The sequence below is a fragment of the Oncorhynchus tshawytscha genome, linkage group LG05 (genome assembly GCF_018296145.1).
Source record: "Oncorhynchus tshawytscha isolate Ot180627B linkage group LG05, Otsh_v2.0, whole genome shotgun sequence".
NCBI lineage: Eukaryota > Metazoa > Chordata > Actinopteri > Salmoniformes > Salmonidae > Oncorhynchus > Oncorhynchus tshawytscha.
In genome coordinates, this window is record NC_056433.1 from 67875705 (window position 1) to 68103131 (window position 227427).

General features: G+C 42.3%; 1 protein-coding gene across 1 annotated transcript; it reads right to left on the minus strand.

Annotated features, from left to right (window-relative positions):
• Nucleotides 1-60295: 60295 nt before the first annotated feature.
• Nucleotides 60296-207315, minus strand: LOC112251175 (transforming growth factor beta receptor type 3-like). Its single transcript, XM_024421980.2, has 17 exons — nucleotides 207072-207315; nucleotides 179032-179255; nucleotides 152544-152731; nucleotides 124604-124741; nucleotides 105605-105788; nucleotides 97526-97688; nucleotides 96614-96761; nucleotides 91480-91669; nucleotides 88440-88753; nucleotides 87726-87881; nucleotides 84551-84712; nucleotides 83164-83367; nucleotides 81178-81471; nucleotides 72143-72272; nucleotides 68148-68198; nucleotides 67806-67913; nucleotides 60296-61406 (listed from the first exon to the last, which is right to left on the minus strand). Exons 2-17 carry the CDS (start codon nucleotides 179093-179095, stop codon nucleotides 61285-61287), a joined length of 2616 nt encoding a protein of 871 aa, XP_024277748.1. The 5' UTR covers nucleotides 179096-179255; nucleotides 207072-207315; the 3' UTR covers nucleotides 60296-61284.
• Between the last annotated feature and the right edge of the window lie 20112 nt (nucleotides 207316-227427).

A 227427-nucleotide genomic window follows, 5' to 3' on the forward strand; every position in this document is an offset into this window, starting at 1 on the left:
AAATCAGGAAAATACATTAAGCTCTTTATAGAGTCATTGGTAGCAAGGCTAGTGTAGATATATTTTCAAACCAATGTATTTGTGAATTGCCACAACCTTATTGCAGTGGCATACAAGATTCAGCAGGGTCTGCAATTTATCAGGCTAATCCTCGACAAAGCACAGGTAGGCCTATTCTAGCCTATCTTGACTTATCTATTAAGTTCAAGGGGATCTAAAAGACAGTAAAGTTAGCTGCCAGCCAGCACAGCATTATAGTGTATAAAATCAACTTGTATGGGACTACAAGGCTGATGACTTTGATATGTATGTCGTTATATCCCCTGATTATGACTATGCTGTCGAAGCCGGCTGTTGCAGGGCTTCCCAAACCTTTTCACTCAGGGTCCTCCTTCCAGCATTGGGGAACATCCTGCGCCCCCACTGCATGCGCTCGCATGTGCCATGTCTATTTCTATGGGCACAAGCACTGTTCATGATACAAACCGTTCACACCCTTCTTGTTGGTGGAGAGAATTTTTCAGGTTTAAAGCGTATTTCTTGCAATTCTATACATTTTGCCATGTCTAATGTGTATTCATATGATATTTGAGTGACAAAAAATGTACAGTAATATCTATGGGGTAAAAAACATAAATAAAAAACATTAGCTGACACTGGCTAGTTGATCTGGACATTTCTGACAAGTTGTAAATAGCTCTTTAAGGTATGCAATGACTTAGATGACAAGAGGAACTGATAATGCACGGCCCAATTTCAAAATTGCACCTTGTGCATTCTACTATTACTATTATAGTAATTTTATAGCCGGACTGAGTTCCTTAAATATATATATATATATATATATATATATATAAATAAACGTGGGTGGGCTGTTGGATAGAATGGGGAATACAGCACATTTGCCTAATGAGATAATCATTTTAGAAGTGAATTCTAGAATATTCCATATTAAATATTTTACTGGTGAAAATGTGCTACTATTATATTTGTAATGCTTCGCTGCTCTCACACAAGTAAACCAGTCAGCTTTAACCCTCATTTATATTGTATAATGATGATAACAGACTGAGTGTACATTATTGATGTGATTACATTATTTATTTGACCGAGCACATGACCCCAACCATCCATCCCGTTACCGTTGCTGTTATGTTATGTATAAGTAAACAGCATATCAAATGCTTCCACAATAAAGCTTTTCAATATGTTTCAATCCTCTTGTGTCAGATAGGCAGTGTGTTTTCAACAGGCTAGTTAGATTTACACTGAACCAATGGTGGACGCTCTTTGATATCAATATTATTACTGTTGATCATCTGCAACGTTATGGTGTATCTCTGCTCAAATTATATTAGGGACAAAGTTGCAGAGTAAATGTGTAGACTGCTACTATATGGTTCAAGTTGGGCATTTCAAGCTACACATGAGAGTCATAATATACCATTTTACTACATACTGTACAGCATGGATACCACATCTTCCAATTGGCACCTCTGTACAGTCCTCCATATGGTTATTTTTCTTATCCTGCAATTTGGATCGTTTTAATATCCTGTTAAATTGTTTATCTTTAGGGTCTTGTTTACTCCAGCATGAGACTTCATTTATATTTCATCACAAGATAAATTCCACTATCAGGGACAAGCTGGCGATAAATGGTTTCATTTTAAAGACCTTTGTTGAATTTTTTTCCCAAATGATATTGCTGACAGAGCCTCAATTACAGTTAAACAGTACCTTCTGGATAATAGCCTCTGCCATGAGCAATTATAGCAGTAATACCTGGGAAATTGCTTGTTCTTCTTTTCCACCTTCTCTCAGGTCAGACTTGATTTAGCCAATCCCTGTCCTTCTTTCTAATCTAGTCTAATCTAATAATACTAGTCATTTAAATGTATATCAAGGAATGGCTAACTGTGCAATGGTAACAATAGTGAACATTTTGTATCGATGAATCAGGGGCTTGTTCTTCAGTAGTAATTATGTTTTTATCCCTAAAGGTTTTATGTCTGTCCTGTCGCACTACCAATGTGAATCTAATACTGGATCTTGCATGCCCCATTTAAAAACGAATTTCACCATCTGATGAAAGCAAGGTAAATCTTAGAATACACTACTGTATATCACATGACCTAGGTTACCTTTGACACAAAAATATGTAATTGTCATCTATCATATTGTCAACCTTGATAGATGATACCTTGATTTAAAAAAGTAATACCAAAATATGGAAATATCTCAAGCCTTGTACACCCTTTACCCCTAGGTGGGTACAACAAGCTCCCCAAAACTCTCGCATTTGTTACATTATGAAATATTAATTCAATGAAGCAAATGTTCAGAGCAAAGTCTTTGTACTGTATGTAAAGTATGGAGATAATTATATTGGGAGCAACAGCCATTATCTACAAGAAACAGTGTGTGGACACAGTTTCTGAAATGTCTGAAGTATTTGGCATATTGAATATTAATAGGAAGTGCAAAATATTTTGATTAAATTATTAAATGTGTGGATCATTAATCATTAATGCTGAAAATTAGGAATATTTGCAATGCAATACCAATTTATTTTTTAGGCATAGTTCTTTATTTAAGGGATGGATGGAGTTCAGAGATTCATCATACCGTATGTATTTAAAGATACATTCACATAAGATGTGAGTTTTTTTACTCAGTCTCTCTATAACCCATATACAATAATAATTAGGTGGGTCATGTCAAATTTTACACATGTACAAGTGTGTATTAGGAATGTGTGTTTTGCATATCCCAACTCCCACTGTGATACCCTCAGAGAGTGGGGTCATGGCCAGGGTCTGAAATGATCAATGCTGACCCTGGAGCAATTAGGGTTAAGTACCTTGCTCAACAGGTTTTTCACCTTGAGGATTTAAACTAGGGACCTTTCGGTTACGGGCCAAACGCTCTAACTGCTAGGCTACCTGCCACCCATAATGTATCATTGTATGTACTCAGATGGAAGCGATAGCACAATGGTACTGTAGTAATCCCTCCCAAAGAGTGTTGTCTCTTTGTGAGAGATATCAGAATTGACACAAGGCCTCTGTTTTCAGAACATGAAATCATTCTTTTAATGGCCTGCCAAGTGTATGCACATTCCCAAAGTTTGATTTTGGTCTGCAAAATGAGTAGCTCAAAAACCTCAGCCAATTTATTATGCTGTTTGTGCCTCACGCTACTAGTTATCCTCTGCAATTTATTCCCTACCTTGGGGTACTGTGAGCCATTTTCTCAATTTTTCAGTGGCTCACTTTTTTTGTGATCCTGGGTGCTGCAGACTCCTGCCTCCAGCCATGGTGTCAGAACATCACAGAAAACTACACCATTATACTGAAGCCAGTTAACAAAGAGAGAGGCAGAGAACCAGTCTAAAACATGGGGCAAGCGATAGAATACATAAGATTACAGAGTTCACCATTTCACTGGAGGATGGGAGGGAAGCAGGGAGGGAGGCAGGATGAGAGGGAGCGAGGGAGGACGAGAGGGAGGGAGGCAGGACAAGAGGGAGGAAGGCAGGACGAGAGGCAGGACGGGAGGGTGGACGAGAGGGAGGGATGCAGGACTGGAGGGAGGTAGGACGAAAGGGAGGGAGGCAGGACAAGAGAGTGAGGAAGGACGAGAGGGAGGGAGGGAGGACGAGAGGGAGGACGAGTGGGAGAACGAGAGGGAGAAGATTTGCCTCTAACGTGGAGCATGGAGAGGAGGCTCTTGCCTGTGTTTCATCCCCTGTACTGAAGGGTTGCATCCCAAATGGCACCATATTCCCTATATACTGCACTACTTTTGACTAGGGCCTATAGTAGTGTACTAAATAGGGAAATGGGTGGCATATGGGTCACACCCTATCTTTCCTGCTGCACAGGGATTCTGAGTCACTAATGAAAGCTGTTTCAGGCCTCAACACACGCATCAACCATAAACTCAAGGTCACCTGTGTGTTCAGCCACCTGTCTTAAAGACTGTTGCTCAAAATGTAGAATCTATTTGACGAATCCCTCTGGTATCACCATGTTTTCCTGTGTTTTTGTCCATGTTTTATTCAGAAAGGTTGGCTATAGCAGCTTCAGTCAGGCTGGAGTCCTCTAGCCGTTTTAGCATGTTAATTGGACAGTGACCTTGGTGTGTTATAGAGGTGTTAGCCTGAATCTCTCTGGCCTAATGAAATCACCTTTACTGTCCCATTTTAGCATTTCTATACTTCCCTCTGACACTGCCAAAGGGGGAAACAGTAGACTTTTATTGTCAGGATAGACATTTTAACAATAAAAAGAAGGTTGTGGATGCGAAGGTAACCACCCCGTTCTGCCCCCGTCACCCCCCCCTGGAAGTCTCTTCTCCGGAGCTGTAGATCCAGGTCACATTCTGCACAGGCGTTTCTTTACCTCTACTTTACACAAAAAAATATTGTGGTCACCCTCCCTTCACATTTCTTACTGTCAATCGTGAATGATAATTCCTCAAGGTTTACCGGTGAAACTTTTTGACAACAATTTTATCTCAATCAGTTTCATGAGAATATCTTGAGTTATGAAGTGTTGTTTTAATTGACATACCGTGAGAGAATTTTCGAGCAGATGGTGTTAACAAACTGTACACTCTTAGAAAAAAAGGTTCTTTGGTGTTCTATATTTAAGCAATAAGGTATGAGGGGGTGTGGTATATGGCCAAATATATCAGGACCAAGGGCTGTTCTTCCACACGATACAACAAGGAGTGCCTGGATACAGCCGTTAACTGTGGTATATTGGCCGTACACCACAAACCCCTGAGGTGCCTTATTGCTATTATGAACTGGTTACCAAAGTAATTAGAACAGTAAAAATATTTTTGGGATCATAACCGTGGTATACGGTCTGATATACCACAGCTTTCAGCCAATCAGCATTGAGGGCTCAAACCACCCAGTTTATAAAGAACCTTTTGGTTCTTTGGACGAGATTAAAGAGCCCTACTAAAAAAGGTTCTATATAAACAGTGAGGTTAAAAAAGTATTTGATCCCCTGATTTTGTACGTTTGCCCACTGACAAAGAAATGATCTGTCTATAATTGTAATGGTAGGTCTATTTGAACAGTGAGAGACAGAATAACAACAACAAAATCCAGAAAAACGCATGTCAAAAATGTTATAAATTGATTTGCATTCTAATGTGGGAAATAAGTATTTGACCCCTCTGCAAAACATGACTTAGTACTTGGTGGCAAAACCCTTGTTGGCAATCACAGAGGTCAGACGTTTCTTGTTGTTGGCCACCAGGTTTGCACATATCTCAGGAGGGATTTTGTCCCACTCCTCTTTGCAGATCTTCTCCAAGTCATTAAGGTTTCGAGGCTAACGTTTGGCAACTCAAACCTTCAGCTCCCTCCACAGATTTTCTATGGGATTAAGGTCTGGAGACTGGCTAGGGCACTCCAGGACCAACCTCTTGGGGCTAGGGGGCAGAATTTTCACTTCACTTTCAACTTCCTGCTACTCATGCCAAGAGTATAAGATATGCATATTATTCATATATTTGGATAGAAAACACTCTGAAGTTTCTAAAACTGTTTGAATCATGTCTGTGAGTATAACAGAACTTATGTAGCAGGCAAAACCCAGAGGACTAACTGTTCCGAATTATTTATTTTTTGCCTCTCTCTGTTCCCTGAGTTGTCATTGCCAAGGGATATTTCTTAGGAACCTGTTTTCAGTTCCTACCGCTTCCACCGGATGTCACCAGTCTTTGGAATTTGGTTTAGGTTATTCCTTTGTGCAATGAAGAAGTAGGCCAACTAGGAACTGGGTAACACTTTTGTGAATTGCGCAAGACGTGAAAAGTAGCGCTGGTTTGTTTTCATTCCTGTATTGAACAAAGATTGCCCCGTCTACAATTTGATCAATTATTAACGTTTAAAAATACCTAAAGTTCGATCTAGCAACCTTTCACTCTAACCACAAAATTGAAATGTTATTCGAATTTGAGCACATTTGTAAGCTAGCTAGGCTACTAGGAAACATCTAGGCTACTTTAATTCACCACTTCAGAAACTAGCCAGCTAACTCTTTCAAATAAACATAATTTATTATGGTATGTGCCAAAAATAGAGCTACAGACCCAGCCTGATATTGGCAATTAGCTAATTGTTACTTATATTTCAGTGGTGTCAATTGAGGGGACTATGTTTCATGAAGCCATTAGAAGACTGTTGCTGACTGTTACAGATACAAGTATCCTGTGTGTATCCTGTATGTGTTTCTTTTCTCTCCTTCTCCCCTCACAGGTGAAAATCATCACTCCCCAATCAGACAACAATCAATCATCAATCAGAAGACACACCTCCTCCTGTTTCCTACCCTATCACAGTTCCTTTCCCTTGGTTTAAAAACCCCATCAGTTGTTTGCTCTAGAGCTCAATCTCTCTGTAAATGCCATGTCTGTAGGTCTCTGTTTCACTCTCGCTTTGTGTCTTAATCTCTCTTTTGTTTGAGCACCTCCATAGCACTTTGTCATCACCTGTGAGTATTGTTTTTGGTTATGGTGTTTGTTTGTTGCTGGTGGGAAAAGGGGGAAACCAAGACAAGTCGCCCATGGGCATACACTACCCGTAGGTGAACTTTGTTAAATACACTAGTTAGAACTGAGCGGACCACCCACTGTATTTTTGGTTAGTTAGCTGTTGTTAAAGTAGGCTAGTCTAGCTTAGGGGTGTTTTTGTATATTTATTGTTTCATTCCTTGGGTCCAGCTCAGCCCCTTTTCCTGCTCCCCCCATTACCGTGTGTTTTCCAATAAACCCTGAGTTTGACGGTATAATTTCAGTTGTCCTGGTTATTTCGTTCACACTTTTACTTTGTCACAATTTTAATTTGCATGAGTTATGTTACGGGTCTCATTACCATCCCCCCTAGACTGTCGGGCCAAAAGGGATTCGTAACATAAGTGGGGGCTCGTCCGGGATCTGTCATAACTGACACCCATGCCGCTCATGTAGATTGTTGAAGTGGTATAGTTCAGTGTTGAGCGTCATAGCTGAAGTAGCATTAGTGTTTGCTATTTTCTTTGGCACTTGTGAAGTAGTGTAAAATGACTACTTTTGATTTGAAATCCTTTTTGGATAACCCTTCGTGGGAGGTTTTTGACAAATGTCGTAGAGTTGATTTAATGACCTTGGCTGACCATTATTCAGTATCGATTCCGCAGAGTTTAGTTAAGGCGGAGGTTAAACAGCTTGTATTAAATGTGTTGTTGGAAGAGCAGGTGCTTGTGTTACCGCTGCCTGAGTCTACTACCCCTGTAGGGGATGTTGCTGCTCCTGTAAGCCCATTGGTGTCTGATAATGAGGAAGAGGCTAAAACACCAGCCACATTGTCCCGTTTTGATCCACTCTCCCCACTGTCAAATGGTGATGCCAGGAGGGATGTCCGTTTAGCACAGTTCCAACTGGAGGTGGAAGAGAGCCCAAATTAGGCGAGAGACTCTCCAGTTGGAGATGTGTAAAATTGAGGCAGAAAAAGAACGAGAACAAAGGCAGTTGGAGTTTAAAATGCGCCAGATGGAACTGGAGGCAGCGACAGCAAGGCTAGCCTTCGTTCCTACTGTGCCTGTTTGTGAGCCGTCCTCACCTGCTGTGTCCTCAAACACGTTTGACATTAGTAGGCAGATTGCCTTAGTACCTTTGTTCAGAGAGTCAGAGGTTGACTCCTATTTTTGTGTATTTGAGCGTATAGCCGTAGCATTGAAATGGCCTGAAGAGGTATGGTGTCTATTACTTCAATGTAAATTAACTGGTAAAGCCCAAGAGGTTTTGTCAGCGCTACCTCTAGAGGACAGTTTGAATTATGAAGTGGTCAAAGCTACTGTTCTTCGTGCCTATGAGCTTGTGCCTGAGGCATACCGACAGATTTAGGTCTCATAGAAAGTCTTCTAGTAAGACTTATGTGGAATTTGCTAGAGACAAGGGAAATCTGTTTGATAAATGGCATGCTGCTAGTAAGGTAACTGATTTCAACTCTCTCCGGGAGTTAATCTTGTTGGAAGAGTTTAAAAATTGCTTACCCGAACGCATTGTAGTTTACCTAAATTGCGGAAAAATTGCGGAAAAATCTCCACAACTGTGTCTCTGACCTCTTTGGAAAGCTCCTTGGTCTTCATGGTGCTGCTTGCTTGGTGGTGCCCCTTGCCTAGTGGTGTTGCAGACTCTGTGGCCTTTCAGAACAGGTGTATATATACTGAGATCATGTGACAGATCATGTGGCATTTAGATTGCACACAGGTGGACTTTATTTATATGCCTATGAGCTTGTGCCTGAGGCATACCGACAGATTTAGGTCTCATAGAAAGTCTTCTTGTAAGACTTATGTGGAATTTGCTAGAGACAAGGGAAATCTGTTTGATAAATGGCATGCTGCTAGTAAGGTAACTGATTTCAACTCTCTCCGGGAGTTAATCTTGTTGGAAGAGTTTAAAAATTGCTTACCCGAACGCATTGTAGTTTACCTAAATGAACAGAAAGTATCCTCCCTGGCAGAAGCGTCTGTGTTGGCAGACGAGTTTGTGTTGACGCACAAGAGTGTGTTTTCGGCTCAAACTGAAAGTAGAGCCACTGAGTTTCCTACCTTTAGCCCTAGTCGGCCAGCAGTAGTATATCAAGCACGCCAGAAGAATGAGCGTCCCTGTTTCTATTGTCATAAAGTAGGACATATGATTAATTATTGCTTCCTGCTTAAACGCAAACAAGGGATGCCTCTTCGTGCCAAGCCACCAACAGGTTTTGCTCTAATTCGTACGGTTGTGAGGTCTGCAACAAAACAGGTGCCTCAGGGTAACTGTAGTTTGAAAGTCTCAGTCCCCGACCGCAGTTATGAACCATTCATTTTCGAGGGGTTTGTGTCCCTAACGAATGACGAAGTGTCTCAGCGTCCGGTTAAAATCCTTAGAGATACTGGTGCGGCGCAGTCGTTTATATTGTCTGATGTGTTGCCCTTATCTGACGATACATACTGTGGTTCCAGTGTGTTAGTGCAGGGTATTGAAATGGGTTTTGTGCCATTGCACTTTGAAAGGACACTCTGAGTTAATCAGTGGAATATTCAGAGTGGGGGTACGTCCTATGTTGCCAGTGAAAGGTGTGACCTTTATAATGGGTAACGATATTGCCGGAGGAAAGGTAGTACCCGTATTGGATAAAGGTGACCACTCTCTCTCGAATGAGCTGGCACAGAGTTATCCACATGTGTTCCCCGCTTGTGCTGTCACTCGTGCTCAGTCACGACAAGAGGGTGACGTGATAGATTTGTCGAACACTGTTCTGTTCAAAGAGGTTGATCAAGAAGATGGATTGTGTGATACCTCTGAGAAGCTGATCACCTCTGACAAACAGCCCAGGAAAAAAATCAAAGAACGTTGAACTTATTGCTGAGGCACTACAGTTACCAGTCACTCGTGAGCAGCTGATTGCTAACCAAAAGGTTGACAAAAAGCTTGCTAAATGTTTTTCTAGTGTTGTCTCATTGGAAGATGTGAAGAAGAAGAACGTGGCTTACTTCATTGATGGTAATCTCCTCATGCGTAAATGGAAATCCCATGTTGACGCGGATGGAGATTGGAATGCTGTTTACCAAATAGTGATTCCTACAGCCTTTCGACAAAATGTGTTATCCCTTGCTCATGCTCACCAGTGGTCTGGTCATTTAGGAATCACAAAAACTTATGATCGGATCCTTCGACATTTCTTTTGGCCGGGTTTAAAACAAGATGTGGCTCAGTTCTGTCGGACATGCCACATGTCAGATAACAGGAAAACCAAATCAGGTTATTCCTCCCGCTCCTCTTTGTCCCATACCTGTCATAGGTGAACCATTCGAGCATGTGGTGGTTGATTGTGTCGGACGTTACCGAAGACAAAATCGGGTAACCAGTTTTTGTTAACGATAATGTGTATGGCTACAAGATACCCCGAGGCCATTCCTCTGAGAAGGATTACAGCCCCGGTAGTGAGTAAAGCCTTAATAAAATTATTCACGACATTCGGGTTACCTAAGGTGGTACAAAGCGATCAAGGTACCAATTTCCTATCCAAGCTCTTCAAGCAGGTGTTAAAATCCTTGTCAATTACGCAACGTGTGTCAAGCGCCTATCACCCAGAGTCTCAGGGTGCGCTTGAAAGATGGTATCAGACACTGAAGTCTATGCTACGTAAATATTGTTTGGAATCTGAGAAAGATTGGGATGAGGGAGTTCCTCTAGTTTTGTTTGCTGCTCGTGAAACTGTGCAGGAGTCCCTAGGTTTCAGCCCGGCTGAACTAGTGTTTGGTCATACAGTGAGAGGACCAATGAAAGTCCTTAAAGAACAGTTCTTGTCCCAAGAGTTGTGTACCAGAGATGAGAATGTGTTGGACTACGTTAGTCGCTTTCGTGAGCGCCTACACCAAGCTTGTGCTCTCGCAAAGGAAGCTCTGTCTTCCTCACAGAGGAGCATGAAAAGACACTATGATAAAGAGGCTGTTTCTCGTCCACTACAGCCAGGTGACCAAGTACTGGTGTTATTACCTGTTCCAGGATCTTCACTGTCAGCTTGTTTCTCTGGTCCTTATTTAATTGAAAAGAAAATAAGTGAAACTGACTGTGCTTCAAACTCCTGATAGACAACGCCAATCTCGTGTGTGTCACATTAACATGTTGAAAGCTTACCACACCCGACCCATCACAGTTAGAGAGTTCAAAAACAGAGGAAGGTACTGCTGTCTCCTCTGCTACTACTGCTATGATAGTGGACTGTCATAATGATGATGTTGATGGCTTGGAGTTGCACAATACTCAACAGCAGTGTGTTAGATTGCCCAACTCAGAAATGCTACTGTCTATCCAATCCGGTCTGGTTCATTTAACGGATGGACAGGCTAATGATATTGTGAGGCTACTACACAGTTTTCCATGTCTCTTTAATGACGTTCCTACTCGCACAAATGTGTTGGAACATGACATTAATGTTGGAAATGCTACACCTATCAAGCAACACCCATATCGTATCAACGCTTCCAAGAGGAAGATAATGAGGGATGAGGTGAAATATTTGTTGGAGAATGACCTGGCTACGCCAAGTTCCAGCCCTTGGAGTTCTCCTTGCATTTTGGTTCCTAAACCTGATGGCACGTCCAGGTTATGTACGGATTATCGAAAGGTAAATTCTGTCACAATGCCAGATTCGTTCCCGTTACCCAGACTGGACGACTGTATCGACACTATTGGTGCTGCTAAGTATGTCACTAAGTTGGACCTCTTAAAAGGTTACTGGTAGGTTCCGTTAACTTCACGTGCTTCTGAGATTTCTGCCTTTGTGACCCCAGACAACTTCCTACAGTACTCAGTCATGGCTTTTGGGATGCGAAATGCACCAGCCACCTTCCAACGACTGGTTAACTCCGTATTAGCTGGCGTTTCTAATTGTAGTGCATACCTTGATCACCTAGTGATTTATTCGTCTGAGTGGTCAGATCATGTTGACTCGCTAAGGGTAGTATGTGAACGGTTGGCAGCTGCTTCTCTAACCCTGAACTTGGCAAAGTGCGAGTTTGGGAAGGCTACTGTTACCTATCTCGGTAAAGAGGTTGGCCATGGACAGGTGCACCCTGTTGATGCCAAGGTCTTGGCTATAACTGCATTCCCTGCACCTACCACCAGACGAGAGCTACGCCGCTTTTTAGGGATGGTTGGCTACTACCGTAGCTTCTGTAAAAATTTCTCTGCGGTAGTTGCTCCATTGACCGATTTGCTTAGTCCGGCTAGATCATTTGTGTGGTCCCCTGATTGTAAGAGAGCTTTTGAATCAGCGAAAGCACTCTTATGTAGTACACCTGTACTTGCTGCTCCAGATTTTGAACAACCGTTCAAACTTGAGGTAGATGCTAGTGCCAGAGGTGCTGGTGCTGTTCTACTGCAGCAGGACAAGAGTGGAGTAGATCATCCCGTTTGTTGTTTTTCACGTAAATTTAATAAATGTCAAACAAACTATGCGACAATAGAACAAGAAGCTCTTGCTTTGTTGTTGGCTCTGCAATATTTTGAAGTATATATTGGTTCCAGTGCCCTACCCGTGATTGTATATACTGACCATAACCCCTTAGTTTTTCTCCACCGAATGTACAACCAGAACCAGCGCCTTATGCGTTGGGCGCTGATTGTACAAAATTATAATTTGGAGATCCGCCACAAAAAGGGTTCAGATAATGTGTTGGCAGATGCTTTGTCTCGTGTGTAATAATTGTTGTATGTTTTGCAAGGTTGTTGCTTTGTTGTTGTTGTGAGTATTCATTAATACTGTGGTCGCAATCCCCCCCTAGGGCTGCTCTTTTAAGGGTGGGAGTGTTACGGATACAAGTATCCTGTGTGTATCCTGTATGTGTTTCTTTTCTCTCCTTCTCCCCTCACAGGTGAAAATCATCACTCCCCAATCAGACAACAATCAATCATCAATCAGAAGACACACCTCCTCCTGTTTCCTACCCTATCACAGTTCCTTTCCCTTGGTTTAAAAACCCCATCAGTTGTTTGCTCTAGAGCTCAATCTCTCTGTAAATGCCATGTCTGTAGGTCTCTGTTTCACTCTCGCTTTGTGTCTTAATCTCTCTTTTGTTTGAGCACCTCCATAGCACTTTGTCATCACCTGTGAGTATTGTTTTTGGTTATGGTGTTTGTTTGTTGCTGGTGGGAAAAGGGGGAAACCAAGACAAGTCGCCCATGGGCATACACTACCCGTAGGTGAACTTTGTTAAATACACTAGTTAGAACAGGGCGGACCACCCACTGTATTTTTGGTTAGTTAGTTAGCTGTTGTTAAAGTAGGCTAGTCTAGCTTAGGGGTGTTTTTGTATATTTATTGTTTCATTCCTTGGGTCCAGCTCAGCCCCTTTTCCTGCTCCCCCCATTACCGTGTGTTTTCCAATAAACCCTGAGTTTGACGGTATAATGTCAGTTGTCCTGGTTATTTCATTCACACTTTTACTTTGTCACAATTATAATTTGCATGAGTTATGTTACGGGTCTCATTACCATCCCCCCCTAGACTGTTGGGCCAAAAGGGATTCGTAACACTGACTGAGAGGAGGTAGTTGTTCTTCTACGTCATAATAATTATGTCTGCATAACATTTTGTCTTCATTTTGGAAGATTAGCTCATGCTTATTTCTGAAGATCAACTCATGTTTTTGCTCTTTTTTTCTTCTCTGGAACCAGTCAGGCAACAACCCATACTGTACTGGCGCTAGGTAGCCCAGCGGCTAGGGAGTTGGACTTGTGGTAACCCATACTGTACTGGCGCTAGGTAGCCCAGCGGCTAGGGAGTTGGACCTGTGGCCAAAAGGTTGACGGTTTGAATCCTGGGCCTGGCGCTGGAAAAAAACAGGCGGAATTGTTCTGACAACTAGCGGGCCGCTGGGTTCACATCCTCAAAACATTCCCCTACTGTTGGGCCCTTGAGTAAGGCCCTTAACCTCACAGCATGTTCTTCATCCAGGGGCGCTGCACTGCAGCTTGAGCCTGTGCTAATCTCAACTGTATGTTTGTGGGTGTTGAAGACATATTTTTGTTTTTCGGACAAAGTTGTATTGTAAAGAAGTCAGCCGATTTATTTAATTGTTCATTAAATTATATTCTTAGCTAAGAAATATTACTATTTAATAGTAGTAGCCATAATAAATGGCACCATGCAGGGTTCTATATGGAACCATTTAGGTTCAGTGAGGAACCTTCTAGGCTTCTGATCAAAGAACCCTAGAAAAGTGTTCTACAGTATAAAGAATGTTTAGGGATACCATATATGAAGCAAGCGATAGAACCCTTTTTGTTTTTATAAGGAACCTTTTTTATAAGAGTAGCATACCTGTTTCAATCAAAGCACATATTTTGCCAAGTGGCGCGTGCTGTTGAGTTTTGGCATGAGAGAAAAATGTGACCATTTGTGCAATCATCCTTAAATCTCATAAGAAATTAGGTGCTGTTTTCGCTCTTGCAGTAAAGTAATACTATGATATTATATTCAATTTTGTTATGTAGAATTCTATCATCATGTGATCTTGCGTTCATTCAGCTTTGATCTGATTTTATTAAACGAGCACTGCACCATTCTCCATTCATCACTGAAATTCGCCAGAGTAGCCTGTTCTTTGGACAGCCGAACAAGTAGAACAGACACTGTGCAGAGACTGCGTGTACAGTAGAGAATCCGGCACGTGCGCAGAAGCTTCAGACTTCTAGCTGTTAGGAGGAGGGTTCCAGAGAATTCGGATCCACAGCCACTCACTAGAAACTATTAGGAGAGAGTTCATTCTCAAATCAGCTGAGCTGACCCTCCTTTGTTCATTATATACTTGCATATCTAGCTCTATTCTCTTCTCCTTTTGATTCATTGCCAATTGTTTGTATCGTGAGGGCATCATGTGTGAAATTACAATACATTGTGCAGTGGAGGAATATCGGCACAAGGTGGTATATGATCTTTTCCTGTAGCACTTTGAATTGTGCAGTCTCAATTTAGACCTATTAAACACTATTACATCAGCAATATGAAAATCATATTTTAATATGTAAAACGATTTTTTAAATACATATTATATGCTGTTTTAATTCCTAATATCAGTAAATATGGTATATTAGAGTCTTTAATACTCTTCAGAGATTAACCACCAGCCACTCGTTGCCTGTGTGCTTATGCAGGGATTCAGCTTTATCAAATATTAATTCTTCTAAACTTGCTCTTTTAAGAAGATTTCTTTGATGTTGCTTAATTTCGCTGGTATCCATTGGAAAGTAGACCAAGGGGCATGATTCATTGATGAGTAGTGTAGAACCATAGACTCACATCTGTATTTTATATGCTTTAAAACTGTCATTAATACAATTCAGTTATAGAAATCAGAAAACAATTTGTTATTTTGCTCACTATCTCTGCTCCTATTTCTTCCTGTCTCAGAGTTCTAAGGTATGGATGTCTGGGATCGTTCCAGGGACAACTGTCTTCCAAACGTTTGTGTGCAGATAAACTCGTAAACAATATCTGTTGTATCACAGCTGTGTCAAATGGGTTGTATATCAGTTGTACAACCTGAGCGTGTTCTAGGCCTTTGTTGAGGTGAGCAGATACTGTACAGACTGAGCCGTACTGAAAGTTGATATACATCGCATTTGGCAAGTCATTCTCACATTTAATGACACCCACTAACAAATAGGCTGCAGTATCACAGTATAATGCCAATTAACCAGTTCAATTGTGGGTACATTTTGGTTTCACAATGAAAAGGTCATATCAGTTACAGTATTTCTCAAATGTTACAGTTTTTCTCAATTGAGAAAGCAACACACAAAGTGCTGTTGTCTTGTTTTCGTCTCCATGGTATGTGTCTTGAATTTAACAGTCAATTTGAAATTTAGAAAGTTCTGCAAACATTGAGAGATATAGAATTGGCAATTAACTATATTTTGCTACTTCTTTTGGCCCTGCCCAAGCAAGAGCACACAGATTCAGTTTGGCTCTTCCCTGCATTGTTTGGGGAGATATATTAAAGAGGCAAAACATAAAGTTTAAGGTTATCACCCAATTAAATTATTCATCATGGACAAGATAGTGATGTTGGCCCATGGAGTTTGGGAATTTATCTTTCTGTAAACAAGTTTAAGCAAGCAGGATTGAAGTAAATTGCAAAGACGAAGGAGCTCTCTTTAGAGCTGCTGTGCTCTCTCCCTTTCATGTTGCCTGACTTGGGGGGCTGAACAATGTTAATCACATTGGGAAGACCTTGGGCAGGCAACAGCCTGATTAGTTTCACTCACTTCAGACAAGGTCCGCTTTGGAAGTCTGCAATAATATTGTTTTCTTCTTCAGTGGATATCTGAGGAAGAGAAATAAACAGAATACTTTAAATATCACCGATGTGTTTGTTCTCTTCAAAAGCGAGAAACATCTTGTGATTCTGTTTTGTGTTTTTTAGAGTGGGTGTCAGATGTTGGATGTATGCACTCATTATTTCAATAAGCCCATTTGGGCCTCTCAGTCTCATGCATTGCTTTCTATAAAGAGAATTGTGGATGACCCACCATATTCTCCAGTTAATGCAGCATTACAAAAGAATACTAGATGGCTGTGGATAGATAGGACTGAGGCTACGGTGGGACCAGGGACCCACAGTCCCCAGTCAGTCTGAATTGCAAACAAGACTATTGCCCCAATTCCTGATGAAATGGTGTGGCTAAGTCCAAATAAATTGAGTCCTCTGGTAGATGGTGGAGCTGAGGGGGTTGAAGTAATTATACCGTTGGTATTTTTGTTTTGATATACAAGTATGTTTTTGGGGCATCTTAAAAAATATCCTTGAAAATATTTGTCAAAGGATGATTGATTGATAATCATAGAACAGGTTTGGTCAGCTTTATTGCAGTCAGATTGTGCTATTGTGCCTGTTAAGAGCATTTGTTTTAATTGAAAAGGATTGGGGAATCAGTAGAACATCACCATGGGTGAAGCCTGATGCAATGGCAATGAGAAGTTAGACAACTGTCTCCAACGGTCTGCCTCATCACAATACTGATGTGAATATGGTACATACAAAAGTATCTGGACATCCCTTCAAATTAGTGGATTTGGGAATTTCAGTCCCAACCATTGCTGACAGGTGTATAACATCAAGCACACAGCCATGCAATCTCCATAGACAAACATTGGCAGTAGAATGGCCTTACTGACATTCAATGTGGCACCATCATAGAATTCCACATTTCCAACAAGTCAGTTCGTAAATGTCTGCCTTGCTAGAGCTTCCCCGGTCAACTGTAAGTGCTGGTATTGTGAAGTGGGAATGTCTAGGAGCAACAACGTCTCACCCGCAATGTGGTAGGCCACACAATCTCACAAAACAGGGCAGCCGAGTGCTGAAGCGAGTAGTGCGTCAAAATCGTCTGTCCTCGGTTACAACACTCCCTATCGAGTTCCAAACTGCCTCTGGAAGCAACGTCAGCTCTGAAACTGTTTGTCGGGAGCTTTATGAAATTAGTTTCCATGGCCGAGCAGCCGCACACAAGCCTAAGATCACCATGTTCGATGCCAAGCGTCGGCTGGAGTGGTGTAAAGCTCGCCGCAATTGGACTCCGGAGCAGTGGAAACACGTTCTCTGGAGTGATGACTCACGCTTCACCATCTGGCAATCCAACGGACGAATCTGGGTTTGGCAGAGGCCAGGAGAACACTATCTGCCACAATGCATAGTGCCAACTGTAAAGTTTGGTTGAGGAGGAATAATGGTCTGGGGCTGTTTTTCATGGTTGGGGTTTGGCCCCTTAGTTCCTGTGAAGGGAAATGTTAATGTTACAGCATACAATGACATTCTAAACAATTCTGCTTCCAACTTTGTGGCAACAGTTTGAGGAAGGCCCTTTACTGTTTCAGCATGACAATGCCCCTATGCACAAAACGAGGTCCATACAGAAATTATTTGTTGAAATCAGTGTGGAAGAACTTGACTGGCCTGCACAGTGCCATGACCTCAACCTCATCGAACACCTTTGGGATGGATTGGAACATCGACTGCGAGCCAGACCTAATTGCCCAACATCAGTACCCAACCTCACTAATGCTCTTGCGGCTGAATGGAAGCAAGTCCCTGCAGCAATGTTCCAAAATCTAGTGGAAAGCCTTCCCAGAAGAGTGGCTGTTATATCAGCAAAGGGGGGACCAACTCCATATTAATGCCCATGATTTTGGAATGCGATGTTCGACAAGCAGGTGTCCACTTTTGGTCATGCAGTGAAGTATTTGTGTGCTTGTTTGATTGTTTGGTGTGGCTGTTTCTGCCCATAACTAGTGATGATGAGTATCCTTTCCTTGTGGAATGCAGGATAAGCAGGTTTGAACCTCGGTCGTAGCTTACATATGCAGGGCTGAGTGGAAGAGAGGCCTAGAGTCGCAGAGCCATCTTGAGGACACCTTACAACATTGATGGATGAAGTGACATCACCAGGTAAAACTGAATTATAAATCACTGTGTGGAATAAGGTGGCCCACACACAGACCTGTACTTAGGAAAAAAAAAAATCCCAGAGGTTACGGTCCACTAAGTGCAACGGTACTTCTATCCTAACAGTCTCCTCTCCGATTGCAAATAAATAGGACACACAAAACCATATGAGCCATTTGAACTGAATTGAACCCCACAGACGCAGACTACACAACTGTTGAGTGAGGGGCGCGTGTGGGGGAGTCCAGACGACTGCAGACTGCATCCATGGGCCAAAGTCTGCATTCCTATGCATATTTCATAGCAGCACACTACAGACCTGAGTAGGAGAGCACACTTACTGCTGCAGCTGGTTGTTCAGGAAGTTGCTTGGCCAAGTGTCTGTGTGGACCATGCCAGAGTAGCGGATGGGACTGGGAGGGCTCTCAGCCAGTGGAAGATAGAGTATGCTGACACACTCTTACAAAACTCTTATGCAAGAGACATTTACACCACCACACCAGACTTCTCAAGAGCTGTTTGGTTTATGAAGAGAATAGATCCAACAGTAGTAAATTCTAGCTGACCACCATATAGAATCGATTTTTCCAAAAAAGGAAACAAATATTTAAAAAGACAAACTGTTAAACAGATGCTTAATTTGCCTCGGTTACATGCTAAGATAAATGTAAACAGATACGTGTATAGCTTCTGGTACATACAGGACCCTTTTACTTAGTACAGTGCTTGAGTGCACTCTGAATTCTGAAGACAACAACAGAAATGTGTTCCTGTTTTTGTCTGGTGATGCAAGTCAAAAATAACAGAGCCACCAAGATTCTGATGAGAGAGAGAAAGATCAATCTTGATAAACTCCCATATGAACTAGGTGAAGTATCACAGTGCGCCACCATAGCAACAAGCTTGGTACCTAATGCCACAAGAAAAGGTCAACCAGTAGAGCACAAACACCATTGTAAATAAAAAGCTATATTTAGCTGTTTATTTATTTTCCCTTTCATACTTCAACCATTTGCACATTGTTACAATACTGTAGATAGCTAATAATATAGCAATTGAAATGGTTGGTATTGTAAACATATGTTTCCCATGCCAATAAAGCCAATTGAATTGAGAGACAAAGGGAAAGAGGGATACCTAGTCAGTTGTACAACTGAATGATTTCAACTGAAATGTGTCATCCACATTTAGAGAGAGAGAGAGAGGAAAAAAAGAGAGAGACAAGAAGGGGCTTTACGCCATCAAAAGGAACATAAAATTCAACATACCAATTAGGATCTGGCGAAAAATACATGAATCAGCCTTTTATGGTTGTGTGGTCTGGGGTCAGCTCACCAACCAAGAATTCACAAAATGGGGCAAACCCCAAATTGAGACTCTGCATGCAGAATTCTGCAAAAATATCCTCTGTGTACAACATAAAACACAAAATAATGCATGCAGAGCAGAATTAGGCCGATACCAGCTAATTATCAAATTCCAGAAAAGAGACATTAACTTCTATAACCACCTAAAAGGAAGCGATTCCCAAACCTCCGATAACAAAGCCATCACCTACAGAGAAGATGAACCTGGAGAAGAGTCCCCTAAGCAAGCTGGTCCTGGGGCTCTGTTCACAAACACAAACAGACCCCACAGAGCCCCAGGACAGCAACACAATTAGACCCAATCAAATCATGAGAAAACAGTGAAGAACAAACACCATTGTAAATACAACCCATATTTATGTTTATTTATTTTCCATTTTGTACTTTAACTATTTGCACATTGTTACAACACTGTATATAGACATAATATATGAAATACCTCTATTCTTTTTGAACTTTTGTGAGTGTAATATTTACTGTTAATTTCTGATTGTTTATCTCACTTTTGTTTATTATCTATTTCACTTGCTTTGGCAATGTAAACATATGTTTCCCATGCCAATAAAGCCCCTTTGAATGAGAGAGAGAGAGATCTTGGTCGCTCTTGGAAGACTAAACACAGCGAGGTTCTGCATCATGCTGACCATGGAATTCTTAAGGATAACAGAAAACAATTTCATTCCATATGATACAGCATGGGAGGTGATTCATCTATGGCAGGAGAGATCACTCTCTCAACCAAAATACTATCAAGCACCTAATGACAGAATGATAATTAATCTTAGGAACAACCTATTTCCTTTCTTTCTTACTTTCTCTTATAGATATTGTAGTGAAGTGTACATGAAATCATATATGGTTTTTTTTTTCTTGTAATTGTGGCATTTTGTCACCTATATCACCACATGAGGGCGCTGTAGATGGACAAATCTTCTGGAATGGATTCTCTCTGTCCATTTTTCTACCAAGTCTGCAGTAGAGGGGGTCCAAGAGTTGCACGGTTAGTTACCTGGGCATATGATGAGTGATGGACACATGCCATATCAACAGTTCCTTATTTATATCCTATATGACATGTTATGTGTTCATGTCAGCTCATTGGTGATCCTGAGTAGCTCAGCGGTCTAAAGTGCCTCCTCTCAGTGCAAGAGGTATCATTGCAGTCCATGGTTCAAATCTAGGCTACATCTATTATATTTTCTCTTTAGGCCCACAGTAGAGTAGTGACTGATTCTCAGTACAGTGCTGTTTTGAGGGAAGGACGTCTCAAGCGATTTTTTGAAAAAAACGAAGTTACCAAAATACATGTGTGTGTGTTTTGGGGCTTCTTCTGTGTGTGTGTGTGTGTGTGTGTGTGTTATATCAGTCTCAACAGCTCAATTCCAGAGAGAGATGTAAGAAGAGAGGGTGGCTTGTATTATCTCCCATCTCAATGGGTCCTGACAAGGCTGAAAATGAGCTCAGAGCTGAAACCTTACACACACATGCACACGCACGTGCACACACGCACAGACCCCAAACCATTTCCCTAGATGCCAGACTGATAAAAGGAGAAATTCGACAATAGAAACCCATCCATTAAACACATTACATTCACTGTCCATCATAACAAAAACCAAGGAAAGATCCTATAAATAAACAAGTTTTTAGGAAGGGAAGACTTACTGGAAATGGTTTGCTGGGCAGTTGAAGAGGTCTCTGAAGTCCCTGTTTGTGTTCCAAATGGTACCCTATTCCCCATGGGTCCTGGTCAAAAGTAGTGCACTACAGAGGGAGTGGGGTTCAATTTGGGCCTCTATTTGGGCATTAAGGGAGTCTGTCTAGGTTTGGAGGCTTATCATGACCAACCGTGATCTCAGTTCAACTCAGTTAAACTTCAAATTAGTGGAGTTTAGACTAGCTTTCCCTCAGAGACCTCTCTTTCCATCTGAGACCTCTCTTTCCCTCTGAGACCTCTCTTTCAATCTGAGACCTCTCTTTCCCTCTGAGACCTCTCTTTCTCTCTGAGACCCCTGAGACCCCTTTTTCCCTCTGAGACCTCTCTTTCTCTCTGAGACCCCTCTGAGACCCCTCTTTCTCTCTGAGACCTCTCTTTCCCTGTGAGACCTCTTTCCTACTGAGACCCCTCTTTCCTTCTGAGACCTCTCTTTCCCTCTGGACTGTCTTCTTCTTAGACAGGGTCTAGTGGTCTGGCTAAAACACCCCGATCCACACAAACACGCACATACACATTCCATAATTAACACAGAGGTGAGCTCAGATTTAGGGTTGTGCAACCCTGAGTTGGCACAAGTCCATGACAAACCTCTCCCTTCACAGAGTGTGACCATGACCCTGCTCCGTGCCAATCAACACATCTCAGTCTGGCGGCAGTGGAGAGACCATACAGTATAGTGCCAACTGAAATCACGGGACAGTTTCCGAAGAGGAATGAGGTCTGGCCCGGAGATGAGCCCTCCTCAGTTCATTGAGCTTTTTCACGGAAAATGGCATGGGTTCCCTGCATGTCTTTTACTTGTAGGAAAGAAGAATGCTTGCTAGCATTTTTAAGTTGTCAGTTATACATTAAATAGATTGGTTGGAATCATGACCTACGTGAGGGAGATTTGATTGTCCACATCAGAAATCAGTTCTGTAAGACTGAAATATAAAATACATCAGTAAACACATATATTACCAACTCAGTGGCCTTGTGGTTAGAGTGTCCTCCCTGTGATTGGAAGGTTAGGAGTTCGTTCCCTGGTCAAGTCATACCAAAGACTGTAAAAATGGGACTCAATGTTTCTCTGCTTGACACTCAGCTTTAAGGAGATAGATTGGGAGTAAGGCCCTGCAAGAGACTAGTGTCCTGTGTGGGGACTTTACATCAGGCTACCTTATGCTATAGAAGGAGGAGTTAGGCTCCTGCTTCCATGAGCCAATCTGGCTTGCCAAAGCTCATGCAAGGCGACTAACACATATGGCTTGAGACAGTGAGCTTAACTGTCTATCCAGTGTCTCTCTGCTAAGACATATGGTCTCATCCCAGGATATTAAACACTTGTTCACAATGTCCATGCATACTGGACCTCTATCTGAAGACCAGACGGAACATAGGAGGAACCTACAATGTGTCCATGTGAGGATGAATTATCCCCCTCTGTCCTAAGGAGACATCGCTGAGGCACCAGTGGTGTGTGTGTTCCAGCCCCCTCTAGGAGTTACATTTTCCCCTGGGAGCCTCTTCCCTCTCTACACAAGGAACGTTCCGTCATGTCCTATGCAGAGCGAGCCGACCGTTTGTCAATGAACCTTCATTTATTTTTATTTTCAAGTTAATGTGCCTTGCATTACTTCTCTGTGCAGCATCTGTGTCTCTGTCTCTCCCGTCCCTCCCTTCCATCTATCTCTCCTTCCATCTCTCTCTCTCTCTCCCTCTCTCTCTCCCTCTCTCTCTCCTGTCTGTCTGTCTGTCTGTCTGTCTGTCTGTCTGTCTGTCTGTCTGTCTGTCTGTCTGTCTGTCTGTCTGTCTGTCTGTCTGTCTGTATTTATTTATTTATTTATTTATTTATTTATTTTCACCTTTATTTAACCAGGTAGGCTAGTTGAGAACAAGTTCTCATTTGCAACTGCGACCTGGCCAAGATAAAGCGTAGCAATTTGACACATACAACAACACAGAGTTACACATGGAATAAACAAAACATACAGTCAATGATATAGTAGAACAAAAGAAAACAAAAAGTCTATATACAGTGAGTGCAAATGAGGTAAGTTAAGGAAATAAATAGGCCATGGTGGCGAAGTAATTACAATATAGCAATTAAACACTGGAATGGTAGATAGGCAGAAGATGAATGTGCAGGTAGAGATACTGGGGTGCAAAGGAGCAAGATAAATAAATCAATACCAGTATGGGGATGAGGTAAGTAGATAGATGGGCTGTTTACAGATAGGCTAAGTACAGGTGCAGTGATCTGTAAAATGCTCTGACAGCTGGTGCTTAAAGCTGGTCTGTCTGTCTGTCTGTCTGACAGGCTAGGAGAAGGACGCCAAGTAGTTAAGGTGAGCCAGGCCACATCTCAAATGTCAAAACTTCAGAGAGACTGTAGAATGACGAGCAACAACATGTAGCATTTTAACACCTGCACGCCAGGTAACAATCTAAACAGGTAACAGGTAACGGTCTAAACAGGTAACAATCTAAACAGGTAACAGGTAACGGTCTAAACAGGTAACGGTCTAAACAGGTAACGGTCTAAACAGGTAACGATCTAAACAGGTAACAATCTAAACAGGTAGCAGGTAATGTCTAAAAAGGTAACAGGTAACGATTTAAACAGGTAACAATCTAAACAGGTAACAGGTAACAGGTAACAGGTAACGTCTAAACAGGTAACAGGTAACAATCTAAACAGGTAACAATCTAAACAGGTAACAGGTAACGGTCTAAACAGGTAACGGTCTAAACAGGTAACGGTCTAAACAGGTAACGATCTAAACAGGTAACAATCTAAACAGGTAGCAGGTAATGTCTAAAAAGGTAACAGGTAACGATTTAAACAGGTAACAATCTAAACAGGTAACAGGTAACAGGTAACAGGTAACGTCTAAACAGGTAACAGGTAACAATCTAAACAGGTAACAATCTAAACAGGTAACAGGTAATGTCTAAACAGGTAACGGTCTAAACAGGTAACGGTCTAAACAGGTAACGGTCTAAACAGGTAACGATCTAAACAGGTAACAGGTAACGGTCTAAACAGGTAACAATCTAAACAGGTAACAGGTAACGGTCTAAACAGGTAACAATCTAAACAGGTAACAGGTAATGTCTTAACAGGTAACGGTATAAACAGGTAACAGGTAACGGTCTAAACAGGTAACAGGTAACGGTCTAAACAGGTAACAGGTAACGGTCTAAACAGGTAACAGGTAATGGTCTAAACAGGTAACATGTAACGGTCTAAACAGGTAACAATCTAAACAGGTAACAGGTAACTGTCTAAACAGGTAACAATCTAAACAGGTAACAGGTAACGGTCTAAACAGGTAACAGGTAATGGTCTAAACAGGTAACAGGTAACGGTCTAAACAGGTAACAGGTAACTGTCGAAACAGGTAACAATCTAAACAGGTAACAGGTAACTTCTAAACGAGTAACAGGTAACGGTCTAAACAGGTAACAATCTAAACAGGTAACAGGTAACGGTCTAAACAGGTAACAATCTAAACAGGTAACAGGTCATGTCTAAACAGGTAACGGTATAAACAGGTAACAATCTAAACAGGTAACAGGTAACGGTCTAAACAGGTAACAGGTATGGGTCTAAACAGGTAACAGGTAATGGTCTAAACAGGTAACATGTAACGGTCTAAACAGGTAAAAGGTAACGGTCTAAACGGGTAACAATCTAAACAGGTAACAGGTAACGGTCTAAACAGGTATCAGGTAACGGTCTAAACAGGTAACAGGTAACGGTCTAAACAGGTAACGGTCTAAACAGGTAACAGGTAACAATCTAAACAGGTAACAGGTAACGCCTAAACAGGTAACAATCTTAACAGGTAACGGTCTAAACAGGTATCAGGTAACGGTCTAAACAGGTAACAGGTAACGGTCTAAACATGTAACAGGTAACGGTCTAAACAGGTAACAGGTAACAATCTAAACAGGTAACAGGTAACGTCTCAACAGGTAACAGGTAACGGTCTAAACCGGTAACAATCTAAACAGGTAACACGTAACGGTCTAAACAGGTAACAATCTAAACAGGTAACAGGTAACAGTCTAAAGAGGTAACAGGTAACAATCTAAACAGGTAACAGGTAACGTCTAAACACGTAACAGGTAACGGTCTAAACAGGTAACAATCTAAACAGGTAACAATCTAAACAGGTAACGGTCTAAACAGGTAACAATCTAAACAGGTAACGGTCTAAACAGGTAACAATCTAAACAGGTAACAATCTAAACAGGTAACAATATAAATAGGTAGCAGGTACCATCTAAACAGGTAACAGGTAACGGTCTAAACAGGTAACAGGTAACGGTCTAAACAGGTAATGGTCTAAACAGGTAACAATCTAAACAGGTAACAGTCTAAACAGGTAACAATATAAATAGGTAGCAGGTAACATCTAAACAGGTAACAGGTAACGATCTAAACATGTAACGGTCTAAACAGGTAACAATCTAAACAGGTAACAGTCTAAACAGGTAACGGTCTAAACAGTTAACAATCCAAACAGGTAACAATCTAAACAGGTAACGTCTAAACAGGTAACAGATAACGGTCTAAACAGGTAACAATCTAAACAGGTAACAGGTAACGTCTAAACAGGTAACAGGTAACGATCTAAACAGGTAAGAATCTAAACAGGTAACAGGTAATGTCTAAACAGGGAACAGGTAACAGTATAAACAGGTAACAATCTAAACAGGTAACAGGTAACAGTATAAACAGGTAACAATCTAAACAGGTAACAGGTAACGGTCTAAACAGGTAACAATCTAAACAGGTAACAGGTAACAATCTAAACAGGTAACGGTCTAAACAGGTAACAATTTAAACAGGCAACAGGTAATGTCTAAACAGGTAACAGGTAACGGTATAAACAGGTAACAATCTAAACAGGTAACGGGTACCGGTCTAAACAGGTATAAGGTAACGGTCTAAACAGGTAACAGGTAACAGGTAACGTCTAAACAGGTAACAGGTAACAATCTAAACAGGTAACAATCTAAACAGGTAACAGGTAATGTCTTAACATGTAACGGTATAAACAGGTAACAGTCTAAACAGGTAACGGTCTAAACAGGTAACGATCTAAACAGGTAACAATCTAAACAGGTAACAGGTAATGTCTAAAAAGGTAACAGGTAACAATCTAAACAGGTAACAATCTAAACAGGTAACAGGTAACAGGTAACGTCTAAACAGGTAACAGGTAACAATCTAAACCGGTAACAATCTAAACAGGTAACAGGTAATGTCTTAACATGTAACGGTATAAACAGGTAACAATCTAAACAGGTAACAGGTAACGGTCTAAACAGGTAACAATCTAAACAGGTAACAGGTAACGGTCTAAACAGGTAACAGGTAACGGTCTAAACAGGTAAAAGGTAACGGTCTAAACAGGTAACAGGTAATGGTCTAAACAGGTAACATGTAACGGTCTAAACAGGTAACAATCTAAACAGGTAACAGGTAATGTCTAAACAGGTAACAGGTAACGGTATAAACAGGTAACAATCTAAACAGGTAACAGGTAACTGTCTAAACAGGTAACGACCTAAACAGGTAACAATCTAAAAAAGGTAACAGGTAATGTCTAAAAAGGTAACAGATAACGATCTAGGTAACAATCTAAACAGGTAACAGGTAATGTCTTAACAGGTAACGGTATAAACAGGTAACAATCTAAACAGGTAACAATCTAAACAGGTAACAGGTAACTGTCTAAACAGGTAACAATCTAAACAGGTAACAGGTAACGGTCTAAACAGGTAACAGGTAACGGTCTAAACAGGTAACAGGTAACGGCCTAAACAGGTAACAGGTAACGGTCTAAACAGGTAACAGGTAACTGTCGAAACAGGTAACAATCTAAACAGGTAACAGGTAACTTCTAAACAAGTAACAGGTAATGGTCTAAACAGGTAACAATCTAAACAGGTAACAGGTCATGTCTAAACAGGTAACGGTATAAACAGGTAACAATCTAAACAGGTAACAGGTAACGGTCTAAACAGGTAACAATCTAAACAGGTAACAGGTAACGGTCTAAACAGATAATAGGTAACGGTCTAAACAGGTAACAATCTAAACAGGTAACAGGTAACGTCTAAACAGGTAACAGGTAACAATCTAAACAGGTAAGAATCTAAACAGGTAACAGGTAATGTCTAAACAGGTAACAGGTAACAGTATAAACAGGTAACAATCTAAACAGGTAACAGGTAACGGTCTAAACAGGTAACAGGTATGGGTCTAAACAGGTAACAGGTAATGGTCTAAACAGGTAACATGTAACGGTCTAAACAGGTAACAGGTAACGGTCTAAACAGGTAACAATCTTAACAGGTAACGGTCTAAACAGGTATCAGGTAACGGTCTAAACAGGTAACAGGTAACGGTCTAAACAGGTAACGGTCTAAACAGGTAACAGGTAACAATCTAAACCGGTAACAGGTAACATCTAAACAGGTAACAATCTTAACAGGTAACGGTCTAAACAGGTATCGGGTAACGGTCTAAACAGGTAACAGGTAACGGTCTAAACATGTAACAGGTAACGGTCTAAACAGGTAACAGGTAACAATCTAAACAGGTAACAGGTAACAGTCTAAAGAGGTAACAGGTAACAATCTAAACAGGTAACAGGTAACGTCTAAACACGTAACGGGTAACGGTCTAAACAGGTAACAATCTAAACAGGTAACAATCTAAACAGGTAACAGGTAACAGTCTAAAGAGGTAACAGGTAACAATCTAAACAGGTAACAGGTAATGTCTAAACAGGTAACGGTCTAAACAGGTAACAGGTAACAATCTAAACAGGTAACAGGTAACGTCTAAACAGGTAACAGGTAATGGTCTAAACAGGTAACAATCTAAACAGGTAACACGTAACGGTCTAAACAGGTAACAATCTAAACAGATAACAGGTAACAGTCTAAAGAGGTAACAGGTAACGGTCTAAACAGGTAACATGTAACGGTCTAAACAGGTAACAATCTAAACAGGTAACAGGTAACGGTCTAAACAGGTAACAATCTAAACAGGTAACAGATAACGGTCTAAACAGGTAATGGTCTAAACAGGTAACAATCTAAACAGGTAACATCTAAACAGGTAACAGGTAACGATCTAAACATGTAACGGTCTAAACAGGTAACAATCTAAACAGGTAACAGTCTAAACAGGTAACGGTCTAAACAGGTAACAATCTAAACAGGTAACGTCTAAACAGGTAACAGATAACGGTCTAAACAGGTAACAATCTAAACAGGTAACAGGTAACGTCTAAACAGGTAACAGGTAACAATCTAAACAGGTAAGAATCTAAACAGGTAACAGGTAATGTCTAAACAGGTAACGGTCTAAACAGGTAACAATTTAAACAGGCAACAGGTAATGTCTAAACAGGTAACAGGTAACGGTATAAACAGGTAACAATCTAAACAGGTAACAGGTAACGGTCTCAACAGCTAACAATCTAAACAGGTAACAGGTACCGGTCTAAACAGGTATCAGGTAACGGTCTAAACAGGTAACAGGTAACGGTCTAAACAGGTAACGGTCTAAACAGGTAACAGGTAACAATCTAAACAGGTAACAGGTAACATCTAAACAGGTAACAGGTAACAATCTAAACAGGTAACAGGTAATGGTCTAAACAGGTAACAGGTAACAATCTAAACAGGTAACACGTAACGGTCTAAACAGGTAACAGGTAACGGTCTAAACAGGTAACAATCTAAACAGGTAACAGATAACGGTCTAAACAGGTAATGGTCTAAACAGGTAACAATCTAAACAGGTAACAGTCTAAACAGGTAACGGTCTAAACAGGTAACAATCTAAACAGGTAACGGTCTAAACAGGTAACAATCTAAACAGGTAACAATCTAAACAGGTAACGGTCTAAACAGGTAACAATCTAAACAGGTAACAATCAAAACAGGTAACGGTCTAAACAGGTAACAATCTAAACAGGTAACAATCTAAACAGGTAACAGTCTAAACAGGTAACAATATAAATAGGTAGCAGGTAACGTCTAAACAGGTAACAGGTAACGGTCTAAACAGGTAACAATCTAAACAGGTAACATGTAACGGTCTAAACAGGTAACAATCTAAACAGGTAACAGGTAACAGTCTAAAGAGGTAACAGGTAACAATCTAAACAGGTAACAGGTAATGTCTAAACAGGTAACGGTCTAAACAGGTAACAGGTAACAATCTAAACGGGTAACAGGTAACGTCTAAACAGGTAACAGGTAATGGTCTAAACAGGTAACAATCTAAACAGGTAACGGTCTAAACAGGTAACAATCTAAACAGGTAACAATCAAAACAGGTAACGGTCTAAACAGGTAACAATCTAAACAGGTAACAATATAAATAGGTAGCAGGTAACGTCTAAACAGGTAACAGGTAACAGTCTAAACAGGTAACAATCTAAACAGGTAACAATATAAATAGGTAGCAGGTAACGTCTAAACAGGTAACAGGTAACAGTCTAAACAGGTAACAATCTAAACAGGTAACACGTAACGGTCTAAACAGGTAACAATCTAAACAGGTAACACGTAACAGTCTAAACAGGTAACAGGTAACAATCTAAACAGGTAACAGGTAACGTCTAAACAGGTAACAGGTAACGGTCTAAACAGGTAACAATCTAAACAGGTAACAGGTAACGGTCTAAACAGGTAACACGTAACGGTCTAAACAGGTAACAATCTAAACAGGTAACAGGTAACGGTCTAAACAGGTAACAATCTAAACAGGTAACAGATAACGGTCTAAACAGGTAATGGTCTAAACAGGTAACAATCTAAACAGGTAACAGTCTAAACAGGTAACGGTCTAAACAGGTAACAATCTAAACAGGTAACAGATAACGGTCTAAACAGGTAACAATCTAAACAGGTAACAGGTAACGTCTAAACAGGTAACAGGTAACAATCTAAACAGGTAAGAATCTAAACAGGTAACAGGTAATGTCTAAACAGGTAACAGGTAACAGTATAAACAGGGGACCATCTAAACAGGTAACAGGTAACGGTCTAAACAGGTAACAATCTAAACAGGTAACAGGTAACAATCTAAACAGGTAACGGTCTAAACAGGTAACAGGTAATGGTCTAAACAGGTAACATGTAACGGTCGAAACAGGTAACAATCTAAACAGGTAACAGGTAACGTCTAAACAGGTAACAGGTAACGGTCTAAACAGGTAACAATTTAAACAGGTAACAGGTAATGTCTAAACAGGTAACAGGTAACGGTATAAACAGGTAACAATCTAAACAGGTAACAGGTACCGGTCTAAACAGGTATCAGGTAACGGTCTAAACAGGTAACAGGTAACGGTCTAAACAGTTAACAGGTAACGGTCTAAACAGGTAACAATCTAAACAGGTAACAGGTAACGTCTAAACAGGTAACAGGTAACAATCTAAACAGGTAACAGGTACCGGTCTAAACAGGTATCAGGTAACGGTCTAAACAGGTAACATGTAACGGTCTAAACAGGTAACAAGCTAAACAGGTAACAGGTAACAGGTAACGGTCTAAACAGGTAACAATCTAAACAGGTAACAGATAACGGTCTAAACAGGTAATGGTCTAAACAGGTAACAATCTAAACAGGTAACAGTCTAAACAGGTAACAATATAAATAGGTAGCAGGTAACATCTAAACAGGTAACAGGTAACGATCTAAACATGTAACGGTCTAAACAGGTAACAATCTAAACAGGTAACAGTCTAAACAGGTAACGGTCTAAACAGGTAACAATCTAAACAGGTAACGTCTAAACAGGTAACAGATAACGGTCTAAACAGGTAACAATCTAAACAGGTAACAGGTAACGTCTAAACAGGTAACAGGTAACGATCTAAACAGGTAAGAATCTAAACAGGTAACAGGTAATGTCTAAACAGGTAACAGGTAACAGTATAAACAGGTAACCATCTAAACAGGTAACAGGTAATGGTCTAAACAGGTAACATGTAACGGTCTAAACAGGTAACAATCTAAACAGGTAACAGGTAACGTCTAAACAGGTAACAGGTAACGGTCTAAACAGGTAACAATTTAAACAGGTAACAGGTAATGTCTAAACAGGTAACAGGTAACGGTATAAACAGGTAACAATCTAAACAGGTAACAGGTAACGGTCTAAACAGGTAACAATCTAAACAGGTAACAGGTACCGGTCTAAACAGGTATCAGGTAACGGTCTAAACAGGTAACAGGTAACGGTCTAAACAGGTAACAGGTAACGGTCTAAACAGGTAACAGGTAACAATCTAAACAGGTAACAGGTAACGTCTAAACAGGTAACAGGTAACAATCTAAACAGGTAACAGGTAACGGTCTAAACATTTAACAATCTAAACAGGTAACAGGTAACAGTCTAAAGAGGTAACAGGTAACAATCTAAACAGGTAACAGGTAACGTCTAAACAGGTAACAGGTAACGGTCTAAACAGGTAACAATCTAAACAGGTAACAGATAACGGTCTAAACAGGTAATGGTCTAAACAGGTAACAATCTAAACAGGTAACAGTCTAAACAGGTAACAATATAAATAGGTAGCAGGTAACATCTAAACAGGTAACAGGTAACGATCTAAACATGTAACGGTCTAAACAGGTAACAATCTAAACAGGTAACGGTCTAAACAGGTAACGATCTAAACAGGTAACGGTCTAAAATTTCAAATTTAAGGAGGACACGTTAAGATTAAAGGGGACTTAAAATGAACTCTCCCAGCTTGTCGCTGTTCAAAGAGTTGATTTGTGAAGTTGATTTGTGACACTATTAAGCTATTTCCTGTTTAGAGGAGTTGATATTGGGAAGCAGCATGCGAGTTTACCCATTCAGTATGTGTCCTTGCAGACACATGTGCTTCTTGCCTTCCATACTGTAAATAAACCTTGATTTTACTGCTGCTCAAACTGATGCACAATCTTCCAGAGTTCCTATCTTCCTGATGTTAAAACATATTATTTTCTGTACAATATTTGTATATATTTATTTGAACAATCACTCAAAACAAGGTGAAAAGCTGAGAAGTTGACTTCTAAGTTTCAAAGACTTCTAATGGGTCCTACTGTAATGTGCCGTGACTGAGCTGTCAGCATTCAAATCCTGTTTAAAATGCCAAACATACAGTATTAGGTGAAAAAACGCCTCTCTCTCTCTGGGAACCAAGAGTATAATTGCCATTTGTGGCTAATTTTAAAGGCCACAATATGCTTCATATGAGGGAGAGGGAGCTTTTTGTGGCATACAAACACACACTCTCTCTCTCTCTCGTTGACTCTGTGATTACATTAGCCCTTGGGAATGGGGATTTAGTAAGGCAGCCACAGCTGTCATGCTACTAGCCATACTGGTGTCATTAACCATGTGGTTTAGAGCCATGCTGTAGAGCTTCCTCTAGGGTTGGTCTACATCCCCAATGGCACCCTATTCCCTCTATAGCGCACTACTTTTATGCAGGGCCCATACGGCTCTGGTCAAAAGTAGTGCACTATATAGGGAATAAGGTGCCATTTGGGAAGTAACCATGGTCTCTGAGCTTGCCATAAGGATGCAGTTTGAGTTGTTACACAACAAGCTAGCTCCATTTCTCTGGCAGGGTGGCATATCACACAGGCTAATCAACAATGTCAGACCAGACCCCAGTCCCAAAGTCTGATATGCCATAATACCAGGGTTTTTTCCTAGTTTATTTCAACAGGTCAAAGGCACTCAGAATGGCTGGTTTATAAATTCCATCTCTATGGTTCAGTTTCAGTTCCAGAGCTCTGTTAAAGAAAATAACAAACAAGAGAGTTATTTCTTTAGTTCTGGAATTGGTTATTGACTGATGTAATCTTGCTCCTCAAAACGACTACTTTTGTAACGGTTCTCTTTAGGTGAAGGACAGTCGGACCAAAATGCAGCGTGATGATGATTCATGATATTTTAATGAAGGAAAAAACTATACATTAAGAAACTACAAAATAATGAAATGTGAAAACCGAAACAGCCCTATCTGGTGCAAACACAGAGACAGGAACAATCACCCACAATCACACAGTGAAACCCAGGCTACCTAAATATGGTTCCCAATCAGAGACAATGACTAACACCTGCCTCTGATTGAGAACCATATCAGGCCAGACATAGAAATAGACAAACAAGACAACCAACATAGAATGCCCACTCAGATCACACCCTGACCAACCAAAACATAGAAACATACAAAGCAAACTATGGTCAGGGTGTGACAACTTTGCCCTCTGAGCCTCACCACCCTAATAGGCATGCAACTATAACATCAAGATCTGTTGGGACAAATGTAATCATTATTTATACAAATCCCTGTGAGCTCTGTACAAAAGTCTTTCACTTCTGCAGAAAGGGAGTTATTTTAGGATCACCATTGTGGAGGCACATTCTACTAATATATTCATAGAAATGGCTATATGAATGGATATGCCTCCATATGTTGGTCTTGTAGTTCCATATGTTGGTGTGTAAGCTAAATGTAAATGGGCTTCCCAAGCCATGTGTTATGAAGTAAGACTCAGAATGGTTTAATCTTATATATATTAATATTATCTGTCCCTCCAAAAAATGTATCAAAAAATATATTTTTTATTTTCGGACATAAAAGACTGTAAAAACATCAGCAAATCAGCTGCAAGTGATTTTAATTTTGGTATTTGCATAATAGAGAGATATATGTGATCGTATACAAACGAAAGCCAAGTTTGAAATAATTTAGTGTCAGTCAAATGTTATATCTGTTTGGTCTTCTTGCGGTCAATTTGCAGTCTGCAAATGATTTGTAGCTATGTTCCGGCCCCGTGACCATCCGCTCAAGAATAAATGGGCCCATGGCTGAAGCTAGTTGATGATCCCTGTCTTACAGCAATGCCTAAAAAGAAAATTGATTTGGATAACTTTTTTAACAAAAATCTGTAAAAATGCTTCTAAAAATGTCTCCTTTCCTTATAAATAACTCATATTATTAAACAATTATAAACAGCTAATTAACTGTCAATTCACAATGTATTTGCAGGGTTACCGCTTACAAATGGGCTATTATTAGCCTGTTGCATATTGAGGTATTATATCCATGCTTTCTGCTGCCTGAAGGCCTAGCAATAAAACCAATAGAATAACTCCCTCGTGACTTTGAACTATAGAGGAGAGTATGACCTCACATACGTGTGTCATCAGCCGTAACAAGGAGAGTTGTCCATTATCTCATTATTTCACATATGCTCTCAATTTGTCACAAGGCATTTTTAACGGGCAATATGTTGAGAGAATAACCTTAACTAAATCTTAACTATATGCGTTTATCTTATAAGTTAACCTATCTATTCCGTTTCGAAAAACAAATTGGACTGTGAGACTAAGAAACAGACAGACATTACAATCCTCTCAGCCAATGTAAAGAAGAGAAGAGAGAAAAGAAAACAGATTCTGAATATTGATTCTGTCCCATGTAGTTTTATAATTTATTATTATTATGGAGAAACGGATGGTTGTCAGGGGAGATTGAACACAGTGGAGGATTCTGGGAGGATTGATACTCTGCATGAAGAAGAGTTTGCTTTGTAACTGTGAGAAACCAATAAAGTTTAGGGAGCAAAGGTTTGCTTTGATTTGAAAACTATACTTTATTTTTCTGACTGAACATTAAGACAGGAGACAATACTGGTTAAATGGATATGATAAATAAAAACTTTTGAAAACTTTGATTCTGTATCTAATCTAATCTATCTAATCAAATCAAATCAAATTTATTTATATAGCCCTTCGTACATCAGCTGATATCTCAAAGTGCTGTACAGAAACCCAGCCTAAAACCCCAAACAGCAAGCAATGCAGGTGTAGAAGCACCTGGTAAACGTTTTGCTGTTGAGTAATAGAAGAGGACATAAACAGCAAAGCAAACTAAGAGATATTGTGAGAAATTTGTTTGCAGTTGTTTGTAATTACAAACCATCTTGGCTCTTGAAACTGGAACTAGAAAGAAAAGGGATTATAGGCCTAAACAGTTTATCTGAATAGCATAATGAACACACTATGGTTGTTCCCAGTCCCAACCAGCTTTCATATCTGTGTGCAGTGCAGTCTTAAATAAAATAAACCATGATTAGAATAGAATACAATAGATTAGAATAGAACATAATTGAATACAATACAAAACAATACAATACTATACACACGTTCTAGACTACCATCACATCAAATTATTGTTGCAATATCCAATGGTTAAGTGGCCGTGCAGAAGAATCAGCTACAAAACAAAATATGGAAATTGACCATTGGTTTGTTCCTAGCCCCTTAGTGTATAGCTAACACACGTAGCTGGAGTACTGGATTATGGCATCAATAACTATAACTATGTAAGAAATACACAGATGGATTGTGGTGGTGCAGCTGTGGAAAACATTAGTGGATCAAACCAGGCGCTCGCTATTCCCAAATGGCACCCTATCCCTATATAGTGCATTACTTTTCACCATGGTTTGGTCAAAAGTAGTGCACTATATAGGGGAAAGGGTGCTTTTAGCACCACTACCCACTGCCTGCCTGTTGTAGAGCTGTGGCCGTCAGAGTCATATATCCCTGTCTGATTTATCCCCTGTGCTTAGGTGTTGGTGGGCCAGTAAATCCAATTCCTTCATTATTGAAAATTAAGCACAAATGGAGTACATCTGTTTGGGTATTATTAAATTAAACAACTTCTAGTATTGTGACGTTGACTCTGTGAGCGGCAACATCTGCAGGAACAGTTCTCAGGGGTGAAGAAATATGCTCAGCATTTTCATGGACCTAAATTCTTTAATCCTATTTATGTGACATTTCCATGGCTGGGGAAGTTTTTCATTTATTTCTCAGGGAAAAAAATTGAATTCAAAGCAGGACGTTTTGCAGGACAAGTTAACCCGTTGCTAAATGCAATTGTTGACTATCACAGTTTAAGGGCAGAGTATTGAGAGGCGTGTTGCACTATAGTAACCATACAGCTGTGCTACTCCAAAAGACACCCCCAGAAACTACACAGAAAACATTTTTTTTAAAGAGCACATCCAAAACATTAACATAAACAAGAAAGAAACTTTAAATGAATTGTTTAGGGTCGTGAACCCCAAGTGTTTTTACTATATTGACCATATAGGGTGAGAAATTTCTCTTGGGCAGCCAACCATGGCTGGGTCAATAGGCTGAGGGTCTGGGGGAGAACAATTTACAAGCAAGCAGGATGACTTCTAAAAAAAAATATTCACAGAATCTCTAAGAAGACATTAGCATTAGTGTGTCAGCTCAGCACTTCTGGCAATGGCAGGTTCCACAGCTGGTATTCATAATGTTTCTCAGAATAGCAGTGCTGATCTAGGATCAGATCCCCCTGCTCCATTCAGTATAATATAAAAGGCAAAAAATGGATCCTAGGTCAGCACTCCTACTCTGGGACATTTATGAATAAGGACAATGGGAGCAGATGTCCCTCCTAGCATGAGAGGTGCTCTATATGGCTCCACACAGAGAGGCTCTTTACTGTGTAAACTGGTCCCCATAGAGAGGACTGTTTATGTAACTCTAGCATTGCACGTCTGTCTGGGTGACATTATGAATCTAGTACAAGTAGAATGTGCAACACGGATTCCTTGGGATGTCCCTCCCCATTGAAGTTGATATTTAAAATGGTTAAAGTAAGGGTTAAGGTTAGGGTTAGGTAAGAGTTATAGTTATGGTTAAGGTTAGGATAAGGGTTAAGGTTAGGGTTGGGGCTTAGGGTAGGGAATCCCAAGGAACCCGGATAGCACTGCCCGAAGTAGAACTGGAGAGGTAGAAGGGCTGGACTGTCCGACGGTATAAACATGATACATGGTGGATTCCTCTTAAACGTCTCTTAGCCAAAATATTTAACCATCGGAGATTACCTTAACAGAGCAGAGAGAACCACAGCTAGCTCCCTTCAAAACAGTCCTGCTATAGATTTGCATTACGTAGAAAGGCCCTTCTTAAAGAATGAGTGGAGTCTGATTGGATACTAAGTGGAATGGAATAATCTCAACAGTAGACATATACAAAGGAACACAATTATTGGCACCCTTGATAAAGATGAGTAAAAATGATGGTAAAATAAATAATACAAATACAAAGCTATATTATACGCTCAAAAATATTTTGTTTAACGAGTCATATATTTTTTTTAAAGATAGGTGTCAAAATTAATGGCACCACTGTTTTCAATACTTTGTGCATCCTCCCTTTGCGAGGACAATGGCACTTAGCCATTTCTATAATGTTTTACTTTAACAAGGGTCCCAGGACCAGTTAACTCAAAACAGCCATTTAACATCAAAGATCCACCACCATATTTTACAGTAGGTATGAGGTTCTTTCTGCGTATGTGCCGTCAGAGATGGTCGCCGACAGAGATGGTCGCCTCGCCTCGCTTCGCGTTCTTAGGAAACTATGCAGTATTTTGTTTTTTTATGTACATTGTTACCCCAGGAAAACTTAAGTCTTATTACATGCACCCTGGAAGAACTATTGGATATAAGAGCAGTGTCAAATTACCAACATTATGACCAGGAATACGACTTTCCCGAAGCGGATCCTCACTTCGGACCACCACCCAGGACAGTGGATTTAATCCCAGCAGCTAACCTAAAACAACAGCGACGCAGAAGGGGCATACAGACGGGTCTTCTGGTCAGGCTTCGTAAACAGGCACATCACTCACCTCTCCCGAGCATTCTACTCGCCAATGTCCAGTCTCTTGACCACAAGGTAGACAAAATTCGAGCAAGGGTTGCCTTCCAGAGAGACATCAGAGATTGTAACATTCTCTGTTTCACAGAAACATGGCTCTCTTGGGATATGTTGTCAGAATCGGTTCAGCCACCGGGCTTCTCCATGCATCGCCCGACAGAGATAAACACCTCTCTGGGAAGAGGAAGGGTGGGGGTGTATGCTTTATGATGAACTACTCAGAAACTCAAACAGGATGTAGCAGTGACGAGAACAATTCAACGCTGGTCTGATGAATTGGAAGCCACGCTCCAAGATTGTTTTGATCACGCGGACTGGAATATGTTCCGGTCAACCTCAGAGAACAACATTGATCTATACGCTGACTCTGTGAGTGCGTTTATAAATAAGTGCATTGAAGATTTCGTACCCACTGTGACTATTAAACCTACCCTAACCAGAAACCGTGGATGGATGGCTGCATTCGCGAAAAACTGAAAGCGCGATTCACCACATTTAACCTCGGAAAGAGGTCTGGTGATACGGCTGAATATAAACAGTGTAGTTATTCCCTCCACTGGGCAATCAAACAAGCGGTACAGGGACAAGGTGGGCTCAGACACGAGACGTATGTGGCAGGGTCTACAGGAAGTTATGATTTTTATTTATTTATTTCACCTTTATCTAACCAGATAGGCTAGTTGAGAACAAGTTCCCATTTGCAACTGCGACCTGGCCAAGATAGAGCACAGCAGTTCGACACATACAACAACACAGAGTTACACATGGAATAAACAAACATACAATCAATAATACAGTAGAAAAATCTATATACAGCATCTGCAAATGAGGTAATATAAGGGAGGTAAGGCAATAAATTTGGTGGCGAAGTAATTACAATATAGCAATTAAACTATAACCGGACCGTGGATCGTTGCCGGAGGCTCCGGACCGTGGATCATCACTGGAGGCCCCGGGCCATGGATCATCACTGGAGGCTCCGGGCCATGGATCATCACTGGAGGCTTCGGGCCATGGATCATCACTGGAGGCTTTGTGCCATGGATCATCACTGGAGGCTTCGTGCATGGAGCTGGCACAGGGCGTACCAAGCTGGAGACACGCACTGGAGGCCAGGTGCATGGAGCTGGCACAGGATATACTGGACCATGGCGGCGCACTGGAGGTCTGGAGCGTAGAGCTGGCACAACCGTCCTGGACAAAGGACCACCTTCGCACGGCAAGTGCGGGGAGCACAGGGTGCACTGTGCTGTGAAGGCACACCTGAGATACAGCGCGTAGAGCCGGTGCAGGATATACTGGGCCGAGGAGGCGCACTGGAGGTCTGGAGCGTAGAGCTGGCACCGTCCTGGACAAAGGACCACCTTTGCATGGCTGTGAAGGCACACCGGAGATACAGCATGTAGAGCCGGAGCACTGGAGACCAGGCGCGCTGAGCCGGCACCACCCGTCCCGTCCTTTTTTATACCTTTCACTGTAAGCTATTCTATACCTTCTATACTGACCAAAAAGGTCAAGAAGTCTTGGACATGAAATGAAATATTAAAGTTGACACGGTACTTAGGTAAGATATCTTACTACACTACGTGCCTCCACTGAAAATCCACTAGAATAGAACATAAATTCTACCTGGCTTATTGGCCTGCTCACAGTTCAACAGGAGTGCCAATAGAGACAGGCAGACTAAGAGAGAGAGGAAGAGAGAGACAGACAGAGAGAGTGGGTGAGAGAGACAGCGAGAGAGAGAGAGACAGAAACAGAGAGAAAGAGAGACAGACATACAGACACATGTCTGAGAGACAAACCATTGTCAGGTCTGACCTAACCATAACTGTGACAGAGACGAGAGGAAGAGTCTGGTTTTGAGATTGTGAAGAGAAGTAGACCCGTGAGGGAAGCCTTACGGTAACGTGTCTGTGGAATTCAACCATTTAGCCAACAAGAGACACTTAATCACCCATCTCATTCACAATGTAAATACAACTGCTGCCTTACAGCTGCCTCGCGCCCCCACCTGACTGCCAAACTACCATCTGCAAAAAACACCTCTACTCTGAATTAGCTAAATGTTGTATTTTTTCATCCTTAATTTTGTAGACATAAGCATATAAATCATGTTAGAATATCAACGCTAGGCAAATGGCAGTTCGTTTTAGGGCTATACTAATAACAACCACCTGAATCACCTGACCTATGTGATGACTTCATCCATACGAGATGAGACAGGATGTTGAAAGGTGCCAGAGAGGATGGTGAGTTACTGCCACCAACAACAAGGGTGGTGAAATTACATTCAGAATTCGAAGCACAGACAAAAGAGGTTGGTTATCAGCATCTTTGCCGCTAGCTAGCTGATAAGTTAGTAGTACTAGCTAGCTAGCCAGTGTAGCCAATTTATCAAGGTGATAGCTAAAGCACAAGCAACAGGTTGTAGTGATTTTTGGCATAAAAATTATATCCCAAAATTATTAAAACCAAATTCATCCTGAACACATAGCGAGCTAGCTCTCCCACTTCATATATGCAGTCATTGCTCTTCCAACTTCGACCACTATGATCAGTAGCGGTGCGCGCGTAAGATCACTGGGGAAGCCAAGCCAGAAAAAAAGGCATATTACAACCTATGTGTTGTGATAATTGTGCTGTTTGCTCTATAACCTGTTAGTTCATATGCCTTGCCACCATGATACTGTATATGGGGCATACAGCAATCTCAGCTCTGTAGACTTTGTTACGAAGAAACAGAGTCAATAGATAATTTATTCTGGTATTGCCCCTATGTAGCTTGTTTCTGGTCACAGGTTCAGGAATTATTAAAAAATCACAACATGCACTTAAAATTAACCTTACAAATAGCAGTGTTGGGCGATCTGGAAAGCCATAGCCAATCTGCAAATAATATAATAATACTCATAGGAAAGCTTTTCATCTTTAGCTCACAATCTATGGATAATATATGATTAGAAAGATTCAACATGTTGGGATTAAAGCGTTTGTTTGGTAATGTATTGTTGTTATATATAAAAGGACCATGTATGTAAAAGGGATACAGTATGTAAAATGTGTACGTAAAATGTATAGGTAAAATGTATGTATATGTAGCAAAAAAATCTATTAAAAGAACTAAGATATTTGTCCTTTCAAGAAGAGGGGTGGTGGAGGGTTTACAAAAATTAAAGTAAAAAAAGTAAAAAATAAATAACTAAAAAATATATTTTTTAAATAATAATATAAATGCTTGTTCACAAGCCTAACTTTCTTTCATGGGCAACGATGTGCCAGGCCAGATCGTTAACATCAGCCTACTACATCTAGCTACATTTTGAACTTCCATCCTCTCAGGACAGGGGCACAATGTATGAATTTATGGTTGAATCAGAATCACCATTATGGGCTCCTGAGTGGCGCAGTGGTCTAAGGCACTGCATCGCAGTGCTAGCTGTGCCACTAGAGATTCTGGGTTTGAGTCCAAACTCTGTCGCAGCCAGTCGCAACCGGGAGACCCATGGGGAGGCGCACAATTGGCCCAGCACTGTCTGGGTTGGGGAGGGTAACTACCAATTGGATACCATGAAAAAGGGGGTAAAACATTTTTTTTGCTAGCTAGCTTGCCACGGAGAACAACCCAACGAGATTCAACCATTTTTTTTTTCTGTAAATTACGTTTTGCTCTCGATATGTTATTCGTCTGAAGCCAAATCCAAACTGGCTTCCCTTGACACTTTGTTTTGGTGCGCCAGGACAATTTACAGTTGAGCTCACTCAGTTTAGCCCAACACTGCCAGGACAATTCACAGTTGAGCTCACTCAGTTTAGCCCAACACTGCCAGGACCATTCACAGTTGAGCTCACTCAGTTTAGCCCAACACTGCCAGGACCATTCACAGTTGAGCTCACTCAGTTTAGCCCAACACTGCCAGGACCATTCACAGTTGAGCTCACTCAGTTTAGCCCAATACTGCCAGGACCATTCACAGTTGATCTCACTCAGTTTAGCCCAAAACTGATTGACTATTATTTTACACTTTTTTTATCAAGGGAAGTCAAATGCTCACTGGCTTCCCTTGCGTTCAATGCTATGGGCAGCAACAATATCATACTCTTTTTTGACCAGACAGCATCAGATAGATGGGCTACACATACAGAAGCAGAGCGGTGCTGTTTCGCTCGCTCAGATGCTTTCTCTAGTTAGATACATTGAACCTCTTGTGAATTGAAGGAAAATTATGAAACCCAGAGAGATGAAGAGATAAATTATTTTATGTTTTTTTTTCTTGGTAATTGTTTTCGGGTGGAAGCCTGGCTTCACTTGGCATCCATAAATACACGTCACTGACTACAATACTAACCCACTAATATAATGCCTTGGACCAGCCCTAGCGCGCCAATTGGTATGCGCATAGCACACTGATGCTCTCTCGTCTAGAGTTCAGGTTATGCATGCACATACCATCTGAGATGCACGAGCATGCGCTTTGTGATTCGCAGACTAGGCGGCATCAGCTCGCAAAATCTGCAACTGGATGCTTCTCCTTACAGAGGAGAGCCAGCAACTGGACGTGTGCCAGTTTGAATCCCTGTTCTGATGGGAATAATCTGGAGAGAAGTGAGCTGGCAGCCGGAGGGTTGTTGGTATCAAAGCCTAGATGCCATTGCTTGACGTTGTGCTCTTGAGCAAGGCACTTAACCCTTCAAAACAACTGCTCCATGGGCACCCATTTTGGCAGCCCCCTGCTCTAACCTCTCCAACATGTTAATGTATGTGCGTCTTTCAGGGGTTTGAATAAAGCAAAAGTCTAGCTTAGTACGGTTTCATTTTCAAAATCATTATTAATATTGTGGAGGACAACGTGAAAAACTGACAACATTTTTCATTAAAGGCCCACAGGCTCCCACTCTCCTACTGCTGCAGTCATTAAGCGAGGCTGTTCCCGTGATCAACAATGCCACCTCTTCTTCTCTAATCACAGAACAGCTCACGCGATTAAAGGTGGGTCAGAATAACACACACACTCACTTCTGTCCTCATGACACATGCATGATGGTCTTAATGGGGAAAACATTTCTAAATGTACATTTTAGAAATTTAGCAGGTTCTTACCCAGAGGGGTTTAAAGGCACATCAGCAGATGTTTCACCTAGTCGGCACGGGTATTTGAACTAGAGATATTTTGGTTTCTGGCCCAACTCTCTTACTCACCTGGCTACATGCCGCCAATGTTTATCTTCGAACTATGCACAGCCCTGGGTCCCTCGGGAGCTAAGGCAAACACACAAAATATCTGACCGCACACCCCCGCCAACCTATCACAGCTCCAGACGTGAGACCTGGGATAGACCCTAGGTCTGACTGGATTCAGGTATTGATTAACTTGTAACCAAACTCAAATCATAACAAAAAATATTTGAAGCTCTTGTACTAAAGATGATAGAGGATTCCCATTCAGATTGGTGATCATCGTAGAGAAAAGAAGTAACACATTTTAGAGGAAGCACATCTGAAGGGTTTCAGTTGGATACACAATATCACAATCTCTTTCACATGTGTACACATGTCTACAAGTACATGAATACAGAGGATGAGTAATCGGCCGCATAATGTGTGCATACATGTGGACATTCGATTTTCCAAGCAAACATAAACACTTTCTCCACACCAGTGCAGGTTTGCCTTTTCCCCCCCATGGGATTTCCTTCAAAGCCTAGCAGACATAAGAGAGGACTGGCCACCCCTCATAGCCTGGTTCCTCTCTAGGTTTCTTCCTACGTTTTTTGGCCTTTCTAGGGAGTTTTTCCTAGCCACCGTGCTTCTACACCTGCATTGCTTGCTGTTTGGGGTTTTAGGCTGGGTTTCTGTACAGCACTTTGAGATATCAGCTGATGTACGAAGGGCTATATAAATACATTTGATTTGATTTTGATTTCTGAGATAGAATCTTAATTCAGTGTGGCCTTCCATGTTTCCCTCCTTCCCTGTCACCCTCCTTCCCTGTTTTCCTCCTACCCTCCTTCCCTGCTTACCTCCTTCGCTGCTTCAGTCCTTTCCTGATTCCCTCCTACCCTGTTTCCCTCTTTCCCTTCTTTCCTGTTTCCCTCCTTCCCATCCCAGTCCTGAACGTCCCACAACATCTGTACCCTGTCTCTGGAAGGCAGGCAGACCAGACTGACTCTGCAGGCAGGCAGTTGCTGACAGCTGGTATTGGTGTATTTTACAGCCTTCTGGCATCCTCCACAAATATGGGTTTATTTTCCAACTGGGCTTTACTTTACAGTTTGGATGAAATTAGTCTGGATGAAATTAGTCCGTGGTTTAATTAAGACAGGTACTAAAAATCCACTCCAACACCAGAGCCTGAAAAATGAGCCAAGTACCTTAATTTCAATGGCTCCAATTTTCAGTACAAGCACCTATAAAAGCACAATAAATCAAATGAATGTTCATATCAGTGGAATCAAATTTAGGCGTTGCATGTATCATTAATCTACTTTTACAGGAATAACTTTGCCAAGATATGATGATCTATACAAACATAATTACTGAAAAGTTGAGTATTTTCTGATGGACTTTGATGGGATTTAAATGGTAATTGATAGCTATGTGTTTACTGTAGTGTAATTACACTGTAATTTCTGTAATCATGATTGAGAAGAATTTTAGGTGACTCTCAGTTTGAAAGATAAGCTTGCTTCGGTGCAAAACAGAGTTGACCGTCGGTAGAAAATAAACAGTGGACATCACACTCTCTGTCTATAATCTCTCCCTGCTTCACAGTTTCAAGTAATGCAAACAAAAGACCCTCAAAAACATGTGTTGTATGCATTGACATTTCCATAATACTAACCAAATGTATATGTGTGCATAGCATACTGCATTGTGAAATCTTTGTCACTGTATGTTGAAAATTGGCATTCCCTCTGAGAATTGTTGTATTTGTGTTTGGTTTCAGTGTGCGGGAGAGTGGGGGTATTGGCCCTAACAGACCTCTTGGTTGAAGGACAATAATGTCATGTAATAGCCAAGACCGTCATTCATCTGTCATTGCCAGCATTCATCTGTCATTGCCAGCATTCATTTAGGCGCCTGCAATCCTCCATTTGATAAGGAGATTTATAAACAGTTACTGAGACAAGAACAGTTGCCAAAATAGAGAGGCCACAATGAGGAATGTATTTGTGTATAAAAACAATTCAGTGTAGTTTTGAGACACATTTCTGTGGTGTGTGTGTTTTGTTGAACTATCCTTGTGGGTACCAGAAGTCCTCACAAGGACAGTAAGACAAGGAAAAGTGGGGAACATTTCGCCAGTCCCTACGAGGAAAGGAATGTTAGGGTTAAGTTTAGGATTAAGGTTTGGGGTTAAGTTTAGGGTTAGGAATTAGGGTAAGATATAGTTTTAGGGTTACGTGTTTGGAGTTAAGGTTAGGGTTATGGTTAGAGAAATATAGAATTTTGAAAGGGAATAAATATTTTGGTCCCCACAAGGAAAGTAAAACAAAATTGTGTGTGTGTGTGTGTGTATCTGGTTTTGATTGAGCTTTTTATAATATTTTATTGGAATCGTTCCAGTGTTCCAACCTCTCCAAGTAAATATACACACATTACCCATGTGGCACAATCAAAACACTGTCTGCAAGTCAGCACAATGGGAGTGTTTTATGGACACTGGCAAGCGATATCAAATGTACCATAGTCATTTTTCTTAATGTGTGAAGCGAGTGGGGGACAGCTGTGCTGCATTAGGAGGCTAAATATAGATGGTCTACTACTATGTCTAAGGCTAGTATTCTTATCTAATGGTCACTAGCATGCAGAAATCACTGATCATTAGTTTGGAGTCTGTAACAGGTGCTATGGTATACAATACCTAAAGCCTACTAAGTACACATTACTTTACACAAAAACAGCATTGAATTTACAGCTCTTGATCTGTATCTATCCCTCATAAAATCCCATCATAGCGTCATATTGAAAGTTCAATCTACACCCCCCCTCACCCATACACTCAACCTCCCACCTTATGCACACACACACACACACGCACACACACACACACAGAGGCGCCTCCTCTAACCACTCCAACAAGCCCCTGGGGATTGACCAATGGCTATGAAGCAGGATGTGGTTCCCTACTCTGTGAGGAGGTGTCCAAGACCACTCTACTTGGCCACATCCCCTAACCAGGAGATAAACAAACAAAGCCCAAAACATACTGTCTTGACCTACTTAGAGTAATGGGTAATGTCCCAAATGGCGCCCTAATCTCTATGCAGTGCACCACGGGCTCTGGTCAAAAGTAGTGTACTATATAGAGAACAAAATGCCAGTTTGGTCCACATTAAAACTGGCCTCCCCAATGTAGTCAGTGCCAAAAATGCCGTTGGTCAAATTGAATCCAAGGTTTCGTTCCCATATCTGTGATTCTATGCTTCTACAGTAATCCTTTCTCTGGGTTGTTGATATGATTCAATACTTTCTGACATACAGAAAGTCTGTGTCCGCTTCCCAAATGGCACCCTATTCCCTACAGTGCATGGGCCCTATGGGTCCTGGTCAAAAGTAGTGCGACACAGTATATAGGGAATAGGGTGCCATTTGGAGAGCTTGGTCCTATCTGCATTTTTTCTAAACTGAGTTATTTGACAGCCTTGTTCTATACTCGAAATACCCAAATTCATGTTGTTAAGTTCTGTTACAGGAAATAATCTCAGAAATCTGTCTGTGGAGGTGAATGAATGAAGGGTTGGAGAAGTGTGCAAAACAAATGAATCATCATTTAGAGAGGGGCCTGCTCAATGAGTGAGAAATCACTCTTGAACTGGTTCTGTGAGTCTTCATACACAGGTAACGGAAAATAACATGCTTAACTCTATCCTCTTGCGTAAAACAATGCTTGAAGCGAACAGTCAATCAAATAAAAATGGCGAAGGGCTGAGCACTCAGTTGCAAATGAATTTTTGTTTCATTTTCTTTTCTTTTACAAGCAACATGTCTTACTAGAAGCCTTTACACACAGTCTGAGGAAACGGAAGATGGCCAGGTAATCAGGTCAACAGAGGGACATCACACAGTACAGGCAGGGCCACATAAAGTATGCAGCCAGGACTCTTTGCCTTCCAGTGGTCAGTGAGGTTTGAGAAGTGGGGCCTAGACTGGTCAGCTCAAACATGGTTTGGGATGACGTCATCATCAGATCTCCTATCCAACTCGCCCTGGGCCCATCTCTCCCTCTCACTCTCTCCCTCTCTCTCTCTCTCTCTCTCTCTCTCTCTCTCTCTCTCTCTCTCTCTCTCTCTCTCTCTCTCTCTCTCTCTCTCTCTCTCTCTCTCTCTCTCTCTCTCTCTCTCTCTCTCTCTCTCTCTCTCTCTCTCTCACAGTCTGACATCACAGTACTTTACACATTCTCTCTCTCCTCACAGGCTAATTTGGGCCATCTTCCTGATGAGGGGTCCTTGGAGTCACTGTGCTCATGCATGACTCCAAGGACCCCTCATCAGCAGGATGGGCCAGATTAGCCTGTGAGGAGTGTGTGTGTGTGTGTGTGTGTGTGTGTGTGTGTGTGTGTGTGTGTGTGTGTGTGTGTGTGTGTGTGTGTGTGTGTGTGTGTGTGTGTGTGTGTGTGTGTGTGTGTGTGTGTGTGTGTGTGTGTGTGTGTGTGTGTGTACACATCTAGGTGGTCTACCCCCTTGTCCCCTGTGCCAGAAGGCCACATGGTCTGCATTGTGTAATGGCCTCACCCAAGAGGGGACTGATGACATCATCAACACACTGCCACACCTAACACATTGTTACTACAACTCATTGTTATAAGACTAAGCCCACAGGAATACACTATTCTGAGTGAGATGATGACTGAGTACCTGATGTTACTGATGTTACTGATGTTGTTACTTTGCAAATTTGACGCTTGATAGAGTGTATTAATCAGAGGAAGAGAACAAAACAGGCCGAACAAGTTATGAACGATTATAAGATTTTACTAGGCACACAAATGTGCATTCAAAATGCCATGCCTATTTACAGCATGATTTACAAAACGCTTTGCAAATCAAAACAACAATCTCATCAACAAATAGCTTTGAGACCAAGGGGATTTCGACTGGCATTTGAGAAAGGACTTCTTTGGTTGTGCATAATGAAACTACAGTCAACTGACCAATGGTAGGAAGAGGCCATCTACCTTGACTGTCCAATTGTGGAAAAGCTTCAAAGATTGTAGACCTGAACATATAGAGAAAAACATAGGGCCCTTTCAACCATCACAACATAGTAAATAGTAGAACACATCTGTCTCTCTTTCTCTATCACACACACACACACACACACACACACACACACACACACACACACACACACGCTGAGAAAAGGTTTAAAAAAAGGTTCAAACAAATAATAAAGCTATACAATTACCAGCAATTTAGGGATTAGTTTACTGGGCAAATGAACTGTTCTGCGCTGACATTATGTACTGTATGGAGTGGGGCCCCTCTTACATGGTGGCTGAAACCAGCAAACCTCCCCTGATCTACTTTGCAAAATACTGTATACGTGTAAGATCTACAAACAGGGATTGAATTTGAGATCTAAACTTCCAAGTACAATATCTAATTGAATCTTAATTCATAGTGTAATTTGGGGTTTAACAGGTTCATGGGTAAATGTCCCACAGTAGATAAGAAAAGCCAGTGAACTACTGGAATGTCATAAATGCAAATGATGGTAACAGACAGATTAATCTGTAACGCTGAAGAGCCGCTTTATAGAGCGATTGACAATGAAAGGCAACATTCCTGCGGTCGTGGAGACTGCATTCAAGGCAAAGGCTCCCTATGTCGGCTCAATCGGAAATTACCTTGACATTTTTAGGTGGATCTTCCCACCCGTTAATTCGCTGATATGGATTGAATCTTGCCTTAAAACTGCCATTCCACTAGAGCAAGTATTCCCAAACTGGGGTACGCGCAATGCCGTCGGGGGTACGGCAAATAAAAATGCGATTCACTTTAAAAGAATATATATATTATAAAAAAAACATATATACACTGTATATACAGTGGGGAGAACAAGTATTTGATACACTGCCGATTTTGCAGGTTTCCCTACTTACAAAGCATGTAGAGGTCTGCAATTTTTATCATAGGTACACTTCAACTGTAAGAGACGGAATCTAAAACAAAAATCCAAAAAATCACATTATATGATTTGTAAGTAATTCATTTGCATTTTATTGCATGACATAAGTATTTGATCACCTACCAACCAGTAAGAATTCCGGCTCTCACAGACCTGTTGGCTTTTCTTTAAGAAGCGCTCCTATTCTCAACTCATTACCTGTATTAACTGCACCTGTTTGAACTCGTTACCTGTATAAAAGACATCTGTCCACACACTCAATCAAACAGACTCCAACCTCTCCACAATGGCCAAGACCAGAGAGCTGTGTAAGGACACCAGGGATAAAATTGTAGACCTGCACAAGGCTGGGATGGGCTACAGGACAGTAGGCAAGCAGCTTGGTGGAAAGGCAACAACTGTTATTAGAAAATGGAGGAAGTTCAAGATGACGGTCAATCACCCTCGGTCTGAGGCTCCATGCAAGATCTCACCTCGTGGGGCATCAATGATCATGAGGAAGGTGAGGGATCAGGCCAGAACTACACGGCAGGACCTGGTAAATGACCTGAAGAGAGCTGGGACCACAGTCTCAAAGAAAACCATTAGTAACACACTATGCCGTCATGGATTAAAATCCTGCAGTGCACGCAAGGTCCCCCTGCTCAAGCCAGCGCATGTCCAGGCCCATCTGAAGTTTGCCAATGACCATCTGGATGATCCAGAGGAGGAATGGGAGAAGGTCATGTGGTCTGATGAGACAAAAATATATTTTTTGGTCTAAACTCCACTCACCGTGTTTGGAGGAAGAAGGATGAGTACAACCCCAAGAACACCATCCCAGCCGTGAAGCATGGAGGTGGAAACATCATTCTTTGGGGATGCTTTTCTGCAAAGGAGACAGGACGACTGCACCATATTTAGGGGAGGATGGATCGGGCCATGTATCGCGAGATCTTGGCCAACAACCTCCTTCCCTCAGTAAGAGATGAAGATGGGTCGTGGCTGGGTCTTCCAGCATGACAACGACCCGAAACACACAGCCAGGGCAACTAAGGAGTGGCTCCGTAAGAAGCATCTCAAGGTCCTGGAGTGGCCTAGCTAGTCTCCAGACCTGAACCCAATAGAAAATCTTTGGAGGGAGCTGAAAGTCCGTATTGCCCAGCGACAGCCCCAAAACCTGATGGATCTGGAGAAGGTCTGTATGGCAGAGTGGGCCAAAATCCCTGCTGCAGTGTGTGCAAACCTGGTCAAGTACTACAGGAAACGTATGATCTCTGTAATTGCAAACAAAGGTTTCTGTACCAAATATTAAGATCTGCTTTTCTGATGTATCAAATACTTATGTCATGCAATAAAATGCTAATTAATTACTTGAAAAACATACAATGTGATTTTCTGGATGTTTGTTTGCTTTGTAAGTAGGAAAACCTGCAAAATCGGCAGTGTATCAAATACCTGTTCTCCCCACTGTATATATATATATATATTATTTTTTTCTCCTTCAAATTTTCAAAAAGTACATTTAGATTTTCCAACAGGGCTATACATTTGGGTGAGTTTTTTTTCTCACCCGAGTAGCCACGTTTCACTGCCATAAATAAAATTAAACCATCTAGTGTTTATAACGTCATATACAGATAGCCTAGTCAAATAATTAACATCCAATCACATTAACTGTTACTCTCTCGCAAGAACACCTTCACTCTTGCGCAGACATTTAGAAGCTAAACATGACCATTTGAAAAATGAGCCACAGGAGTTTTTTGAGCAGGAATAAAGACAATTTTTGAGTAGTAAGACATGTATAAAAGCGACAGATACCATTAATAAGAAAGTGCTAGAAGCGTCTATTATGGTGAGCTACCGAGTGGCTAGGACAGGCAAGCCCCATACTATTCTGGAGGACTTCCTTCTTCCTGCTGCCGTGGATATGGCTGGGACAATGCTGGGGAAAAGGCCAAAAAAACTATAAAGACAATGCCTTCATCAAACAACCATGTTTCACGACGCATCAGTGACATGGCAGACATCTTGAAACAATTACTGCCTCGCATACAAGCCAGTGAATTATATGCCTTACAGCTGGATGAGTCAACAGACATAGCGGGCCTGGCACAGCTCCTGGTATATGTATGTTATATTTATGGGGGGTCAGTTAAGGAAGACATCCTCTTCTGGAAACCAGGACAATATGAGAGGATATTTTTAAAGTACTGGACAGCTTTGTGACATCAAATGGACTTTAGTGGTCAAGATGTGTTGTTATCTGTACTGATGGCACAAAAGCCATGACAGGGAGACATAGTGGAGTGGTAACGTGCGTGCAAGCAGTTGCTTTCGACGTCACTTGGGTACACTGTAGCATCCACGAGATGCTCTTGCTGCCAATGGAATGCCTGAAAATCTGAAATACGTTTTAGACACTACAGTGAAAATGGTTAACTTTGTTAAAGCAAGTCCCCTGAACTCTCGTGTATTTTCTGCATTATTCAATGATATGGGCAGCGACCATGTAACGCTTTTACAACATATAAACATATTGCTGTTTATCAAGGGGCAAAGTATTGACACGTTTTTTAAAATTGAGAGACGAGCTTAAAGTTTTCTTTACTGACCATCATTTTTACTTGTTTGACCGCTTGCATGATGACTAGTTTCTCACACAATCTGGGTGATGTTTTTTCTCACCTGAATGATCTGAATCTAGGATTACAGGGACTCTCCTCAACTATATTCAATGTGCGGGACAAATTTGAGGCCATGTTAAGAAGTTGGAGCGCTTTTCTGTCTGCATTAACAAGGACAATACACAGGTCTTTCCGTCATCGTGTGATTTTTTTGTGTACAAATGAACTCAAGTTTATGGACAATGTCAAATGTGATATAGCGAAGCACCTGAGTGAGCTGGGTGCGCAACTATGCAGGTACTTTCCCGAAACACACGACACAAACAACTTGATTTGTTATCCCTTTCATGCCCTGCCTCCAGTCCACTTACCGATATCTGAATAAGAGCCTCATCGTAAGTGCAACAAGCGGTTCTGTGAAAATTTAATTTAATCAGAAGAAACTGCCAGATTTCTGGATTGGGCTGCGCTCAGAGTTTCTTGCCTTGGCAGATCGCGCTGTTAAGACACTGATAACCTTTGCAACCACGTACCTATGTGAGAGTGGATTCTCAGCCCTCCCTAGCATGACAACTAAATACAGGCACAGACTGTGTGTGGAAAATGATTTAAGACTGAGACTCTCTCCAATACAACCCAACATTGCAGAGTTATGTGCATCCTTTCAAGCACACCCTTCTCATTAACCTGTGGTGAGTTATTCACCATTTTTGATGAACAAATAAGGTTTTATATGTAAGATGGCTAAATAAAAAGCATAAATATTGATTATTATTATATCATTATTTATGCCCTGGTCCTATAAGAACTCTTTGTCATTTCCCACGAGCCGGGTTGTGACAAAAAACTCACACTCATTCTTATGTTTAATAAATGTATCATACAGTGTGTGTGTGTGGCAGACTTACAATGATGGCAAAAAATAACATTTGAGGGTGCGCTGACCCTGGTGCTAGAGGGGGTACCTAACTGGAAGTTGAATGTTTGAACGGTATAAAAAGTTTGGGAACCATTGCACTAGAGAAAGCAACCTTTCAGAGAACTCACGATATAGCTCAAACAAAAAAGGAAACATTTGTCACATCACAGAACAAGACATGGAATAAGAACAGTGTCCAGAGAGTAGGAATACAACTAAAACTGTAATATGACATCTGAAAATGTGAGAGGAATAGACAATACAGAAAAACCTTTCTTTTGATTCATGTAAAATACAATGAAGTACTATGTTGTACTACCATTCCATTGTGTTTATAACAATTCTGTCTTGCTTACTTACAGTGCTTTCGTATAGTATTCAGACCCCTTCCCTTTTTTTCACATTTTGATATGTTACAGCCTTATTGTAAAATGGATTAAATAAAAACATTTCCTCATCAATCTACACACAATTCCCCATATTGACAAAGCAAAACGTTTATTTTCTTGCAAATCAATAAAAAAACAAAAACAGAAATACCTCATCTACATAATTATTCTGACCCTTTGCTATGAAACTCGAAATTGAGCTCAGGTGCGTCCTGTTTCCATTGATCATGGTTGAGATGTTTCTACAACTTGATTGGAGTCCACCTGTGGTAAATTCAATTGATTGGACATGATTTGGAAAGGCTCACCTGTCTATATAAGGTCCCACCGTTGACAGTGCAAAAGCCAAGCCATGAAGTTAAAGGAATTGTCCGTAGAGTTCCAAGAGAGGATTGTGTCAAGGCAGAAATCTGGGGAAGGGTTCCATAACATTTCTGCAGCATTGAAGGTCCCCAGAAAACAGTGGCCTCCATCAATCTTAAATAGAAGAAGTCTGGAACCATCAAGACCCTTCCTAGAGCTGGCCGACCAGCCAAACTGAGCAATCGGGGGAGAAGGGCCTTGGTCAGGGAGGTGACCAAGAACCCGATGGTTACTTTGGCAGAGCACCAGAGTTTGTCTGTGGAGATGGGAGAACCTTCCAGAAGGACAACCATCTCTGCAGCCCTCCACCAATCAGGACTTTATTTTAGAGTGGCCAGATGGAAGCCACTCCTCAGTAAAAGGCACATGGCAGCCCGCTGGGAGTTTGCCAAAAGGCACCTAAAGGGCTCAGACCATGAGAAACAAAATTCTATGGTCTGATGAAACCAAGATTGAACTATTTTAGCCTGAATGCCAAAGGTCACATCTGGAGGAAACCTGGCACCATGGTGGTGGCATCATCATGCTGTGGGGATGTTTTTCAGCGGCAGTGACTGGGAGACTAGTCAGGATCGAGGGAAAGATGAATGGAGCAAAGTACAGAGAGATCCTTGATGAAAACCTGCTACAGAGCGCTCAGGACCTCGGACTGGGGCAAAGGCTTGCCTTCCAACAGGACAATGATCCTAAGCAAACAGCCAGACAATGCAGGAGTGGCTTTGGGACAAGTCTCTGAATGTCATTGAGTGGCCCAGCCAGAGCCCGGACTTGAACCCAATCGAAAATCTCTGGAGAGATCTGGAAATAGCTGTGCAGCAACGCTCCCCATCTTGAGAGGATCTGCAGAGAATAATGGGAAACTCCCAAAATACAGGTGTACCAAGCTTGTAGCATCATACCCAAGAAGATTGAAGGCTGTAATCACTGCGAAAGGTGCTTCAACAAAGTACTGAATAAAGTGTCTGAATACTTATGTAAATGTGATATTTAAATTATTTATTTATAAATGTTTTTGCTTTGTCATTATGGGGTATTGTGTGTAGATTGATGAGGGGGGGGAAATATTTTGTCCATTTTAGAATAAGGTTCTAAAATAACAAAATGTGGAAAAAGTCAAGAGGTCTGAATACATTCCGAAGTCACTGTATGTTATCAATGATGTCACAATTGTATTTCTTTTTAAGATATGGGTATGCAATATATTACTTTTGTAAAGCTATATGATATCTAATTGTCTCTATGTTTACATAGGAAAAATTCAATAAAAACGGTATCATTTTAAGGTAGTCAATTGAACCAACTTCAACACTAAGTGAGAGATTTTTCTTTAATTAAAACATCACATATGAAGAAAATTGCTAATATTTTTACATCATTTATAGAAACAGAAATACATAAAGTAATATATGCATATTTACAAAAAAAATAGAACACAAAACAAAAAATTCACAGTACTCAAAGAGTCAACAATAGATTGGCTCTAGGTAAATACTTTAATATATATATTTTTTTTATACACAACTATATATTTATACTCTGTTTACCTCTGTGGAGACATATATACATGTTAACATACAACTAAGACTCAAAGCTTTGAGATAACATACCTTCTCTATCGGGATCTGCAGCAAGCAACACTTAAAATACATTATACATAAGTAGGGTCTAATGCCAATTTTCCTAGTGTATTGGGTTTTCTATTTCTCTTCCAAACATATTTTCCTTCCAAAAAACATCCCCTTTCTCCTATTAAAAAAACATGTACTTCTATTCAAACCCCCCAAACACAAAAAGTAAAGACACACCAAAGAACATTCATGGATTCTATGACGGTGAGACTCTTTTGGCTTTGCATTAACTTTGGATTAGCTTTGCATGGCACATGATATTACAACTGAAGCAACACAATACAACTCAACACAGTTGTTTGTCCCTCACAATGAATGTACTCACTGCTAACATGCATTATATACATCTAAGTGCCCATATGTCTATATACACAGAGAGAAACAATACATGTTTTACTTGAGATCACAAATGATCAGGATGAGTTCATTAATAAGTAGTAGAATGTTTGTCAGAACAAGTACACCATTAAGATTCCAGGATGGAGCCAGTATATGGCAATGTTTAAGGTCCAATGCAGCTGCTTTTGTCTCAATATCCAATCATTTCTGGGTAACAGTTAAGTACCTTACTGTGATTGTCTTAACGTAAAATGGCCAAAAAGAAACAAAAATAGCTTCTAAGCAAAGAGCAATTTCTCTACCAATATTTTTGACTGTCTGGGAGTGGTCTGAGTTGAGAGGGGAAAACTGAAAACGAGCTGTTATTGGCTGAGAGGTTTGGAACTCTTTCTTTTTGGTCTATTAACTGATGTCACCAGGCAGGACAAAACTCCATCCCAACAAAACAGGCTGAAATTTCAGGTGGTCTTTTCAAACAGTTCTTACACTAAAAGGGCATTATCATAATTTTCACAATTTCACAGTATTGTTCCAAACTCATAGGGTGGAAATATATATAAAACACAGGACAATCATGTTTTTGACTGCACTGCGCCTTTAACTATTTCATTTTGATGCAAGAGCTCTGGTGAGTAAGATTGGCAATATATTTATTACATATAGAAAATATATTTGAAACTTCATCATCTGGGTCAGATCTACTGATAATAAGCCAATGACTATTTTGGCTTATATTTTCATAACACAATCTCAACCTTATCAGGTTCACAAAAGATACACATTTTGGTATGAAATTGTGTACAATATTATTATGTACAATCAGAATACAAACAGCTGAAGTTCTAGTGGTGTCAGACCCAGATAGAAAGACACATTGTTTTGTGTTTTAAATGTAATGCCCAATTACTGTGCCCCAAGTTCACTTTTAACAATACTGTATATTGATGATCCAACACTGCAGCATGTAGCATTTTAGTTACCTCACAGTGGATACAAACATTATAATATATTTGGGAATACTGGCCAAACGTAGCCACTTAACAATGTCTTATTTAACAACATGATATTTAGAATGCTTCTAAAGCACCAACCTCGCACATTACATTTGACTTTCGCCTTATAACATTTTAGATTATTTACAATATTCACAAAAATATACATAGCTTTACAATACTATTTGTATATAGTACAAGAGAACCCATAATGCCTAATGCCAAGCTGTGTAACACCAATCAAACGTGAGACTAAGGATTACAAAGCATACATCACTCAATATCAACAAAAACACCATGGATCCTTAATTAACAATTTTGTAACAACAGTACGTTTAGACGGATGAGTTGCCAAAGTCCTACTATAACCGATAGCATGCAAAACTAGCTGGCTTACAAACAGGGTTATCATCAAGTGATTGTTCACATTACTTTTGTCTTTCACATTTGTCTTGGCATCTAGCTATCTATCTATTTACACCTCTGTTTGTTATTAAGTCACTTCACATTCCAAGTGATTAATAGCACATGATGGGATGCTTTACTGTCTGGTTTTGCTCTCCGATTCAACTGGTTGATTTGACCATCTCCTATCTACTGTAAATAGCATGAGGATAGGAGGTAGCATCTCTATACTGAACAAAAATATAAATGCAACATTTAAAGTGAAGGTGTTTCATGAACTGAAATAAAAGATCCCAGAAATGTCCATACGCACAAAAAATGTAATTTCTCTACATTTTTTTTGCATATTGTTTACCTGTTAGTGAGCATTTCTCCTTTGCCAAGATAATCCATCCACCTGACAGGTGTGGTATATCAAGAAGCTGATTAAACAGCATGATCATTACATAGGTGCACCTTGTGCTGGGGGGAATAAAAGGCCACTCTAAAATGGGCAATTTTATCACACAACACAATGCCAGAGATGTGTCAAGTTTTAAGGGAGCGTGCAATTGGCATGCTCACTGCATGAATGTCCACCAGAGCCGTTGCCAGATCATTTAATGTTCATTTCTCTACCATAAGCCGCCTCGTTAGAGAATTTGGCAATAAGCCCAACCGGCCTCAGACCACATGTAACCACGCCAACCCATGACCTCCACATCAGACTTCTTCACCAGCGGGATTGTCTGAGACCAGCCACTCGGACAGCTGATGAAACTGTGGATTTGCACAACCGAAGAATTTTGGCACAAACTGTCAGAAGCTGTCTGAGGTAAGCTCATTTGCGTGCTCATCATCCTCACCAGGGTCTTGACCTGACTGCACTTCGGCATCGTAACTGACATCAGTGGGCAAATGCTCACCTTCAATGGCCACTGGCATGCTGGAGGCATGTGCTCTTCACGGATTATTCCCGGTTTCAATTGTACCGAGCAGATGGCAGACAGCATGTATGGCGTCGTGTGGGCAAGCGGTTTGCTGACGTCAACGCTGTGAACAGAGTGCTCCATGGTGGCGGTGGGGTTATGGTATGGGCAGGCATAAGGCATAACAAACACAATTGCATTTTATCAATGGCAATTTGAATGCACAGAGATTGCGTGATGAGATCCTGAGGCCCACTGTCGTGCGATCTATCTGTCCCCATCACCTCATGTTGCAGCATGATGATGCACGGCCCCATGTCGCAAGGATCTGTACAAAAATCCTGGAAGCTGAAAATGTCCCAGTTCTTCCATGCATATTCACCAGACATGTCACCCACTGAACATGTTTGGGATGCTCTGGATCAACGGGTACGACCGCGTGTTTCAGTTCCTGCCCATATCCAGCAACTTCGCACAGCACAGGAGTGTGACAACATTTCACAGACCACAATCAACAGCCTGATAAACTCTATGCGAGGAGATGCGTCGCACTGCAAATGGTGGTCTCATCAGATACTGACTGGTTTTGTGATATATTTTTTTAAGGTATCTGTTTTCCCAGTCATGTGAAATCCATAGACTACTACTGCCTAATGCATTTATTTCAATCGACTGATTTCCTTAAATGAACTGTAACTCAGTAAAATCTTTGAAATTGTTGCATGTTGCGTTCATATTTTTGTTCAGTGTACATATAATGTGGATAGGAGGTAACAGGCAGTTCTGTCGACAGTCATGTTGTTCATTTCACTAGTCCTGCTAACACTCACAGATGTTGTTTGCAGACAGGCAGCTTTACTGTCTCCATTGCTATTGGTGTACACTAGCTTGTTTACAGCCCAAACTAGGCCATTTAAGGTCCAAAGAAAATTATCTGATGTGGTTGCCAAAAAAAAGCAGCATTTATATAAAAATAAATAAAAAGGCTGGTATTTCACTAACAGTTATTTTTTGCCCGTAGCTAGAGTTCTTAGTGCTCTATAGATGTGAGCCTTGTTGCCGTTCAGGGTATTAGAGGGTGGTTCCACAAAATGAGTGCCATTTGCGTCCCTTTGATATTTTAAGTAGAAATTGTACACCAATATAGAATTTTAAAAGCCTGTTATATTTAATGAACTGCCCTTAATATAGACCACATGCAGAATTCAATAAATCAGCTTTTTTGTTTGACTAAAATAAATAAAGATTAGCATTTTGACATGTCCCTCCGTTAACTCTGTGTTACTTCTAGGAAGATTTGAACCAACTTAACCCCAACATTTCTCTAAGTTTTCACCATCATTGTAAAGCCCTAGTTATTTTATTGCTTTGATAAACTCATTTCTATAGATTATTATATATTTCAGGTGATTAAGGATTCATATAGAGTACCAGTCAAAAGTTTGGACACACCTATTCATTCAATGGTTTTGATTTATCTTTACTATTTTCTACATTGTAGAAAAATAGTGAAGACATCAAAACTGAGAAATAACACATATGGAATCATGTGGTAACCAAAAAAGTGTTAAACACTTTGGTCCAACTCATCCCAAACCATCTCAATTGGGTTGAGGTCGTATGATTGTGGAGGCCAGGTCATCTCATGCAGCACTCCATCAATCTCTTTCTTGGTCAATTAGCCCTCACACTGCCTGGAGGTGTGTTGGGTCAGTGTCCTGTTGAAAAACAAATGATAGTCCCAATAAGCGCAAACCAGATGGAATGGAGTATCGCTGCAGAATGCTGTGATAGCCATGCTGGTTAAGTGTGCCTTCAACTCTAAATAAATCACTGACAGTGTCACCAGTAAAGCACCCTCACACCATCACACCTCCTCCTCCATGCTTCACGGTGGGAACTACACAAGTGAAGATAATCCGTTCACCTACTCTGCGTCTCACAAAGACACAGCGATTGGGACCAAAAATTTAAAAAATGGGACTCATCCCCATTTCCACCAGTCTAATGTCCATTGCTCGAGTTTCTTGGCCCAAGAAAGTATCTTATTACTATTGGTATCCTTTAGTAGTGGTTTCTTTGTAGCAATTTGACCATGAATGCCTAATTCACTCAGTCTCCTCTGAACAGTTGATGTTGAGATGTGTCTGTTACTTGATCTCTGTGAAGCATTTATTTAGGCTGCAATTTCTGAGGCTGGTAACTCTAATGAACTAATCCTCTGCAGCAGAGGTAACTCTGGGTCTTCCTTTCCTGTGGTGGTCCTCATGAGAGCCAGTTTCATTATAGCGCTTGATGGTTTTTGCAACTGCACTTGAAGGAACTTTCAAAGTTCTTGAGATTTTCTGCATTGACTGACCTTTATGTCTTAAAGTAATGATAGACTGCTGTTTCTCTTTGCTTTTCTGAACTGTTCTTGCCATAATATGGACTTGGTCTTTTACCAAATAGGGCTATCTTCTGTACCTTGTCACAACACATCTGATTGGCTCAAACACATTAAGAAGGAAAGAAATTCCACAAATTAACTTTTAACAAGGCACACCTGTTAATTGAAGCTGGTTGAGAGAATGCCAAAAACTGCAAAACCGCCATCAAGGTAAAGAGTGGCTACTTTGAAGAATCTCAAATATAAAATACATTTTTATTTGTTTAACACTTTTTTGATTACTGCATGATTCCATGAGTGTTATTTCATAGTTTTGATGTATTCACTAGTATTCTACAATGTAGAAAATAGTAAAAAATAAAGAAAAACCCTTGAATGAGTAGGTGTGTCCAAACTTTTGACTGGTACAGTACGTCTGTCCCTCATTTTATGGTCAACCCTGTTTACGTGAACTCAACTCTTGTAGTAATGTGGTAAAACTATTCCTTTTAAAATATTTTTTTCAAAAGAAACATTGAACATCCAATAAGTAAATCATAGTGAAAAGCAGGTTAGCTGGTTCTACTCTTTTTGGATATTTTTGGTCTTTTGTGGTGGAAAACTAAGCGGGTCGAGCATAACACTTCAATCGTGTTACCGATAGATAGAGAGTCGAGAAATGTTTTGACAATTTCAATATTTTGCATTCAATTGTCACTCCCTGTTGCAGACAACAAGCTTCCATTCCCCCTGTCAAGGAAGGGAATTTTTGCCTGATTAAGATGAAATCGTCAACCCTGGTACGGTCAATCCTGTTACTTTATTTGGAATTTACTATAGTCATTTTTTAAATTTAACCTCTTGAGATTACAAAATGTGTGTTTTATGATGTCGAACATGTGCTCTTTATGACAGAATGTTAAAATGAGGTGAAATCAACTATTTTTGGACCAGGTTACACTTCTCAAAAGGCACTGAATTGGTGGAACAACCCTAGTACTGTTTCGCTCTCAGACCAGTCCTTGTAGTACAACAGTTCTGTCACACAGCCTTAATGACTTGTGTTGAAATAAATTGAATTAACCAGGGACATTAACGGGTCTTATTGTTTTTTAGTATCTTACAAAATCCTTTTTTAAAAATCCTTTTATTCTTATTTTCTTCTTTAGTAAATCATCCTTCTTTGTTTTCACAAATCAACCCAAAATAATTCCTTTCATCCAGAGGGGAAACAAGTGTCAACAAACCCAGTTCCCTGTGACCCGTGTAGCCCTTCCTGTAGCCATGCAGGGGGGTAGGGTGCTCCCCGTCGGGCTCCAGTCCAATGGCCTTGGCCTGGCCTCTGGGCTATGCTGTACTGCTGCTTGAACAGGGCGTGCTTTGTGTGCTGCCAATACTGTGGGCCGCACTGCTGTTCTCTGAGGGTGGGGGTTGGGGCTTCAGGGGCTGCTGTTGCCCAGCTGTATCACCTGGATAGGGAGGTGAGGGGGAGAGGGAGGGAAGTGAGAGAGAAGGAGAGGGGTGGGGGAGAAAAGGGGGAGGTAGAGAGAAAGACATACAGAGAGAGGGGGAGAGACACACAGGAGGGGGCGAGAAGACAAAATACAGAAGTGAGTGAGGGGGAGAGAGCGAGGGAGGGGAGAGAATGAAAAAGACAGAGAGATAAGGTTTGATGAAATACAACACAATAATATGATTTTAGATACGCTTTTGCACCACTGCCTTGGCCTTATTATCTAGAGGCCAATGGCTCAATCTGGTAACAGACTGATGTATAAATTAAAATCGTCAGTTCCCCAAGTGCTGCTGCTTGTCCCATGTGGTGACCACCACTTCACTGCCATTTGTTAAGTGAATGTAACAGTCACTTAACACACAAGGACTCAACTCCTTTGAGTCAGCCAATCAAAACACCTGATCAAGCACAGTGTCTCAAATGGAAAGACCTGAACTGAGGTTTCTCAATCCAACTCTTCACTTTCTGTTATCTGCAAGCAATTCGCATAGCTTTAAAGGCAGAGGCCTTTTGCTTGGACCTCAAACCACTGACTTGTTTATTGTTCTGTGTTTAAATGAGCATTCCATTTTGTAGATTCCTGGGCTCCAGAGCTGGAGACAGAAAGTTAGGGGGCAAATAAAAATGCTTCAATTTGTTTGGAAAGCTTGTCTGACAGAGAACTGAAGGCATCTGAAAAAATCCCTGTGTTTGTTTTACATATCTGGCACACTGTGCTTCTGGTATCAAAATGCACTCCATATGTTGTTTGTTGGCAACCTGAGTGAGGACCATAGAGGAATATACGTAGAGAGAGATTGGAAAAATGGGGTCTGTGATTGTGTCCCAAATGGCACCATATTTCCTATATACTGCACTACTTTTGACCAGTGCCCTACAGGCTTTGGTGAAAAGTCGTACATTTTTTTGGGAATACGGTGCCATTTGGGACGCACGGGGTGCCTACCATATTGATCTCTGTTGGTTTCTGGAGTGGTTCTGTGTTTGTGTATTAGTGTCATTTACTTTTGTGTGTGTGTTGCGCGGCTCTGGGACCACAGCCCTTCTGGATCCCTCTTTTAGGCCCCTCGTCTCTCTCTCTGCTCTAATGTTTGCCAGAGCAGCGCTGTCAAAGACCTCAAGCTAAACACAGTCCATATACTCACAGAACACTGCATGGGTTGTCAAACACAAAAGGCCCCAGCTCACTTTAACTCTCCTTTGTGTCCATTCTCTATCTCTAAAAAAACTTCAATAACAACGTCAGTTTACCTCCTGGTAGGAATCTAAGGGGCAAAATCCTAAATTGAATTTAGTCATGCATTGAAATCTATGGGAGACCAAGTGAAAATTTGACGTAAATAGAAGTTAGAATTCGCCCCTAAAAGCATACTTGGCTTTCCACCATACTGTCAGCAAGATTGACCAAACAAATCTATAAATCTCATGATAGATCCGGAAAATCAGCCAGATAGGTGCTGTAGGTCAGGCCTGCCGGCCAGATAGGTACTGTGGGTCAGGCCTGCCAGATAGCTAGGTCTGGCTGGCCAGACACAAATGGGCTATATAATTTAATTTAATGTTGTTGTAAACCATCTGGCCTGAATGAAAAACTTTGCGAATGGTGACATCACATGTCATTGAAGTGAAGCAACAGTGTATTGACCCTGTTCCGGCTCCCAGGTAACTCCCACTCCTTGTCTCCAGTGGCAACCCCCTTTGACCCCTGGTGTGAGCTATCACAATGCAGGCAGAGAGATCACAGCCAATCTTCCATAACAGCATCTTTCCTCCAAAGCTGTGTCCCAAAATAGCACCATATTCCATATTTAGTGCATTACTTTTCACCAGGGCCCATAGAGCTCTGGTCAAAAGTAGTGCACTATATAGGGAATTGTGTGCCATTCTGGACGCAGACCACATTCCTAATGTGGCATATTGTAAAATAGAGGGATACTAGGGATAGTATTTATCACGTCCTGTATACATAGGATACATTACCGGACTGAAGACTTAGCTTTAATAAATAACTTCCTGATATCTGTTTCCAGTTACATTAAAATATATTTTATTTTTATTAAATATATGTCACTTCCCTGTGGCTGCAAACACAAGGATATGCTGAATAATACTTCAGAGTACCCTACCAGTTTTAATTGTGACCTTCTATAACAGGGGCGACAGGGTAGCCTAGTGGTTAGAGCATTGGACTAGTAACCGAAAGGTTGCAAGTTCAAATCCCCAAGCTGACAAGGTACAAATCTGTCGTTCTGCCCCTGAACAGGCAGTTAACCCACTAGGGTTAACCCACCCACTAGGCTGTCATTGAAAATAAGAATTTGTTCTTAACTGACTTAAAATAAAGGTTACATTTTTTTTATAATCATGGGGAATATCAAAGTATGAGCTAGCTAGGGAAACCATATTGCACACTGGTACCTGATTAGAATGTCTCGTCTGTTGAATGGTTCAGTTTTGAGCCATCAGGTAGATGCTTCAGCCATCTTGGAGTTTCTTTTTGGGATTTGGCCAAGACCACACAGACCAAGGAGCAAACTTTATGGGCTTGTTTTGTGAGTGAGTGAGTGTAGATGAGTGTGGTGTAAGTATGGTTTTGGCTTTTAATGTGAACAAACCTCTAACATTGTCCTTCGCCTCCTGAGGGAATAAGTGAGGGTACATGTTTCATCATTCACTGGTTTTAAAATGATTCAGCTGTGGATATTTTAAGTTGTTTTTGAGAAAATAGAAATTCTTGGGGTATTCTTGCCTATGTTTCCATGTAGGGATATGTTGGTGTTACAAGTCAATAGTTTCCAAGACTACATCAGAATAGAATAGGGATGCATCCCAAATAATACCCTACTCCCTATTTAGTGCACTGCTTTTGACCAGAGCCCTATGGGCCTCATTTAAAAACTTTTTATTTTATTTGAACCTTTATTTAACTAGGCAAGTCAGTTAAGACAAATTCTTATTTACAATGATGGCCTACACCGGCCAAACCCAGACGACGCTGGGCGCCGCACTATGGGACTCCCAATCATGGCCAGAAGTGATGCAGCCTGGTATCAAACCAGGAACTGCAGTGCCTTAGACCACTGCACCACTCGGGAGCCCTCATCAAAAGTAGTGCACTATATAGGGAATAGGGAGCTATTTGGGACACAAGCCTAGGCCTCTCGGGCTATTATGCTCCAACAGAGGAACCACTAGCTATAACATCAATATTAGAACCACATTCCTGCAGTGTTTTTTATCACAACTTCCAAAAGGGCTTAACTCTCCTAATCTTTTCATAACTACATTCTTTACACCTGTTTCCCTAAAGAAGTTCAACTCTTGACCTCAACAATATTTTGGGCCATAGGGGAATATAAAGGATTGTGTTTATAATGGCGGGTCTCTCTAGGAAACTCATAAAAGGACGTCTTAAAGGGGTGCCAGTATAAACAGAGGGATAAAGATAAAAGTAAAAATGATGTATTTGGACTGGTTAACTGAAATGCACATTAGTGGAGTTTGCTGCACTTTCAGAGATTCCCGCATTTCAGTGAGGTTGAAATTTGACGCCCTACTGCTTCTAAGTTATGTGACACACATTTTAGTAATTACATTACCTAGATTAGATCAACTTTATTAGAACCCCCTTATGCTGTAAATGAAAGATTTCACAGTGTTTCACTGAAAACACATCAGATCGATGAAGAGGGGAGCCAACAGTGTAGTAACCAGATAAGACGGCCAGTGGCAAAACAGGCAGAACACAGACAGGCCTTTGGTGCTATCTGTGCTGTGGTCCTCCAAACCTTAGGGCAATGATCACGCTTAGAACACCCTGATCTTGTTTATGAAGGATTTCATGGTTTTCTCTGAGGACACATGAAGGATCGATGACAGGGGGTCAACTCAACAGCATAGCAGCCAGGCAGAACACAGACAGGCCTGTTCTGTTCTTCAGTATGTGCTGTTAGAGGTCCTCTCCAGACGTCAGTGACCTCCACGCTTCCTCCCAAAGGTCAGGGGTCACCAGCCTGGGGATGCTGGTGTGGAAAGTCTTGACATGGCATCTAATGGACAGATTGTGTCTCTCTTCCTGTGAGCCAAACGGCGAGTGCCCCACAAAATGGACAGGGGGAATTCCAGCCAGCCCCCTCTCTATGTCCGAGCTGAGGCCATTGTGTCTGAGAATACAACAACCCGCAGGACCCGAGACCCATTCAAAGGCAGGAAAGAGAAGAGCCGCTTAAGCTGACAAACAGGATATATTTACAGTAGAGGAGTCAATATGTTATTGCCAGGGCTGTAGCCAGGGTCTGAGTTTTAGTCGGGTTGGGGGATCCAATAAATGTAAAGAAAGTTAAAGCTCATTTACTGCATTTCTATAAAATGTAAAAACTCTAAAATGCTATTTGGATAACAGAATAAACAAGCAAAATTACCTTAGCCATTATCACATTGGTTGCTGTAGGTTCATTCACCTCAGTTGATCTACTAAAACATAGCCTATTAGCTATACAATTAGCCGCTACACATTAACTCCCATTAACTCAGCACCGCAATTAAAAACTATAATTTAATCTGTACAGAGGGATCTGTTAGCAGAAAATGTATGTTATTAACAAAAGTTAAAACAACTACGTTAACTTTACAGAACCTTTTTGGTGATTGCAGTTTTACAGCTAATTTCCTGCAATTAAACACATTTTGACATGCCTTACCAGTCAAAAGTATGGACACACCTACTCATTCCAGGGATTTTCTTTATTTTTTACTATTTTCTACATTGTAGAATAATAGTGAAAACATCAAAATTGAGAAATAGCACATGAAATCATGTTGTAACCAAAAAAGTGTTAAACTAATCAAAATTAGTTTTATATTTGAAATTCTTCAAAGTAGCCACCCTTTTCATTGATGACAGCTTTGCACACTCTTGTCATTCTCTCAACCAGCTTCAGGAGGTAGTCTCGTGGAATGCATTTCAATTAACAGGTGTGCCTTGTTAAGTTAATTTGTGGAATTGATTTCCTTCTTAGTGCGTTTGAGCCAATCAGTTGTGTTGTGACAAGGTAAGGGTGGTATACAGAAGATAGCCCTATTGGGTAAAAGACCAAGTCCATATTATGGCAGCTCAAACAGCTCAAATAAGCAAAGAGAAATGACAGTCCATCAAAGGCAGAATTCCTCTGTCCAGTGTCTGTTCTTTTTCCCATCTTAATCTTTCATTTTTATTGGCCAGTCTGAGATATGGCTTTTTCTTTGCAACTCTGCCTAGAAGGCCAGCATCCCGGAGTCTCCTCTTCACTGTTGACGTTGAGACTGGTGTTTTGTGGGTACTATTTAATGAAGCTGCCAGTTGAGGACTTGTGAGGCGTCTGTTTCTCAAACTAGACACTCTAATGTACTTGTCCTCTTGCTCAGTAGTGCACCGCGGCCTCCCACTCCTTTTTCTATTCTGGTTAGACCGGGTTTGCACTGTTCTGTGAAGGGAGTAGGACACAGCATTGTACGAGATCTTCAGTTTCTTGGCAATTTCTTGCATGGAATAGCCTTCATTTCTCAGAACAAAAATAGAAGGACGAGTTTCAGAAAAAAGTACTTTTTCTGGACATTTTGAGCCTGTAATCGAACCAACAAATGCTGATGCTCCAGATACTCAACTAGTCTAAAGGCCAGTTTTATTGCTTCTTTAATCAGAACAGTTTCCAGCTGTGCTAACATAATTGCAAAAGGGTTTTCTAATGATCAATTAGCCTTTTAAAATGATAAACTTGGATTAGCTAACACAACGTGCCATTGAAACACAGAACTGATGGTTGCTGATAATTGGTCTCTGAACACCTATGTAGATATTCAATATTTTTTTTGTCAGTTTCCAACTACATTAACAATGTCTACATTGTATTTCTGATCATTTTGATGTTATTTTAATGGACAAAAAATGTGCCTTTCTTTCAAAAACAAGGACATTTCTAAGTGACCCCAAACTTTTCTCGCCTCTGTCAGCGATAGGATGTTTTCTGATTATAAAACAGCATTCTGGCACTGTGTAGTTAAGACATTCTTTAGAATCACTTATCAGTGCAGAGATGTTACCATCAAGATGAAACCTTCCATCTTACATGAGGCCCAACAGGTAGGACCTCATATGCAGCAGCAGATAAAGGGACAGTACCCAGATGTTTAGGTTCCAATGAGTGTCTACGTTCCAAACAAGCATGCCACTAATGAATGTTCCAATGTCCATACTTATCATACCACTTGGAATGAAGCAATGCATTGAGCATACATTCTAAGTTGTATACAAGTGGGGATGTAACTGTATGGGACTTTCCTGTGTCTCAGGTAAAGGGACAGGTCAGAGATGTACCTGTATGAGAGTAGATGAACCACAGGGCTCCGGTCAACAGGGCACCGATCACAAATGCAGCGAAGGCGATCCCAACCACGGTTGGAGTGTCCAACACATACAAGATGTCTGAGAGAGAGAACAGGGAAGATTGTTATTCAATGACTTGACAACATGACTTCACCTTGGCCTGAACGTGAGGTAGCGACAGCATGTATTTTTCTCTGGTAGTGACAGCATGACAACAAGTTATATGCAAATTACATAACTCAATCTGGACATCAAGTATTATGTCAAAGTGGCCTAAGATTCTGAGATATAAAAACCATTGGTTAAGAATTTCCTAGTCAATGACTGACTTACTTTCCCCTAGGGGGTCAGCAGGGTCTTGTGATGCCGTGAGGGTGGGATGAACTGAAACATAAAATACAGACTGGTGTTAATATAGAACACAATTGAACAACATTACATTTGTAGATACATGAATACACCACATCACAACTATGTGTTGAAGGGTCAAGAACACTTGCTGTGACATAAAATGACAGCACTTATAAATCAAAGCTGAGCAACCCAATGAACCTAACTACTGTGGGATAACCAGGTCTTGACAATGGTCCCCTATGTGCCCTGGGTAAAAGTAGTGCACTACAAAGGGAACAGAGTGCAGAGATGAACTTGTTGACTCCTAACATTTCTGCGTATTCCTTCATTACTTCTAAACAAACCATACAATGGTGCTTGTTGTGTTGAGGCGAACTCAAGAGCAGGTTAGTTCCGGGTCCAAACTATTCCGGGAAAGAACACCTTTTTTCATTCCATCAAGACGGACGATAATAGAACCATCAGAGTATATGTGGATTTCACATGGGACCCCCCCTCCCTTCATCCCTCCCCTCCCTTCATCCCTCCCCTCCAAACCACTCAGTGACTGTCCTGCTCCATCTCTCAATCCTCCCCCTCCATTCCCCCTTCATCCCACCCTCATGTCATCCCTCCCACTGCTCCACCTCTCCAGTCTTATCTTATCTTTGGCTCGTAATGAAGAAAATGAAAAGCTGACCCGTCAACAATCAGAGATGCCCAACGACTTCCAGGTCAGAGGAGAGGATAGAGGAGCCGAAGACAAGTTGAGGCCAACAAAAATAGCACACTTTGGACATTTGTTTTACAGTACAGTTGTAGTTGTACAGTACAGTTGTAGTTGTACAGTTATAGTTGTACAGTACAGTTGTAGTTGTATAGTACAGTCGTATGAAAAGACTGTAGCAGAAGATCTTTCCAAGCCTGGTCAGACTATGATTGGGAAGTTTCAACTCTGGGTTGCAGTTGGGGTTTTTGGCCGGCTGAGGTTGGGTCACAGCTCTGAGGTTCTGTGTAAGGGTCCCTGCCCTGTTCCCATCTAGCCTCGCCTGCCCATGTGCTCTAACAAAGATGGTTGAGTCAGTTATCCCTGGGTCTTCCCCCCAGACCAACTTTCCTACTAGCACATCTGCCAATAGTATGAAAGAGACCCTAAGGTTCAACCATTCTCCATGTAAGAAGCAAAGCTTTGTTCTTCATACTTATTCAGATTCCACAAAGATCTCAGCTGTGCTAAGTGTGTGAGAGAAAGGGAGAGAGAGAAGAGAGAGAGAGAGAGAGAGAGGGAGAGAGAGAGCGAGAGAAAGACAGAGAGAGAAAGAGGAAACTAAAGGCAAGGCGATGTTCTCATCTCCGTATGCTCTAGACACAGTCGACCCTGAACCGATCAACGTCAACGTCATTTGTTTGCCCAGCGTTTGCTGTTCACATAATAGAGCAGAAGAACAGTCCTTTAGTGGCATGGTACCTTGTTTCTCTTAACATCTGACCCTTGACCTCTAATCCAAATCCCCAAAGTGTGTAGAAATGACTGATGGAGTCCATATGAGATCCTTGACATTTGAGGCCTGTACTCAGATAAACCATATGCCAGTTGACTTGGTTGCACAATTTACAGGCAGTCAGTCAGATAACAGGAATTCAGTCAGAAAATGTTGTGTTGTATAATTACTGTACTGTAAACAAGTCCACTTCAAAAGAAAAGCATAGGGAGATATGCAACAGGGGATTCAAAATGGCGGTGCTCTGACGAAGTTGGTTGTTGACTGAAAGCTTAGCACATTATAATTTGCATCTGAAGCTTAGCACTGAACCTGCATCTGATTCAAGTGTGCAGACTTCTTTTGATAGCTCAACGTTCTCGCCAGTACTCAACATTACTGTTGAGTACTGTCCCTTCTGTTAGCTTTCCTTACAGCTCACAGTTCAGTAAAAAGGGTGACAATGTATTTATGTTGTGAGGCAGTATATCTAACTTTGATGGCTGAGCTTTGAGGCTGTTATGTTTTTCCGTGCAACAAACTGCCTACAAACGTCCCTCTTTGATTTGGAGATCAAGCTGAACTCATTGGATACTGTCCAGTACAGGACTCAGGTTCCTTAAAAATACTGCTTGTTGTCTTTGCCATCTCAGCATAAGAGATGCCTTTGTATTAAAAGCATGGTATCTGAGCCCAGCTGTATTTTTTTCATTAGGCTTTATGTGCTTACTTAATATCCCTTTGCCACGGGAAACAAATCCACAGTCCTGCCTGGCATAAGTACTGGTATTGGCAGGAACACAACACCCCCCTGCCCACTGCCAAGGTTGGCTTGGTTACAGTAGGCTAGGTTTGGCATATACTGCATACTCAGAGCCCACTTGGGTGATTACTCCATCCTTATGTGTCTCTGATCACCAATAGCTAAAAGCAGCTGAGGTTGTTGAGGTTCTTTATTTCCAAACATCATCAATGAAAGACATATCCCTTGATTACAACATCTCAGTCTGAGCCTAATATTCAGACCCGCAGAGGAGTGGTGCTCACAGTCAAATCAAGTGGCACCCTATTCCCTTAGGGCTCTGGTTAAAAGTATTGCACTATATAGGGAATAGGGTGCCAATTCGGATGTAGCCTGAGTCTCTACCCAATGTTTAGGCCCTGCAGCAGCATGGTGCTCTTTTGTCAACATAGGCCAAATCAAGTCTAGTAAACACTCCTCAGGTCCCCACTACTGTTTGCCATGCTTCATTTACTCTGGGCACAATGCCAGCCCTTAGTGATTAATACAGTATGATTAGACATGAAAGACAAGTACTGCATCCTAAATTGCAGCCTATTCCCTTTATAGTGCACTACTTTTACCATGGCCCATAGTGAATATGGTGCCATTTGGGATGCAACTTGTGGGTCAATAGGGGTTTACTCATCACACCCACCGACAACAGTCCACTCGTTGATGTATTCACCCCATAGGGGGATGGTGATTAGAATGTGAAAACAGGTCCATTTAGATCATAATGAGTATAATGAGATGTAGGACACCCCCGGGCCTCTGTGGTCCTGGGGCCTCTCCAGTCTGCCCCACCCACTCTCTGATCACACACACTCACACGCACACAGTCCCAGCCCTCTGAGCCCCAGAGAAGAGAACAACTGACTGACTGACTGACTGAGTGAATAAGTGATTTGCTAATGCAGTGATGAGGGGGCCTCAAGCTCTGGATATTCTCCCAAACCTAGCGAGAAGACCACTTCTCCCTCCTTTCTTTACCGGGAAGGGGAGGCCACAGAGAAGGTTCTAAGTGAAAACAACTGGAGCTCTCTGCTGGATGGATGTGGATGACTCGTCTTTTTCCACTCCTTTCGCACAGTACTGCTTGGTAGAACTGCCACCCATACCCCAGCTATGCTCGACTGCTCTAATCAACCTCTCTCTCTCTCTCTCTCACTCTCTCACACACACACACACACACACACACACACACACACACACACACACACAGACTCCCACCACAAGCTAATAAACTCCAGATGCAGGGATGCAGGGGGATGGAGGGATGCGCTCTGCAATGTGTCTCCTCTCTTTCTGCAGAACTGAGGTTGATTTTCCCTGGGACGTCCTTTCTGCCACCCAGACTGTTCTCTGATTTACTCTCTCTGTCTTCCTGTCCTTCTTCAATGACCTCAAAACAGTTCTGGCTCTTTACATGTGTCTTAGTTAAGCAGGCTGCGCATACAGGATGTCTCAGTTAGACTAGTCTCTCTCCACAGACATTCATATAAATGTTAGCCAGCCAGCACAAGACGTCCAGTACGTCTCGCGAGACTACAGTAAGATTAGACTGTCTCTGATGTATAGGGAGGGAAGAAGGGAAGGAGGGAAAGATGGAACGAGTACTTTAAAGTAGTTCTTACATGCCATCCTCCTCATATATTTTGGATAAGCTGGCTCATCATAGAGATTACATTGCATATGAGGACTGTACAGTAGGTTAGCATTAGTCCACTCACCAGGTTCCTCATCCTCTGTGTCATGTTCATCTACCACCACTAGGGTCTTGGTAGAAGTCCTGGTGTTCATCATCATGGCTAGGATGATCTCTCCGTTGACAGACGTACAAGCCTCGTTCGGTTGGATACACTGCATGGAGAGAAACACAATCACAATGAGACCACTGAGAGATCCAAGATAATTCAGCCTTGGTATTCATACACCATGTGAAAATATTTCATACAGTATATTTACAGTATATACAGTATTCTTTCATTCATATTTCATTAATTTCATATGTTACATAACACATGGAGTTTCCTATTCAAATAAACCATTTTTCGTATGATTTGCTTATCAGCCATGAGACTGTTACATGCTTTTCATTCATATGACAAAAGCAGTTTATAAGACCAATCAATAATCAGATCTCTACACCTTTACCCAAGACCAAGCATGCCTTTTGATCTTTGACCACACATATCATTTTCCAAGAAATCATACCTAGTCAAAACGCATGTTCCTTCCCCTGATCCCTATCCTAACCATAATGTAAATAATCAGCTGCAGCGCTGCTCTGGCGTGAGTCAGCTTAGAGCCCCAGCCTGACTCTGACAGGAGTAAAATACCCTCTGAGACCCAAATAGAGGGCGGCTGGGTGAGCACTGAGCAGAAAGAACTGCTTGGAAAAGGTTATGAAAGTGGAATGACTTAGCAGAGATGGAGGGAGAGTGAGAGAGAGAATGAGAGAAAAAGAGGGGAGTGAAAAAAGGAGAGAGAGAGATACAGAGAGAGAGAAAGCGTGAGAGAGAGAACAGTGAAGAACAAACACCATTGTAAATACAACCTATATTTATGTTTATTCATGTTCCCTTTTGTACTTTAACTATTTGCACATCAATACAACACTGTATAAAGACATAATATTTATTATTTTGGAACCTTTGTGAGTGTAATGTTTACTGTACATTTTTATTGTTTATTTCACTTTTGTTTATTGTCTATTTCACTTGCTTTGGCAATGTTAACATATGTTTACCATGCCAATAAAGCTGCTTAAATTGAAGCAAATTGAATTGAATTGAGAGAGACAGGACTAAATGCAAGAGAGAATATGTGCGAGAGAGAGGGAGAGACAGAGGGAGCGAGAGAGCGAGAAAGAGAGAGAGAGAGAGAAAGAGAGGGGGGGGGCTAAAGGCAAGAGAGAGAGAGAGTGGGATTCTGGTATGGTGAGGAGAGGGGAAAGTGAAAGTGACACGAGTTGTTGGCTTGTTTTGGTTCTACAGATGGTTTCTTAGGAAACCTGAAGTAGATGTATGCTTCTTGCTCTGGTTCAGAATGGATTGAGACTGACAGATGGTGCAGCAGGCCTAGCTCGTGCCAAGTCTGCAAACTGGAGCACAGACCTTCTGAATGGCTGAACTGCCCAGTCGCACAGTAAACACTACCTAACTTACGCCGAGTGCTCTTCAAACTACCATGAAATGTATGAATCATTGCATAGACCACAGATTCAGGTCATGCCAGTTAAGTCTGGGTTACTGCATGCAGGGCTTTGAAAGAGGTAGATGCTACAGTATGTACCACTGGCAATGCAGGAGTTTGGTCTAGCAGTGGCACAGCCAGGCTCTGGACTACACATGCCCCGTGAAAGACCAGGGTTCAATCCCTGGGCCGACATCTACAACTCTTCATACTGCACCTCTTATTTGTCCACCCACACCTATTCAACATTATCTATCCAAAAAATGAATCAGGTCATTTGTCAATGGCTTATGCTCCTCACAGTTTACTCTGAGTCGATATTTACATCATGCCCACAAATTGGGGAAAACATTTTCCCCAATTGTAAAGGAGCGAACTTCATCATAGATTTTTTGTTATGTAGAAAGAAAAAAAAACATGCTGAAAAGCTGCTGTGTTGTTCAATGTACATGTAACCAGATCAAAAATCACGACCTACAATTTGCAATGCTCCCACGTAGCGAAATAGAACCTGCGAGAAGTGCTCTGTGGCTTCAGGCTATTCAGCATGAGAGAGGGAAATGTGGAGACCTGGTGGTCAAGTAGGATACACCTAGCTACAGTGCCTTCAGAAAGTATTCATAGCCCTTGACTTGTTCCACATTTTGTTGTGTTGCAGCCTGAATATAAAATTTATTAAATTGAGATTTTTTACTCATTTATAGAAAATGTAAAGCTGAAATGTCAATAAGTTTTCAACCCCTTTGTTATGGCAAGCCTAAATAAGTTCAGGAGTAAACATGTGCTTAACAAGTCACATAATAAGTGGCACTCACTCTGTGTGCAATAATAGTGTTTAACATGATTAATAAAGACCAGACAGGGTTTTCCAGTGCCTCGCAAAGAAGGACATCTATTTGTAGATGGGTAAAAAATAAAAAGTAAAGCAGACATTGAATATCCCTTTGAGCATGGTGAAGTTATTAATTGTACAATGGATGGTGTATCAATACACCCAGTCACTACAAAGATACAGGTGTCCTTCTTAACTCATGTTGGAGAGGAAGGAAACTGCTCAGGGATTTCACCATGAGGCCAATGGTGACTTTAAAACAGTTACAGAGTTTAATGGCTGTGATAGGAGAAAACTGAGGATGGATCAACAACATTGTAGTTAGTATCCACAATACTAACCTAAATGACAGGGAGAAATGAAGCCTGAACAGACTACCATTATTCCAAAACATGCATCCCGTTTGCAATAAGGCACTGAAGTAAAACTGGAATAAAAGCAAAAATAATTGCTTTTTCCCACATACTCAGTATTCATATCCCAAAAGAAAGAAATGATCTCACTACAAGACATTACAATAGAAAGTTATCAAAAATAGATAAGATCTTGCTATCATGGAAAGGAAAATACTTGTCTATTTGTTGAAAAATCACCCTGATGAACTCTTTAGTCATATTCCAGTTGACCTATTTGCTTATGGTCTAGCCTACACCTAGCAACCACTTTTTCAAATTATATAAGCAAAAAAACTTTAAACTTTAAATTAAACGGGCCGATTTATATAATGACGATGAATGATTAAATATTAAAGAATTAGACCTCTCACTAAAAGACTTCAGTCATACAAAAGTTATACTTAAATCCAAACTGGTTCCTATAGTAGATTAGTAACAATGTCTCATCCTATGTTCAAGAATAGCCTTTTCCCGTTTATTCAGATTATAACCTCTCAAATCAAATAAAATTTTGTTTGTCACATACACATGGTTAGCAGATGTAGCAAAATGCTTGTGCTTCTAGTTCCGACAATGCAGTAATAACCAACGAGTAATCTAACCTAACAATTTCAAAACAACTACCTTATACACACAAGTGTAAAGGGATGGAGAATATGTACATAAAAATATATGAATGAGTAATGATACAGAATGGCATAGGCAAGATGCAGTAGATGGTATTGGGTACAGTATATACATATGAGATGAGTAATGTAGGGTATGTAAATATATAAAAGTGGCATTGTTTAAAGTGGCTAGTGATACATGTATTACATAAAGATGGCAAGAAGCAGTAGATGGTATAGAGTACAGTATATACATATGAGATAAGTAATGTAGGGTATGTAAACATTATATAAAGTGGCATTGTTTAAAGTGGCTAGTGATACATTTTTTACATCAATTTTTCCATGATTAAAGTGGCTGGAGTTGAGTCAGTATGCTGGCAGCAGCCACTCAATGTTAGTGGTGGCTGATTAACAGTCTGATGACCTTGAGATAGAAGCTGTTTTTCAGTCTCTCTGTCCCTGCTTTGATGCACCTGTACTGACCTCACCTTCTGGATGATAGCGGAGTGAACAGGCAGTGGCTCGGGTGGTTGTTGTCCTTGATGATCTTTTTGGCCTTCCTGTAACATCGGGTGGTGTAGGTGTCCTGGAGTGCAGGTAGTTTGCCCCCGGTGATGCGTTGTGCAGACCTCACTACCCTCTGGAGAGCCTTACGGTTGTGGGCGGAGCAGTTGCCGTACCAGGCGGTGATACAGCCTGACATGATGCTCTCGATTGTGCATCTGTAAAAGTTTGTGAGTGCTTTTGGTGACAAGCCAAATTTCTTCAGCCTCCTGAAGTTGAAGAGGCGCTGCTGCACCTTCTTCACCATGCTGTCTGTGTGGGTGGACCAATTCAGTTTGTCCGTGATGTGTACGCCGAGGAACTTAAAACGTACTACCCTCTCCACTACTGTCCCGTCGATGTGGATAGGGGGGTGCTCCCTCTGCTGTTTCCTGAAGTCCACGATCATCTCCTTTGTTTTGTTGATGTTGAGTGTGAGGTTATTTTCCTGACACCACACTCTGAGGGCCCTCACCCTCGGAGTGGCCGTCTCGTCGTTGTTGGTAATCAAGCCTACCACTGTAGTGTCGTCTGCGAACTTGATGATTGAGTTGGAGGGGTGCATGGCCAAGCAGTCGTGGGTGAACAGGGAGTACAGGAGAGGGCTCAGAACGCACCCTTATGGGGCCCCAGTGTTGAGGATCAGCGGGGTAGAGATGTTGTTACCTACCCTCACCACCTGGGGGTGGCCCGTCAGGAAGTCCAGTACCCAGTTGCACAGGGTGGGGTCGAGACCCAGAGTCTCGAGCTTGATGACGAGTTTGGAGGGTACTATGGCGTTAAATGCTGAGCTGTAGTCGATGAACAGAATTCTCACATAGGTATTGCTCTTGTCCAGATGGGTTAGGGCAGTGTGCAGTGTGGTTGCGATTGCGTCATCTGTGGACCTATTGGGGCGGTGAGCAAATTGGAGTGGGTCTAGGGTGTCAGGTAGGGTGGAGGTGATATGGTCCTTGACTAGTCTCTCAAAGCACTTCATGATGACGGAAGTGAGTGCTACGGGGCGGTAGTTGTTTAGCTCAGTTACCTTAGCTTTCTTGGGAACAGGATCAATGGTGGCCCTCTTGAAGCATGTGGGAACAGCAGACTGGGATAAGGATTGATTGAATATGTCCGTAAACACACCAGCCAGCTGGTCTCCGCATGCTCTGATGACGTGGCTGCGGATGCCGTCTGGGCCGGCAGCCTTGCGAGGGTTAACACGTTTAAATGTTTTACTCACGTCTGCTGCAGTGAAGGAGAGTCCGCAGGTTTTGGTAGCGGGCCGTGTCAGTGGCACTGTATTGTCCTCAAAGCGAGCAAAGAAGTTGTTTAGTCTGTCTGGGAGCAAGACATCCTGGTCCGTGACGGGGCTGGTTTTCTTTTTGTAATCCGTGATTGACTGTAGACCCTGCCACATAGCTCTTGTGTCTGAGCCATTGAATTGCGACTCTACTTTGTCTCTATACTGACGCTTAGCTTGTTTGATTGTCTTGCGGAGGAAATAGCTACACTGTTTGTATTTGGTCATGTTTCCGGTCACCTTGCCCTGGTTAAAAGCAGTGGTTCGCGCTTTGAGTTTTGAGCAAATGCTGCCATCAATACACAGTTACTGGTTTGGGAATGTTTTAATAGTTGCTGTGGGTACGACATCTCTGATGCACTTGCTAATAAACTCGCTCACCGAATCAGCGTATTTGTCAATGTTGTTGTTTTACGCAATGCGGAACATATCCCAGTCCACGTGATCGAAGCAATCTTGAAGCGTGGAATCAGATTGAACGGACCAGCGTTTAACAAACCTGAGCACGGGAGCTTCCTGTTTTAGTCTCTGTCTATAGGCAGGGAGCAATAAAATGGAGTCGTGGTCAGCTTTTCTGAAAGGAGGGCAGGGGAGGGCCTTATATGCGTCGCGGAAGTTAGAATAACAATGATCCAGGGTTTTACCAGCCCTGGTAGCACAATCGATATGCTGATAGAATTTAGGGAGTCTTGTTTTCAGATTAGCCTTGTTAAAATCCCCAGCTACAATGAATGCAGCCTCAGGATATGTGGTTTCCAGTTTTCATAGAGTCAAATGTAGTTCACTTTAATGTCTACATATCTTACATGACTCATATCTCATTTATATACTGCATTGAGACCCAATCACTGGACACTTTAATAAATGGATCACCGGTAACTTTAAACAATGCCACTTTAAATAATGCCACTTTAATCATGTTTACATATCTTACATTACTCATATCACATGTATATACTGTATTTTATCTACTGCACCTTGCCTATGCCACTCGGCCATTGCTCATCCATATCCATATACTTACTCCATATACTTACACATTCTCATTCACCTCTTTTGATTTGTGTGTATTACGTAGTTGTTGGGGAATTGTTAGATTACTTGTTAGATTTGTGTGTATTAGGTAGGGTTTGGGAATTGTTAGATTACTTGTTAGATATTACTGCACAGTTGGAACTACAAGCACAAGCATTTCTCTACACTCACATTAACATCTGCTAACCATGTGTATGTGACCAATGCAAATTTGATTTGATTTATAGATTGCAAAATAGTTGGGAAGAGATTTTTGATGTACCGATTCCATGGCACATGGTTTATGAACAGATACGCAAAACGAAGCCAAATTGAAAACTTTGAATTTTTTTCTCCCAACTATGACAGAGAAAAAGAGAAGAAAAAAATCCAGAAAATCACATTGTAGGATTTTTAATGAATTTATTTGCAAATTATGGTGGAAAATAAGTATTTGGTCAATAACAAAAGTTTATCTCAATACTTTGTCATGTACCGTTTGTTGGCAATGACAGAGGTCAAACATTTTCTTTAAGTCTTCACAAGGTTTTCACACACTGTTGCTGGTATTTTAGCCCATTCCTCCATGCAGATCTCCTCTAGAGCCGTGATGTTTTGGGGCTGTTGCTGCGCAACACGGACTTTCAACTCCCTCCAAAGATTTTCTATGAGGTTGAGATCTGGAGACTGGCTAGGCCATTCCAGGACCTTGAAATGCTTCTTACGAAGCCACTCCTTCATTGCCCGGGCAGTGTGTTTGGGATCATTGTCATGCTGAAAGACCCTGCACGTTTCATCTTCAATGCCCTTGCTGATGGAAGGAGGTTTTCACTCAAAATCTCACGATACATGGCCCCATTCATTCCTTCCTTTACACGGATCAGTCGTCCTGGTCCCTTTGCAGAAAAACAGCCCCAAAGCATGATGTTTCCACCCCCATGCTTCCCAGTAGGTATGGTGTTCTTTGGATGCAACTCAACATTCTTTCTCCTCCAAACACGACGAGTTGAGGTTTTACCAACATTTCTATTTTGGTTTCATCTGACCATATGACATTCTCCCAATCTTCTTCTGGATCATCCAAACTTCAGATGGGCCTGGACATGTACTGGCTTAAGCAGGGGGACACGTCTGGCACTGCAGGATTTGAGTCCCTGGCGGCGTAGTGTGTTACTGATGGTAGGCTTTGTTACTTTGGTCCCAGCTCTCTGCAGGTCATTCAATAGGTCCCCCCGTGTGGTTCTGGGATTTTTGCTCACCGTTCTTGTGATCATTTTGACCCCACGGGGTGAGATCTTGCGTGGAGCCCCAGATCAAGGGAGATTATCAGTGGTCTTGTATATCTTCCATTTCCTAATAATTGCTCCCACAGTTGATTTCTTCAAACCAAGCTGCTTACCTATTGCAGATTCAGTCTTCCCAGCCTGGTGCAGGTCTACAATTTTGTTTCTGGTGTCCTTTGACAGCTCTTTGGTCTTGGCCATAGTGGAGTTTGGAGTGTGACTGTTTGAGGTTGTGGACAGGTGTCTTTTATACTGATAACAAGTTCAAACAGGTGCCATTAATACAGGTAACGAGTGGAGGATAGAGGAGCCTCTTAAAGAAGAAGTTACAGGTCTGTGAGAGCCAGAAATCTTGCTTGTTTGTAGGTAACCAAATACCTATTTTCCACCATAATTTGCAAATAAATTCATTAAAAATCCTACAATGTGATTTTCTGGATTTTTTTTCTCATTTTGTCTATAGTTGAAGTGTACCTATGATGAAAATTACAGGCCTCTCTTTTTAAGTGGGAGAACTTGCACAATTGGTGGCTGACTAAATACTTTTTTGCCCCACTGTATATATTTTAGCTTAGCACATGCAAAATCCTAGAGGAAAACCTGGTTCAGTCTGCTTTTCAACAGATGCTGGGAGGAAAATGCACCTTTCAGCAGGAAAATAACCTAAAACATAAAGCCAAATATACACTGGAGTTGCTTACCAAGACGGCATTGAATGTTCCTGAGTGGCCTAGTTACAGTTAAATCAGCTTGAACATTTAGGACCTTGAACATGGCTGTCTAGCAATGAACAACATCCAACTTGACAGAGCTTGAAGAATTTTTTAAAGAATAATGTGCAAATATGATATAATCCAGTTGTGCAAAGCTCTTAGAGACTTACCCAGAAAGACTCACAGCTGTAATTGCTGCCAAACGTGATTGTAACATGCATTGTCTCTGGGGTCTGAATACAAAAATTATATATTTCGGTATTTCATTTTCAATAAATGTGCAGAAATCTCTAAAAACACTTTGTCATTATGGGGTATTGTGTGTAGATGGGTGAGATTTTATTTATTACAATTCAGGTTGTAAGACAACAAAATGTGGAATAAGTCAAGGGGTATGAATACTTTCTGAAGGCACTGTATGTGTGTGTAAAACATTTAATCACAGGTAAGAAATTGAACGTGTTTAGTCTGTTTGTAATTCCACTCACTACTTGTAGCTGTATAATCTGTTTGTTTGTGTTGTTGGTCTTTGCTAGCTTAATGTTCCAGTCAGTAGCTAGCTAGCACTCACTCGCGTGGCTCCTAGCACTGTCATGAAAAGGGGCATGTAATTACGTTTTTCTAAGTAGTGAGAAGGCTCGGGAGCAGGCAATGTTTAAAAGCAATCTTTAGGTGTTGTACTTTTCTTAAATGTAGTTTTGTAATTGACTAAAACATGTAGACAACAAGAAAATTACGTTCTGTAAGCCAATAGGGTAACCAAAGTAACCACAGGTTGTTTTCCTCACAGGTGGGCGGGGCCGTGACGCTCTAGCTAATACAGACTGGGACTATAGGAGCCAAGGACGTCAAGTAACTCAAGAAATAAAACAAATATGGAGAAAAACTAAAACATACCATTGCCAGTCCCTGGTTATTGTGGGGTCTCTTAGAGCAAACGGACATTTCACAGTGCAGGAAGAGCAATGATTCATTGAAGTGTGAGTTGAAGGTGAAGCTGAACCTCTTGTTGTCGGTCTGGGAGTGGGAGATAGGTAGGTCTCTCTGACTGTAGTATTTGACGGTGTCGTCTGTAGGGCAGATATTCTCGATCAGGGTATAGTCTGACGCGATGTTGGGGTTTGAGTTGGCAGAGATGAAGCAGGTCTGGATCATGAAGCCAAGATCTGGGTTGACTTTGAAGCCTCCAATCTGACGGGAGAAATAAAAATAAATAAAAAATCAAGATCAAAGATATTTGTGTTAAACAAAACATTGTGTTAAACATTGTGTCATTTTTCACAAAAACAATCAACTCATGTGCCAAGATATTGTCCAGTTTATAATGTGTAAGCAAGGTGTAGAGGTTATATGATTGATACAGCCTCTAAAGATGTCAGATGATTCTATTTACAAATCCTCTCATCGACGTCGTTGAATTGATAAACTATCTGTTTCCCTCTGCAAAGTTGTGTGAGGAACACCATCTTGGCAAATGTCTGTACACTCTCTGTCAGTCCAGGAGCTATTTGTTTTAACACAGAGAACAAGCTAAAGGAACACTATCAGAGTGCTATCAGGTCCAAGAATCACAAATCCTGTGGATTTCAGTCCCTTCAAACGTTTTAAGACGATCTTTCTTTCGGCAGACCACAAGGCATTTCCCTGAGTTATGGGTTGCATCCCAAATGGCACCCTATTCCCCATATAGTGCACTGCTTTCGACCAGAAACCTATGGACCCTGGAATAGGGTGCCATTTGGGACGAAACATGACTTATTATCCCCCTGCTGCTTTCTCTCTCTCTTTTCTCTGAAAAATCTACATGTGTTTTACTGTTTTCTGGCTGTGCCATCGACATGCCAAGGTTGTCAAAAAGCTTGCCCAGTCAAAAGCACACATGTAAGCACGCAGGCACGGACACACAAACACGCACGGACACACAAACACGCACACACACACACACACACACACGCACACTGCATTCAAAGGACAGCTCATGGTTGGCAGCGACTAGTGAAAACCCAGTGAGCACTGTACATGCAGGCTGTGACCTGACCTAAGAGTAACACAAGTTATGACACACTTGTTGCACAACAGCAGTTTCCTATACAGCTTAGTTTGGGCTGTAGCCTCAGGGGCTAGGGCAGGGCACGGCAGATCTCAGCCCAGTGTGAGAGGTGTGGAGGTGGGAGAGAAAGGGCTAGAAAGGGACTAAGGACTAGGCCCCATGGCCCCACACACAGAGCTCTTTGTGACTTGTTGCTGCTGTCTCTCTGAGGCCACACTGTCAGAGCAGCCGTCCTCCTCAAATAGCTCCATAAATCAACACTTCAAAGAGCCTCACTGTGTGGATCTCGAACTTATCTTACACAACTTCCCGATAGGACCCCCTTAGTAATTACTTATCAGTGCTATTAGCAAGGTACATTCTGGACTTTCCAGACAGAATAAATAGACGATAAGGTCTCTGGGGAGAATTCTAAATGCCACACAGTACTGTATGTGCCAGGACACTTTAAGACAGAGATGATGGCTGGGAGGGGTAGTTAACAGCAGAAAGACGATATGTTAACTTTATATCCTTCCGACCCAGACCAAATATCAACGGACCCTGTGGAAGCTAAAACACTAACAGATGAAAGTGGACCAGACCAGTGTACACACAGAACAGTCCTCACTGTTGTTTTGACAGGCCTCATATTAAGAGACACAGACATATACACACACACACAGACAATCCTGGCTCTTGTGAAATCGCTCCAACTCACATGTCCCAACATCTGGATACTAGCCTACTAATTATATTCATCTGAGCGAATCACACACAGACTAAAAATATAACAGACACAATGTACTTAAATGTATTTAGTACAGTTTATAGTATTTCACTGCTTCGTTTACCTCTACGAAGACCTGTTTATTTTTGGAGACGGTATGGAAGGCCTGGGTAGACGGATAACGGAAGAGATGGGTGTTGTACAGCTCCATGTTAACCATGACGTCGGTGCTGAGCAGTTCCTTTGCTGCCGGAGCAATACGAGGGAACGATCCTGATGATCCTGATCCTCCTAGAGTGTCCTGGTTCTTCCTGTAGGTGCAGTTGAACTGGAGAGAGGTGGGAGAGAGGAGAGAAAGCCAGTCAAAACAGTTGAACTGGAGGGACAAGGAGAGAAGAGCCAATCCAAACAGTTGAACTGGGGGAGGGGTGAAGAGCCAATCAAAACAGCTGAATTGGAGGGGTGAAGAAGAGAAGAGCCAATCACAACATAATCATGGTTCTAACATACCCTGGCCCTCACCCTTGTCCTCACCCTGACCCTCTCCATCCCCCTGGCCCTTACCCTGGCCCTCACATTACCTGGCTCTCACCATCGCCCCTCACACTATCTGGCCTTCACAGCCAGGAGCGTGTCAAGTGTTTCATCACAGCAATATCACTGAGGGACACAGAGATACAGGCAGGAGGAGACAAAGATGAGAGAGGAAGAGTGTGCATGGGTAAAGAGTATGGCTATAGAGACACAGAGATAGAAAGGAAAGAGACTTTGTAGATGAAAGGGAAAGCGTGATAGCAGATTTCCCAAAACGCTCAGGTCAGAAGAAGTTCAAGACATAAAGATAATGTGGGGAGTAGACAGTGAGAGTTGGAATCTTCCATCCTCCTAAGAAGCCAGATGAGTCTTTACTAGCACTGAGGGACTCTGGGAGATGGAGTTTCAACCATCTGGACAGGATTCAGGTGGAGGTAGTATATTATTTATTGATGATCAGTAGTCTGGTCTTGACTCCCAACTCTCTCAACCCCAGGCAGGCCCTGTCATGCAATGCTACTCTCTTAATTCCATTTTCATTTAGGGTTAATTAACCAGGGTAAACTCCCTTGAGTTTGAAAACCAGCCTTTTGTTCGAGGGAGACCAAATGTATGAAAAACAAACAAACAGAGAGTCATGTAGGTACAGGACTGGCTCTAGCCATTTGAGGGCCCTAAGTGAGATCTGGTTGGGGGCCCCCATGTCCCGGTAAAACATATTAGTGCTCCCGCCCCCTTTCATGGCTGAGAGAAGAATTTGAGTTTTAAAGTTAATTTTCTGCAATACTACCCATTTTGCCATTGGGTGGAGAGACATCTTTGCAGTTTTATAGAAGTTGGGAAAAAAAACAAGCGACCGCTTATGCCTGTAGCTGGCCCTGTGTAGCTAGATGTCATACCAGAATGAAGGACCTGTGTGCTGGTCCTGAGAGAGAATCATATAGAATCCATGTTATCTAATATTATAGATGTCTTACCAGAATGGAGGACCTGTGATCAGGCCCCGTGGTGTGCTCCAGGAAAGCAGCCCTCTCCAGCGCCTCTGTCTCCCCAGGGAAAGTCACGTCTCCGGACTCTAGATCATCGTAATCCAGGGGAACACCACTCCCATCCTTAGGCCCATCATGACTTATCAGGATCTGGATGTCAACCACAGGGGAGTTGAACACATCAGTGAACACAGTTCAGATACAGTATGCGTCCCAAATGGCACCCCAGTTATTCCCTTTATAAAGTACAAACTTTTGACAAAAGCCTGTTCTAAAGTAATGTACTATATAGCTAGGGTGCCATTTGGGAAACAGCCACATTGAACAGGTTCAGGTTGACTTTTTAGAATCTGTACGTCAGCCACATAGGAGAGTTGATCATTGAATCATTGAACATAGTTCAGATATATTCACAAGGTGAATAGGACATGTTCCCAGCTACTGGTGCCAAATCATGTTTTAAGGCTGCATCTCAAATGACACGTTGGTAAAAAACAGTGCACTATATAGGGAATAGGGTGCCTTTTGAGACATATACCAGGAAACTTTACCAGTGATTGGCGCCAAACTATTTTAAAATAATGTTCTGCGTGTGAATGGTGTTGTTTCATTCAGGGGCTCAGGACTAGTGTTGCAAAGCTGCCGGTAATTTAGGTAATTAACAGAAAATCTATGGAAATCTATCGTAACTTTGGAGATGTATATTTGAATAACTTAAAAACATTTAGAATCATATAGAATATTGCTTTTTTATATCTGTGTCCATATTGTTCATGAGTTTCTAGTACATGGTTCAAGAGAAAATAGTCTAATTAATGAAAAAAGCATGCAATTACTTTCAATTAACTCTACTAACTATTGACTTTTTCATAACTGCCACCAGTTTGATGGCAAAACACTGAAACAAATACATATTGACATAATAACATATAATACATACAATACAAGTTTTTTAAAAACAACATATATAGGATATTTAATGCTGAAACCCTCATATTAAACACCTATGGTATCACTAAGTTGATGGTGAATAAGGTTTTACAGCTTTGTCATTCAATTAGTAAAAAAAAAAAATCTTATTCAATCATTTCATAAGTTTTACATGTGATAAGGCCACACAGAGGGCCAGAGATTATTACAGAACCATACACAAAAGGGCCACTAGATGTCTTGTGATAGATTACATAAAATCCTTCGAAGATACCAAAATTCTGGTGGTTTACTGGTAAACCTCTAAAGTTTCCAGTAATATACCCTCCCTTTGCAACCCTACTCAGGACACCAGTGATGCGGCTCTGGTCTGAATCTAGCTGCCACAACATTCTGCAACAGATGAGCTGAAATTAAAACGTGGGAACGTCCAGAGATTTCAACAGTCCAGAGCTGAGAGCTCTATCAGGTAGAACCCTGTGAAGCATATATATTTCATTTTCTCCACAGGAAAGAAACACTGGAAGCCCACTCTGTGTACTTCAGTTGTTTACAGGCTCAGAGGTGAGTTAGGGCTAGAAGAGAAGGACTAAATGAGGTCAATTATTGCCATTGACATTTAGTTTATTCCTACTGGTGCTTATTTCACACGTGTTGACCCTCCAGTGTAGTCTCTAGTCTAAGCATGCATCCCAAATGGCACCCTATTCCCTATATATTGCACTACTTTTGACCAAGGCTCTAATATAGTAAATAGTAGACTTGGGCGGTATACCATATATGCCATATACCGGGGGAAATTTTGAAATAGCCACAGGATGTTTTTTCAATCTCGTCAATACCGTTGAAACTATTTATTTGACATTTTTATACATTAGAATATTTGTAGCTACTTTTTAAGTAAATACCTGCAGTCAACTTGTGCAATACGTTAGGAGATAAAGAAGACTCCGTTCTTCAGTTTACCTGTCAAATCATTTTTTATTATGAAGCTTACTGGCAGTCCCCCGTCACCCCGTCACGTGGTGTTTGTTTACAAGCACACAACAACGAGAGACCAGAACCTTGTGAGTCACTTACTGTTGTGCAGCACGCGTCCGGTGATCTAGTTTCACTATGGAATTCACAACTAAATGTTTGCCAGCTAGATATTTTATAACTATTACGGTAACTGTCTAAAATGTGCTAAATGCTCTGCGGTTGTGCATTGGGTTTGCTAATTTAGTAGCTTGTTAGCTATCTAGCTAAGTGGTTAGCGTCTTCCAAAATCAAGCTTCGCTTTGTAACAGCTGAGAATCCCCTGCTGGATCAAGAGCCTTGCTGTCTAATGTGTGTTTTGTGCAGAAAACTGTGAGTAGCAGTTTTTAGTTACTTGTAAAAATGTATGAGCTGGGATGTCTGTCCTGCAAATAGTTTAGGTCAGAGACTGTATAAAATGTTTGCAATGTGCTTGTTAGCATTTAGTTAGCACTCTATGAGTTAGCATTGCTAACCTTTGGACTACAGAGGCTCAGTGGGGTTTGAAAATAGCTCCCCTTGTGTTCAATGCTGGTATGACCAAATATCCCTGGGGCACAAGGTCGGTATGAAGGTATGACAATCTGGATACCGCCCAAGCCTAATAAATTAAAATGCTTATTCGTAGGATGGAACACACAAGGACATGGGGCTTTGATGTATTGCGAAACAGCTAAATGAAGATAATCTTTGTATCTAAGAAGAGAAAAAAACAATAATTATCCAGGAGTAATAAAGGCCTAGTTAACACATTTTGCAGGGGGTATTTTATTTATTTATTTAAATGTTGATTTATCAAGGGATGGGAAGCCCCCTCAGCACCCCTACTTCCCGCAGCAATTCATACTGTTGTCCTGATTTAGCGCTAGCTGCCCCTAGTTGTTCCTCCCATGCACATAGAGATAATGGATTACCATTGTTCAGAGTAACAGGATAGGGTTGGGGGATACGGCCATAGAGATCCTATAATTGTTCTATTTAAATATGTGAATACAGTACTCATATAGGGCTAGTTTCCAGACACAGACCAAACCAAGTCTTGGACTGAAAGTATTTTAAATGGAGATGCATTTTAGTCCAGGGGTATGCTTATTAGGGTCTGGGCACCCTCAATTTCCAGGCTTTACAAGATTTTGGAGTATGGTAACATGTGGTAGGCTAGGATTCAGGAAACGTGCCTTCAATGAGTTGATCATTTGCTAAATGTGCTACTCACTGAGTTGATGTAGAGGACCATAGGACCGGGGTGCATGGGGTACTTGGTGGTCTGACAGCCCTCCAATGGGGTCACCAACGTGTAGTGGGTGGAGTTGACCGTTGCTTTGCATTCTGGGTCTTGAAGAGTCAGGTTGACATTAGCGTAACCGTTGGCCTGAGGAAAGAGACAATGTAATTATAAATAAATAGTCAATCATCTATAAAGTATTTTTTTAATGATATAATGTCAATATAATCTATAATCTTTGCAATAAAATTTAAATCATGATCAATGATCTCAAAACGATCAGTAGAGCTGACTGAGACTCATGACACTAGACGAGTGAGGCATTATACGTCACTATGCCATTCTACAGCACATACTACTTCTCTGTGTGATGTTAAATAAAACCACAGGATAGTCCAACTCTAACCATAAGTATACCTAATTGCAGTGTGAGGGTTTTACTACACTGTTGTCTATTGTGTTGGGCCTGCTTCACAGTGCCCAATGGTAGCACACAAGTACAGACACACACACAGTAGCAAACACACTACACACTGTTGACTCAAGTCAGTGCCGGTCAGTATTAAAGAGGAATAATCATACAGTTAAATCAAGCATGAAAAGTGTGAATTCCACAACTGCCTTTCCTCCATTTTTGAGACAATGAAGGCAGACATTTAGTCACAGTGATAAACCAGTTGGCTGACTACTCAAGTATCTCCTCACCTGCAGACTCTCTCGGTCGATGCAGACCACTATCCTGCTCTCCTCACACTGAACACTGAGACCAACACTGAGGGTCCCCTGCTGCTCCTCAGGCTCCCCACCCAGCTCCCCTCCCAGCCAAGACCGGTCATCCAGGGAGGGGGGCAGGGACAGGTAGGGCAGGCCCTGCTCCATGAGCGGGGGCAAGGGGAAGGTGAAGGGCAGGCCACTGGAGTGTGGGGCAGCACCCCCCTGACCACCAGAGAGGATGGGGTTGGTGTCACGTAAGATGGAGAGTTCTGGAGGGAACATGGAATCCAGGGGATCCACCACATCTGTAAGTGAAGTGTGTGTGACACATTTTAGTCACACACACAGATGCACAGATACAGAGACGCACGAAAGCACAAGCACGAATGAACACGCACGCACACACACTTACACACACACACACACACAGGCCTCATCTGGTGATTTTAAAGGCAAGGAGATTGTACCGAGCACAAACAGAACAGAACATTGAAGCTAAATTGGCTCAGAGTTAAGACTTGAGTTTCAGACTTTTGTCTTCATAAGGACAGTTAAAATTGTATGTCGATGGTATGTGGTTTTAAAACTCAATGATTTATAATAGTTTATACTTTTATAACAAGCGCTTACAAATAAAATGTATTATTATTAGCATAATTTATTTACACAGTAGATATCTTTCTTAAATGTACTAAACCAATGTCTATTTGTCATGCATTATCTATTATTTTCATTACAGTAAACATACACTTTCAATGACCACTTTATTAGTTACACCCATCTAGTACCGGGTCGGAGTCCCCTTTGCCTCCAGATCAGCCCGAATTCTTCAGAGAATGGATTCTACAAGGTGTGGCATTCAAACGTGGCTCAATTGCTATCAAGGGACCTAATATGTGTCAGGAAAATATTCCTCACACCATTACACCACCGCCACCAGCCTGTATCATTGACACCAGGCAGGAGGGTGCCATGGACTCATGCTGTTTACGCCAAATCCTGGCTACCATCAGCGTGACGCAACAGGAACCGGGGTTCGTCGGACCAGGTGATGTTTTTCCACTCCTCAATTGTCCAGTGTTGGTGATCGCATGCACACTGGAGCCGCTTCTTCTTGTTTTTAGCTAATAGGAGTGGAACCTGTCTTCTGCTGCAATAGCCCATCCATGACAAGGACTGATGAGTTGTGCGTTCCGAGATGCCATTCTGCACACCACCGTTATTTGCCTGTTTGTGGCCCGTCTGTTAGCTTGCACGATTCTTGCCAATCTCCTTCGAGCTTTCTCATCAACGAGCTGTTTTTGCCCACAAGACTGCTGCTGACTGGATGTTTTTTGTTTGTCGCACCATTCTCTGTAAACCCTAGACACTGTCATGCATGAAAAGCCCAGGAGGCCAGCTGTTTCTGAGATACTGGAACCGGCGTGCCTGGCACCGACAATCATACCACGCTCAAAGTCGCTTAGGTCACTTGTAGGGTTGGGCATAAATCCCAGGATTTACGGTATTACTAGCTTGGTACACAAGGGGGAGCCAAAATAAACTCAAAAAAGCCCTATGGGCATCTATTACCAGAATGCTAACAAAATTAGAATAAGTAATAACACATTTCCATGGAAGTTGCTAGCTAAATATGCTACCGTGCGCAAACAAAAATAAACTTATTGCAAAGACCGGCAATCCAGCTCATAAAGTTATACATATATAGGTAGGAGCTACCGAATGTCATTTTTGGTGAGTTTGGACATTTACAAGCGAATGTGAATGAGAGACTCAAAGTTTTGACGCATGCTTGTCTGAACAGTACTCTCGTGCAGTGTGTACAGGCTGTATCTGTGTGGAATCTGGAGTCACTAGGGCAACTGGCCTGCCTGCCTGCTCTGCTTGAAGAAGATGGGGAGGAGCAGACGGGCCAAGAACAGAGAGGATTAAAAAAAAGCAAGGAAATCAAGACAGCCTACAGATAACTCATCCAAAGGGCTTTGACTTATCAAACATGGCAGAAAGCTAACCCAATATTGTTAATTCAGCCACTTACTTAGATAACTAGCAAGTTAAATTAAGGGTTGCGTTAATGCAGAATTCTGTGTTTTTTCATGCAGGAACAAAATATGAAACGCATAAGAAATATTTTGCTGCGTTTTGGAAAGCAGATCTAAAATGCTTCTTACTGTCATTTCTGCTCGACACCAGATTAAATTTGTGCTTCAAGCTGCACTTCTCCAAATGGATGAGACTTCACGAATGGGCATTCTATCAGCAGACAGCGCTTTGAGATGAACTTTAAGCAAAACATTAGGACATTTAGCTGGCTACATTCTTTCTATGATAAACATTTGAAATATGATGGCCATGCATCGTTTTTGCAAAAAAAGACCTTGCTTTTTCATTGTAAGCTCATTTACTTTCCTGGTTGCCAGCCAAGTAGTGTTGCGCTTCTGTTGTCATGAAGCTATTTTCTGTCAAATTTGTTGCACTAATGTTTTTTCTGTGAATGAAAACTGTAGCTGCACATCCCTGATCACTAGTGAAGCAAAAGACACCATTGGCTTTCAATATAAAACGTGACCCCTGTCAATACACAGCAGGACTCACCTGCTCCCGCTTTCTCCCGTTGTGCTATTTACAAACAAACACTTGACTGGCTCAACTGTTCTGGGGAAGTAAGGTAAGATTCTTAATGTAAAATAATGTGACCGGTGAAATGAAGAATGCAATCTCCTAATATATTGCACAATTTGACTGCAGGTATTTACTCAGGTCTTCATGTGAGCTACAGTATCAAGGAGGGAATTAAAGGATATTTGCTCAAATGAGCAAAAGGAAGCAGTAGACAGTCTCAGAGCGGTTGCCTTTAGTGCCTCCTGACCAGAAATGCTGTCAATCTGGGATCTAATATTTTCTATAAAGAATCGTAAAAACTATGTGCAGAGATCAGGGGATGCGAGCATGTCACTCTTAGGGGAGGGGGGCACCAACAATACAATCAGTTGTCTATAAACAGAATTATAGAAGCCTGGGTGTTTCTCACCTGGCTCCCTGAGCCTCAGGTTAAAGGTGTTAGCTACAGGTGTGTGGGTGTAGGTGGTGACCGGTCCGTAACCATGATCCTCTGCCCACTTGATCAGGGCCTGAGAGCCAGACGGGAGGTGTTGCTTAGGGGTCCTAGACACCTCCATCAGCCTCTCTGTGTTGGGGCTCAGACTGATGGTATCTGGCGTCTGAAAGAAAGGTAAATACAGGTTTATATTAGTCATATGGAATATTAAATATGACATACAGTATACAGTCATTTTCTTCCGACAGGTAGAGTCACTCCTATGTGATGCTCGTCCCTCAGTACAGACAGAGCAATCTGACCATATTTTAAACCATTCTGTGTCATGAAAGTAATTTTATAGAGATCAAAGTGGGTGCTTTTTCTCTTCTAGTCAGCAGCATTTACAGTAATCTCTACCTCTGCTAAAGTTTCATTTCCTTCGTCTGACTGTATGGAACAGTAAAATCGACCCTGTCAGCTTCAAAAGCCAGCATGACCACAACCCACAATGAAAGTGTGAGAGCATTTCACATACTTTCATATCTTGACAGAGTAAAAGTCGAAGAACCATTTTACATTTGTTAGGTTTCCTCATGGAAGGAAAACCCATGACAAATGTACTACTGCCCATAGTGGTGAAGGGTCATACGCACGCATTCTCGATCAAACACACACACGATCACAATCACACACACACATCGAAGGCCTGATCAATGGTGGGACTTAGTCTGTGTCAGATTTCTACCAGAATTCCTCATTAGTTCTGCAGTGTTCCGTGCTGTATAATGTGAGGGAGCTAATCCCTTCTCACAGATCCACTCTGTCTCAAATGGCATCCTATTCCCTATTTAGTGTACTACATATGACCAAGGCTCATGTACTCTATGTCAGCCTGGCCTGTACTTTCCCAGACACCCTGGACCCACTCCAATTCGCATTCCGCCTTAACAGATCCACAGATGACGTAATCTAGTTACTTCACACTGCCCTCTCCCACCTGGACAAGAGGGGAAATAACTATGTAAGAATGCTGTTCATAGACTACAGCTCAGCTTTCAACACCATAATCCCTTACAAGCTCATCTGCAAGCTGGGGACCATGGGTCTGAACACCTACCTCTGTAACTGGATCCTGGACTTCCTGATGGGACAGCCCCAGGTGGTAAGGGTAGGCAACCTCCACCAGGCTGACCCTCAACATGGGGGCCCCTCAAGTTCCCTGCTGTACTCCTTGTTCACCCATGACTGCATGGCCACGCACAACTCCAACACCATCATCAAGTTTGGTGACGACACAATGGTGGTAGGCCTGATCACCGACAGCGATGAGACCGCCTACAGGGAGGAGGTCAGAGACTTGGAAGTGGTGTGCCATGACAACAACCTTTCCCCCAATGTCAATAAGACCAAGGAGCTGATCGTGGACTACAGGAGAAGGAAGGGAGAACACGTCCCTGTCCACATAGACAGGGCTGTTGTGGAGCTGGTTCAGAGCTTTAAATTCCTTGGCATCCACATCACTAAGGACTTAACATGGTCCACACAGACAGTTGTGAAGAGGGCACAACAGTCCTCTTTCTCCTCAGGAGGCTGAAAAGATTTGGCATGGGCTCTCGGATTCTCAGAAAGTTGTACAGCTGCACCATCAAAAGCATCTTGACTGGCTGCATCCCGGCTTGGTATGGCAAATGCACCACCATCGACTGCAAAGCGCTACAGAGGGTGATGCGGACAGTCCAGTACATCACTCGGGGCGAGCTCCCTGCCATCCAGGATCTCTATATCAGGCCAGAAAAATTGCCAAGGACTCCAGCCCCCCAAGTCATTGACTGTTCACTCTGCTACCATCTGGCAAATGGTACCGGAGCTTCGGCTGTCAGACTAACAGGCTCCAAGACAGCTTCTACCCCAAGCCATAAGACTGCTAAGTAGTCAAAAGAATGCTTAAAGGGATATTTCGTATTTTAACATGTTAGACCTCATTTTCCACTTACTTTTAGTTTTGAAGCCTCACCCAGACAATTGGTTTGATCAGACTTCCATTCCTGAGATTTCTTTGGCTGTATTAGTTGCTTGCAAGAGTCAAATTGTGGTAGTGGCCAGACTCACCCCAAAAAACGTGTTTCAAAACATCTGGGCTATACAGGCATGTCAATATCGAAACACTTTTTCCACAATTACGAGCATAAATGTGTATACCCTGAACTGTGTTTACTGTTTTGCCCTTGTATTGGAACTAATTTCTATGTCACTACTACATCCGCATGCTGCTAGTCTTACTTAGCCACACCTCCCAATTCTACGGAGCCTGCTTCTCGAGGATAGCGCAGTACAGACACATCTTTCAAGCGCTACACTGCCCAAAACCATTAGTTCAAAATCAAAACATGTCTGAGTCGGACAGCTAAAACTGAAGAGGATGTATACTTTGCAGAACCATATTTATATGGGCCAGAATATACTGATGAAGAGCTTGGACAGATAGATGCCGAGACAGAATGGGGGAAATGGCAACAGGTGATCCGGCAAACCAGCAACCAGCGGCAGCGCCCAGAGAGAGAGTCACGGGGAACTGGTGGTGTAAATGTGAAAAATGCAAGGCAATGCAGACCAAAATTGAGGGTCTGTGCTGTTCTGATGGGACTTGATAATGCCAACACTTGAAGAACTAAATGTGTCTGCTGGAGACACTGATGATGTCAGTAACAGCACAACAGTCTGTGTGACAGATCATGCAGATTTCACAGCCCATATCAACCCAGAAGTCATTTAAATGTTTTTCCATGTCCCTAAGATCAACTGGAAAAAGTGACCACGTCCAGCGGGAGCAGATGGGCAGCTGTCCATAGATTCAGTAAACATTTGAAATTGAAGTTATCAATAATGTATAGATGGATGTATCTCTTTCCTATAATGATACTTTTGTATATATATTGTATGTGGACACCCCTTCAAATTAGTGGATTCAGTTATTTCAGCCACACACGTTGCTGACAGGTGTATAAAATCTAGCACACAGCTATGCAATCTCCATAGACAAAGTAGAATGGCCTTGATGAAGTGCTCAGTCAACGTGGCACCGTCACAGGATGCCACCTTTCCAACAAGTCAGTTAGTCAAATTTCTGCCCTAATACAGCTGCCCCGATCAACTATAAGTGTTGTTATAGTTAAGTGGAAACGTCTAGGAGTAACAACGGCTCAGCCGCAAAGTGGTAGGCCAAACAAGCTCACAGAACGGGACCGTCGAGTGCTGAAGCATGTAGCACTTAAACCTTGTCTGTCCTCGGTTGCAACACTCACTATCAAGTTCCAAATGGCCTCTGGAAGCAAAGTCAGCACAAGAACTGTTCGTCGGGAGTTTCATGAAATGGGTTTCCATGGCCAAGCAGCCGCACACAAGCATAAGATCACCATGCGCCAAGTGTCGGCTAGAGTGGTGTAAAGCTCGCCGACACTGGACTTTGGAGCAGTGGAAACATCTTCTCTTGAGTGATGAATCACGCTTCACCATCTGGCAGTCCGACCTGCCCCAATACATAGTGCCAGATGTAAAGTTTGGTGGAGGAGGAATAATGGTTGGGGCTAGGCCCCTTTCTTCCAGTGAAGGGAAATGTTAACGCTACAGCCTACAATTACATTTTAGACGATTCAGTGCTTCCAACTTTGTGACAATCGTTTGGGGAAGGCCCTTTCCTGTTTCAGCATGACAATGCCCCCGTGCACAACGCAAGGTTCAGACAGAAATGGTTTGTCGAGATCTGCGAGCATTTCACGGTTAAGTATTCAGCGCATGTGACATAATATTTGATTTGGTTATTAACTGTCATGTTAAACAGATATTTATTTTTGTAATTTATCCAACGCAAACAGGGTTAAGTGCCTTGCTCAAGGGCACATCAGCATATGTTTTTTTCTCCACGTAGTCAGCTTGGGGATTTGAACCAGCAACCTTTCAGTTACTGGCCCAACGCTCTTAACCGCTAGGCTACCTGCCAACCCATATAGGACCAAGCTGGTACTGGTACTGTCCTAGAACAGTAAACTGCAGGTCAGTAGGTAAACTGCCAACCTTTGTGTTAATACACGTTTGCGTTATACGCCTACCCATCCAAACACCCTACCGTTTCTGCAATCCAAACCACTCAGGTCTGGTGAAACCATAGGCAGAGCTAGGACTGTTCCCAAATGGCACCCTATTCCCATTATAGTGCACTACATTTGACCAGGGCCCATAGTACTTTGGTCAAAAGTAGTTCACTTTATAGGGAATAGGGTGTCATTTGGGATGCAGCCAGGGCCTGCAGTCAGCCAGGGCCTGCAGTCAGCCAGGGCCTGCAGTCAGCCAGGGCCTGCAGTCAGCCAGGGCCTGCAGTCAGCCAGGGCCTGCAGTCAGCCAGGGCCTGCAGTCAGCCAGGGCCTGCAGTCAGCCAGGGCCTGCAGTCAGCCAGGGCCTGCAGTCAGCCAGGGCCTGCAGTCAGCTGCGCTCATAACTCACATTATCATGGATGACAAACAGGTCAGGCTGTGAGCACAAATACTGTCTGTGATGAGCCTATGAAAATGTCTTGCCCCCCTCCTCTCTTCCTCCTTTCTCCTCCTCCTTTCCCTTCCTTATTTGATGCGATGACAACCCTTAGTGCTGTCAGGGTGATATTTCACGGTTCATCCATCCCCCTCCCTCCTTCCATCCCTACATCCCCTTGCAGGCAGGTTGAAACCAGGTGCCACTTCAACACTCCTCAGATTGTGACAAATGTATTGGTCAGCAACACAAAGTGGTGACATGCCTGTCTGTCTGCTGTGCCTGTCTAGTCATGTGTTGTGACATGGTTATTCTGCCTGTATCCCCTCACACCATCAGTGCCATTGTGATGTGTTACTGAGACAGTGAAAAACATTTTGGCAGTGAAAAATCTGAAAGTAGAACGACTCAATTTGAACTCAACAGTGCCGCCACTTGGTTTGCTATAAAGCTGAGGGATGGAGTCTTGGGTCTCTGGAGATGGCCATTAAATAAACTGCTACTACTGAAAATCAAATAATTTTTATTTAGGTCAAAACAGCTCTTACCAAAAGGAGAGGCTGTGTTTGTTACGTTAAGAGTGACGTTCTGAGTCACGTACCACTACATTCAGTTTCCCGCTGATGCTGTGAGCCTTGATGACCCAGTTGACAGACTTCTGACACTTCAGCAGCAGCACGATGTCACGAGGCAACAGAACATCTGCCCCCAACGGCCTCAGATCAACGATCACATCCACCTGGAACGCACTGCTCAAGGAGAGGGAGAGAGAGAGAGACATAAGAATTTCTGAAGGCCCAAAACACTCTGTATTTACATGCCTTCTCTCAGTCTGGCCAACTGATTAAGAAACTGGAAGTATTCCCAGAAAGAGGAGGACATGTGTGTAACAGACCAGACCACATAGTGGAAGTATGATGAAATACATGTATTTCTGGGCTCTTCATGCATATACAAAGTAATCACACCACTGGAAGAGTGAGGCGATTATCTGGCAGACTGGAGATAGGTTGCATCCCAAATGGCGAATAGTGAATAGGGTGCCATTTTGGGACACCCTCATAGACTCTGAGCCTGAGGTAGAGTTCTTAACAGAACGTCATACGGTCAATATTACCCACCCTCTTCCTTCGTATCCAAAACAAACTACCAGAGACCAGAGAGAGAGATCATTCTGGCGTCTTGTAATGGGGAAATTACACTGAGATCATTAAGGTTCGTGCTAAGAGTTACTTTGATCGACATAATGTGTATTGTATTGACATAAAGGGCCAGTTTCCCAGTGAACAATTAAGTCTGCTCCTCGACTCAAAGTAAGCTCAATAGAGAATCTAAATTGAAAGTGTTCTTTAGTCCAGAACTAGGCTTAATCTGTGTCCAGGAAACCAGCCCAAACTAGATAAACGTGCACCCTATTTGGGTCAGACTATTTTTTTGGTTCTGGTCATGGGCTACAGTACTGACCAGCTGGAGTTATGTTTATGTTATGGTTGTGGTGGATTACAGTACTGACCTACTAGAGTTGGGTGCTTGCAGCTCGATGATGTGGACCTCTTGGTCCTGGTCTGGTCCAGACAGGACACAGCCTTTAGAGGCCTGGGACTCTACGTAGCCAGCAAGGTAGTTCAGAGAGAGGAACTTGTTGTCGATCTTGCAAGTGTCGGAGAACACTGGGTCTGGAAGTGAAAAGGAGAAGGTGGGTGGATGAGATTATGAGATGAAATCATGACTCGATGTATAATTCGAACACTGGATGTGATGTGATTATACATGATTAATCGTCAAGAGGAAGAAGCTCTGACGAAGGCAGAGAGGACAATATGTAAGCTTAATATACTGAAGTGATACTGGGAATCGCTGTGTGAGTTTTTTTTAAACTTTCAATGATTTCAATGATGATAACTCATGAGCAAATGGGTGAGTATTTACACTACAGTTTGTTCAGCCAACGTTTTGAGATATCTAAACTAGAGGTCGACCGATTATGATTTTGCAACACCGATACCGATTATTGGAGGACCAAAGAAGTCGCTACCGATTAATCGGCCAATTATTATTATTATTTTTATTTTTTAAATGTATTTGTAATAATGACAATTACAACAATACTGAATGAACACTTATTTTAACTTAATATAATACATCAATAAAATCTATTTAGCCTCAAGTAAATAATGGAACATGTTCAATTTGGTTTAAATAATGCAAAAACAAAGTGTTGGAGAAGAAAGTAAAAGTGCAATATGTGCTATGTAAGAAAGCTAACGTTTAAGTTCCTTGCTCAGAACATGAGAACATATGAAAGCTGGTGGTTCCTTTTAACATGAGTCTTCAATATTCCCAGGTAAGAAGTTTTAGGTTATAGTTATTATAGGAATTATAGGACTATTTCCCTCTATACCATTTGTATTTCATTAACCTTTGACTATTGGATGTTCTTATAGGCACTTTAGTCTTGCCAGTGTAACAGTATAGTTTCCGTCCCTCTCCTCGCTCCTCCCTGGGCTCGAACCAGCAACACAACGACAACAGCCACCATCGAAGCAGCGTTACCCATGCAGAGCAAGGGGAACAACTACTAGAAGGCTCAGAGCGAGTGACTTTAGAAACGCTATTAGCGCACGCTAACTAGCTAGCCATTTCACTTCGGTTACACCAGCCTCATCTCAGGAGTTGATAGACTTGAAGTCATAAACAGCACAATGCTTGACGCACAACGAAGAGCTGCTGGCAAAACGCACGAAAGTGCTGTTTGAATGAATGTTTACGTGCCTGCTTCTGCCTACCACCGCTCAGTCAGATACTTAGATACTTGTATGCTCAGTCAGATTATATGCAACGCAGGACACGCTAGATAATATCTAGTAATATCATCAACCATGTGTAGTTAACTAGTGATTATGATTGATTGTTTTTTACAAGATAAGTTTAATGCTAGCTAGCAACTTACCTTGGCTTACTGCATTCGCCTAACAGGCAGTCTCCTTGTGGAGTGCAACGAGCGAGAGGCAGGTCGTTATTGCGTTGGACTAGTTAACTGTAATGTTGCAAGATTGGATTTGACAAGGTGAAAATCTGTCGTTCTGCCCCTGAACAAGGCAGTTAACCCACCACTAGGTCGTCATTGAAAATAAGAATGTGTTCTTAACTGACTTGCTTAGTTAAATAATGGTATAAAAAAATAAGCAACTCGGCGCCCAAAAATACCGATTTCCAATTGTTATGAAAACTTGAAATCGACCCTAATTAATCTACCATTCCGATTTAATCGGTCGGCCTCTAATCTAAACACTTTGGGATTGCTGGTAAAAGACAGGGACATACAGACAGGTTTTGCATTGAACACTATTATTCAGGTTCTGACAAAATTAAGGCCAATATGTTTTGAAAATACATTTTGAACAATATCAGTCATAAACACGTCCAATCAGTAATTCCTGTCAGGTTTCAGACCATTCTAATTTATAATTTACTTACTCAAATATTATTATACTCCATCCAACTGCCCAGGCAGTCTCTTCTCCATCTTTTCAGAGGAATCACAAGACAGATGCTTCCTTATTTGGCAAACAAGGTCTTGGACAGTAGTGAGGTTTAGAGAATATAAAGTAAAGGTTTGGCACCTTCCTCCCCGAACCTCCTCATGGCACTTTGAAGAGCTGAGGAAGAGTGTGTGTGTGTGTGTGCGTGTGTCTCTCTCTGCTCTCCTCCAAGTGACTAAGAACATGGAGAGCACAGAACATGGAGAGCACAAAACAAAGGCCTGAGGTGTATGTTTCATGATTAACTACTCGTGGTGTGATTCTGATAACGTTCAGGAATTCAAGTCCTTTTGTTCACCCGACCTAGAATACCGACCTCACAATCAAATGCAGACCGTATTACCTCCCAAGAGATTTATCTTTGGTTATAGTACCAGCCGTGTATATTCCCCTTCAAGCCGATACCACGACAGCCCTCAAGGAACTACACCTGACTTTGTGCAAACTGAAAACCACAAATCTTGAAGGCGCATTTATTGTAGCTGGGGGCTTTAAAAAAATGAATCTGAAGAAAAAGCTACCGAAGTTCTATTAACACATTGCCTATACAACTCGCACTTCAAAAACTATTGACCATTGTAGCCATCCCAGAAGGGAGAGAAACAAAGGCCCTCCCCCACCCTCAGTTTGGCAAATCAGATCACGACTCCATTCTTCTCCTCCCTTCCTATAGGCAGACACTCAAACAGGAAGTACCTAGGCTAAGGTCTATTCAACGCTGGTCTGACCAATTAGAAACCATGCTTCAAGATTTTTTTGAGCATGTGTACTGGGATATGTTCTGGGTTGCTTCTGAGAATATCATTGACGTATACACTGACACAGTGACTGAGTTAATCAGGAAGTGTATAGGGGATGTTGTTCCCACTGACTGTTAAAATCTTCCCAAATCAAAAAGCATGGAGAGATGGCAGCATTCACGCAAAACTGAAACCATAAACCACCGCATTTAACCATTGCAAGGTGACCGGGAATATGGTTGAATAAAAAACAGTGCAGTTATGCACTCCGTAAGGCAATCAAACAAGCAAAATGTCAGTACAGAGACAAAGTGGAGTTGCAATTCAACACGAGATCTATGTGGCAGGGACTCCAGACAATCACGGACTACAAAGGGAAAACCAGCCACGTCGCGGACACCGACATCTTGCTTCTGGACAAGCTAAACACCTTCTTCAGCAGTTTTGATGATAACACAATGCGACCGACACAGGCCACTCCTGAGGACTGTGGGCTCTCATTCTCTGAGTAAGACATTTAAGTGTGTTAACCCTTGCAAGGCTGCCAGCCCAGATTGCATCCCTAGCCGTATCCTGGCTGGAGTGTTTACGGACATATTCAATCTCTCTCTATCCCAGTCAGCTATCCCCATTTGCTTCAAGATGTCCACCATTGTTCCTGTATCCAAGAAAGCAAAGGCAACTGAACTAAATGACTAATCGCATATCACCTCCACCTTACCTGACACCCTAGACCAATTTCCATTTGCATACCGACCCACAGACGATGCAATCGTCATCACACTGCGCACTGCTCTATCCCATCTGGACAAGAGGAATACCTATGTAAGAATGCTGTTCATTGACTACAGCTCAGCCTTCAACACCGTAGTACCCTCCAAGCTCATCATGAAGCTAGGGACCCTGGGTCTGAACCACGTGCAACTGGGTCCTGGACTTCCTGAGGGGCCGGTCCCTGGTGGTGAAGGTAGGAAACCTCACCTCCACTACACTGATCCTCAACACAGGGGCCCCACAGCCCCCTCCTGTACTCCCTGTTCACTCTGCCTCCAACTCAATCATCAAGTTTGTAGACGACACAACAGTAGTAAGCCTGATTACCAACAATGACGAGACAACCGTGAGGGACCTTGTGGAGTGGTTCCAGGAAAATAACCTCTCCCTCAACTTCAACAAAACAAAAAGCTGATTGTGGACTCCAGGAGACAGCAGGGAAGCAGTGAAGAAGGTGAAAAGCTTCAAGTTCCAAGGCATACACATCACTGACATGGTCTGAAATGGTCCACCCACACAGATAGTGTGGTGAAGAAGGCGCAACAGCGCAACTTCCACCTCAGGAGGCTGAAGAAATTTTGCCCCTAAGACTCTTACAAATTTTGACAGATGGCCATTGAGAGCATCCTATCAGGCGGTATCCCGCTCTCCAGAGGGTGGTGCAGTCTGCCCAACGCATCACCGGGGGCAAACTACCTGCCCTCCAGGACACCTACAGCACCCGATGTCACATGAAGGCCGAAAAGATTATCAAGGACATCAACCACCTGAGCTAAGGCCTGTTCCCCCCTCTATCATCCAGTAGGCGAGGTCAGAACAGGTGCATCAAAGCTCAGACCGAGAGACTAAAAAACAGCTTCTATCTCAAGGCCATCAGACTGTTAAATAGCCATCACTCGCCAGCCTCCACCTAGTACTCTGCCCTGAACTTAGTCACTGTCACAAGCCAGCCACCACCTGGTTACTCAACCCTGCACCTTAGAGGCTGCTGCCCCATGGACATAGACATGTAACACTGGTCACTTTAATAATATTTAAATACCGTTTTACTCATTTCATATGTATATACTGTATTCTAGTCAATGCCATCCCTCAACTATTGTGGTATATATACTAATCTATTCTAGGTATTCTACAGATATACTAAATATTCTATCCTTATACTGTCCATAATGTCTATACATCCTATCACATGTACACATACATACAGTACCAGTCAAAGGTTTGGACACACCCACTAATACATGGCTTTTTCTTTATTTTTTACTATTTTCTACAGTGCCTTGCCAAAGTATTCATCCCCCTTGGCGTTTTTCCTATTTTGTTGCATTGCAACTTGTAATTAAAATATATTTTTTATTTGGATGTAATGTAATAGACATACAGAAAATAGTCCAAATTGGTGAAGTGAAATGAAAATAATTACTAAAAATGTGAAGGAAAAAAAACACGGAAAAGTGTTGCGTGCATATATATTCACCCCCTTTGCTATGAAGCCCCTCAATAAGATCTGGTCCAACCAATTACCTTCAGAAGTCACATAATTAGTTAAAGTCCACCTGTGTGCAATCTAAGAAGGGGGACTCTGGCAGCGCTGGACAGGCGGGAGCACCTGCAGGGAGAAGACAGAGAGACAGCCTGGTGTGGGGGGCTGCAACCGGAGGACTGGTGCGTGGAGGAGGCACCGGATAGACCGGAGCGTGGAGGCGCACTGGAGGTCTCAAGCACCGAGCCTGCACAACCCTACCTGGTTGGATACTCCCCGTAGCCAGGCCAGTGCGGCGAGGTGGAAAAGACAGCACTGGGCTGTGCTGGCGAACCGGGGACACCATGCGTAGGGCTGGTGCCATGTACCCCGGCCCGAGGAGACTCACTGGAGACCAGATGCGCTGAGCCGGCTTCATGGCACCTGGCTCGATGCCCACTCTAGCCCGGCCGATACAAGGCGCTGCGCTGTAACGCACCGGGCTATGCCTGCGCACCGGGGACACCGTGCGCAACACGGCATAACACGGTGCCTGCCCGGTCCACCTCTCTACGGTAAGCACTAGGAGTTGGCGCAGGTCTCCTACCTGACTTAGCCACACTCCCCGTGTGCCCCCCACCCAATACATTTTTGGGGCTGCCTCTCGTCCCAGCCGCGCTGCCGTGCTGCCTCCTCATATCGCCGCCTCTCAGCTTTCGCTGCCTCCAGCTCTGCCTTGGGGTGGTGATATTCCCCAGCCTGTGCCCAGGGTCCCTTGCCGTCCAGAATCTCCTCCCATGTCCATGAGTCCCAAGATTTCTGCTGCTGCCCGTTACCACGCTGCTTGGTCCTTGAGTGGTGGGTGGTTCTATAACGGAATTCCTCTTCTTCAGATGAGTAGCAAGGATCAGACCAATGTGCAGCGTGGTAAGTGTCCATAATGATATATTTAATAAATCAACAGAACACTGAACAAAATAACAAAGGTACAAATAAACACCCAAAACAGTCCCGTATTGTGAAAACACAGGATACAACCACCCACAAAACACAATAGAAAACAGGCTACCTAAATATGGCTCCCAATCAGAGACAACGACTGACACCTGCCTCTGATTGAGAACCATACTAGGCCAAACACATAGAAATATAACAACAGAACAAAACATAGAAAACAACAGAATGCCCACCCCAACTCATGCCCTGACCAACTAAAATAAAGACATAAAAAAGGAACTAAGGCCAGAACGTGACATGGGATGAGTTGGACAGCAGAGTGAAGGAAAAGCAGCCAACAAGTGCTCAGCATATGTGGGAACTCCTTCAAGACTGTTGGAAAAGTATTCCAGGTGAAGCTGGTTGAGAGAATGCCAATAGTGTGCAAAGATGTCATCAAAGCACAGGTTGGCTACTTTGAAGAATCTAAAATCTAAAATATTGTGTTTTTGGTTACTACATGATTCCATATGTGTTATTTCATAGTTTTGATGTCTTCACTATTATTCTACGATGTAGAAAATAGTACAAATTTTAAAAAGAAAGAAAGAAACCCTGGAATGAGTAGGTGTGTCCAAACTTTTGACTGGTACTGTATATATATTTTTTTAAATACACAAATCTAAAAGTTAAATAATTGAATAAAAAAATATATAACTATTAAGATGAGCAATGTCGGAGTCCTAATATTTCTATATTTCTTAATTCCATTATTTTACTTTGATGTGTGTATTGTTGTGAATTGATAGATATTACTGCACTGTTGGAGCAAGGAACACAAGCATTTTGCTACACCCAAAATAACATCTGCTAAATATGTGTACGCGACCAATAGAATTTGATTTGATTTTGACATAATGCTGTAATGTTTAATGGAGCCATTACTCCACTCCACTCCTGGCAGTAACTGTGATATTGTCTTGCATTGAAAGATAGGAGACCTATTAACGACTATCTATCTGGATGTTGATGAAGTTGAACGTGCTGTCGGTTCGGTTTCTAAAGGACCAGTGGGGAGTGAAACAGTGAAGGAAGGAGTGAAGCATGGATCAATCACACAACATCCCTGGAGGAGCCCTGGACTTCCAACAGCCAGCCTCCCTACTACAGTAACTCTACTGACTGGTTGAGAGGAGATGAGGCCCCCAATGTCTGCTTTTGCTCAAGACACCTCTTCACAGTTTTTTCCACTTACAGCTCATAGTTATCAAGGAACATCTCACATTCCCTAAACCCATTAATGCCTTCGACAGTTTAGTTTACTACAAACTTTGCTGCTCAGAAGAGATCTTCCTATAGACACAAGTTGAGGAGCAAGGCCCCTATCATCTTACTTAACAGCAGCTTGAGGAGTTAGGTAGGAGATAATATGATAAATAGATCCCTCTCGTGTATTTGACTAAACCTGCTTGAAGACTTGAATAGCAAGAAACAGTTCCATGTTTGATCTCTTCAGTCTACAAATTTGGTTATTGTTTCATCAACTTCGGTACAACTCTGCCACTTCCCTCTTTTTCTCAGAGTGCACAGGATTACTAGTCTATCAGGCCTCAAATATGGCAGCAGGCCTACACACAAGCTAGCAATCAGAGCAGCGATCCCTCACAAACCTACTACGCATTTCCATCAGTCACTTCTTCCTCAATCCACTGACTCTGGGCTCATGGTCAAATAAGAAAAGTGACAAGCAAGGAAAGCAAGGTGCCAGATTACAAAATAAAGAAAGTCTATGTGCACCTGAAGGTTGGCTAGTGGAACTGAGAAGTCAGAAAACAGAGTGTGTGCTCTGCTACGGTATAGCCTCCATTAAGAATGACTGACTGAGTAGGAACCCCTTAATTAAGGTTTAGTGGGGAAGAAAATGCCTGTCACAAGGCAAAGAAAATATACAGTTAGTGAAATTAGGTGTAAAAGTCCCCAGGCATTCTAAACGAGAATGTGGCACACATTCTCCCACTTTGATGTATGGTTTCACCTGAAACCAATGGTTATCCTACAGAAAGGACAGCCAAAGATCCCTTTATGGTTCTAGGTACCACCTTTTTCCATACTGTCCCTCTAACAGTAAAACACACCTTCTCCCACTTTGATGTAGATGTCCAGGGCAATCTTGAGTTCGGAGAAGGAGGTAACGGCTCTGTACTTCTTGGTGGCCCAGTTGAGGAGGTGCTCGTTGCCATGGGGAAGTACCTCCTTCTGAACATGACAGTGGAGGGAGAAGTTCCCTGGAGGGAAGTGGACATCAGATCCCCCAGATACCTGGAGGGAGGAGAGATACAACAATGTTATAGACAGTCAGTAAGAGAGGCACCATGGCTTTACAGACAGACATACAGTGCACTTCTCATCAAGAGACATAACCCTGAGACATGGCTGTAGTGTGTTAGGAGTCATACTGTAGGAGTCTACAGCTATGTATCAGCACTACACAAGACACAGGGAATTGGACCACTGAGGTTTCAGATAGCTGGAGGGTTGAGAGACACAATGAGATTACAGACAGACACTGTACATCAGAAGAAATAGCCCCAAGACATGGCTGTAGGCTGCTATGGCATTACAGTAGGTGTAATAAGACTCATAGTCAGTTATAGGAGTCTACAGCCTTGTCTCAGGGCTAAAGGAACCACAGAGGAACATCACTTTGCCAGTGAGAGAAAAGAGCTGAAGGTAAGGATTCCACAGAATGACTGTGATACAGTAGGTTTCTGTATGGCACTATGGCCCGGTTACCCAGCCACAGATAAAACCTAGTCCTGAACTAAATAGCAAGCTCAATGGAGAATCTCCATTGGAAATTATTTTTAGTCTAGAACAAGGCTTAATTAGTGTCGAAAAAACCTGACCCTAGCTGGAACATTTGAAAATTGTGGGAGGCAACCCAGCTGTCTAGAGAGACTAAGGCTTAATCAGTGTGTGGGAAACCGGTGCTAAGAGACTACCTAAAGCATTATGGACCTAGGGAGACAAAACACAGAGATACCATAGGAACAGTAATATGGTGTGGGGTATTTACAGTATCGGTATATCTAGTCCAGAGAGCAATAAGCATTGATTTAATATCATAGGGATGATTTTTGATAGTCTAATCTACATCAAATAACTTTTGATTACTTTTAGCAGTCTCCATTTCAGCTACTGAAAGAAATACATGTATAGAGTTACTGAGGACATAAAATGGTAAGCTACCACAAGGTAGCTGTGATTTACTGTTCAGAAGCTGTATTTTCTATTGGGCTCATGGTTTTCAAGACTTTCACTCACAACGACTTCTTGATAAAGATATGCACATAAAACTCAATTCTGTATTGATATGTTCATCCACTTTTTGGGAAAATAACAAATTCGAGACAATAAAAGTAAAGGCCAGCCTAGAGGCAAACAAAAAAAGAGATGAACAGACCTTTCCAAATTTAAAACTTCCATCTAAACTTTGCACAAACACATCTTTCACACCATCCCCATTCATTATTTTAAGACCTCTCGCAATGTTCTCTTCTTATTTTCACACAAGGTCCCCTTGCACAATAAGGTGTCTGGTTTCTACTGTTTATATAACCTGTTATTGTGCGTAAGCAGTGTGCAGGGATTTATCAAAATGGCAGCAAACACCTGGAGTAGTATGGAGCTGTCTGTCATGGATGTAGCTAGCAGATACACTGAAGCACGTGATTGCATATGCACAAACACTTATCTGTCTTCATCATAGGTAACACATGTGCAAGATGCGCGTGTCTGTGTATGCATGCTCACACACACACACACACACAATAACTCGTAGGTACAAAAGAAAGAGACAACTTTTATCAATGCAGTATGTTTGTTTGGCGTTGCCATTGGGGATCATCTCAAAGTAGATCATTTTGCCATATTAGAGCCGGCTGAGAGTGGGATGATACAATGAGACACAGCCTAAGCCTAGGTAGGTAAAAAAGTGTGAGAGCACAAAACCCAGCTGTAATATGCAGAGTCAAAAGAAGAAGAAGAAAATGTGAGCTGAGCCCACAATGAAATGCTGGTTTGTCTTCTGGCAGAAAGGGAAGGAGGGATTGAGGAAAGGATGGAGGGAAAGAGAGAAACTTGGCATGTGTGAGTGTGTGTGTGCATAGAACAGGGAGCAGAGAAAGAGAGAGAAGTAGAGAGAAAGCGAGACCATCCCTTTTGGTTCTGAATGGACCTCGACCCATATGCTTCATTTCAGAGGGATAAACATTCACATGCGCTGAAAAACCTACTACTGACTGTAGTACAACTGTGAGCAGGGCTGAGCATCCCAGGCCAGTCGGCGGCTCCAACACACAGTCTCGTCTAGATAGCCTACCTCATTATATTTCCATACTTGTCATTCTTATTACCAAGGCCTCCAATGTAAAGTGGGGGGGGGCAGCTGACAACATGCTGCCTGGCAGGCCAAATTAAAACATTAACTCATAGAACTATACTGATAGAGCGTAGTGCTGAATGGACTATTTCCCTAAAGCGTAGGTGGACATATAGGATCATTACGATCATTCACACTTTGTTGCCATCCCCAGATTTTGGTTAATAGGAATTTTCCAAAGAGGGGGGAGAGGAAAGCAAAAACACAAGAATCTACTGCAACGTTAGTTCATTTTTCAGATCATGGTGTCCATTTGTTAGTGTGAAAATTAGTTACATTATCTCTGTTATCTCTCCATTTCTATTTGGAGCTCCAGACAGAGAGGTTCTCCATTCCCCAAACACACACACACGCACGTTCACAAACACACACACACACTAGCCAACACTATCTGCAACATCTGCCTGACCCCTGACCTCTCCTCTCTATGTTCCTGGCATTGTCACCACAGATAATAAATTCCAAAACCAGGGAGACGAACACTGTCGAAGAATTCACCGCTACGTAGATATTTATTTTTAGCAATAACGTTTACTAAGACTATGGCAGGAAGGAAAGGAAAAGTTAAGTGGAGAAAGATGGAGCACCGTGCCATTGCCTGACTGCCTCACCTAAGCTATCAAATGTGAAATAGAGCAATGGAGGAACGCTGAGCAAAGAGAGGGAAGGAGGAAGAGGAGGGGGAAGATGAGGAGTAGGAAGGGGTTTACTTTGGGAAACCTTCCCAAGCTCAGCAGAGTTTATCAATTTAATTGTGGAAATATGACTGTAATTAGTCTTAAAGAATTAGTGGGGGAAGCCTGAAACCCCAAATTAGCTCCAGGCCTTTACATGGTAATTTGACACCTCAATAATATGATATGGGAATATGAAAGAAGAGACCCGGAGAGACCCACTTTGGGACTCGACCAGTTAGCTGAGGGAAAGAGAGAGAGAAAGAAAGAGAGAGAGGAGGGATTTTGAGATTTTAATAAAATGGAATATATGAGTAATGTTTTTATCAAAGACGTTTGAAGAAAGTAATTGCCACTAGCATCCACTTTTACAAGAACACAAACTGTGAAGCCAGCACTTGCATGAGAACTGCTTGAAAATTTAAAAGCAATGCTATTCTTAATTTTTCCACTCCCAGAGTATCATCAATACTTCAACATAGTGCTATATGCATAGACATCAATGACTGACACAATGGGACGATTAACTCAATGATTCATACAATACACAGAACATACATTTATGTCTTTATATTGTCCCTACTGTCATAGGCATGTACGCTACTTCTTATCACCCCGTTCTCCCTGAAAAGAGAAGAGGAGGATATGACTAAACGTGCAGAGAGAGAAAGGGCCTTATTCCTAAACTTTATCCCTGAACACATAAATCATTGTTGTTTATATTTCCTCTGCTCACAAACAGACCCAGACAAACAGACTATCTTAGTCCTGGGCTCGCTGTATCATATGACTTAACACCTAACGCACCCAAGCATGGCCTGTCTGTCTGTCTGGCCTCTTTCTGTCTGTCTGGCCTCTTTCTGTCGGTCTGGAATCAGTGCAGGTCTGCACTCAGAGGTGAGCGCCGGGGAACTTTGCAAAGCCAAAAGATAACCTCATTCTACCTAACTGAGCATGGAGTTAATCTCCAATGAGGAGTTCTTGGGCAGCTCAAAGCCAAATATAAGGGTACTTGAATATAACCAGGGATGGAACTCTAGTCTGGAACATTTTCTACAAGCCCAATATGAAAAATACTAGCCTCTGGCAAGCGTGCTAGCCTAATTTCCATGGGTATAACACAATTGGAAGGGTCATATCTGTTGAAAAAGCATTTGGCATCCTCAACTGTTCAGCAGAACATGCAACGTGACACAATTAAATACTACCCACACTTTCAAAGAGATTTTTCGACAATCCACTCATGTCTACCTAACAGCCATAGAGAGCTAAGCCTGCTTAATGTAACATTGGTCCCTTGCTTCTCTCCGCAAAGTTTAAAACCCAACAATAACATGTGCATGCTGCCCAGTACCCTGCATGGTCTGTGGCGTTTTAAAAGCATATTTGCCTGTGGTTGGTTTCCTGGCCTCTCTGCCTATGTGTGTGAGTCTACATATTACTTCCATATGTGCCAGTTGTGGTGAGGGGAGAGGAGAGACGCCATGCCAAATGTTTTATATTCATTATCAGAGTGCTGCAATCCTACTACCTAAGCAACACCCACAGTAAAGCACAACCTGAGAAAACACCATGTCTGTTTGGAGAGACAGAGAGGGGATGTGAGATAATAGGAGCGTGCTCTAATGCAGATTATATAAATGTGATAAATGCTTTTGTGGGTGATTTGATCTGCTCTCTCAAGACTGGCTCCTGGATAGCTAATCAAACTCCTTGTGTGTGTGTGTGTGTGTGTGTGTGTGTGTGTGTGTGTGTGTGTGTACTGGCAGGGAGAGCTGTTGTGTAGAAAACAACACCATCTGTCTCTCCATCAAAGCCAATATTGGGCTGGCCATGGTTCCAATTAACAATTACATAGATCGAGAGAGAGAGAGAGAGAGAGAGAGAGAGAGAGAGAGAGATGAAAGAAAGAGATACAGAGAAAGACCAAGACATAGACAGATAGATGAGTAGAGAAAAGAAAGAAAGAGAGCGAGCGAGAACAAGACAGAGAGAAGAAGATAGAGAGAGAGCGAGAGAAAAAGAAAGAGAACAAAGAGAACGAGATTTGCACATCATAACACACTGTACATAGCCATAATATGACATTTGAAATGTGTCTATTCCTTTGAAACTTGTGAGTATAATGTTAATGAGTATAATGTTAATTTTTTATTGTTTATTTCACTTTTGTTTATTATTTATTTCACTTGCTTTGGCAATGTAAACATATTTCCCATGCCAATAAAGCCCTTTGAATTGAATTAAATTGAATGGGAGAGAGAGCGGGGAGAGGGATTTAAAGAGAGACAAAAAGGAAAAAGATAGAGATTTAAATCAAATCAAATGATATTTGTCACATTGGCCGAATACAACATGTGTAGACCTTACAGTGAAATGCTTACATACAAGCCCTTAACCAACAATGCTTACATACAAGCCCTTAACCAACAATGCTTACATACAAGCCCTTAACCAACAATGCAGTTTTAAGAAAAAATAAGTGTTAAGAAAGTGTTTAATAAATAAACTGAAGTAAACAATAAATAAATAAAAGGAAAACAATGAAGAAAATATAAAAATAACTAATAATTAATGAGCAACAATAAAATAACAGTAACAAGGCTATATACAGGGGGAGCCGAAAGAGTCTTTGTGCGGGGGCACAGGTTAGTCGAGGTAATATATACATGTAGGTAGAGGTAAAGTGACTATGCATTGATAATAAACAGAGAGTAGCAGCAACGTAAAAATGGGGGGGGGGTCAATGCAAATAGTCTGGGTAGCCATTTGGTTAACTGTTCAGGAGTCTTATGGCTTGGGGGTCGACATTAAGAAACATTTTGGACCTAGAAGAGAAGCTCCTGTACTGCTCCTGTACCGCATGACACTAGGGTGGCGAAGTTATGGCAATTTTTACGTCCATCCTCTGACACAGCCTGGTATAGAGGTCCTACCCTCTGTAGTGCCTTGAGGTCGGAGGCCGAGCAGTTGCCATACCAGGCGGTGATGCTCTCTGGTGCAGCTGTATCATTTTTTGAGGGTCTGAGGACCCATGCCAAATCTTTTCAGTCTCCTGAGGGGGAAAAGGTGTTTCGTACCCTCTTCATGACAGCCCCATTGATGAGAATGGGGGAGTGCTCGGCCTTCCTTGCTCACATTGAGGGAGAGGTTGTTATCCTGGCACCACACTGTCAGGTCTCTGACCTCCTCCCTATAGGCTGTTTCATCTTTGTCCGTAATCAGGCCTACCACTGTTGTGTCGTCGGCAAACTTAATGATGGTGTTGGAGTCGTGCTTGGCCATGCAGTCATGGGTGAACAGGGAGTACAGGTGGGGACTGAGCACGCACCCCTTAGGGGCCCCCGTGTTGAAGATCAGCGTGGCAGATGTGTTGTTACCTACCCTTACCACATGGGGGCGGCTCGTCAGTCCAGGATCCAGTTGCAGAGGGAGGTGTGTGCGGTCCCAGGGTCCTTAGCTTAGTGATGAGCTTTGTGGGCACTATGGTGTTGAACGATGAACTGTAGTCAATGAACAGCATTCTCACATAGGTGTTCCTTTTGTCCAGGTGGGAAAGGGCAATATAGAGTGCAATAGAGGTTGCGTCATCTATGGATCTGTTGGTGCGGTATGCAAATTGGAGTGGGTCTAGGGTGTCTGGGAGGATGCTGTTGATGTGAGCCATGACCACCCTTTCAAAGCTCTTCATGACTACAGACGTGTGTGCTACGGATCGGTAGTCATTTAGGCAGGTTTCCCTTGGTGTTCTTGGGCACAGGGACTATGGTGGTCTGCTTGAAACATGTTGGTATTACAGACTCGGTCAGGGACAGGTTGAAAATGTCAGTGAAGACACTTGCCAATTGGTCAGGGCATGCTCGGTGTACACGTCTTGGTAATCCGTCTGGCCCTGGGCCTTATGAATGTTGACCTCTATAGAGAGAGTGATCACACAGTCGTCCGGAACTGCTGGTGCTCTCATTCAGTGTTGCATGCCTCGAAGCATGCATAGAAGTAATTTAGCTCGTCTGGTAGGCTTGTGTCACTGGGCAGCTGACAGCTGTGCTTCCCTTTGTAGTCTGTAACAGTTTGCAAGCCCTGCCACATCCGGCGAGCTTTAGAGCCGGTGTAGTAGGATTCAATCTTAGTCCTGTATTGCCTGTTTGATGGTTCGTAGGAAGGCATAGCGGGATTTCTAATAAGCTTCCTGGTCAGAGTCCCACCCCTTGAAATTGGCAGCTCTACCCTTTAGCTCAGTGCGGATGTTACCTGTAATCCATGGCTTCTGGTTGGGGTATGTACGTATGGTCACTGTGGGGACGACGTCATCAATGCACTTATTGATGAAGCCAGTGACTGATGTGGTGTACTCCTCAATGCCATCGGAATAATCCAGGAACATATTCCAGTCTGTGCTAGAAAAACACTCCTGTAGCATAGCATCTGCGTCATCTGACCACTTCCGTATGTATTGGTACTTCGAGCTTTAGTTGTTGCTTGTCAATAGGAATCAGGAAGATAGAGTTATGCTCATATTTGCCAAATGGAGGGAGAGCTTTGTATGCATCTCTGTGTGTGGAGTAAAGGTGGTCTATAGTTTTTTTCCCTCTTGTTGCACATGTAACATGCTGGTAGAAATTAGGTCAAATGGATTTAAGTTTGCCTGCATTAAAGTCCCCGGCCACTAGGAGCGTCACCTCTGCATGAGCATTGTCTTGTTTTCTTATGGCCTTATAAAGCTTGTTGAGTGTGGTCTTATTGCCAGCATCGGTTTGTGGTGGTAAATAGACAGCTACGAAAATTATAGATGAAAAATAGTAAATAGTGTGGTCTACAGCTTATCTACCTCAGGCGAGCAAAACCTCAAGACTTCATTAATATTATATTTCGTGCACCAGCTGTTATTGAAAAATAGAAAGACCGCCAACCCTTGTTTTACCGGAGACAGCTGTTCTATCTTGCCGATGCACGAAGAACCCAGCCATCTCTATGTTATCCATGTTGTCGTTCAGACACAACTCAGTGAAACACAAGATATTACAGTTAATGTCCCGTTGGTAGGATAGGCTTAAATCGGATCTCATCCGGTTTATTATCCAATGATTGCATGTTGGCTAATAGGACTGATAGTAGGGGCGGGTTACTCACTCGCCATCTGATTCTTACAAGGCACCCTGACCTATGACCATTATATATATATATATATATATATATATATATATATATATATATCTGTCTCTTCTTCATGCAAATGACGGGGATTTGGGCCTTGTCCGGTGTCTGAAGTAAATCCTTCGCATTAGAATCATTAAAGAAACAATATTTGTTCAGTACGAGGTGAGTAATTGCTGTTCTGATATCCAGAAGCTCTTTTCGGTCATAAGAAAATAAGTTACACATAACGTGGAAAAAACACACACAATAGCACAATTGGTTACGAGCCCGGCAGCCATTTCCTCTGGCGTCATTAATCAATTCACACACCAAGTTCAAATAATGTAATAAAAGAAAGAAAAGAGAGGGAAAATTAGGAAGACTTGGCAAACAGAGAAAGAGCACATTCCAACATCTAAACTTTACAATGTTGCTCCATCAAAAGGCCAGAGAGAACAGAGATGTGTTTCAGATCAAACTAGTCAAACAAAGAGGCACGATAACACCATATGCAATAGAGACACAGACAAAGTCATACAGCCAACTTCCCTAAAGACATGGAAACATGCCCTCTTTCGGATTGTAATTGTCCCCTCCTGAAATGACATTGGCTTGATTTGCTGTGTCCATCTTTCATTTCATGTTAGAATTGGTATTCTTTCATTACTCAGTACTTCTGATTGACAGGGAGTGTTGCGGAGCATGTTTACCAACAGAATGTCTGGATTTTAAAAGGCTGGAGGTTAGGAGGGTGCAGTGGGCCAACAGCAACAGTGTTTACCAAACAGAGCAGGGCTAAACTGCAACGGTTCCAGGGCCCATCCGTGTCTGTCTGTGGACCCTAGAATGGGGGACCAGGAAACGAGGCCTTGGCAGAGCTGATCAAGTGTGTGTTTGTGTTTGTCTCTCTGTGTGTGTGTGTGTGTGTGTGTGTGTGTGTGTGTGTGTGTGTAGCAGGGCTGATGCATGGCCCATTAGCCCCAGGAAACAAGCTCTCTAATGGGGGAACAGCGTGAAGAAGGTCTGGGTCGAGGTGTTACTATAGTTTCTATTACTCCATATATCCACCACACAGCACCTTCTCTCCAACTCTCTGGAAGCTGCTAGCTGTCTCCACTAGCTCAGCCCTCACAGTGTCATAGTGTTTGTGTCAGACAGACAGTCAGACCAGTGAGAGTATGATGAGGCAAGTGTGGCTCTAGTCATGAGGATGGTGCTTTAAGCAGGGGAGATGTGGCTGCATGCAGTATGATGGGGTTTCTCCTCCTCCTCCTCCTCTTCCTCCTCCTCCTCCACATCCTCCTACAGGACAAACAGGCAGAGTGAAGCACCGACAGTGTGCGGGACAGGAAGAGTGGGTGTACATCCTTTCTTTCACCCTGTCCCGTCTCGGTGTCCAGTCATTGTGTGTCTGGGTTCCATGGTGGCATGTTAACGAGGCGTCCCGGTGGAGCTAACCTGAATCTGAGGAGAGCAGAGGATCCTGGGTACCTGAACCTGAGGAGAGCAGAGGCTCCTGGGTACCTGAACCAGAGGAGAGCAGAGGCTCCTGGGTACCTGCACCTGCACCTGAGGAGAGCAGAGGCTCCTGGGTACCTGAACCTGAGGAGAGCAGAGGCTCCTGGGTACCTGAAACTGAGGCAGGCAGAGGCTCCTGGGAATCTGATTATGGCTAAGTGCAGACAGGCTAACAGATAGGATGTACAAGGCAACTCGATCTGCGCACAGCCAGAGGGCCTGGAGCTGTCACTCAAACACACAACCCAACACTTACCTTACTTCGCCATAGCTAAGGACCAGAGTGGAACTCCACAGACAGACAGCTAATCTGGTACAGTCACATCATTGTTAGAGTGAATGTGTCTGAATAGGACTCACATATGACTCCCATGTATATGTGTAGCTTGCCAAGGCCATGAAGAAAATCTCACATAAACAGATTTTGTCATTTTCATCTAAATAGTTTATGTGAATATATGATACTGAGGGTACATTAAAGTATCCCTGAACAGTAGAACTGTCACCAGGGAGGAGCCCTATCCCCTTCCCTCTTCACAGTTGGAAAGATCTCATGTCTAACAAATCAAATCAAATTTTATTGGTCACATACACATGGTTAGCAGATGTTAATGCGAGTGTAGTGAAATGCTTGTGCTTCTAGTTCCAACCGTGCAGTAATACAGTAATATCTAACAAGTTATCTAACAATTTCACAACAACTACCTTATACCCACAAGTGTAAAGGAATGATTAAGAATATGTACATACAGTGGGGCAAAAAAGTATTTAGTCAGCCACCAATTGTGCAAGTTCTCCCACTTAAAAAGATGAGAGAGGCCTGTAATTTTCATCATAGGTACACTTCAACTATGACAGATAAAATCAGAAAAAAAATCCAGAAAATCACATTGTAGGATTTTTAATGAATTTATTTGCAAATTATGGTGGAAAATAAGTATTTGTTCACCTACAAACAAGCAAGATTTCTGTCTCTCACAGACCTGTAACTTCTTCTTTAAGAGGCTCCTCTATCCTCCACTCGTTACCTGTATTAATGGCACCTGTTTGAACTTGTTATCAGTATAAAAGACACCTGTCCACAACCTCAAACAGTCACACTCCAAACTCCACTATGGCCAAGACCAAAGAGCTGTCAAAGGACACCAGAAACAAAATTGTAGACCTGCACCAGACTGGGAAGACTGAATCTGCAATAGGTAAGCAGCTTGGTTTGAAAAAATCAACTGTGGGAGCAATTATTAGGAAATGGAAGACATACAAGACCACTGATAATCTCCCTTGATCTGGGGCTCCACGCAAGATCTCACCACGTGGGGTCAAAATGATCACAAGAACGGTGAGCAAAAATCCCAGAACCACACGGGGGGACCTAGTGAATGACCTGCAGAGAGCTGGGACCAAAGTAACAAAGCCTACCATCAGTAACTCACTACGCCGCCAGGGACTCAAATCCTGCAGTGCCAGACGTGTCCCCCTGCTTAAGCCAGTACATGTCCAGGCCCGTCTGAAGTTTGCTAGAGAGCATTTGGATGATCCAGAAGAAGATTGGGAGAATGTTATATGGTCAGATGAAACCAAAATATAACTTTTTGGTAAAAACTCAACTTGTCGTGTTTGGAGGACAAAGAATGCTGAGTTGCCTCCAAAGCACACCATACCTACTGTGAAGCATGGGGGTGGAAACATGCTTTGGGGCTGTTTTTCTGCAAAGGGACCAGGACGACTGATACGTGTAAAGGAAAGAATGAATGGGGCCATGTATCGTGAGATTTTGAGTGAAAACCTCCTTCCATCAGGGGCATTCAGCATGACAATGATCCCAAACACACCGCCCGGGCAACGAAGGAGTGGCTTCGTAAGAAGCATTTCAAGGTCCTGGAGTGGCTTAGCCAGTCTCCAGATCTCAACCCCATAGAAAATCTTTGGAGGGAGTTGAAAGTCCGTGTTGCCCAGCAACAGCCCCAAAACATCACTGCTCTAGAGGAGATCTGCATGGAGGAATGGGCCAAAATACCAGCAACAGTGTGTGAAAACCTTGTGAAGACTAACAGAAAACATTTGACCTCTGTCATTGCCAACAAACGGTATAAAACAAAGTATTGAGATAAACTTTTGTTATTGACCAAATACTTATTTTCCACCATAATTTGCAAATAAATTCATAAAAAATCCTACAATGTGATTTTCTGGATTTTTCCCCCCTCGTTTTGTCTGTCATAGTTTAAATGTACCTAGGATGAAAATTACAGGCCTCTCTCATCTTTTTAAGTGGGAGAACTTGCACAATTGGTGGCTGACTAAATACTTTTTTGCCCCACTGTATAAATATATGGATGAGCGATGGCCGAACGGCATAGGAAAGAAGGAGTAGATGGTATAGCGTACAGTATATACATATGAGATGAGTAATGTAGGGTATGTAAACATTATATAAAGTGGCATAGTTTAAAGTGACTAGTGATACATTTATTACATTTAATTATTAAAGCGGCTAGAGATTGAGTCTGTATGGTGGCAGAAGCCACTCAATGTTAGTGATGGCTGTTTAACAGTCTGATGGCCTTGAGATAAAAGCTGTTTTTCAGTCTCTCGGTCCCAGCTTTGATGCATCTGTACTGACCTCGCCATCTGGATGATAGCGGGGTGAACAAGGAGTGGCTCGGGTGGTTGTTGTCCTTGATGATCTTTTTGGCCTTCCTGTGACATCGGGTGGTGTAGGTGTCCTGGAGGGCAGGAGGTTTGCCCCTGGTGATGCGTTGTGCAGACCTCACTACCCTCTGGAGAGCCTTACGGTTGTGGGCGGAGCAGTTGCCATACCAGGCGGTGATACAGCCCGACAGGATGCTCTCGATTGTGCATCTGTAAAAGTTTGTGAGTGATTTTGGTGACAAGCCAAATTTTTTCAGCCTCCTGAGGTTGAAGAGGCACTGTTGCGCCTTCTTCACCACGCTGTCTGTGTGGGTGGACCATTTCAGTTTGTCCGTGATGTGTACGCCGAAGAACTTAAAACTTTCCACCTTCTCCACTACTGTCCCGTCAATGTGGATAGGGGGGTGCTCCCTCTGCTGTTTCCTGAAGTCCACGATCATCTTCTTTGTTTTGTTGACGTTGAGTGAGAGGTTATTTTCCTGACACCACACTCTGAGGGCCCTCACCTCCTCCCTATAGGCCGTCCCGTCGTTGTTGGTAATCAAGCCCACCACTGTAGTGTTGTCTGCAAACTTGATGATTGAGTGCATGGCCACACAGTCATGGGTGAAAAGGGAGTACGGGAGAGGGCTGAGAACACACCCTTGTGGGGCCCCAGTGTTGAGGATCACGGGGTGGAGATGTTGTTTCCTACCCTCACCAACTGGGGCGGCCAGTCAGAAAGTCCAGGACCCAGTTGCACAGAGCGGGGTCGAGACCCAGGGTCTCGAGCTTGATGACGAGCTTGGAGGGTACTATCGTATTAAATGTTGAGCTGTAATCGATGAACAGCATTCTTACATAGGTATTCCTCTTGTCCAGATGGGTTAGGGCAGTGTGCAGTGTGGTTGCGATTGCGTCATCTGTGGACCTATTGGGGCGATAAGCAAATTGGAATGGGTCTAGAGTGTCAGGTAGGGTGGAGGTGATATGATCCTTGACTAGTCTCTCAAAGCACCTCATGATGACAGAAGTGAGTGCTTCGGGGCGATAGTCGTTTAGCTCAGTTACCTTAGCTTTCTCGGGAACAGGAACAATGGATGGCCCTCTTGAAGCATGTGGAAACAGCAGACTGGGATAGGGATTGATTGAATATGTCCCAAAACACCAGCCAGCTGGTCTGCGCATGCTCTGAGGACGCGGCTGGGGATGCCATCTGGGCCGGCATCCTTGCCGAGGTTAACACGTTTAAATTGTTTTATTCACGTTGGCCTTGGTGAAGGAGAGCCCACAGGTTTTGGTAGCGGGCCGTGTCAGTGGCACTGCATTGTCCTCAAAGCGAGCAAAGAAGTTGTTTAGATTGTATGGGAGCAAGACATCAGTGTCCACGACGGGGCTGGTTTTCTTTTTGTAGTCTGTGATTGACTGTAGACTCTGCCACATACATCTCGTGTCTGAGCTGTTGAATTGCGACTCTACTTTGTCTCTATACTAACTCTTAGCTTGTTTGATTGCCTTGTAGAGGGAATAGCTACACTGTTTGTATTTGGTCATGTTTCCAGTCGCCTTGCCATGATTAAAAGCAGTGGTTTTGCACGAATGCTGCCATCAATCCACGGTTTCTGGTTGGCGAAGGATTTAATGGTCACCGTGGGTACCACATCACCGATGCACTTGCTAATAAACTCACTCACCGAATCAACTTATACATCAATGCTAACCGAAACATATCCCAGTCCACGTGATCGAAGCAATCTTGAAGCGTGGAATCAGATTGGTTGGACCAGCGTTGAATAGACCTGAGTACGGACGTTTCCTGTTTGAGTTTCTGTCTATAGTCTAGGAGCAACAAAATGGAGTCGTGGTCAGATTTGCCAAAAGGAGTGCGAGGGAGGGCTTTGTATGCGTCGCGGAAGTTAGAGTAGCAATGATCCAGGGTGTTGCCAGCCCGGGTCGCACATTCAATATGCTGATAAAATTTAGGGAGCCTTGTTTTCAGATTAGCCTTGTTAAAATCCCCAGCTACAATAAATGCAGGTGTCCATTTCCTCTATGTAAACTGGTTTCCAGTTTACATAGAGTCCAATGAAGTTCTTTCAGGGCCGTTGAGGTGTCTGCTTGGGGGGATATACACGGCTGTAATTATGATCGTAGAGAATTCTCTTGGTAGATAATGCGGTCGGCATTTGATCGTAAGGAATTCTAGGTCAGGTGAACAAAAGGACTTGAGTTCCTGTATGTTGTTATGATCACACCACGACTCGTTAATCATAAGGCATACACCCCCTCCCTTCTTCTTACCAGAGAGATGTTTGTTTCTGTCGGCACGATGCGTGAAGAAACCGGGTGGCTTTACCGACTCTGATAATGTATCCCGAGTGAGCCATCTTTCCGTGAAACAAAGAATGTTACAATCTCTGATGTCACTCTGGAAGGCAACTCTTGCTCGAATTTCGTCTACATTGTTGTCAAGAGACTGAACATTGGCGAGTAGTATACTCGGGAGCGGTGGGCGGTGTGCCCGTCTACGGAGCCTGACCAGAAGACCGCTCCTTCTGCCCCTTCTGCGGCGCCGTTGTTTTGGGTCGCCTACTGGGATCCAATCCATTGTCCTGGATGGTGGTCCAAACAGAGGATCCGCTTCGGGAAAGTCGTATTCCTGTTCGTAATGTTGGTAAGTTGACGTTGCTCCAATAGTTCCTCCCGGCTGTATGTAATAAGACTTAAGATTTCCTGGGGTAACAGTGTAAGATATACACGTTAGATACACTACAGCATAAAGCCTAGTACAGTACTGTAGGCTGTGGGCTGGGCTTCATGACTGTTGTCAGCTGTTACATGTCTGATGAGGAGACTCTGTTGACCTGCTAATGGTTCCCTCCGAGACCGCGTCACAAATTACACCTTATTCCCATATAGTGTACTACTTTTGATCAGAGCCCAGACTACGTATAGGTAATATGTTTCCATTTGGGACACAGCCCCCGAGAAGACTGGCTCTAACTGCATGTAGAATTACAGCTCTAAAAACAGAAGCAGCCTGGATGCACATTCATCTGAATAAACTACGTCAATCTGACATGGAAATATTTCTACTTAGTACAGGAAATAACTCAATTAAAAAGGGAGCCTGGTATGTAGGTTGTTATGCTGTGTGATGTATTCACTAGGGGTGTCCGAGTGAAACCTGAGTCTGTGGTTAAGACAGATGGGTCTGTTGTATACCTGGGTTCAAATACTATTTCAAATATTTCTAATTATTTTAGCATTTGCTTTTGCCTGCCTGGAGCGACAGATGGGAAGGGTTTTCATTTTTGCACCTATTCTATTGGTTCCATTGTGCCTGGCAAACTCAATCAAGCCCAGCTGATGTATTTGAAATGATTTCAAATAGTGTTTGAACCCAGGTCCGGTCTGTGATATGGCTAAATAATGGTTTCTCTGCTCAAAGTGGATGGATGTTAGCACGTCAGCTAGGTAGCTTCACATGACCACAATAATCCCACTCAACACAGAGGTGATGACGGAGATCTCGCTCTTCTCATTGCCGAAGGAGACCAAGTTCTTTTCACTGCCGAAGGTCGGATTTCAGGCTAAGCCTCTCTCTGAGAGACTGAATTTGGCTATATCTGTTATAAATGTAAAATGTTTTAGCCGTAACGATTTAGGTTGTGGCTTTATTGCTGAAGCTCAGCTCTCTCAGTGATCAAAATAAAGATGGCTTAATATATTTTTGAAAGACCCTGTGCGGGTGTGGTGTGCGTCAATGAGTGTCTGTTTGTGTGTGTGTTCGTGCATGAATGCGTGCATGTGTGTTGTGTGTGCATTTATGCATTTATGCATCTGTATGGGCTCTGGTTTTCATGGTAGGATGTTTTGCATGCAATGAGAACACATAACCACCACATCTGGAAATAATATGGAGTATGAATGCCATTCTTGCAGAATGCTATGGTGTTAACTCACATTTGACAATGATTATTTCAAAAGAACCGCAAGCTACATGAAAGTTTTCACAGCATATATGGAAATGTAGGTGTTGAGTGTACAGATCCAGACCAGCTTACAGTGTAGAGCAGCATGTTGAGTTAAACCATGTACATGTAGGCCTGTTGCTCTCATTTCTCTCAGATGTTCTCATGTGATACCCCACTGTAAGGTGTGCGTGTTTTCATGATGGAAGGGAGGGAAGATGGGAGGGGAGGGAGCGATTATCAGTCAGACTGGAAAACAATAATGTTGTTAGGGACTCCAGTGCCAACCAAGCTCACCGACCCTGGTGTGACTATGACCGTAGCTGTTGGCAAGACAGCACAAACAGATCTGGGACCAGGCTAAGCATAAAGTACATGTCAACCTATATCCCATCATTTGGCAGGTAAACCAGTCTCCTAATCACTTGAGGGTTGATATCAATGATGACCTAAAGCAGTGGTGCGTTAGTCATCAAAGTGGTACAGGTTTGTCACTGATTATTAGAGTTTACAGCGAGAGGATGTGGAAAGTGTGAGTGTCTGCACAGTGTAAAGAAGAGCCTGTCCCCATGGGTAAACCACTGCTGCACATTACACACTAACTACTGCCATACAGACATTAACGTCTCGCCACAGGACATGTGGGAGGGTGTGTGTCTGTGTGCGTGTCTGTGTCTGTGCGTGCCTGTGTGCCTGTGTCAAATCAAATTTTATTTGTCACATACACATGGTTAGCAGATGTTAATGCGAGTGTAGCGAAATTCTTGTGCTTCTAGTTCCAACCATGCAGTAATATCTAACAAGTAATCTAACAATTTCACAACAACTACCTTATACACACAAGTGTAAAGGAATGATTAAGAATATGTACATATAAATATATGGATGAGCGATGGCCGAACGGCATAGGCAAGATGCAGTAGATGGTATAGAGTACAGTATATACTGTACATATGAGATGAGTAATGTAGGGTATGTAAACATTATATAAAGTGGCATAGTTTAAAGTGACTAGTGATACATTTATTACATCCAATTTTTTATTATTAAAGTGGCTAGAGATTGAGTCAGTATGTTGGCAGCAGCCACTCAATGTTAGTGATGGCTGTTTAACAGTCTGATGGCCTTGAGATAGAAGCTGTTTTTCAGTCTCTCGGTCCCAGCTTTGTACTGACCTCGCCTTCTGGATGATAGTGGGGTGAACAGGCAGTGGCTCAGGTGGTTGTTGTCCTTGATGATCTTTTTGGTCTTCCTGTGACATTGGCTGGTGTAGGTGTCCTGCAGAGCAGGTAGTTTGACCCCGGTGATGCGTTGTGCAGACCTCACTACCCTCTGGAGAGCCTAACGGTTGTGGGCGGAGCAGTTGCCGTACCAAGCGATGATACAGAGACAAGATGCTCTCGATTGTGCATCTGTAAAAGTTTGTGAGAGATTTTGGTGACAAGCCGAAGGTGCTGTTGCGCCTTCTTCACCACACTGTCTGTGTGGGTGGACCATTTCAGTTTGTCCATGATGTGTACGCCAAGGAACTTAAAACTTTCCACCTTCTCCACTACTGTCCCGTCGATGTGGATAGGGGGCTGCTCCCTCTGCTGTTTCCTGAAGTCCACGATCATCTCCTATGTTTTGTTGACGTTGAGTGTGAGGTTATTTTCCTGACACCACACTCTGAGGGCCCTCACCTCCTCCCTGTAGGCCGTCTCGTCGTTGATTGGTAGTCAAGCCTACCACTGTAGTGTCATCTGTAAACTTGATGATTGAGTTGGATGCGTGCATGGCCACGCAGTCATGGGTGAAAAGGGAGTACAGGAGTGGGCTGAGAACGCACCCTTGTTGTTTCCTACCCTCACCAACTGGGGGCGGCCAGTCAGAAAGTCCAGGACCCAGGTGCACAGGGCGGGTTCGAGACCCAGGGTCTCGAGCTTAATGACAAGTTTGGAGGGTACTATCGTGTTAAATGCTGAGCTGTAATCGATGAACAGCATTCTTACATAGGTATTCCTCTTGTCCAGATGGGTTAGGGCAGTGTGCAGTGTGGTTGCGTCATCTGTGGACCTATTGGGGCGGTAAGCAAATTGGAGTGGGTCTAGGGTGTCAGGTAGGGTGGAAGTGATATGATGACGTAGCACTTCATGATGACGGAGGTGAGTGCTACGGGGCGATAGTCATTTAGCTCAGTTACCTTAGCCTTCTTGGGAACTGGATCAATTGTGGCCCTCTTGAAGCATGTGGGAACAGCAGACTGGGATAAGGATTGATTGAATATGTCCGTAAATACACCAGCCACCTGGTCTGCGCATGCTCTGAGGACGTGGCTAGGGATGCCGTCTGGGCCGGCAGCCTTGCGAGGGATAACACGTTTAAATGCTTTCCTCACGTTGGCTGCAGTGTGTGTGCATGTGTGCATGTTTGGTTGTTGTTGTCCACAGACTGTATGCTATCATGATTCATCTGTAACCAATAGCTGAAAACTCTTAACATCTAGACTGTAACATAGCACAGGTTTCCTCTGCAAAAGGATTGGTTTCCAAACATCTCATGCCTGAATGTTAATAAAGAATGGTATGAGGGAAATGAAGACATGGGAGTAAGGAAAGTAAGACAAAGGGACTTTGTGGAGAGAGACAGGGAAAGAGAGAGAGAGAGAGAGAGACACACACACAAAGATTAGAAGTTATATTAGTTAGATCTGGACCCAAATGGAAGATGTGTTTGATAGGAGTAAGTGTTTGTAAGGAAATTATTTGGAGCTGGACTCACATGGAAGGTGTGTTTAATGCCTAGGGCTAGTTTCTCTGTCCTGATGTCCCAGACCACAGGCTGGGGGGAGTTTAGCACAAACACCAGGGGCTTCTGGTGAACCAGCAGGGACTGGATGGGCTTCAGATGCAGCTCCACCTGGGAACAGGGTAACAATACAGAAGGTTAGAGGACTATAATTAAGCAATAAGGCCTGAGGAGCTGAGGTGTATGGCCAAAATCTTAAGCACGACACAGCGCGTTGGTAACCAGTTTATAATAGCGATAAGGCTCCTCCGGGGCTTGTGGTATATGGCCAATATACCCCAGCTAAGGGCTGTATCCAGGTACTCCTTGTTGCGTCTTGCGTAAGAACAGCCCATAGTTGGGATATATTAGCCATATACAGGGTTGGGTAGGTTACTTTCTAAATGTAATTAGTAACGTCACTTTTGGATTACCCAAACTCATTAACGTAATCGGATTACATTACATTACTTTTAGATTACTTTCCCATTAACAGGCATTAGAAGAAGATAAAATGGATATTACCAATTGAACAACATCTATTGCAGGATAAGTCAATGTTAAAGTTTACATAGCTGGCCATATATGGATGTTCAATTTTACTTTATGGGTTGTTTATGTACGTAGTCTTCTTCTAAACCATCGTTTTCTACTACATATAATAATATGATTAAATTATATCTTTACATTAAAAACCAAAGTCTATCAGAATTCCAGTCATTCCAATAAATGTTACACCCCTTAATCTTCAAGAATAGGACTTGGAAATATCTTTAATTTTATCTTTATTTAACTAGGCAAGTCAGTTAAGAACAATTTTTTTTTTGCAAACCTCCTTTCTGAATTTAAAAGTAATCCTCGAAGTAATCATCTAGTTTTCAAAAGTACCTGTAATCTGATTACAATATTTGTGCTGACAATGTAACAGATTACAGTTGCCAATGTTTGTAATCCCTTACATGTAATCCCTTACTTCCCAACCCTAGCCATATACCACAAACTTCAGAGATGCCTTATTGCTATAAACTGGTTACCATCGTAATTAGAAAAGTACAAATATTTTTGGGGGTCATACCCATGGTATATGGTCTGTCATAACCATGTATGGCCCACTTACAGTGCCTTGCAAATTATTCATTCTCCTTCACATTTTTCCTGTTTTGTTTCATTACAACCTTTAATTTAAATTGATTTTTATTTGGATTTCATGTAATGGACATACACAAAATAGTCCAAATTGGTGAACTTAAATGAAAAAAATTACTTGTTTCAAACAATAAAAAATAAAAACGGAAAAGTGGTGCGTGCATATGTATTCACCTTTTGCTATGAAGCCCCTAAATAAGATCTGGTGCAACCAATTACCTTCAGAAGTCACATAATTAGTTCAATCCAAGTGTCACATGATCTGTCACATGATCTCAGTATATATACACGTATTCTGAAAGGCCCCAGCGTCTGCAACACCACTAAGCAAGGGGCACCACCAAGCAAGCGGCACCATGAAGACTAAGGAGCTAAACAGGTCAGACTAATACTAAACAGGTCAGGGACAAAGTTGTGGAGAAGTACAGATAAGGGTTGGGTTATAAAAAAATATCCGGAACTTTGAACATCCCACGGAGCACCATTAAATCCAGGCAAGGAGGGTATTAATCAGAGAGGCAACAAAGAGACCAAAGATAACCCTGAAGGAGCTGCAAAGATCCACAGCGGAGATTGGAGTATCTGTCCATAGGGCCACTTGAAGCCGTACACTTCACAGAGCTGGGCTTTATGGAAGAGGGGCCAGAAAAAAGCCATTGCTTAAAGAAAAAATAAGCAAACACGTTTGGTGTTCACCAAAAGGTATGTGGGAGACTCCCCAAACATATGAAAGAAGGAACTCTGGTCAGATGAGACTAAAATTGAGCTTTTGGCCATCAAGGAAAACGCTATGTGTGGCGCAAACCCAACACCCCTCATCACCCCGAGAACTCCATCCCCTGATGCTGTTGGCAGCATCATGCTGTGGGGGTGATTTTCATCGGCATGGACTGGGAAACTGGTCAGAATTGAAGGGATGATGGATGGCTCATCATCTGCATTGCTTGCTGTTTGGGGTTTTAGGCTGGGTTTCTGTACAGCACTTTGAGATATCAGCTGATGTACGAAGGGCTATATAAATACATTTGATTTGATTTGATTTTGATTTGATGGCTCTAAATAGAGGAAAACTCTTGAGGGAAACCTGTTTCCCTTCCAGCAGGACAATGCCTAGGAATGGCCTAGTCAAAGCCCAGACCTCAATCCAATTGAGAATCTGTGGTATGACTTAAAGAATGCTGTCCACCAGCGGAACCCATCCAACTTAAAGAAGCTGGAGCAGTTTTGCCTTGAAGAATGGGCAAAAATCCCAGTGGCTCGATGTGCCAAGCTTATAGAGACATACCCCAAGAGACTTGCAGCTGTAATTGCTGCATAAGGTGGCTCTACAAAGTATTGACTTTGTGGGGGTGAATAGTTATGCACACTCAAGTTCAGTTTTTTTGTGTTATTTCTTGTTTGTTTCACAATACAAAAAATGTTGCATCTTCAAGGTGGTAGGCATGTTGTGTAAATCAAATGATACAAACCCCCCAAAAATCTATTTTAATTCCAGGTTGTAAGGCAACAAAATAGGAACAATTCCAAGGGGGGTGAATACTTTTGCAAGCCACTGTATGTCTTATAATAATGTCATAATATGATCTATAATGATCCTGTCTTCCTGAGAAGACAGAGGGTTTGAAAGGTACCTACATAAGGGCAGCATAACATATTGAAACCCTATACTGTACATAACACATTCATAATCAGTACATAAGCATTACATATGTGTTTATGTCAATAACTGCAAGTTGATAAATGCAGGATTAGTGAAATGACTGTCACATTTATGAATATATCAATTTAAGGTTGTTGACATTAGCACTGTTATGATTGGATCCATTTCCACCAGGTGTGGGAGCAACACAGTGTAACACACAGCATTAGAAACCTGCACCTTTACAGGGGTGGGGGGGGGTCAGCTACAGTCAGCAAAGGGTCAGCTACAGTCAGCATAGGGTCAGCTACGGTCAGCATAGGGTCAGCTACAGTCAGCATAGGGTCAGCTACGGTCAGCATATGGTCAGCTACGGTCAGCATAGGGTCAGCTATGGTCAGCATAGGGTCAGCTACAGTCAGCAAAGGGTCAGCTACAGTCAGCTTAGGGTCAGCTACAGTCAGCATAGGGTCAGCATAGGGTCAGCTACAGTCAGCATAGGGTCAGCTACAGTCAGCATGGGGTCAGCTACAGTCAGCATAGGGTCAGCTACAGTCAGCATAGGGTCAGCTACAGTCAGCATAGGGTCAGCTACAGTCTGCATAGGGTCAGCTACAGTCAGCATGGGGTCAGCTACAGTCAGCATGGGGTCAGCTACAGTCAGCTACAGTCAGCATAGGGTCAGCTACAGTCAGCATAGGGTCAGCTACAGTGCATTAACACCACCACCCCCTTTCATTTCACTCAGTTGCTTCACAAGGCAAATATGAGAGCATTTTCTTTACTGTGGATGTTGTTGAATCAATGTTATCAAAACATTGCAGATCACTCTGTTGACTGTTCCTGCACAATTACCAAGCTATAATGTTTCTGATTGTGTCTTTTATCAGGGTTTTAGTTGTTAATCCGCTCACTGTGCTGATAATCCCACTAAGTCTGACTATGAGCTTTCTCCCTTTGGAAAGCAGTAACTCTGCTCTGATTTGTAATCTCTCTCAGGTTGCTGCTATCTGAACTAGCCTAATTGAACTCTCACACACAGCAGATATAATATATTAGTGAGATAAACAGCAGAGAATATATTAGACAGAGACACAAAGGAGAGAACATATTAAAAATACACACAACAGAGATAATAAATTAGACACAACAGAGATAATATATTCAAGACAGACAGAAGAGAACATATTAGAGAGAGACACAGCAGAAAATATATTATAGACACAGCAAAGAAAAAAAATAGAGACAGATAATATATTACAGACAAACACAGCAGAGAGAATATATTAGAGAGAGACACAACAGAGAGAATATATTAGATGGACATGCAACAGAGATAATATATTAGAGAGAGACACAGCAGAGAGAATATATTAGAGAAAGCGATAATATATTAGAGACACAGCAGAGATAATATATTAGAGAGAGACACAGCAGATAATATATTAGAGAAAGAGAAAATATATTAGAGAGAGAAACAGCAGAGAGAATATTTTAGAGCGAGACACAGCAGAGAATATATTGAAGCCACAGCAGAGATACAATATTAGAGAGAGACAGCAGAGAATATGTTAGAGAGAGACACAGCAGAGAATATATTAGACACAGCAAAGAGAAAAAAATAGAGATAATATATTAGAGACAGCTAATATATATAAGATAATATATTAGAGACAGACACAGCAGAGATAATATATTAGAGAGACACAGCAGAGAATATATTAGAGACACAGCAGAGAGAATATTTTAGAGAGAGAAACAGAGAGACTATATTAGACAGAGACACAACAGAGAGAATATATTAGAGAGAGACTCAGCAGAGAATAGAGAGACACAGCAGATACAATATATTAGAGACAGACACAGCAGATATAGTATATTAGAGAGAGAGACACAGCAGAGCGAATATATTAGACAGAGACACAGCAGAGAGAATATATTATATAGACACACAACAGAGATAATATATTAGAGACACACAGCAGAGAGAATATATTAGACAGAGACACAACAAAGAGAATATATTAGATAGACACGCAACAGAGATAATAAATTAGAGAGAGACACAGCAGAGATAATATATTAGAGCGTGACACAGCAGATAATATATTAGTGCCACAGCAGAGATAAAATATTAGAGAGAGACACAGCAGAGAGATTGTATTAGAGAGACATTGCAGAGATAATATATTAGAGAGAGACAGCAGAGAATATATTAGAGACACAGCAGAGAGAATATATTAGAGAGAGACACAGCAGATAATATATTAGAGACACAACATCAATAATGTATTAGAGACCCACAACAGAGTGAATATATTAGAGAGAGACACAGCAGAGAATATATTAGAGAAAGACACAGCATAGAATATATTAGAGAGAGTCACAACAGAGATAATATATTAGAGACAGAGATAATATATTAGAGACAGACACAGCACAGATTAGATATTAGAGACAGACACAGCAGACAATATATTAGACAGAGACACAGTAGAGAGAATATATTAGACACACTAAGGAGAGAATATATTAGAGATAGACACAGCAGAAATAATATATTAGAGAGAGAAAAAGAGAGAGACACAACAGAGAGAATATATCAGAGAGAGACACAGCATAAAGAATATATTAGAGAGACACACAACAGAGAGAATGTATTAGAGAGACAGCAGAGAATATATTAGAGAGAGAGACATCAAATACACTATATTAGAGAGAGAAAGAGCCGAGAGAATATATTCGAGAGAGCGACACAGCAGAAATAATATATTAGAGAGACACAGCAGAGAATATATTAGAGAGAGACACAACAAAGAACATATTAGAGAGAGACAGCAGGGATACTATATTAGAGAGAGACACAGCAGAGAATATATCAGAGAGAGACACAGAGATAATATATTAGAGAGAGACACAGCAGATAATATATTAGAGAGACAGCAGAGAGAATATATTAAAGAGAGACACACAACTGAGAGAATATACTAGAGAGAGACACAGCAGAGAGAATATTTTAGATATAAACAACAGAGATAATATATTAGACAGAGACACAACAGAGAGAATATATTAGATATGCACACAACAGAGAGAATATATTAGACAGACACAGCAGAGATAATATATTTGAGAGACACAGCAGAGAATATATTACAGACACAGCAGAAAGAATATATTAGAGAGAGACAGACAACTGAGAGAATATATTAGAGAGAGACATAGCATAATATATTAGAGAGAGACATAGCAGAGAATATATTAGAGACACATCAGAGAGAATATATTAGAGAGAGAAACAGAGAGAATATATTAGAGACACAACAGAGAGAATATATTAGAGAGAGACATAGCAGATAATATATTAGAGAGAGACACAGCAGAGAGAATATATTTGGAGAGACACACACAACTGAGAGAATATATTAAAGAGAGACACAGTAAAGAGAATAGTTTAGAGAGAGAAACAACATAGAGAATATATTAGAGACACACAACAGAGAGAATATATTAGAGACAGACATATTAGAATATATTAGAGACAGAGGATTTAGTACTAAAGAAAGTATAGGCATGGCTTCAAAGCCTCTTGATCATAGTCTCCCACAGATCTAAAGGAATAATGCCCTGGGGAAGAGAGGGAGAGGAGGAGGAGAGCAAATTTGAGTATTTAGCTATATGGGCCATAAAAATGCTGCAATAATCATAATAAAAAGGCCCTCTGAGAGAGACGAATAGAAGAAATTACAGAACGCTTAACTTCAAGGGGGCTTGGCTCAGAGACGCTCTGAGCCAGACACACACACAATTACACACACACGTACGCAGTCACACAACAAGTGAGACGAAAGCCCCACAAGTATGTCTCGCATAGCTTCTCTCCCTCATTTTTTCTCAGCCCTTTCTTCATGTTTGTCCTTGTGGAAAATTGTAGATGAGCATCTAATCTACTTAAACCTCCCCCTCTGTCCAGACTCTGGAAAAAGCCTCTCCATCCCTCCTGGGAGAATAACCTAACGCAAGGCAACTCAGATACAATCATACCTGCTCTCATATACAGCTGGCTCCAGAGGCTTTGAGCGCACACACACACACACACACACACACACACAGACAGACAGACAGACAGACAGACAGACAGACAGACAGACAGACAGACAGACAGACAGACAGACAGACAGACAGACAGACAGACAGACAGACAGACAGACAGACAGACAGACAGACAGACAGACAGACAGACAGACAGAGAGAGACAGAGAGAGAGACAGAGAGAGAGAGAGATGTGGAATTTTAGAAGCAGACAGAAACAATTCCAAAAGTGAGTCACCTGAAAGAAAAGGCATAAACATAGTTGCGCAGAAACAAAATGGCAAAGGTTAAGAAAAAGTAGTGCCAGAGAGTGTGAAATAATAAGATTAACAGTGTTGTGATACACTCTCTCATGTCAGACTGAATGCGCCCATGGGAGGGTCACTGACGTAGAAATACCTGAACAAGACCTGTGAGGCCATTTAGCCAGTCAACTTCCAGACATTATAGATCAACTGAGGAATGCATCAACTCATGATCTTTCACACTTATAATGTGGGAAGGGGGAGTTAATGTGATATCAATCTATCAGCTGGGGATGCACTGGAACTCACAGACACTTTCCCATTTCCACTCCCAGTCCCCACTCCCACTGTCAGTCCCCACTCCCACTGCCAGTCCCCACTCCCACTGCCAGTCCCAGTCCCCACTCCCACTGCCAGTCCCAGTCCCCACTCCCACTGCCAGTCCCAATCCCCACTCCCACTGCCAGTCCCCACTCCCACTACCAGTCCTAGTCCACACTCCCAGTCCCCACTCCCAGTGCCAATCCCAGTCCCCACTCCCAGTGCCAGTCCCCACTCGCACTGCCAGTCCCCACTGCCAGTCCCAGTCCCACTCCCACTGCCAGTCCCCACTCCCACTGCCAGTTCCAGTCCCCACTCCCACTGCCAGTCCCCACTCCCACTGCCAGTCCTAGTCTAGACTCCCAGTCCCCACTGCCAGTCCCAGTGCCAACTCCCCATCCCCTCTCCTACTCTTACCAGCCAAATGTGTAGAGGACAGAGGAGAGCTGAGCAGCAGATACTGTGTGTCTCTATCTGCCCACAGAGAGACTGAGATGCATTCCATCCAGATTCCATCCAGAACCATTGTCACTCTGCACTCCTCAGCCTGCGGTAATGTGATTTAGATGTCACAGCAGGCAGGGCCCAGGGCCCGGAACCCATGGAGGATGTGAAGAGAAATGAACCAGAGGCCCCAGTGATCAAAGCCCAGATAGTAGTGCTAAGTAATTTGTGATTTTTTTTAGGTTTTGGTCAGATTATTAGAAAATAATAACATGAAATGCACTATGCATTATGTGGGTTAAATGATGTAACAACACAGAATAAAACAATTCATAAAAGTCCCATGATGGTAGTAACTGCCCACTCCCACTCCCCACTCCCACTGCCAGTCCCAGTCCCCACTCCCACTGCCACTCCCACTCCCCACTCCCACTGCCAGTCCCAGTCCCCACTGCCAGTCCTAGTCCCCACTCCCACTCCACTCCCACGCCTTATCACTTATTAACCATCATTTATTCTCATTACTTTACTTTAATACAATATTTCAGCTGTTGTGTATTTTACATTTATTTTATTTGATGACTTTATTATTTCATTCCAAGTCATCATCTCATCTGTATAGAGCTGCTGCCTATGCTGTCTGACAAAAATCTAAATGTTGTAGTTCTTTAAAGTAAATAAGGCATACTTTTATGACTGCCGAATAACAACTATCAATCACTTAGATCATGTATTTTCAGGTAGAGACACCTCGTGAAGCAACAGCTGCTCTCTATGTCACCTCACAGTGACACATTATTCTCTCTTCTGTAGCAGGCATAAAAGAAACACAGACTGGACAAGTAGATGACAATGACCATAATCCGTTGCGCATTAATTACTATGTAGAATATTGGTCTGTTGGAAACTACAACTCCCTACTAGATCGCACAGTTCAGGCTGGATCTGATTTATCTCTAGAGAAACTGCGCAATGTGAGCATTGATCTCACAGAAAAAACCCGAAAGAAATATAATTCAAATAATTGAACAGATGTTGGTCAATTAGTTGTAAAAAAAAAATCATTTTAAACTACATTTAGCTTAATCATTCAGCACTACTAGCTATTATCAGGTGGCCCTGGACCTGGGAGTTGGGACTGCCACGCACCCTCCAGAGGAACCTGTGCAGACTAGAGGCCCTATGGAGATCCTGGAAGCCCAGCCTGATTGATGATGGGGAGGCTGGTGCAGGGATTTGGGGGACCAGGGTCCATTACAGTCATAGCCAGGCCCAGGACACATGGGCTGTGTCCCAAATGGCACCCTATTCCCTATATAGTGTACACATTTTGACCAGAGCCTAGGTGGTCCTGGGCTCTGGTCAAAACTAGTGTGCTATGTAGGAAATATGTGTCATTTGAGACATAGCCATACTAGTGACTGGCCAGGGACAGGGGCTTGTCTGGACCTATCACGTTACGGTAACATCAAACCCCTCACACAACCCTCACATGATCACAGCTGCTGCCAGCCCCGGCACGCTAGGCCAGTCCCAGGCGGCATACCATGACTGGTCAGAGCATACGGACGTAAACAAGGATAAGATTCCATTAAATACAAAACTCTGAGTTAATTACTACATAAGCAACGAATGCCAATACAACACGCAAGGAGAGGAGGATATAACTGCTGTAAACAGACACAAGGCTGTGGATATCTACAGTATTAAGGTATGACGAAAACATATTCCAAGTGAGACATACCACACCGTCAGACAATAATAACTACACCATGATTCAAGGCATTTGGCCAACCGCCTGAACAAGCATTCTGAACACAATTGCATGACCTTTCAGGCCCAAGTAAATTATGTTTTGTGACCAAGCTTGCATAATACCCCAGCATAGTAGAGTGAAATGTTCATAACCAATGTATGCACAGCCCCTTGGTAATAAGTTGTCTGTAACCCAGTACTACAACACAGCTGTCAGAGACCTCTCTCTACACCTCCATCCAGTCAGTCAGACCTGACACTATCACAGGCACAGGGACCCACTTACACACACACATACAACACCAGCTTTCAGCAGCCCTGGCTGCAAAAACCAGGAACAGGGTGTTTTCCTTTATTGACAGAACTAATTATGTGTCTGAAAGTCCTCAGTGACTCAGTGCTAACTCAAAACATCCTTTCGATTGGCCGGCCAGTAACACTAATCTATCAAAATATTCTACATCCCTCCCTCCCCTGGCAAATGATAATAATGGTCAATCAACTTCAGCATGAAATCAGCAGGCACTTTGTTACAACAGAAACACAGTTAGTTGGAGCAGCTGCCTATATGATGGATAATGACTTTTTATACAGTACCACTTGGTAGCCCTTTGTAACTGGGTTGATGTATTGTATAAAGTCACAACTGGAATTATTGGCACCCTTCATAAAGATAAGCAAAAAAGACTGTATAAAATAAACAATTTAAATTCTGAGCTGCAGTTGAAGTGGGAAGTTTACATACACTTAGGTTGGAGCCATTAAAAGTTGTTTTCCAACCATTCCACAAATGTCTTGTTAACAAATTATAGTTTGGGCAAGTCGGTTAGGACATCGACTTTGTGCATAACAAATTGACAAATTGTTTACAGACAGATTATTTCACTTATTAAGGTATGATAAGTATCACAATTCAAGTGGGTCAGAAGTTTACATACACTAAGTTGACTGTGCTTTTAAACAGCCTGGAAAATTCCAGACAATTATGTCATGGCTTTAGAAGCTTCTGATAGGCTAATTGTCATCATTTGAGTCAATTAGAGGTGTACCCGTGGATGTATTTCAAGGCCTACCTTCAAACTCGGTGCCTCTTTGCTTGACATCATGGGAAAATCAAAAGAAATCAGCCAAGACCAAGTTAGGATCACCACTTTATTTTAAGAATGTGAAATGTCAGATTAATAGTATAGAGAATTATTTATTTCAGCTTTTATTTATTTAATCACAATCCATTACTATATATATATATATATTAACACTACCATTCAAAAGTTTGGGGCCACTTAGAAATGTCCTTGTTCTTAAAAGAAAAGCACGTTTTTTTGTCCATTAAAATAACATCAAATTGATCAGAAATACAGTGTATATGATTATTTTATACTAATACAATTGCTCAAAGAAAAATTTAAATAGAGCTTTTTGGCCACGCAAACAACCAAAATTATTGGTACCCTTGATAAAGAATGGGGGAAAAAATAGGTTTGGCGTCTGCATATGCAGAAAAGTACCTCATACTTACTGTAAAATATGGTGTTGGATCATTGATGTTATGGGGCTATTTTGCCTCCACTGGTCCTGGGGTCCTTGTTAAGGTCAACGGCATCATGAACTTCACTCAGTAGCAGGACATTTTAGCAAAAAACCTGGTTGCCTGTTAGGAGGCTGAAACTTTGCCACAAGTGGATCTTCCAGCAAGATAATAACCCCAAGCACATATAAAAATCCACAAAGAAATGGTTAATTGACCACAAACTCAACATTTTGCAATGGCCGTCTCAGTCGCCAGAATTAAACCCCACTAAAAACCTGTGGTTTGAATTGAAGAGGGCAGTCCATAAGAACAGACAAGGAATATCAAGGATCCAGAAAGATTATGTATCGAGGAAAGATCCGTCCCATTGTCTTCTCCAATCATATATTTTTTTAAAGGCTCAGGGGAAACATGTTGCGGCATGCTCAAAACAGGATGCTCAGCAACACCATCATCACTCCTCTACAGCAGACAGACAGCACTAGATGGGAGCCGAAAAGACAAGGCTGTTGGAAAAGCCTTGCATTGCCTGGAACTAATCCATGAACATTAAGCTCTAGCTTTATCAGATATGTGTGTGTGTACATGCGTGTGTTTGTGTTGTCTATATCTTGGTTCTTTCTGGATCGCTGCTCAGACAGAAAGAGGGCAGAACTCTCTGTGGGAGTAGATAGTAGTTAGGCCAGGCTAGAGGAGAGGAGTAGCTCAGAGGGCTGCCGGGGAAAAGGGATCCTGTTGACTGATCTTATCAACACCCCACCGGCTGTCCCCCTGCTGATCTGAGGGCCGATGGGGCCACTAACTGGAGCCTCTCCACTACACAGCGATGCTAATCAGTCTGTTTCCAACCCAAGGTCACACACACACACAGATCTCAAATGGGCCCAGCAGGCAGATAAGATGTCAGGGGTAGATATTTCTTCATGGGATGATAATAATCAGGCTGTGATTATGTAGGCTGGCAGGGGAATGAGGGGATGATAGTAATCAGGTTGTGATTATGTAGGCTGGCAGTGGAATGAGGGGATGATAGTAATCAGGTTGTGATTATGTAGTCTGGCAGTGGAATGAGGGGATGATAGTAATCAGGTTGTGATTATGTCGGCTGGCAGTGGAATGAGGGGATGATAGTAATCAGGTTGTGATTATGTAGTCTGGCAGGGGAATGAGGGGATGATAGTAATCAGGCTGTGATTATGTAGGCTGGCAGGGGAATGAGGGGATGATAGTAATCAGGTTGTGATTATGTAGGCTGGCAGGGGAATGAGGGGATGATAGTAATCAGGTTGTGATTATGTAGGCTGGCAGTGGAATGAGGGGATGATAGTAATCAGGTTGTGATTATGTAGGCTGGCAGTGGAATGAGGGAATGATAGTAATCAGGTTGCGATTATGTCGGCTGGCAGGGGAATGAGGAGATGATAGTAATCAGGCTGTGATTATGTAGTCTGGCAGTGGAATGAGGGGATGATAGTAATCAGGTTGTGATTATGTAGTCTGGCAGGGGAATGGGGGGATGATAGTAATCAGGTTGTGATTATGTCGGCTGGCAGGGGAATGAGGGGATGATAGTAATCAAGTTGTGATTATGTAGTCTGGCAGGGGAATGAGGGGATGATAGTAATCAGGTTGTGATTATGTCGGCTGGCAGGGGAATGAGGGGATGATAGTAATCAGGTTGCGATAAGGTAGGCTGGCAAGGGAATGAGGGGATGCAGAGGAAAACAACGCTCCATCAAGGAGGGAATTATGCAGACCCAGAACTCAGACCTAGATCTCAGACCCAGATCTCAGACCCAGATCTCTGTCAGATTTGTTTAAGTGGATGGGGTACTGATGTTTTCAATTCTCTCAAAAAATTGTGCGATTTTGTTATTTTTTTGCATTTTGTGTCACTTATTTTTTTACTTATTGTGTACATAATGTTGCTGCTATCGTCTCTTATAACAGAAAATAACATCTGGACATCAGAAAAGCGATTACTCCCCACGGACTGGAAGAAACTCTATCCTTTAATGAGTCTGACGAGAAGGATATCCTGCTTTCACTGGAACAGGCCCAGACCACGCCTTTTGCGAGAAGAAAAAATGCCCGGAAAATAAGTTGCAGTGTCACGCCCTGACCATAGAGAGCCCTTGTTTCTCTATGGTGTAGTAGGGCAGGGCATGACTAGGCGGTATTCTAGTTTATCATTTCTATGTTGTGTTCTAGTTTATGTTTTCTATGTTGGTGTTTTGTATGATTCCCAATTAGAGGCAGCTGGTAATCGTTGTCTCTAATTGGGGATCATATTTAAGTAGATATTTCTCCCACCTGTGTTTGTGGGATATTGTTTTGTGTTTGTGCACCACGTAGTCACGTTTAGTTGTTCGTTTATTGATATATTTTGTTTTGTTTAAGTTTCTCTTTGAATTAAATATGTGGAACTCAACATCCGCTGCGCATTGGTCCATTTCTCACGACAACCGTGACACGCAGATTGGGCTGCCTTCTGAGAATCCGGAGGCAAGAGAGTAAACTCCCACTGCCATCCGTTCTTCTTGTTAACGTGCAATCATTGGAAAATAAAATTGATGACCAACAATTAAGATTATCCTCCCAAGGGACATTAAAAACTGTAACATCTTATGGTTCACCGAGACGTGGCTGAACAAAGATACGGACAATATAGAGATAGTGAGATTTTCCATAAACTAGCAGAACAGAGACGCTACCTCTGGTAAGACGAGGGGTGGGTTATGTGTCTATTTGTCAATAACAGCTGGTGCGCTATGTCTAATATTAAAGAAGTCTAGAGGTATAACTCGCCTGAGCTAGAGTACCTCATGATAAGCTGTAGACCACACTATTTACCAAGAGAGTTCTTATCTGTTTTAGCTGGCACTAAAACCGCTCTCAACCAACTCTATAAGGCCATAAGCAAAGAAGAAAATGCTCACCCAAAAGCAGCACTCCTAGTGGCCGGGGACTTTAATGCTGGCAAACTTCAATCAGTTTTTCCACATTTTTACCAGCATGTCACATGTGCAACCAGGGGACAAAAATCCTAGACCACCTTTACTCCACACATAGATATGCATACAGAGCTCTCCCCCACCCTCCATTGGCAAATCTGACCATAAGTCTATCCTCCTGATTCCTGCTTACAAGCAAAAACTAAAGCAGGAAGTACCAGTGACTCGCTCAATACGGAAGTGGTCAGATGACGCAGATGCTACACTAAAGGATTTTCAGGGATTCATCCAATGGCATTGAGGAGTACACCACCTCAGTCATCGGCTTCATCAATAAGTGCATCGATGACGTCGTCCCCAGTGACTGTACGTACATATCCCAACCAGCGAGCATAAAAGGCATTTAAACTATTAATTTCTCTCACTTCTGTGGTGAAAACGAGGAAGAACTCAAAAAGCGTTTGAGGCCTGACAGAATGCAACTGGTGTGTGTGTTGTGTATGTGTGTACATCAATGTCAATATTGCATTGATTAAATAGAAGCTGGGAGCTTGTGGTGTCTGTACTTGTGAGATTTGTTTATGACAGTTTGTGATGGAACACATGAAAATTGCATGTCCTTTAGAATTGTTTGGCAAGCTAATCATAGGTGGGCTGCAAGCTACTGGTAGCTCACAATCAACCTGTTGGAGACCCCTGGTGTACCACCTGTTCCTCTTCCTGCTCCCTATCCTCCTTCCTCTTAGCCCCTCCCTGTAACCATGGAAACCATGTATGTCTCTGCATGCTTATCAGGATAGAAATATCATGGACCACATCCTGGTAACAACACTGACTCATGCAACTAAACCTATTAACAGTAATATTTTGAACTATACCAATGTCCAATTAGAATAATACTTTTGAGAAACAGTTACAAATAGGCCTGACTGTATGGAAGACCATGGTTTTATATGGATCTTATGTTCCATCAATTCCCCTGTGTAGACAGTGGAACTTGAAGGTGCACATTGGAGGTGTATTGTCTATACAGACAAGGTGTTACTAATGGGTGGAAGTTGGGTTTGGAGGGAACTCTGTACGTGGACATAGCTCTGTACTTGACTTGATAGGTCAGTTCAATAGAAAAAGCAGTCCCTGGCTGCTGCACAGTCAGTTCAAAACAGAAAAGGACATGTTCCACATCGACACCTGAGCCCAAACAGCCCAGCCAGAGAAGGCAGTCGCAGCCAGAGCAGGCCACAGACCCCAGCTTGTGCTGCAGGCCAATCCACTGTAAACATCAAAACACACCACACACACAGTCCGTTCTACGGGCCAGTCACCACTCCCTCTTCCAACATGAGGCAGAGAAGAGACTGGGGAAAACAACTCTCCATAATCACTGACTACCCTGACTCAACAGCGACCTCTGTACTGACTCTGACAACAAGCATCCAACACACACTCCTAAGCAAAGAGAGGAAAATACTAATTACGTAGAGGGGAGGGTAAGGAATTAGCATGCCCCGTGAAAGGACTGAATGAAATGGATTTGAATGTCGGTAATAGCAATCTTTCCCTCGTGTTTGTCTCAATACGGAGGCCAGTAGGCCATGTTACCTCAAGAAGACAGGAGATGCCTGACTGCAATTATTTTGTTCAGGCAACTTTCCACCCCCCTCTAGGCTTACAGAGTGGATGTTGGTAACAAGAGCGGAGGCAGACTAGGCAGAGTTAGCAAATCAGGTGTCCAGTGAAATGTTTGTGTGTCTGAGTATCCCCTCCATCTGCCACTGAAGGTCATGATCACAGGCAATTTGTGTACGTGTCATGGGCAGCCTGTGTACGTGTCTTGGGCAGCCTGTGTACGTGTCATGGGCAGCCTGTGTACGTGTCATGGGCAGCCTGTGTACGTGTCATGGGCAGCCTGTGTACGTGCCATGGGCAGCCTGTGTACGTGTCTATGACAGCCTTTGTACGTGGTGAAGCCAAACCCTGCTCTCTGCCTGGGTGGAAGACTGAAGGACAAGGGACGAGGGAAGGCTACACAGAGGCAGAACCTGTGTCCCAAATGGCACCTTAATCCCTAGGCCTATATAGTGCACTACTTTTGACCAGGGTCCATATGCTATGATCAAAAGTAGTCCACTTTAAAAGGAATAGGCTGGCATTTGGGACGCAGACTGAGACTACTGAATATCCAGATGGGCACATCTGGACCCCCATCTCAGGTACTGTAGGAAGGTCAGCCATTATAATGTCAAGGATCAGGATTGGTTTAGTTAGTAAGTTTATCTCCAGAGACACCCACCTACGGTCACAGGGAGAACCGGTGCAGGGCCAACTTATCACTATCTCAGATTGTAAATAACCTTGGTCAGTTGTCCACCAAGATAAAGCCTACAGCCAGAAACCTTGGTGTCTTCTTTGACCCTGACCTAAACCTCAAGCTGCATGTAAAGAAGGTTGTCCTGCTTTTATCATTTATATAGCTATTTATATATTTTTATCAAAATATAGCTAAAGTCACTGATCTGGAGAAACGTATTTCCTCAAACCTAGATTACTGTAACTGTTTGTATACCTGTCTCAGTCAGAAATCCCTCCATCATTGGTTAGTACAGTTAGTTCAAAATACTGCAGCTCGGCTTTGAACAGGCACCAGGAAATGTAACCATATCGCACCTATTGTAGCTACACTGGCTCCAAGTCACTTTTAGAATACATTTTGAAATTGTATTAATCACGTTTACGGCTCGGCTTGGTTCAGCCCATCGTATATCCTTGATCTTTTATCTCCCTACGAGCCAGGATGCAGTCTGAGATCCTCTGGCATGGCACTGTTGACCATTCAAAATTCTAGGTTGAAAATGAAAACAATTTGAATTCTCATTCCTCCCTTGTTTCTTTGTTAATTATTTTATTTTATTGTTTTATGGTGTGAAACACTTTGGTAGTAGTAGTAGTAGTAGTAGTAGTAGTAGTAGTAGTAGTAGTAGTAGTAGTAGTAGTAGTAGTAGTAGTAGTAGTAGTAGTAGTAGTAGTAGTAGTAGTAGTAGTAGTAGTAGTAGTATGCATCTCTCTCTCTGCCTGAGACGGAGTGGCTTTCTTCAGCCAAGGACAGGGTTTGGAAGGGTGGGTGGAGAAGGCCAGGTAACTAGACAAATACTAATTATGTTACACAGACAATCTAGGATGTTTCTAACAAACAGGATTATTCAAGAACAGTTCAGCACTTTCCATTCTATCTGGTAAGTAACCCACCAATTGGCAGAACGGAGTGTGCAAATCATCATCATCCATACATATGTTGTTGGGACACATCTTTGAACTGGCCCAAAACAAACTGCTTAGGGGGATTCATGTGACATTCGCAATGATGTGAAATGAAACTCATGAAATGAAATGCACTCTTTGCAATGATGAGAAGCATTTCCCATGACATTTGAACATGTCCCTTCTCCCTCCCTCAGTGGAAGACATCACTTATATAAAATACCATGTATTAGTCTGATTTACAGTCCAACTAATGTAGTCAGAAGATGACACAAAGTCAGAAAAACATTAACACGGCCAAAATGACAAACAAAACATGAGATATATTACATGTGAGAATTTCACGAGGAAAACAAGCCCACCCTCAAATGTCGACATAAGCCATGACAGTTATCCTTAGGGAACAGAGTGTGTGCTTTGGACTATGTGCTCGTGGACTCTGTACCTCCAAAGCAGATCTAGAGGACAGTAATTGAAGTTGTTATTTGGGCGGTAACACCAAGCAGGAGAGGTCAATAAAGAGAAAATAATTGCAGGATTTTGGACAGCTAAACTCTCATGTATTCATTCTGATTGCTCAGCATGAAGAGCACCAAGAAAGGCCTTGGTTTCCCTATTATGGCCCCCTATCCCTACCTAGTGCACTACTTTGCTCCAGGGGTGCTGTAGTACTAAATGGCTGACCCTGAAAAACAACAGACAAAGATATCATTAGACTGGTGATTAGAGTGGCGCAGTGGTCTAAGTCTAAGGTCACTACAGACCCTGGTTCAATCCTGGGCTGTATTACAACCGTATGTGATCGGGAGTCCCAAAGGGTGGCGCACAATTGGCCCAGTGTCATCCGGGTTAGGGGAGGGTTTGGCTGGGGTAGGCAGTCATTGTAAATAAGAATTTGTTCTTAATTGACTTGCCAAGTTAAATAAAGGTTAAATATGGAAATAAATGACTTGTTTTCTGTGGTCTCATGTACTGTCTGAATACACTACAGAAACATACTCTCCCTCTCTCTCGCGCGCGCGCGCGCGCGTGTGTGTGTGTGTGTTCATAATGTTTTGTACACTAAGTGTATATGTTGCAGCTCTTATTCAAAAGTGGCAGGATATCTCCGTTCTTTGCAAGGTTATTCTTCTACAGAACAAAGATATGTAAGCCAAAGGAGAGCAATCAGAACAGCACATGCTTTGGATGTGTAGTAATGACAGGTATGGCATCACTCAGACTTAACTTTGCTCCATGCATTCCTTTTCAGTGTGAAAATTACTTCAATGTGTTCTGTTAGATTGTGTTCATACTATGGTGTTCTATTGTCCAACATCGCTCTCGATCCTTCTTGGGAAATTTGTTGATACAATATGTTTGAAAGGAGACCTTTCATTAAATAATTTACCTCAAGCTCATCCTTTAGAATATGTTTTCAGCATAGGCAAAAGTGCAAGTCCTATCTACATCTGTGATGTTTTATTGTGCTTCCCATGACAGTGTTTTTGTATTTTAATGTGTACAGTACCAGTCAAAAGTTTGGACACACCTACTCATTCCAACACACCTCCAGGCTGTGTAAAGGCTATATGACCAAGAAGGAGAGTGATGGAGTGCAGCATCGGATGACCTGGCCTCCACAATCACCCGACCTCAACCCAATTGAGATGGTTTGGGATGAGTTGGACTGCAGAATGAAGGAAAAGCAGCCAACAAGTGCTCAGCATATGTGGGAACTACTTCAAGACTGTTAGAAAAGCATTCCAGGTGAAGCTGGTTGAGAGAATGCCAAGAGTCTGCAAAGCTGTCACCAAGGCAAAGGGTGGCTACCTTGAAGAATCTCAAATATAAAACACTTTTTTGGTTGCTACATGATTCCATATGTATAATTTCATAGTTTTGATGTCTTCACTATTATTATACAACATATAAAATAGTAAAATAAAGAAAAACTCTGGAATAAGTAGGTGTGTCCAAACTTTTGACTGGTATTGTATATAGGTTTGGTATAATGTGTATATTTATGTTGTATGTACAGGACGCATTTGTAATATGTCTTCCCTGTTAAAATAAAGGTTGAGTAAAAACATCTCTGCAAGGCGCACTAAGGTGTTATGATACAATCACCAGAGTGATGTCTTTATTTGCATACTGACTCAACATAACACACCCTGCCTTACACCCAGTTTCTGTTCTTGTCTACGCATCAGGCCTTAGCAACATTTATGTCTGCCTAACTCAGCAGTGAAATCCCCAGTGCAGGCCGAGACATGCTGCTTTTCACACTACCATGACTGATGGGGTAGGGAGTGGGCCACTTAAATATCCTGACACAGCACAAGCACATCCTTCAGTCCGCAGTCTACACAGAGACATTTGACTCCCATGACTTATGGTAGAGAAAATGTTCATGCATACAGAGGTTCTTGCCATTCAATAGTCTGATATACAGATGTTGGATCTTCATTTGATCACACTTTTGTTGCGCTCAAACAACATTATAGACTAAACGTTAAAATCCTGTTGCTGCAGGATTATTTTTGCTCCAACAATACTGGTCAAATTAAGATACAACACCTGTACTGTAACCCTTGAAAGAGAGAAGGGTTCACGCCTATAGGCAGCTGGCACACACTACAACTATCAGGACATAGCTGATGCACTCTGGACTGTCCATTAATCACGGTACTCCATTCTGCTTGTTTATGTTTTATCTGTCGGCCCCGTTGCCTAGTCAACGCCATTTTACCTGCTGTTGTTGTGCTAGCTGATTAGCTGTTGTCTCACCTACTGTTTAAGCTAGCTTTCCCAATTCAACACCTGTGATTACTGTATGCCTCGCTGTATGTCTCTCTCAAATGTCAATATGCCTTGTATACTGTTGCTCAGGTTAGTTATCATTGTTCTAGTTCACAATGGAGCCCCTAGTTCTACTCTTCATACCCCTGATAACTCCTTTGTCCCACCTCCCACACATGCGGTGACCTCACCCATTACAACCAGCATGTCCAGAGACACAACCTCTCTCATCATCACCCAGTGCCTGGGCTTACCCCCCGCTGTACCCGCACCCCACCATACCCCTGTCTGCGCATTATGCCCTGAATATATTCTACCATGCCCAGAAACCTGCTCCTCTTATTCTCTGTCCCCAACGCTCTAGGCGACCAGTTTTGATAGCCTTTAGCCGCACCCTCATACTACTCCTTCTCTGTTCCGCGGGTGATGTGGAGGTAAACCCAGGCCCTGCATGTCCCCAGGCACCCTCATTTGTTGACTTCTGTGATCGAAAAGCCTTGGTTTCATGCATGTCAACATCAGAAGCCTCCTCCCTAAGTTTGTTTTACTCACTGCTCTAGCACACTCTGCTAACCCTGATGTCCTTGCTGTGTCTGAATCCTGGCTCAGGAAGGCCACCAAAAATTCAGAGATTTCCATACCCAACTATAACATCTTCCGTCAAGATAGAACTGCTAAAGGGGGAGGAGTTGCAGTCTACTGCAGAGATAGCCTGCAAAGTAATGTCATACTTTCCAGGTCCATACCCAAACAGTTCGAACTACTAATTTTGAAAATTACTCTCTCCAGAAATAAGTCTCTCACTGTTGCCGCCTGCTACCGACCCCCTCAGCTCCCAGCTGTGCCCTGGACACCATTTGTGAATTGATCGCCCCCATCTAGCCTCAGAGTTTGTTCTGTTAGGTGACCTAAACTGGGATATGCTTAACACCCCGCCAGTCCTACAATCTAAGCTAGATGCCCTCAATCTCACACAAATCATCAAGGAACCCACCAGGTACAACCCTAACTCTGTAAACAAGGGCACCCTCATAGACGTCATCCTGACCAACTGGCCCTCCAAATACACCTCCGCTGTCTTCAACCAGGATCTCAGCGATCACTGCCTCATTGCCTGTATCCGCTACGGAGCCGCAGTCAAACGACCACCCCTCATCACTGTCAAACGCTCCCTAAAACACTTCTGTGAGCAGGCCTTTCTAATCGACCTGGCCCGGGTATCCTGGAAGGACATTGACCTCATCCCGTCAGTTGAGGATGCCTGGTCATTCTTTAAAAGTAACTTCCTTACCATTTTAGATAAGCATGCTCCGTTCAAAAAATGCAGAACTAAGAACAGATACAGTCCTTGGTTCACCCCAGACCTGACTGCCCTCGACCAGCACAAAAACATCCTGTGGCGGACTGCAATAGCATCGAATAGTCCCCGGGATATGCAACTGTTCAGGGAAGTCCGGAACCAATACACGCAGTCAGTCAGGAAAGCTAAGGCCAGCTTCTTCAGGCAGAAGTTTGCATCCTGTAGCTCCAACTCCAAAAAGTTCTGGGACACTGTGAAGTCCATGGAGAACAAGAGCACCTCCTCCCAGCTGCCCACTGCACTGAGGCTAGGTAACACGGTCACCACCGATAAATCCATGATTATCGAAAACTTCAATAAGCATTTCTCAACGGCTGGCCATGCCTTCCGCCTGGCTACTCCAACCTCGGCCAACAGCTCTGCCCCCCGGCAGCTCCTCGCCCAAGCCTCTCCAGGTTCTCCTTTACCCAAATCCAGATAGCAGATGTTCTGAAAGAGCTGCAAAACCTGGACCCGTACAAATCAGCTGGGCTTGACAATCTGGACCCCCTATTTCTGAAACTTTCCGCCGCCATTGTCGCAACCCCTATTACCAGCCTGTTCAACCTCTCTTTCATATCGTCTGAGATCCCCAAGGATTGAAAGCTGCCGCAGTCATCCCCCTCTTCAAAGGGGAGACACCCTGGACCCAAACTGTTACAGACCTATATCCATCCTGCCCTGCCTATCTAAGGTCTTCGAAAGCCAAGTCAACAAACAGGTCACTGACCATCTCGAATCCCACCGTACCTTCTCCGCTGTGCAATCTGGTTTCCGAGCCGGTCACGGGTGCACCTCAGCAACACTCAAGGTACTAAACGATATCATAACCGCCATCGATAAAAGACAGTACTGTGCAGCCGTCTTCATTGACCTTGCCAAGGCTTTCGACTCTGTCAATCACCATATTCTTATCGGCAGACTCAGTAGCCTCGGTTTTCGGATGACTGCCTTGCCTGGTTCACCAATTACTTTGCAGACAGAGTTCAGTGTGTCAAATCGGAGGGCATGCTGTCCGGTCCTCTGGCAGTCTCTATGGGGGTGCCACAGGGTTCAATTCTCGGGCCGACTCTTTTCTCTGTATATATCAATGATGTTGCTCTTGCTGCGGGCGATTCCCTGATCCACCTCTACGCAGACGACACCATTCTATATACTTTCGGCCCGTCATTGGACACTGTGCTATCTAACCTCCAAACAAACTTCAATGCCATACAACACTCCTTCCGTGGCCTCCAACTGCTCTTAAACGCTAGTAAAACCAAATGCATGCTTTTCAACCGATCGCTGCCTGCACCCGCATGCCCGACTAGCATCACCACCCTGGATGGTTCCGACCTTGAATATGGGGACATCTATAAGTACCTAGGTGTCTGGCTAGACTGCAAACTCTCCTTCCAGACTCATATCAAACATCTCCAATCGAAAATCAAATCAAGAGTCGGCTTTCTATTCCGCAACAAAGCCTCCTTCACTCACGCCGCCAAGCTTACCCTAGTAAAACTGACTATCCTTCCGATCCTCGACTTCGGCGATGTCATCTACAAAATGGCTTCCAACACTCTACTCAGCAAACTGGATGCAGTCTATCACAGTGCCATCCGTTTTGTCACTAAAGCACCTTATACCACCCACCACTGCGACCTGTATGCTCTAGTCGGCTGGCCCTCGTTACATATTCGTCGCCAGACCCACTGGCTCCAGGTCATCTACAAGTCCATGCTAGGTAAAGCTCCGCCTTATCTCAGTTCACTGGTCACGATGGCAACACCCATCCGTAGCACGCGCTCCAGCAGGTGTATCTCACTGATCATCCCTAAAGCCAACACCTCCCATTTGGCCGCCTTTCGTTCCAGTACTCTGCTGCCTGTGACTGGAACGAATTGCAAAAATCTCTGAAGTTGGAGACTTTTATCTCCCTCACCAACTTCAAACATCAGCTATCTGAGCAGCTAACCGATCGCTGCTGCTGTACATAGTCTATTGGTAAATAGCCCACCCATTTTCACCTACCTCATCCCCATACTGTTTTTATTTATTTACTTGCTCTTTTGCACACCAATATCTCTACCTATACATGACCATCTGATCATTTATCACTCCAGTGTTAATCTGCAAAATTGTAATTATTCGCCTACCTCCTCATGCCTTTTGCACACATTGTATATAGACTCCCCCCTTTGTTTTCTACTGTGTTATTGACTTGTTAATTGTTTATTCCATGTGTAACTCTGTGTTGTCTGCTCACACTGCTATGCTTTATCTTGGCCAGGTCGCAGTTGCAAATGAGAACTTGTTCTCAACTGGCCTACCTGGTTAAATAAAGGTGAAATTTAAAAATTTAAAAAAGTAAAATTCAGGTGCAACAGTATTGAGTGTCTTCTTTAGTTGACGTTATTAAAACAATTATTTACTGCTAAGCCTCTCTTGAATATGCTGGGATGTTATTTTGAGCAATAAAAGAATGTGATGACAGCCTACTCTTTTCTCTCCTCACATTGTGAAGAAGTGCAGATGCCAGGGTAAAGGGTTTGCACATCCATTAATATAGCTGGGGGAGACAACCTTTTCTTTGCTTTTGTTTTACTGTATGTTGCTGAGCTCTCCAACAACAATGGCCATGTCCCAAATTACATCCTATTTCCTATATAGTGCACTACTAAGCAGTGCTATATGAAGGGGAATAGGGTGTAATTTGGGACGCAGAGGTAGAGCCCTCCAACAACAATCTGATCTCCCACGGATGTTTACAATCTTCTGCTACGTTGTTTTGGCCATCAAGCCTTTCTTTGGCTTCCTGTCGGCACCAGGAGGGAAGGAACGGACGCCATTTGCTGGGCCCCTGATTATAATGGGGGCAGGGGATAGATGCTACAGATACAGTGCTATCTACTATACTCTACAGACACAGTGTTCTCTACTGTACTCTACAGATAATGTTCTCTACTGTACTCTACAGATAATGTTCTCTACTATCCTCTACAGATAATGTTCTCTACTATACTCTACAGATACAGTGTTCTCTACTATACTCTACAGATAGTATTCTCTACTATACTCTACAGACACAGTGTTCTCTACTGTACTCTACAGACACAGTGTCCTCTACTGTACTCTACAGATAATGTTCTCTACTGTACTCTACAGATAATGTTCTCTACTATACTCTACAGATAGTATTCTCTACTGTACTCTACAGATACAGTGTTCTCTACTGTACTCTACATATACAATATTCTCCACTGTACTCTACAGATAATGTTCTCTACTGTAATCTACAGATACAGTGTTCTCTACTGGGGCAGCAGGGTAGCCTAGTGGTTAGAGCATTGGACTTGTAACCGGAAGGTTGCAAGTTCAAACCCCTGAGCTGACAAGGTACAAATCTGTCGTTCTACCCCTGAACAGGCAGTTAACCCACTGTTCCTAGGCCGTCATTGAAAATAAGAATTTGTTCTTAACTGACTTGCCTGGTTAAATAAAGGTAAAATAAATAAAAATACTGTACTGTACAGATACTGTATTCTACTGTACTCTACAGATACGGTTACAGTGGTTTGTGCTTTTAGTTTAGCGCAAATGCTGCCGTCTATCCACAGTTTCTAGTTTGGGAAGGTTTTAACAGTCACAGTGGGAACAACATCCCCTATACATTTCCTGATGAACTCCGTCACCGTGTCCGTGTATACATCAATGTTATTCTCCGAGGCGACCCGGAACCTATCCCAGTCCGAGTGATCAAAACAATCTTGAAGCATGAATTCCTATTGATCAGAATAGCGTTGAATATACCTTAACACAGGTACATCCTGTTTGAGTTTCTGTCTATAGTAAGGGAGGAGCAAAATGGAGTTGGGATCTGATTTGCCAAAGGGAGGGTGGGGGAGGACCTTGTAGGGATCCCGGAAGAGAGAACAGCAGTGGTTGAGTGTTTTCCCAGCATGAGTACTACAGTCAATGTGTTGATAGAACTTCAGTAGCGTTTTCCTCAAATTTGCGTTTGTTAAAGTCCCCAGATACAATAAATACAGCCTCAAGATATGTGGTTTCCAGTTTGCATAAAGCCCATGGTAGTTCCTTGAGGGCCGTCGTGGTATCGGCTTGAGGATGAATATACATGGCTGTGACTATAACTGAAGATAATTCTCTTGGGAGGTAATATGGTCAGCATTTGATTGTGAGGTATTCTAGGTCGGGTGAACAAAAGGACTTGTGTTTTTATACGTTATCACAATCACACCATGAATGGTTAATCATGAAACATACACCACCGCCCTTCTTCTTCCTGGAGAGTACTTAATTCCCGTCTGCGCGATGCACTGAGAACCCAGATGACCGTATGGACAGGGACAGTATATCCGTGAAATATGATATATGATTCCGTGAAACAGAGTATTTTACAGTCCCTGATGTCTCTCTAGAAGGAGATCCTCAACCTGAGCTCATCAACTTTATTGTCCAGAGATTGAACATTAGCGAGTAACATACTCGGAAGCGGAGGATGGTGTGCCCGCCTCCTGAGTCGGACTAGAAGTCCACTCCAAATACCTCTTCTCCGCCGGCAGGTTTTGGACCAGCCTCTAGGATAAGTTCAATTGCCCTGGGGGGTGCGAACAAAGGATCCAATTCGGGAAAGTCGTATTCCTGGTCATAATGCTGGTGAGTTACTGCCACTCTGATATCCAAAAGTTATTTCCGGCTGTATTTTATAACACAAAAACTGTTCTGGGCTAATAATGTAAGAAATAACACACAAAATAATGAAATACTGCAAAGTTGCTTAAGAGATAGAGCTGCCATGTCTGTCAGTGCCATCATACTATACTCTACAGACACAGTGTTCTCTATTGTACTCTACAGATACTCTGTGGAAGGAGCTGCTCACATGGAGAGGGGGCCTGTGTGCAGAGTGGTGAGAGACAGGAGAGCCGTCCATCTTTACACAAATAACCAAAGCCTGGGTAGTGTTCAATCAATAGGCACACAAAAATAAGAAAATGGAGTGAAACCGGGAGGTACCACCTATCCTATAAAAAAATATAGGTTTTTTTTGTTTAAAAAAAACACATTTTTCAATAGTGTGCTCTAATGACCATGAACCTGCCCTCTAATGCATAAATCACAAGAAAGGTAATGTAAGGTTCTCTGGCCTATTGTCTTTAATGACTCAGGGTCAAGAACAGCATTCAGATTGGTTGCCTGCAGCCTAAGATCTGCATGGCTGATAACATCTAACTAGTGTGTATGGTAAAATCTCCCCTAAATTGAGCAACAACCGCCCACCACCTCCTCAGTTAAAGCTGCTGTTATTCTTGGGACGAGTACAACGTGATAAGAGGGGGTCCACTATCTTTTGTTAATAACATTACTCTCCAGCCCTGCTGCTCAGCAAAGACAACGTTTTTTAAATTATGCAGCACTCCCCAGAAAGTGCTTGAGTCTCCCCAGCTCACAGCCAGAGAGGCCTACCAGTAATTATAGCATCCATTAACTTGGTATGGAGCTGTTGAAAGGTGAAAGTCAACCCACACTGTTATGTACTTTCTTAGGATGGCACACTGCACATGGAACGATACTGATTGAGTTATCACTAGGAGGAGGTGACATTTTTTTTTTATGTGCTCATCTGCTGAGGCCACTTAACTCAAAATGACACCAGCATTTTTGTTGACATCAATGTTTATGTTATGGTAGAAACAGTATGCTGGGAGCATGTTGGATATTTAACTGTCTGACAGAGTAGTGCACTGTGGGTTACAGTTACTGTATAACAGTATATACAGGTGTGGATAGAGTGAGACTCTACAGTCTACAGCTGGGGTTCTCAAAGTGGGGTCTGCTGAGGTACTGCAGGGGGTCTGCGGCCAGAACAAAAATAAATAAATATAGCTCTGTCTATAAATTTGAGAGCAGTTACATTTCTCTAGGCCCTCAGCTTTTTTTTACCCAAACAGAGGTGTATAGAATTGCAGGAAATAGGCTTGAAAACTGCAAAATGTTGTCGTTGATGCCAAAAGGCGGGCCTTTAAAATGTTCCTTCCCAGGGCCTGAGACTTGGTTTGTCCAGCCATGCACTGCCGAAGTCATAGTAAAACTCCTGGTATGCTATTTCTATCTCACACCAATTAATATTCTCTAGTAGTTTGTACACTACTGAGCCATGCCGAGCTGTACTGCACTGGCCTAGTTATGCACCCACCATAGTTGCTGGTACCATGCTGGATTGGACATATCTGAGCCTGCACAGTGCGGTTGAGTTTGGCATGATGGTGTGAAACAGTATATGAGGTGTGGGTGTTCTGGGCTGGCTCAGCCAGGTGAGTGACCGACCTCTGGTCAGGTGTATCCTCTGGTCCATCATATTATATACAGTATATCGTTATACATTGTATTATATATAGGTGGTTATAATATATACAGGTGACTGACCTCTGGATGTGTGCCGTTTGACCCCTCAGGGCTGCTGCCCCTCAGGTTGATGATGTGAACCTCCTGTGGTAGACCCGTGGTTCCACGGGAGGCACAGCCTGACATGGCCGTGAAGCTCTTCAGCAGAGCCTGCACCGGGTGGCCTACACCTATTGGCAGCAGCTCACACGGGCTACGAGACAACGGACCTGGCGGGGAGAAGAATGAGATGAGTGGAACCCATTAAATGGTTTTTCGAGAATCCAAGATCCCCAGTGTGAAGCTAGAGAATCTTCATTTAAAAAGTCAACAGCACAGAGGTAAGAAGTGTTCCACACTGCAGCTTCAGTCCAAATAACTGGAGAACACTTTATATGATAAGTTGATTAGTAAGTTATAAGTTTATGTAAATCATTTATAGACTGTCCATAAATAGATAGCGTATGAATCAGCAATTCTCTGATGAACAAGTTATGAATGATGAGGGCAAATAAAGTGTCAGCATGCAACTATAATGAGTGACATAATCATTATTTAAATTGGGCATAGCAAAATAAAACAGTGTCTGCGCACATTGTCTGGGCACAAAGCTCACTACTTCTCAAAGTAGGCCATTCTCTTCAGTCCACAGCCTACTAACACAGCAGACTGGCCTCTCAACAAAGAGCAGCACCACGCTTTCTGACCCTCAACAGGCCACTAACACAAGACTGCCCTTGCCTCTGAACAAAGCAGTGTCTAGCTGACCCTGTACAGGATGTTATGATGCCAGACGTATAATCAAGATGACCCAAAGTGACCTCCATTATAATCCCCTTTATGTCACTTTTACCTCTTTCTCTTTTCCCGTAAATGTTCAGATCTGACCTTCCCTTAATTCCCTTAATTCCCAACCCATAATTAGCCGTTATGACTGTGGTCAGTTATAGAAGTTGCTGTGGAGATGTGTCGCTGGAGGGTGTGTGTGTGTGTGTGTGTGTGTGTGTGTGTGTGTGTGTGTGTGTGTGTGTGTGTGTGTGTGTGTGTGTGTGTGTGTGTGTGTGTGTGTGTGTGTGTGTGTGTGTGTGTTTCACTCCCACTGGTGCCCTGCAGCACAGAGAGACTGGTGAACTTGGACTTGGAGTACAACAAGAACGGATGGACTATGACAGGGATCAAGCAGTTGAACATAACGAGCACAGACTTGTTAACAAAACTTCCTTGAAGGGCTATTCTAACAAGGCCATATTATGTTGGAGGTTGTGGGATTCCCTTTTCTCTCTCTCTGGATCAGAATCTCACTTTTTCTATCTTTCATTTTACTCTACACTGATCAGCCTAATAGTGGTGCAGGTAACATTGTGAGGTCCTGTATATTACTAAAAACTGTAGATAATGCTTTAGGTAGCTAAAGTCAATCATAATAAATTATAATGAATAGGCAACAACTAAATCTCAAGACTGCCATACATTATAGTTAGTCTGAGGGCAGTGGTCCAAAAATAGGGCCGTCTGCCCCTTTCCTCCCACTGCTGTCCATCCATCCATCCATCCATGGCTGTCATGGAGAGGAACAGTAGGACCAGTGAGACCTGTCAGTCATGCAGAGCCAAGTCCCAGCGTGGTCAGACCAGGGTTACGTCCCGAATGGCATCATATTCCCTATATAGTGCAGTATGAAAGTAGTATGAAAGCAATGCAATATATAGGAAATAGAGTGCTATTTGGCACGCAACCCAGGAGAGGACACGAAGACCCAGTCTGTCTGGGAGGCCTGGTAGGGGGCTGGGGGGCGGCTGGGTTTCTGGGTTTGGTCTGCTGGCCTGGAAAAGCACATTTGTCCCTCACTTACAGAGCAGGCTGCAGTGAGCGTCTGGAGAGCTTGGATTTAAACTCAGATCATACCATGCTTGTAAACTAATCAGCACATCATGGTCACAATGGTAAACTCATCAGCACATCATCATGGTCACAATGGTAAACTCATCAGCACATCATCATGGTCACAATGGTAAACCCATCAGCACATCATCATGGTCACAATGGTAAACTCATCAGCACATCATCATGGTCACAATGGTAAACTCATCAGCACATCATCATGGTCACAATGGTAAACTCATCAGCACATCATCATGGTCACAATGGTAAACCCATCAGCACATCATGGTCACAATGGTAAACTCATCAGCACATCATCATGGTCACAATGGTAAACTCATCAGCACATCATCATGGTCACAATGGTAAACTCATCAGCACATCATCATGGTCACAATGGTAAACTCATCAGCACATCATGGTCACAATGGTAAACTCATCAGCACATCACCCAGCTAATCAATTGCTCTGTGGACAGCTATTACATCAGGACATAGGCTTATCCATGTGCACAAGCAACACATGCCACTTGCCACAAGCTTTCAGGTGGGCTACAAACTTAAACTGCCACTATCTGACATGTATCTACAGCGTAAACATTCTTTTACTTTAACATTAGTAATTTTACACACTTAAACACACACTTAAACACACTTAAACACACTTAAACACACACACACACACACACACACACACACACACACACACACACACACACACACACACACACACACACACACACAAACACACACACACACACCCAGCCCTGATGTTTTGTGAAAGGCATTGAACAGGCCTTTTCCATTAGAGAAACTGTGTCTCAGTGGACAAGCTGTGTGGCCAGACTTTCCTCTTGCAGGTCGGCCCCTACTCTCTACTCTGCCCAACAGCCTCACAGATGTTTCTTGGGCCAACCAGCCAGCGCAGGCCCCGCTCACGTTTCAAACACTGCATGATAAACACGCTATAGTTGCCGATAGCGATCAGGGGGAAACATTTGGAAATAATTAAAAGAGAAAATGAAAGAAAAAATTAACTTTAAAACTCCCCATCTCTGACAAAAATACTGTACCTCAACACTGTAATACTGTACCTCAACACTGTAATACTGTACCTCAACAGTGGGTATCATCGGATGGGGCCACAGTGTCTCCTGACCCCTCAAGTCTCAACCTCCAGTATTTATGCTACAGTAGTTTATGTGTCGGGGGGCTAGGGTCAGTTTGTTATATCTGGAGTACTTCTCCTGTCTTATCCGGTGTCCTGTGTGAATTTAAGTATGCTCTCTCTAATTCTCTCTTTCTCTCTCTCGGAGGACCTGAGCCCCAGGACCATGCCTCAGGACTACCTGGCATGATGACTCCTTGCTGTCCCCAGTCCACCTGGCTGTGCTGCTGCTGCAGTTTCAACTCTTCTGCCTGCGGCTATGTAATCCTGACCTGTTCACCGGACGTGCTACTTGTCCCAGACCTATTATTTGACCATGCTGGTCATTTATGAACATTTGAACATCTTGGCCATGTTCTGTTATAATCTCCACCCGGCACAGCCAGAAAAGGACTGGCCACCCCTCATAGCCTGGTTCCTCTCTAGGTTTCTTCCTAGGTTTTGGCGTTTCTAGGGAGTTTTTCCTAGCCAACGTGCTTCAACACCTGCATTGCTTGCTGTTTGGGGTTTTAGGCTGGGTTTCTGTACAGCACTTTTAGATATCAGCTGATGTACAAAGGGCTATATAAATAAATACATTTGATTTGATTTTGATTTGCTAGAGGAAGGTTTCTCTCTGAGAACAAACAGATTGTTTTGCAGTACTGTACACACACACACTGTATTGTGATCCGCACAAAGCCTGAGACATACCTTCCTATCTGTGTGTTGCGAGGACAGAAATGCTTTACTATTGTCTCTCTTGTCTCTCCTGAGAGAGACCCTGAGAGCCTCTGACAGATGTCTTTAACCTATTCTCTATTCCTACAGCTGCTGTCTCCTGGTGCTAGTGAATCCATTCCCCATACAACTCATAGGAGATCTACTTTGATGTGATTGATGGGAACATATATTCAAAAACACAGTGACGGATGGCTGGAGTCAAGGAAAAAGAAACTGCAAAACCTTAATGGCAAAACCTTGTTGTGGTGCTTCGGAGTTCCAACCCCCCTCTCCTCCCCAAGGAGTACACGACGGTCCCTCTCTCTCCAGTCATCACGCCTCACCCTTCAGTCCTAATCTCAAAGCACTCAAACTCACTTTTCCCCCCACACCACACATTGTTAAATAACAACCACCGCACCGGCCAGACAGACAAATAATTAGTCCTTTTAGGAAGACAGCTAAGAAATGATGGCACTTGTCAGGCAGTGATGTTCTTTCTTTCTTTAACTTCCTGGGAAAAAAATAATACAGAAGATTTCGACAATAATGGAAGGAAACCAAACATTTGTTTTATAACCCTGAAACACAAATGGAGCTGTGGGTAATAAACAAAGACAGTGTTTCCATCCCAGAGAATAATGGAATCGTCGGTATCTAGTTCAAAATCATATCAGGACAAAATGGTTTTGACCGAGATGGGATTGAGCAACAATAGGGCCATACTTTCCCCCAAACTAAACTCAGACAACAACTCTGATCATTTGTGTATTATATATTAATTTATGGGCCTGCCATATTTACAACATTATTACAACAACGATGTCTATTGGACATTTACAATAAGGAACTTAGTTTATACATTTACACAAAGGAACTTCATAGACGTATACAATGCAACGAGTCACTACAAGGATACAGGCATCCTTCCTAACTCTGTTGCCAGAGAGGAAGGAAATCGCTCAGAGAATAAACAGCAACAGAGTTTAATGGCTGTGATAGGAGAAAACTGAGGATGGATCAACAACATTGTAGTTACTCCACAAACCTAGCCTAAAAGACACAGTGAAAAGAATGAAGTCTGTACAAAATAAAAAATATTCCAAAACATGCATCTTGTTTGCAATAAGGCACTAAAGTAAAAGTGCAAAAAAATGTGGCAAAGAAATTAACTTTATGCTAAGAGCTTAGCACAATCCTAGAGGAAAACCTGGTTCAGAGACAAATTCCCCTTTCAGCAGGACAATAACCTAAAAACACAAGACCAAATATACACTGGAGTTGCTTACCAAGACGACATTGAATGTTCCTAAGTGGCCTATTTACAGTTTTTACTTAAATCGTCTTGAATCGGCAAGACCTTGAAAATGGCTGTCTAGCAATGATCAACAACCAGCTTGACAGAGCTTGAAGACGTTTTTAAAGAATATTGTCCAATTATTGTACAATCCATGTATGCAAAGCTCTTAGAGACTTACCCAGAAAGACTTACAGCTGTAATCACTGCTAAAGGTGATTCTAACATGAAATGACTCAGAGGTGTGAATACATATGTAAATTACATATTTCTGTATTTCATTTTCAATACATTTGCTATAATTTCTAAAAACATGTTTTCACTTTGCCATTATGGGGTATTGTGTGTAGATGGGTGAGAAAATATATATATAACACATTTTGAATTCAGGCTGTAACACAAGTCAAGTCAAGGGGTATGAATACTTTCTGAAGGCACTGTACTTATACAACAATCCTCTATCATAGCCATAATATCTGGTATTATTGATATTTTTCTGTGTCGTTGAAACCAACTGTAATCTAATCCTGCACATCTGGTATGGTCATCACAGTCTGCAGCCTCCATGGAGAGGGGGGAGAGGAGAAGAAAAAGACTTGAACAGCTTTGTCTCTTCTGTCACCTCTCCCCCTGCCCATACCTCTCTCTCTCTCTCTCTCCCTCTATCCCTCTATCCCTGTCTCTCTTCCTCTCCCCCCCCTCTCTCTCCTCTCTGTGTTTCTTCTCTCCACAGCAGAGGGAGTACAGAGAGGTCCTGTCCAGCAGCTGCTAGGCCCTCTGGCCAGGCCAAGCCGGACTAACGCCCACAGGAGAGGAATGAGAGAAGCTGTTGTTCGCTCTGCATGAAAAATTAACCCAGCCTAGAGAGCCCACCAGACACTTTACTAGACAGACTATACACACTGCAGAGCAGACACCTCCAAGACCTAAGCCCAGCAGATTCAGTCATATCTGATAGTAACAAGTGATATTCCATCTGTGATGTCTACCTTAACAGAAAAATATTTATCTTGGATTTTGGTTGGGAGAATAAGGTCATGGTTAATCGTCTTCTGGTGGAAAATAAGGTCAAGGAGCAATGAATCTCAGCGTGAAGCCAATGTTAGTTGATCAGATTATGTTTAAAAATGAGAACAATAACAGCAATTGAAGAAAATTCTGATTTTATTTCATGTCTAGGGTATGATTATATCCATCAATGTCCAAGCACCCTTTATTCTGGGGCCTGGGGGACAAACTGCTCTCGTCAGGCAAACCTCCACATCAGGTGAGACTGGTTCCCACAGGAGTGTCTCTTCCTGTTTCAGTCTGGATCCTGACAAAGATGAAACAGACAGAACCCTGAAAGAGTGCAGCGCATGGGATAGAGCACACCTGTGTGAGTACAGACAGCCTGGTCTGGTCCTGCATGTTCTGGACCCACAGACTCAACATCAATATCCTACTATCCTCACCACCCAGACCTAGTTACAGCTAGGAGAACCAAGTAAAAATCATAATAAACGACAACAAAAACACAAAACTATCATATAAATAAATACTCAAAAACCACAGAGGACAGTTTCTGTGTACCTCACCAGTTTGACATCAGATAGGTTTCTATAAAACTGACTAATCTAGAATGTTTCCCCAGGCAGCATGCTAGGAAATAATGATTTGATAAACGTTTAATAAAGTAACAGACGGATAACATCTCCGTTCTAGAAAGGATGTATTGCCAATGATGGTCAACATACTGTACAAGGTGTCTTTGCCACCGGTTTCTGCTGCTACCTCAACTTTCTGACTGGAAATGCTAGGCCTTTGTCTTTCACTCCCACATGCACCTGTTTGAAGAGAGCACAGACACACCAGGCCACAACTTTTACAGCTATGAGCTATTAACCTACTTGTTAAAATACAGTGCCTTGCGAAAGTATTCGGCCCCCTTGAACTTTGCGACCTTTTGCCACATTTCAGGCTTCAAACATAAAGATATAAAACTGTATTTTTTTGTGAAGAATCAACAACAAGTGGGACACAATCATGAAGTGGAACGACATTTATTGGATATTTCAAACTTTTTTAACAAATCAAAAACTGAAAAATTGGGCGTGCAAAATTATTCAGCCCCTTTACTTTCAGTGCAGCAAACTCTCTCCAGAAGTTCAGTGAGGATCTCTGAATGATCCAATGTTGACCTAAATGACTAATGATGATAAATACAATCCACCTGTGTGTAATCAAGTCTCCGTATAAATGCACCTGCACTGTGATAGTCTCAGAGGTCCGTTAAAAGCGCAGAGAGCATCATGAAGAACAAGGAACACACCAGGCAGGTCCAAGATACTGTTGTGAAGAAGTTTAAAGCCGGATTTGGATACAAAAAGATTTCCCAAGCTTTAAACATCCCAAGGAGCACTGTGCAAGCGATAATATTGAAATGGAAGGAGTATCAGACCACTGCAAATCTACCAAGACCTGGCCGTCCCTCTAAACTTTCAGCTCATACAAGGAGAAGACTGATCAGAGATGCAGCCAAGAGGCCTATGATCACTCTGGATGAACTGCAGAGATCTACAGCTGAGGTGGGAGACTCTGTCCATAGGAAAACAATCAGTCGTATATTGCACAAATCTGGCCTTTATGGAAGAGTGGCAAGAAGAAAGCCATTTCTTAAAGATATCCATAAAAAGTGTTGTTTAAAGTTTGCCACAAGCCACCTGGGAGACACACCAAACATGTGGAAGAAGGTGCTCTGGTCAGATGAAACCAAAATTGAACTTTTTGGCAACAATGCAAAACGTTATGTTTGGCGTAAAAGCAACACAGCTCATCACCCTGAACAACCATCCCCACTGTCAAACATGGTGGTGGCAGCATCATGGTTTGGGCCTGCTTTTCTTCAGCAGGGACAGGGAAGATGGTTAAAATTGATGGGAAGATGGATGGAGCCAAATACAGGACCATTCTGGAAGAAAACCTGATGGAGTCTGCAAAAGACCTGAGACTGGGACGGAGATTTGTCTTCCAACAAGACAATGATCCAAAACATAAAGCAAAATCTACAATGGAATGGTTCAAAAATAAACATGTCCAGGTGTTAGAATGGCCAAGTCAAAGTCCAGACCTGAATCCAATCGAGAATCTGTGGAAAGAACTGAAAACTGCTGTTCACAAATGCTCTCCATCCAACCTCACTGAGCTCGAGCTGTTTTGCAAGGAGGAATGGGAAAAAATTTCAGTCTCTCGATGTGCAAAACTGATAGAGACATACCCCAAGCGACTTACAGCTGTAATGGCAGCAAAAGGTGGCGCTACAAAGTATTAACTTAAGGGGGCTGAATAATTTTGCACGCCCATTTTTTCAGTTTTTGATTTGTTAAAAAAGTTTGAAATATCCAATAAATGTCATTCCACTTCATGATTGTGTCCCACTTATAAAAAATACAGTTTTATATCTTTATGTTTGAAGCCTGAAATGTGGCAAAAGGTCGCAAAGTTCAAGGGGGCCGAATACTTTCGCAAGGCACTGTATATATATCCTGTTAACCTGTATTCATAATGGTATTCAATCTTTCCTATCAAATTTGGATATATATATATTTTTGCTGTCAATTTTTACAAATGTCCATTTTTATTTATTTATTGAAAGCAGTAACTACCCTCTAGGACCAAGACAATGTATTCAAAATAACTTCTGAAGTTTTATAACTGTGTGTTCGTTAATGGGGACATATGGTAATTTTTCAGAAAAGTCTCTGTTTTTAGAGATAAGAGGTTTTCATCAGACAGTGACGATATGGTATAGTCATCTTATCTTGTGGAAAGTTCAACTATGTATGATGGGTAACTGTAATAAACCATTCCTGAAACCATTTGCTAAAACACAAATGTTACTCAAGGCCACTTGGCATCATGGGGCAGTCAGTCAGTCTTGAAAAGGCCTCTGTAATAAGTTTCAGCATGAGCCATAGTTTCAATTAAGTCCTTTGAGTGGAGGAAGACGAATAAGCCGCACACACACATGCTTCGCGGCCAAATTAGATGCCAGAGAAAATGAAAAAGAGCTGATAGCCCGCTGTGCCTTTGACACACACACTGCCCTTTCTCTCTCTCCTACAGTATATCATGTAGATACCAGGGGAGGGCTGTCAGAGTGAGTCAAGGGGCTCTGTGGGCCCTGGTCAAAAGCAGTGCACTATAAAGGGGATAGGGTGCCATTTGGAAGCAGGCTGAATGAATACGCTGACTGGGTTATATAGTGGTACTACTGCGAAAGGCCTCAGAGAGAGTAGATTAAGTTTAGGTTGCTGAATTTACTGGGTTCTTATAGTAATACTGGGAAAGTCCTCAAGAGCAGATGACGACGGTTTAGGTTACTGAATTTACACAGGGTAGAAACCACAGGCATTCACATTTTTACACATCAAACTAGGAGCTTAGAGAGAGAGAGAGAGAGAGAGAGAGAGAGAGAGGGACAGAACAAGAAAGAGGGGAGAAACAGAGAGAGAGAGTGAAAGAGAGAGAGAGAGAGAGAGAGAGAGAGAGCAGGAAAAGGGGAAGCACTGACACTGAAAGATAATAATGCACTCAGATGAGTATAACTCCTTATTATTCCACTTAACCTATCTGACGATGTGGGAGTTGAGAAGCACGGACAGCCAGTAACAGAACTGATGTACTTTCTCCACCAGTCTCTATTCTGCCCCTTACAATACCTACTGAAATCTGCAGTTCTGGTTATGCCTCTTTTGTGAATTACAGTTGGGTTTTTAAATCAGGTGGTCAAAGTATTAGCAGTCTCTACTCAAAAGCTGTATATGTGAACTTAAATAGAAATAGATTCTGTTGTAAAGGCTCATTGAGTGCTTTGATTATTACAATGATGTTGAAAGCTAGGGAACGAGGAACGTGGATATACAGTATCGGGATCGCTCTTAAAAGGGTTTAGTAGAGTCAGGAAGCGTATAGAAACTCAAAACGATAGTTAAATCTCAGAGAGTGTAGAAATACTCTCCAAGCCAACCGACTTAAAACGTATTTAAACACCCTGGAAGTGTTCCAAATAACACCCTATTCCCTAGTCCTATATGCCCAGGTCAAAAATAGTGTACTATATAGGGAATATGATGCAATTTAAGGATGCAGCCACTGATTAGATTCCAAGAAATGCACTCTGTTGCTACAACATGCTGCTGGAGAAATTCCAAGACTTGGGTACAGGATGTGATGTCATACCATGTGCCTGTCAGGAACATATCTGATTTTCCCACAAAGCCAATTCCGATAAGAAACAAAAAGACCCTTCCCCAACGCACTACACACACACACACACACACACACACACACAACATGTGCACGCATAAACACACTCACACACTCAGAGACAGACAAAAGTGCACGTGTCTTATTTCCAGCATCCCTCAGCTGTAGACTATTGTATATTTTTTCAGAGGGAGATACTTTTACACAGTTTTAATTCTTACACAGTATGTTTCACAAAGTAGATGACTCTGGCTGTGCACTGCCTATATCAGAATACATCCTGTATCCTGTACACATTCCCAAATAAAGACAAATGGGTTTTAAAACATGTTTGTTCAATTACACAAAGACATCATAAGGAAGGATTGATTACAGGAAAATACATGTAATAGACAGGGGATTGGTGGGGCCACTATGTCAATATGTGTAGTTCTATCCATTAAACCTGTGGTATCTCAGTTCCCATATGGACCAAGGTATTATCTCAATCCTCCAATCATTGGTCCTTGTCTCCTAGCAGAGATTCTCAGGGTCCGCAGAACACGCAAACCAGTTTAGGGAGAGGAATATTCTGCCCTGTCATGTTTTAGTTTGGGCTTTAGTTTGGAACTACACAATCACTAGGCCCGCAGCGCTGACACTAACAGTAACTCACTCAGCACTGAGTTAGCCAGAGGGCACAAATACAGGAAGCGAATAAAGCCTTTCATAAGGATAGTACTAGCTTTATTCATTCTGTCTGCTAGCTATGAAATATGGATTCATCATGAACCAATATTAGCCTGTAAAATGTGGAAGCATGGGAGGCAGGACGTTTGGTAGGAAAGGGGAGACATGGGGGAGGACGGGGAGAAGAGGTGGGGGAGAAGAGTGGTTGACAGGGGAGGAGGTGGGAGGAGGTGGGAGATGGGGGCTGCACTGCAGTCAGTCAGGAAAGTTATAAAACTTTTCCATCAAAGTGTGAAATCTGAGATCAAAAGTCCCACAAACCTGTCCACGGTCCAGCATCACACAAACAATCCCTTATTTGATGAATCAAAATTGTATTCGCTACTGCCAAGCTTGATTGCATGACTGAATAACTTGATCGCATGACTGAATAACATTTACATAAGGGGAAAAAAACAGTAATGGGGAGAAAAATATTTAAATTAATATTTGTTCCATCTCCAAGTGTGTTACCAGGTGTGGATACTAGTCATAAATCCTACATTTGTGTCCATAAAAAGTACAGTGACAATTGAGCTATTGACGTAGGATTGAAACCGTCACTCCAAATCGGGACCCATCTTTCTATCAAGTGATAATAAACAGACAGGCCCAGTCTAGGAATGGCTTCCTGTTTTGATTTTATACACAGGCATAGCAGTTGCAGAAACGGTCCTGAGATGGATTAATTCAAAAGTATTCACACCCATTGTATTTCTTTACATTGTTTTTTTTACAAAGTGGGATTAAAATGGTTTTAACTGTAGTTTTTGGTCAACAATCTACACAAAATACTCTGTAGGGTCAAACTGGAAGAAATACACTTTTTTAAAGAAGATTTCATCAAAAATAAAATATAAAAAATATAGTTTTTACGTAAGTGTTCAGCTCCCTGAGTCAATACATGTCAGAAACACATTTGGCAGCAATTACAGCTGTGAGTCTTTCTGGGTAAGTCTCTAAGGGCTCTGCACACCTGGATTATAAAATATTATTCTATTATTCTTTTAAAACTTCTCCAATCTCTGTTAAAATGTTGAGGATCATGGCAGACATCAATGTTCAAGTGTTGCCATAGTCTTGCCATAGTATTTCAAGCAGATTTAAGTCAAAACTGTAACTTGGCCACTTAGGAACATTCACTGTCTTCTTGGTAAGCAACTCCACTGTAGATTTGGCCTTGTGTTGTAGGTTATTGTCTTGCAGAAAAGTGAATTCCTCTCCCAGTGTCTGGTGTAAAGCAGGTTTTGCTCTGGGATTTTGCCTGCGCTTTGCCCTATCCCGTTTCTTTTTAATCCTGAAAAACTTCTACATCAGTACATCTACTGTACATCAGTATTTGCATACCTATACCATGATGCAGCCATCACCATGCTTGATAATAAGGAGGCAGTTACTCAGTGATGTGTTATGTTGGATTTGACTCAATCATAGGGATTTGCATTTAGGCCAAAAAGTGTATTCCTTTGCTATGCTTTTTTGCAGTATTACTTTAGTGACTTGTTGCATACAAGTTTTGGAATATTTTGTATATTTGTGTTCTTTTTACACTGTCCTTTAGGTCATTGTTGTGGAGTCACTACAATGTTGTTGATCCATCCTCAGTTCACTCCCATCACAGCCATTGAACTCTGTAACTGTTTTAAAATCACCAATGGCCTCATGGTAACTGTATATTTGACGTGTCTCGGTGGTTTAATACATCATTTATTGCATAATTATGAACTGGACCATGCTTAAAGAGATATTCAATGTCTGGTTTGTTATTGTTACCCATCAAAAAACTCCCTGGTTTTTGTAGTTGAATATGTGCTTGAAATTCAACACTTCACTGAGGAACCTTACAGATGTTGCATTTATGGGGGACAGAGGAAGAGTTAGTCATTTAAAATCATGTCAACCACTATTATTTCACACAGAGTAAGTGAACATAATTTATGTGATTTGTTAAGCCAAATTGTAGTCCTGAACTAATTTAGCCTTGCCTAAACAAATGGGTTGAATACTTATGCAACGACTATATTTTAGTTATATTTGTTTTTATTAATACAATTGTTTTAATGTTTCTTCCACTTTGACATTACACAGTATTTTATGGGTATTGTTGACAACAAATGACAATTAAATCCATTTTAATCCCACAATAAAATGTGATGAAATCCAATGGGTGGGAAGACTTCTGCATGGCATTGTATGGACTCGTGGGTGTAGAGACTAGAAAGAGTTCTCCCAAGTCATGCTATTCTTTAGTGGGGGTTAAGGGTTAAGGGGTTAAGTATGTGCTAACAAAAATGACTATGATGAATTGTTTTAGAAAGAAAAATGTTTCCGTTGGCACCTTTATATAACTGGAAATTCAAGAATGATGGTGACATAAACATACATCTAAAATATTTGAGCCTTTTCATCCCTTGGCCTTTTGCAACAGGAGACAGGAATTGTAAATGAATAAATGCCCGGCCACATCAATGATCTTTCACCCAACACTCACAGGCCCTTTCATCCAGTCTTGTCAGCGTTCTCAGGATCAACCACCTACCCCTGTCCTCTTAGCCTCCCACCCGTCTCAGGCCTCTTTTCAGGATCTCAGGCCCAGTGTGAGTCAGACTCAGACACACACACACACACAGGCCTCGCAGCCAGGGTCTCAGGCCCAGTGAAGGTCTTGAGTGCCACTTGTCCTGCTCGTTCCTGACACCATTTATTTTCTGAATGACCCACCCACAAAGCCTGCTTTCATCTTGGCCCTTCGTATTGTTCATATTAATAATGACTTTAAAACAATAGAAAGGTTGAAAAGCCAGTCTAGTTAAACCATCAATGTGAAGTTTCCTCCCACCTCACTTGAAGTATTAAAGAACACTTCTTGAGACTCTAGGTCCTATACAGATCCTGTGGAGGTTACATCAGCAGCTAGAGGTTGTAGACGCTGGGGACAGGAATACACTTTTAATGACGTAACGACTGAAGCTAGCTGTTTATTAGTGCATCAGAAGAAAATGCTTACATAACGTACTGTATGTCACTGTGCTCAAATGTCCGGGAAATTAGAAATGCTGCCGGTCAAATGTCCGGTGCCACATTTTTCTAACGGAAACCCTGACAAACATGTACACACAATAAATACATGTGGTGTGTGATATCTACTGAATAAACATACCCCTGCTTGTTTGTTCTTTACCATGAACAGCAGGAAGGGATTGAGTATCAGGATAAACAGAGGGCAGCCCCTATACAGCTTTACGGCTTAAATAAACTGACTCATATACCACTATTGATCCAGCCACAGCACATAAATATCTAGGTCATGGTTCTACAGAAAATAATGAAACCAACGTGATCTTCCAATGGAGATATAGCCTGAAAAATGAACAAGTAAAGTCAACAGAATAATATTTGGGGTCATTACAACATGAAAAGGTGGATTTATGTTCCACGGGAGCAAAGAGGAGTAAAGACTTAAAATATATAGGATTACTATGTATGTTCTTTACTATGTATGTTCTCTGGATGCCATGGCGATAGCAGGACAGGTTTGAGGGATTATCTCCAAAACAAACACTATATATACAAAAGTATACACCCTGTATATAGCAACACTATTGTTATTTTACTGCTGCTCTTTAATTATTTGTTCTTTTTATTTTTTACTTAACACGTATTTTTCTTAAAACTGCATTGTTGGTTAAGGGCTTGTAAGTAATCAATAAGGGATGATTGCTTTCACCTGGTCAGTCTATGTCATTTAAAGAGCAGGTGTTCTTAATGTTTTGTAGACTCAGTGTACATCCACTGCTGTTCATCACTAATCTCAATAATAAATCTATTCTTAATTACAAAATAATTTTCTCAAGCGGAGAGAAAGCCTGTGCCTTTCCCTCCTCCCTCCCTTATCGGTAGTGTTGTTGAGATAAAGGCTTAACCGCGGAGAAGGGCCCAGGTCTGTAAGTAGAGATGCTCAAGGCAAGCAGGGCTCCCATTGCTATGTAAACATCCCTACCACTCTCTAGCCTACAGCAACACACACAGTCAAATCAAATCAAATCAAATTTTATTTGTCACATACACATGGTTAGCAGATGTTAATGCGAGTGTAGCGAAATGCTTGTGCTTCTAGTTCCGACAATGCAGTAATAACCAACAAGTAATCTAACTAACAATTCCAAAACTACTGTCTTATACACAGTGTAAGGGGATAAAGAATATGTACATAAGGATATATGAATGAGTGATAAGTGCATCCCAAATGGCATGCTATTCCTGACATAGTGCATTACTTTTAACCCCATGGTCAAAAGCAGTGCACTATATAGTCATAGTCATAGTCTCTGTACCGCTCTGACTGGCTGCTCCGACTGTTAGCATGAATCACACTCCAACATCTGGTTTAACATGCTGGGAGGGACCTCTCTCTCTTCGGTTTGGCGAAGTGTGTGTGTGCGTGCATATGTGTGTGTGTGTGTATGTGTGTGGGCGTGCGTGCGTGTGTGCGTGCGTGTGTGAGTGTGCGCAGTGTGTCGATTTGGACTGGACTCCTCTTCCCCCTCCTCCCCCACTCTCCCCCCAGTTTACAGCAGGTTGCACAATCCATTTTGGCAGTCCCCTCGTCATGCTAAAGGCCTTAACAGCAGCATTGTGGATATACAGTAGATGGTGATTTACAGGCCATCCTTTGTTCAACTATGGGGAAAAGGGCTAAAACTGCTTCCCTGAGGTGTGTATCTGATAGCCAAGCATGGAGCTGGAAATAAAATAAAAGAGCTAAGACAGTTATATATTAAATGTGGTACACTGTGAGCACATTAAAATGAAAGCGGTAGATTGGTATCAAAGTGAAGGTTATAGAAGTAAGAAGATGAATACCATATTTATTGCACTCAAGCCTTGTTTACATTGGCAGTTTGAAGTGACTCAAATCCTATTCTTTTGCATGTCTGATTTAAATCTGATCTTTTTTATGCAGTCTGAACAGTCAAAAAGCACATAGAATCTGATATTTCAAGCCACATCTCAAACCACCTTCGTTAGTTGCTTGAGATCAGATACAAATCTGATTCCTGGCCATGCGACAGTAAAATCTGATTTATTTGCCCTCAAGTGGTTTTTAGACTGTTATTTGGCGTGTTGCTTGCTAGCTACTATCTGTACAGTTTGACAAGAACGTGTGGTAGCTAACTATCTTGTTAATTGCTTATAAAGAAATTAGTGAATGTGCTAGAAAGCTAAACAGCTGCCTAGCTAGTTAGTTGGATGCTGTGGCTAGCCAAAATGGACTTGTTTTGAAAGATGGATCATCTTATTCTTTGAGGCTTTAAAAGTGTTCTTACACTATGATTTTGAAGATGCAAAGCAACTGGGAAACATCCATGGCAGGCATTGTTGCCACCTTAGCTTGCTACATAACTTCTGAGTGATAGGAAGCACGAGCACCACCACCAATCAGCCTACACCACTGAGCACACACCCGTTGATACTATGACAACTAGAGTAGCCATTTGGTCGTTTGTAACTTTCTCTTTGGACAGTCAGTATTCCAAAACGGATTTGGAAAAAAAAACTGGTTTGAGCATTAAGGTCTGCAGTGTGAACCAGGCTTTAGAGTCACGGAATTCAGTAAATGATGACTCAGGCCAGGGTGACTGACTTAGTTTGTCACGTTACCGTTGTCTTTTATAGCTGTTAAAACTTGATATGAGTGAATTCTCAGGCCCATCTATGTGGCTGTCATAATTTAAAGTCCCTACATATACATACAGTCTCCCCATGCCTTCCAATTGAAACTCAGAGACTACCACCTTCTCTCGGCTATGTGTCACTCATCAGAAAGAGCCGCCTATGAGATAATAACATGTGAACGGCTCGAGGAGAAAAAGTGCCTCGGCACTCAACACATGAGCGTGTGTTTCTGAGAGACACCACGAGCCGTGCATTGTGCCTGCAGTATAACAAGCATCCTGCCTGAGCTGTTTTTGGCAAGTGCATCAAATTAATATCCGGCATTTATTTCACAGTGAAACCTGAGGTTGTCACAACCAGTTCATAATATATCCTTCAGAGAATAAAGAGTTTTGTCAAGGTGAGGAGAGGCACACGCGAAAAGAGAAGGTAGCATGGTAAATGCACAAAAAGTATAAACAGTCCCAGGGAAAAGGGAGAGAGAATGAGAGAGAGATAGAAACAGAGAGAGGGGCAGCAGACAGAGAGAGAAGCAGAAAGAGAAAGGCAGCGAAGAAGGACGGAGCAGACAGACAGATGGGAAGAGAGCCATCAAGGTACTTTGGGTAAAACTTCAGAGAGAATTATGGCTTGTATCCTGGATTGCATTGCAATGAGAGAAGATTTATCACTGACCAATTTAAACATTACATAACTAAGAGCCCTCCTTACGAGTTTACAGGGCAAATGTGACAGCTTTTTTCCATCTATGTAACATGCATAAATCAGAAACTTTCTGTCCAGAAATTATGCAGAAAAATGAATCCATGCTTTTGTTACTTCTAGGTTAGACTACTGCAATGCTCTACTTTCCGGCTACCCGGATAAAGCAGTAAATAAACTTCAGTTAGTGCTAAATACGGCTGCTAGAATCCTGACTAGAACCAAAAAAATGCATCATATTACTCCAGTGCTAGCCTCCCTACACTGTCTTCCTGTCAAGGCAAGGGCTGATTTCAAGGTTTTAATGCTAACCTACAAAGCATTACATGGGCTTGCTCCTACCTATCTCTCTGATTTGGTCCTGCCATACATACCTACACGTGCGCTATGGTCACAAGACGCAGGCCTCCTAATTGTCCCTAGAATTTCTAAGCAAACAGCTGGAGGCAGGGCTTTCTCCTACAGAGCTCCATTTTTATAGAATGGTCTGCCTACCCATGTGAGAGACGCAAACTCTGTCTCAACCTTTAAGTCTTTCCTGAAGACTCATCTCTTCAGTGGGTCATATGATTGAGTGTAGTCTGGCCCAGGAGTGTGAAGGTGAACGGAGAGGCTCTGGAGCAACGAACCGCCCTTGCTATCTCTGCCTGGCCGGTTCCCCTCTTTCCACTGGGATTCTCTGCCTCTAACCCTATTAAAGGGGCTGAGTCACTGGCTTCCTGGTGCTCTTTTATGCCGTCCCTAAGAGGGGTGCGTCAATTGAGTGGGCTGAGTCACTGATGTGATCTTCCTGTCTGGGTTGCCCCCCCCTTGGGTTGTGCCGTGGCGGAGATCTTTGTGGGCTATACTCGGCCTTGTCTCAGGATGGTAAGTTGGTGGTTTAAGATATCCCTCTAGTGGTGTGGGGGCTGTGCTTTGGCAAAGTGGGTGGGGTTATATCCTTCCTGTTTGGCCCTGTCCTGGGGTATCATCGGATGGGGCCACAGTATCTCCTGACCCCTCCTGTCTCAGCCTCCAGTATTTATGCTACAGTAGTTTATGTGTCGGAAGGCTTATCTTATCCGGTGTCCTGTGTGAATTTAAGTATGCTCTCTCTAGTTCTCTCTTTCTTTCTCTCTCTCGGAGGACCTGAGCCCTAGGGCCATGCCTCAGGACTACCTGGCATGATGACTCCTTGCTGTCCCCAGTCCACCTGGCCGTGCTGCTGCTCCAGTTTCAATTGTTCTGCCTGCGGCTATGGAATCCTGACCTGTTCACCGAACGTGCTACCTGTCCCAGACCTATTATTTGACCATGCTGGTCATTTATGAACATTTGAACATCTTGGCCATGTTCTGTTATAATCTCCACCCGGCACAGCCAGAAGAGGACTGGCCACCCCTCATAGCCTGGTTCCTCTCTAGGTTTCTTCCTAGGTTTTGGCCTTTCTAGGGAGTTTTCCTAGCCAACGTGCTTCAACACCTGCATTGCTTGCTGTTTGGGGTTTTAGGCTGGGTTTCTGTACAGCACTTTGAGATATCAGCTGATGTACGAAGGGCTATATAAATACATTTGATTTATTTGATTTACTCAGACACCGTAGCTTGACTGAAAGAGAGGGAGCGAGATCGCTGGCCGTATTTGACGAGACTTCAGAAGGTCTGAGAGAAGCTGGAAGGTGTAACAAAAACAAAGATGCAAAGTTCCCGTTCTCTTATTTACCTCTTTTGTGAATGTCATATGTTATCTTTGAATCTCTATTTGTTTCATAGTCTTTTCAGTGATATTTCAGAGTCACATTCTGGGTTTTTTGGCATACACTTGAGCACAAGGCTTGTCACATCTTAACACCACTTTATTGGTCGAATTACTGAGTAACATCTTTTATCAGTAGGATATTCACACTTACACGACTTCACAAATATTACTCATGTAACTAGGTAACACTACACCTGATGACGATGAAGACATAATCTAAGATATACTACTATATACAATGTGCTGGTCATCTATTAGATAGTGTGGTATGTTTAAACACTAAGTTAATTTGGCAGGTGTTTGAGTGTGTATGCGGAGAGGTGGAGGTGTATTGGGACATGCAGCAATGCTGACAGCAGAGTGCATATGGTAGAATTGGAAAATATAATGCGTGAGCTCATTGTGTCAACGTAGGAGAGATAGCATTTCCTCCACTCACAGCAGATCCAGCCTGGACTGCTGTTTTTGTAGTATAGTCAACATCAAGTCTCTAGAGAGAGTGGTAACTGCCTAAAGAGAATAGTGAAAAGACTGCAGCCAAAGCTGAGGTGGTAAAGATGGTCATTATCAAAACGTTCCACTTCAGGCACTCACAATGAAGGAAAAATATTTTCTATGTTGAGTCACACTTCGGGATTAAGTCATTTACAGCAGGGTTCCCCAACTTCGGAATTTGGTCCGCGGGTGGATTTATTTGGCCCCCCAAGTTTTCTGAGCAAAAATATACAGTATATTCTATATATCCTAAAGCAAGTGAGCACCCCTTCAATTAGTGGATTTGGCTATTTTAGCCACACCCGTTGCTGACAGGTGTATAAAATTGAGCACAACGCCATGCAATCTCCACAAACAATGGCAGTCGAATGGCCTTACTGAAGAGCTCAGAGATGTTCAACGTGGCACCGTCATAGGATGCCACCTTTCCAACAAGTCAGTTTGTCAAATTTCTGCTCTGCTAGAGATGCCCCGGTCAACTATAAGTGTTGTTAGTGTGAAGTGGAAACGTCTAGGAGGAGGAACAGCTCAGCCGCAAAGTGGTAGGCCACACAAGCTCTTAGAGTGGGGCCGCCGAGTGCTGAAGCACGTAGCGTGAACATAGTCTGTCCTAAGTTGCAACACTCACTACCGAGTTCCAAACAGCCTCTGGAAGCAACTTCAGCACAATAATTTTTCGTCGGGAACTTCACGAAATGTGTTTCCACGGCCAAGCAGGCGCACAAAAGCCTAAGGTTACCATGCGCAATCCCTAACCTCAACCCCATCGAACACCTTTGGGATAAATTGGAATGCCGACTGCGGGCCAGCCGAACCGCCCAAAATCAGTGCCCAATCTCACATATGCTCTTGTGGCTGAATGGAAGCAAGTCCCCGCAGCAATGTTACAACATCTAGTGGAAAGCCTTCCCAGAAGAGTGGAGGCTGTTATAGCAGCAAAGGTGGGACCAACTCCATATTAATGCCCATGATTTTGGAATGAGATGTTCTTCAAGCAGGTGTCCACATACTTTTGGTCATGTAGGCCGTCATTGTAAATAAGAATTTGTTCTTAACTGACTTGCCTAGTTAAATAAAGGTTAAATAAAATGTAGTGTATATATATATATTTATATTTTTAAATCATTGCTGGCATACATTTTGGAAATCTGTTACCAATTATTCCCACGTATAATGGAGAGACACGTGATCGTATAAAATGTAATCAAGGTTTGAAATTATTATGTTTTAATCAAATATTATGTCTGTTTGGGCTTCTTGTGGTCAATTTGCAGTATACACATGATTTGTAATTATGTTCAGGGCCCCTGACCATCCGCTCAAGACATTTTTTTACCCTCGGCTGAATCTACTGTAGTTAATGATCCCTGATTTACAGGATTCAAAGGTCTAGATAAACACTACATACAGTGACTTCGGAAAGTATTCAGACCCCTTGACTTTTTCCACATTTCGTTACGTTACAGCCTTATTCTAAAATTGATTAAAAAAATAAATCCCTCAGCAATCTGCACACAATACCCCATAATGACAAAGTGAAAACGTGTTTTTAGAAATGTATTACAATTAATACCTTATTTACATAACAATTCACACCCTTTGAGACAATGAGACTCGAGATTGAGCTCAGGTACATCCTGTTTACATTGATCATCCTTGAGATGTTTTTACAACTTGATTGGAGTCCACCTGTGGTAAATTCAATTGATTGGACATGATTTGGAAAGGCACACACCTGTTTATAAAAGGTCCCACAGTTGACAGAGCATGTCAGAGCAAAAACCAAGCCATTAGGTCGAAGGAAATGTCCGTAGAGCTCCGAGACAGGATTGTGTCGAGGCACAGATCTGGGGAAGGGTACCAGAACATTTCTGCAGTAAAGTTGAAGTTCCCCAAGAACACAATGGTCTCCATCATTCTTAACTGGAAGAATTGTGGAAACTCCAAGACTCTTCCGTCATTGTAAATAATAATTTGTGGAAATGGAATGTAAATAATAACATTTTTTTTAAATAACCTTAAATCAAGAGCTGGCTGCCTGGACAAACTGAGCAATATTTGTCCAATAAAAGGCTAATGACAGCCCGTTTGGAGTTTGCTATAAAAGCACCTGAAGACTCTCAGAACATGAAACAAAATATTCTCTGGTCTGATGAACCCAAGATTGAACTCTATGGCCTGAATGCCAAGCGTCACATATGGAGGAAACCTGGTACCATCTCTACGGTGAAGCATGGTGGTGGTAGCAGCATGCTGTAGGGATGTTTTTCAGAGGCAGGGGCTGGGAGACTAGTCAGGATCGAGGGAAAAATGAACGGAGCAAAGTACAGAGAGCAAAGTACAGAGAGATCCTTGGTGTAAACCTGTCCCGCAGGTGTGATGTTCGGATTTACCGATCCTGTGCAGGTGTTGTTACACGTGGTCTGCCACTGTGAGGACGATCAGATGTCCGTCCTGTCCCCCTGTAGCTGTATTAGGCCTCTCACAGTACGGACATTGCAATTTATTTCCCTGGCCACATCTGCAGTCCATATGCCACCTTGCAGCATGCCAATGGCATGGTCAACCAGATGAACAGGGACAAGGGGAATCTTAATTTTGGTGTTTTTCAGAGTCAGTAGACAGGCCTCTTTAGTGTCCTAAGTTTTCATAACTGTCACCTTAATTGCCTACCGTCTGTAAGCTGTTAGTGTCTTAATGACCGTTCCACAAGTGCATGTTCATTAATTGTTTATGGTTCATTGAACAAGCATGGGAAACAGTGTTTAAACCCTTTACAATGAAGAGCTGTGAAGTTATTTGGATTTTTACGAATTATCTTTGAAAGACAGGGTCCTGAAAAAGGATAGTTTCTTTTTTTGCAGAGTTTATATGTAAAATGTATATGTAAAATGTATAGGTAAAATGTATGTAGCAAAAATATGTAGCAAAAAAGCTGTAAAGAAAAACTACGATATTAGTCCTCCGAAGAGGGGTTAAAAAGAAAATCACATTATTTTTTTTATTTTTTTTAAATACAAAAAAATGTGAACAAAAAATATAAATAAAAATAAAAACATAAATAATGTACAAATTTAAAAAATGACTGAGTAAAGGGGCTGAATACTTTTTTTATTTGTAATACATTTGCTCAAAATTCTAAAAACCTGTTCTTGCATTGTCATTATGGTGTATTGTATGCAGATTGATGAGGGGGGGAAACAATTTCATCCATTTTAGAATAAGGCTGTAATGTAACAAATTGTGGGTAAAGTCATGGGGTCTGAATACTTCCCGAATGCACTGTAAATGTGGTGGCAGGTAGCCTAGGGGTTAGAGCTATTGGACTAGTAACCAAAAGGTTGGAAGATTGAATCCCCAAGCTGACAAGATAAAAATCTGTCTTTCTGCCCCTGAACAAGGTAGTTAACCCACTGTTCCTAGGCAGTCATTGAAAATAAGCGTTTGTTCTTAACTGACTTGCCTAGTTAAATAAAGGTTAAAAAAATGCATCGCAAATCATTTATCATAATCATGCTCCATAAAGGGTGATATAAAATGGAACTACACCCATTTGCTTGTGAATGACTTCTGAAGCATCTACATTGGTCTTACAAGGGGGTTATGAAGTTTATTTAAAGTGGTACCCAATGTTGATAAGCAGACTGAGTCTTCAAAATCTGAAAGCCTGTCACATAACCACAGGTTTTCAGCAGGCTTTATCTTATTTGTTTGTTTGAGTGTTGTTTTCTTCCGCGACGCATATAAGGCCCTGCCCCGCCCCCCTTTCGGAAAAGCTGACCACGACTCCATTTTGTTGATCCCTGCCTACAGACAGAAACTAAAACAAGAAGCTCCCACGCTGAGGTCTGTCCAACGCTGGTCCGACCAAGCTGACTCCACACTCCAAGACTGCTTCCATCACGCGGACTGGGAGATGTTTCGTATTGCGTCAGACAACAACATTGACGAATACGCTGATACGGTGTGCGAGTTCATTAGAACGTGCGTTGAAGATGTCGTTCCCATAGCAACGATTAAAACATTCCCTAACCAGAAACCGTGGATTGATGGCAGCATTCGTGTGAAACTGAAGGCACGAACCACTGCTTTTAATCAGGGCAAGGTGTCTGGTAACATGACTGAATACAAACAGTGCAGCTATTCCCTCCGCAAGGCTATCAAACAAGCTAAGCGCCAGTACAGAGACAAAGTAGAATCTCAATTCAACGGCTCAGACACAAGAGGTATGTGGCAGGGTCTACAGTCAATCACGGACTACAGGAAGAAACCCAGCCCAGTCACGGACCAGGATGTCTTGCTCCCAGGCAGACTAAATAACTTTTTGCCCGCTTTGAGGACAATACAGTGCCACTGACACGGCCTGCAACGGAAACATGCGGTCTCTCCTTCACTGCAGCCGAAGTGAGTAAGACATTTAAACGTGTTAACCCTCGCAAGGCTGCAGGCCCAGACGGCATCCCCAGCCGCGCCCTCAGAGCATGCGCAGACCAGCTGGCCGGTGTGTTTACGGACATATTCAATCAATCCCTATACCAGTCTGCTGTTCCCACATGCTTCAAGAGGGCCACCATTGTTCCTGTTCCCAAGAAAGCTAAGGTAACTGAGCTAAACGACTACCGCCCCGTAGCACTCACATCCGTCATCATGAAGTGCTTTGAGAGACTAGTCAAGGACCATATCACCTCCACCCTACCTGACACCCTTGACCCACTCCAATTTGCTTACCGCCCAAATAGGTCCACAGACGATGCAATCTCAACCACACTGCACACTGCCCTAACCCATCTGGACAAGAGGAATACCTATGTGAGAATGCTGTTCATCGACTACAGCTCGGCATTCAACACCATAGTACCCTCCAAGCTCGTCATCAAGCTCGAGACCCTGGGTCTCGACCCCGCCCTGTGCAACTGGGTACTGGACTTCCTGACGGGCCGCCCCAGGTGGTGAGGGTAGGCAACAACATCTCCTCCCCGCTGATCCTCAACACTGGGGCCCCACAAGGGTGCGTTCTGAGCCCTCTCCTGTACTCCCTGTTCACCCACGACTGCGTGGCCATGCACGCCTCCAACTCAATCATCAAGTTTGCGGACGACACAACAGTGGTAGGCTTGATTACCAACAACGACGAGACGGCCTACAGGGAGGAGGTGAGGGCCCTCGGAGTGTGGTGTCAGGAAAATAACCTCACACTCAACGTCAACAAAACTAAGGAGATGATTGTGGACTTCAGGAAACAGCAGAGGGAACACCCCCATCCACATCGATGGAACAGTAGTGGAGAGGGTAGCAAGTTTTAAGTTCCTCGGCATACACATCACAGACAAACTGAATTGGTCCACTCACACAGACAGCATCGTGAGGAAGGCGCAGCAGCGCCTCTTCAACCTCAGGAGGCTGAAGAAATTTGGCTTGTCACCAAAAGCACTCACAAACTTCTACAGATGCACAATCGAGAGCATCCTGGCGGGCTGTATCACCGCCTGGTATGGCAACTGCACCGCCCTCAACCGTAAGGCTCTCCAGAGGGTAGTGAGGTCTGCACAACACATCACCGGGGCAAACTACCTGCCCTCCAGGACACCTACACCACCCGATGCTACAGGAAGGCCATAAAGATCATCAAGGACATCAACCACCCGAGCCACTGCCTGTTCACCCCGCTGCCATCCAGAAGGCGAGGTCAGTACAGGTGCATCAAAGCTGGGACCGAGAGACTGAAAAACAGCTTCTATCTCAAGGCCATCAGACTGTTAAACAGCCACCACTAACATTGAGTGGCTACTGCCAACACACTGTCAATGACACTGACTCTACTCCAGCCACTTTAATCATGGGAATTGATGGGAAATGATGTAAATATATCACTAGCCACTTTAAACAATGCTACCTTATATAATGTTACTTACCCTACATTGTTCATCTCATATGCATACGTTGATACTGTACTCTATATCATCGACTGCATCCTTATGTAATACATGTATCACTAGCCACTTTAACTATGCCACTTGGTTTACATACTTATCTCATATGTATATACTGTACTCGATATCATCTACTGTATCTTGCCTATGCTGCTCTGTACCATCACTCATTCATATATCCTTATGTACATATTCTTTATCCCCTTACACTGTGTATGACAGTAGTTTTTTTTGGAATTGTTAGTTAGATTACTTGCTCGTTATTACTGCATTGTCGGAGCTAGAAGCACAAGCATTTCGCTACACTCGCATTAACATCTGCTAACCATGTGTATGTGACAAATAAAATTTGATTTGATTTGATTTGATTTCTCTCCTATCTCTGCAGCCTGCCTCACCAAGTAGCTGTAAGTGCTTTTGGCTTCACCTGAATCTCATTCCAATCAATCTGGCAGATGCGTGTGGAGGCATTATGGAGGCCTTCTAGACCTGCTATGAGGTCGAAGCTGCCAGCACTTTGTTTCTGCCTCAGCCCTGTTTCAACCCTGCCTCAACCCTGCCACAACCCTGCCACAAACTTGCCTCTGTCTCAGAGCTCCAACAACCAATCTCTGCTCTGGGGAGTCCTGCCTGCTGGGAGAAACAGGGGAAATTCCTAGAGTGTGGGGCGATTTGTGATTGCCTGAAAAAACAGGCAACACCAGGCTCGCCCTGACAAGGCCCGTAGTGCAAAGTGTGCTTCCAGTTCGTTAGAGTGATTCCACTGCTGCCTTCCACAGTGAAGACTCAATATATAAGAGCATACATTGACTACTCACTCTACTCACATAGAAAACATCTAGCACTAAACATACAGTTTCCATTTCCATGTATTGCTACTCTATTACCAAAAGCCTTTATTCTTTGTATTAAAAAATATAGCCTATAATAATATATCATTCAAAAATCCCTATGTCTACAGATATATAAGCAGCCAAAGATGACTTACCTGCAAATGCTGAGCAGCAGAACGCCAGGAGAAACAGGGGTAAAATGGGTCTGTCTGACATCATAATGCTGCAGTTATACTGTAGTAGAACTGGCCTACAGCTTATCCAGAAGAGGACAGGATGTATCCACTGGACGGCCTTCCTTCCTCCTGGTTCTTCACAAGGACAACCCTTCTTCCACCACACAGTCAGTCAGTAGAGAGAAACCTCACAGGATCTCCTGCTGCAAAGAACAGGAGTAGAGAGAGAGAGTGAGACAGAGAAACATGGTGGCTAACCGTTTAGCATGGCCAAAGAGTAAGACAGAGTGTAAATTCCAAATGGCACCCTATTCCCTGCTTAGTGCACTACTTTTGACCGTAGCCCTATGGGCCCTGATCAAAAGTAGTACACTATATAGGGTTCCATTTGGGACGCAGAGTGGTAAGTGCCAGAAATGGCATTAGGATCTAGTTCCCTGTGGAACTGATGAGAAAATACAGGAGAGAGGGGAGACAGCGCCTCGGAGACCAGGAGGATTAATCTCATAGGGCTAATTAGACATCATGTGAGTTTTTAGGATCCTTGTTCTTGGTACCCATACCGGCCACCCACCTACCCCACCACAGCCCACGCACGGTCAGTCAAAGAGGGGTATCTGAGGGTTGAGGTATGGCTGAGTGGGTGGCCAGTAGGTGTGAAAACACTGTTTTCTGAACATGTTATGGGGTGGGTGGGGTAATTCACCCAGTTTAATTGAGATCGTTGGGAAAGACTGGATCCTCCAGCAGGGTCCGGATTAAGCTGCTTAGTGCAAGTGGGGTCGATTTTGCTGCTAATCAGCATGACCATAGCTGAACTTTTTAACTTGACCAGGCTATAGACCACAGACCCTGTTAGCCAACCTCCAAAACAGGGAACAGCACCATAAAACCCTTATGGTCTTAATTCATTCCATTCCTATTGCTTCCTCATCTTAACACAATAAAAATAAATACTCCAAAATCAATGAATGGAATCTAACAATGGATCATATAATGTCCTGATAAAACATAATATCATTAATTAAAAACGTCTTTCTTTTTACCATTATGTTTAATTAAATGTTTATATATTGTAGTTATTTTTCAACCTTTTACAACTCAACGCTTTGATTTGTCCAAAAAAGTTATAACAACGCAACAACCCACGTCAAATCAGTCTTTAAAAAAAGGCATCAGAATTAGCCTGGTGGTCAATTCTGTTTGAGCTTTAGCCAACTGCTCTCTGTGTCCATTTGTTGGCATGCCAAAGATGTGCATGGCTTGACAACAATAGAAAAGTTGGCTACGGCACATACACTAGGGTACCAGGAGAGATTTAAAAAAATATGCTTTGAACGTCATTTAACCCGGGACATTTTTCAACATGGTGACAGGCTTTGTTGTTATTCAGTTATATTTTTGTGAAACTGTTTGTTTTTTCCAACAGATGATGGCTAGATTTTACTTTTTAGTTTTAAAGCTGCAATATGTAACTTTTTGAGTGACCTGACCAAATTCACATAGCAATGTAAATTATAGATGTGTCATTGTTATTGAAAGCAAGCTTATGAAGCGGTAGGTCTGTTCTATGTGTGCTATTGTAGGCTCAGCCCTAATTGATGTGCTCTCTGACACCTGGAGTTGCATGGCAAATGGTCCAGGAGCACAAGGAAGACAAAGGACCATGCCAAAGGACTAGTCAACCCTTCCCCCCTCTGAGGGGCCAAAATGTATCTCTCTGTTATAGTATCCAGAGGACTGACTATTGAGTGTGATAGAATAATACTAAATTATCCATGTTTGGTATCGATCCAAAACTTGTTCACTGAGGATAACTCTGATGCTATCTATATGGATGTATGATCTCTGTGGTAACTTGTATCTGTACAGGGTGAACTCTAAATTACTCTCAAAGGAATTGTATTGTCCTCTCAGGAATTCTGTCTCATGGTCTCATTCCCCAGACAAACCTTTAAATGCTGTGACACCCTGTGGAGATTGGGCCTTGGTGGTCAGGTTACACTGTAAACTTGGTATCGTTTGATTGGTCAATGGTGGCTGGTCTTGGGAAGAAAGGTTACATTTCCATTCCATCGAGGAAGGTTGCATGATTCATTCTAATTTCCTAGGCTTCTCTTTGTTCATGATTTGCCATGTAAATTAATCCATTCATTGTACAATGTTAATTAAATATCTGCCTTTGATACGGACAATTCTCAGACCAATTCCTGCTAGTAAACTTCAACTCATTGCCTAATGCTTGCGTATATTTTAATTATCTTTATGGAGTCAGATAAACATTTTAATAGGATAATTGCTTAGTCTTATTACGAGTCACATGTGAGGAATTTCTAATATACACATATCCTACATGATAAAAATTACAACCACTTCACTATTTCTATGCTTCCCATTCTTAAGATTCATTTTGGTGTCTTTTACTTTCGGTTTTGTACAACAGCTTCAAACAGTTGAATGCAATATTTGTAGATGGAATAAATGGTTCTCGACACTATACTTGCTTATTTTGTCACAAACTGAAATCAGACAAACTATTCGAATTTTAGCAACCAGGAAATGGCGACACGATTTCTGCATAGTGCACCTTTAAAAGTCATATAGTGCACCTTTAAAAGACATTTAAATAATTTGTGGAATGATAAGTGAACAGTAAGCCTGCCTAAGTATCACTATCACAGCATTAGTCAGTTAGAACAGGGAAAGGGATTTTTCATAGCTCATTGAGTTGTTAGGATTACCCTACAAAAGCAAAGGATTCTCTGAACAATAGAGCAGTAATGCAGCACACACAGGAATGCACCACCGCAGCATGGCCGTTCAGATTATGACCCAAGTGCAGAGAGTCCTGACAGGCCAGATGCCAGCCCTATTGTGGTGTCCTCTCTCTGTATGCTCTCACATTGTTGAGGGCCAACACGGAATATACTGTGCCCAGTCTTTCTCTATGTATTTTTAAAAATCTTTATTTAACTAGGCAAGTCAGTTAAAGAACAAATTCTTATTTACAATGACAACCTACTCTAGATAATGCTGGGATAATTGTTCACCACCCTATTGGACTCCCAATCAAAGACAGATATGATACAGCCTGGATTTGAACCAGGTATGATATTGACACCTCTTGTACTGAGATGCAGTGCCTTAGACCACTACACCGCTCAGGAACCCAAATGTATTGCCTGTCAGGAGATGACATGATGTGACTGTTGTCATGACGTTGGACTGGTGGATAGGTTTATGATGAGATTTGGGGAACATCAGAAGGGGGGGAAATGAACTATATTCCGGTAAACCGAACAATTGAACAAATGCGGTGGTATTTAATGAATATGATGTCAGTTCGGTTGTCATCTGAGACATTCTCATCAATGATAAGATGACATAAACTCTACAGTGGAAAGTCTACACATCAGAGTTATCGGATTCACATGAAATTGTTGTTCAATTTAAATGTTTGAATATGAAATGATTTGTGATGGGATGAAATGTGATTTTAGCTTCTAAAATGTGAGATGTGGGTTTTCATAAGATATTGCTGCTCACTCAGTGGCCTGCCCACGTGAAGAGACAGAGGTTGTAATCTATGAAACACACCCCTTTTCTCCCTTCCTATATAAAGCATTGACGACAACATAACTTCCTGTTTCGGGAATGTAGGACGACGGTCCTATGTCAGAATGGTTCAGATAATAACTACAGAACGAAGCCAACATCAGCGTTTGCTTTGGTTGTGAGTGGTATGAACTTTGAACTCTTATTCACTACAGAAGTGATATCTCCTAGCCTTTGAGTTAGCAACCGCAGCTGCAAACGCAGGTTAGGAAGGAACAGACAGAGTATCCAGTCTACCACACAACGACGTTACTACAACGTATCCAATTGACCACCAGAGACATTCTTCAAAGGACAAAGGACTCAGTTTGGCAACACGGCCTTCCATCTACCACCAACCTACTGAAGCGCAGCTCAGAGTAAATATTTATTGCATTTTCCTTTTCCAAATGGGCGGTAATTTAGAATGCATAAGATACTGTATTTACGATAGCACAGCTTTTTCCCTTTGTTCCTCAGTCTCCCGCTCTTTCACTCAACCCATCCCCTTTTCCTTTGTGTAACAAGCTGTCATATCTGTTCCGCCCGCTAGGGACGTTTTCCTTTATGATGTCATTTGTAATCAAGTTATGATTAATTGTGTGTATGTGAATTCTGTGTGATTAGTTAGGTATTTAGTAAATAAATAATTAAACCCAATTTTGTATTGCTGATTCAAATTGTTAGCCAAGAGTATACCTTGTAATCTAAGAATTTACCATTGGACGAGATCTACTGGTACGCCATTTCCGGTCACAACTTGCAGACTTGTTTACGTGTTGCTGTGCGTTTTGTTGCCAACCTTACTTTACTACCTGACAACTTTACGGTTTTTACTTTTTAATTACCGTTTATATTTTTGTTTTTTCCCTCAACTTTTTCACTCCGGACGCTTTATCTGGACATGGTTCGTCAGGACCTCCAACAGCCGAAGCTAAGTAGTAACATTAACATGATGCCTTCTAATTGCAGTCGCTGTACTCATAATATACAGGGGAACGATCGCCTTACGGCGAGGATAGCTGTGCAACAAGCCCAGCTTCAGACGCAATCGTTAAGCAAGGGTAATTTCAGTGTAGGAAAGGATGAAACATCGTCTGTGCCACCAGTAAGTAATCAAATCAAATCAAATCAAATGTTATTTGTCACATACACATGCACAGCGGATGTTAATGCGAGTGTAGCGAAATGCTTGTGCTTCTAGTTCCGACAATGCAGTAATAACCAACAAGTAATCTAACTAACAATTCCAAAACTACTGTCTTATACACAGTGTAAGGGGATGAAGAATATAGTACAGATAGTACAGATAGTAACGTTAGTATAAATCCCCTCGCACGGTCCCCGCAGCCGGACAACTTTCTCACGGTTTCTGGAAGGAAATGCTGTAGGAATGCTCAACCGGTGTCGCTCATTCAGCCGACAGAAACTTTCAACCGGTTTTCCCCATTAAGCAGCAAGTCGGAATCAGAGGCCGAGCCTTCTCTTGTCTCTACTCCTCCCGTTACGGGGTCTGAGACGCCAAAGCTTCCCACCATTAGCTCTAACAAATTGAAAACTCTAGTCATTGGCGACTCCATTACCCGCAGAATTAGACTTAAAACAAATCATCCAGCGATCATACACTGTTTACCAGGGGGCAGGGCTACCGACGTTAAGGCTAATTTGAAGATGGTCCTGGCTAAAGCTAAAACTGGCGAGTGTAGAGAGTATAGAGATATTGTTATCCACGTCGGCACCAACGATGTTAGGATGAAACAGTCAGAGATCACCAAGCGCAACATAGCTTCAGCGTGTAAATCAGCTAGAAAGATGTGTCGGCATCGAATAATTGTCTCTGGCCCCCTCCCAGTTAGGGGGAGTGATGAGCTCTACAGCAGTCTCACAACTCAATCGCTGGTTGAAAACTGTTTTCTGCACCTCCCAAAAGATAGAATTTGTAGATAATTGGCCCTCTTTCTGGGACTCACCCACAAACAGGACCAAACCTGACCTGCTGAGGAGTGACAGACTCCATCCTAGCTGGAGGGGTGCTCTCATCTTATCTACCAACATAGACAGGGCTCTAACTCCTCTAGCTCCACAATGAAATAGGGTGCAAGCCAGGCAGCAGGCTGTTAGCCAGCCTGCCAGCATAGTGGAGTCTGCCACTAGCACAGTCAGTGTAGTCAGCTCAGCTATCCCCATTGAGACGGTGTCTGTGCCTCGACCTAGGTTGGGCAAAACTAAACATGGCGGTGTTCGCCTTAGCAATCTCACTAGGATAAAGACCTCCTCTATTCCTGTCATTATTGAAAGAGATCATGATACCTCACATCTCAAAATAGGGCTACTTAATGTTAGATCCCTTACTTCAAAGGCAATTATAGTCAATGAACTAATCACTGATCATAATCTTGAAGTGATTGGCCTGACTGAAACATGGCTTAAGCCTGATGAATTTACTGTGTTAAATGAGGCCTCACCTCCTGGCTACACTAGCGACCATATCCCCCGTGCATCCCGCAAAGGCAGAGGTGTTGCTAACATTTACGATAGCAAATTTCAATTTACAAAAACAAAATGCCGTTTTCGTCTTTTGAGCTTCTAGTCATGAAATCTATGCAGCCTACTCAATCACTTTTTATAGCTACTGTTTACAGGCCTCCTGGGCCATATACAGCGTTCCTCATTGAGTTCCCTGAATTCCTATCGGACCTTGTAGTCATAGCAGATAATATTCTAATCTTTGGTGACTTTAATATTCACATGGAAAAGTCCACAGACCCACTCCAAAAGGCTTTCGGAGCCATCATCAACTCAGTGGGTTTTGTCCAACATGTCTCTGGACCCACTCACTGTCACAGTCATACTCTGGACCTAGTTTTGTCCCATGGAATAAATGTTGTGGATCTTAATGTTTTTACTCATAATCCTGGACTATCGGACCACCATTTTATTACGTTTGCAATTGCAACAAATAATCTGCTCAGACCCCAACCAAGGAGCATCAAAAGTCGTGCTATAAATTCACAGACAACACAAGATTCCTTGATGTCCTTCCAGATTCCCTCTGTCTACCCAAGGACGCCAGAGGACAAAAATCAGTTAACCTGGCACACCCTGACCATAGTTTGCTTTGTATATTTCTATGTTTTGGTTGGTCAGGGTGTGATCTGGTTGGGCATTCTATGTTTATTGTCTAGTTTGTCTAGTTCTATGTTTGGCCTGATATGGTTCTCAATCAGAGGCAGGTGTTCGTCATTGTTTCTGATTGGGAATCATATTTAGGTAGCCTGGGTTTCACTGTGTGTTTGTGGGTGATTGTTCCTGTCTCTGTGTTTTGCACCAGATAGGGCTGTTTTGAGTTCTCACATTTCATTGTTTTGTAGTTTATTCATGTATAGTTTTCCTTTATTAAACAAACATGAATCATCACGCAGCATTTTGGTCCGCCTCTCCTTCAACTACAGAGAACTGTTACATAACCACCTAACTGAGGAACTCAATTTAACCATGCGCAATACCCTAGATGCAGTTGCACCCCTAAAAACTAAAAACATTTCTCATAAGAAACTATCTCCCTGGTACACAGAAAATACCCGAGCTCTGAAGCAAGCTTCCAGAAAATTGGAACGGAAATGGCGCCACACCAAACTGGAAGTCTTCCGACTAGCTTGGAAAGACAGTACCGTACAGTACCGAAGAGCCGTTACTGCTGCTCGATCATCCTATTTTTCCAACTTAATTGAGGAAAATAAGAACAATCTGAAATTCCTTTTTGATACTGTCGCAAAGCTAACTAAAAAGCAGCATTCCCCAAGAGGATGGCTTTCACTTCAGCAGTGATAAATTCGTGAACTTCTTTGAGGAAAAGATCATGATTATTAGAAAGCAAATTATGGACTCCTCTTAAATCTGCGTATTCCTTCAAAGCTCAGTTGTCCTGAGTCTGCACAACTCTGCCAGGACCTAGGATCAAGAGAGACACTCAAGTGTTTTAGTACTAAATCTCTTGACACAATGATGAAAATAATCATGGCCTCTAAACCTTCAAGCTGCATACTGGACCCTATTCCAACTAAACTACTGAAAGAGCTGCTTCCTGTGCATGGCCCTCCTATGTTGATCATAATAAACGGCTCTCTATCCACCGGATGTGTACCAAACTCACTAAAAGTGGTAGTAATAAAGCCTCTCTTGAAAAAGCCAAACCTTGACCCAGAAAATATAAAAAACTATCGGCCTATATTGAATCCTCCATTCCTCTCAAAAATTTTAGAAAAGGCTGTTGCGCAGCAACTCACTGCCTTCCTGAAGACAAACAATGTATACGAAATGCTTCAGTCTGGTTTTAGACCCCATCATAGCACTGAGACTGCACTTGTGAAGGTGGTAAATTACCATTTAATGGCATCAGACCGAGGCTCTGCATCTGTCCTGGTGCTCCTAGACCTTAGTGCTGCTTTTGATACCATCGATCACCACATTCTTTTGGAGAGATTGGAAACCCAAATTGGTCTACACGGACAAGTTCTGGCCTGGTTTAGATCTTATCTGTCGGAAAGATATCAGTTTGTCTCTGTGAATGGTTTGTCCTCTGACAAATCAACTGTAAATTTCGGTGTTCCTCAAGGTTCCGTTTTAGGACCACTATTGTTTTCACTATATATTTTACCTCTTGGGGATGTCATTCGAAAATATAATGTTAACTTTCACTGCTATGCGGATGACACAAAGCTGTACATTTCAATGAAACATGGTGAAGCCCCAAAATTGCCCTCGCTAGAAGCATGTGTTTCAGACATAAGGAAGAGGATGGCTGCAAACTTTCTACTTTTAAACTCGGACAAAACAGAGATGCTTGTTCTAGGTCCCAAGAAACAAAGAGATCTTCTGTTGAATCTGACAATTAATCTTAATGGTTGTACAGTCGTCTCAAATAAAACTGTGAAGGACCTCGGCGTTACTCTGGACCCCGATCTCTCTTTTGAAGAACATATCAAGACCATTTCAAGGACAGCTTTTTACCATCTTCGTAACATTGCAAAAATCAGAAACTTTCAGTCCAAAAATGATGCAGAAAAATGTATCCATGCTTTTGTCACTTCTAGGTTAGACTACTGCAATGCTCTACTTTCCGGCTACCCGGATAAAGCAGTAAATAAACTTCAGTTAGTGCTAAATACGGCTGCTAGAATCCTGACTAGAACCCAAAAATTTGATCATATTACTCCAGTGCTAGCCTCCCTACACTGGCTTCCTGTCAAGGCAAGGGCTGATTTCAAGATTTTACTGCTAACCTACAAAGCATTACATGGGCTTGCTCCTACCTATCTCTCTGATTTGGTCCTGCCGTACATACCTACAAGTACGCTACGGTCACAAGACGCAGGCCTCCTAATTGTCCCTAGAATTTCTAAGCAAACAGCTGGAGGCAGGGCTTTCTCCTATAGAGCTCAATTTTTATGGAATGGTCTGCCTACCCATGTAAGAGACGCAAACTCGGTCTCAACCTTTAAGTCTTTACTGAAGACTCATCTCTTCAGTGGGTCATATGATTGAGTGTAGTCTGGCCCAGGAGTGGGAAGGTGAACGGAAAGACTTTGGAGCAACGAACCGCCCTTGCTGTCTCTGCCTGGCCGGTTCCCCTCTTTCCACTGGGATTCTCTGCCTCTAACCCTATTACAGGGGCTGAGTCACTGGCTTACTGGGGCTCTTTCATACCGTCCCTAGGAGGGGTGCGTCACTTGAGTGGGTTGAGTCACTGATGTGATCTTCCTGTCCGGGTTGGCGCCCCCCCCCCCCTTGGGTTGTGCCGTGGCGGAGATCTTTGTGGGCTATACTCGGCCTTGTCTCAGGATGGTAAGTTGGTGGTTGAAGATATCCCTCTAGTGGTGTGGGGGCTGTGCTTTGGCAAAGTGGGTGGGGTTATATCCTTCCTGTTTGGCCCTGTCCGGGGGTGTCCTCGGATGGGGCCACAGTGTCTCCTGACCCCTCCTGTCTCAGCCTCCAGTATTTATGCTGCAGTAGTTTATGTGTCGGGGGGCTAGGGTCAGTTTGTTATATATGGAGTACCTCTCCTGTCCTATTCGGTGTCCTGTGAATTTAAGTGTGCTCTCTCTAATTCTATCTTTCTCTCTTTCTTTCTCTCTCTCTGAGGACCTGAGCCCTAGTACCATGCCTCAGGACTACCTGACATGATGACTCCTTGCTGTCCCCAGTCCACCTGGCCGTGCTGCTGCTCCAGTTTCAACTGTTCTGCCTTATTATTATTTGACCATGCTGGTCATTTATGAACATTTGAACATCTTGGCCATGTTCTGTTATAATCTCCTCCCGGCACAGCCAGAAGAGGACTGGCCACCCCACATAGCCTGGATCCTCTCTAGGTTTCTTCCTAGGCTTTGGCCTTTCTAGGGATTTTTTCCTAGCCACCGTGCATCTACACCTGCATTGCTTGCTGTTTGGGGTTTTAGGCTGGGTTTCTGTACAGCACTTTTGTACATCAGCTGATGTAAGAAGGGCTATATAAATACATTTGATTTGATTTGATTTAACATTTGAAATTTGATTTGGATTTGATTTGATGATCCGGAAAGGATTTGAACATTTATGGACTAGGCCGCACATCTGGGTTAAGTCAACATTCGGAGCCCCCTGATAGGAATCTAAAATAGAATGATGCTTTCATTTTGCTTCAGCCTGTATAAAATTGAAAATCAGATTACATAATATACCAAGTTATTGTACACATTTTTGGAGTGGTAGACAAGCATTATTGGTGTGTGTGCTGAAAATTCCCTGCCTCCGTGTTGTTCGCTGACGTAGTCAGTGGGTAACGTAAGCGAATACATTTCTGTATGAGAGCCAAGAAAGCTAATTATAGAAATCTGAGAAATAGAGCGTTTGGCCAAACGCAGGGCTATTTCTGCATGGCGCGTTTCAGACGCGGGTAGGCTTGGTCATTATTAATTTCTCGAGCGAGGACAAAAGGCCAGCCGATTGAAATTCAGGGGATAAGCTTGACCAGCGATATACAGTGGGGCAAAAAAGTATTTAGTCAGCCACCAATTGTGCAAGTTCTCCCACTTAAAAAGATGAGAGAGACCTGTCATTTTCATCATAGGTACACTTCAACCATGACAGACAAAATGAGAGAAAAAAAATCCAGAAAATCACATTGTAGGATTTTTTATGAATTTATTTGCAAATTTTGGTGGAAAATAAGTATTTGGTCAATAACAAAAGTTTATCTCAATACTTTGTTATATACCCTTTGTTGGCAATGACAGAGGTCAAACGTTTTCTGTAAGTCTTCACAAGGTTTTCACACACTGTTGCTGGTATTTTGGCCCATTCCTCCATGCAGATCTCCTCTAGAGCAGTGATGTTTTGGGGCTGTTGCTAGGCAACATGGACTTTCAACTCTCTCCAAAGATTTTCTATGGGGTTGAGATCTGGAGACTGGCTAGGCCACTCCAGGACCTTGAAATGCTTCTTACGAAGCCACTCCTTCGTTGCCCGGGCAGTGTGTTTGGGATCATTGTCATGCTGAAAGACCCAGCCACGTTTCATCTTCAATGCCCTTGCTGATGGAAGGAGGTTTTCACTCAAAATCTCACGATAAAAGGCCCCATTCATTCTTTCCTTTACACGGACCAGTCGTCCTGGTCCCTTTGCAGAAAAACAGCCCCAAAGCATGATGTTTCCACCCCCATGCTTCACAGTAGGTATGGTGTTCTTTGGATGCAACTCAGCATTCTTTGTCCTCCAAACACAACGAGTTGAGTTTTTACCAAAAAGTTATATTTTGGTTTCATCTGACCATTTGACATTCTCCCAATCTTCTTCTGGCTCATCCAAATGCTCTCTAGCAAACTTCAGACGGGCCTGGACATGTACTGGCTTAAGCAGGGGGACACGTCTGGCACTGCAGGATTTGAGTCCCTGGCGGCGTAGTGTGTTACTGATGGTAGGCTTTGTTACTTTGGTCCCAGCTCTCTGCAGGTCATTCACTAGGTCCCCCCGTGTGGTTTTGGGATTTTTGCTCACCGTTCTTGTGATCATTTTGACCCCACGTGGTGAGATCTTGCGTGGAGCCCCAGATCGAGGGAGATTATCAGTGGTCTTGTATGTCTTCCATTTCCTAATAATTGCTCCCACAGTTGATTTCTTCAAACCAAGCTGCTTACCTATTGCAGATTCAGTCTTCCCAGCCTGGTGTAGGTCTACAATTTTGTTTCTGGTGTCCTTTGACAGCTCTTTGGTCTTGGCCATAATGGAGTTTGGAGTGCGACTGTTTGAGGTTGTGGACACGTTCATGAAGAATTATTCAGGTCACACTCAAGTCATTACTTATGATATCCAGACGGATATCAATGTCTTATCCAATTGAACTAATAAGTGTAAATCTGGCAATTTACATTCTGAAATAGATACTTTAAATAATATCCAAATTGATGAGTTTTCTAAATAAGACATTGTAAACTTTTTCCAAACTAACCTAGATGAAGCAACTTCTCAGGTTAATTAAAGTGTAATTCCCAAATAGCCTATTCAGGTCTGATTTATCATTAAATTGAACAAATCAGTCAAATTTGTTTTTTGCAAAACCCTTCAGTAACCAGTACTGACAGAAGCCCCACCCCAGCGGGAATCCCATGTGGCTTCGGCCTTATAAGGAGAAGTGCACCAGTGTTGAATGTTTCCAACATTAGATCTACTGTTTACACTTATGATATCCAATCAATGGAGATTGTATGGATTATTGTCTCATTCAATTTAATAAGTTAAATTGTTGAACATAACTTAATGTTCTTCCAATCAAATTAGATACTTTTAAACTTCTCATACTAACCTAGATGAAGCAACTTCTCAGGTTAATTAAAGTGTAATGCCCAGATAGCCTACCCAGGTAGGATTAATCATCGGCATTGATTAATTAATTCAATTTGCTTTTGCAAATTCATTCACGTCCAACTTCCACATTACTGGTACGGTACTGATGGTTCGTCCACATCTATAAATAGATTAAACTTGTCTTTGCAGCTTCCAATGAATTCCAAACCCAAACTTTGAAAAAAATAGGACATTTTTCCTCTAAATTTTTCTAATAATGTGCAAGCTATCAAAGGAGCTGGTCACTACTCCTCTGATAATTAGTGAACCTCCACCAATAAAAGGATTGATCTCTGACCTCAGCAGCGATACCAACCCTAATTATGCCATTAGCGAAAAAACAGCCGAAATTGCGAACGCTCTCCAAAATCACCATCAAACACAGGCTTTGTGACGGTTCTCCCCACTTTTGCACTGATGTATCACCATGAAAATGTGACATCGGTCCAATACCACAGTGCACAGCTTAAGCACGTGCCAGACATGGCTAACATGAGGGGACAGGTGGAGAGAACTGAGCAACTATTGACAAAAGCAGGAAATGAAAACATTCTGCTAGTCGAGGAACTGCGTTTGAAATCTGAACAATTAAAAATAATTGCAAATACTTATGACGATGAATGAGCACAAACTCTTCAACAAAATCATTGTCTCCAGGAACAACTCGATTAACCAAAACTAAATATGATGTAGTCCACTCCAAACTAGAAGAATCTGTTGAGTTATCTACAAACAGAAGTGCGCAATTTCATAAATTGCAGGCAGTTTTGTTGAACGTTACTCAGAGTAACACGGTTCTACTCTAAATTCTGCAAAGCAAAGACAATCAATTGATGGACACAATGACTAAGTTGGATGACAAATCAGCAGGACTCATTGAAGTCGCTGAACAAATTAATGATGAGAGAACTCGGGTGATGAAGATGGAAATCTTGATTTCTAAGCAAGAGGAAGAAATCTCTTCACTGAATCTCTCGCTCCGTACTCAAGACCTCTATCTGCAAACCATGACAGATAAGTTTGAGACCGAAAGGAGCAAGTGCGACACTCACGTGTCCAAAATCAGTACTCTAAGCGCTCAAGTGGACTGCAATGCAGCAGAATACCACCCTTAGGTACCATCTGGAGGAAATCCAGAATGGTCACGCTCTACAGCGTGACTATCCATCCAAGCAACCGGAGCCCGGTACTCAAAGGAGTGAAGACGATAGGTTTCAGACATTGCCTCCATTAAGTATCCCTCGGTCTTCTCCTCTTGGCCATTCGGCACTGAGTAATATGGCACCTCTTGGCCAACAAAGACTTCTCCTCTTGGCCTTTCGGCCCCACTTTCCCCACAGGATGAAGCCAACCCTCTCCGCCCGCATGACGAGGAAGACCTTGACAAACTCGTCAAGGTATTTGACCCCGTCAGCAAAACGATACTGAAACATTCCTAGCTGACATAGAGGACGTGTTGGATGGCTACCCGAACGCTACGAGTTCTGACAGGGTTTACCTGTCGAATAGACACGTGACGAGATTCATTCATCTACAACAGCAACACGTGCTAAATGACTACGCTAAACTTGCCACAGCTTTGAAATTAGAATTCAGGGCTTCTGCAACTCGCAAACACGATAGCTCACTGGCAAACACGGTCAAACAAGCTCGGAATGAACACCTACAAGCTATCATAGGCTTCGTTCAGCTTACTTTGGCCTACTCACTGAAACGGGCATGGAAGACCTGTTACCATTTAAACAAATGTTCCTGTCAAACATGTATCCCACCTTCATTACCTACTTGGGCCCTGCAGCCCACGTTGGCTTGCCTATCTTACAACTCAGAGGGCTTGCAAGCACAGCTTTTGAGGCATCAAAAGCTCGCAACTCTAAGAGCCCTGACCACTCGGTTTTGAAGTTTGACCAGGAGCACTCACTGCAGTTAGAGTGTGCATTATCAGGTATTGGAGCGTTGAGAGATGACGCACAACAACAGTTTCTACCACGAAACCATGATTCCAATAACCTCTGCGGTCTAAATAACTGTAAAGTACGTCGCCATCAAAACGACTACCGCTACAATCGACCTGTTCACTACATTCCTGCACCCAACCCACACAAAGTGTCAGAGGACAACGGTAACAAAAGGCTGAAGGATGATCCAAACGTAGACCAATGTTCTCCAGAAGTTCCACTACATGAAGAACTAAAGCGAGAAACATTTGAGAAAATGGAAAAAGATAAGTCACAAGGACTAGGCGGGGAATTACCGGACACCAGGTCCGCAGGAATTAACACCCATAGCAAGGACGTTAAAATTCTAATCTCTCCCGCTCAAGTCTTCAAGTCTCCAGATCTCAACCCCATAGAAAATCTTTGGAGGGAGTTGAAAGTCTGTGTTGCCCAGCAACAGCCCCAAAACATCACTGCTCTAGAGGAGATCTGCATGGAGGAATGGGCCAAAATTCCAGCAACAGTGTGTGAAAACCTTGTGAAGACTTACAGAAAATGTTTGACATCTGCAATTGCCAACAAAGGGTATATAACAAAGTATTGAGATAAACTTCGAGACTACGGACAACACCGTACGAGGCCGCCAGAGCATAAATCAAATCTAGTTGTAAACTCCCCTTTGAGAACAGTAAGGAGCAGACAGGCCCCTAGACTGGGATTGTCTTAGAGCATATCTAAGATAGTACTGAGGTGTACCACACTGGTCGTAAAGGAAGTCCAGTGGACTTGTCCACCTAAAAAACAAATGGCAACAATAATAATTCCTTGCCATGTGTAGTAGTCACTTCAAGACAACTAGTAGAATGCTCGAATCATGTATTCCTGTAGGATAACATTTCAGAATAAATCGGTAGGACAACTGGACCCCTTGAGTACCAGTACCAATACCACATTCAGTCCAGCAACACTCAGTAAGAGGATTAGTAACCTCACGAGTTAAATTGCTATTGATAATAGCAACATAGGAGTCACTCAGAGTGCAACACGGGAAGGGAATCTCCATTGCACTCTTCCAATGGTTAACACACATGTCACTAATAAAGAGAACCCTCCGTTCAGGAGAAAAGTTATTAGAGTCATGAACCACGATCACACCACGTACGACTGGTCTAATACTTCCGTCATGAGGTTAGCTCATCCGTGGATAACATAGCAATGAAGTAGACTTCTTCATACCTACCTCCACTACAATAGTGGAAGACAGTGACTGGTAGTAAAACTACTACAGACTCCCTCGACACCAATTCTGACTGACCTCCAGGCATTGAACTGAAAATTACCTGACTATGTCAGACTCATTCTGAACAAGTTGTAATCTGCCAGGATACTTAGTTTCCTTCTCTTGACATGTGTGCTTGCGTAAGCATAAACGCACATGCACAACTGAACATCCAATTAGGATTTATGCTAGGATCACTTAAGGGTCCGAGCAAAATACCAGCCTTAGTAAAGTTGAACATTTATTTTGAGGCCTTTAACTCTACAGCTACAGCACACACCAGTTTTCTTCTCAGAAGTCCATAGGTCATCCCTGTAGACTGCCCAAAACTAGTGCCTTACCGCTGTAGACTTATCATATAGTTATTAACTTAGGATAGTACCCTAAGCAACACCCCGCAAATTAGGAAAGCCCTAGATATGACATTAGACAATGCCAGGATAGGGTCATTTTGCCAAGACCACGGACGTAGATAGAATACAGTCCAATTAGATGATTAAGGGGGCAAAACTATATTTTGTTTTGTTTATGCTTTCATTCATTTTGTTTCATTTTCTTCGGCACATAGAAAGTGATAGAGCCATAAACAACTTCCCCATACAACCATCAGTTAGTGCCACAACGCCGCTCATTTGGGAGGAAATGTAATTTTATGAGTGTGTGTGAGTTGTTAACATCTGCTGAAGTTACTGCCCAGATCTTCCAGTCTGGACGACCAGACGACGGGTCCGGAACGGTGATCCCAATCTGGACATCTGCTGCCGAGCCATGGAGCGGACTTCTTCATTTGCAGACACCCTACCCGAGTCGACCACCAGATGGGGACCACAAAGATGGTCCACAACCAGGACAACCCACGGTCATTTTTATGTTGGTTTGCAACATGCAGGTTAATCGCAAAATTGAACCCAACATGGGGGGACTGTCATGACGTTGGCCTGGGGGATAGGTTTATGACAGTCATAAATACCTCTTCCCCCCTTTTTCATCTCTCTACCCTACTGAGGTTACATTTGCAAAACCCTTGGTTAACATAGAGATTCGGGGAACATCAGAAGGTGGAGGGAAATGAACTATATTCTGGTAATCCGAACAATTGAACATATGCGGTGGTACTTAATGAATATGATGTCAGTTCGGTTGTCATCTGAGACATTCTCATCAATGATAAGATGACATAAACTCTACAGTGGAAAGTCTACACATCAGAGTTATCGGATTCACATGGAATTGTTGATCAATTTAAATGTTTGAATATGAAATTATTTGTGATGGGATGAAATGTGATTTTAGCTTCTAAAATGTGAGATGTGAGTTTTCATAAGATATTGCTGCTCACTCAGTGGCCCACCCACGTGAAGAGACAGAGGTTGTAATCTATGAAACACACCCCTTTTCTCCCTTCCTATATAAAGCATTGATGACAACATAACTTCCTGTTCCAGGAATGTAGGACGACGGTCCTATGTCAGAATGGTTCAGATAATAACTACAGAACGAAGCCAACATCAGCGTGAGCTTTGGTTGTGAATGGTATGAACTTTGAACTCTTATTCACTGCAGAAGTGATATCTCCTAGCCATTGAGTTAGCAACCGCAGCTGCAAACGCAGGTTAGGAAGGAACAGACAGAGTAATCCCGTCTACCACACAACGACATTACTACAACGTATCCAATTGACCACCAGAGACATTCTTCAAAGGACAAAGGACTCGGTTTGACAACACGGCCTTTCATCTACCATCAACCTACTGATGCACAGCTCAGAGTAAATATTTATTGCATTTTCCTTTTCCAAATGGGCGGTATTTTAGAATGCATAAGATACTGTATTTACGATAGCACAGGTTTTTCCCTTTGTTCCTCAGTCTCCCGCTCTTTCACTCAACCCATCCCCTTTTCCTTTGTGTAACAAGCTGTCATATCTGTTCCGCCTGCTAGGGACGTTTTCCTTTATGACGTAATTTGTAATCAAGTTATGATTAATTGTGTGTATGTGTAATTAGTTAGGTATTTAGTAAATAAATAATTAAACCCAATTTTGTATTGCTGATTCAACTTGTTAGCCAGGGTTCGTGCAGATAAAAGAATTTACAACTTTCAGATGAGACTGAATTCAGGTGACGATTGATATGGACGGCTATTGATGTCAAATATTACTAGGTCTTTAAGAGTTTATTCGGAAGATAACAGCTCTATAAATATAATTTTGTGGTGCCCGACTCTCTAGTTAATTACATATACATGATTAGCTCAATCAGGTGATATTAATTATGGAGAAATTATTTTATAGAATAGCATGTCATATCACTTAATCCGGCATAGCCAAAGACACGACACTGTCAACATCAGAATTTTGTTAATTTTCATATGTTCCTCCTCAGACGTACCTGCCAGCCCACCTCAAAGCAACATGAGTTCCAGAATCTATCTTGGAGAATAATATAATATTTGAGCCAGTGGCCAGCATTGCTGCTCTATAATCAGCGCTCATGGACCATGGCAGCCGCCAGTTGGTGACAAGACTGGTGTAAGAAGACATGCTGGTGATCTGGTGTGATTGACTGTCCAGTTATAAGCAGAGTGAGAGATGAGGTCATGGTACAGTAAGAGCATCTCTATCTTTTTCCTATTGCGCACCTCTTAACCTTTCTACTGCAACAGAGAGAATGCATGGGAGGAGAAATGCATAGGAGTGATGCATGGGAGGAGAGATGCACGGGAGGAGAAATGCATGGGAGGAGAGATGTATGGGAGGAGAGATGCATGGGAGGAGAGATGCATGGGAGGAGAAATGCATGGGAGGAGAGATGCATGGGAGGAAAAATGCATGGGAGGAGAAATGCATGGGAGGAGAAATGCATGGGAGGAGAGATGCATGGGAGGAGAGATGTATGGACGGAGGCCAAAGTAGGGCTAAGTATACCTTTTTTTATTTCACCTTTATTTAACCAGGTAAGCTAGTTGAGAACAAGTTCTCATTTACAACTGCGACCTGGGCAAGATAAAGCAAAGCAGTGCAACACAAACAACAATACAGAGTTACACATGGAATAAACAATAACACAATAGAAAAAAAGTCTATATACAGTGTGTGTAAATGGCGAGAGGAGGTAAGGCAATAAATAGGCCATAGTAGCGAAGTAATTACAATTTTGCAAATTAACACTGGAGTGATAGATATGCAGATGATGATGTGCAAGTAGAAATACTGGTGTGCAAAAGAGCAAAAAAGTAAATAAAAACAATATGGGGATGAGGTAGGTAGATTGGATGGGCTATTAACAGATGGGCTGTGTACAGCTGCAGCGATCCAGTAGCTGATCAGTTAACTGATGTTTAAAGTTAGTGAGGGAGATATAAGTCTCCAACTTCAGCGATTTTTGCAATTCGTTCCAGTCATTGGCAGCAGAGAACTGTAAGGAAAGCCGGCCAAAGGAGGTGTTGGCTTTGGGGATGACCAGTGAGATATACAGTGGGGAGAACAAGTATTTGATAACCTTCAAAATCTGCAGTGTTTCCTACTTACAAAGCATGTAGAGGTCTGTCATTTTTATCATAGGTACACTTCAACTGTGAGAGATGGAATCTAAAACAAAAATCCAGAAAATCACATCAAATCAAATCAAATTGTATGATTTTTAAGTAATTAATTTGCATGTTATTACATGACATAAGTATTTGAAACATCAGAAAAGCAGAACTTAATATTTGTTACAGATAACTTTTTTTGCAATTACAGCGATCATACGTTTCCTGTAGGTCTTGACCAGGTTTGCACATACTACAGCAGGGATTTTGGCCCACTCACCCATACAGACCTTCTCCAGATCCTTCGTTTCGGGGCTGTCGCTGGGCAATACGGACTTTCAGCTCCCTCCAAAGATTTTCTATTGGGTTCAGGTCTGGAGACTGGCTAGGCCACTCCAGGACCTTGAGATGCTTCTTACGGAGCCACTCCTTAGTTGACCTGGCTGTGTGTTTTGGGTCATTGTCATGCTGGAAGACCCAGCCACGACCCATCTTCAATGCTCTTACTGAGGGAAGGAGGTTGTTGGCCAAGATCTCACGATACATGGCCCCATCCATCCTCCCCTCAATACGGAGCAGTCGTCCTGTCCCCTTTGCAGAAAAGCATCCCCAAAGAACGATGTTTCCACCTCCATGCTTCACGGTTGGGATGGTGTTCTTGGGGTTGTACTCATCCTTCTTCTTTCTCCAAACATGGCGAGTGGAGTTTAGACCAAAAAGCTCTATTTTTGTCTCATCAGACCACATTCCTCCTCTGGATCATCCAGATGGTCATTGGCAAACTTCAGACGGGCCTGGACATGCGCTGGCTTGAGCAGGGGGACCTTGCGTGCGCTGCAGGATTTTACTCCATGACGGCGTAGTGTGTTACTAATGGTTTTCTTTGAGACTGTGGTCCCAGCTCTCTTCAGGTCATTTACCAGGTCCTGTCGTGTAGTTCTGGCCTGATCCCTCACCTTCCTCATGATCATTGATGCCCCACGAGGTGAGATCTTGCATGGAGCCCCAGACCGAGGGTGATTGACTGTCATCTTGAACTTCTTCCATTTTCTAATAATTGTGCCAACAGTTGTTGCCTTCTCACCAAGCTGCTTGCCTATTGTCCTGTAGCCCATCCCAGCCTTGTGCAGGTCTACAATTGGTCTTGGCCATTGTGGAGAGGTTGGAGTCTTTGATTGAGTGTGTGGACAGGTGTCTTTTATACAGGTAATGAGTTCAAACAGGTGCAGTTAATACAGGTAATGAGTGGAGAACAGGAGGGCTTGTTAAAGAAAAACTAACAGGTCTGTCACGATCGTCGTAAGAAGCGGACCAAAGCGCAGGGTGGTGTGAATGCATCATTTAATAGATGACAAAAAACACGAAGTAAACTGTACAAAAACAATAAACAAATAACGACCGTGAAGCTATCATAAGAACTGTGCTGACACAAGCAACTAACATAGACAATCACCCACAAACAAACAGTGAAACCCAGGCTACCTAAGTATGATTCTCAATCAGAGACAACTAATGACACCTGCCTCTGATTGAGAACCATACTAGGCCGAAACATAGAAATCCCAAAATCATAGAAAAACAAACATAGACTGCCCACCCCAACTCACGCCCTGACCATACTAAATAACGACAAAACAAAGGAAATAAAGGTCAGAACGTGGCAAGGTCTGTGAGAGCAGGAATTCTTACTGGTTGGTAGGTGATCAAATACTTATGTCATGCGATAAAATGCAAATTAATTACTTAAAAATCATACAATGTGATGATATCTGGATTTTTGTTTTAGATTCCGTCTCTCACAGTTGAAGTGTACCTATGATAAAATGTACCGACATCTACATGCTTTGTAAGTAGGAAAACCTGCAAAATCGGCAGTGTATCAAATACTTGTTCTCCCCACTGTACCTGCTGGAGCGCGTGCTACGGGTGGGTGTTGTTATCGTGACCAGTGAGCTGAGGTAAGGTAGAGCTTTACCTAGCATAGACTTATAGATGACCTGGAGCCAGTGGGTCTGGCGACGAATATGTAGTGAGGGCTAGCCGACGAGAGCATACAGGTCGCAGTGGTGGGTGGTATATGGGGCTTTGGTGCCCAAACGGATGGCACTGTGATAGACTGCATCCAGCTTGTTGAGTAGAGTTTTGGAGGCTATTTCGTAAATGACATTGCCGAAGTCGAGAATCGGTAGGATCATCGACCTAAGGTGCTTTGCAGTGCTCTGAAGCATGGAGTGAATAGAGGCCTAAGAGATGGAAGGAGAGCTAAGGTGCATCGACAGAGGAGGGCTAAGGTGCATCGACAGAGGAGGGCTAAGGTGCATCGACAGAGGAGGGCTAAGGTGCATCGACAGAGGGAGCCGAGGGCTGATGAGAACTGAGGAGGGCTAAGGTGCATCACTGAGCTCCACAGTGCAAACAGCTGCTGGAACAAAGGGCCTTTCAGACCCTGGCAGCTGTGTGGACTGGAAAGTCGTTTTGGATGATCACGACAAATATTACACTGCAGCTCGTGGGGCTAGTGCCATCTCTTTTTGATTTGTTGGACCCTTTCCCAATGCCCCCCTTCCCCTTTCATAAGTGGAGGTAAACTCTATCCCTCCATTCTCCACTATAGGCCAAATTCCATATCAAAGGGAAGCTAAATGACATGATATAATTCAGAGCGTTCAGGCCAGAGCTAAACGGTGTTGCGACCACACAGAGTACAGAGTGGAAACAGGTTGTGGTCTTGAGCAAGAAGAGTGAAATGAGAGAAAGTGCTGAAGTGTTTTTGCTTCCTTCCGGAGTTTAGATTGATGGTTGAGACACAGTGGGTTCAGAAGCACGTTCATTAGGCCTAATTGTTTCCAGGAGACAAAAAGAACTGGCCTAGCCTATCATGAAAGTGTCAAATCAACCAGTCTAAGGGTTATTGCATCGGTCTGGACTATGGATTCAAACCAATAACTGTTTACCAATGGCTACATTATGAATGGACAAAGCCTTCGATCACGTGACACCATGAATTCCTATGTTTATTTTATTTATTTAGCAAGGCAAGTCAGTTAAGAACAATTTTTTATTATAATGGTGGCCTACCAAAGGGCAAAATTCCTCCCGTGGGGACGGGGGCTGGGATTTAAAAAAATAAAAAATCACATTTTAAAAATATAGGACAAAACACATCAAGACAATAGAGACAACACAACACTAAATAAAGAGAGACCTAAGACAACAACATAGCATGGCAGCAGCATGACAACACAACATGGTAGCAGCACAACATGGTTGCAGCACAAAACATGGTACAAACATTATTGGGCACAGACAACAGCACAAAGGGCAAGAAGGTAGAGACAACAATACATCACACAAAGCAGCCACAACTCTCAGTAAGAGTGTTCATGATTGAGTCTTTCAATTCAGAAATGGAGATATAACTGTTCAGTTGAGTGTTTGTTGCAGCTCGATCCAGTTGCTAGCTGCAGCAAACTGAAAAGACGAGCGACCAGAGATGTGTGTGCTTTGAGGACCTTTAACAGAATGTGAATGGCAGAACAGGTGTTGTATGTGGAGGATGAGGGCTGCAGTAGATATCTCAGATAGGGGGGAGTGAGGCCTAAGAGGGTTTTATAAATAAGCATCAACCAGTGGGTCTTGCGACAGGTATACAGAGATAGATAGTAAACGGAGAGTATAGACTGCAGTGACTTGTCCTATAAGGAGCATTGGTGGCAAATCTGAAGGCCGAATGGTAAAGAACATCTTGCCGCTCGAGAGCATCCTTACCTGCTGATCTATAAATTACATCTCCGTAATCTAGCATGGGTAGGATGGTCATCTGAATCAGGGTTAGTTTGGCAGCTGGGGTGAAAGAGGAGCGATTACGATAGAGGAAACCAAGTCTAGATTTAACTTTAGCCTGCAGCTTTGATATGTGCTGAGAGAAGGACAGTGTACCGTCTAGCCATACTCCCAAGTACTTGTATGAGGTGACTACCTCAAGCTCTAAACCCTCAGAGGTAGTAATCACACCTGTAGGGAGAGGGGCATTCTTCCAAACCACATGACCTTGTTTTGGAGGTGTTCCGAACAAAGTTAAGGCTATGTGAAGACTCAATAGCGCATTGAAGCCAAATTAAGTCAGTTAAGATGGCATCTCATGGAGACATAACATGCGCAGTTTGAGCTACTCCAGGAAGTGGCGTTGCAGGCTAGCTAGGAGATGAGGGAAGACTGACTGCATCGCTTCTTGTTTTTATAAGAAACATTAATGTGTTGGAAATTCCACATTGTTTTCATGGTCAACTTACACAAAGCACTGACACACACACACTTACCCCACCAGGCATGCCACCAGTAGGCTGGACACATGAACTTTTTAAAAAACAATGTTTTTTTCTGATAAAAACTAGTTCATTGCATCCGCCGTGGAGCCCAGTCTCATAATATTACCATCTGTCCCAACTGCTTGCCGTAGTTTTGAAGTAATCACGAAAAAACTGGCTTTATTTTAAGACATTTTTCACTCTGCCAGCTCATATTAGTTCTATTGAGGTTTAGGTTTCAAAAAACAAATATAGCACTTTTGTGTGTATATACTGACATGTGTATATACTGATTTTTCCATTCACTATAATGGGGGATCCTGTTTGCTGCTAACAATGCCTACAGTACCACGGTCGGCCTTGAACTACCGCAACTTCAATGAGTCGTTCTCCTGATTCAAACTGATGCAAGAAACTGACTGACTTTTTGTTGCTGCAACAGTAGGATCACCTCATGTGACTTCTCTTTTAACTCTAGCCGTCCGTCCAAGCAGAGCTTCCATTTCACTCCAAGCTGGTCTGGAAAACCCATTAGAGACACTGCAGACCCCAGACTGAACATAATAAGTAGCTATTAGGTACTCTACACTATTGCAGCGTAGGAGGGACCGTAAATGCAACATGGTTTCCAAAGCGCAGCAGCCTTATCCTGAATCCAGGAAACCAGGCAGAATTGTTTACTTAAGCAATAAGGCACGAGGGGTGTGGTATATTGGCCATATACCACAAACACCCGAGGTGCCTTATTGCTATTATAAACTGGTTACCAACGTTATTAGAGCAGTAAAAATAAATGTTTTGTCATTCCCATGGTATACGGTCTAGTATAGCACGGCTGTCAGCCAATCAGCATTCAGGGTTTAAGATAAACTGAGATTAATGAATTTAGTACTGTGGTCGTATGTAGCAAGCATCTAGGAGTAGGAGTGCTGATCTAGGATTAGTCCCCCAACCATGTAAACTTGTGAATTGTAATCTAAAAGGCAAAACTGATTCTAGCACTCCTATACTGAGATACTTGATACATATGGCCCCAAGTCACATCTAATGCAAAATTATTACAATTATTAATCAAAAGTGTTAAAAAGGGCTATTATACAGTGGGGCAAAAAAGTATTTAGTCAGCCATCAATTGTGCAAGTTCTCCCACTTAAAAAGACGAGAGAGGCCTGTATGATGAAAATTACAGGCCTCTCTCATCTTTTTAAGTGGGAGAACTTGCACAATTGGTGGCTGACTAAATACTTTTTTTGCCCCACTGTAAGTCCCTCCTATCTAAAGGCTGTCTAATGAAGGATGTCCAGTGCTGGCCGCAAACCACCCAGAGACCAGTGACTTGCATGCTCTGCTACTCTTACGCCGGCTCAAGTATAAATCACCTATTAAATGCAGCTAATGTGTCTGAATGAGCATCTCCAACCACCTCTTCTCAGTTCCTTAGTCCATCTGGACAACTACCCATCCAGAGTTCTGTTTTTGCAATAGGACATTGAGAAGCTTCATAACCTAAAATTACACTAATCTGTCTGCTCTCATTTCAATAGTTCACTGAATGAAGTACACTCTTAGAAAAAAAAGGTGCTATCTAGAACCTAAAACGGTTCTGTGGTTGTAATTATAAGAACACTTTTTGGTTCAAGGTAGAACCCTTTTGGTTCCAGGTATAACCCTTTTGGGTTCTATGTAAAAACCCTTTCCACAGAGGGTTCTACATGGAACCAAAAAGGGTTATTCTATGGGGACAGCTGAAGAACACTTATGGAACCATTTTTTCGAAGAGTCCAGGCTGGCCTCCCGAGTAGCGCAGTGGTCTAGAGGTCCTGGTTCGAGTCCAGGCTCTGTCACATCCAGACACGACCGGGTGACCCAAGGGGTGGCGCACAATTGGCCCAGCGTCGTCCAGGTTAGGGGAGGGTTTGGCCGGCAGGGATGTCCTTGTCCCATTGCGCACTAGCGACTCGTATGGCAGACTGGGTGCAGTGCGCGCTGACACGGTCGCCAGGTGTAGGGTGTTTCCTCCAACACATTGGCTCGGCTGGCTTCCGGGTTAAGTGGGCATTGTGTCAAGAAGTAGTGCGGCTTGGCTGGGTTGTGTTTCGGAGGACGCACGGCTCTCCCAAGTCAATAAGAGAGTTGCAGCGATGGGACAAGACTGTAACTACCAATTGGATACCATGAAATTGGGGAGAAAAAGGGGTCAAATAATATTTTAAAAAAAATAATAATAATACATTTTTAAAAAGAGTGTAGGCTGGCTTGTTCAGTCTAAACAAAGTTATGTTTCTCAACTGCATAAGACACCGATGATGCAGAGTAACTACTGTTGTTTATAATAAACAATGTGCTTGTCCAGAAGAGACTAATCTTCCCTCCCCACATCTCCTCTTGTGGAAGTGAGACGCCACGTGTCAATGCAAGGGATGCACACTAGGGATGCATGTATTGACAAGCTGTCTCTCTCTCTCTGTCTGTGTGTGTGCATGCATGCCTGTGTGCATGCCTGTGTGGTGTACTCCTGTGTGGCTCAGTTGGTAGAGCATGGCACTTGCAATGCCAGGGTTGTGGGGTCAAACCCTGAGGGGAACAAGTACAAAAATGTATGTACTCACTACTGTAAGTTGCTTTGGAATGGAATGTAAATGTGTGTGTACGAACACATACTGATTACTTAATATAGTGACCGGGACTGACAAGCTACACACTCTCCCCAATCATATGTGCACTCACCCCTGAGTAAGTCAATCCACCATATGCACACACAATCTCCTCAAACACAGAGCCAGACTCTCTGCTCATACACTTGAATGTCATCAGCATGTGTGATCTATATGAGTGAGTCACAACAACTGAGTACATATCAACATGCATATTCCCTGGTCCTGCTTTTCTTTCTCTCTGAGTCAGTTCAGTTATTCACTGATATTGAGACTGAGGGCATGCTTAGGTTTGATTTGATATCATGCTCAGCCTCACCTTGTGTGTTTTATTCACCTCACCTAAGGCATACAGGTCTCTCACCCGTCTCCCTACTTCTGACACCATGGAATAGGTACAAGCCCTTAACTCGGCTACTAAACACAGGCACAAGACCAGATATCAAATATATAGCTATTAAAAATGTGCACAACACTACAGCCGCCATCAAGCTTAACATAGCCTATCATGCCCCAGACTCTGCCTACCTTGCCCTACAAGGCTGCCAAACAACAATCCTCCTAGGAAAACTCTAAAGCAAGTATTTAGAAAGCAATTCAAATCGCTTTCTGACACAGATCTGTAATCTAAAGCTTTTTTTCAGCTCATGTTTTATAACTACATTAATTATGACTTTTCCCATATCAGACAAACTACTGTATAAATCTGCTATTCTTTCATCATAACAAGGCAAACAGTTATATCTACTTTTACCAAGTCAATAACAGTATTATAATGATTCAAAGGTTTCTGAAAACGGCTCCTAAAATGACAGAGAACTCAAACTAAAGGAAGATAGGTTCATACTGCAAATGTCTAAATCATTATGGTACAAAAAAAATGCACATCCTTTCAGAAATTGCTGTAGACAGTTTGGTATCATGCTTTTCTTTCACATCAGTGATGCCACACTGGAACACAACTTGAAGTTGTTTAAGGCAGAGATACAAAACAAAACCATACAGCAAAGTGATGTTCAGCACTAAGGTGTGATATCTGGTTATGGCAGGTCAGTTGTGTAAGGTTAAAGTTCCTTCCCACCTCTGACCATGTTGTCTACATCAAAGGTTGCACAAATAAATAGCCTAATACATAAGCCTGCATTACTATGTTTACTATTTACAATGTTATAATAAATTATTGAAATAAATTATCCAATGTGAATATTTATTGATTTAGTTAGTTATAAACAGTTATAAACCAGTTGCATATTAAAAGCAACAATGCTGACACTAATTGAGGGGTGATGGGTAGCTGTAGGTGTGCGCAAGGACCATGCAACTGGCCATGCGTGTTTGGTTTTGAGAGCTTGACAGCTTCAATATACTCAGAATCTTACGATTGCAAATATCTTTTGGGATAGTTGTTCAGTCAGGAAAGCATAGGACGTCATTAAAGTTGATAAGAGGGAAAACAAAATGCTGAAGTTCATCACGGTTTATCCGAAGAACTATTGTGTGCGCATTGGAAGAACATGTCAAAACAAAAGCCAATGCACGTTTTGTTTGTTCTGTCACTTGCAACAATACAGCCTATCACAGAATATCAGACATATTCTGCTGGCCGACAGGGATGTTCATATTCTGTGCCCTATTTTGCATCCTTGCAGTGCGGGGTTGTGAGCAGGGGACACAGCAATTATTTATCCCAGAGATGTTCAGTGAAAGATGCAGATGATAAACACATAAATTATTTTCATAAAACAATTACTATGTAGGCCTAATGTAACTTTTCTTTCTGTACGCTAGTATAACATGTTTCACAACGTTTAACGCTTAAAGAAGAACTCTGACGTACCATGCAGAATATCCAGAAATCTCAAAGTAAACTTTGTTGTAAATTGTAGCTTGCTTGCCTTGCATTGGTTCGAATGGATGCGATATGTATCCTTTCCTGGAAAACCCCCTCCGCGTCCTTGGAAAACAACGTTAGATGTCAGGTTACAGAATTTGCCGAGTTTATGAATAGTGAGTCAACTACTATTGCTTAAACGTTTTAAATACCTATCTCCGTTTTCACGAGGCACTTCATTTTGAGGGTTGGTCTTGTGGTGGGAGGAGGCTGCGAGGTAAACTAGCTAGCTACATAAATCAACAGATTGGTTTTCATTGGAGAAGAGCAGACAGTTGCTGCTGTCATTCCAGTGAAATTATAATTATGGTTCAAACAGATTGCACATTACGACTTTAGGCAAACACAGTATAGGCTAATTGAACTATGAAAATAATTAAATAGTATTGTTATTATTGGGTTTAATAATGATTAATAAGTCATATTAAAATGATAATGTTTGGTTCTCTTTATAAGCAGCATTTTCCAATGTTGTTATCGTTGTTTTATTTTTTTTAACTCAACACATAATAAGTCATTAGTTGTAATGACTTCCCCCTCAGGAAGTTGAAAAGGTTTGGCATGGGCTCTCAAATCCTCAAAAAGTTATACAGCTGTGGTATGGCAACAGCACCGCCCTCGGCTGCATGGCCCTACAGAGGGTGGTGCGGACAGCCCAGTCTGTAACTTTCACACTCACATATAAGTGAACTTGTCTCAAAACTTTTGATCTCAAAACTTTTGGTCCCCTAAAATAGTGGACTTTGTACAAAATGTGCTGTAATTTTGAAACCTTTCACCTAATATGGATGACAATGCCCACAAATTAAAGCTGACAGTCTGCACTTAAACCTCATAGTCATAGTATCATTTCAAATCCAAAGTGCTGGAGTACCGAGCCAAAACAACACCAACAAATGTCACTGTCCCAATACTTTTGGCGCTCACTGTATATTTATTTTCCCTCATAGCAAGTCAGTTAAGAACAAATTCTTATTTTCAATGATGGCCTAGGAACAGTGGGTTAACTGCCTTGTTCATGGGCAGAACGACAGATTGTTACCTTGGGGATTCGATCTTGCAACCTTTCGGTTACAAGTACAAGTATATCCTGATGCCTAGTCACCTTACCCCTATACATTTTTACCTCTATAACTCCAGTATCCCTGCGCATTGTAAATATGTTATTGGAATTGACCCTGTTTATAGCTTCTTACTTTCTCGTGTTCTTCTTATTTCTTGAGTGTTTTTGTTCTACTTTATTATTTTTTTGTGCTGCATTTACAGTTGAAGTTGAAAGTTTACATACACTTAGGTTGGAGTCATTAAAACTCGTTTTTCAACCACTCCACAAATTTATTGTTAACAAACTATAGTTTTGGCAAGTCGGTTAGGACATCTACTTTGTGCATGACACAAGTAATTTTTACAACAATTGTTTACAGACAGACTATTTCATTTATAACTCACTGTATCACAATTCCAGTGGGTCAGAAGTTTACATACATTAAGTTGACTGTGCCTTTAAACAGCTTGGAAAATTCCAGAAAATGATGTAATGGCTTTAGAAGCTTCTGATAGGCTAATTGACATAATTTGAGTCAATTGGAGGTGTACCTGTGGATGTATTTCAATGCCTACCTTCAAACCCAATGCATCTTTGCTTGACATCATGGGAAAATCAGAAGAAATCAGCCAAGACCTCAGAAAATAAATTGTAGACCTCCACAAGTCTGGTTCATCCTTGGGAGCAATTTCCAAATGCCTGAAGGTACCACGTTCATCTGTTTAAATAATAGTACGCAAGTATAAACACCATGGGACCACGCAGCCGAGATGCTTTCTGTCTCCTAGAGATGAACGTATTTTGGTGTGAAAAGTGAAAATCAATCCCAGAACAACAGCAAAGGACCTTGTGAAGATGCTGGAGGAAACAGGTACAAAAGTATCTATATACAAAGTCAAATTAGTCCTATATCAACATAACCTGAAAGGCCACTCAGCAAGGAAGAAGCCACTGCTCCAAAACCACCATAAAAAAGCCAGAGTACGGTTTGCAACTGCACATGGGGACAAAGATCGTACGTTTTGGAGAAATGTCCTCTCGTCTGATGAAACAAAAATAGAACTGTTTGGCCATAATGACCATCATTATGTTTGGAGGAAAAAGGGGGAGGCTTGCAAGCCCGAAGAACACCATCCCAACCGTGAAGCACGGAGGTGGCAGCATCATGTTGTGGGGGTGCTTTGCTGCAGGAGGGTCTGGTGCATTTCACAAAATAGATGGCATCATGAGGGATGAAAATTGTGTGGATATTTTGAAGCAACATCTCAGACATCAGTCAGGAAGTTAATGCTTGGTCGCAAATGGGTCTTCCAAATGGACAATGACCCCAAGCATACTTCCAAAGTTGTGGCAAAATGGCTTAAGGACAACAAAGTCAAGGTATTGGAGTGGCCATCACAAAACCCTGACCTCAATCCCATAGAACATTTGTAGGCAGAACTGAAAAAGTGTGTGTGAGCAAGGAGGCCTACAAACCTGACTCAGTTACACCAGCTCTGTCAGGAGGAATGGGCCAAAATTCACCCAACTTATTGTGGGAAGCTTGTGGAAGGCTACCCGAAAGGTTTGACCCAAGTTAAACAATTTAAAGGCAATGCTACCAAATACTAATTGAGTGTATATAAACTTCTGACCACTGGGAATGTGATGAAAGAAAATAAAGCTGAAATAAATCATTCTCTCTACTATTATTCTGACATTTCACATTCTTAAAATAAAGTGGTGATCCTAACTCACCTAAGACTGGGAAATTTTTACTAGGATTAAATGTCAGGAATTGTAATAATCTGAGTTGAAATGCATTTGGCTAAGGTGTATGTAAACTTCCGACTTTGTTGGGTTTGGAGCTTGCAAGAAAGGCATTTCACTGTCCTTGTGCTCTCCCTCAAGGTGTTGTTCCTTGGTTTTCTCTCTTCATGCCATTGATGAAGCCTACCAATGTCTACATGTTTATTACATGACTGTTGTATTAGCTTTGACTGGTCAAAAAAATATGAATCAACTGATTCTGTACAAAAAAAAGTTGGGACGAGTCAAATGTTCCATGTGCTCCCCTCCTCCCAGATAGCTATCATCTAGCAAGCATAAATCACTGTGTGTTTGTGTGTGTGTATATTGATATTATTAGCTGCATATATCTGTACCTACCTCGTCAAGTCGTCTCGTATCTCTGAACAAACAGATCTGTTTTGCTTTGATGTGATATCATCTCTCCACAGAGAGGGAGATGCTATATGGCAGGGTACAACACAAATGTCAGAGAGATGATTTGCCACTAATGAGCCGGTACCTGTGACAAGAGGGGAGGAAACTTTGTTTCGGAACACCTTGATGCCTTCACAACAACACTGATGTGCCGCTTCCGAGAGTTGACAAGCTAACGCTCAAAGGGCTCAAATCATTTTACGTCTCATACATATGTATGTATGTATGATGACAGTGAAAGGCCTGCTTATATTGTTGTATGTTTATTTGGTGTTCAATGTTTGGGCTGAGGGTAGGCCGACACCTCAGCAGAGAGAAAAATTAAGTGTGAATAAGGAAATAAAAATAGCATGATATCTTCTCATTCGGGGAAGTAAAAGTAGTACTATAGTTAGTAGCCTATTAGACAGCAGTAAAAAAATATATACATTGAGAATTGGATAAAAAGGGGCAGAGAGGCTGGGGTGAATTCTGTACATTTTAATATAAACCTGAAGAGTAAGGAAATACATAACCCCTGACCTCACAAAGAGTGATTATGTATTATGTGAGTTATGTATGAGCAACATGAAAAAGGCACCAAAAGTTGCCCATTGGACAATAGCTCACAGTCTGAATATAGTGAAAAAGTCAAGGACTAGCCAACATAATTGCACAGCATCTTCATCTTGTGCAGAGAAAGAAAATCCCAAATAATGACAGAGACTATTTATTGTTGATAGATATATCAGAATCACTTTATTCACCAAGTACATTTACCCGGATTTTAACTCCGTGAAGTGTTGCTGCCGGCAACAGACAAAATATGCAAACAGAATATAGACATCCACAAGTTAACAAAAACAGTAAACACACGAGCAGTGACAGTGGCTGTCAAATAATTTATGGAAACTAACAGTATATTAAATGCATGGTCCTTGCACGTCAGTTCTCCAGTTAGCCTTCGGCAGAGTAGTTTCTGCACCACACATAATGTAGGTAATACTGCCCTCGTGTGGCTGTTTCCAAATAGCACTCCTCCTGATTCATACAAAGATGCAGGCCAGCAATTTTTTCCTCATCCTTCTGTTGTCATTTCAGTACTGTATTGTCAGACAAATGCTCATGTATTTTGTGGTTATTCAAAGCGCTATTGGTAAGTTTGAATAAGTATTATTGGTGTATAGGAGGCACTTACAAAGAAACTTTGCTGTATGAACATGAATTACTTTCGATTCCCTATGAAACGCCATTGGCACATGTTGAGAGCAGTTCCTGACCTGTCCACATAGCATGGAAAGATCTTTATTTGAGTAATGTTCCCATTTACTGTAGAATACAAAATACAGTTCCAATACAAAATATTACATTACAAACATGATGAGATTCATTCCATAAGCTTTCTAGTGAGACAGCTGAAATCGCGCTCTCTCCTCTTACCTTTGCTAACAATTCCTGGTAAAAATAATTATTTTGTTACACCTTTATTTAACCAGGCTAGTTAATTAACACATTCATATTTACAATAACAAAAAGCCTGGCAAGAGGCAAAATGCCTACTGTGGGGACAGGGGATAACCATTTGTAGTTTCATGGTGGGTAGAAAAGGAGTTGGATGCAGTTGAATCAGTGAAGGTAACCTGTAATGGACTTTCCCCCCTTTTTTCCTTCTTCTGACCAGAGGGAGTGGGTGCTCTGTCACGTAACTTAGGTCAAGATCTGATTCTTTCTTTGTTCTTAGGAACAGGGCACCATTGAAAGGAGTGATTTCTGGGGTAGCGTTAAGTGTGGAGGTGGAGCATTGAAGTTGAAGATTCCTGATGTTTATGACGCCTGCCGTTTGGTGCGACGCAGACCTGATAGTGAGTGTGGGAGTGAAACAGAGGAGTCACAATATATTAGAGCTTTTCTGGTGAATCCACTGCTCTGTTTCAGGTGCAAATGTTTATGGTCATGCAGTGTATAGGAGGGAGATTCCAAGATGTGGGAAGTGTGCAGGACTCATGGGACAGATGATTGTGTAGTTTCGGTGGATAAAATGGTGTGTGTCAATCAACTGTAGGGGTGCATATGATGCTGGGGATTGGAAGTGTCCGGTGCGAGAGAGGCAGGTTGAGGTAGGTTGAGTCAGAGTAGTGCAGAAGGTGTCGTATGCTGAGGCAGTGAAGAAAGTAGAGGATGGGTCAAGGGTGAGGAATTCTGAGAGGATCCCTGTGAATAGTAGATCTGTGCCAGCACAGAGGGATAGACCAATGAGTGATATATGCTTCAGTAAGGTTGGCTTCTTAGCGTTCACAGCAAGGGTTATCAACTGTACCTCAGAAATGGAACGTAAATGACAGAAAATACACTACAAAAGTATGTGGATACCCCTATAAATTAGTGGATTAGACTATTTCAGCCACAATCGTTGCTGACAGGTACATACAAAAAAATAGAACACACAGCCATGAAATCTCCATAGACAAACATTGGAAGTAGAATGGCCTGTACTGAAGAGCTCAGTGACTTTCAACATGGCACCGTCATGGGATGCCACCTTTCCAACAAGTCAGTTCGTCAAATTTCTGCCCTGCTAGAGCTGTCCCAGTCAACTGCCCTTATTTTAAAGTGGAAACGTCTAGGAGCAGCAACAGCTCAGCCATGAAAGTGGTAGGCCACACAAGCTCACGGAATGGGACCGGCGAGTGCTGAAGCGAGAATTTTGTTTTGTATGTCCTCGACGATTCTGTGCTTCCAATTTTGTGGTAACAGATTTGGGTAACAGTTTTCCTGTTTCAGCATGACAATGCCCCCGTGCACAAAGCGAGGTACATACAGAAATTGTTTGTCGAGATCGATGTGGAAGAACTTGACTGGCCTGCAAGGAGCCCTGACCTCAACCCCATTGGGATGAATTGGAACGATGACTGCGAGCCAGGCCTATTCGCCCAACATCAGTGCTAATCTCACTAATGCTCTTGTGGCTGAATGGAAGCAAGTCCCCACAGCAATGTTCCAACATCTAGTGGAAAACCTTCCCAGAAAAGTGGAGGCTGTTATAGCAGCAAAGGGGGGACCAACTCCATATTAATGCCCATGATTTTCTGACATCTCATTCTAAAAACAGTACTTGGAGGTAGGAGATTTGACTTCAGAAGAGTCACAGTGTGTGTTCTGTGGCAGTGTCCCGTCCACTCAGGTTGTTGGCCTGGGGTAGGATCAGAGAGGGTTAAAGTAGTGAAATAAGGTGATGGGTTTTAATGACTATAGGGTTAGTTGGTAGGGAAAATAAAATACATGTAGATTTTTTATTTTGTTTATTTTCCCAGTTCCCATTTCGTATCACAAAGTGTAATGGCTCTTTATTGTAGTTCAGTTGGGGGCAGTAATGCAACATATGGATGTCGTCCAGGTTTGGCCATCATTGTAAATAAGAATTTGTTCTTAAACTGACATGCCTAGTTAAATAAAGGTAAAGAAAAAATATTCAACACCCTCTACAATTTATTTGCAGTACTTCTCTGCAGCTGCTACCACGACTTTCTGTGACTGGCTATGGATGCTAAGAAACTCACCTTACTGAAGCACATATTATTCCCATTACTCTCTATTGCTCTTCACTGCTTCAGCATATGACACTTTCAGTACTACTCTGACACTGGCAACCTCAACCTGCATTTCTATCACTGGACACCTCCAATCTCCAGCCCCACAGCTAACACATACAACTTTCTCCACCGATACTACATATTCCTTCATCTCATGCTCACTTCACACATCTAGGAATTTCCCTCCTAGACACTACTGCAACATGACCATACACTGCAGTATTTTTGGATAACTGACACATCCTAACTTGACCTTGTCGGTCTTCTACATTTCACCACGCACTCCACTGGGTCCACGTCGCACCAATCACAGATACCACAGATACCAATCACAGATACGTCACAGATACCAGGAATCTTCCATTTCAGCTGATCCTCTTCAACACTTAATGCCACCCCACGTTACCACTCCTTCCAATGGTGCCCTGCTCTGAAGAGCAAAGCAAGTCACAGCGCCATTCCCTGTGGACAGAAGAATCACAGTAAATCATCAACAGCCCATTTGAGTTACTTTCACCGACTCAAAAGTCCCCAACCTCTTCTCCACCCAACCTGACACCACATATGGATCAGCCAGAAAACAAGGATCCATTCTCTCCACAAATCTCACTCCCACTGGGCCAGAATCATCCTTGTCATTATCGGGAAGAGGCTCAAACTCAACGGTCCTCACCGCACCTGACTCAACAAGTATCCTCACGCTCGTCAGTTACATCTCTAAGCTACTAGAGCACGTGTCCCTCTTTTTGCACATAGCGCCAACCTTCCTCACCCCACTGCTTTCCTTTACACTCAGCTCCTTCTCTGCGGTTATCACTACACATTCCAGCGCAGTTAATTAATCCTCACTCTTGTCACGTTAAATTTCCTTCTGTCGCTCTTGTTCTGTTCTGTGTAATCCTCCGTTCCATATTCACTCAAAACATTATCCACTTTTCTCCTTAATTCTTGTCGGGGCATTTTCTCCTTCATCATATCTTCCAGAAGGCTTGTACAATCCCCCACTCCATATTTACTCATATGTTCCACGTTCCTCCTTTTTTTCCTGTCCACCATCTTACCGCCGACATCCATCTTCCTTCGAGCAGGAAGTTCTTCCCTTCTTTTTATTTGATGAGATTTAACAGAGGTTGGCATCCAATAAGTGTTGCATTACCGCCACCTACTAGACTGGAGTAACTCCCTTATACTTTGCTTGGGGAAAAAATTAAAATAAACAAATACCCTACACCTCACTAAAAACATCTCAATCCACCTATTTAAATCCATCTAGTCCTACTTCAGGCCAACAGCCTGAAAAGACAGGACAACACAACTCAACACACCCTGTAACTCTTCTGATGTTAAGTCTCGCAAATACCTCTCTGTAGCTTCCGCCACATCCTCAGTTTTCTGCGACATACATTCCATCCCTGCAGTACAGTTGATAACCATAGCTATAAATGTAATCTTACTGAAGCATATATCACTTGTTGGCCTATCCCTCTGTACTGATAAAGATCTACTACTCACACCACTCCTCTCAGGATCCCTCCCCCTTGACCCATTTTCCTCTACTTTCTTCACTGCCTCAGCATACGACAACTTCTACACTACTCTAACCCTGGAAGCCTCAACCTGTCTCTCTTGCACGGGACATTTCTGATCCCCAGCCCCATGGGCACCCCTACAATTAACACATACCACTACTTTCCCCAATGCTACACATTGATTTGTCTCATGCCCTTCTGCACACTTCTCAAACCTAGGAACCTCCTCCTACACACTGCTGCCACATAAGCTTGAGACCTGTAAAAACGTATTCAGCACAAAAGCTGTATTCAGCACAAAAGCTCATACCGGATAACTTATATATCCTAATGTCACTTTGTCTGGTAAAGACTCAACATCAAAACTCAAAAGAGCAGACGACTCTTCTGTTTCACCACTCACGCCACCCTGTCTGCGTTGCACCAAACGACAAGATTCACAAACACCGGGAATCTTCCCCTTCAAATTGGTGAACTTTCACATTTACCACTACCCCAGTAATCACTCCTTACATCTCTTGTCCCCATTTGTTTAACGCGGAGCGCCTGCTCCCTCTGACCAGCAGAAACACAAACAACTATTACAAGTCCACTTCTGGTTACCTTCACCAATTCCACAGCACCCATCATTGTTTTCACTCACCCTGAAACCACAAATGGATCGGCCAAGAGGCAAGGGTTCACTTTTTCACAAAATGACACTCCTATCATCACAAACTCATCTTTATCCTGACCCTCAGTGCAAGCCTCGGGCTCTGAGAACTTCACCACACCTACCACCTCCAATACCACACCTACCACCTCCAATACCACACCTACCACCTCCAATACCACACCTACCACCTCCAATACCACACCTACCACCTCCAATACTTCACTCACCTCACTCACTCACTCGTCTTCGATCTGGCATACAGCTCACTCTACTTACACTTTCTACCATTCTCCATTTTTAACCAATTCAGGCTCACCCTCTTCTTCCCGCTCTCTCTGACCTCCTCTGCCTCTCTTTTTTCCTCTATTCTGCCACTGTAATCCAAGTATATGTCTCCTCGTGATAATGCTATCCATCTTCTGACATACATCTTGTTCTTACCCAGCTGATTTAAATCCAAACCCTTCATAGTGGTGTGTGCATTTTCTTTTTCCGGCCACCCTCTCAAGTTCTTCCCAGTCCACCATTGTACTTGATGGATGAATTAAGGTCACTAATTAGTAAGGAACTACCATCACCTGGTTGTCTAGGTCTTAATTGAAAGGGGAAAATGTTTTTGAGGTTTTGTAATGGTTAGGTTGTTAAGAATGCACTGATAATAGTGGACGCAGGTGGCATTTCTGCTACTTACCCAAAAACAATTTTATATCAGAGTTGTTCCTGTGTTCATAGAGATAGATGGGGGACTCATAATGGATATAACCTGTTTTAGCATCAACATTGCCATTGAAGGCTTCCACCATTTTAAAGTAGTCAACTGGGTCGGGATTCCATGAGATGGGAGCAATCAGCCAATGAAGAAGAAAATGTATTACTTTAAAAAGGAGGAGGACGCCACATACAATATAATGGCAGATACAAAGATTAGCCCTCTAACTCTATGGCCCACGAGTATCTACCCTCTCATTGGCTAGAATGGTCCCACCTGATCTCACCTGCCTTCCATCTTTGAGGACATGTATTTCCATTGTTAGAGCGGTCACTCAAATATCATGTCAATATAATCAAAGAGGAAGAGGCGAAGCGAGAGGCCCAACTCGGCCCAAAATCTGTCTTCTCTAGCAGATAGTGTTTTTTCACCAACCAAGCAAGTTTTTGTATGAAGGTCAATGAGTTTGACATTTGGTCAACAAACATTTTTATGGCTTATCATCAATCAATCAATCAAATGTATTTATAAAGCCTTTTTTTTTACATTAGCTAATGTCACAAAGTGCTGCACAGAAACCCAGCCTAAAACCCCAAACAGCAAGCAATGCCGATGTAGAAGCAGGCTAGGAAAAACTCCCTAGAAAGACCAGAACCTAGGAAGAAACCTAGAGAGGAACCAGGTTCTTAGGGGTGGCCTCTTCTGGCTGTGGCGGGTGGAGATTATAACAGAACATGGCCAAGATGTTCAAACGTTCATAGATGACCAGCAGGGTCAGACAATAATAATCACAGTGGTTGTAGAGGGTGCAACAGGTCAGCGAGAAAGAGAGAGAGAGAGAGAGAGAGAGAGAGAGAGAGAGTTGAAGAGTTGAAGAGAGACGGTTGAAGTCAGAAGTTTACATACACCTTAGCCAAATACATTTAAACTCAGTTTCACAATTCCTGACATTTAATCCCAGTAAAATTTCCCTGTTTTAGGTCAGTTAGGATCACCACTTTATTTTAAGAATGTGAAATGTCAGAATAATAGAAGAGAGAATGATTTCAGCTTTTATTTCTTTCATCACATTCCCAGTGGGTCAGAAGTTTACATACACTCAATTAGTATTTAGTATAGGATTGAGGTCAGGGTTTTGTGGTGGCCACTCCAATACCTTGACTTTGTTGTCCATAAGCCATTTTGCCACAACTTTGGAAATATGTCCATTTGGAAGACCCTTTTGCGACGAAACATTAACTTCCTGACTGATATCTTGAGATTTTGCTTCAAAATATCCACACAATATTTCACCCTCATGATGCCATCTATTTTGTGAAGTGCACCAGTCCTTCCTGCAGGAAAGCACCCCCACAACATGATGCTACCACCCCTGTGCTTCCCGGTTGGGATGGTGTTCTTCGGCTTGCAAGCCTTCCCCTTTTTCCTCCAAACATAACAATGGTCATTATGGCCAAACCGTTCTATTTTTGTTTAATCAGACCAGAGGACATTTCTCCAAAAAGTACGATCTTTGTCCCCATGTGCAGTTGCAAACTGTTGGCTGGCTTTTTATGGTGGTTTTGGAGCAGTGGCTTCTTCCTTGCTGATATTGGACTCGTTTTACTGTGCATATAGATACTTTTGTACCTGTTTCCTACAGCATCTTCACAAGGTCCTTTGCTGTTGTTCTGGGATTGATTTGCACTTTTCGCACCAAAGTACGATTATCTCTAGGAGACAGAACGCATCTCCTTCCTGAGCGGTATGACGGCCGCATGGTCCCTTGGTGTTTATACTTGCGCACTATTGTTTGTACAGATGAATGTGGTACCTTCAGGCATTTGGAATTTGCTCCCAATGATGAATCAGACTTGTCTACAATTTTCCTTCTGAGGTCTTAGCTGATTTCTTCTGATTTTCCCATGATGTCAAGCAAAGAGGCATTGGGTTTGAAGGTAGGCCTTGAAATACATCCACTGGTACACCTCCAATTGACTCAAATTACGTCAGTTAGCCTATCAGAAGCTTCTAAAGCCATTACATCATTTTCTGGAATTTTCCAAGCTGTTTAAAGGTACAGTCAACTTAGTGTATGTAAACTTCTGACCCACTGGAATTGTGATGCAGTGAATTATAAGTGAAATAATCTGTCTGTAAACAATTGTTGGAAAAATGACTTGTGTCATGCACAAAGTAGATGTCCTAACCAACTTGCCAAAACTATAGTTTGTTAGCAAGAAATTTGTGCATTGGTTGACATCCGACTTCATCTGTAAATTCACACAGGACACCGGATAAGACGGGAGAAATACTCCAGATATAACAGCCTGACCCTAGCCCCCTACACATAAACTATTGCAGCATAAATACTGGGGGCTGAGACAGGAGGGGTCGGGAGACACTGTGGCCCTGTTCGATGATACCCCCGGACAGGGCCAAACAGGCAGGATATAACTCCACACACTTGCCAAAGCACAGCTCCCACACCACTAGAGGGATATCTTCAACCACCAACCTACTACCCTGAGACAAGGCCGAGTATAGCCCACGAAGATCTCCCGCACGGCACGAACCCGAGGGGGCACAAACCCGGACAGGAAGATCACATCAGTGACTCAACCCACTCAAGTGACGCACCCCTCCTAGGGACGGCATTGAAGAGCACCAGTAAGCCAGTGACTCAGCCCACGTAATAGGGTTAGAGGCAGAGAATCCCAGTGGAAAGAGGGGAACCGGCCAGGCAGAGACAGCAAGGGTGGTTCGTCACTTCAGTGCCTTTACGTTCACCTTCACACTCCTGGGCCAGACTACACACAATCATAGGACCTACTGAAGAGAGGAGTCTTCAATAAAGACTTAAAGGTCGAGACCGAGTCTGCGTCTCTCACATGGATAGGCAGACCATTCCATAAAAATGGAACTCTATAGGAGAAAGCCCTGCCTCCAGCTGTTTGCTTAGAAATTCTAGGGACAGTAAGGAGGCCTGCGTCTTGTGACTGTAGCGTACATGTAGGTATGTACGGCATGACCAAGTCGGAAAGATAGGTAGGGGCAACCCCATGTAATATTTTGTAGGTTAACAGTAAAACCTTGAAATCAGCCTTTGCCTTAACAGGAAGCGAGGCTAGCATTGGAATAATATGCTAAATGATTTGCTATGTGAGACTTATTTGATCAAATAGAAGTTTTGTAATGCTTAGGTTGTTACGAGTGTACTGATAAGTAGGACACGTGACATCCCGTTAACTTTGAGAAAAATAACTTTATACCAGACATGTGCATTTGTTCACACGCGTAGCTGCCTTCTCATTGGCTCGCCTCTCGCCTCCTCTCGACTGCCTTTGTATTTTCATTGTTAGAGCTCCCACTTGTGTATCTGGTCAATATAATGGATAATCTGTGATTTAATAGACAATCTTTGCTACGCGACCCGTGGCCCACAAGCAGGGGTAAAAGTAGAATTAATTTCTTCCAGGTATGGGACTTCCTATAGCCAACTATTTTTATGGACTTAATCATAGAATTACATATAGAATCCCTATTAATTCAATAAGATCGATGATGGCCATGTTGTTAAGACTTGTAATTTTACTTTCAAAATGTATGACCTTTTATTATGGAATAAACACAACCAGTGAATGGAAAGAGACATTTGTTACACATGACACCAAAAAGTGTCATGTCTTGGTGTCTTTCAGTGTTTTCGTCAAACCACATCGCATTTTGGAGCATAGGTTATACCACCTATTTTGAAGTTCATTCGCTAATTTTGGTCATGATAAAAAGTGGTGTAAAAAAGCCTAGAGTTTTCTTGACACTTTGTTTTAATTACTGTGATAGGCTCATGTCTTACCTTTATGGCGTACCCTCACTATTTATTTTTGCCAGTCCGCCATACCGCCTAACTTTCACTCCTATAACCCAATGTGAGAGTGCTAGCAGCCCCACATAGGAACTATGGTTGTTTTTGTTATCCTATCCCACCATGGCAGAGATTCTCAATTGGGAAAGAGTCTGTCCTCTCCAAGACTCGTCCGTCCAGAAACTGATAAATGGTCCAGTGATCAAGGAGAGAATCAATTAGTTAGTAGGCGAATGAAGGAGTCTGCTCCCCTCCTCGATTAGCTACTTCGGCAGAGGATGGAAGTGTTTTATTCTCGGGTGGAGGTGTTTTAAAACCCACCACACTTCCAATCAAGTGAAAATAAATATTTTGAGAGGAGAGTGGAGAAGGAGAGTCTCATTTCATACAAGTGTATTTTGTTTCAATGTTTACTCTCTCACCTTCGCTCCTCTTCTTCTTCTTATTCTCTTCTTCTTCTATGGTATACTGGCAATCACACATTTGAATGTGCATCCCGCCACCTACTATACGGGATGGAAACAGGATTCCCCAAAACACTGAACTACCAAAAAACAACCAAAAAATGTATGAATCAACTAACTTTTCTGTTAAAAAATACATTTAACAAAACAGATCTGATCCCTACACAGGCTCAAGGGGAACCTGGGAGGGCATGTCTTCCGGCACCAGTACCCCTTGCAAGTCTTCCGGTGTAAAATCCTTGAATCCCAAAACCTTTTCTACTGCAGCCACAATAAGGTCTAGTTTCTACGACTTCTTTGAGACTTATGATGTGCAGTTTATAACTATGGCAAGCTGTAGACCACACTATCTACCAAGAGAGTTTTCATCTATATTTTTCTTAGCCATCTATTTACCACCACAAACCCATGCTGGTACTAAGACTGCACTCAACGAGCTGTATAAGACCATAAGCAAACAATAAAATGCTCATTCAGAAGCTGCGCTCCTAGTGGGGACTTTAATGCAGGCAAACTTAAACCATTTCACATCCTTTCTACCAGCATGTCACATGTGCAACCAGAGGGAAAAAAATAGAGACAACCTTTACTCCACAAACAGAGACGCATACAAAGCTCTCCTTCGCCCTGCATTTGGCAACTCTGACCATAATTCTATCCTCCTGATTCCTGCTTACAAGCAAAAACTAAAGCAGGAAGTACCAGTGACTCGCTAAATACGGAAGTGGTCAAATGACGAGGACACTGCGCTATGCTACAGGACTGTTTTGCTAGCACAGACTGGAATATGTTCCCGGGATTCATCGAATGGCATTGACGAGTATACCACCTCAGTCACCGGCTTCATCTATAAGCACATCGACGACGTCATCCCCAAAGTGACCGTACTACATATCCTAACCAGAAGCCATGGATTACTACAAAGGGAAATCCAGCCATGAGCTGCCCAGTGACGCGAGCCTACCAGACAAGCTAAATGCCTTTTATGCTTGCTTCGAGGCAAGCAACACTGAAGCATGCATGAGAGCACCAGCTGTTCTGGACGACTGTGTGATCACGCTCTCCGTAGCCAATGTTTAAAAATATATATATATTTAACCTTTATTTAACTAGGCAAGTCAGATGTGAGCAATACCATTAAACAGGTCAACATTCCAATTGCCGCGGTGCCAGATGTATTACCAGGACGTTTACTCAGAGATTTTGCGGACCAACTGTCAAGTGTCTTCACTGACATTTTCAACCTCTACCTGACTGAGTCTGTAATACCGACATGTTTCAAGCAGACCACCATAGTCCTTGTGCCAAAGAAAGAGAAGGTAACCTGGCTAATTGACTACTGCCCCGTAGCACTCACGTCGGTAGCCAAGAAGTGCTTTGAAAGGCTGGTCATGGCTCACATCAACACCATCATCCCGGAAACCCTAGACCCACTCCAATACGCATACGGCCCCAACAGATCCACAGATGACACAATCCCAATCGCACTCCACACTGCCCTTATACTCAACACAGGGGCCTTTCAGGGGTGTGGCTTAGTCCCCTCCTGTACTCCCTGTTCACCCTCGACTGCGTGGCCAAGCACGACTTCAACACCATCATTAAGTTTGCTGACGACACAACAGTAGTTGGCCTGATCACAGACAACGATGAGACAGCCTATAGGAGGTTAGAGACCTGCCAGTGTGGTGCCAGGACAACAACCTTTCCCTTAACATGAGCAAGACAAAGGAGATGATTGTGGACTGCAGAAAAGGAGGGCCAAACGCCCCCATTCACATCGACAGGGCTGTAGTGGAGTGGGTCGAGAGTTTCCTGTTCCGTGGTGTCCACATCACCAACAAACAATCATGGTCCAAACACAGCAAGAAAGTTGTGAAGTGGGCACGACAACGTCGTTCCCCCTTCAGGAGACTGAAAAGATTGTCATGGGTCCCCAGATCTTCAAAAGGTTCTACAGCTGCACCATCGAGAGCATCCTGACAATTTACATTGACCCCCCCCCCCTTATTTTTACACTGCTTTTATTATCTATGCATAATCACTGTAACCCTACCTATATGTAAAAATTACTCTGACTAACCTGTATCCCCGCACATTGACTCGGTACTGGTACACCTGGTATATAGCCTCATTAATGTTATTTTATTGTGTTACTTTTAATTACATTTTTTGTTTTCATTTATTTAGTAAACATTTTCTTAACTTATTCTTGAACTGAATTGTTGGTTAAGGGCTTGTAAGTAAGTATTTTACAGTAAGGTCTACTTTTTGTATTCGTTGCAAGTGACAAATAAAATTTGATTTGTTTTTTGACGGCTGCTCTACTCCGAAGCTCAAAACACAAAACTTACGTTGTCCGGATTCTTTTCAGGCCGACTGCAATCTTCCTCTGCTCTTCAGAAATATAATTAATCAAAATAATACCACACCTGGTCACTCTGACAGACTGCCCTTTTCCAAGCGCATACTTCACAATTTTTGACAACTCAAACGGGTTTCCCACATATGCATCCTTACTCAACAAATGCATACCAACGAGAAGTTATTCATTATCATTTACACACGTATGCTCCACTCCAATTTTAGACAATTTCCTTTTTGTTCCAGTTTTTGATATTACTGTTGTCCATTCAGAACATTAGTCTTCACAAAATGTACTTGACGTGCTGCTTAATTCTAGCACAGCATCCACTTCCGCCATCTTCCCCCTCATCACTGTCTCCCGGCAGAATCAGAGTTTTCGCTCCTCGATTACCTCTGACCCTTTTCATAAAGATGTGAGGAGAGGACAGAGGAGAGGAGGCGAGCAAAACCAATTGAGATTCTCCCCATATGTTTGGCATAAAATTAATTACAAGGAGTTGGAATGATAGCACAAAGAGACTGGCACTCAGGCTTACCATATCTCTCCTACCATGACAGAACGTATTAGAGAAGTTTGAAACCTAATCATCTACTCTTCGACCACACCTTACCAGTGTTGGGGAATAGTAAAATTACTAGTTGAACTACATTTAGTTAACTACATTTTGTAATACCTTGATGGCAATTGAACTAAATTCAAATATTGTTAGTGTTACCAATAGTTTATTATTTTTTGGGTGGCCCAGGCCACCCAAGGACATTCAGAGACTTGTCCCGAAGCCACTCCTGCGTTGTCTTGGCTGTGTGCTTAGGGTTGTTGTCCTGTTGGAAGGTGAACAGTCGCTGCAGCCTGAGGTCCTGAGCGCTGTGGAGCAGGTTTTCATCAAGGAGCTCTTGATATACTTTGCCCCATTCATCTTTGCCTCGATCCTGACTACTCTCACAATCCTGTCTCGAAGCTCTTTGGACAATTCCTTCGACCTCATGGTTTTTGCACTGCCATGCACTGTCAACTGTGGGACCTTATATCGGCAGGTGTGTGCCTTTTAATGTACAATCAATTGAATTTACCACAGGTGGACTCCAATCAAGTTGTAGAAACATCTAAAGGATGATCAGTGGAAACAGGATGCACCTGAGCTCAAATTCAAGTCACATAGCAAAGGTTCTGAACACCTATGTAAATAAAGTATTTCTAAAAACCTGTTTTTCGCTTTGTCATTATGGTGTATTTTGTGTAGATTACTGAGGATTTGAAAAAAATGTCATGCATTTTAGAATAAGGATGTAACATAGCAAAATGTGGAAAAGTCAAGGGGTCTGTATACTTTCCGAAGACACTGTGTTTACAACATTTTAGATAAATAAGCTCTCGATGGTGCAGCTGTAGAACCTTTTGAGGATCTGGGGAGCCCTGCCAAATCTTTTCAGTCTCCTGATGGGGGAACGGCGTTGTCGGGCCCTCTTCACAACTTTCTTGGTGTGTTTGGACCATGATAGTTTGTTGGTGATGTGGACACCACTTTTCATAAGTGTAGTTAAGCCACTGGGAACGGCTTTGATCACAGAAATAAACTCTCTGAAAGGTATTGGAAACTTTTGCAATGTTATAAATTGTTCAAATGTGAGAATAATACCCATGTTGTCGAAAATATCAAGAACAAAGTCAATATTCCTCTCATGCCAGCTGGGGTAGAACAATGACGTATTCCTTACAGTTATGTCTGAATTATTCCACAAAAGAGCTTTATGAGGGGAAAAATTGTGCAGGAAACATATTTTCCAGGCCAGTAAAGCTTGTTGGTGAAACCTAGCCAATTTAGCAGGTAATCTTTCAGGAATATAATTACATTTCAGTAAACATTGAAGATCTCCCAATTTATTAAACACATTATTTGGAATGAAATACCATATTGAATCAGTATCGAGTAAACATTTTTTCAACCAGTTTATCTTGAAAGTGTTATTTATGTCAACAAAATCCAATACTTCTAGACCGCCTTCAGCTCTTTTGTTAGAAAGGACATATTTTTTGTTTGTTTGTGAGACTTATTTTTCCAGATGAAGTCAAGAAAGGTCTTATTGATCTCTTTACAAGTAGCTGGATTCACACATAATGATAAAGAGGGGTACACAAAACGAGACAGTCCCTCTGCCTTGGACAGAAGTACTCTCCCAAGTGTAGAAAGATCTCTTTGTAGCCAATTATTAAATATATTTTTAGTTCTCTTAATTTTAGGAGAGAAATTCAAATGTTGTCTAAGTGGTTTTTTGACAGATGTATTCCTAAATATTTAACACAGTCCTTTACAGGAATATTTTCAATTTCTTTATCATCAGAGTCAAATAAACATAAGATTTCACATTTAGAAACATTCAGTTTTAATCCTGATGCAATAGAAAATACAGTTATAGCATTAAGGGCATGTGCGACCTGGTCTTTGTCTCTTAAGAAAAGAGTAGTATCATCAGCCAGTTGGGAAATTTTGATTTATTAAAAAAAAATGGTTAAGCCATACAGATTTGCATCATTCAGAATATCTAGAGATAGAAGTTCCACAACCAAAATGAATAAAAAATGGCGAAATTGGGCATCCGTCGTACACTTCTGTTGATACTAAATATTTTGGAAGTATTAAGGTTTAGTAGCACATAACTATTTATATCTTTGTAAAACATGCAAATTACTTTAATAAAATGTTCACCAAATCCAAAAAGTTTAAGAGACCTAAAGAGAAATTCATGTTCAATTGTGTCAAAGGCTTTACAGAAGTCCAGAAATAGGACAACCGCATCTGAGTCAATTGCATCTGAATAATCTATAAGGTCCAAGACTAAACGAATGTTAGAGCTTATGTGATGGCCCTTCATGAATCCTGTTTGAGTCTCGTTTATAATGGTATCTATTTATTTCTTTAATCTTTTGGCATAAACCAGAGCAATCAATTTGTAATCAACATTTAATAAAGTAATTGGTCTCCAATTGTCAATGAGAGAGGGTCTTTATCAGGCTTCGGAATCAATGAAATAAGGCCCTGTTTCATATTGGAGACCATTTCCCCATTTTTAATGCAATCTTGAAACATATTGAAAATCGGGTCTTCTAGTAACTCCCAAAACTGTCAATAGAATTCAACTGACAGGCCATCGGGGCCAGGTGATTTCCCTTTTTTCATTGAATTCAGAGCCTCTCTAATTTCTCCAATTGACACAGGTGAATTGCAAACTGAGTGGAAATCATCCTCAATTACAGGGACACAATTCTGAATGTGGCAAATGTAACTTTCACAACCATCTTCCTGAAATTGAGAGCTGTAAAGGTTTTCATAAAAGGAATTGACTAATTATGATATTGTAATGGGATCTTTGCATAAAACATCATTAATTGTGAGTGCAGTTATATATTTTATTTTGCAGATTCTCTTTTCAAGTGCAAAAAAGTAACTAGTGTTTTTTCCCCCTCTTCAATCCATTTTGCTCTTGACCATACAAAGGCACCCTTTGCCAAATCCGTATAAGTCTGTTATAATTCTAGTTGTAAAGACCTGAACACAGACTCCTCTTCTTCAGATAGATTATCTTTCTTTAGAAAACTGTCAAGCTTGCTCATCATCTCCTTTTCTCTATGGTTCTTTAATTGCATCAGCTCTTTGGCGCGTTTAATGGCTACCACTCTGACTTTATATTTGAAAAATTCCCATCTACTTCCATGACCCAAGTCTTTTCTAGCAAAATTATCTTTAGCTACTGAATGGATGTGTTCAATGAGATCAGTATCTTTAAGAAGTGTATTGTTTCATTTCCAATATCCTCGAGTACCTTTTGATTTTGTAGTAGCTTGTAAATTCAGGGAAATCAAGTGATGATCAGAAAAGGGAGCCAACAACAAGGCTAGACATGACGTCTAGCCAAATT

Excerpts from the sequence above, each read along its gene's own strand:
- LOC112251175 (XM_024421980.2), bottom strand. The coding sequence starts at position 179,095 with ATGATGTCAGACAGACCCATTTTACCCCTGTTTCTCCTGGCGTTCTGC. Across the intron at positions 88,754-91,479 it reads CCTGAGGCTCAGGGAGCCAG|ATGTGGTGGATCCCCTGGAT; the intron begins GTGAGAAACACC and ends CTTCACTTACAG. Across the intron at positions 83,368-84,550 it reads ATCACAGGTCCTCCATTCTG|TTCAACTGCACCTACAGGAA; the intron begins GTAAGACATCTA and ends ACCTCTCTCCAG.